The sequence below is a fragment of the Neodiprion lecontei genome, chromosome 5, assembly GCF_021901455.1.
Source record: "Neodiprion lecontei isolate iyNeoLeco1 chromosome 5, iyNeoLeco1.1, whole genome shotgun sequence".
Classification (NCBI taxonomy): Eukaryota; Metazoa; Arthropoda; class Insecta; order Hymenoptera; family Diprionidae; genus Neodiprion; species Neodiprion lecontei.
This window is the reverse complement of record NC_060264.1, coordinates 23,677,167-23,965,524: the sequence shown is the minus strand read 5'-3', so window position 1 is coordinate 23,965,524 and position 288,358 is coordinate 23,677,167. Positions and strand designations below refer to the sequence as shown.

Below are 288,358 nucleotides of genomic sequence, written 5' to 3'. Positions count from 1 at the left end.
CGATTTTGTCCTTCCCGGCTGATCGAGGTTCTGCTGCACTGCTATGAATGCGGGATTATTTCAGTAGTCATTGTTGTTACGATTTTTTAATAATCGTTGATATTTTAGGGTTCCGTACCTTGAAAGGAAAACACGGAACCCTTGTAAGATCGGTTCGTTGTCCGTCTACCTATCCGTGTGTCAAGACCTTTTTTCTCAGGAACGCATAGAGATATCACGTTGAAATTAATATCAAATACTACGGCATGCGCCCCTTCGAGGTGTAAACTATCCAAGCTTCCGAATTAACCCAATCAATAGACACGGTTATTCATTTCACATATTTTAACACTCGCAAACTCACTTATCAAAACCTATAGAAGCAAGGTCCCACAGCACGAGTGAAGGGAAAAATTCGAAAATAGTTCATTTCTAGTTATCGTTACACGAATAAAAATAATTTAATTTGTACGGAAACTTCAGGCCGCGATTCCTACTCGCACTTGTCCGGTTTTCTTTCTTAGTAACAAAATTTACAAACTTTTCGCCGTTGAAAAAGTGGTCTCAATATCCATCATGTACTGCATCTATTGACCCTTTAGATTCACGAAGGAGAGGTTAGAACAAATTTTAGTATACGGACGGATCGAATTTATTTATTTGGAAGAAATGATATTTTCGTAAAAAAATTTAGTAGACGTGTGATCTAAAGATGAGCGTTGACGCAAGTTTACGTGTTTTTTTTTTTTTTCTTTCTTTTATCGAATATGGAAAGAATTGACACGTATTTTTCTATTTCGATATGATATGCAAATTTCTAAATTTCGAATTTTTACCGTTTCTTATCTTAAATGAAAAAATGCGTGCAAATCATTTCCATATTTAATACAAGAAAAAAAATAGTACCCGTGGTTCTGTTTTTCAATTGTAAAAATGACATGAAATCACCCCTATGTAATTTATCCAGATCCATTCACGCAGCCACATTTTCATAATCGATAGTGATACTCCGAGTTAATTGCAAGATGATGAAACATTCAATTCGCATGTTCATAACCATCACAGTTGACAGGATAGATTGGTTCTATTGGGTATGAAGTTCAGGTGTCGAAAAGATTTTTTATTTTTAATAACGAAACGTTTCGGCAAGGTGATAAAAATTTTTTTTGGACACCTGACCTTCGTACCCAATAGAACCAATCTATCCTATAATCAGGTAAGCGTCCATCCCATTCCAAACGCTATCAACTGACCGATTTGTTTTCTTGAAATTTCTTGTCAACGCTGTCTTATACAGAGATTAAAGAAACAGGACGAAATCTAATTCGTCGGTTCGAGAATTCTTCCTCCTCCCTCTAACGGCAGTAATTAAATGACCATGGCCGGCGTTGAATCCGCGTAGAAGCCACACGCATGGCGGATGGAACCCGGCATTGTGCCACGCGAAACGTAACAGCTCGCATATTAATAGTCAGGTGCATAAATTAGTGGCTCTAACTCGGCCGACCATTCGGTTCCAGAGTGAATGTGCCTCGCAATGCGGCCACAGTGGCAGCCTCGCAAAGACGTGACAGGCTGAACAATGAGAGAGATTTGTACGGACCTTCTCAATCCAGCACTGAGAGAAATTTGTTAGTTCCGGTTACCGCTCAGTCCTCGACTATTTTCATTTTTTACCACAATCGAAAAATATATTTTTAGGTAGAAAATGAAAATTAGTTTTATAGCCCTTACCGGAAAGTCTGGTATCCTTAACGTCTGGTATTTTTAACGATACCTATTTCACTCAATTTTTCTAGTTACTGTAACAAATGAAATTTTTCTCGGTATGTAATAAGAAAGTTGAAGGGCGCCGCGACGTTCCATCGTCGTGTTGGTACAACGAGGTCGGTTATACCCCAAAATCATGTGCTCCGCGCAACGCTGTGCAGGAATATTTGGTACGATAGCGATAAGAGTGAAACAAGAGAGAGAAAGAGAGAGAGAGAAAAAAAAATGGAAAAAATCACACGCGAAAAAACCGGAAACTGGGGATGACCGAACAATCCGTTAGCGCGCGAAAGCTTGGGGGATGAAATCCTGACGATCAGAGGGCGACTCGTCGCGTCGACGATGAGCGAGGTGCGATTACCCGCAGTGGACGAACTGAATGACAATCACCGGTTCCGCCTACTCAGCATGCGGAGAACTACCTTCTCATTTTGCCCGCGGAAACGCACCCTTCTAATCATTACTTCCAATCCTCAAATCTCCGCGTGCCTTCCTTCCCCTCCCCCTTTAGATCCACCCAGTCCTTCGTCATCTTGCCGCCGATTTTTCAACCGTTTCTCCGAACAAATTCCTGTGGGACAATCTCGCGTGTTAAATCAAAACTTTGGATAAAAATTTACGGTGTTTCCCGGTGTCCTCGGTCATTTGTTTGAAAAAAAAAAAAAAAAAAAAAGAATAGGAAGGGGGGGGGGGGAATGTCCACGGAATTAAAATTTATCGAACAAAACAGCCCTTTGTACGAAAATTATCAACAAAAGAAGACATAGTTGCAGCGTCGTGCGGCTATTGTTTAGAGAAACGGAAAGGATAACAGGAATATGTTGCTGTAACTTATATTAAATTACGTCAAAACTGTATTAGAACGTCATCTAGAAGGTTAAACGGTAATTTGTCAAATCTATCGACGGTTGTGAAAAAAAAATTGTTTCAATAGTATGTAAGAAAAGGTTTGGCACCGCGATCCCGTAGATTCTGTTGCGATTGCGAAATCGGATCGTACTCTTTGTCGGTGAAATTATTTTGCAAAGATAGAAAAACGATTGTTCAATTGTGTTGATTGAAAAAAAATGATCGTTCGATTGTAATTTGTGCTCCACGAATTAAGCGCCGCATCGAACAACGACAAAGAAATATGATGTTAGATCACTTCTCGAATCGGCTGACAGGTAGACTAATCTACTCATCGCAATATCGAACGATTGCATCTCTCACTCTTCCCGAAGAATCCTGACTGGCTTCTGGACTTTCGAACTTTCTTTCTCTCCCTACGGAATATTCCCGTAAATGCAGCAGAATTCAAAGTTCTTCCAAGAACTGCTGAGCAAGAGAAAACCGGATACTTAACTACCCTTCCTGTTACAGTACTATTCGGATCGAAAAACACTGCCGTAAATTAGTTCTCGGTCTTCGAAGTCAACGCCTCGAGGTAAACTCGTTTTATTCATTCAGCCGCTACGATATTCGTAGAATTATTTCAAGAGTCAATATTTTCCGACGCAACTTTGACAGTCAATTGATCATGAAATTTTTCATGCCATTTTCGAAACTTGTTTGCAAGCAGCTTGTCAATGTTTGAATTCAAGTTAATTCGCTGAAACTGTTCAGTTAATCAGGGTGACCAGAAATTTTTTGTAATAAAATTCCATGACGTTGCTAAGTTTTCCAGGATCTAAAACCTACTTTTCCCTGACATTTTCCCAGTTACAGTAAGTTACTAGAACCTAAATCGTTCAGCTTATTAACTCTGTATTCGGTTTGAATTCAATTCGAATTGAATAGAAATATATTGTAGAAGAAAGCCAGTCTGAGCTAATTTAGTTTCTCGGACGAAAAATGGAAACTTGTTATCTTAAATAATAATTTCCAACTCCCATAATACAAAACTGATATTTTCAGTTTTTTTCCGTGACTAAATTAAAAACCCCCTGACAATTCCAGGTTTTCCGCAACCCCTTTGAAATTTCCTGACACTTCCGGGTATTCCAGATTTTCCAAGTGTACGGTCACTCTGTGTCTTCTTTCACCTCGAAACGAAATAACGAATGTAGAAGCACGCGTGCCAAGGATTTAAATGACAGCATCGTGTTCCATTAATTGCCCGATCGTGTTAAAATGAAAAGATACTCGGGGAAATTTTAACGATATACATCAATGACATCGGAAACTTTTTCTTTGAGCATGTAAAGTGTAAAACTCGTGATAATATTCTGTATACATTTCCATCCTGTTATTATCGATTCTTACCAGTCATGCGAAAGTTGAAAAATGGATCTTTCGAAAACTTCCATGTATCTTAAATTACTCCCCTGAAAAGTTTTGGATAAATTAGTGAAATAGAAATTGGCTTCTCACCGTCACATAATCTACGTTCCCAATAATTGAAGACCTACAAAATTTCCCAAATTTTGAAGTTTTAATTGAACAGTATCTATACAACTTCATTTTTTCTTCGACTCACCCTTACGAACGAATCTTCGCGCTGTTAGTACAAAGAAAAGTTTTTTTCATCCGCTGCAACGGAAGCTTTGCAAGTGAAAACTTTTTCTAGGGTTTCCTGTACCTGGAAAGATGATTTTTCACGTTCTTTTCTTTCCTTTCTATAGGCACAGACAAAAATAATTAAAAAGAATATGGGAGGGGATGAGTAAAAGCGTGTACGATTTTACGAGTGTCTTGCAGTTAATTTTTTTTCATAGGAGTGGCGAGGGGAGGGGGGAGAGGTAATTTTTTTTTTCACGTAACTCGCCCACAAGGAAAAAACTTGACATGCGCTTATTCGTACGGCCGAGGAAGAACAACGAATCAAAGTTCCGGAAGATGGCGAGAGGGAAACAAAAAGAGGGAAATAAGAGTTGAGCTGATTTTTAAATTTGCAAATGACTCGTTCATCATCGTGTCCCATCTTACTCAGACTCTGTACGTCAACTCATTCCTACAGCCTGCCTACCGAACCTCCCTGATTAGCATATATTCAATTCATGATCCAAAGTACCGTCGTTATATTCTAAGTGCAGAAACATGTCGCATCCCATTCGTTCCACCCGTCGCGGATTTTTATATTTCACCTACGTAGCCACTCTGTCTTTTATGTTTTTTGATTTATTTTGTTTTATTATTTGCATCTGATTCCCAATCCGGCTTCCTAAACGTTAAAAACAAGACGATAGTATGAAAGTGGATATTTTGGGAACGATTTGCCGTTCGCTTTCAATTTTCAATCCATTATCGCACTTGCTCGTTTTATTCGTTATAGCAGAAATATAATTATTTTTTTTCACGAGGTGAAATGAAAGATCTTAAACCTTCGCAATACGGGACGTTGGACATTGATTGATTCTATAAAAATTAGCACAATTTTTCTTCTTCCGTTTCCTCATCCGTTCGGCTCTCTTCGGGATTCGAAATTTTGATAAATTTCAAGTGAACATGTTCTTCTTAATCGAAGATAAATCTACCGGCACATTTTAAAATCGATTCCATTGTTAAACCATTCAAATTCATTGCTTTAAAGAATAGTGCAAGTTGAATGTTAGAATTGTAGCATATCCAACTCTCAGGCGTATGAGAAAAATGCTGAAAGTTTTTTTCACTATTGCGTCTTATTCGGATCGTTCGTAACTATATCCGTAGAGAATACAATTTGGCAGTGGAGATTCGTGCTTGACGATAAAAAAAAAAAGAAGAAAAAAAAAACGAAGCGAATGAATTGTAGAAAGGTTGAAATAGAACGAACAAGTTTATCGACAAAATGAAAAAGGAAAATTCTATTCATAGTAATTGAACATGTTTGTTTGATTTTATTTTTTCTTCTCACTGTTTTCTACACAACGTCGCCAATTTTTAGAATGCACAATTCGAGAAAAAAGAAATTGCTCTCCGTGGTAAAGTTGAGACTAAATCGTGATTGCAATTGCAAATTGGCGCCTCGATATCTAAAACAACTCTTCGTATATGTTGCGCCTGTAACGTAACGCCGAGACACAATTAGGTGATAATTAATAACGGCACAAAGCGCGCTTTGAATTCAGGGTGCATAAAAGGATGTGAATCACAGGAAACTCGAATGTACAGTTGAACAACTAGAAGTTAGAAATAGTTTGGATTGTTGTCTGACTGTGGAATTGCTGAGAATACCACTACAGAGTTTAGAGAAACGTTGATGAATATCTGTGGCTTTCTGGTAGATTCTCCTTCGCTCAGACGAATAATAACGAAAACAATAATAACAATAATAATAATAAGAACAATCGTTCCAGTTTCTTTTATCAATTTTCTCTCCGCGTTTGCTTTGAAAAACCTAAAACGCCGACACGCAAATCTTAAATAAATATTTTTCTCTGTCGTTTACATTGTTTGCCGTTACCGAAAGGTAATTGTATTTGTTCAAAAGAGCCCCAATAAGGTTCACGGCAATTTTGAATACTCTCCTTGCTCGTTATCTTAAATTAATGTATTATTGTCTCACGGACTCGGCAATTATTTGAAAATTATTAGCGAGACGCAAAGCGAGGCGCCTTTTTCATTCATCATCTCATAAGGCATTGTTTTTACTCATCAAACATAAGCTTATTGCTGTGAATATAAATCACATGCTTTGAGTTATTTACAATTATTTCAATTTCATTTTTTGCAAATTTAAAAAAAATTCTTTCATATTTATTTTATATTTTATTTTATATAAATTATATAATATTTTATATTTTATTTTATCAACCTTTGGTCTGCAGAACTTCAACCGCGGGACGAGTCGCGAATTCGATTATTCCAGCTGACACTCGCGCAAGACTTCGTGACGCTTCAAAAATCACCCCAAGAGACTGATCCCGAGCTTTCTTGCTACGGCATTTATATATCGCAATGTCATCACTTTTTTTCCCTCAACTTCAGGTCGACCTTTTTTTTTTTATTTTGTCGAAGTTTCATCCACTTCTTTACAGTTTTCTCGTAATATCAAGTCGCTCCAATTTATACTTATTTTCCTATTTTCATATTCCGCTAGTATCTAAGATTATAGACATATATCGGATGTTTTATCGAAGGAAATAGATATTTCAAAGTATAATAATGCAGTTGCAATGGTCATTGTGCACAATATACATTACTTGTTTATACCGAGAATACATTAATATGCATAAATTAATAAAATTATGGATTTCACGAATTCGCGTGAACATTCCAAAGTTTTTCTATCAACCTCAGAAATTAATTGTGAAAAGATTTTGTAACTTGTTGAAGTTCGACATGGACATAAAACTCGAAATTGGACAGGCGTAAGTAATTATTGGCCTGACAATGGTTTTGTAAATATTTAAGCAAATATCTATATCCGAGTATATCGAAACAGTGGGAAGAAAAACACTTCGAGAAACTTGTACGGTGAAGATGAATCGAATTCCACCGCCGTTTAAAATAACTCTGCAAAACGATCGTGCACTTACCGCGAGGCTCTTGAGACGACCGGAAGTCGATGCCGGTCTGCGGAAGACGCGTACCAACTGGACCACCGCGCATAGGATTTTCCGAGAGCAAAACGACCGACACAACAAAACTGAGAATCCTTGGTTTCCGGTTGCTCTTAACGTAGATATTTTAAATGGAGTTTACACGGGGAAGAATAAATGAAGGAAACGTGGAGAGCGGTGGTTGAAAAAGACAACGGAAGCACCGCCGTATAGCAAAAATAATCCGAGAGTCGAGAATATAGCGTTGCTCGGCTCTTTTCATACATGCGTAATTAAATTTTATTCAACCTTTGGATCGATTTATTCGCAAAATTATAACGTTCTCGGAGTTAGGACGGACTTCTTTTTTTTTTTTTTCTCTTTTTTATCATCTGAAAGGAAGACATTCGCGCGAGTGAAACAAGATCAGTAGAGAAAAATAAATCTGTACAGAGATTTTGTAATATTGCTTCAAATATACGCGATACGGTTGAACAAAAAAATTTTCCTGCGAATATGAGAAGAAAATTGTTCAAGAGCCAGAAAAATCTCTGCTTTTAGGGATGACGAAAAAGGCAAGTTTCAGAATTTTGGACGAGTAATTTTTCATTAAGTGAAACTTAAAATGGAATGGAAATTAATTTTAAGCACGACGATGTTTAATATGTGTAAATGTACAAAAAAACGGATGTAAAATAGGTGGTGAGAATACTTACGGCTATGACTCAAAGGGTTAAACTTACGGAAAGCCGGAAATCCGAGACAATATGAGATTTTCGACGGGCCGGATGTTAACCTCGGTGTAAACACGAATACTTGTAGATGCACAACCGCATCAAACGTCTCGTTACGGGTGCAAAAAGTGTCTAAAAGCTTCTGAAAAGCTTGGTCTCAGATTCGCAATATCGCATCGCGTTTGTATCCTATATATATATATATAGATATATATATATATGAGTACGTCATACATCTGCTACCAATATCGCGACGGTTATAACGGTCGAGTAAAACGGCGTTTAATTATTATTTTTTTTACGACTAATAATATTTTAACACGCCAGCCTCTCGGAGTAGACAGTGAGGCAACTTTATGAAAATGGGAATACTAGTAAATGTCGGATAATAATTTTCCCTGCAATAATCGTTAACCGCGTCAGCAGGTATTCCAATGTTTATATCGCCTTTCGGGCTCTTTTCTACGCCACATACGTACAGCCATGTATACATGGACGCATCTCGGAAGGCGATAAAGCGAACAGCCTCTTTGTTTTCTCGAAGCGGTGTGATAAATTATTATTCAAACATTGAAATAGATGTGTAGAACAGGGATGAACATTGGGAAAAAATCGATCACTCAATCGGAACGAATTCCTATACGGGATGTATTTGCATGAATGGGAATACCGATGTGGAATCTGAAAGAAATTAGATCCGAAAGGGAAAAATTATTGTTTCATCAAAGCTCGGGAGCTACGAATTTGGGTAATCTAATTGAATTTAATGAATTTAATTAAACAAAAGTCTGCTCGACGCAGACAAGCGATTGAATTTCTCGGTTAACTTGAAGGGTGAGATATGTGCACTGAGAGTAATTTTTCATTTTTTACCACAATCGAAAAATATAGTTCCGGGTAGAAAATGAAAATTAGTTTTCTAGCCGTTACCGGAAAGTCTGGTATCCGTTGCTATCCTTTCTCACTACGATCGCTGTTGCTATATTTTCTTGCAACCGTTGCGACAATTTAATGCTCGTGCAACGATAAATTGACGTTAAAGCCTTGTTTGAATAAAAAAGTAGAGTAAACCTCACAAACTAATTTTGCAATTATCAAAAAAGGATCGACGATAGCGGAAAATGGTTAGGCGTGCCTCGTTTTTCGTAATTCCACCAATATTCAAACAGTTTTTTTAACGATACCTGTTATGCTAAATTCTTCTAGTTACTGTAACAAATGAAATTTTTCTCAGTGTGGAAAAACACTCGCTGTACAATCGACTTTGTTCTCATTTTCTTGATTCTTGAACTCACCTCGTACCAGCTCCTTGCAAACATTTTCACATTTATTCATTATTCATTCGAAACAGAAGAAATAACGTGAAAATGAAGAGATGTAAGTTTCCGTCATACGTGTAACGTGTAAGTATTCATGCGAAATAAAACGTAAGAGCACGAATGGCGTGATATTTGTAGAGGAGGTGATATAAAATTAAAAATAGTCCGTTTGACGAGGACTCCAATAAACTGAAAGCGCATCATATTAAAGGACATGACGCGAAGTACGACGTTCAAGTCTCCCGCCCACTCGTCGTTAAAAAATTCAACTCACGCACACACAGACAGTAATAAAAGCAGAGACGTTTCTGCGGGGACATATTATAAGGTAGCCAATTTTACCCGCGTAAATACCGTATTCTAAAAAACACGTACACGGTGTCCCGAAATGAGACTCGTTGATTTGAGTACACGAGTCATTTAAAAAATATAGAATAAAATTACCCATATGTTCGATATTATGTAACACTGAAAACAAATTACATTTGTTACAGTAACTAGAAAAATTGAGTAAAACAGGTATCTTTAAAAAAACTGTTTGAATATTGTTGGAATTACGAAAAACGAGGTACGCGTAAGAATTTTGCGCTGTCGTCGATCCTTTTTTGGTAGTTGCAACGCAAAATCAGTTTGTGAGGTTTACTCTACTTATTTTAGTTAAACAAGGCTTTAACGTCAATTTATTCTTGCACAAGCGTTAAATTTTCGCAACAGTTGCAAGAAAATATAGCAACAGTGATCGTAGTGAGAAAGAATAGTAACGGATACCAGACTTTCCGGTAACGGCTAGAAAACTAATTTTCATTTTCTACCTAGAACTATATTTTTCGATCGTGGTAAAAAATGAAAATATTTAAGGACCGAGCGGTAACCGGAAATAAAAATTTCTCTCGATGAAGAGATATTCGAATTCGAGTCGTAATGGTTTGAAGCGAACACTTATTTGTTGGGTTAGGTATAAATAACGCGACAAAACTGTAAAAGGTTGAAATTCAAATTGCGTAAACTGACTTTAAAAAAGGGTCTTGCACATTCATGCACGATATCTTGACGATATTTGTCAATACTATACTCTGTTGCTTAAAAGAAAAAAGTCAAGTCTACGGAAGTAATTATTTCAGTGTACTCAGCCGGGGAAATAATATAATTCTTCAAGCGAATGGCTTTCCTTTACAATTAAGATTACTGTATTTCAAATAAATTTACAACGAATCGTTAAATTTTTGCCAAACACGAGCGAAACATACATTTTCGTGCACGTTTTCATTATCGATGGTAGAATTGTGAAGATAGACGATATTTTAACAGTACAGAATTACTACCGCTCCTAGAGATGCTCAAACTGAACACGATTCAGAAACTCAGACACCCTGTACATGTATCAAGTGGCAAAAAACTAGGCAATTCTCTTGGCGTGGCACTGCATGATCCTCAGACATTTTTACAGCATTAACGTGAAGTGCGTGCAAGGGATCGCGGATCTGGTTATGGGCGGTGGATATTTTCTGGCAACAAAAACTGGTCCCCGCGTTTTGCGACTCTAGGGTGTGGGGCCTTTATTTGTACTTTCTTTTTCGCCTTTTTCTCAGTTTTTCTACGCACGTTTGTTTCCCTCCCCCCCCCCCCCCCCCCCCTTTCTCTTCGCGTCTACCGCAGCCGTTAATTCGCCTTTTTGACGTATAGACTGATAAGATCGCGCTATATTGTCTACGAGTATACAAGATACAATTACAAAGTATAGGAATCACGTAGTTTACGCAGAGTCAACGTACGTAACGTACATAAAAATTAAACGATAAATTATGTAAAATTTAGTTCCGCTTATTTCCGTGATGATTTCTTTTCTCTTCGCATCAATTTGCGTTATACTTTTTGATTGCACAAATACGTGTGAAACCAGAGGGCTAGAATTCGATTAATTTTATTAAAATTTAGAGTCAAACAAAATTATTTGACGACACTATTGATTAATTTTCATAAAGCTCCAATAGCGTCAAGTAGTTACAGCAACGGTGAAACAGATAAATGTGTACGGCACCGAGTCATCCGTGTACGATGACATCTATTTGGAGATCTCGATCCCGAATTTGATGGACAGTCACGACTGACATCCTGGTCTCTAGGTAGAAAAGCTCGTACTCAAGAGCTTAGGCACGACAGGCTCGGTACTCTATTGTCCAATTCAACCCGGCGGGTTGACACTCGATGCTTTAGTAAAGGACCCTTATTCGACAACCTATTGCAAAATGTTACAACCTGAAACAAACTGGGGGATGAAGTATTTATTTTTATTACAGCGATGGCTGCTGAGCTAAATATAATCGATACATTGATCAATAGAGTCGAAAAAAAAAAATAATCGAACACGACTCGATAGAATCGGTAAAAATTAATCGATTACTCGATCATTTCGTATGTTTTTTTTTTTTTTTTCTCCTTGGAACGGTGCATATCGAACCAACATTTTGTAAATTTTAGTATGCAGTGTTGATAGCAAAAAAGTTGTTTGGCTATTTATAGTTTCGTTGAAAAGAATTTTCAATTTCAGGTGAAAATATTCATTTATCTTTCACTTATTGTATCAAGTATAGGAACTTAGTAAGTAAGACAATCATAATCATTGATACTTCAATCGCATAAATTGATGTACTGCAAGTTCATGGGAATAAAAAATTACAAGGAAAAATAATCGATTCGGTCGATTAGTCGTGTTTGAAAAATAATCGATTATACTCGATTAATCGCAAAGAAAATAATCAATTACTTCTGGTCGTTCTCATAAAGTAACCAAAGGTTAGTAGAACTTTTGAATTTTTCCCAACGTTTGTTGGTAACATAATTTTTTCGCACCGCACTCTCGAGATAGAAAAGTAAACAAATTTCCATTATTTGTTATTATTACAATCAATGCCACCACTCTTACCAGTCAATTTCACTTTTAACATTTATTTTTCTTGCTGTGGTAATAGAATGTCGTAAGTTCTCAAACAAGAAAGCGGAAGAGGAAACTTGATCCACGTTTCAGTTAATTACACAGGATTTTTTGTACAGACATAACCTATAACTTTTCTTCCGGATCAAAAGAGGGGTTCGTTTGATCCTTCGTTAGTTTGAATTCGTTCAAACCAAGGACCAAGACTACTCGCACTAACGAGGTTGCACGAGCCGGCGACTTTAGCAAAACTGCAAACGTTACAATATACGTATGCATATACGCAAAAGGCCTGTCCTATTCATACATGCTGGAATATTCCGTTGAAATGTCACATATGCAATTTAACACGGGCTAAATCCGCCTGCGTTTATGCAATTCGTGATACATTTCAAACAAAAGCCGCCTGCATTTATGCAATTCACAACACATTTTTACCAAAACCCGCCTTAATTTATGCAATTCAGGATACATGTTTACCAAAGTCCGCCTACGTTTATGCAATTCGTGATACATTTTAACAAAAGCCGCCTGCATATATGCAATTCACAACAGGATTTTACCAAAATCCGCTTTCATTTATGCAATTCAGGATACATGTTTACCAAAGTCCGCCTACGTTTATGCATTTCGCGATACATTTTACCGAGATCTGCCTGCATTTATGCAAATTAGGACACATTTTTACTAAAATACGCCTGAATTTTGAGAGCCAGAAATACTTTCTTTGTCATATTTAATCTGAACTGCATAAATGCAGATGGATTTATTTCATACCGAATTACCGATGTGTTGTTTCCACGAAATAACCCGGTATATGTACACAAGGTGTGTGCGCACGAGAAGTACGTAAAACTACGTCTATCACTGACGACGTACTTAATTCTCTTATACAACGACATCAGCTGCTGCCGAGTTACAAAAATACTTAATGGGCACTGCAGAGAGTGAGAATATCCCGTTTCGCTTGTGCCGCCCACCTTACGCACATGTCCATCCTACGTCAAGGTTACCCGCCACGTGGCGAACCAGGATCAAGTGAATTACCCGCCATTTTTACACAGTCAATGAGCAATCTCGTCATCCAAACCGCAAATCCACGTCTTAATCTTCCAGGCACAATTAGGTAGGCAATGTGGACCGTTTAATATTGGTTGAAACAATGTATTCTCAACTAATAAAAACAATTGGAAATATTTTATTTTATCACAACTCCGTTAACATTTTTTTGATAACTCTGTAAAAACCTAAAAAAGTGTCGTTTCACAATTTCTGTACCGTAAATCCAGAGAAAATGTAGTCAAAATTTTGTATATTGAAAAAGAAGGAAATCCCACCTTAACTTTCATTCGCTATAATGAATATTTTTGGCAGAGTGGGAGCTGTATGATTTTAGCAAAAGTTTGAGGTGTTTGATACGTATCGTTGAAACTGGTTTGATCGGAATATTTATCAAAAAATTTCCGAATCAGTTGAAGAGAATCGTTCGACGGTTGAAAAAATGCTAAAGTACGTAACAAATAGAATTTGCAATTATTCCGTTACAAATACGAAATGGTAATTTAAAATGGACCGATGTTGGAAAAGCAAACATTTTCAACAGAAGATTGTTGATACTGTGTCGTAGTTTGCATTTCCAAACTAACCGTTTCGTTATTTTGCCATCGCATTTCAGGATTTATCAATATAAAAAAAAACACGAGATACGTGTAGCAAAAAAAAAAAAAAAATCGATAGTTTGGAGGCACGATATTTAACGAGCTTTGTACGACGGGTTTTGAAATCAAAATTGAAACCCCCGAATGGCTCATTAACGCTGTAAATGCATTACATGAGTTCATCACTATATTGTTCATACCGTATTCACGTTTTATCGCTCGCGGGCAATTCGTCGTGAAACCGAATAAAAATTTACCACGCATGTTTTAAGTCAATCAACACTTTTTTCAAACGAAGTAAATGCGACGAAAGCAAAAACGTATTTCTTCATTCCTCTGAAATATTTTTTCTCGAAAAATTACCAAATATTCGTTTTTTTTTTTTTTTTTTCATCGACAAGTGAACGATTAATATGTAATTTTCAAATTCTTAATTATTTTGGATGAAATCTGGGATATCAATTACCAAGTTAAACTGTGCGCTATCTTTTTCAAAAAACTTATTATCCAGCAATTTTCGAAAGAAAAAATTTTTCGGACGCCCGACAAAGTACGCGTCACCTTTTTTCACGTATACTTTGCATAAAAAAAAGTTTCAGCAAAGCTCAAAATCTGTCCTGCTTGACTTGAAATTGCCCTTATACAGATGTGACACTGCTATTATTTTCGTTATCATTATTCATATTATTACCATTTTCATTGCGATTGTTTCTCATTAAGATTATATCTTGTATTGTTGTTATCTTTACTTGAAATTATTATTGTCGTAATTTAACCATTGTCGCTATTTCGGATTTCCGCAACGCGGATACGCGGGGAACGGCCTAATGATCCATTACGAAATCGAACGACACTCAAGTCATTTGAGCTACGTACCAGAATGCGTCGAATCAAACCCTTCTCACCGTAAATGTCGAATATTTTTACTGCGATTGTCGGCCACTGTTGAAAAAATGGGGTAGATCTTTTTTCACATGCAACATCAAACAAAGCCAAGTATGTAATTCAGTTTCGTTCTATTAATTTTTTTTTTTTTTTTTTTATGGAAAGCCTCAATTTACCCAACAGACTAAATTTTATTTCCGTGAAACAAAAACGAGATCCGTGCAGAAAGTACCCGTTTCTTTGATATCTCGTGCTTCGTCAAAAAACGCGTAACATACGCTCGTTATGTAAAGAATCGCACGCAACAAGGAGGCAACGTTTTTTTTCGCCTCGCGTACTTGCAATATTAGTCTTCGGCTCACCTACGACTCATATTGCAAATTTACACTCGGCCCGAAAAAAGTTTGCCTCCTTGTTAAACAATATATTATTATAATGGTGTACCGTGATGTATGCGCGGTTAAGGATCAGCGCTGCTTTTCGTGACTAAAGAACCTTGTGAATCACTCTCGGAAAGAGAACGATCTGGAACGCAGATAAACATTTTCATGTACTAGCTACGTAATTTCATATCATTATTATATTCATGTCAGAAACCAGTAATATTCTTGTAAATAAATAATAACAACGATTCTGAATTATAATATGAATCTAGATTAACCCTTCGTAGTCACACCGGGTAGAATCGATCCGTCCATCAACTTTCGGCCTTGATATATAATAGTCTTTGGCTTGAAACGAGTTTTCAGTAGCCATGTGCCTGGGGTTTAAAGTATCCCCTTTAAGTACGGACCGTTAGTCACTTGAATCAAGCGTCGGTGTTGACCTGACAGCCGATCAAGCAGCATCGTGCGCGAAGAAGAAAAACCTTTTTTGAAACGAGCACTATGCGACTATTTTTTTTTTTTTCTCCAAAGTATCACATCTAAGGAGTATCATCTCCGTATTTTAGTGAACATTATAAAAAATTGACAAACTTATGATTTTTTGAATAAAAGTAGCCGTTTAGCGCATTGACCTCTTTAGTGTATGGTTTTTTTTTTTTTTTTTTAACACGTTGCCATTAGATTATTATAAACCGACTTTTCGTACGTAATTCAGTATATTTAAAGCATGTACCGTCATTTTTTTATCCACACCGAATCGATAGTTGTCTCACGTTCATGTTTTTTTTTTTTAACCGATTGCGTAAAATCGATACAGTGTCACTACCGTGAAATTATTTGGTAGTGTGTATACGAAGGGTTAAAAGCTTAGAAAAAAAGAAAGGGTCAAAACGGATTGTATGCGAAATCTGATTTTTTTTTTATTTTTTTTTTTTGTCATCACATATCCAAGTTAATTTTATTGCTTACTCTCCTCGACTAACAAGTTCATGCAACTTCAAATAAAGTAAGCAAACTGAATATTCGGTTTCTAATGATACGTAATTTCGAATGAACTATTTTGCCACTCATGTTCCGTTTCGTATTTTAAATCCACTAATGCTTCTAGAACCAATTGGAGACATTATGAAATTGCGACGAAAAATATAATTAAGTTTCGTCGTACAGAGACAATATTTTTTTTTTTTTTCAAATCTTGTCACGAGTGAATTTAAGATTAGCTGCAGAAAAAACTTTCGTAAGCACTTACGTTTTACAATAAAAAGAAAGGTTTATTTTATCTCATTTGAACCACGCGACCGTGATTTAAGTTATTCCTCTGACAACAATCTGTCTAACAATTTGAATGAAATGTTAGTTTCGATCAGTCTGACGTTTGAAAATTGCTGTGACACAAAATTCTTTTTCGACAGCTAAACGAATCGCAGAGTTGTTAACACCTCGTATACATGGAAATATTTTTAACTTGGCGAACGCTGTGACGCGGCAGTTTATTATTAATATTCACCAAAATCGAAGGAATTCTGGAACACGTTGGGGCGCGGGGAACGGTGTGAGTTATGTAATAAACGCATTCCTTTCATCGGCACGAAATTCCACTCGGATCATTTCTGCATTTCAATTAGTTGCGAATTTTATTCCCTTTCCTTCCCTGTTCCACACTTCGGTTCTATACGCACGTATTGCAACGTTGAGTTTGACTTACGCATATTGTGGATACGTTCGCTACCTTCTCTTCGGTAAGCTGAAAATCAGCTCCATCTACCGACGATGTATCGCAACTGTTCCAAAGACGCTCAACCTCGCGACTAACCAAGTATTCCGTAGCCCGTAGAAAGTTCGACAGCGACAAGGCAAAATCGCTGAGCACCGCGGAGCCCTGTCAGGCCATCTAGCGGCCATCTTATTTCCAGTCCAAACAACAGCGCCTCCTATCTTCCATCCTTTTCTCCAAGACCCGCGAGGGGAAGAACGCTTTTAACTTTCTGTTATCTCCTTCCTAGCTACCGTTGAATCTTCAGGTATTTTATTTTTTCTCTCTTTTTTTTTAAATATCATCTCTTTCACACGTACCTCAGCGACTGCCTTTTGTTTTGTGTTAATGGATTTTGGATTATCGCTCTCTCGTTCATTTCACTAGTACGATTGCGCTATGACACGACTCTTCCAGTTTCAAATTCCGGTTTCCGATGATGATCTACCGGGTTTTCGTGTGGATTTATCTGAAGTTAACCCTTTGCACTCGAGACCCTTTTCGCTGATATAAACCAGCATCTCGAGACGATTTTCTGCAAGTACGAGTCATCGCGGCAAGCTAAGAGAATCAGTTGTCCGGTACAAAAGGTTAATATCGCGATGAATGAGCAGAGCAAATATTTATTTTCATAAAGCACCCAAAAAAAAAAAATCCAAATCCTTATTTTTCGATAAACATTGATTATTTTTCCAACTCGCTGTATTCCAGAATTTTATCATTTAACGAAAATCAGTGACAGGCATGAGCTACCTTACAAAAGGTTAAAAGAGTTTCCTTGTAATATAATAAATTAAAAAGAATATTGTATGAATTTTTTTCTCATTTCGACTTTTGCTAATATACGGCGATTACCTTTTTCCACCATACAACGAGCAAATATAAGGTATGTGTTTTGAACAAAGATTGAAAATGAAAAAAGCGAAAATATGTGCAAGGAATGTGGGGGGAAGAATAATGAACGAAGAAAGTATAAGGGCGAAATATTAATTCTCATTATGAGAATGTGTCTGTAGCTGACGAATTATTCCCAATCCATGTACATAGTTGTTCACAAATTTGTGTTAATTGTCTTGTGACGGTTGAATATTTTTCCTCTCATTCATAGTCTCGTGAAAAGATATTATGACGCGTGCTCATACATCGTTGGTCTTTCGAAAGTTGGAGTCGAAGATGTAACGAATCGTTAGCTCAGGCTCCTTTTCTCATTCTCTCCAAGAAGCACGTTACGTATTCGATTAGAAGACCACCTGCCGATTTAACTTCTCTCTTCCCTCTTTTATTCTCGCTTCTGCAGAAATATGAGTTTTGCATAATTATCGTGCCAGCTGAGGGTTCTTCGTGTCTTTTTTCCCCACTTTCGAGTTTCACGTCGTCTTCTTTATTTCTCAACTCTCAGAGGTGTGCGACTCCTCCCGAGAGACGATCTTCAAATCCCTCCTAATTAATTCTCGATCAGATTTTCCATCTTCGTAGTCAAATCCTTCATAACTGTCGTCAAAATTACAATCGCTCTCTTTAACGCTAATTCCATAGACTTACGATTTTAACCGAACTGACAGTGACAGTCATCTGATTTTTAGAGTAATTCTTTAATTGGTTCGATGATCGTTTTGATCTTTCCTGCGGCTGTGTAATGAGTGATCGAGACGATCGAGCCGGCCGATGAAAAAGAATTCGCCGGAGAATCACAGCCACGGTTGGTACACGTATAATTATTACTTTCATTCATATTTTCATTTATTTGTTCTCGAACTTATTACAGAGTCCTAATTTAAATGTTAGTGACAAGTACTTAAATTTGCCGCTGGTTAGCCGCTTGTGATCCATGAAATTACATGGGGCTGAAAAAACGTATTATCACATTCTAAAAATTGTCCAAAAATCAGGGAACCGTAATAAAGTAAAAAAATTCTCACACTTGGCAAAAGCCCGACTCAACTCACCCAAATTTATTCTAAAATTGTAATTTTGCGATTTCTTTCTCAATGTCTCGTTACGTTAAAGCTGCTAACTTCAAACTCGCGAAAAAGTTTCGTGACTCAAATTACACTACAAATCGTTTATCGATTTCATTTTCAGCGAATTATTATTATGGTTGTTCTTTTTTTTTTTTTTATCTTCTTTTTTGCGCGTATTCTTGAAATCCACAGTGATATAATGGAAAATCAATTCATGGGAAGCTCATTCTCATATTTGATTTTTACTTACTTGCAAATGAGAAACCTAAGAATTCGTGCCTTTGGAAGGCTACGAATGTGATTATGCGGTCTTGCAAAGGTGGAAAGAAACCTAAGCCTTTGAGTCTATCGAAATGGTTTACAAATGGGTTGCAAACATTGGGCGCCATCTCTTGTTTAAACAACAAAAGAGAATTTGTTCGATGTTGTTCTATTCTATAGTTCTATGGTAAAAAAGAAAAAGAAGAAAAAAATCACATCAAGATATCGACATAATACGTTCATTTTTACAGTCGTTGTAATTCTTTATACGAACTAGAACATTGCGTGTCTGCGTTACTTATTTTCGGCATGAATTGCCAATCACTTTGCATAATGGGAACGTAGTTAAAAGTCGGAGTGGTAAACGTGATACACAAAAAATACACCGAGGGAGGAAGAATGGATCCTCGGTATGTGTGCGCCAGACGTAAGCCAAGAGAGAGAGAGAGAGAGAGAGAGAGAGAGAGGAGTGCTCAGTTTTGTTCTGCTCTGTTAGTACATGTTTGCGCATACCGTTTGCATGGCATTTCAATAATTTGTTCGATAAACAAGTGCTCGGTAAAATGGTGATATCAACCTGGGGTTGAAAGGATGAGGGGGGAGGCGAAAGGGACGCGAGGCGTGCGAGCTTTCGGGGTGAAGGATGAAAGCTAATGCTGGCAGGTATGGGTTGGTTAATGTCGTTTCTGACGCCGGATTGAACACACAATCTGTCTTGCCAGCTGCACGATCTGTACTTCCAGTTTCATACGAACGTCATTATTCTCTTGGCAAAATCACCGCACTATGTTGTAAGTGGATTTATTTTGGTGGGAAAAAATTTGCCACTTTATCCCCCGCCAACTCGCTGAATGTTTTTAATTGAAAAATATCAGAATGCCATTGAAATCCTTGAAACGATTTGAGCGATTCGTTTAATCGTTCAACACATGCCTTGAATACATGTATCTCGCATTTTTTTCAAGTCTCAATACCTCGATGCTTCGAGAAGGAGTGAAATTTGAATTATTGGACGATTAACTAGTCTTTCGGCTTTAATATCATTCCCAGAAGCGTCCAATGAGATCTTCTATTGATTTTCAAAGCTGTCGATGTTCATATACAGCTTTCGAAGTTAATCCATCAATTATTATTAGCAAGACTGTAATAGTTAACGTAGGTTTCTTTTTAGCCAATGTTTTCGATCTTATCTTTGTACGATCTTCATCTTTCTGACGCCTAATAACGAAGTTGGGGAGAATTTTTTGTTGAAAATGGATCCCCCCTCGATGAATAATTATTGTCCTCGCGTGTGTAATTAACCGCTCGCATTCCGCAACATTCTGCAGCTGGTTAATACCGGCAACGAACGAGCTGAAAGCTCAAATTTTCCGCATTGCTTTACCAGACAGGTAATTATAATGTATTACCTCCAGGAACTCGGGTGACCGTGATTTGAATCCAGGGGCGGCTAATTATTGCACGAACGATTATATCTGTTGAACAGCGTGGCATATTTCCCATGTCATTTCAAAAAAAAAAAAAATATTCAACAGAGTTATAAACTCATCGTACTGAATAACAACAACAATCGCTCCAATCAGCGTTCCTGAAGCCGGGTGAAAATTTCGAGTAACAAAACTTTTTCTCCGCGTATACGTAATTATTTATATACGGTGACGCGTGGCCGATATATTCAAAGTTTCTCTGCCCGATTTCGGCGCGAAGTTTACTTCCGGTGAAGAGCGAGAGTAACAACCGAAAAGACTTGTCCCGGAAGAAAGGAACTCCTTGATTTACCTTAGCCGCGTTTTTATTTGCGTCCGAAAAGAATAACCTTAACAACTGGCTTTCACGAAAAGTTTTCAACGATGTACTAGGCAATTATAACTATTGGATAAATATTTATCACTTGAACGTCGGTTCTTCGTTGAAAAAAATTTTGCAACTTCTCCGCATGCGGCAGGCTGTAGCGGAAAATTCGTAATCAAAGTCACGAATTTTAAACCGAATTCAAAGCATTCTGCCTTCGTATCGGTAATTTTATCGTATACGTGTTAGAATTTATTGCATCACTCGTATAATATCTTAGAGGCTAGAGTGTTTCAAAATTTCATATTCTAAGCCAGCCTTGAAGCACCATTTATCACCAAAATGTATTTTTTTTTTTTTATAAAAAAAAAAAAAACAAAACGCCTCATTTCGTTGCTTGGCCTTACAAAACATTTATTTCATTTGCATTCTTCCTATATATATATAATTCCCCTAAATTTCCACCTTGGGTGCAAAAACCTTTCGCCAAGTACATGAAAATGCTGATCTCTATTGATTTGATATTTGAAAAAGTATGGAATTTTTCATCTTCTACGACACTTCTCTTCAAAACATCTTCTGCGAATATATTGTCATCCGCTAAGCAATTTTTGTTTTTTTTTTTTCTTGGATTTGAATTATTTCGAAAGTCGCAGTATGTGAAAGCATTTGGTAATATTTCAGGAATTTACATTCAGTGGTCAAAGTTAGCTTTCCGACAATTCACAGTTTGGAAAAAAAGGTAATCAATTTTCTCTAGACTTTCCATTTGAACTGTTTAATTCCAGTAATGAACGTGACGATTCTTAACACACGACGCAATTTAGTAGTCCGCACGGTGTGTGCGCCTAAAAAAAAAAAAAACTTCCGCATTGAAAGTTAACGTGCTAACGACTTGGAAACATCAGATTTTGCTGATGAAAAGTGACCTTGATTTAAAAATTCTCATTTTTTAACGAAGAATTTGTGAGAATAATTCGAAGCCGAATCGATCGGGGAATTCCATTCGAAAATTGGGCTTACGTGTTTTTGGAGGAATAAAAATCAACGACCGTGGTGCAAGAAATCTAAAACTCGAAGAAAGATATTTTTGAACGCTCTACACTGTACTTAAAAAAAAAAAAAAAAAAAAAAAAAAACAAGCGCCAATGGTGAGGATCAGACGTAAGTCGATTTGGAGTGGAATGCCTCATATACGTATTTACACGTGTACCTGTATTTTCAATTATAGCGTAGTTTCGAAGCGTTGAACTACTGCCCAGCGCTCAATTAACGCTCGATCGGTATATACGGTATACATAGAATGTGGTATATATACTATAGTTGCCTGTAGATTAATTAATCCTCTAGGTACATACGAGCACACACGTACATACGTCCGTATCCGTGTATAATCTCTAGTTTTTCCGTGGTAAAATACACGACCAATTTATACAACTAATAATAATACACGCGTATTTATTTATACTATGAATAACGCGGTATTCCATGGGATATAATGTTGTACGAGATATGCGATCGCACACACACAGACACACGTATGAATGCTCGTGTTCAATTGCAACGTCGTCGCATCGCTTGATGTATGGGATTGATATGTTTCAAATGATTTATATACCTTGAAACTAGCTAATGAAATACAGAAATCTTTATTCGTGAAATAATTGTCATACGACACGTTATTCGAAATTTTTCTAATCGTCCAACTCGGTTGTTGAGAAAAGAGAGCAAATCGACAAGAAATTTGTTCGAAAACCGAATCTATTTTAAAAATGTACCATACGAACAAGATAATTACAGATTTACGATACATTTACTGATCGTGAATGTAAGGAAATCATTTTTTCCTTACCAACTCCAAGCGTAATTGTTTCCTGAAATAATAATTTTCTATATTTTGGATGATCGAGTTAGGTTTAAATATTATGTAAACTTGATAGGAATTACGTGAGCTATACGTTTGTACGTAGTGAAAAATTGGTAGACATTATTTGTACGGATTGCACGACTTTCAAGGATGATATCATGTCCGCCTTTTCCTCATTCTCCATCCGTTCATCATCTTTTTTGCCTTGCTTCTCCATCTCGCTCGTTTCTCTCGTCTCTCTGTCGCTCGCGATTCCCATCCGGATCCTCTTCTTCATCTTCCTTCCCTGCACCAGCAGCACCCTCACAGCTGGCTGCTGGCCTCTTCTTTCCAACTTACCGTGAGCTATAAACTTGACCCTGCTGTTGGCGTTTGTCATCTGCAAGCGTCAGGACGAAGAGCACGTCCCCCGATTTTCTCGGTATATTCGTGCTGGCACGCATGATTCTTAACTAACGGTCTATCGACGGGCAATTTTGAACCGGAAAATACGTCAACCGAGAATAAAAGAAAAAAAAAAAAAAAAAGAGCAGTAGATTCGGTGCGAAAAAGAGATGAGACGAGAAACTCGAACGAGCTTCGTTAAATCCTGCGAAAAGAATCGATTCAAAAATCAGTCGAACCGTCTTACAACAGTTTGAACTTGTTCATAATTTCACAATTAAAAACGAAAAAGATCAAGGGTCTTCTGTACGCTTTTCAAATTTTCAAACATTTAACCTTCGTGGCTTTGAGAAATAAAAAAAAAAAAAAATCTCATCAACTTTTGCAGAAATTATTCTCAACGGCGCGAGTAAGTAAATAAATAATTTTCCACGTGACAAACTCCGGGCGAAGCGTCGACTTTAAAGCGTAAGAAAAAAAAAAAAAAAAACGCAAACGAAACATTGCAAGAGGTAAGAAAAAGAGAACAGCAGCAGCTGGTACTGTAGCTCGTAATTTGGCGACTCGCTATACATCTGCCCGCAATTTTTAAACCGAATCGTTAGGAAGCCGAGTCACGTAAAGCGGGAGCTTAAAGACCGAGGCGAGCTATCGGTGGTGGAAAGGGTTACGCCGTAGAATACATAGCAAAACAGGAGAAAACAATTCAGTTTTCAGAAAGAAATAATGTCGGATTTTCAAACGTGGCATTCCCTAAAAAGTTTGTTTGGGTTCAAAGAAAGATTGTGGAAATATGTGAGCTTTCTATGTTACGTGAAAGATCGTCCTCGTTTGATTTTTCACCTGTTTAACATTTCTTTGAATTCGTAAGGAATTGTTGAAGAAATCTTTTTTATAGCTTACATTAATGAAAATATTAATTTACGTCCTGCGGAAAACCCACACTTGTAATATTAAGTCTCCGGTTAATTTTTGAGAAGTGTATCTGTCGAATATTTCTTCACTCATTCAATCTCATGAAATATATAATTTTTACTCTATAGTACTCTATTTTTATGGAACACTTCGGTGTACGCCGATTATTGACATGTTGCACGTGTATAGTGTGTATTTCTAAAAACCGTACGATCCGTCGTCTGCTAAGATTTAACGCGCAGGCGCTACAATCCGAGAGCGGCTGATTGCCAGAGCTACCAACCGTGACGAAGGTAACCTCAAAAATTTTCGCACTAGTCGGGGTTGCGCACAACTTCCGGCGACAAATGCCAAAAATATTTAGGTTACGTTCATGACGGTTGGTCGCCCTGGTGAGCAGCTTCACTCGGATTACAGCGCACGCGCATTAAACCTTAGCAGACGACGGGCCATGCGGTCGTTAGGAATTCACTCTATATAACATTACCGCCGTGAGGGTTCTTATTTATTTTTCCTACCGAAGCTGGCCGAAGTGTAAGGATGAACGCGGTAAGCCAGTTGGTAAAAGAGGGGGAGGAAATTACTCTTTAATTTGTCAGCAGCGCGTCTGCGAGAAATAAGAGCCAGTGTAACGAGGGGAAGGGAAACGGGAAAAGGGTGATGAGGAAACGCGAGAGATGGGTACGAAATTGATTGTGTGGGGAGAAGAGGAAGAAGCGTGGAATTCGTGCGTGATGACCGGACTTTTCGCTTTCCCTTTTTCCTCTCTTCGTTTCCTCTCCTATTCTATCTTTCGCAGCTTTTTAACTCCACTCTCCTCGAACCCTCGAGCCACGCAAGAACAAGAATAAGGGCTCAACCTTTCAAGGTATGACAGAAATTGAATTCCTATATTCCCAAAAGCAGACCCCTGTGTATGTGTACGCTATATTTATATCTGTATATAGACGGCGCTGGGCAAGCTTCGATAAATTTTTTCTCCGGAAACGGAAGCAAATTTATACTTCACCTTTATCTCATCTTACCTCTCGCTGTAACATTCTTGCCCATTCACTCGTACGTGAAAAATGAACGGTTTTCGGTTTCTCGGTGACAATTTTCACGGAAAAATCTGATGCTTCCGACACGATTGACCAATCCATATTTTTCGCAGTCTCTTTTGCTTTGTCGCATTAAATTCTCGTTTCTGACAGGAAGTCTGTTTTTGGCATTTGTCGATAAATAGGTAAGAAATCGGAAGATGAAAAAGAAAATTGCACGGTGACCGTCTTTCGTCGAATGATTTTTCGGGATATTGTGGAAACACGTGTCACGAACTTTCATCGGCGTCAAGGAATTCTGTTTTCATGTGATATGCGACAAGATATTTTATTTGAAGAATTCTTTTCTTCGTCCTTTGATAAATGCGAAGTTCTAGTCGCGATACATTTAAAACTCTTACCTTAAAAGTGAATGTATAAATATGTTTATCGTCCATTTCCAAAAGCATTATTCGCCAAACGTTATTGAATAAAAAACGTACAAATCTCACTTGACGATTCTAATTATATTATACTGATTATGATCTGTCATTACTTTACATATACCGCAGTTTTTTGGAAAGCTGACAAGACGAGGGAAATTTTATATTTAAATATTTGTAAATAGTTCACTAATTGTCGACAAAATGAGCTATAATTCTTAAAAAGTAGATTTCACATTATGATGATTATAGATTAGGACTAATTCCAAGGTATATACAAATTAACTAGTGCTTATGAAATTTTTTAAATTGAAATCTGATGGTTTTAAAACATTTTATTGCATCCGTGTAGGGAAAATTTTCATAAAATTATTACGATTTGAATTTCTGTTGACACTTTTTTGAACAGAACGTACAACCCACTTAACGACAGTTTCCATATTCTAGTAATTTTTGTTATTTTCTTAATCATCGTTACCTGTCGTTTTCGAGTAGTTTTTTTTTTTTTTTTTTATTTGTTTTTCTACTCATGAATAGTGTGAAAAAATACACACAGAAAACGTTTTTTTTTAACGAATCAATTTGTATATGCATTTCGTGGAAAATTTTCTTGTGGGAACACAATATTTTGTTATAAATACCAAGATGAATGAAATGATTGTTTTTATATCACAAAAAAATTTGACTGAATGAAATATACTTATAAATACGAAATTTTAATTTTCATTCAATCAATTTAATAGAATAATACTTTTTTTTGTGCCATTATCGAAATATTCGAATACTTACTCTGTATTGGTAAATTCAACCAAGTCGCTTCGTACAGTTCGCTAAATCTATCCGGCGGATAAAGATTAGTCAAATTTACAAAATCATGAGAGCTAATACTAATTGATCACCGCTTTCAAATAATACGTTCGATCGTGAAACTACAAAATTTTTTGTACGAGCGGCTGAACGCTCTCTGTGGCGCGTAAAAATCTTTTCTCGCAAGTGAAGTAAGATGAGGATTTATTTATTTAATTACAATGGAAGTAAACGAAGCCCTGTTCCCGAAACACATTACGCGATGCTCTTTAATGTTTGAAAGAGCGTTATCAAAATCTTAGTTAATTCGGTGGAAAGAATGTATTTTCCGACGCGACGAAATGCGAAATGCAAAGCGCAAGAGAGATCCGAAGTTCTCAACCGTTTCTCCCCCAAGTGTTTGTATAATTAACACCATGACGGTTTTCATCACTTTCTGTCATTAACGTTTAAACGATGTAAATGTCTGAGGGGTGATTCGGTCGTGTATAAAGGCAAAGCCTTCGAACAATCTAATCGCGATGTTAATAACTTGGAGTTATTAATTAGTCCGTTTTGCACTGTTTCGCGTATATCCGCTTGAACCAGCTAAGGTTAGATCAAAACTCCATTGCACCTTTTTCGCCCTCTTCAACATTCGCACGTGATGCTCCAATTCCCTGCAACTACACTTGACAATATTGCACGATCCGATTGAGATTCGTGAGGTGTTTTCAAAATATTCAACCAATCATTCTCATGTTTCAACATCCGGCCAAGGAGACTAAAATTCTTGAACCATTTTTCATAATTGACGGAACATTTGTTGAACAAATTGTAAATATATAGGGTACACAAAACTGTTTGAATATTGTTGGAATTACGAAAAATGAGACACGCGTAACCATTTTGCGCTGTCGTCGATCCTTTTTTGGTTATTGCAAAATTAGTTTGTGAGGTTTACTCTACTTTTTTAGTTAAACGAGACTTTAACGTTAATTTATCGTTGCACAAGCATTAAATTTTCGCAACAGTTGCAGAAAAATATAGTAACAGTGATCGTAATGAGAAAGAATAGTCACGGATTCTAGACTTTCCGGTAACAGCTAGAAAACTAATTTTCATTTTCTACCTAGAACAATATTTTTCGATTGTGGTGAAAAATGAAAATATTTAAGGACTGAGCGGTAAACGGAACTAAAAATTTCTCTCACAATCAGTGTAAGAAGTATTTGAACGATCAAACGTTGGGATTACAATCATATAATTACTGTCTTTGAAATTTCCGTAGAAACCTGAACTGCCAAGCCATTACTGAATATACTGAAATCAAGGGAATATGCAGACGTAGATATCTGATACCATTAAGTCTGGATATTTGATACGATGTCGCGCCGTATTTACCAGACTGATAATTAATATGTCAGAGTTGTCTCAACTTGGGATCGGTTGATCGGGGCTGTTGGTAGGCTAATAGAGGCAAAGGGTCGACCACATCAAGCCGAGAATTTACGACACCTCGTACGTGACCCTCAACTGCTGGATAAGTTTTGTTCAACTCCGGCAATATTGATTGAGCGTCATTAATCAGAGCGATTAAAACTGCTCTCTCCTTTCCTTTCCCTTTTTCTGTCTCTGTCTCCCTTTTTGCCGATATTACTCCCCACTTAACTCTTTGATTGTATTTCATGGCTTTCGGGGTCCCTGATTACGAATCTGAAATCAGATTCTGAAAATTCAAGAGGGTGGATCCCATATCGTGGACGAGAATTTTCAATTCGATCGAATACGGTCAAAAAACTCTCTGCATGGGTTTTTCGAGTCGCTGACCGGAATCGCTATACTTAATTTTCAAAATCTAATTTCAGATTCGTAATCAGCGGGCTCAACAACCCGTGGACAAAGTTTTTTCTCCCGATTTGATCGGATTTGAAATTTACGTCCGTCATATTAGATGCGCCACCTTGAATTTTTGAAATCTGTTTTCAGATTCGTAATCAGCGACCCCAAAAACTGACAACTCATACAAAACATTCGTATGTGTATAATAGAGGGGTAATTTTCTCGGAAATGAATTATTTTTTTAATGTTCACGATTTTTTTTCCAATCAATTTGTTTCTAGCAATAACAATTTACATTATATCGCAATAATAACTCTAGATTATTGAGAACTATCAGAAATAGCAAAACACCGCAAAAAAATATGTTTTCAATGTTCTCTGAATATACACAAAATGGATGTAAAATAGGTGCTAAGAATGCTCACCGCTGTATGACAAAAAGGGTTAAACGTCCCGAGGACTGACTTTTAGGAATACTTTTTCTTAATCATGTTGGAAGATCGTTGGATATCAAATATCTATGATATTATTATACTCGTCAGTTACAAACGTCTCTTTGAAATATGAAATTACTGAAGTGATAACAAAAGGAGCTTCAATATCGATGCCTAAGTTCAAATCCGTTTCAAATTACTGAAAAGTGATTGATCCGTTGATTTTGTTCAGAGTTCCATCTTGCATTAGGCTGAGGTTCGATATCTAACAACAAGTTTTCGTTTATTACAATAATATTTTCTCCACTTGCATTTTCAAAGAAATCTTCGCTGCTTACGAATATAATAATTCGATAAATACTCAATGCACGATTATCTCGTAATGAAATCAATAAAAAGTCTCGATTTCCCGTCAACCAACCTCCTCAAAACGTATCCCACGTGAATACCAGAGCTAATTCACTCGCTCAAACGATCCGTGTGCTTCAAAATTTCGTTGCAATGTTAAATCGAATTTCACTAGAATTATTTCGCCCCATATTATATCTATGTGAAGTTAATAATGCAGGACAATAATCATTGCAGTCTCGATAACAATATTCGCACAAAGCCGGACATTTCCCGTAAAAGGGAGTGAAAACATGAAAACAAATCGCGAACCTTTTATTTCGTCCACTATTTTGTACTCAAACATGAATCGTTACGAGCCTGATTTAATATTCAGCCAAGGATATAATTACACCAATATACGAAACACGTGTTTCTATCAATCGACGATGGCATAACTTTTGCGAGCTGTTGCAGAGAGGAGAATATCGGCTGGTCCGCGAAACCTGTGCCCTGATTCTAATATCGCTTGTTTCCACGACGTTACGGTGGTTCTTTTCTACACCAGGGCATTACCTGATTAAATTTCTCCCGATTCATCCCCCTTCTTCACCACCGAACGTACCTACATATACCCGTCAAATGTAATAAAGGCGGGCGCATACAACGGAAACACGGAAGTTAAATTTTCTCTCTCGCATGCACGTATAATGTATAACTCAGGAATATACCGCGAAAAACATCTGGACTCGGTTTCTCAGCTTCAATTCTGCGTAGGCAGATTTTTTTCACGCAAGTTAATCAACCGTCTTCGACAATTTTATTCGATTTGTTTTCTTCGTTTGCCATACAGGCACATTGCTTACATCGCTATATCGTATATTCGTATTATATCTATAAAATACGATGGTGTAAATCGATGGAAAGAATTCCACGAGTATCAGAATGGTCGCGTAAAGAAATAGAGATATTCTTTTTTTGGCAGCAGCAGCAGCAGCAGCGAGCTATTTATCAATATCCCATGTTTCTCTTGGCCTAGGTTAACTTCTTTCAGAATTTGTTTGCTGCACAATGTAGACGTATTCACTAAAATCGCAATTTCACGAAACTGAGACTATCGTTGAGTAAATATTTATCACAGAGAGTACCGTACTGAGTATTTGAGCAAGTACGATATTCGTTTCTGCAGAGACGTTAAAGTGGGTAAACCGACCCACCAATATTGGCAATTACCCACGCCTTACCATCTATGCGGAATAAGGTGGTCAGGATCGTGCCGTAAGCAAGAGACCGTTCAATAGACGGCCAGTGCGATGTGCTTTTACCCTAACGAAGCAACAGTCGAGCATCGGCGTATCCCCGGGGATCGGGTTCAACCTCTGCCGAGAACAACGAAGCCGAAGGCTTCGCAGGGGACGTCGTCAAAGCTCGATCCTTAATTTTCACCTGCCCGTTCGGTTTCATAAGAAATTCACGCATGCTCAATATGGCCTGTTATGTGAGGGATACCGCAGGGTTGTTTAGTCGCCTAGCTGCGGGAATTATTCATGGAATCTGTGACGACAGCGTTAATTACGTGTTATTGGCGATACAGTCGATCCTGTTCTTCAAAAGTTCTTATACCCACCTCTCGGAGGAGAAAGCTGCGTCTTCGTTGTGGTGAAAATTCATCATCTTTAAAACACCAAAAATGAATAACAACCGTCATCGTACTCGTGATGAACCAACCAGCCAAGCAAGGTTCCGAAGTAAAAATTTTATTTTTATATACTTAAACTCGACGGTCAATTTTCAAGATATTAAAAGCACAAGTTTTTACAGCAGAATAACGAATTTCCAACAAATATATATCATTTTGGCAAGATGCGACGATGAAATAAACGTTTGTAAAAAGTTGCATCGCAAAAGTGCGATCGTTGAGTCGCTGATGAATCTACAATGAACGTGCGTAACGAACCAACGCGCTTACGTTTATCTTTCAATTCGCAACTGATTGCAAATAAACGACGAAAGAAAATGTCCAAATCGGTCAATACCGACAGACAAGCCAACCTTTCGCTCGCCGAACGTAAATGACCCTTTTGTCGATCGATCGTACAGTTGGAACTGAAGAACGTAATATTTCACCACCGCACGACGCTTTCAGTGGCATTTGAGACGCTTCGAAGACGTTGACCACATCTTGATTATAGGCGAATAAAGGCCTTCCATAATAAAAGCCGAGTTAGAACTTGTCGCGGTATTCACGTGACATGGAACCGTTTCGGACTGACCTTTTCAATATCATGTCATGTAGACGTGATGCGGACAATTTTTCCGAACACATTTTCCATGCAGAGGTGGACTCTCAAGTGGATGATTCAAGGGTAATAGTCCAGTTCTTAATTTACTGTTTCTATACTCACGACAGAAAGCAAACTGACATTTCTTTTCTCACTTTCCTTACAGACGATGCGCGTGTAAATTTCAATCTAGTTTATATACGTGTGACTGCAAATTTATTCCTTGAATTTCTCGACCTGTAATGTTCTGCAAATCATCATGTGCTAATTTTGAAAGCTGAAACGTAAAGATCACCCAGATGGAACAAACGTATAGATAATGTCTGAATGACCGTCTGTAATATTTATATTACCCGTAATTAACGTATTCTACGGATATTATACGTATTTCGGACGGTCACTTAGATTTTATACATACGTGTGTTCTATCTGGGAAGGGTCTCCGTATTTGTCATCTTTTAGTATGATGCTGGCTTCAACTTTATCGCAATTTTGGTAAATATCAACTTTCATTATTTTCATACATTGCTACAAATAGAATAGATACGGTGAAACGTCATTTACACGTTTTCCAAATGATATTGTAATATTGACGTATGAGTAAGAATAACGTTGAAATGAAATATCTAAATATTTCGAACCTTCGTGATTGAAAAATTAAAAATGCATAATTTTCAGTGGATTTATAGGTATCATCTTGTCATTTCATTCACCGTAGCGAAGTCGACTGATACTATGAATCACAACATTTCACCGTAGCGCGCGCTAGGCTAACTCTTCGTGATTACACTAGGTCATTCTGATCCAAACCTTTTTCTTCCGAAACAGTGATTCTTCATACGGTTCCCGTTCACCTGATTTTTTTTTATCCATGTTCACGACTTATATGTATACTTCTGAACTACACTATCGCATTCTAAGATAGTGAAAGTACAGACCTAAATTTTTTCAAGTGGATTGGACTCATACATTTGGAATGGTAACGCATCAAAAGTGGGCCAGGATCATTTTGACCCTAAGTGTTCTCCATGATCGAAACACCAGGTGTGTTCTCAAAGGGTTAAGGTTAATCTAGTGACGGTAGTGGAGATTCACTTTTCCATGAAGAGACGCTGACCTGAACTTGCCAGAACGTGTTTGGGACAGCAACGAGCACATAGGTTAAGCTGCGCCATCCAGCGGTAGATAATTACATGAAACATCAGAACGCTCGTACTAACTAGCGGTAGGCAAGTCGAACGTCAAATCGGAAGATTCGACTAAAAAATCAGCTCTAACTGCGTGTAACTCAACAAAGAACAGCGATAAGGCGCGGAGTACGTATAAACGAGAAACGTACAAGTGAATTATCTTCACGTGGTTTACATACAGAAGTTTTTAGGGCCAAGAAATTGTAACGTATAAACGAGAAAAACGTACAAGTCCGAAACGTATAACTGAGGTTTCATTATAGTAGATACCAACATTAGAATTAGATTTGTCGAAAGCAGGTATTGGATCAGTCAAAGCTGGGCACGGAGGTAGAAGAGCGATGGCATTATTAACTCGGATAGGAACCCAGGTCTAAGCTTACGTTACAATTTTATCGTGTAACCAAGCCCGAATGCGAAAGCTGCGCGGCAGCTTAACGCGACGTTCTACTCGTTAGATACGAATCATTCATAGCACGAGACCACAGTTGATTGCGGAAGGAATAGCTCGCGAAATCTCGTAACACTTTTTTTGCTGATATCTTATTATTCGTAAAAAGTGCGCCGAAGCTGAGCCATTCATTGAAACGAGAAGTGAACTATTTTTTCCGTATCGTCAATACCGGAAACTTACACTCTTTCCAAAGTACACTGATGTTCTTCCGAAAATTTTGCCTGAATCGATTCTATTTTTATTTATATAAAATCTGATGCGGTAAAGAAAAAGTCGATTCCACGTCTGTTCGACGTGTAATGGTTGCAGGTAAAACTCCAATGAAGGGAATTGCAGTCGGCCGAGAAAGAACCTCAGGCAGTTGCTTATACCTCGAAACTTTGCAGGGATCTGCAGAGAAGTCTTACCAGCAGACAAGACGTTAACGACTGCCAGGCTGCTCGCTTACGGATCGTGAGAAAATTTTCACTTGCACGATAAGTGAGCAGTTTGTAAAGAACTCTCCACTTGCATTCGTGTTTCGCTAATCTCAGTATATTGAACATACTACATCAACTTATGGTAACACCGAATTGTAAAGCCAGCGAGCTTATGAACACCGTAATATTGAAACGTTTTTCTCTTGCGACTAGCGGCAACTGTGAGAACAGCAAGTTTATACTCGTGTAATCGGGTGAACTTTGACAATCTATAGCACCTTCGAAATTGAAAAAGGCCCGCCAAGTACCACGAACTGATTTACTTTTTTTTCCCCTGGATTTTCAATTCCATTAGATAGAAGTTGCCATGCCTTTGCTTGCAATAACGCAATGGCAGCAAGGTTCGCTACCACACTTATAGTTGGACGTCAAAGTATTAGACTGCTTCTATTTCGCTTTAGTTACATCAAGTTCCAATCATGCTTTGATTGTAAATTAACAGACATGTACTTGGCAATAGTATGTGATTAAAATTTTTTTTTATAAAAGGTGAAAATATTTATGTGTGATGTCTTTTTGTGAAAGGTTTTTTTTTTTTTGTAGAAGGTGATTACGTGCATACATTGTTGACCAGAGAAGATATTTTTGTGAGTGATGACCACATTTTTAATGTACTTGGCAAAAGGTTTTCGCACCAGAGGATTTCTCTTACCGATACAATTTCTTCGACCAGCGCTGAACGGCAAGTAAGAGTACGGTTCCTGTTTTGCGAATCTTTCAGGTAAGAATCTGTCTGGATCAAATTTTAGAGGGTCGGGCCAGTACTTCTCACTTCTGTGAACTCCCATAACGTTAATAACAACCGAACTCCCTTTTGGCAAAGTACACTCAGCTATGGAATAAGTAATCGTTTGAGGAATCATACATCACTTCATGTCACGGCTATTACTCAGAGACATCCAATGTCAAACGAATGAATTAGTTGACCAAAGCTGGCAAACCTAAATCCAGATCGTCCGTTGCCTTCCGGAAGGTCGTGGGTCCAACGACAAACAGGCGCACAGTTTCTTTGATCGCTCTCTCTGTGTACGTAATTCTCGCCAAGACGTCCATCGTCATGTGCAACTCTTCACTGCCGTCGTTTAATACATTTTCTCCGAAGATGTCGCATTGATAATAACCGAACTCCCTTTTGGATCGTTTCCAAATTCTATGTCTAAATGTAATATGACAAACTGATCGTGAGCGTAGATAAAATTCCTGTCTCCGCTCGGAAGTCCGATTCACTCTTTATATACAGTCCCCTTTTGTATTGCCCTCAGAATGATAGAACTTTCTCTCCGCTGCATACTCAGGGTCAGTAATTATTTACCACTCACATAGAACCAGTGATTGCAACAGCCGAATTTACTCGAAGCCTATCTCGGGAATTCGATTTGCCTTTAAAATCAGAGGTACAGCCATCAGATTGCTAATTTTCGTTCGATCCTTGTGCGTCAGAATTTCGTTAACGCGGTATTCAGAGTTGCTTGACACTAATGTAGTCAATAATATCCCGTCAGTATTTTTATGTCAGTATGAGTTATCTTGTTTTTATTCATATCTAATTATCATTTGTAGTTGGTTAAGTTTAGGGTCAGTGTTGTGAATATTTTTTTTTTTTGATTTGACAGATATAAATAGGGAAGGATTACGAATTTACATCGCTACTTCAAACAATGAATTTGCCGGAATTACAAAAGACACAAATAGTAATGAATACATGGGTAACAGGGACGGAATTAATTAAGTAAATTAAACATACAAGAAAAAGAAATCCTGCACTGACAATGAGAAAAATTGTTTCTTTGATCCATCATTCAGTATCATGTCAATTTTTTACTTTCGTTAATCATACATGCACATTATCAGAAAATTTCTTCCGTTACGTTTTTCAATTTGAAGATATTGATAGCGGATATTCGGTATAAATTATATTATATCATAAAGAAACCGTTTCGCTAATTCAAACAACAGCATTCGTTACATCAAATTGCAGAATCACATTCATTTTTTATAAAATCAGACTCGCATTAAAATACACCAGAATATACTTAAAAATTTATCAAGGATCACATAATCGGTATTTCATGTTCGGTAGATGGGGAAAATCATGTCAGAGTATTACATTGTCTTCTATGACATCGGTAACATTGAAGAAGCGGATATACATTAGAAAGAACTCATCCATATGTTGCGGTTATGGCAGCAGTTCTATAGTTTGATTAGCCTGGTGTTACTGACCTCACAACGACTCTGATGGATATTGATTTCGTTCTCGCAAATTCTCGATTATCACAGCCATGTTTTTTTTTTCATGTTGTATACGTGGCGGCTTATCCAACAAATGACGCAACAGGTTATTAACTTTACAATTTCGGTCGAATGTGTGACTTTCTTTTATTCGTCGATGACACGTTGCTTATTACCGATGAATGATTAGGGTGAAGTTAGGGTTTTAAATTCGGTAAATTTGATAAAGAGATTTATGTGATCACTACGAAGAATGGGGATTCATTAGCTTTTAACGTCTCATTTTGACCCCAGTGTGGCAGTTGTGTGATTCCAGAGGGATGTGTAAGCTAAGGGTTCAGTTTGAATCATGCTTTCATTGTGAATTAACAGAGATGTACTCGTACTTGGCAGCTGTATATAATTTGGATCTTTTTTCGTACAAGGTAATTACATGATTACATATTTTATCAGGTAAAGTATTTTTGAGGGTGATGACGACATTTTTAATATGCTTGGCCGCAATAAATGATACGAAACCTTCAACCCTTGTCCGAGTACTGTAACGTGGATAATGTTGTCCCTGTAAAATGCATACGTTTTTGGGAATTTCTTGATTCTTAGTGCAACATGGTCCGCAGATCATAGCAGAGTATCATTTTCTTTGACTCGTGATGTCAAGTGTCTGATTATTCCGAGCCATAATTCGCCGTGACGCCGCGTCACCTGAAGCGACTTGTATCTTTTTCGACAGACGTAAAATAGGCTTAAGGACCAATTTTGAGAATCAAAGTTTGAGTATTCGACGTCGGCCTTGAGCTGAAATGTTCTTAAAAAAGTAGCTATACTATTATGCGGAGAGAAAATGATTTTTGTCAAGTCGAGACTCAATCTCATCCCTCAACATCGGACGAGAATTCGGAGAGAAATCCGATTTTCCAAAGTGAAATGTGAAACGCGCCACTATGAAAGCGGCTGCGGCCGAGGCTCCGTTCTGCGATAGGAAGCCGTCGTGAAGATCAGCTTCTACAGTGAAGAAAATACGACTATTTGTTCTGTTCGAAGGAGAAGTCATGAGATAAAAACAGTCATATTCAACAAAAAACTGTCGTCTGATGTTTGGCCAAACCCAAGGGAATTTAGGTTTTGGCATTTCACCGAATGGTCATTATAGGAAAATTAAATATAGTTTTGCATCATTTACTTTTATAATGGAAATGATTTTGATTTACAGAATATATCTTGAATATAAAGAAATATTGTGCCGACAGTTGCGATTATACAATTTACATGGATTATTATGTCTAGTTGATGAATTAGATTCAGTTAATAATATCATTAGAAGAAATTTGTTCACTCAAAATCAATGAACTTCGATAACCATTCTTTTTTGATTGTTTTCTTTTTACTTTTTGGTACGCTTTGAGTTGCTCAACACTGTACTTTCAATTCAGCAGTTTGAATTGAGTAATATCACTATGGAACGCAAATCTTGTACCCTTAAACCACAAGTATCATGAATTCTACGGTAATGTTGCCTTGAATATCTATGTGCTGTTGAGTGTCAAATAATTGAAAAATATGAGAGAGTTGAGAGAAATGACGAAAATTGTGTGCGAAAATTCTTGAAAAAACAGAACGTTTCTCGGATAATATTGAAAACAAGAACAAGTAAATAACAACAAATAAGTTGATAAAACAAAACAAAGTAGAATCACTACCCTTTAGTGGAAAGGATTATTCGCAGGCAATGTTGCTTTTCCAAGAGGCATGCTGTTTTGCGCGTCTCTTAATCCGTACAGTGTCAGGTTCAACAGATTTCAGTAAAAAATCAATTCTTAGCCGCACATCTTCGACCGGTACCACTTTATCCTTAGATAAAACATATTTTCGGAGAATCATTGTGGTCATTGTCTTCATAAACATCATAGCGTACTTGGCTCCTTAAATGAGAAAGAACTCGTTCAATTATTGACGGTTATTTCATTTGGTGCATCTCGTAATCCCGTTCTAAACTATGAAAAACAAAACCAAAGCATCTCGATGTATTCGATTCAATATTCATTACATTTCGAACATTTTGTCGCTGAAATATACATTGCATATGAAAAAGAATAAAGATCCTGGAAAATCTCGATGAATCGTGAAAACAGTAATTAAAAATCATTGTCAACTTCGCAATATTCCTTACCGATACAATTTCTTCGACCACCACTGAACGGCAAGTAGGAGTACGGTTCTTGTTTTGCAAACCGTTCAGGTAAGAATCTGTCTGGATCAAATTTCAGAGGGTCGGGCCAGTACTTCTCACTTCTGTGAACTCCCATAACGTTAATAATAACCGAACTCCCTTTTGGCAAAGTACACTGACCTACGGAATGAGTAATCGTTTGAGGAATCATACATCACTTCATGTCACGGCTATTACTCAGAGACATCCAATGTCAAACGAATGAATTAGTTGACCAAAGCTGACAAACCTAAATCCAGATCCTCCGTTGCCTTCCGGAAGGTCGTGGGTCCAACGACAAACAGGCGCATAGTTTCTTTGATCGCTCTCTCCATGTACGCCATTCTCGCCAAGACCTCCATCGTGATGTGCAACTCCTCACTGTCGTCGTTTAATACATGTTCTCCAAAGATGTCGCACAATTCCTGGTACACTTTTTCCTGCCCGATTATAAGAAAAGCGATTAATTGTAAGTAGAGCCTTGTAAGAGGTGCACCACACACAATGCTTGTTTCCGTAAGATCACTACGTAACGTATAGTTGAATAACACACACACCTGAATGTCTTGATGGGATGCCAGCATCAACAAAAAGTAGTTCATCGTCATGGCCGTTGTATCGTTGCCCTAAGAGAGTACAATTGCGCATTCGTGTTTCCAATTGCGAGTTAACAATGGTGTATATTGTATCTACTGTTCCGTTCTCAATGACTCACAAAACTGACAAGTATGACAATTATTTGAAGCTACGCCGTAATAACAGTATCAAGTGTGTTAGACTTACGGCTGCGATCATAGTATCAACATGATCCCGGACGTCTTTATCCGTTAACGTTTTGTTGTCGTCGGACAGTCTGAAGAGATTCTCTATCAGTATCTGAGGTCCAGCTGTGGAATCATCTGATACATGAATGATTAGGTAATTGAAAAAAAGACAGCTACCACACCTAACTCATGCACAAATGGCCCCGGAAATCTACAATTATTCGGGTTTTCGTATGCATTTCATCAGAAGTGTAAAGCAGAAGGCCTCAAGTACAACTCACTCCTACGAAACAAAAACTCTATCGTGGCACTTTACGACTGCATCCGGATTCTGTAATACTTGCCATCTGCATCTCGTTCTTCATCGGCTGATACTCGTTGATCACCATGCCGGACGATTTTTGCCTTCTTCTGTCGTATCACCTAAAATTAAACAATACAAGGTGGTAACTTGTACGGAGCTTATCCCAACTATTTAGACGTACGTATCAATTCAGATATCTATCGATTAAAGAGCAAGTTCAGATACCGAGTATTCATGCGTGTTCTAGGTAACAACGTACAATTGCCCCAATATGCTTGTCATGTGTAACGAGCAACGCGTCATCATGGCTGCCTGTTACAAACGACTCCCTCAACCCTGAACGAGAACCCAATTACGCTAGGGAATCCGTGGTAATCATTAAAAACAAACTAAAAATGTACTCTATGACATGTACTCTATGTATCGCTGTCGCCCCGCGAAAATCCGTAGTTATCGCCGCATCGGGAAGACACCGCGACGCGAATTCCGAAAACGGAAAAGCGACGAATTCATCAGCCAACAAGCGTTTCGCGACAGCGAGCGACGATCGGTGCGTCACGCTGGAATCTGAGAATTTTAAGATCCAACAGGCAATAAGAATCATGCAATACCACGAATAATATCGCCTGAATTTCAAACTTTTGGATCAACATAGCGTAGCTCTTCGCTTGAGTCTGAACGAAAGCTCGGATCGAATAGTGAAAAATAAAAGTGGAACAGACCAGTATTCCAAAAGTTGCCTAATTTGTGAGACGCGAGAAATCTCCGACAACGGAATTGTCGCTTATTCAATTTCCAGTGATCGAATTCCGAGAGACACGAAGTAACGGCGTGTCGAAGAACGGTTAGCCATCTTCAAGTTTGCGTGCTAAAAACTGCACGTCAGAGACGCTTGCCATTGTCTGTGCTTGGTGGTCGTTGTCTGAGTTTCGCAACAAAGCGTGAAGTTAATTTCGTCATTGTAGCTATCGTCGCGAGTCGCCGAAATATCACGCGCGGGGTGAGTGCTTTGCAACTTCTTCGAGATTGTCAAGCGCGGCAAAAGCCCGCGTAAAACGTCACCGTAGACGTCATGAATCGTTACACTTACCGAAGAATGTCATATTTCTATTTGATCTATGAACCTACCATTCGAATCAGCTCAAACACTATGTTTGCCGGCAAGTTGTGACACAAAGTTGAATGTAAAGATGTTCAATACCAGACCGGAATGTGCGCAAATAATGTTGAATGCAAATCCACCGTCAAGTTTGATCATCACTTAAATCGTACTTTTGAACCATATCAAATACGCTACTTAATAAGCCAAAGACGTGAATTTTGGGTGAATGATTGGTTCGTGCCCTAGATTGAAGTTGCCCGTGATGTAATATTGTCTAATTTTCAGTTGAAGTACCGTGCTAAGAATCCGGTCTATAGGATACTTTTTGTCCACAAACCGACACAACCAATGCCTGCCATGATTGTATTAATAAAGATGCCTCGCACTCACTTCGTCAGTCAAGTCGTGCATATACTTGATGTATTTTGTCTGATCCTTGCCAAGTTGCGTACAGTAGAAAATAAAGTCCGGGTACAACCAAGGGCTAACGGCTCGTTTGGCGAAACCAGCCAACACCCTGTGAAGACAGAATCATTACACAATCCGAGGGTTTATATTATTGACATTAGCAAAATATGAATCCATAATTCAGGTAGAATTGTGAAAACAGCGTCGTGTTTCGAATGTTGCCATCAGGTTTCGAGTTTTTGCAATGTAGGTCTAACTAGGCGAGAGCTTGATGTGTTCAGCATGTAAAAGGCGCTTCAATTGACTTACTTCTGAATCGCTTCGTCGTACCAACATTCTTCGCTCTCCTGTGCTTTCAAATTTATGCCCATGGCCGTCACTGTGACACGTAAAATAGATATGAACTAGCCTTGGGTCAGAAAAAATGTAAAATTCACATAAGTATAGTTGATTTTTTTCAAATGACAGCCGACCTACCGCAAATTGTGTCCAATGAACACAGAGAAACGTATCGGCATAATTCAAATTCTGGTCCGTCCAAGTGCCGCTCCATCTTATTGGCCATTATCACTGACTGAGTGACAAATGTTTTGACAAAACCTTTGAGAGCCACGGAATTGAAGGACGGCTGCATCAGCTTCCGGTGCACTTCCCATTTTGAGGCTGTAATGAAAAAATTCTCGAGTATTCGGCAACAATTTCAGACATCAAACGCGGACCCGTCTTCCAAGAGATGCATATCCATAGAGAGACATGGCCATATGATTTTGATTATGATTTTTGTAACGTTGGTAATAACAATGTATTCATAATTGAAATTCAAAGTTGAAACGATTTCGTCTAGATGACAAAGACTTTCTTGAATCAGATATAACTTGATTAGCTTCGGTTGCTCCGTTCACCTCTCATTACGTTATGTTTTTCACTGATTACAGATCTCGTACATCCTCAATCTCCCAGACCTGGCAAGCAAGCAAATTCAACACGATGATGATGCCGACGGTTGAGATGTTGAAAGAAATGAACTGATAAACGTGATTATCGTCGCCACATTATATCGACGTAGAAACACCGACGATTCGCGTCAGCAATTATGGTGATTATTATCACGATTTTGCCTCGCATAAGGTGCACTATAGTAGCAGTATGAAATGAAGTGAAATGTGCTGGGAAAATTGGTATGAGAATGTAAAAAGACGCGCATCCTCATTTACGCATGTGAAGCTTACAGCCAGATCACCACTATTCACCACAATTCGATTTCGGTTGTCCGCAATAAAAGTCTTCTATTCGAGTCGACGTAATATTCATAAGTTCATAAAGCGATTCCGCAAAACAATGATAAGATTTTTCGTCACAGATTTGTGAAACCGCACACTTTCCATGCTCAACGAACTTCACTGGGACATGAGGACCATGAGTAATATTCATGTCAATCCGTTTGCTTGAGACATGAATCGACTTGTGAAGAATCTTGACTTTACGTGACAAATTTCACTCCGATATATTGAACATGATTTAGAATTTCGTGAGATTTAGGCAATCCTTTCCTGACTCCGATATCTCACATGAAATTAGATAACAAAGTGACAATCTTCACCTACCAGGAGCGGTGATTAATCCGTCCCCCATCCAAGGTCGCCCGAATTCGTAGAAGTAGTTTTTCTCAATGGTCTTCGGACTGAGGAGTATCTCCTGAAATGACGAATTAACTCAGATCTCAAAATTTCATCCGTTTTCGATTATCATCAGACTACTTTACCTTTATATGTTTAGGGAAAGTTGTGAAGTACGTTGAATTGTGACCAAACGAAAGTTGAAACGTTGTAGGATAAATTTTCCCCAGTTCAATAACCCTGTTGAACATAGCTGCAATTGCATATTTGACAGAGCCTCAGTATAATTAATCGATTAAACGAGCCCGCCGAAGGCGGGCGAAGTTCGATCGCAATTATATGAAGCGTCTCGTTCGAAGATGATTTTACTTGTAGTAACGTCAGTTGCGGCAAACTTCACAGTTTTCAGAGTTTTTTTTTTTTTTTTGTGTGTGTGTGGTCACCCCTGACTACCCTCATATGTTTTAGAGATGAAATAAAAAAGTTTTCAAGGTATAGCTCTCATGACGATGATCCGGGGTATATGAGAATTTTGGTGTCTCTTGCGGGGTAAGGTGGGAGGATCATCTTCGAACGAGACGCTTCATATAATTGCGATCGAACTTCGCCCGCCTTCGGCGGGCTCGTTTGATCGATTAATTATATTACGCGTCTCGTTCTCGATGATTTTACTTGTAGACATTTAGCGCTGTCGTGATAGCTATTCCTTATTTTTTATTTTTGTAAGATGGTCGATACAAAGTGATTTGTTTCAGTTTGAATTGGCTTATTGTAGAATCTCGCGAAAACTTGCAAGCGTTCCGACCATCCTGCCGTTCTTCTGATTGTCCCTACATCCACGCCCTTACGTAGAGCCGCTGAAACGGCCGCGTGTCGTGTACTGTAGGCTGTGAATTGTTCTGTATTCACGCCGGCCCTTTTTAGTAAATTTTTGATCCAGTGTCCGATGGTCTGTGCCGATGCATCGTAGTGAGGCTTTTTTGTGGCGATTAACAGGTTCTTGTTGAGCGCTCCTCTCAAGTCCCTTGTATGCTCCAAATACTCTATAATCGCGGTGGCTGCACATAGTTTCGGCCTGTCTTTGAAAAGGGGGAGGAAAAATTCTGGTTGACTTTTGCCTGGCCTTGATGTTTTTATGATGTCGGGAATCTTAATAGTGATTCCCGCTGTGCTTATTACTATGTTTTCTGTTTTTATTAAGGCTAATGTTTGTAGCCTATGCGCCGTAACCAAAGCCAGCAAGGTTGCGATTTTTTCTGTGTTTTCCTTGAGCGAAAGATTTTGCATTGCCGGCATTTTCTCGATGTAGTTGAGGACTGGTGCTACATCCCATGTAGTGTCGTAGCGAGGCTTTGCGGGTTTCTTCCTACAAACTCCTCGGAGAAAACGGGAGATCAGTTCACTTTTGCCGATTTCGTGTGATGAAATTAATGCAATCGCCGATCTGTCGGAACACAGTGTCCCATAACCCGCTCCTTCGTGATATCTTTTCGTAAGAAATTGTATTACTTGTATACTGCCCGCCTGGTACATGTCGACTCCGTTATTTTTACTAAATTCTCTCCATCGCCGTAAAGAGCTTTGATATTGTTTCATTGTTGAAGGAGCTATCGAGCTCATCATAACCTCCACAGCCCGGGCATCTAGTCCTCTTTTCTGAAAAGCTTTCCGGATATGTTCGCTGCCTCCAGCTACAGCCTCGCAGCTAGAGGATGAGTCTTCTTCCTGCAAGGAGATAACAGCATTCCGATTTTAGGGGGAAGGATTAATGAGTCCGAGACTTGTAATTCTACGAATAGCGGATACCACGCTTGAGATGGCCAGTGTGGTACAATTATGGTGCATTCGGCTTTTTCTATGATGATTTTTCGTAGGGTTTTTAAGACGAGAGAGAAAGGAGGGAAGGCATAGAGTCCTTCTTTGTCACTCCAGGGAATGGTAAATGCGTCGACTGTTTCTGTGTTCGGCTGTGGGAATCTAGAGCAGAATCTTTCACATTTTTTGTTTGATGCAAACAAATCGATCGAGAAGGGCCCGAATTTTGATTCTATTTTTGAGAAGAATTTATTCGAAATCTCCCACTCTGTGTCTATATTTTTAATTCTCGAGGCTCTGTCTGCCTCTACGTTTTCTCCCGACGGTATGTATGATGCAAACACCCAAATTTGTCTCGACTCACACCATTCCCAAATGTTCCTAGCTAGCTCGCTCAGGTGGGGTAATTGTATCCCCCTCGCTCTATTGATATAAGATACAGCGGTCGTGTTATCGATACGGAGCAGTATTTCACAGTCCGACAGATTTGAAGCAAAACATTGCAATACATGCAAAACATAGCTCGCTGCCAGAAGCTCGAGGTAGTTTATACTATATTTTTCATGACTTTTTTCCCAAAAACCGTGCGTACTTCTGTTCTCACTGTGGGCACCCCAACCCGTCAGCGAGGCGTCTGAGCTAATCTCTAGGGCGAATTTTTTCGTTCTGATCTTACTAAAGCCCTTGCTAACATTCGTTTTCCACCACACTAAATCTTCCCGAACTCTTTCGTTAATTGTTACTTTCCCTTCGTAATCGATATCGCTTGCTATCAGGGCTAAGAATTTTTTTCTCTCTAGTCTTTTACAATACGTTAAACTATACGCTACTGCCGGGGTTGCGGCGTTGAGTGTACCGAGGAGACTTGCTAATTCGCGAATTTTGTGTGTGGTCTTTTCCATAAAAGGTTTGAGCATTTTGCAAGTTTTTTCTTTCTTTTCCTGTGGTAATTCCAGTCTATATTCTACTGAGTCAATAATCAAACCCAGAAATCCGCAGCGCTGGGTTGGAACTAGTGTACTTTTTTTCTCGTTAATAATAAAACCGAGCCGCTCTAAACAAGTCTTTGTTTTTGCAATGTCTTTCATACAATTTTCATATGACTGATTAATCAGTAGAATATCGTCAATATATATGACAGAAAGTATGCCTTGATTTCTTAGTTGACTGAAAACCGATCTCATAATCTTTGTGAACGTAAATGGGCTCGTATTCAGACCGAATGGGAGACATTTAAATTGAAACAATTTTCCTTGGAAGGAAAATCTTAGGAATTTTCTGTGCGGTTCATAAAGAGGTATTTGATAGTACGCGTCCTTCAAATCTATTTTTGCCATAAAATCATGCTTCGATAGTAAGTTTTGTGCAGTTCGGATGTCCTCCATTTTGAAATGGGGCGCTTCTATAAACTTGTTTAGATTTTTCAGATTAATTATGAATCTGTTTGACCCGTCCGGCTTGGGCACGTGGAAATACGACGAAAGAAACTGCTCTTCGCAACTTCCGCACTCTTCTATTGCCTCTATATAGAGTAATTCATCTATGCTACTTTTTAAGAGCTTCTCCTCATATGCTGACCTAGGCGGTTCTTTGGGAGGAATTGTTTGAGTCGGGTGAAACGTAAAGGGGATTCTGTATCCTGTAACGCATTGCAGGGTAAATTTATCTGTCGTGATATCTTCCCATTTTTTGGTGAAGAGTTTTAGACGGCCCGCTTTGATCCTTACCGATTTTATTTCCTCCTCGTTTGTGACGATGTTCGTGACGACGGTCGGGGCTGCGGTCTTCCCGTGTACGGTTTCTGCTTGAACTTCATTGATGGTCGTTTTTGAGTTCCCCCCACCTGACGATAGTTCGCAGGTGGGTGCTTCCAGTTTCCCTGGGTCCTTGTTTTATTCTTGTCCGATGGTTTTTCCGCCGATTTGAGATCGGCGCACGCTCTTTCAACGGTTTTTGCCTCCTTTAACCGCTCAGCGAATTTTTCGCCATACAGCCATACATCCGATTTTGCTGCGTCGATTATCGGTTTCATTGACTTGTTTAGCATTGGCGTGATGAAGGACTTTCTCGCCACCGTTTGCTGGTGATGCACGTCGGTGAATAGCTTTCCTGCATCACAGAGGTACTCGAGGAGCAATTGCTCGTCAACCCCGTCTTCCGGTGGGTTAAGAATCATGGAGATCGCTCCCCCAATGGCAGAAATACCCGAGCCTACACAGTTTTGCGTGTACTCGAAATGTTGGTCACGTTTTTTCCCTATATCCGTCATCGTGGTAACGATTTCTGGATTTATCATTGGAGCCTCCGTGTGCAGTTCTGCTTTTCTCGGATATTTTTCAAGAGTCTTTCTCTTGGTTTCCTCTGGACACCCATCTTCCATCCATTTTTTCCACCTTGTCTGTAAGTCTGCGTCGAACGCAATCTTGATTTCTTTTGAGGCTGTTGGGTCTTCGCCCAGCAAGTCCAGAAAATTTTCTTTCCTTGCAGCTCGTTCGCGAATCTCGAGCTCATCGATCTCCCCTTCCTCGGATACCTTGTTGGTTTCATGCGAGAGGTTTTGCTCTTTGGGAGTTTCGGTGGCACTTTCCGTCATATTTTCATTCTCCCCGTCCTTCTGTTTATCTGTTGAGAAAAAAAGGCAGGGGGCGGTAGAGATAACCTATTGGTTCGTCATTGTCTCATTGACGCTGACAGGGCGATATATCCTCTTGTTGAAGATTACGTAATTTTTTACCGTCATTTTCTCGGAAATTCGTGTGGAATTAATCGAGATGTGCTACCTAAACCTCTAAAGTTCGTGTGGAACTTGTCGAGGTTTGTTCGGTCTTACTGAGAGAAATTTTCTCCATGCCGATGTTCGAAAGAAAAAAGAGATAGCAAGCAACGGGGGAGGGGTGGGTGTGATGAACCTGTATAATTCTTACCTGGGAGGGAATCTTGGTCATTTTTTTGTTTTGGCAGCGTAGGTTCACGCGTTGCCATGCTCCGCGTCAACTCGACAACAAGGCTAGTGAGGTTATCCAATTGCGTTTGCATATTTCGAAACCTCGTATCCTCACTCCTCCTCCTTTCATTAGATCTCGACCTCGACCTTTTTCTTTTCTTTTCTTTCGGCATATTTGCGTCCTCGGGATTCTTATTATTTGTTTATAATTTGGATTTCTTCGTACTCTTACTCGTTGTTCGTGTCGCACAACAAAACAATATGAGGGTAGTCAGGGGTGACCACACACACACACAAAAAAAAAAAAAACTCTGAAAACTGTGAAATTTGCCTCAACTGACGTTACTACAAGTAAAATCATCGAGAACGAGACGCGTAATATAATGTTATTTGTTACTCAAGATTGGACAGCCAATTCGACAGCAAAAGGATTTTACTCACCTTCAGTGTCGCCAATGAAGAGATACGCATGACCTAGGAAAGGCAGACTTGGAAGTTCCTCAGCATTAGACGGGAAATCGGAGAGCAATACAATTTTCAACACCTTGAGTGCGACGTTGATTATCCGGTACAACACGATGCATGCCACCGAAAGCGTGGCTACCGTCAAAAGGTCCATCCTGCGATTCAGTGAAAACCAGAAACACGACTCTTTTCATTTTTCCCTGAGATGAAAGGACCCCGCCGAATCCTTACGGGAATTGGCTCCCCGTTTTATTGGCTGGATTTCATTTAAAGTTCTTTTTGACACAAGTCCCAAAAATCAGTAATTTCCGAGATACAGGCTTCGCAAGAAAGGTGCCCAGACGGTTTTGATGTCTACGGCTTCCGTGAGTTTCATGAATTCCAAAGCTTCAAGGAGACTTGAAATGAAACAAATCACTCAAAAAACTTGACGATTGATTCTCAAAGATAGGCAGGAAGTTATGATTGATTCCATTAATAAACTAGTTGGTTGACTGGAAGGAGATGCAACGTCAGATTTCGCGTGAAGAGCGAGACCCTCCGATTGTTGCGAAAATCGACTTGTCCTGTTCTTCACGCCTGTGCGGAGTCTCTACGAATCGGCTGTGCAGTTTTTGAATAATGCATTCGATTTCAAATCCCCCTTGAAGCTTTGTAATTCGTAAAGATCGTCTAATCCGTAGACATCGAAAAGTCCATTAATCCCTCCTTCCGAAGCCTATACCTCGGAAACTACTGATTTTTGGTACTTGTGTGCGTGCGAACTTTTGATCGGGAAGATATGTACTATAATATACTGAAAATCCAACTAAGCCGAGCTGGAGTCAATTTCCATAAGGATTCTGCGGGATCCTTTCATTGAAATCGGCCTGTCGTATCGCAACACCTGTCTTTGTTAGTCTTCACTAAACTCACGTTTCTGTCGGGTAATATTACAAGGCAGATAAGATTCCTATCTCCGCTCTGATTGAACTGATCTCTAGAACCTGAAGTCAGACTCGCCGTTTATATACAGAGGGGGAACAGCGCATCACATATTACCCCCAGATTGATCATTTTCCCCACTTTCCACTCAAGGCCAGTAATTACTTACCGCTTAAAGAGAATCAGTGATTGGGACACCTGAATTTACTCGAAGCCTTTCGAGTATCCGATTTGCCTTTAAAATCAGAGGTACAGCCATCAGATTGCTAATTTTCGTTCGATCCTTGTGCGTCAGAATTTCGTTATCGCGGTATTCGGAGTCAGTTGACACTAATGCAGTCACGAATATCCCGTCAGCGGTAACAAATTGATATCCCTCAAGACAAGAAATTTATTAAGGGTTACGTAATTACAGCGTATTGAATCATCTTGCATATGGGCTATTCCGCGTCAACCGGATCAGTCATCTCTCAGATATTTTTTTAATTTGGCATGTGGATTGTGTAAGGGGAGTTAGATTTTTGTGCCAAAGCGCGAATCTCATAATGCAAAATTCGATTTTTTATTAACAATAACAAATTAGACTCCCATTTTTTTCAAAAATTCATAACTTCGGCAACAAATTAGATACAATTTTTTTTTTTTTTTCAAATTACGCGGAAAGCTCCATAGAATTTAAAAAAAAATACGAAATGGTAAAAAAAAGTTGTTATCAATTGTTTATTTAACAATTAATTTTTCAAAGATTTTTAAAACAGTGACCGACACGATCAAAAAATTTTTTTAAAATTCTGACATGTTCCTTGAACTGTACTACAACCTGTGAATTAATTCCAGAGGGGTGTTTTTCTTCGTTTTCGAGTAAAAAATCATTAAAGGTGTCGATGCGCATGAAATTGCGGCGCGTCGAGTCTCTACGTAATGGCGGGCGGCCGGTTGCCGTCCACCGCTACCCCGCGGCGGCGTCGCGGCGTTATTTTAGAGTCATTTTCACGATGTAGGACATGATTGAAAAATCTGAAAAAAATACTGTACCTTCACAAGGCCTGCTCAAAGCGATAAGTGAAGTTTCAAGAATGTGTTTTTCACCGTTTTTTTATTACAGAGATTCAAAATAACAGTTACGCACCATGAGAGTGCACATAAATGATAATAATTACATAACTTGCTACTTATTTTAGTACTTATAATCACCCCCGAAGATATGTGGAAGCTGCGAAATGAACGCACTTACAATTATATATTTCATACAAATAAATCGCTTATTCTATGGATACAATCTATTAATCTTTGATCAAACTGGGCATTAAACTTAGAAATGTGAGCAAAGGTTTTCGTCATAACTTACATGGCTATCTTAGCGCATAGATTTACGGGTAAATGACTCATCAGAGGAAGAGTAAACCCTACATTCTACAGTTTTTATAGATAGAGGTAAAAATGAATGGAATCGTCGAGTGCCTTCAACCGTTATTGCTTGGTTCAATCGCGGCTTCAATAATTTTTCATGTTCTTCGTGTTCGCTGTTGCTGCAGAAGTCAAATGCGATATTTTTTAATGCACTCACACTCCATTCGAATAATTGCCTTGGAGTCAAAATAAGATTTTCATTGGGCCGCTGTAGGCTTGCACGTGCAGCAAATCTTTTCACAGTTCCACCAATGCCATCACATGGACTTTTTCCATGTGACGTTGCAAAGAAATGCCATTCAGCCTCGACATTGAAGTCGTCAAAATGATGAGTCAAATTAATGAAGTTGCTTTTATTTTTATATTGTGCACTAGCACCGTCAGTAAAATAAATCATTTTCTTGATAACTTCACTACCGAAGAACTCAAAAAGCTTACCGATTAGTTTCTTCTGAAACAGATGGACCGCGACTGTATTATGTTGTAGATTTTCTGATATGATAACGAAGCTTTTATGCTTTAAGTCCTCATTTTCAACATAATACACAACAAAAGGATGGATGGTAGCTTGATTGTTATTCCAGTGGAAGCTTTGAATTTCATCTTGAACAACAAATGCATAGTTTTCAGCAAAGTCACCCAAAACTAAGAACTCCCCTGGTTGTAGACGATGTTTTCTGTCTTTCAAATATGCACTTTGCTGTTTAGCAATGAAATCATGTTTCTTGAGGGCTATCGTCTGTTCCTTTAGCGTCTCGAGGAACGTTTCCGTTTCTTGCGTGATCGTTTCTAAAACAGATCGATCCGTATGAGTCCACCGTTTGTAGCTAATACTTTCTACGAAATTATCGTCGAATAAACTTTCCATTTCGTGTGTAACCATATCAAAACTTGGACAACTACTACAATCACCGAGATAGCACAAAGGATTTGGAGAGTCACACGATATCTGTTTTATCAAATCGTGGTACGTTCTTTTGAATGTCTGACGAATTGAGCTAACCGCCACCAACATAAGTTTCACATTTTGGTGAATTTTGCAAACACAAACTGTATGTGTTCCTGTTGGTCCAGCTAAAATACACTGCTTTGGGCGGAGTTCCGCGAATTTTGTAAATCCAATTTTATCATTCGGATGCTGTTGCTTGAACGCGGCGTAAGCTTCCTTCAGATCACACAAAACAAGTCGTTTTTGGACTTGATGTTTTGAACCATCCACATCGCGAAGAGTGACAAAATCTTTCTGACCAGGCATGATCCGACTTATTTCATCAGAACAGTAAAATTCCACTACATGAGAGACAACATCATCACAAAGAGTGCGAGATGGTCTTGGATCTGGGGAGGATCCAAATCCACGCTCACTTTGCAATATTTTAGCTTTACGAGCCATTCTATATGAACAATCAAATTGTAACTCCAATTCTCTGATGGACCAACTACGAGGAGTCATTGTGAGATATTTAATTTTGTCCGCGACACACTTCGCGTTGATAAACAATTCTTTCACATCACACAACAATTCTTGCCCGATATCATTCTCAAGAAACATTTCCACACTGCTCTGTTCACTAATTGGTGAAGGTGAAACAAGATCGTCACCACTCGCATAATTATGATTCATATCACTTACCTCGTTTTTATCAGATGGAGTAATTGTGTTGCATTTGTACAATTTTATTCGACAATCCATGCACACATATTCTCCTAGGTCCGGAAACTTTTTCCGTAATGCTGGTGTCACTGGCTTTACCAAATTTCGCACCCAATTATGGCCAACTCTTTGGAAAGGATTACAGCACCGTTTCACATCTGTTGTAGACATTGCTTTCAGAAATGAATTACTTGTGTGAAGAATGAGACGATGTATTGCACTGATCGCTACACTGGTATTCGATTGAATGTTATGCATTTTGAAATGCTCGAAATTTATACTCGTTCAGAATAGTGCTTCACCCACCCAACAACTCTTCTGATTGGTTGAATTCCACCAATGGGGCTAACATAATGCAGGTGCAATTCAATGTACCTGACTTTAGCCAAATGACCCCTTCGCGGAATCGAGGTGGTGACCCTACCTGGACTACCTGGATAGTGAAGGATTTAGGTGACGCATGCACAGGTGCAGGTATTCCATATCCTGGAACAACACTTGACCTGTGTTCGTAATTCATGTTTGAATCATAATGCGTCATAACAAATTTCGAATCTCTGTAATAAAAAAACGGTGAAAAACACATTCTTGAAACTTCACTTATCGCTTTGAGCAGGCCTTGTGAAGGTACAGTATTTTTTTCAGATTTTTCAATCATGTCCTACATCGTGAAAATGACTCTAAAATAACGCCGCGACGCCGCCGCGGGGTAGCGGTGGACGGCAACCGGCCGCCCGCCATTACGTAGAGACTCGACGCGCCGCAATTTCATGCGCATCGACACCTTTAATGATTTTTTACTCGAAAACGAAGAAAAACACCCCTCTGGAATTAATTCACAGGTTGTAGTACAGTTCAAGGAACATGTCAGAATTTTAAAAAAATTTTTTGATCGTGTCGGTCACTGTTTTAAAAATCTTTGAAAAATTAATTGTTAAATAAACAACTGATAACAACTTTTTTTTACCATTTCGTATTTTTTTTTAAATTCTATGGAGCTTTCCGCGTAATTTGAAAAAAAAAAAAAAATTGTATCTAATTTGTTGCCGAAGTTATGAATTTTTGAAAAAAATGGGAGTCTAATTTGTTATTGTTAATAAAAAATCGAATTTTGCATTATGAGATTCGCGCTTTGGCACAAAAATCTAACTCCCCTTACACAATCCACATGCCAAATTAAAAAAATATCTGAGAGATGACTGATCCGGTTGACGCGGAATAGCCCATATCGGAAGCATCGGCAGACTTCCAAGATCTTGTTCAATCGCTATGTACGTACGTCGTATAGAAAATATCGGCACGTATTATCGCAACTCAGCTGACAATACGGAAGGAAATAAACCACTTTATGACTTAAATTTAGGTAATAGAAACTTTTTTCTACAATTTGTCAAATCAACAAACTGGATTCGTTGACTATTGTACACCCAGCACGGTTTCAACAAATCATCGTGTGATGCTGTCACAACGCAGTGACAATTGAAACTGCGATCATCCTCAAGTCCCGGTAAAATGTGCCGGCATTCGAAGCGACGAATGTCAAAATAGTCGCTGCAACTGTTAACGTATGCATTGTCAATTTGGTGGAACATGATTTCAAATCAATAAAAGAAGGAAAGCTCCGTGGTCATGATGGGGGGGGGGGGAACTCCGCGCACCTGAACAAAAGTACTCTGTGAACAATTGAAAGAAAAAGTAACGAGAGAATAAAATAAGTCAAATAAAAACATGTTATATGGAACGGAAGTAAATTTCATTGGATATAATTCATAAGCTCATTGGCAGCCGCGAGTGATTTCGAAGGGATGAGGTCATCACTGTTTACACTTTGATGTTCCGCAATGATTATTTAGAATCGCGGAAATAACTAAGCTAATGCAATGCCTCTGTGACGTGAAATGCGAAGACACACAAGCGGTAATTTTATCGTGCAATGCGCGTCAGGATAATGTTGAATTTATTTGAATTTGAAATCATTCATTTGAATTATTTGTTTCACGTTAAATCACACATTTTGAATGCTGTCCCAGTGGAATATATGCGTTTTTCGGAGTCTCCTAATTCTTAGTGCAACATGGTCCGCAGATCATAGCAGAGTATCATTTTCTTTGACTCGTGATGTCAAGTGTCTGATTATTCCGAGCCATAATTCGCCGTGACGCCGCGTCACCTGAAGCGACTTGTATCTTTTTCGACAGACGTAAAATAGGCTTAAGGACCAATTTTGAGAATCAAAGTTTGAGTATTCGACGTCGGCTTTGAGCTAAAATGTTCTTAAAAAAGTAGCTATACTATTATGCGGAGAGAAAATGATTTTTGTCAAGTCGAGACTCAATCTCATCCCTCAACAATCGGACGAGAATTCGGAGAGAAATCCGATTTTCCAAAGTGAAATGTGAAACGCGCCACTATGAAAGCGGCTGCGGCCGAGGCTCCGTTCTGCGATAGGAAGCCGTCGTGAAGATCAGCTTCTACGGTGAAGAAAATACGACTATTTGTTCTGTTAGAAGGAGAAGTCATGAGATAAAAACAGTCATATTCAACAAAAAACTGTCGTCTGATGTTTGGCCAAACCCAAGGGAATTTAGGTTTTGGCATTTCACCGAATGGTCATTATAGGAAAATTAAATATAGTTTTGCATCATTTACTTTTACAATGGAAATGATTTGGATTTACAGAATATATTTTGAATATAAAGAAATATTGTGCCGGCAGTTGCGATTATACAATTTATATGGATTATTATGTCTAGTTGATGAATTAGATTCAGTTAATAATATAATTAGAAGAAATTTGTTCATTCAAAATCAATAAACTTCGATAACCATTCTTTTTTGATTGTTTTCTTTTTACTTTTTGGTACGCTTTGAGTTGCTCAACACTATACTTTCAATTCAGCAGTTTGAATTGAGTAATATCACTATGAAATGCAAATCTTATACCCTTAAGCCATAAGTATCATGAATTCTACGGTAATGTTGCCCTGAATATCTATGTGCTGTTGGGTGACAAATAATTGAAAAATATAAGAGAGAAAATTCTTGAAAAAACAGAACGTTTCTTGGATAATATTGAAAACAAGAACAAGTAAATAACAACAAATAAGTTGATAAAACAAAACAAAGTAGAATCACTACCCTTTAGTGGAAAGGATTATTCGCAGGCAATGCTGCTTTTCCAAGAGGCATGCTGTTTCGCGCGTCTCTTAATCCGTACAGTGTCAGGTTCAACAGATTTCAGTAAAAAATCAATTCTTAGCCGCACATCTTCGACCGGTACCACTTTATCCTTCGATAAAACATATTTTCGGAGAATGATTGTGGTCATTGTCTTCATAAACATCATAGCGTACTTGGCTCCTTAAATGAAAAAGAACTCGTTCAATTATTGACGGTTATTTCATTTGGTGCATCTCGTAATCCCGTTCTAAACTATGAAAAACAAAACCAAAGCATCTCGATGTATTCGATTCAATATTCATTACATTTCGAACATTTTGTCGCTGAAATATACATTGCATATGAAAAAGAATAAAGATCCTGGAAAATCTCGATGAATCGTGAAAACAGTAATTAAAAATCATTGTCAACTTCGCAATATTCCTTACCGAGACAATTTCTTCGACCACCACTGAACGGCAAGTAGGAGTACGGTTCTTGTTTTGCAAACCGTTCAGGTAAGAATCTGTCTGGATCAAATTTCAGAGGGTCGGGCCAGTACTTCTCACTTCTGTGAACTCCCATAACGTTAATAATAACCGAACTCCCTTTTGGCAAAGTACACTGACCTACGGAATGAGTAATCGTTTGAGGAATCATACATCACTTCATGTCACGGCTATTACTCAGAGACATCCAATGTCAAACGAATGAATTAGTTGACCAAAGCTGACAAACCTAAATCCAGATCCTCCGTTGCCTTCCGGAAGGTCGTGGGTCCAACGACAAACAGGCGCATAGTTTCTTTGATCACTCTCTCCATGTACGCCATTCTCGCCAAGACGTCCATCGTGATGTGCAACTCTTCACTGTCGTCGTTTAATACATGTTCTCCGAAGATGTCGCACAATTCCTGGTACACTTTTTCCTGCCCGATTATAAGAAAAGCGATTAATTGTAAGTAGAGCCTTGTAAGAGGTGCACCACACACAATGCTTGTTTCCGTAAGATCACTACGTAACGTATGGTTGAATAACAAACACACCTGAATGTCTTGATGGGATGCTAGCATCAAAAACACGTAGTTCATCGTGATGGCCGTTGTATCGCTGCCCTAAGAGAGTACAATTGCGCATTCGTGTTTCCAATTGCGAGTTAACAATGGTGTATTTTGTATCTACTGTTCCGTTCTCAATGACTCACAAAACTGAGAAGTATGAGAATTATTTGAAGCTACACCGTAATAACAGTATCAAGTGTGTTAGACTTACAGCTGCGATCATCGTATCAACATGATCCCGGACCTCTTTATCCGTCAGCGTTTTGTTGTCGTCGGACAGTCTGAAGAGATTTTCTATCAGTATCTGAGGTCCAGCTGTGGAATCATCTGATACATGAATGATTAGGTAATTAAAAAAAGACAGCTACCACGTCTAACTCATCCACAAATGGCCCCGGAAATCTACAATTATTCGGGTTTCCGTATGCATTTCATCAGAAGTGTAAAGCAGAAGACCTCAAGTACAACTCACTCCTACGAAACAAAAACTCTATCGTGGCACTTTACGACTGCATCCGGATTCTGTAATACTTGCCATCTGCATCTCGTTCTTCATCGGCTGATACTCGTTGATCACCACGCCGGACGATTTCTGCCTTCTTCTGTCGTATCACCTGAAATTAAACAATACAAGGTGGTAACTTGTACGGAGCTCATTCCAAATATTTTAGACGTACGTATCAATTAAGATATCTATCGATTAAAGAGCAAGTTCAGATACCGAGTATTCACGCGTGTTCTAGGTAACAACGTACAACTGCCCCGATATGCGTGTGTGTAACGAGCAACGCGTCATCACGGCTGCCTGTTACAAAGGACTCCCCCAACCCTGAACGGGAACCCAATTACGCTAGGGAATCCGTGGTAACGATTAAAAACAAACTAAAAATGTACTCTATGACATGTACTCTATGTATCGCTGTCGCCCCGCGAAAATCCGTAGTTATCGCCGCATCGGGAAGACACCGCGACGCGAATTCCGAAAACGGAAAAGCGACGAATTCATCAGCCAACAAGCGTTTCGCGACAGCGAGCGACGATCGGTGCGTCACGCTGGAATCTGAGAATTTTAAGATCCAACAGCCTATAAGAATCATGCAATACCGCGAATACTATCGCCTGAATTTCAAACTTTTGGATCAACATAGCGTAGCTCTTCGCTTGAGTCTGAACGAAAGCTCGGATCGAATAGTGAAAAATAAAAGTGGAACAGACCAGTATTCCAAAAGTTGCCTAATTTGTGAAACGCGAGAAATCTCCGACAACGGAATTGTCGCTTATTTAATTTCCAGTGATCGAATTCCGAGAGACACGAAGTAACGGCGTGTCGAAGAACGGTTAGCCATCTTCAAGTTTGCGTGCTAAAAACTGCACGTCAGAGACGCTTGCCATTATCTGTGCTTGGAGGCCGTTGTCTGAGTTTCGCAACAAAGCGTCAAGTCAATTTCGTCATTGTAGCTATCGTCGCGAGTCGCCGAAATATCACGCGCGGGATGAGTGCTTTGCAAATTCTTCGAGATTGTCAAGCGCGGCAAAAGCCCGCGTAAAAAAGTCACCGTAGACGTCATGAATCGTTACACTTACCGAAGAATGTCATATTTCTATTTGATCTATGAACCTACCATTCGAATCAGCTCAAACACTATGTTTGCCGGCAAGTTGTGACACAAAGTTGAATGTAAAGATGTTCAATACCAGACTGGATTGTGCGCAAGTAACGTTAAATCCAAATCCACCGTCAAGTTTGATCATCACTTAAATCGTACTTTTGAACCACATCAAATACGCTACTTAATAAGCCAAAGACATGAATTTTGGGTGAATGATTGGTTCGTGCCCTAGATTGAAGTTGCCCGTGATGTAATATTGTCTAATTTTCAGTTGAAGTACCGTGCTAAGAATCCGGTCTATAGGATACTTTTTTGTCCACAAACCGACACAACCAATGCCTGCCATGATTGTATTAATAAAGGTGTCTCGCACTTACTTCGTCAGTCAAGTCGTGCATATACTTGATGTATTTTGTCTGATCCTTGCCAAGTTGCGTACAGTAGAAAATAAAGTCCGGGTACAACCAAGGACTAACGGCTCGTTTGGCGCAACCAGCCATCACCCTGCGAAGACAGAATCATTACACAATCCGAGGGTTTACATTATTGACATTAGCAAAATATGAATCCATAATTCAGGTAGAATTGTGAAAACAGCGTCGTGTTTCGAATGTTGCCATCAGGTTTCGATTTTTTGCAATGTAGGTCTAACTAGGCGAGAGCTTGATGTGTTCAGCATGTAAAAGGCGCTTCAATTGACTTACTTCTGAATCGCTTCGTCGTACCGACATTCCTCGCTCTCCTGTGCTTTCAAATTTATGCCCATGGCCGTCACTGTGACACGTAAAATAGATATGAACTAGCCTTGGGTCAGAAAAAATGTAAAATTCACATAAGTATAGTTGATTTTTTTCAAATGACAGCCGACCTACCGCAAATTGTGTCCAATGAACACAGAGAAACGTATCGGCATATTTTGAATTCTGGTCCGTCCAAGTGCCGCTCCATCTTATTGGCCAGTATCACTGACTGAGTGACAAATGTTTTGACGAAAGATTTAAGAGCCACGGAATTGAAGGACGGCTGCATCAGCTTCCGGTGCACTTCCCATTTTGAGGCTGTAATGAAAAAATTCTCAAGTATTCGGCAACAATTTCAGACATCAAACGCGGACCCGTCTTCCAAGAGATGCATATCCATAGAGAGACATGGCCATATGATTTTGATTATGATTTTTGTAACGTTGGTAATAACAATGTATTCATAATTGAAATTCAAAGTTGAAACGATTTCGTCTAGATGACAAAGACTTTCTTGAATCAGATATAACTTGATTAGCTTCGGTTGCTCCGTTCACCTCTCATTACGCTATGTTTTCCACTGATTACAGATCTCGTACATCCTCAATCTCCCAGACCTGGCAAGCAAGCAAATTCAACACGATGATGATGCCGACGATTGAAAGAAATGAACTGATAAACTTGATTATCGTCGTCACATTATATCGACGTAGAAACACCGACGATTCACGTCAGCAATTATGGTGATTATTATCACGATTTTTCCTCGGATAAGGTGCACTATAGTAGCAGTATGAAATGAAGTGAAATGTGCTGGGAAAATTGGTATGAGAATGTAAAAAGACGCGCATCCTCATTTACGGATGTGAAGCTTACAGCCAGATCACCACTATTCACCACAATTCGATTTCGGTTGTCCGCAATAAAAGTCTTCTATTCGAGTCGACGTAATATTCATAAGTTCATAAAGCGATTCCGCAAAACAATGATAAGATTTTTCGTCACAGATTTGTGAAACCGCACACTTTCCATGCTCAACGAACTTCACTGGGACATGAGGACCATGAGTAATATTCATGTCAATCCGTTTGCTTGAGACATGAATCGACTTGTGAAGAATCTTGACTATACGTGACAAATTTCACTCCGATATATTGAACATGATTTAGAATTTCGTGAGATTTAGGCAATCCTTTCCTGACTCCGATATCTCACATGAAATTAGATAACAAAGTGACAATCTTCACCTACCAGGAGCGGTGATTAATCCGTCCCCCATCCAAGGTCGCCCGAATTCGTAGAAGTAGTTTTTCTCAATGGTCTTCGGACTGAGGAGTATCTCCTGAAATGACGAATTAACTCAGATCTCAAAATTTCATCCGTTTTCGATTATCATCAGACTACTTTACCTTTATATGTTTAGGGTAAGTTGTGAAGTACGTTGAATTGTGACCAAACGAAAATCGAAACGATGTAGGATAAATTTTCCCCAGTTCAATAACCCTGTTGAACATAGCTGCAATTGCATATTTGACAGAGCCTCAGTATAATGTCATTCGTTACTCAAGATTGGACAGCCAATTCGACAGCAAAAGGATTTTGCTCACCTTCAGTGTCACCAATGAAGAGATACGCATGACCTACGAAAGGCAGACTTGGAAGTTCCTCAGCATTAGACGGGAAATCGGAGAGCAATACAATTTTCAACACCTTGAATGCGACGTTGATTATCCGGTACAACACGATGCATGCCACCGAAAGCGTGGCTACCGTCAAAAGGTCCATCCTGCGATTCAGTGAAAACCAGAAACACGACTCTTTTCATTTTTCCCTGAGATGAAAGGACCCCGCCGAATCCTTACGGGAATTGGCTCCCCGTTTTATTGGCTGGATTTCATTTAAAGTTCTTTTTGACACAAGTCCCAAAAATCAGTAATTTCCGAGATACAGGCTTCGGAAGAAAGGTGCCCAGACGGTTTTGATGTCTACGGCTTCCGTGAGTTGCATGAATTCCAAAGCTTCAAGGAGACTTGAAATGAAACAAATCACTCAAAAAACTTGACGTTTGATTCTCAAAGATAGGCAGGAAGTTATGATTGATTCCATTAATAAACTCGTTGGTTGACTGGAAGGAGACGCAACGTCAGATTTCGCGTGAAGAGCGAGACCCTCCGATTGTTGCGAAAATCGACTTGTCCTGTTCTTCACGCCTGTGCGGAGTCTCTACGGATCGGCTGTGCAGTTTTTGAATAATGCATTCGATTTCAAATCCCCCTTGAAGCTTTGTAATTCGTAAAGATCGTCTAATCCGTAGACATCGAAAAGTCCATTAACCCCTCCTTCCGAACCCTATACCTCGAAAACTACTGAGTTTTTGATACTTGTGTGCGTGCGAACTTTTGATCGGGAAGATATGTACTATAATATACTGAAAATCCAACTAAGCCGAGCGGGAGTCAATTTCCATAAGGATTCTGCGGGATCCTTCCATTGAAATCGGCCTGTCGTATCGCAACACCTGTCTTTGTTAGTCTTCACTAAACTCACGTTTCTGTCGGGTAATATTACAAGGCAGATAAGATTCCTGTCTCCGCTCTGATTGAACTGATCTCTAGAACCTGAAGTCAGACTCGCCGTTTATATACAGAGGGGGAACAGCGCATCACATATTACCCCCAGATTGATCATTTTCCCCACTTTCCACTCAAGGCCAGTAATTACTTACCGCTTAAAGAGAATCAGTGATTGGGACACCTGAATTTACTCGAAGCCTTTCGAGTATCCGATTTGCCTTTGAAATCAGAGGTACAGCCATCAGATTGCTAATTTTCGTTCGATCCTTGTGCGTCAGAATTTCGTTATCGCGGTATTCGGAGTCAGTTGACACTAATGCAGTCACGAATATCCCGTCAGCGGTAACAAATTGATATCCCTCAAGACAAGAAATTTATTAAGGGTTACGTAATTACAGCGTATTGAATCATCTTGCATATCGGAAGCATCGGCAGACTTCCAAGATCTTGTTCAATCGCTATGTATGTACGTCGTATAGAAAATATCGGCACGTATTATCGCAACTCAGCTGACAATACGGAAGGAAATAAACCACTTTATGACTTTAGGTAATAGAATCTTTTTTCTACAATTTGTCAAATCAACAAACTGGATTCGTTGACTATTGTACACCCAGCACGGTTGTAACAAATCATCGTGTGATGCTGTCACAACGCAGTGACAATTGAAACTGCGATCATCCTCAAGTCCCGGTAAAATGTGCCGGCATTCGAAGCGACGAATGTCAAAATAGTCGCTGCAACTGTTAACGTATGCATTGTCAATTTGGTGGAACATGATTTCAAATCAATAAAAGAAGGAAAGCTTCGTGGGCATGATGGCGGGGGGACGGAACTCCGCGCACCTGGACAAAAGTACTCTGTGAACAATTGAAAAAAAAAGTAACGAGAGAATAAAATAAGTCAAATAAAAACATGTTATATGGAACGGAAGTAAATTTCATTGGATATAATTCATAAGCTCATTGGCAGCCGCGAGTGATTTCGAAGGGATGAGGTCATCACTGTCTACACTTTGATCTTCCGCAATGATCATTTAGAATCGCGGAAATAACTAAGCTAATGCTATGCCTCTGTGACGTGAAATGCGAAGACACACGAGCGGTAATTTTATCGTGCAATGCGCGTCGGGATAATGTTGAATTTATTTGAATTTGAAATCATTCATTTGAATCATTTGTTTCACGTTAAATCACGAATTTTAAATGCTGTCCCAGTGGAATATATGCGTTTTTGGGAGTCTCCTAATTCTTAGTGCAACAGAGTCCCCAGATCCTTAGCACAGTATCATTTTCCACCCCCAAACCTTTGGCCGCTTCCACTTCATCCATTGTCGAAACGTATTCACGGAGAATCGTCGTATTCACGCAGGAAATTCTGTTCTTAGCCAGTCGTGAGCAATTCAGTCGTCGTAGACGAGAGTCAGTAGTCTATACTGGCACGAAATTAGGTGAAAAGTTGGACCTAAATCGATACAGACATCAGTCCAGAATCGCGCGTCACGTCAATTCCGCTAATAATCAAGTGACGGGCTATTCTGAACCCAATTTCACCGTGACGCTTGTCTATCGCTCCGCGTTTCGTAACTACAAATACCAAGCCATACTAAAGACCGTGACCGGCTCGTTGTCAGGATCGGGTTCAGGATCGCCTCATCGTCCGTATTCCGCATATTTTGCGAATGTTCAAAGAATCAACGAATTCGACGTATCGGATAATTCGGAAACCAACGTGAGAAAGCAGCCAGGTTCGGCTCGATTTTGGCAATGGGTGCAGCTATAAATAAAGACGCAAGTCATCCTATTCAATGACTCAACAGAAACAGGACGAATAATCTTGAAATGATCGATCAACCAGATCCTAAAAAATGTTCATCAGAAGTTACCACTACGAGTTCAAATATAAGTAAAAGAAGTAGGCAGTATAAATGAAAAAAGAATAAGCAAACAGCTGAGAAGAAATGCCGTTTGCCGAAACGGGAAAAAGAAAAGCATCTCAACGCAAATATTGTCAAAAAGTAGCAGCAATTTTCACCCAAGTCAAAATTTAGACCCTTCCATAAGCCTGTAGCTACTACACAGAGCATTATTTAGTACTTTTTGGTCCTTACGCCCTGTTCGGAAACTTGAGAGAGCTATTTCTTTCATACTTGGACCCCTTATTATACCTATTCTGGTACTCTCTGTGACGCTCCTCTCATATGAGAGCCGTTCGAATGTCTTGAGGTCCTTAAAAAGTACTGCAGTGGTGTCCGGATTGATGATTATATTATTCTACTTACTCGGAATAATGAGATACGATAAGGGACCAAGGTTGCGAAAGTACGATAATTCAAATAGCAATGCTTTATCTATTACCAAAGTAATGAGTAATGGATTCGAAACCCACTAATCATTACCACGGCAATTGGTTTTACATTGTAATTATACACGGAATGACTGTTTGCCATTTTAATTTACTTCGTTCTGGCAGAAGGATAATTACTGGACCACTTCTAAGCGCGTAAACAGATCTGCATACATGATATACAGATTGCCTGTTCGTGAAAATGAATTTCACATATTTTTACGAGGGCGCTGATTATTTGAACAGTGGATTGTAAATAATTCCGTAAAAGTCGAACAAGATCGATTAATATTCTGTTTTGATAATTGAAAAACATCGTGTTTGGAAACAGGTTGGGAAACCATTTGGAAAGTGTTGGACACGAAAAACAATGAAAATGTCGATATTTCCGAAGATAGAGACAGTTGTCGTGATAAGAAATATTAATAATCATGCTCCGGTCGGATAATGAAAAATATTTTTTTCAGCATTTAATTTTTACAATGACAGTAATTTAGACTTATGAAATTATGCCAGCAGTTGGCGGCCGTACAATTTAAATGAATTATTATTTATAATGAATGAATTTAAATCAGACATTAATATTGTAATAACAAATTTATTCACTGGAAATCAATAAATTTCGAGAGCCATTCTTTTTTCCTTTTTTTTTCTCATTTGTTCTTTAAATTACTCAACATTGCACTTTCAATTGATCAATTTTTATTCAGCAATATCACAATGAAATGAACGTTTGGACCCTGCAGCCACAAGTATCATAGCTTGGACAGTCATATTTGCTTGAATGCATACGTGCTGCTGAGTGTTAAATATTCGAAAAATATGCGGTTGTTCAGAGAAATTCTTAGAAAAACAGAACAATTCTCACAAAATATTAAAAACAAGAACAAGAAAACAGCAACCACACGACTGATCATATCCAGAATTTGATGACTTATAAGTTTATAAAGCCCCGTTGATTGGGAGTAAAATCATACAATTTCAACGTTGGTAGGATTGTCGAGTGCGGAATTTTTATTTAATCGCATCAGCACGAAGTAAAATCACTTTCCTTTTATGGAAAGTATTATATTCGCCGGCAATATTCCCTTCCTAAGAAGCATGCTGTTTTGCTCGTCTCTTAATCCGTACAGTGTCAGGATGGACAGATTTCAGTAAAAAGTCAAGTTTCAGCCGCACATCTTCGACTGGTACCACTTTGTCCTTGGTTAAAACATATTTTCGGAGAACCGTTGCGGTCATTGTCTTCATGAACATCATAGCGTACTTCGCTCCTGAAATGAAAAAGAACTCGTCCAATTATTGAAAGTTATTTCGTTTCTTCATATATTCAGTTTCATATTCATGTCATTCCGAACATTTTTTCACTGAAAAGTACAGTAAATATGAAACAGAATAAAGATTCCAAAAAGTCTCGATGAATCATGAAAACGGTAATTAAAAATCATTGTCATCTTCACAATTTCCCTTACCGAGACAATTTCTTCGACCGCCACTGAACGGCAAGTAGGAGTACGGTTCTTGTTTTGCAAACCGTTCAGGTGAGAATCTGTCTGGATCAAATTTAAGAGCGTCGGGCCAGTACTTCTCACTTCTGTGAACTCCCATAACGTTGACCATGACCGAACTTCCTCTTGGCACAGTATGCCCACCTATAAAATGGGTGATCGTTTGAGAAGTGACTTGATGCACCTTCTACAAATGACATGTAACTTAATTTCACGGGCGATACTCAGAAACATTCAATGTCAGAAGAATGAATTAGTTGACGAAAGCTGACAAACCTAAATCCAAATCCTCCGTCGTCTTCCGGAAGGTCACGGGTCCAACGACAAACAGGCGCATAGTTTCTTTGATCACTCTCTCCATGTACGCCATTCTCGCCAAGACGTCCATCGTGATGTGCAACTCTTCACTGTCGTCGTTTAATACATGTTCTCCGAAGATGTCGCACAATTCCTGGTACACTTTTTCCTGCCCGATTATATGAAACGGAAATAATTGTAAGCAGAGCCTTGTAAGAGGTGCACAGCACTCAATGCTTTTTTCCGTAAGATCACTACGTAACGTATAGTTGAATAACAAACACACCTGAATGTCTTGATGGGATGCCAGCATCAACAACACGTAGTTCATCGTGATGGCCGTTGTATCGCTGCCCTAAGAGAGGACATTAATCGTAAAATTACTCATTGATGCCTCCTATTGCGAGCTGACAATGATGTAGCGTGTACCTACTGTTCCGTTCTTAATGAATTACAAAACTTACATGTACAACAATTTTACCAAACTGCGCCGTAATTACAGTATTAAGTACGTTATACTTACAGCTACGATCATAGTATCAACATGATCCCGGACCTCTTTATCCGTCAGCGTTTTGTTGTCGTCGGACAGTCTGAAGAGATTTTCTATCAGTATCTGAGGTCCAGCTGTGGAATCATCTGATACATGAATGATTAGGTAATTGAAAAAAAGACAGCTACCACACCTAACTCATGCACAAATGGCCCCGGAAATCTACAATTATTCGGGTTTTCGTATGCATTTCATCAAAAGTGTAAAGCAGAAGGCCTCAAGTACAACTCACTCCTACGAAACAAAAACTCTATCGTGGCACTTTACGACTGCATCCGGATTCTGTAATACTTGCCATCTGCATCTCGTTCTTCATCGGCTGATACTCGTTGATCACCACGCCGGACGATTTCTGCCTTCTTCTGTCGTATCACCTGAAATTAAACAATACAAGGTGGTAACTTGTACGGAGCTCATTCCAAATATTTTAGACGTACGTATCAATTAAGATATCTATCGATTAAAGAGCAAGTTCAGATACCGAGTATTCATGCGTGTTCTAGGTAACAACGTACAACTGCCCCGATATGCGTGTGTGTAACGAGCAACGCGTCATCACGGCTGCCTGTTACAAAGGACTCCCCCAACCCTGAACGGGAACCCAATTACGCTAGGGAATCCGTGGTAACGATTAAAAACAAACTAAAAATGTACTCTATGACATGTACTCTATGTATCGCTGTCGCCCCGCGAAAATCCGTAGTTATCGCCGCATCGGGAAGACACCGCGACGCGAATTCCGAAAACGGAAAAGCGACGAATTCATCAGCCAACAAGCGTTTCGCGACAGCGAACGACGATCGGTGCGTCACGCTGGAATCTGAGAATTTTAAGATCCAACAGCCAATAAGAATCATGCAATACCGCGAATACTATCGCCTGAATTTCAAACTTTTGGATCAACATAGCGTAGCTCTTCGCTTGAGTCTGAACGAAAGCTCGGATCGAATAGTGAAAAATAAAAGTGGAACAGACCAGTATTCCAAAAGTTGCCTAATTTGTGAGACGCGAGAAATCTCCGACAACGGAATTGTCGCTTATTCAATTTCCAGTGATCGAATTCCGAGAGACACGAAGTAACGGCGTGTCGAAGAACGGTTAGCCATCTTCAAGTTTGCGTGCTAAAAACTGCACGTCAGAGACGCTTGCCATTATCTGTGCTTGGTGGCCGTTGTCTGAGTTTCGCAACAAAGCGTCAAGTCAATTTCGTCATTGTAGCTATCGTCGCGAGTCGCCGAAATATCACGCGCGGGATGAGTGCTTTGCAACTTCTTCGAGATTGTCAAGCGCGGCAAAAGCCCGCGTAAAAAAGTCACCGTAGACGTCATGAATCGTTACACTTACCGAAGAATGTCATATTTCTATTTGATCTATGAACCTACCCTTCGAATCAGCTCAAACACTATGTTTGCGGACGAGTTACGACAAAAAATTTACTGCGAAAGTGTGCAATCCCGGAACAAAAATGTGCGGAACGGAAATAATGAGAAATGAGAATACCGAAAGAAACGAGTGTTGAATCCAAATCCATCTTCAAGTGTTATCATCACCTATATCGTCATTTTACGCCACGTCAAATTCGCAACTCAACATATCAAAGAAATTAATTTTTGGCGAATGATGTGTCCGTACGCTAGATCGTCATGCCCTGAAAGTAATCCCGTCTAATTCCCTGTTCAAGTACTGTGCGAAGAATTCGGGTAATGGGATACTTTCACAAAATAATTCGTCCACAAAATAACTCATCCAGTACCTGCCGTAATTTTATTAATAAACATGTCTCGCACTTACGCTGTCCGTCAACTCGTGCAAATAATTGACCTGTTTCATCAGGTCCTTGCCAAGTGGCGTACGGTAAAAAACAAAGTCTGGGTACAGCCAAGGGCTAACGGCTCGTTCGGTGAAACCAGCCATCACCCTGTGAAAACAGAATCATTGCACAATCAGAAAGCTTGCATTGATGACTTTAACAAAATACGAATCCGTAATCGTGGTAAAATTGTTAAAACTGCGTTGTGTTTCAAATAAAGTTGTTAGGTTTCGGGTTTTGCGTAAAAGGTGTAATTGAGCGAGAGGTTGATGTGTCATCATGTAAAAGACGCTTCAATCGACTTACTTCCGTATCGCTTCGTCATACTGACATTCTTCGTTCACCTGTGCTTCCAAATTTATGCCCATAGCCGTCGCTGTGACACGGAAAATAGATATGTACTAGCCTTGGGTCAGAAAAAATGTATCGTTTACATAGGTATGATTGAGTCTCCCCGAATTGCACCCGACCTACCGCAAATTGTGTCCAATGAATTCAGAAAAATGTATTTGTATATTTCAAATTCTGGTCCGTCCAACTGCTGGTCCATCCTCTTGGTCATTATCACTGATTGAGTGGCAAATGTTTTGACGTAAGACTTGAGGGCCACGGGATTGAAGGACGGCTGCAGCAGCTTCCGGTGCACTTCCCATATTGAGGCTGTAATGAAAGATTCTAGAGTATTCGGCAACAATTTCGTACATCGACGCGGACCAGTCCCCCAAGAGATGCATCTCCGTAGAGACACGGCTGAATACATTTACCGGTCAACTATTCTCAATTGTGAAATCCAATCTTTAGACCGATTGGAGAGTCTGATCACACATGCGACGAACAATGGATAGTTTTCAGTTTCAATATGCGACGTATGGAATTCCATTTTCCTCAAGAACGAATGGGTCGTACAGTAAGGTTGAAGAAGTATGGAAACAAAAACGTGATAAAACAGAGATTTGAATCAGTGTCACCGAAGCTAACTAATGTGAGGAAATGAGTGATGTTCGACTGTAGAGGTTTCCGCGATGGCAGAGAAAATGTTTAAATATTGAAATTCGACTGCGTTCACCTGATAATTTCAATCACATCGTAAAAATCTCAGTATCCTAGTATTGGTTCACCAAAAAGTTCATAATGCTTGTCTTATTCTAATAAACAATAGCTCATTTCATTCGCAAACGAATTCTCAATTAATCTCTCTAACAATTAGTCAAATGGTAATGAACAGTAACGTATATTTTATTAAAACACAAAGTTACCATCGGCGAATTATTACGGTTGCATATACCGGAAGTTCCTTGCCAAGTGACGCAATGAACAAAGAATCTGTCTGACACGATTTGTAGGAAGTTGATTTGCGAATAAAACGAGCTACTTTCAAATGCAACGTGAAGAACATTGCGTATTTTCTAGTGGAAAAATAATTGAACAATACGTTTTCTCTAACGATCTTAATAACAATGTATTCATAATTAAAATTTAGAGACAAAACGATGTCGTCTGGCTGTCAAAGACTTTCTTGAATTAGATTCAACTTGATTAACTTCAATTGCCCCGTTTAACTCTCTTTACGATGTTTTCGATCGCACACGTTTGTCACCTGATTCTACGTCCCATTCATCCTCGATCTTCCAGTCATGGCAGCAAAACGAATTTACCATGATGACGATGCCGATGATTGAGATGTTGAGAGAAATGATCTGATAAACGTGATTATAATCGTAACAACGCATTGACGCAGAAACACTGATGATTTACGTCAGTAATCATGGTGATTATTATCACGATTTTGCAACAGATGAGGTCTACCAGTACCGTTACGAAATAGGGTGAAATGTGCTGGAAAAATTTGTATGAAAGTACAAGGAGACACGCATTGTCATTTAGGTATGTGAAGCGAAGCGTGCAGCCGGATCGGTAATAAGTTCGAAGTTACTACTGTTCACTAGAATTTAATTTAGGTTATTCGCAACAAAAGTTTTTTGCTCGAGCCAACGTATGATCTATAAATTCAGAAAGCAATTCGAGAAACCGGAGGTGAGATTTCGCGTCACTCGTTTTTGATATCGCACACTTTGTTAGCTCGACGAACTTCACTGGGACATGAGGACCATGAGTAAGAATCATGTCATTCCGTTTGCTTGAGATATGAATCGACTCGTGAAGAATCTTGACTATACGTGACAAATTTCACTCTGATATATTGAACATGATTTAAAATTTCGTGAGATTTAGGCAATCCTTTCCTGACTCTGATATCTCACATGAAATTAGATAACAAAGCGACAATCTTCACCTACCAGGAGCGGTGATTAATCCGTCCCCCATCCAAGGTCGCCCGAATTCGTAGAAGTAGTTTTTCTCAATGGTCTTCGGACTGAGGAGTATCTCCTGAAATGACGAATTAACTCAGATCTCAAAATTTCATCCGTTTTCGATTATCATCAGACTACTTTACCTTTATATGCTGAGGAGAAGTTGTGATGTACACCGAATTGTTACCAAACAGAAATCGAAACGACGTAGGATAAATTTTTCCCAGTTCAAGTATCCTCTTCAAGATAACTGAAATTGCACATTTGACAGAGCCTCAGAATAATATTATTCGTTACTTAAGATTGGTCAACGAATTCGACAAAAACAGGATTCTGCTTACCTTCAGTGCCACCGACTAAGAGGTACGCATGGCCTACGAAAGGCAGACTCGGCAGTTCATCGGCATTAGGCGGATATTCGCAGAGTAATACAACTTTCAACAGCTTGACTGTAAAGCTGATTATCCGGTACAACACGAAGCATGCCACCGATAGCATGGCTACCGTCAACAGGTCCATCCTGCGATTCAGCGAAAACACGGCTCTTTTTATTTTCCTCCGAAATGCGTCGATGAAATTTCATTGAAATCGGCCTGTAGTATCGCAACGCCTATCTCTGTTTGTCCTCACTGAACTCACCTTTCTGTCTTATAATATATAACAGGCTGAGGGTAGACAAGATCCCTGTCTTCGCGCGGTTTGAAATGATCTGTGGAACTTGAGTTCGGATTCACCGTTTTTATAGAGTCGGGAAACAACGCAACACGTATTCCCCCCAGAATCATTGAAAATTCTTCCCACTATCCACTCAAGGCCAGTAATTACTTATCGCTCACACAGAATCAGTCAATGGGACACCGCAAGTCACTTGATGCGCTTCATAGAAATCCGATTTGCCTTTGAAATCAGAAGTACAGCAAGCAGCTTGCTAGTTATCGTTCGATCCTTGTGCGTCAGAATTTCTTTAACGCGGTATTCGGAGTTAATTGACACTAATTCAGTCACGAATATTCCGTCAGCGGTAACAAATTGATATTTTTCAACCCATGAAATTCATTGTACGTGATGTCATTGCAGCGGCTCAAACCATCTTGCGTGTCAAAAGAAATTCTGTAGTCGGATCAAACATCTTTCTGCGTGGAGAGGAAATTTGTGATACGTGCGTATTTCTGCTCGCGAGTGATCAAACGCTGAAAATGACAGATTTTTATTATTTGTACTATGATTCCCGTCAATTAGTTTCTCAAAGCCACTTCCCTCACCCATCCAGTAAATCATGAATCGAGTTCGCGTGAAACCTCCACTGCACAACTCCAGGTGATGGAATCCTTTTCCTACGATTTGTGAATCAAAGAAACTGGATTCGTTAACTTTTGTACACCTAGCACGTTGGTAAAAAACCATCGTGCCATGCCATGAGAACTCAGCGTCTACTGAAACTGCGATCACTCTCAACTCCCGGTCAAATGTGCCAGCATTCTATGCAGCGAATGTCAGAATAGTCGCTTCAACCGTTAACGTGTGCATTGTATTTATTTATCAGTCATTCGATTCGATATCAAGTTTTCACTTTCGTCAGTCATATACAGGGTGTCCTAGAACCAAGTGACCAAACTGACAGGGGTTATAGAGGGGATCGAAGTGAGTAAACAAACCTGAAGAACACATGTTCTTCGAAATCAAGTTCGCAGGATACGACTGGTTTAAAAACTCGTCTTGTAACGACTGGTTTTTGTGATAAAATTTGATATTGGAAAATGCTTCCGTAGGAAATTCTCAAATTTGATTCGATTCGTTCGGTTGATAAATGATTTCAAATTTACGAATTTCAAACGAAAACACTCTTGACATTGAATTTTTGCCAAACACAACGACGAGGACGTACGATGGAAATGGATAACGGTTGCAGATTTAAGAATTCCGAACGAAAGTATTTCCTAAATCAATTATCATTACTGTAATCAGTCTTTACGAGATGATTTTTCAACCAGTCGTATCTCGCGAACGCGAATTTACTCAGATCAACCCTATCAGTTTGGTCACCTAGTTCTGGGACACCCTGTATATTTACACAATCAGTATATTTGTTTCGTTAATTCACAATTGGCAATATCTATCGGGAATATTCGACAAAAATAGACTCGCGCATTAATTCAATCGGTAGTATTCATGAAAGTCAAAATTATACGTTCGTACATTCATACGTCGCGTAATCGTACACGCATCAAATTACGCTGTGAAATTCGCAGAATTTATCACATATCACGTAAGTTAGAATAAAGTTTGGTACGTCGGGATAAGCGTCGGAATATTACGTTTTTTCTTATTTTTGACATCGGGAAGAATTAAAAAATCGGTAATAAATCGAAAATAACTCATCCGTATGCTTCGAATACGGCAGCAGCTCCGTAATTTGAATAACCATGTGTTATTGGCGTTCCGATGAATCCGATGGGTTTTGATATCGATTTCGAAGATTTTGGATATAATCAGCCACGTTGTTCGACGTGATGCACGTGGTTGTTTAACGCACCTAGACGAAAATACTCTGTGAAACATTGGAGAAAGAAGTAACGAGTGAATAAAAATAAGTCAAATAAAAATGTGTAATATATATCGAACGAAAATATATTTTGTTGAATATAATCATATTTTTATCGACAGCCACGAGTGATTTCGGAGGGACGACGTCATCGCTGTCTACACTTTGATCTTTCATAATGACTATTTTGAATCGCGAAAATGACTAATTAAAAGCTAATGCTATGCCTCTGTGACGCGAAATGCGCAACACACGAACGGTCGTTTTATCGTGCGACGCGCGTCAGGATCGTGTCGTGTTCATTTGAATTTGAAATTATTTCTTTGAATCATTTTTTTCACGTTAAATCACGCATTTTAACAATTCATTACTCTACGCCTACTGGGCGTAAAGTTCAGCTTTGCGCCCGCAAATAGATATATGAAACATGAAGGAATCAGCTATTTTCGTACCAAGGGCGTAAATTATCATGCCCGTAATGCGAACAATATTTTTTATCCTAAGCAGGCGTAAAATCCGGTTTTCAGCTTCGTATGACGAAACAATATATTTTGTAACGCACGTATAGAATTTCGCGTTTATTTGGCATATTAAGCGGAGCTGATATGAATGTTTTCTGACACAGTAGCCACACATTTATTAGATTATTTGAAATAATTTCTCTTATTTGAGAGAAAAAGATTGAGTAAATATTTTTTCATCAGTTTTACTAGGAAAACAAAACATATTTGAAACAAATAAAAAACGCTTAATGGGCCAGCAAAGCGCGAAAATCGTGCATGCGTTACAAAATAGTATGACTTCACCCCATATTACACTTAAGTGACGTCAATAATACAGGACAATAATCATTGCAGTCTCGATAATAATATTCGCACAAAGCCGGACATTTCCCGTAAAAGGGAGTGAAAACATGAAAACAAATCGCGAACCTTTTATTTCGTCCACTATTTTGTACTCAAACATGAATCGTTACGAGCCTGATTTAATATTCAGCCAAGGATATAATTGCACCAATATACGAAACACGTATTTCTATCAATCGACGATGGCATAACTTTTGCGAGCTGTTGCAGAGAGGAGAATATCGGCTGGTCCGCGAAACCTGTGCCCTGATTCTAATATCGCTTGTTTCCACGACGTTACGGTGGTTCTTTTCTACACCAGGGCATTACCTGATTAAATTTCTCCCGATTCATCCCCCTTCTTCACCACCGAACGTACCTACATATACGCGTCAAATGTAATAAAGGCGGGCGCATACAACGGAAACACGGAAGTTGAATTTTCTCTCTCGCATGCACGTATAATGTATAACTCAGGAATATACCGCGACAAACATCTGGACTCGGTTTCTCAGCTTGAATTCTGCGTAGGCAGATTTTTTTCACGCAAGTTAATCAACCGTCTTCGACAATTTTATTCGATTTGTTTTCTTCGTTTGCTGTACAGGCACATTGCTTACATCGCTATATCCTACGTTCGTATTATATCTATAAAATACGATGGTGTAAATCGATGGAAAGAATTCCACGAGTAAAGAAGTAGAGATATTCTTTTTTTGGCAGCAGCAGCAGCAGCAGCGAGCTATTTATCAATATCCCATGTTTCTCTTGGCCTAGGTTAACTTCTTTCAGAATTTGTTTGCTGCACAATGTAGAGGTATTCACTAAAATCATAATGTCACGAAACTGAGACTATCGTTGAGTAAATATTTATCACAGAGAGTACCGTACTGAGTATTTGAGCAAGTACGATATTCGTTTCTGCAGAGACATTAAAGTGGGTAAACCGACCCACCAATATTGGCAATTACCCACGCCTTACCATCTATGCGGAATAAGGTGGTCAGGATCGTGCCGTAAGCAAGAGACCGTTCAATAGACGGCCAGTGCGATGTGCTTTTACCCTCACGAAGCAACGGTCGAGCATCGGCGTATCCCCGGGGATCGGGTTCAACCTCTGCCGAGAACAACGAAGCCGAAGGCTTCGCAGGGGACGTCGTCAAAGCTCGATCCTTAATTTTCACCTGCCCGTTCGGTTTCATAAGAAATTCACGCATGCTCAATATGGCCTGTTATGTGAGGGATACCGCAGGGTTGTTTAGTCGCCTAGCTCCGGAAATTATTCATGGAATCTGTGACGACAGCGTTAATTACGTGTTATTGGCGATACAGTCGATCCTGTTTTTCAAAAGTTCTTATACCCACCTCTCGGAGGAGAAAGCTGCGTCTTCGTTGTGGTGAAAATTCATCATCTCTAAAACACCAGAAATGAATAACAACCGTCATCGTACTCGTGATGAACCAACCAGCCAAGCAAGGTTCCGAAGTAAAAATTTTATTTTTATATACTTAAACTCGACGGTCAATTTTCAAGATATTAAAAGCACAAGTTTTAACAGCAGAATAACGAATTTCCAACAAATATATATCATTTTGGCAAGATGCGACGATGAAATAAACGTTTGTAAAAAGTTGCATCGCAAAAGTGCGATCGTTGAGTCGCTGATGAATCTACAATGAACGTGCGTAACGAACCAACGCGCTTACGTTTATCTTTCCGTTCGCAACCGATTGCAAATAAACGACGGAAGAAAATTTGCGAATCGGTCAATACCGACAGACAAGCCAACCTTTCGCTCGCCGAACGTAAATGACCCTTTTGTCGATCGATCGTACCGTTGGAACTAATGAACGTAATATTTCACCACCGCACGACGCTTTCACTGGCATTTGAGACGCTTCGAAGACGTTGACCACATGATGATTATAGGCGAATACAGGCCTTCCATAATAAAAGTCGATCAAGAACGTGTCGAGGTATCCACGTGGTGATGCGGATAATTTTTCTGGACGCATTTTTCACGCAGACATGGACTCCCAAGTGACCAGGAGAATGGACATGGATGATCCAAGGGTAAGTTCTTAATTCACTGCCTCTGTACTCACGACAGAAAGCAAACTGAAATTTCTCTTCTCAATTTTCTCGTAGACGATACGCGTGTGAATTATAAACAATTGTATACACACGTTTGACTAGAAATTGATTCTTGCAAACCATAAATCTGTGAGGTGTTACTTGAATTTCCGGACCTGTAATGTCCTGCAAATTTTGATGTGGTAAGGTTGTAAGATAAAATGGTAAGAGCAAGGGGCTTCGTATTTTCAAAGTTTTAGTACCACGCTCAATTTAACGTTATCACAATTTTGATAAATAGTACCTTTCATTCTTTGCTTCAATAACTGCCACAAACAGAATAGATACAGTAAAACTTCAGTTATATATTTTTCAAGGGATATGGCAGTATTAACGTATAAGTACAAAAAACGTGTAAACGAGAAACGTAAATGTGAAATATTTTCATACGGTTTATGGGCAGAAATTTTTAGAACCAATAAATCTTAACTTATAAACGAGAAAAACGTACAAGTGAATTATCTTCACGTGGTTTACATACAGAAGTTTTTAGGACCAAGAAATTGTAACGTATAAACGAGAAAAACGTACAAGTCCGAAACGTATAACTGAGGTTTCATTGTCGTAGATACCAACATTAGAATTAGATTTGTCGAAAGCAGGTATTGGATCAGTCAAAGCTGGGCACGGAGGTAGAAGAGCGACGGCATTATTAACTCGGATGGGAACCCAGGTCTAAGCTTACGTTACAATTTTATCGTGTAACCAAGCCCGAATGCGAAAGCTGCGCGGCAGCTTAACGCGACGTTCTACTCATTAGATACGAATCATTGATAGCACGAGACCACAGTTGATTGCGGAAGGAATAACTCGCGAAATCTCGTAACACTTTTTTTGCTGATATCTTATTATTCGTAAAAAGTGCGCCGAGGCTGAGCCATTCATTGAAACGAGAAGTGAACTATTTCTTCCGTATCGTCGATACCGGAAACTTACACTCTTTCCAAAGTACACTGATGTTCTTCCGAAAATTTTGCCTGAATCGATTCTATTTTTATTTATAAAAAATCTGATGCGGTAAAAAAAAAAGTCGATTCCACGTCTGTTCGACGTGTAATGGTTGCAGGTAAAACTCCAATGAAAGGAATTGCAGTCGGCCGAGAAAGAACCTCAGGCAGTTGCTTATACCTCGAAACTTTGCAGGGATCTGCAGAGAAGTCTTACCAGCAGACAAGACGTTAGCGACTGCCAGGCAGCTCGCTTACGGATCGTCAGAAAATTTTCACTTGCACGATAAGTCAGCGGTTCGTAAAGAACTCTCCACCTGCCTTTGTGTTTCGCTAATCTCAGTAGATTGAACACACATCGACTATTGGCAATACCGACTTATAAAGCTCGCGAGCTTATGAAAACCGCGATATTGAAATAGTTTGTTTTTTGCGACTGGCGGTAACTGTGAGAACAGCAGCAAAAGATCAGAGACATTGCGAGTGTCATCTTATATCGGTCCATGTTTTATATCTTACCGACATCCGAGTTGCCAACCGTTGTTTGGCAGGAAATTTTTATTAACGGTGCTGTTATCGGAAATTGTTAAAATATACAACGGTGGCTATGGTTGCAGCATCATATATAAACTGGAACAACGAGACAATTTATTTCTAGCAATTCTATGCTAATAAAGATGATTGATCGATGAAATTGGAAGTTCTTAACCATAAAATGTTAATACTAATCATGCAAGTGATTCGTGGTCATGGACTTTATAGTTGAATGTTTCAGTGGTTATATAACTGTAGTTTCAGCATTTGAGATAGAAAAAATTGAAATGAAATGTAATTTTCATGCGTGAAATCAACCGTAGACTAAAATCAAAGAAGAGTTCAACTGAACATCAGTTCTCGTATCTCAGAGGGAATGATTCAGATGTAGATTAGGGTTTTCCTTATTTATCATTTATTTATTTTTTAACAAATGTAGTTTAACAACTTTCAGGCACTACAGAACTAAAACAAGTTAAACGAGAATTTTGCATCATACTCAAGAGTGCTCCAAGCAGTTTTCATTCGTGTGTGAAACAAGTTGATCGCGTTAACTGGAACCTGAGTCATGCGTAGGTATTACAAAAACACGTGAGTAATAGTAAGTAATAGGAGTATCGTAAGAAGAACAATATCACACCATTGAATCGTTGGCGTCTTCGAAGCATACAAAACTGGCAACGCAAAACTTCTCATTCAAAGGTAAAATTGTAAATATCCAAGGCTTTTGCAAAAAAGGGTCTGGGTATCAAGTTTCGACGGTTAACTTTGAATAGGCTGACTCGAATACGCCAACGTTTCGTTTTTTTGGTGCGGAATATGTGGATATATGTTAAAATATCGCGTGTCTAATGGCATAAGGTTGTAACCACCAAAAATGCGATTTTAGTGGCAAAAGGGCGTATAATTTTATTTTTCACCATTCACTCTGAAAATGATGAAAACTTATAGTTTGATTAAAATCAAGCGTTTGAAAATATAAAAGCGAGAGGTCGTAGGTTCGGCCGATACAACCTTTTTCCATTCATAGGTGGAAAAAAAAAGGTCAAAACAGAAGGTCGTAACCGTCACTTTTGTTTTTCTGAAACCGTTCTAAAATTCATTGAAACGCATAAATGAATTGAAAGCTACGAATTTTCAGATACCTTTGGAAAAAAAAATTCTCAAATCGTAGATAATGCTGAATACCCTTGAAAAAACAAATGAATTGTTCGATTTTCTGAATGTCGATTATTCAAATCGCCAAGTATCGGAGTGATAACGATAACAACAATAATTTGTGCCGGTTACACTCTTACGTAATTATCGTAGTAGATAAGTTTTTCAATTTTCATCGGAACCGAAAAGTCGTATCTACCAGCACATACGACCTTTTGCTTTGAGTCGATGAATTTATACTTGAACCCTAGAAAGGTGAAAATAAAAATGATCTTTGTAACACATACGACCTTACAGAATTGGTCGACATAGATTTCTTTAGTTGAATCAGTAGCAGAAGGTCGTATCTACCAGTACATAAGACCTCTTGTTCCTCATTAAACTATTATTCAATGTCAACGTCTCTAATCATATTTTCATGGTTTGAGTCCAGATACGATGAAACGAAACATATACGCCCCGTTGCCTTTTCTCAGAAGCAAAGGATCGTAAAGTGACGCTTACGACCTTACGCCATTATACGCACGACATCTTTAGACAGAGAACTGCATGATTCACTTCAACTTCTTGCCCGCGGGTCATATGTGAATAATAATTATGTATACCAATACTGGCAGTGCAGGCGTATGTGAATGAGATCCTGCAATTTATTGAAACTCAAGGCAAATTGCCTTGTTTGCATACTAGTAATGAAAAGATAATTATTTCAGGAAAAGCACTAAACAATACAGCCTCTTAGATATAGAGCTCTGCGTGGAAAATAACGCGAAATAGAGCTTGTTGCTATGGTTAAATGTAATTTCATTCGAAATAATTTATCCGTGTTGCTCGCAAGGCAATCATGTATCAATGGCTACAAACCTGATTGTCAGTGAATATCCGCTTACGCAAATTGGCTAGTTTATGCTGGAATTGCCGAATTAACTGCACGTATTATTACTCGGCCGGCACAAAACAACATAAAACAATGTTCGAAAGGTCAAATGAAATTACTAGAGATAAAATTAATTGAGGTGAAAAAGTATTTAATTGCAATATTCCAACCGCGATGTCTTGTTGTTAAAAAAAATTTTAAGAAACTGCAGTATTTTACGATGTTCTCAACGGCAAATGCATACGATTTGCACAAAATCCATGAAATATAATTAGTTTACTACTTAAAAGGTAGCAAATAACAATCGACTTATGCTTACTTACGGAAAAACGATAATTGCTATCGAAAATTCGTTTAGCAATGTAAACTGAAGAATCATTTGAAAGTTATTATATATTCAGTCAAGTATTTTCATTTTCCACCACAGCTGAAAAATATAGTTCCGAGTACAAAATGAAAATTAGTTTTGCACACTGAAAAAAATTTCATTTCGTACAGTAACTAGAAAAATTCAGTGAAACAGGTATCGTTAAAAAAAAACTGTTCGAATATCGTTGGGATTACGAAAAACGAGGTACACGTAACCATTTTGCGCTATTGTCGATCCTTTTTTGGTAATTGCAACGCAGAATCAGTTTGTGAGGTTTACTCTACTTTTTTAGCTAAACAAGGCTTTAACGTCAATTTATTGTTGCACAAGCATTAAATTTTCGCAACAGTTACAAGAAAATATAGCAACAGTGATCGTAACGAGAAAGAATAGCAACGGATACTAGATTTTCCGGTAACAGCTAGAAAACTAATTTTCATTTCGTACCTAAAACTATATTTTTCGATTGCGGTAAAAAATGAAAAAAGTTGAGGACTGAGCGGTAACCGGAACCAACAAATTTCTCTCAGTACAATCGTAATCGGAAAATCAACATACGTATTTACATTACTAATCTTCTTGATTATGGCAATTCGTACCAAACTTTCTTGTAACTATTGCGATAACTTCACGTTGGTGCGACAACAAATTAATCTCAAGGGATTATTTGCGTGAAAAAAATGCACCGAATCAGACACTTTAACCTCACCGTGTCCACAAAATTTAGTTACGAAAACTATAGTCAAATTAAACGGTTACCAGCATCCAATTTTTGCATATTCTCGACAATATTCAATCCGTCGATGCAACAACGCGTCTAACATTACTTTTCATTTCAACTACAACGCAAACATGGCAACGCATGCGGAATGGGGCGGGCGGAAAGCCGAGTCGTCATACCCAAGTCTGTCTCTTCGGGATACCTATAGGTACGTATTCGTATCTGCAGTCTCACCACCGGACATGGATAAATTGATGAAATGAGTCACTAACGTGTAAATGACATATAATTGGCTTATTAACTAACTCACAGTTGAACCACGCCGGATTCACAGTGATAATTTACAAAGCAATATTTAAGTGCTTAAAGTCAACTCGTGCGACGTGTCATCGCGTACGTACCTAAAACAAATTGGAATTTCACGGTGCTGTTATGGTCGCATATATTATACACCTGTGTGAAAATTTTTTCTGCAAATCTCACATCGCAGATATTTTGGCAAAACCGTTCGGGAAATTTGTTCAGAAATAAATCATACCCACGAGACACGAATGTTTTCGTGGTAATGTATTGAGATTAAAAAAAACATCATTTTTTGTTTACTCGACAAATCGTTCAACCGAGAGGTAACGGCAATGACTTACTTCTTGTGCCAAATCCGGATTCTTCTGAAATGAGCTTTCCCCGGTTCCTCCTTGTGGAACCTCATTTCTTCCTACAGACGGCCTGATTAATTTGACCAATTTTGCAGTTTCGAAATGTTGGACTTTGTCATTTGTGGGGAAAGTCTGAAAATTCAGGAGACTTTAAGTCTATTTGTTCCGGTAAATTTTTAACTTCTTTTACAGACGTCTATGAATTTTGTATGCAAGTCTCCTACGAGACCGACGATAAAAATATTTTCTCGATTCCAAGAAAAAAATGTCCATTTCATCAGCCTGTGGAATAGCAGGTACTAAATTCACTGAAAAAGAAATTTTATCTAGAATAAATTTTAACGAATAAGCTCGTCAAACCATTAAACACTTGCTTAAGACTGTATTGAAAACAGTATCGCGTTCGGATTCATTTGGTGTTACATTTATCATCCACACTACGTCAAAATTTTGCAATCAAATCAATCAGAAATTGCTTTTCCTTTATGCTTACAACGTGAAATTGTACACTGAGAAAAATATTACTGAAACGAAATTCCAACACTGCTTTGATATACCTAAATCTCACTTGACGGCATAAAAAGCACGATCCGTCAATTCATTCCAGATAATAATGACGAGAATACTTGATCGTTTCAAAAAATCTGATGAATTCTTTTAATTAATTACTCATCACTGCGCCACCGTAATTAAGATTCATGATTTTCCAATATTCTTCTAGATACAGGTATTATGTGTCGCCAAAATTGGGCCCGATTGCGTCAGTTGCATCTCTGAAGTCGGCTAGATTTCCGGCCAAACTGTAACCACCCACGCATCGTGAGCGGTCGCCTTACCTGAGGCCGACAGACAACCCAGGGATCATCAGCGATTACGAGAGAGTCCTTAGGGCGATGTGAAAAACGGGCGTCGATGTTCGCAGAGTCGCAGAGGGGTACCTGTAAGGGATACGCATAATCAAAAGTATCGTCATCCGGGCGTAAACAGCGTTCGATATATTTAAGGGGAGCTCATGACACTGGATTCGGGCTACTTTTCTTACCGTCTCATTCATGATACGATAATGCAGCAATAGAATGATTGCCCGCGGCGGGCAGTGACTAAAGTGGATAAAGCCTTTACAGTGCCACTAGTTTAAATCGAGCGGGGCTCAGGGCTGCGCCTATGGGAGCCCTGCCTCTCTCCTTCCTGAGACGGCGGAAACGGAAAAAGCGCGGGAATCGGGCGGTGAGAAAACACCCTCCGAAGTCACTCGAGGCTCGACGCCGCCACTTGAGGAGACCGCGCGGGATTTCGGAACGCAATTCAAACGCCGCGCGGGCTTTTCGAAGGGCCGACAAGCCGCCGGCCCTGTCTGACGTCCTAGAGAGGTGGCTTCGGCCACCAGATTGACAGACGCTCTTGTCGCGAACCGACCGAACCCCTTCAGTTATTTAGTCACCACGTACGGTACCTATCGACGCTTTGCCAGGTCGCAGGCTGTCCACGTCGGGAAAGTGTGCTCTATAACGGAAATCTACCTATCGAGGCACCCTTTGTCCTCTATGAGTGAGCTTCTGCTACAGTACTATCCCTTCAAGGCAAGATATTATGATTAGGTGAGTAGCCTCGAGCCCCGTTTAAACAGCCACTTTACACACGAGGATGAAGCTTGCAGCCAGAGTTAACAGCCAAACGTGTTAAACTTTTTGGGAATAGACCGATGCAGTTCCGTTTTATCATCATCATTCTATATCAGTGTCGGGGGTTCAAGATTTTTCGCAAGATTTTGATTTTCGTACTTCATTACCTTACGTGAATGCATATTAGGACGTTTCGCTGCTAATTCTGGCTGCTAGCTTCACCTTGTCAATTTATCTCCTTTTTATACGTTTTCATTTCTTGTACGTCGGTCCTCTAATTTTAATCAATTCTCTGAATCTACTTGGAAGCTAGAAGAAATTAAATTTTCTTTGAAAAATAGGGGAAAACACATATCGAGACACGTTATCTATCCAGTCATTTAGTCGAACGAATGCTTCTTTTTTTTCTCGTGAAATCGAACAACGATTCGATCAACGAAAATTTTGACGAGGCCTCTGATTATAAAAAATTAGCGACGATTTCTGGGAAGTGGCGATACACGAAAATCTTCTCAAGTCTTCTCAAGTCTTCAGCAGAATAACACGATCCTTTGCCTGACTTTACTCCTCTCGTATAATTAGAAAAACAATTTTATTATCAAACTCACCCTGACGGGTGCAGGTTTTTAGCGGAAAATTGCAAGACTTGAAACGTTTTTGAAATATCTTACTGACTTCAAATCATGAAACATGTAAACAAAATTGTTCATTCCCAATCATGATGATTCGCAACTTACGCGTATCCGAGGAATAAGCTTTGTACGTTCAGAACGAAATCGTGTGAAAATAGATTTTTCGTAGGATATTTCGATTTTTACTACTTCGGAATCCCAACGAACAAAATCGACTTGAAGGAAATTCTTTTTTCGCGATAGCAAAAAAATTCTAAATTATGATCAGAATTTAAGTACTAAAACATAAATTTTTAAATACACAATTGATCGCACTTTTTGTGCACTAGATCTGATTTTTTTTTCAACCTCAAATAGACTGTTTCGAAGAATGATGAAATCGAAAACGTGAATATTGGGGGAAAAAATTCATCTTGTGCCAGCAACCACGATTTTCTATTGAAATGGAGAACTGTTATTTCGCACAGATTTTTCTTGTTACAAATTGGAATAATTTCGGAGGTGAAAATCTTTTCAACGTTCGAGAAGACGGTTTGATGACTAAATTTTGTGCATTTTTTACACGTACGAAATGTGATCCGAGTCGGTTATTCGTCTCAAGTGTCAAAAAGCTGAACGTATAAATCTACGTGATCACCTTATCAATTTAGCAGTTCCTCTCGCTCAAAACCTTAACTCATTCCAACCTGTTCATGACTGGTTAAAGGCCCGGTTGATAGTCACGTGAATTCTCATTAATGCGTACGCACAAGTTGTCACCGGAAGATTATCAACTTGGGAGACAAAACGTGATAAAACCATTCTTGGGTCATTTTTTCCACCTCTCTCTCTCACTCTCACTCTCTCTCTCTCTCTCTCTCTCTCTCTTTCTTGTTCCTTTTCTTTACTCGCCGTCACCAACTGCCCCGCAGTAATCAAGTAATTCAGGATTTAAATCTAGATGGACAGTTGAAACGTGCGTGTTAGGGCCAGAGTGTCAGGGGCGAATTGGTATTGAAAGTGAAGAGCTTGCGACCGCGCTTGGCCTCGTATAACGCATCACGATAGCCAAGAGAACGCAGATGAAACTATACATCGCGTTTTAAAAATTCCATCAATATTTTTTAAGATTTTGCACGGTCTTGCGCAAAAGTTGCAATTTTCAAACCTGCAAATTTGAGATTCAACACAAGTGGTTACGTTTCTCGACGAAATTTTTCAAAACGTCTAGTTGCTAGATATTTTTTTTAAATTGCAAAAATGCGTATCCTTAGCATCGAGAACCGTTGTAATATATTCAGGGGTGTAAAATGCTGTGATGTGAAAGTTGCGCCATTCTTAAGTAAAGGTAGAAAAATCCAATTGGTTCAATATGAAATATTGAACCAAATTACGCCCAATTCATCTCCGACTCTTTAAGTCTCTATACCGCTGCAATTTATAATATATTAGGTATACCGATCAACAGTGGTTTCATTGGCTTCGATATTTGAGTGGTCTTAAACAGATTTAATGTCATCGACCCTAATGGTAAGAGTAATTTTTCGAAATTCGCTCTACTTATTTATTTTATCGACATTTTCGTACGTGACGCGAAAAAGCGATATTTAGATGCAAAATTTGATGATCCTTCTTAATGTCTAAAGTTTACGAACAAAATACTATCAATGACTTTTGTTGTACTTAATTTATTCATACAAAAGTGAAAAGAATATAAACAATATAACGCTTTTCAGAAACTTCTCTTATAAGCTTTTGATTTACAAAATTTTTGGGACCTATGACTTTACAGAGTCCAGCAGTAATCCAGCGTCACGTGACTATCCCACCGACCCTGAAGCAAATCATTCCTACATCACTCTCAAATCCTGGCGAAAGCTTCAACATCTACCTTCCGTGTTCATTTTCAAAACCTACCGAAACTATCCCATCTCCCCCTATTCTCATAATTCTACAGTAAGATAAAAGCTAGAGCCAATCTGATATAATCGTGATATTATTAATAAACTCTACGTTCTCAAACACCAAAATTAAGGCAGTAAAAAAATTCTTTTTTCTTCGCGAGCTGTGTTATAAACAGTGCAAAGACCTATTGAATACCAGCTTTTGCGATAGCAGATATAATAATACCTTGCAACTGCCAGATGTTGGCGTAACTGGGTACCTACTGAGAAATTGTGCAACAGTTGCGAACCAGCTGTATAATATCAGTGATACTACGCGTACCGGCATATTGGGTGATACTTTCTACTACGTCGTAACAGTTTGATGCTTGGGTTGTTTTCCGTTCTTTTTTCGTACATTTCACCTAACACCTAAGTATGTATGTTTTACATCCGCTGTACAAACACGCGACGTGAATCTCGCGCACGAGGACGTTTACTCTGGGTGTAGAGATCGCAGTTAGCTTCGAAGTCTGGAAGATAAGAGAGACTCGATTCTGCAGAACTGCGCGGAGAGGTTTGCATCAGATGACAAGGTGATTATGAGATTCTAAAAAATACGATGGAATCGACGGAGAGATAACGGGTAGGGAAGAATCCATGTTTCAAGTACTGACTCATCCGTTGGCAAAAATAGTAATTTATCAAGCGACGCTCCCAGAATCTTAGCCCGATCAAAATAGATATGAATTAAAAATATTCCGGATGTCGCTGCGTTTTTGAGTACAAGGGTTTTTGAGCTGCATAGCTGGCGTTAGAGAAAACGGCAAGATTTAAAGTTTTTTGCGTTTTTCGCAAAAATTGCTATTCGTGGACGAAAAATGATTTTACCGTCGCGTAGAGCGAAAAATTCTGCAACGAATCCTATATTCTCATATGTCGGAAATGAAGTTGTATAAGAAATTGAGAGAAAAAAAATTATTTCACCAAAATTCCCGAGATACCGTCGATACATAGAACGTCATTTTTCTTAACTTTTTAATCCGACTCCATTTCCGATATGTAAGGACATAATTCGATGTAGAATTTTCCACTCTGCACGATCGTCAAAACATTTTTCATCTATGAATAGCAATTTTTGAGGAAAACACAAAAAACGTCAAGTTTTGCTGTTTTGCAGTTATATCCCGAATATTTTTAATACAGACCTATTTTGACTGGATTAGTCTAATGCCCGGTTTAATGCGTGGCATATGAGTGATGACAACTCGTTCCTAATATAGATAGCTACATACTCACATGTATCACATGTTAATTAACTTGAACGCGAATAACGTTAGCAATCGCAAATTGGTCCACGATGATGTTATTGATGATATTTAAAGTGCAAAATTTTCAACTGTTGTGTGAAATGAATTTTCGTAAAGCTTGTAAAAATAGGATTCGAGGAGGTATAATAAATACAATCTACATGAACACTTTTGAAATGGTGAAAGAATGTAAAGGATAAAAATTTTACTGTTAAGGGCAAGAATGGATGAAGGAAATGACGTGAAACAAGACAACAACGGTAATCATCAATTATTACGACGGGAATGATCGAATGGTAGAAATGTAACAAAAATTATATTAAGGATGGTAAGAAGAATGTCCGAAAATGTTGGAAAATTTGGAAATCAGAAGACGAGGCTCATCCTTCAAGTTTATCGCATTACAATGTTAAAATTCTTTCTCTTCAGCGACCATTCTTGTTCTCATTTGCAGTATTAAAAAGAAGAGAATCATTCATATCACAACCATAACGGTTTTACCCATATATGTAGGTAGGTATATGCCGAATGCCTCAGATCAGTCGACGTTCAATGTACACATATAATATATTATACCTTATAATACCGAGCGATTGGCCGCTACCCGATGCTTACAACATATTCTTCGAGAATTCTATCTATATCATCTGTGTTCTATTGAGCCATGCTATGTAAATTTCTCATTTATTTGCATAACGGTATGTATTATACTAGCGTATGATAACCTGACGTTAAAACTGTGGACCACATCTGTTGTCGAGGAACGGGTCAAGGCTGCGGGAGAAGTATACGACCGAAGTAAAGAAAAAGCCTAAACAAAGAAAAACTACCAGGGAGTAAAAAAATGGCAATAATTTATTACAACAGCAACAACAATACAACAATATTTATATTTATTATAATAATAATTCTGTCGAATTGCATTCCGGTTATGCGCGGTTATGTATTGTAAATGGTGAGCAAATGGTGAAAGTCAAACAAGCTGAGCGACTGGATATGCGCGCGCAGGTTTTGACGTCTGGTCATGCAGGCTGGCCAACGCAAACTTCAACTACCACACTCGTCGTACAAAGGTTATTAAAAAGACGTTGCAAATTCTTTCGGAGTAAAAATTTCTCAAGTAATCGATGCAGTGACTCGAGGAGGCTTCGCGACACTGGTCTCTGTAACAACTGGATGTTTAACTAGCCTCCTCGTCCTGAGTCGGTTAGAAGCAAAGGAAATCGACACCAGCGCTTCAATAGCTTAAATGGAACTAACGAGTCACGTGACTCGCCAGAACTGACAGCACGTAAACGTTCCTGCAGAAACGGGGTTTTTTTGGTTTTGTATGAAAATCGAGTAAATACATTCGTCAATGCATTTCTTCAAGTAAGTATCTAATGAAAAGAGGAAAGACATTGTCATTTTGTAGACGAGGCGCATGAATTCAAACTTTCCCACGTTGCACCATGTGACTAAGTCTGTTTATGACGGGCTATTAGCCACGTGACTCGTTAGTTCAACTTCAGGTATTGCGGCGCTAGTGTCGGTTTTTGGAGCTTCTAATCGACATAAGAAGCCATGCGCTGAAAGCATAGGAGTCAGTCATCCAGTTAGTACAGAGATCAGTGCTTTGCAAAGTTTTATTGCTAACTGAGCGATCAGGCATAATCATCCGATGACCGCTACGAGTCATCGTAACAACATAACCTCAATTCGCTGCTTTACGCCCAAGAGTTTGACAGCTCATACCTCGTTTTGACTAATTGTAAGTTGGTATATCTCTCTTGCGGATGAAAATATTGCCGCGGCATGAACTCGCCCACCGATAGATTTCAATTATCTTACGCATGCACGTTAGAGGTCACTCACAATCAGCTGCTAACTTTCATCGTTTTCTCTCGTCAGGTTTAATCGCCTGGTTGGTTTTTACACGTGCGAAGACTTGTTCCGTCAATACAAGGAATCGAGCAGATGATTATTAGTCCGAAAAAAAGAATTTTTTTTATCAAATATTCTTTTTCTGTTTCATGCTTTTACCAGTTTCTCGAACTTTTTTTAAGTCATACTATTTTCCTAAAAATTGAAGCCTCATTCTTCGCTTGAGCAAATACGATAAGCACCATCCGCAGTTATATTTGAGGCACTATAATTATACTGTCATTTATTATTGTGGGAATAAAGTGTGGATCGGGATGGTAAATGAATCAAGTATACTTCACTGTAGCTATACGTGATAAGTATTATCGAACTGTATTTGTCGACGGTGACTAGAAGTCGCTGGTGCTAAGGGGTTAAATCAGAGAGATGTTTTCTCACTATCGTAATCAATGTGTATTTCTAGCTCGTTACAGAAAACACACCTAGAGGTATGTATGTATGTATGTATATGCTGTAGGCCGTTGAACGCTGTCAGATTAAAAGTATTGTTTATACGTGGATGAAATATGGTTGCACAAGTGTATTTTAAATAATTCGTTACCATAGCGAGTATACACACTTATGTGGCACAAGTTTTCGAATATAACGACAGTAGCGACAAATAAAAAAAGGTAATAATTTTGATGTTCTTTTCGAAAAATTACTTATGCCTCAAAGCTTTTGGAAAACATGAAAAATGAAACTTTCAGTATAAATTACTTAAATGTCAAACATATCTGACCGCCTTTTGTTTTTTTGTTTCTTTTTTTTTTTTAGTTTTTTATTTTATTTAAAAAAAATACGCGAATCTGCAGCCACGTGAAATTTGACTTACAAACCGATGGAGAAAAACATACCTTTCCTATACGCCTCGAACTATAATTAAAGGTAGAATTTGCTGATTTTTGGGGAGAGAGAGAAAAGAGAATATTATACACGGAATGTACGTTGCACGTCAAAAATGTGAACATAATTTTCTATATGTATACATATGTGTTTGACGACGAGTCGTGAAGAGTAGGTACAGGGCGGTATAATCATGCTTACCGAGGTTGAGCTGTTCTGCAATTATCAGGGAAACTTAAACTGTTAACGATGGTGTTTAGCAGGTCTGTTTTCTATAAATAGCATTAGTAACTACTTATCTTCGCACACTTATGTACGTACATGCATCGCGGCGAGAGCTTACAGCCCAGAGTTTTTTCAGCTCCATCGAGACATAGCTCATTCTCACACAGCTGTCTGTTAGTCGATGGAAAAATACGCAACTTAATTTCACATAATATTTGCGAAAGCTTTGATTGGAAGGTTTGAAGCCCAGATAAACGTTCGTATGAATAATATATGAAATTGGTAGTGACACAATATGTGAAAAATGTTCAAATTTTTACGTCACACATTCCGCAGATGTTCAATATCTATTTAAAGAGTAGCACAAGTGTTCGTCGATGATTAAAATTATACATTCTTGATCGGAATATTTAAAATGGCTATTCAATCTCCGTACAATTAGTGTCTGCAATTTATAACCGATAGAAAATGTGTCGGGCTTTACACATTAAAATGTACAGCGCTTCTTAGATATACAGAGTCGTTGTAAAATAACCCATCTATTTTTATAATCAATAATTTATTATTAGCTGTTAAATGAAGTGTTTAAAATAAGAAAATCAGCTGGCACTATTTGCATGACTGAAAACGTAACCTGACTCTCAAATTTTCTCAGAATCTTTTTTACAACGCCTTATAGAAACTCAGCCCGTTCCTAAATATGTTTCTTGAACTAAACTTGATGTAACATATTTATTGACAAAGGTTGCCCTTATCGTGGAAAATGGTGAAAATTTTTCATTTATGTTCCAATTTTCACACATACGATATTTGCAGAAACATTGAAGAGAATTTTCAAATTTGATATGCGACGACCAAACATTTTTTAATGCTTCATTTGAGACTATCTACAAAAGTTAAAGTTTGACGAAATCTGTGAAATCTTCTGACGTTTTTCCGAAAGTCATAAAATCACATGGAATCCTGTGAAATTTCGTAAAATTATACATATGAATTTCCCTCGAAAACCGCAGGAATTCTTATAGACTCAGTCCGAAAGCTGCCAAAATTTTTTGAAATCCATGAAATGTTACATAATTTGGCAAATTGTTGCTAAGTCCGTCTAAACTCTGCTAACATCTTGCTGAATTTCTTTAAATCCTGTGAAATCCGTGAAACCCAATTAAATCGCATCGGAACAAAATGAAGTAAATTTTTTGAAACATATAATAGAATCTTCAAAGTTTCAAAATTTGAAAAACTGCAGTTTCTGGAATAATTGGTGATTTTTAAGTGGATAGAATATAAAATCGCCATTTAGGTTCTAATGACAGTTACTCGTATGTACGTCACGATCGGACGAGTAATTCTACTGATAAAATTGTATCACAGACCGAGTGAAAAATTTGAATACGTAAGACAAGATTCTTGTCTGTTTCGTATAACTGTGAAAGAAACATTTTCTCCTCCCAATGTATTTACGTCACCGCAAATGATGATGACGTCAGATTTTATCACGAGTCGTCCTCACGTTTTTCGTATCACTCTTTCGATCCCAATCATATTTTTAACCCCGTTTACATCGTTACATAATCGAGAATGACCATGAACAAAACGGGTATCTTAGAATCACGATACACAAATCCATCGCAACACCGGTCATTGAAACATGGGTTCAAAATTTCTAGGTCAACGCGTTAATGTTATCCCCAGATTTGTCCACCCGAAATCATTCAAGTAAAATTTTTTACAACCTCTAAAATATAAAACTGGTATTGTTTCACTCAACGTGATTAGAAAAAAAAAAAACAAATCTAAGATTCCGACGGTAACGCATTTTTCGCGAATAAGAACTTACTACGATTTAAAAGATGTTTAGAAAAATCTTGAAAAAACGAAAACGAAATAGAAGATTAGATCAATTAATTCCACGGGCGACAAATTATCGCGAGATTGTTTAAATTAAGGAATAATACACACACATATTATTTATATACATGTTATACACACGGGTGAGTGTGCCAAAGGATTATTGCGAAATCTTATTCGGTATATATAAGTCTGCCTAATTTAGTTCAGCCGGTCTGTATCCAAGGCCATAAAGTACGCAGAAAATTGTACAAATATAACTGGTATTAATTGGCTAACTACTCTTTACAACGTTTCACTCAAGAGCCTTAGCCGCAGTTACACGAAAATTTTTATGTACAAGCCATACGAATGGCTGGGAACAGCAGAGAAACGCGAAGTTAGGCGCACTTGTTTCTAGAATGTATAACTGCGGCGACGTTATCGCAGCTCGCTATCTGCAAATGCATAAGTAAACAATAACGGTTTGCTGTTAAGATCCTACTGTTTACACTATTGTTCGATGTTTTTTATTTCTCTTCTCTCTCTCCTCATTTTACTGATGGACCGATTTATGGAATAAACGTGCGTAAGCGTCCTTATCATTATCAGCGTATAACATTCGACTCGTCACTGTCGCGTCTTCGTTCCAAAAAAAATACATCGAAATAGATTTAGCTCGCCTGGGGGAACAAGGACGTGTTTTTGAAGTACAAATTCATTTGGGTCCTTGTTATTTTATGAAAAAATTGGTTTTTCGGACCAATTAACAAAGCCAGCGAAGCGAGATTAGACTTGGGTTTCGTGAAACACCTCTCCGTGTTATATATGGCACCGAGTCAAAGTCAATTGATAAGAACAATCATGGCCACGTTTTTCAGAATGAATGTTTTTTTCTTTTAATGTAATATTACGACTCAATGCCGGTTCAATTTTTAATTTTCAAGGAAAACATATCACAGAATTATACAAGAATCGTTCTTCAAATTTTTTTTGTGCTAAAATTTGTAATGAAAGGTTCAGCGATTGTGTGAAAAACGATGATACATCAAGCAAACAAGTTTTTCAAAAAACTTGCTAAATGTTTCAGAACTTCCGAACTGATGGTTTGTAAAAAGAAGGAGAAGCGTCTGAAAAACAAGCTCTTTTAATATAACGTCAGAAAAAGCATAAAAATTTCGTTCGTTTTGGTGAAAAATTTTTCTGACTAGTCCAAGAAAAAAGAACACAATTGATTATGAAATAATTAAGGTGTGACCAAATTCGTGTTGTTCTGATAGGCGAATTTCCATCAACCCGAAAACAAAACCTACAAAATCAAGAAGCTTCTGTGATACCTGGGATATCAGGAAATATCTGACTACTCTCATCGCCACTGTAATCTTGATAAAACCGACGCGCAAATACAACAATTATACTCACACATAAAAGTATTTATGCGCTCTAATCATCACTTGATTACTCCTCATCATCTTGTGACGTCAAGCCTGTCAATGACTCACTCAATTTTACCGGCTCGCTGTGCGTGTCCGAGATTCGCAATTCCTCGTTTTTCCTCGTACGTAAAACAGGCCTTATTCGTCACGCGTCTTATACGTAAAGCGTGCCTAACAGCTGTGACAACTTCTTGAAACAACAAACTGTCTTTAAAAAATCGTTACGCCAATTGTCGCCCAGAATAGATATTTAGTACGGTTGTGGGTCCAATTCGGGCATTGAACAGTTGCCTCGGTTTAATTAGGGTGTTGATTCGGCAAACTGGGCAGGGATAAACGAGGCATGTAACGTTCGCCCTTTTAAACGCCTATCTATGTCAGCTCTACCCCTACCAGTAAACCTTCTTACAGCCGTCTTACTAGTACTATAAACTGACGCTAGGCGGCGAACTTTCTCGCCACGGAAGTAGCTTCAGAGATACTTGTAAGACTGGGTAGTCGACCCAGAAATCGTTTACGGACATTGTACGATAAGTTCTGCGTCAGATCGAATACGCACGACGAACACGTTATGCCATGTTTCGAGTAATCAAAATTGATACGGAGTACAAATAAGCAAAAACTAGTCGCGACACCCGTTGAATATTTATACATCCACGTAAACAACGATAATTTTCCGCGTATTACCCAACTAATCTCGGGTAAATCCCACAAAATATCAAGTCAGAAAAATTATTAAATATCATTTGGAGAATTCCATTTTTCTACGCTTGAATAATTCTCATGGTCAGTCTTACGCAAAAGACTTTTGTAACAACAAGTTTCATCACCTGTTTCAACCATTGAACACGTGTAACTTAACAAAACGTGAATTTAAACCAAGCTCAATTTGTTTTGTTACAACAATATCATATTTTTTAAACAAAACGATTGAGGTGCGTTCAATCAAATCCTTAGTCATTTCCATCACACATTGTCTTGATACTAAATTCATATTATTGCAAGGAACTCGCGCCGTCTTATCTTGAACAAATTGACAGTCAGCATGAACATTCAAAGGCTTGATTCAATTCTATCTAAAGTCGGTACAACTGTTTCGTCCGACAAAAGTATTTTGCTGAATTAAGTAAGCATTGTGTGCGGCGCATTTGACTATAAAGCCTTTAGTTAAATAAAACGAATATATCACTTGACTCAAATATTCCTTTCCATTCGTGTAAGAGAGTGAAATTGTTCCCAATGAATCGCATCGTTCAAAAATGTATTACCAGCCGAACACTCGACAAAAATTGATTTCTGTGCTTCCATGCGTAGTCCGGTAAGGGTTGGAAAAAACCCAGACATGCCATGTTCCAGTTGTTCCTTGCGCTCTCGAATAGGACGCATACACTAGTAGTTTTTACAGTCGAATATATGTAAGGCGCAATAATATGTACTTAAAGAGATTGGCTTGAAAAACAAGGCGTTAACGAGTCGTTCTTTCGTCGAGGGACTTTGCGTGCGATTGTGGTAGCTGGCTAGCTAGGTTAATTGATGTATAATTACGCAAGTCCGTTAATTGTTGAGACGGTAAACATCTTAATTAATTTCACCCTTTTTTATGCCATCCAGGATTACAAATATGAATTGAGCACGTTTTCATTCATGTATCGGTGAATTTCTACGATGGAGTAGAAATTGCAAAGCTAGAAGCACATGAAATGGAAATAATCAAAGTCAACGATTTTGGAATGAATTTTCGCAGTTTAGTATAAACACGCGATTGCTATCACGATTTTTGATAAATTCTCAATTTCACTGCATTCTGACATACTTCTGTTTGCGCAAATATTTTTATTCAAGTTCAATGCTGAATTAGATTTTTGCATGGCGGAATCAGAACCATGGTCGCAGTCGAGTGGAGATTGAAACACGATTGCAGAGACGCCGAGAAGTTCGAACGAAAAAATTGTATCATAGCATCTGTAGATCGAAGATGGTGTAGATATAAAATGCAGAAGAGTATATAATGATCTGCGTAAATCGAAGTCCAAGGTTTGACAGAATATTGTCAAAAAATGTCATAAACACCGGTCCGGAGAATTAGACTTTCTTTAAAAATTCCTCCGACCAATTTTACAGGAAATGAAAACAAAAGAGAAGTCAGGAATCGAGAAAATCATTATAGAAGGAGTGCCTCATAATTTTGCGGACTGTGCGGAAACATTCAAGTTTTAACGTACCGCGGATTCAGAAATACTACTCATGAAATTGACTCACGCTCGTAAAAAATGAAAACATGTAACATAACGTCACACAAATTATGAAAATTTATTTCTTCTTCTTCTTAAAAAACGATGTGTGAGTATCTAGTTGAAACGTCGTCAATGCTCATCGCGTCTTTTTCTTTTGTCAAGTGCGGTAATCAATTGCGACATTGATGATTTTTGCTAAAAATGTGATGTCCCGTATCGCTTACCCATGTGGGATATGGAATCATTTTTGAAATTCTATGAAAATAAATATAAAACTCATGCTTCATTCCCGTTTCGAAATCATCTAAAAAAAACGCCATAACATTGCGAGTGCATTGATCAGCTGAAATTCCGAATTGTCGTCAGTCTTAATTACTCAGGATACACATATTCCGTAACATATTATGTATGGTAAATCTGAACAGCAATATCGAAGGGACCGGAAAACGTGTTTCACACACAGTAAGGCTAAGGCGTCAGATGTTCTCGTTCGATTTTCCTAATAAGTACTACAATCAACATCATACTTATTTGTTTATCGCTAAAGTAAGAGCAGGATAGAGGAATCGAGAATGGAAATTTGTTTCTCATCGTCATATTTTTTTCCTCCTAACAGGCGGAATAACTCCGACGGAGTCAATTCTGCAGTCTCGTTCGATCTATATTTAGTGGAGAAACATGTATATAGCTCGGTCGGCGGGAAGAACGAGATGTAGAATGAGATGAAACTTTAGAGCGAGACGGGCGATACAGAGCAGAGACTCGCGTACCAAATGCGAAATGTATTTAGAAGGAGGAAGAGAGACGGCGCGTGGTCAATAATTGGCACAGTTTTATTCCGCGGTTTCTGCGTCCCCCGTTCACCGGGGTTTCCACAGCCGTCATCCTCCAGTTCCTCGGAAGCCAGTCGGCTGATTGAACAAATCTTCGGAACCAGTGACGAGAGGCAAGAATCACGTAATCATGCCAGGCGTGAAAGAGGCGGTCGACTACGCGCGGCCATTTTGGAATTCTGCACTCGAGAGCGAGGCGATCGCGTCCGATCGCCGACTCTCGGAGCTTCTGCATTTCCCAAATAGCGTGGAAAACGACAGTTCCGCGATGAGCGCGGGCATTCTGCATACCTACCGCCCCTCGGATTCCCGCCGCCCCCCCCCCCCCCCCCCCCACCCCGGGTTATTCACAATAAGTTTGTCCGGTTCGCTTGCGAGTTCGAGGACTGCAGCCGCTGCTGCAGCAGGTCGGCGCAATCAACTGCAACTCGCGTTGGCGCACGGCGACGATTTGCGCAGCTGCGCGCGCGAGTAGCTGCGGCTGCGGGCAGCTTCGACTTTCGCTCGTTCGATTTTAGCCGCGCGAGTGTGTGAGGCATGTTCTTCCGCGTCCCAGCGATGTGTGCGCGCAAATGGCGTCCGCTCTTATCGCGATAACGGAATTTGATTTTTCGTTAAAATTTCGAGACTTTCGTACGGAGTACGGCGATACGCCTCCTTCGGCAATCAAACTGCCGTCCATATCTCGGCAGTGATTTGTGGCACCCCTTAAACCCCGGATTGCGATATCGGCGACAAAACGTGTACCGAGACGAAGATGAAGAACAACGCTGACGTTAGCCGGTCACAGCTATCCGCGGTGGTGGGGGCGCATCGACATTCAGCGCGCCGCCTCCCTGTATATAAAGCTTTGATCATTCTCTCAGACTTTGGTTGTTCCCCTACGGGCAACTTTCCCGAGACTTGGCAAACGCCGGAACCACTGTAAGTTTTTCTTTTTTCTCACGACCGTATATAAAAACGAAAAAAATTTCCTTTCAAACTTCAATTTTTTCACATTTTTACACAATGTTTATTTTTCCCTGTATTCCGCTTCATTTAGAATAATTTATTGCCTTCTCATACTATTACCATCATCGTTGTCATTTTATCGTTTACATTTACCCGTTTTTAACCGATACCGTAAATAACGTATCTATAACCTCGTCCTTTTCCGTCTTCACGATTATTTTATTTTACTTTTCTTTGGTTTTCTTTCCACCTGTAAATTTTCCGTTATTTATTACGTATGTTTTCGTTTACACTTCTGAACTTGCAGAGCAGCCTTCTCGAGGGCGGAGCCGCCGCGAGAGATAGCCTGGCTGTCTTTGTTTACGCGAGCGTATATAATAACCGCCGATTATAGAAGTTCATTCAAGGCATACTCGGGGTCTCGCACCGACATGGGCAATCAAACCTTGGCATGATTTCATTTTACGGGCATTGTGCGGTGATCTTTCCCGCTTGTTAAATCCTCGATCAATCTTCCTTCGAATGGGCCAAGTATACAGGCTATACTAAACTCCGGTGATACTTGAGATATCCGTACAAAACATGTATGATCGCATGCGTATGCATCCGTAAATTGTACAGCACGAGAGAAAAAAGTACACAGACACAAAGCGGCTATAAAAACGCTGGAATTCGTCAGATGTCACCAAACTGACCTTACAATTATTTTTAAAACTCGGAGAGAGGAGAAGTGTAACGAAAGGAATCAAAGTTGAAATAGGCGAATTTCTTGTCAGCAGCGTTGAAACGGGGATTGAGCCGAATCCAACGATACCCAACAAAGTACCATCCCGGTGCCTAAATACCGAAATATTGCGTACCAATGCGTAAGAGCGCAGCCAGCGCAGCGTTCGACTCGTGCATGATGGTCCGCAGAACGGGCGTGCTACGGTAAGCGTGTCTGCTTCACCGCTCTGGCGCTTGTTGTTAAAAACAAGATAACTCCTGATCAAGTGACTCAAATAGGGCTTTGTGGCATATCGTTGGATTCGTCACGATCTCATCTACAAACTGATGCTAGAACGAAAGATTAATAAATCGTTTGAGAACAAAGCGTCCGCGTTGGTTTAGAAAATGATGTAACCATTATTAGCAAAAAACAAATTTCGAAACGAACGGAAAATTTCAAAAATCATGTGTACAAATTGGGCTACTATCTGTGTGCGCCATTTACGACTCGTTGTGCAGGATGTTGGCTGGCGTTGATTAACCGCACGTATTGTTTATAGAGCGTAAATGTAAGACTGACAAATTTGTGGTCTCGCTGCAAGCTCGGAAGTCAACTGTGTAAATATTAATATCCTTCTGTCTGGAATCGGGAGTATGGGTGTAAAGTGGTTACGCGTTTAATGACGATACCACGGAGTGATAAGGCCTTAGAACAACGTTCGTACATGATTATTTCCCAACAAACTCATATCCAACGACTCGCAGCGTCACGTTCTGCGGATACAAGTTCACAGAAATTGAGTGTCAATGAAGTAATAAATTACTCCAAGTAATATATACGATACGCGATTGACCATCGGTTAATATAATTATCGGGTAGGCTGCAAGACAGTCGTGAATCTTACAAGCTTATGAATTATTTACGCGTGACATTACTGCACTGGCAAATGTTATTTTGTAGAATACACTCTTTCACAGTGCATAATTTACATCTATTTAAATGTCAAATATTAACATTATGCGGTATTTTTACGTGCGGTGCACGTATTTATACTAGTTTTTATGCAGTTTAGACAATCGCCTAAGCTTACCCTACTCACGCCCGCATACCACAGGCGAAATTTTATTTGTCGAACAAGTATTACGTACACAATTAACTGTGCTTATAATTCAACGCGTAAATTATGTATAATCGATTTACCTAATTTCTCAAGTATTTTTATTCCCGTTTTTACGAGGTGATATGTTTATTCTCACTTATTTTGAACAAGTTTCACGATCCGTACATAGCACTTTATTTTTTTTTTTTTACGCTTACATTGTTATTCTGTTTTCATACATCTCCTTTCAACGCGCACACCATCGGCAGTACGAAATATCACTACACCACGATGACTAACAACAACACAAGCGGAGGTTTTATCAAAATTATGATAATGCTGAATTCAGAGCTCAATGAATATTGCCATACGTCATTCTGCGACCGGTTCACGTTTCCTACCATGAGTATAAAAAAATATGAAGAAAAAAATTATAGCTTGTCGCGAACAGAACGCAATGTATTATATTTATGCGGTAATTATAATGTCAGCCTGAATGATATTTTAAAAAAATAACAACTATCTTTCTTTGTCCAAATCGACGGTTTTTTCCTATAACTTTTGCTCTGATAAGATGTATTTACAGCTATGCACGATTGATCGAAAAACTCGTGGAACGACAGTTCTTAAAGTTGCGAAATAATTCAAGAAGTTAATTAACTGAAAAATACTTGCACTTTATTACAAAAAAAAAAAAAAAAAAATGTGTCTACTTTTATTTCTGAAGAATTCCATAACGCCACCAGATAATATAACACACACCACTAAAATCACATGTATTAAAATGTATCCCGAGCTTTCTTAAATCATGTTTACCACCCATGGAGGAACTTTTCGAAACAAGAATTCACGTATGTGAATTCCCAATTAACCGGTAAATATAAAAATAGTAGCTTTTCCTGTTCTCACTAAGAAATTTCGTCGAAATGTACGAGATTTCAAGAAATTACGAGCCAGTATGAAAATCCTTGATGTGAAAAGTTTCTCAAGGCGAAAACAACGCGACGGAATTTTTGTTAGCAACGCAACTTCGCTGACCTTCGAGATTTTATAATCATACATTATAGGGTCCTACGATTTTCAATATTTGCGTACTTCTAAGCACACATTTCTGGTGATAATATGTACTTTGAATAATTTGTAAAGCGTAATAAGTGACGAACTATTACTGCGTTATGTTTAAGTAAACAAGCTGGAACTTACTATTTCTGATTATCTACCAGTTACCGGAAAAATTTGCATCGTACAGACACTCGTAGAGTTAAATTTTTTAAACGAGAAGAAGTAACTATGATCAGGTTATAAAATTTGTCTCAATTATTCTCACGGTTCACACATATTCTTACGCAACTGAACTATTTCTGCCACGATTTGGTTCAACGTTAAATAAAATGTGATACACAATGAGATCTCAAAACTTCCGTCCAACCGAAGAATAATCGCAAGCGTGTAAACGGCGGCCATGTTGACTTTGACCTAGCGTCTCGACTCGCGGCAGAAATATTTAACGATAAAAACTGTAGACATTTTTCAATCGCCCTTATCGTGTCAAGAATTCAGTTTTAGCTGCGTTTTGGTAATTGATTCGTATGTACTTGTGCTATTGGAGAAAAATATACCCGACACACGGTTAATTGTAACTTTCCTTCGCTATTAGCGCTCTCTGCTCCATTCAATACACTCACTTATGTAGACGATTATTTTATAAGTACATCACACTAATACGTCCATACAGTCAAGTCAAAGAGATCGGGACTAGCTGGTTAGATCCGCTTCTTCGCAGCTCATATATCAATTAAAGATGGCTGCTTGCGATGCCCGGTTGACCCCCCTCGGCAACAATTCGTTTCATTTAATCACTTGCTACCACATGCTGTACATTGGCAGCTTGCGAGAAACTTGTTTATAATAATATTCCGTGTCGACATTGTAAAATTTATGTGCTATTTACTCTTCCGCGTTACTCTCTGTCTTTGCTTCATTCGATATTTTCATAACCTCACTTTACGTTGAACACTCACAATTCGAAGAACAATTCGCACTTACCGACTATTTTTTGGCTGCATTTTTTAAAATTTTACTTTTTTGCTTACCTGCCGCATCCAACGTTACAAATTCAATTTTTTGTTGATCGTATTCTTCTCCGCCTTTTTGTAGACGAGAATTGAAACTCTGATTGATGCAATTTTAAGAACGCATTTACACAATTTCAAAAGTATTACAAAAGTTTCTGAAAATCTTGATAACTAATCCCGACGCATCTTTAAATTGTATAAATGAGCGGTAATTAATCAATGAAAATTATTGAAAATAAATAATAAAGGAGGACAACTATCACTGAGTCGGTCCAATTACAGTAAATCCTACTGAAAAATATCATCCCAGGCAAATAGTTTGATATGTAGTTATTGAAATTGTGTACCTAAAATCGATAAATTTTTGTCCATCTACGCGTAACAAATAAGTTTGAGAACAAGAGAGGAAGAATTTGACAAACTGTTATGTCTGGACCGACCGAAGCCGCGTTACACATACCTATCTTGGTGTATTCAAGGTCGATGCCTATTTTTAAAAAAGAATCATTTACCTCCGAGGAGGCGAGGGCCGACCTGCGTAGGTCTCCTCTCTCGACCTCTGCAGCTGTCTGCCAGGCTGTTTCAAATCCATTTTTCTATCGTTCATATTTACTGCGTGTAGACGCATGCGATATTCACTCACATGCTGGAAAGTAAAGATTTCAGAGAGAGAGAGAGTCGTAGGACTCTGTTCACGTTCATCAAATCGCCGGCGTGTCGATAATCATCAACGATGCGTGATCATCGTCATCTAGTCGTCAATCGATTTTGAAACGCAAATATACGGGAATCGTAATTGATTGTTAACTTTGTTTTTTTTTTTTTTTTTTTTTCTTCGGTTTTTTACATTTCTTCGTCACTTTCGCCTACGATAAATAAATTTCGATAGAGGGTTTTTACGTGATACCTGTTTACTTTTTCACATAACCCGAGAATGTCTTACGCGGTTCTCCATACGTGTTTTCCGTACACAAAGTAACCGTTTCTACGACGGTCGAGTGAGTCTGCTGATGCGCATGCGCGGAGTGCTGAAAAGGCCTCTTTTCCGCACTGCGCGCATGCATTATCGCGAATAAGTGTTTCTATAATCCCGATATTTATGTACCAATTTTTCTGTTCATATCTGTTTCTTCGTTCTCGGTTTACGTATGTGTATTGTAATTTTTGTGCAGTCATAAAATTTGCATACACCATTCTAATAAACGTGATAGAATCGTGATTGCATTGTTTTTCATACGTACCGAGATTGAGCGAACATTGGAATTTCGTGCATGCACCAGCTGTAGATAAACGATAATTATCTGTTCTTTCGAGTTCTATCGAGAGAGCGATACGTTCCCGAGATATCGCGAGATAAAGAGAGAGAGAAAGAGATAAAAAAGTGATTATCGAGTACGCTGATTTTCAAATAAAAATTAAAAGTCAAGTTTTCACTGTCGTGGTTTCTTTTTTCCGCATTATTTGATTTTAAGCAGCAGCGATTTTTTTTTCTATCCAAGTATAAGGTACCGGAAACTTATGCGTTATCAACGAAACTTCAATAAATTATGGAATATCACTGTTACAGTTTACCTGTGAAAGCTGATTCAGCATTGTAAAAAAATCTGCTGTATAAAATTATACGAAGCGGATAAGTTATTTGAAAGTGGAAGCTGCATCGTCAATGCAGGAATTATCCGTACCAATTCACGATATCTAGGCACATATCGCGAGCGTCAAATCGCACGCACGGCTATTAATTTTTTTCATTATAACGATAAACAAGGAAAAATATCAATGGAGAAAGAGAAAGTATTTGATTGATAAAAGAAAAAAATGCTTTTGACTTTCTGCGAAACACTGTGACAGTGATTCCTTGTACTATGATAAAAGTACAGTGCCGATGGTCAATATAAATTGATTTTGGTGAAATGTAAGGGGCATTCCATCGCAAATCGACCTGGGTCTGACTCTTGACCTCTCCAATTTGGCTTGCAATTTTTTTGTACGAGTGTTTTGACTCTCGAAGGTACTAAGTTTTCTTTCGACATTTTCCGAATCGGTTTGAATTAGCTATCATTTTTTGAAAAAAACCATACCGACCGACACGTTTTGAAAATCTGAAATAATTATAAAAAAAACTGTACATCGGACGTAAAAATTTTGGAGCATTAAACTAAAATGAACCGACTTTCCTTCTAATTTGAAAAATAATTCGGTATATGTTCTTGACGTTTTTTCGAGAAATTTTATTTTCATTCAAATTTGATGAGAAAGTCGGTCGACCGGCTCGGTGCTGAAAAATTTGAATACACGACACAGGATTTCTTCAGAATTATTTCAGATATTCATAATCGTGTCGATCAATATCGTCGCTTCAAAAAATTGTAGCCAATTAAAATCGGTTAAAAAAATATGGATGTAAAAACTTGTCGCCTTCGAGAGTGAAAGCAATAATACAAAAAATCGGTGAGCTAAATCGGAAAAATCAAGGATCAGATACACAATACCCAACGTGACTGAAAATCAGGTAAAACTCAGTACCGTTTCCTAACGATAATCATTCTCGACACTCCGCAAAATGTGAATAGGGTCGGAACTTGCAGATTCGAGCAGCGCTAAGCGGTTCGATGATTTCGGTAAATACCGATCATCTGCCTACGTCCGGTACTTTTGCCTACGGTATTGAAGGAAAATATTTTTGTTTATTGCAGACTTTGGTCCGCGGCTGCGTCACGACGTAAATTTAGCCTTTACCGATCGCGAACGCCGTCCTCGCGAGCTCCCGAGATCTCCGCAAATGGTCTTCTGACCTTAATAGTTGCGACAATTCGCGCCAGTCACGATCGTGCAACTTATATACCCTCCACACCGCTGCCTACTCACCTCCGTACACATCCGACAGCCACCCAGTCCTCTACAACTTATCTCGCCGAGGTTACGAGAGTGCAAATTTACGGCTTCGGAGGTCGCGAATATGCCGCGGTAAACAGATTTCGTCGATTAAATGCAGTCGTTAACCTCGAGATTCGAGAAAATTTTATAGGTCTCATCTTCCTTCTCCGGACTCGAAAGCGATTTTTTCAAATCGTTTGAAAAATTTCACCTTCTTTCGCTCTAAGACGAAGTAAAAAATAGAACAAAAATTTCACTATTTACAGTATCCTTACTTCGTGCCAGGTACTCGTTTGCTTGCAAGTCGTCTATTTTTTTATATATATATTTTTGACGAAGAAAATTGAAATCTTCTCTTCCTCGTTATTGCGATATATAAAACTTTGCAACTTTCTGTCACTGGAATTTTACAATTCTCTTGATATTCATGGTTCGGACCGCGTGCAATTATAGCAAAATGTAGTCCAAGTGCTACAGGAGGAAACTTGAAGGCGTTGGAAATTGAAAATTTCCCAACTCGCATACTTTCAGGTTGTAAAGAAAATCCGTTTGAAAATAGGACAATTACCGTGACGGTTTGAGGATTCGACATAAATCGGTAACTATGTCCAAATTGCGAAATGGTGTGACAAGAAAAAAAAAAAAAAAAAAATGGCGTAGAAATAGAAACATCAATGAAATGACCTCTGAATATGTTGAGAAAGTATTGCGCGAAAAAAAGCAGCAAATAGATACATAAATCGAACTTTATGTACCGTAACATACGAAATATCGGAGACTCGAACGTAGCACAATTTCATGGCGCTGCATATTCACGGACGAATTTCATTTCGTAACTGAAGTCTCCAAATGCTTTTTTTAGAAACAGATCGCTCACGCGGTTGCGAAACCAGCCGCACTGTGTCTGCGTGTAAATTGTGCATCAATCTGAATAATAAATAAAGAAAAAAAAAAATGAAATAAAAAAAACAAATGAATAGACCAGACTTTATAAACGCGAAACATGGAAACACTGCTGGGAAACCGCATTGCGGTGAGGAAAACCTATGTGAAAAAAATCGGGAACGCTACAATCAATGTCTCGAAACGAGATTTTGAATTGTTAAATTTTTTTCACGCGGTCGCTGGATATCGATAAGTAAACAAGACAAGTCGAAAAACGGTAGAATTATATCGAAACCGTCAGGTTCGATCATTTCTAACATCCTCGTCGTGAAACCGTGTCACAAATTCTCCACATCTCTGCTTATAGTCGAATTTGTTTAGATTCAATTATGTCACATAATTTGATCGATTCATGATTTAATTGATGCAATTAAGATGAATCAGATTAATGATGCGTTTATGTATTGATTCCATCGAATATTGTATAACAATATTTCCAAGCAATATGAAAGAGAAAATTACGGGTTCGTTTGTAACGAACTTTTGGGGTCATTTGCGATTTATTCTTGTGCTTGGTAGACGAATCTTCCGTACACCAATTTGTCGGAACTAAATGTAGCGAAATGTCAATTAGTCATTGGAATAATTAATTTCTTTAATTACTAATTTCGTCAACCTAGCGATGCGATAAGTGGCAACGAATTACACCGGACAACAGGAATTGTGACAAAATTTTCATTTCTTCCACGTGATTAATAAAATAAAAAAAACGGTTTCATTAGATAAAGTTTGCTTCTGCAAAAACCAGAATGATATTTGGAATTTTAAGAAAATTAACCTATCTTCTCAAAAATTTACTGTAAACAACAGCTAAACAAACTTGGATTTAATATTCAAAATTAACAATTAATAGGAGGTCAACTGATTTCTTTTTTTCTGAAGTTTATATTTACAAAAACAAATGACAACTCTACGCATCGAGTAATAACGAAAATCTTGGTTTATTACTTATAAATTTTGCTTCTGTCTTTTTTACGTTGATAAAGAAGTCTTGAATCTTTTTCTCACAGCTGTGAACCGAAAACTTCAAGACTATTTATTAAGGTAAAAAAGAGAAACGCAAACTTTTACATGAAGTGCTAAACGAAGATTTTGTTTATTATTCGATACAAAATCAAAATTTATTTAACTCAATGAAACAAACTCGATAAAAATAATTGTTTTTTTTTTTTTTTTTTGAGGTCGACCCGCGTTATCTGCGAATTACGGAATAACTGATACAAGAGCTCCGACACGGCTGTGTAAAAAATGAAGTAAACGAGTAACGAACGTTATACCGGTTCGCGTTTTTGGCCGCGCTGCTAGCGATAGCCTCGGGCAATTATTCCTGGGCGTAAAGGAGGCTAGAATTCGGAGCGTTAATCACACTGGAAATCGTGCTCTAGCCGCGGGTTGCAGGCGGCTTCTCTGACACACGTTTCCTACCACTCTTCGAGTATGCGTTACGTGTATTTACGTACCTACGTATGTACGATAAAGGCGTGCACGAGTACACAACATCGGTATAACCGTGATATTATAGTGGGGGAGGTGCGGCTCAGGTAGGCAGCATTTAGCTGGTTGAACAAACGTGTGCAGTATTCGAAACGACACTCACTTCATCTCGACTCGCTGTCTCTCACGGATCACCAGCAGCGCCAATAATCTCTTCGATATCCGACACCGCGTTTACTCCACGCAATAAATATACAATTTAATTGAAAATATAAGACCTTGTATCGTACACCGAGGAAGAAAAAACGATCGTGTCAATATATATATATATACATATATATATATATATATACATATAATATATACGTATAAACAAATTAACGGAAGACAATCGAACGTTGAATTACGGATGAACCGAAGGAAATAATAAACGCAAATTGTGAATGAAACAGTAATTCCTCTCACTCGGCTGGTGTATATAAACAATCCCTCTCTTTCTCTCTCTCTCTCTCTCTCTGTCTCTGTCTCTCGCTCTCTCTCTCTCTCTCTTTTACACGCGCACATTATTTATACGAATAAGCAAAAATATTGTACCATAGATTCGTTCGTCGCAGCTGATAATGAGCCCTTGGTTGTTATAATTAATAAACAATTTAAAGGCATGTTCATGTATTTGTACATGTACAGCTAACGGCGGATTTTACGGTGTAAATAATCCGGGGATTAAAGTTCGTTGTTGTAACGCGACGAGGCAACTTCGTTATTAAATAATTCGCGACGAGAGGATAAATAAATAAATAAAGAAATAAAGTTGTTTTTTAACGTAAAAAAGATTTGTATAAACAAAGTTCACATGTTTGCTAAAAATTTCACTACTTCAAACGTCAAACTGACCGAAACCAGCTGCGGCAAATTATTCGGTGAAAAGTGCTGCAGTTTGTGATCGTCAAAGTGATAACGGAGAAGAGAACATCAAGTGTAAAAATCGTTTGTTGATCCCTTCCTTGATCGCCGATTCTATTCAAGCCTTTGCTCAACGAGCAAGAGTAACACTTTCTCTCTATCTCTTTTACTTCTTTACCTTCTCTTCTTACCCTTCTTCAACTCTCCCAACACCGTCGCACCAAGGATTAGGACTTACTACTGAGTTTCCGATCCAAAGGCACAACTTCCGACCGCACTGCGGTGAGTATGCGGTGATAATTATTAGTACGAGTAATTCCAATGTTTTTATCAGATTCATTGATACGGTTGACGTTCTTTTTTATGACTTGAATTTTACCGCAAATTCGACCGCATGGAAGGACGATGGATTTATTTTAAATATATTTTTATGCGCTGAATTGAGAATCGTCGAGTCCCAGTTTTTGGGTAAAGGTTGTTATTTGAGGCGGAAAAGTTTTTTTTTTTTTTTTCTTTCTTTCTTTCTTTCTTCATACTCGTTTTATTCGATACTCGTTATTGTGCAAATTTTTCATTGATTTATTCCTTTTTAGCGACATTTTTAAATATACCCGTGCGACATAACTGCCGATGCAAATCTCGGCGGTTTCAAAATATCGCAGATACACGGTTACCTATGATGTACGAATATTTATGTGTCTTGATTGAAATGAAACGACTTAGCAAAAATAACGTATAAATTGCATAATCTTCGCAGCATGCTTGACACGTATTGCAACACGATAGTGGATCTTCAAATTCAAGTGACGAATGAAATTCGGCGTTCGGTCAACTTCCCAGATAAAATCTAAGTGTCTAAAAGTCTAAAAGTCTAGAATAGTTATAATATCCGTAAAACGCGTCAATTTCGTATAATATACATATTATAGACTTGATCTATACGTGCGATCTATCTATGAATTATTATAATCCTCGCGAGGGCTACTTCGTTACATCATCAATTTATACGTCCTTAAACTCTCGTGCCAAATAAAACGACAGTTATTAGACAAGATCGTGGATTTTATTCCGATATAAACATTGAAATAAAGTCGAGTTGTTCGACGCCAAAGAATCGCCCCAACCGATCACGCAATATTCGACATCTCGATCTACGTTCGTGAAAATTCAATCGACGCGTTGTTGTAAACTTTAATTTAGGAACATTCACAAGGTGAGCTTGCAAACGCGTAATTGATTAGTCGGTCAACGAATTCGGCGCCGTTCACGCAGGCTCTCGAATCAACGTCATTGTTCATCCGTAATGCAATATCAACCGCCATTATCGAGTAGATAAAGTTCACGAGTCAAGGATACTCGATTACAACCTCCGCGTTTATCTCGAGTGTAAATAACGAACCGGAGAATCCGATACCGGATTTCCGGTACACGGGCGGAAAAAACAATCACGCTAATCGAGTTCCAGTGGTCAAATATTTGGGTCCCGAACATTTTCCTCGCGTTTTCTCCGCAAATATTTTAAATTATAAGGAGAAAAAATGTCGTGAACCAAGCGAATGTTATCCGTAATAATCGGCCAGACTGGTAAACAAATAGAAGTGGTTAGGGATGCGGAAGATGAAACTAAACGTGAAACCCGTGATGATTTTCACTCATGAGTAATCCAACCGGTAGATAATTCGTGCTTGATGATTTTAAATTCCTACATTACAAGCATAATTAAACGACGAAAACTTTATTTGTTACAATATTAATCGATCGAAATTTCTTAATCGATCAAAAACTAAGATGATTATAGATATAATTTAATTCTGTATGATTGTGAAACGAACAAAATTGTTGGGAAAAAAATTAGCGATTATTATACATAAAGAAGTGTCGAATAAAATTTTGAATCGGTAAAGTCTCTGCCGTTCAATCAGTGAAACCAAATGGAATAAAATGAATATTGTAGGTGTTAATTTAAAAATTTTTACGTCAGACAAGAGCTTGAATAGTTGATACAGTCGATTATTTTCATCATGCATATCTCCGATCTTTCGCGGTTTCACCGTACGATTAATAAATTACCGATTTATTGATTTTATTCATCGATCGAAATCAATACGTGCGTTTAGAAAACCATTGCCGCCCGTCCCATATACATATGTATAATACGTACGTATAGCGATCGGTTACGCATTAATATACATACCTATAACTTAACGTATGACAGATCGTGTATAATGAGACAAATAAATATTAAGATCTAGGTGCGTAAAACAGCCCATAATCACAATGGTTATTCAAATGAATATACCTGTACAGTTATCTCCGCACGTAGAACACATTACCCACTAATCTATAATACCTATCTTTCCGTGTGTAATAACACGTGCATGTATATCATATACATATGTATACATAGCTATATACGTAATCCTACGTAACATATATTATGTAGCACAAAAAGTAATTGCAAAGGCGAGAAAAATAAAAAAAAAAAAGAAATAAATAAAAAACACAACTCGTCAAACAATAATAAAATAGGACAATGGATAGTCCGCGATACTGACTGTTAATGTCACGTGATTATTTTACACTGGTAGAACGGTTTCTCGTATAATACACCGTATCAGACGAGTTACATAACAACCGTTGAAATGTATGTATGTGTGTGTATATATCCTACGGCGTATCAATTTTTATTGTAAATTTTTTTGTTGTTGTTTTCATATGCACACATATATATATCTTATTCCGTTTTTTCTCTGCTGCAACCATCGTCACGCCTTACTATAGATTTCCGCAAACGCGCGTTAACACCGCAGCAGCTTCTAAATGGTGTCACGGAATTATGGTCGGGAATGTTTATGCAGTACACTTGGAGGTATTTAACTATTCAATTAGTGAGAAGTTTTAATCATCTCGCATGAGCATCTGGGCAGGAATACGTATCTGACCTGATGTTCCATGAACGCTGATCTTTATGCGTCTATCGTGTCGGTGGATCGTAATTGGTATGAAATTTCATGGATTTTGTGTTCGTTTTTTTTTTTTTTTTTTTGGTTTTTCCGAATTTCTCATTGAATCGATCATACGTGTGTACGCATAGACGTATTTTGAAATGAATTTATTTTTATATTTCTTACCAACGGCTGCACGGTGTCATAGCCGTTGGGTAAACTGATCGCGCGCTCTGTGGTTTATGTAGTTATATAGAGTGCGCTGCGTTTTGGGTCAAGTATTTTTATCTTACAAGAACGCGTTTTTTAGCATATTGAAACGACCGCGCGGGCCTACGTTTGGTCACAACGCATCTAGTAATGGGTATAATAGGTATCACAAGAACGCACGGCTTGCTATTCGAATCGTAAGTAGGTGAACGTGCAATTAGATGAACATAAATCCTTAATTTTCGAGTGCTTGTCGGTTTTTATTTTATTTCCTCTTTTCCTTTATCCTATCAAATTCAAGCCATTCTTGTTTTGTGTACAAAGCTCCGATTGTATCAATACATTTTCGTAATTTTTATACCACAGTTATAAAATCGACAATTTTCAAGTTATTACAGCTTGTGGCAAAGCTTATTCGTACATAGTTATACACGCAGAGTGAATTCTTAACGACTGCATGGTACGTCATCTGGTGAAATTTAATGCGCAAGCGCTACAATCCGATATTGGCTCTTTGCCAGGGTGACCAACTGTCTCTAACCTAAAAAAATTTGACGATTGTGAATTGACCAGAACTTCTACCGCTGAAGGGGTGAATTTTATTCGTCGACGCAGAAATGAAGAAAATCACGTAAACGTTTATTCACAAACACATCCTTACAATACACTAATATATATAATATATATATATATATATATATATATATAATAATCCGCTTGGGTTCCGGTGTGGCCAGATCTGAGTTTTCATTAAAAAATTGTATTTTGCGGGAGCTAAGCCTCCTTAAATGATACAATTTTGTAGACTTAAGGCATATCGCATCAAGGTGCATACGATACTTGTACACCGCTTACCCAGTAATATGCTCGCGTATATACCGCGCGTTTAGCGTATTAGGTAAGTTCAATTATAGTGTCAGGTAACCGCTGCCTGGTTAACATAATCAAGTCAAGCCACCCGATCCCCTCGTACAATTCGGGCGTTAAATGGTTACGGGGTAACGGCCGTTGCGGAATTCGAATCTGCAGTGCAAATCTTATATTCTTATCCACAATTAATCATACTCAGAGACCCACGAGTTCATCTGTCATTCGCGTTTCGCTATCCTGGCAAAATACGTTAGAGATTGGAAGCAGAAAAAACGTCAAGTACTTTTTAACATTAATTCTGTGGTATTCACTGTAGGATAGATTGTTGCAAACGGCTTGGCTTGGCTTCTCTCAAGTATCGACGCTTGGCTCTGTGACCATTAAAAAAAAAAAAAAAAACAACGCACAAGGCATGGTTCTCAATAGCGCTCTATGTCTAACTATTGAGTCTACGTGTTTAAAGGATTACCCTGTCGGTAACGGCGTTTCCAACAACATATAGAATATACGCAATATCAGTTCTCCGTTTCTGTATGTTTCTGTAATTCTGTCGATCTGTTAGCTTGTGTCTTACAGCAAAATCCCTCTGCACACTGGAAAAAACAAACAATAGTAATAAAATAAATCGAATAAAAAACTCGGTAAGAGAATTATTAGACTGTTTAAAATTGAGGCGATGTTCTTTCACTTGTTTTTTGCGTGAACAGTATTTGAACGATTGTTTTTACAGAACTTTAAATCCTACCGAAGTGTAAGATTTTTAGCTCAAGTCTTAGAGGTGCCTGATCGTCTGTGCACGGTACGGTTCTACAGTTGCACTGACCACATTTTCACCGAAAGTCAGCTTTTCTCCGCAATTCCGAACAGAAGATACGAAAATTCTTGATTCTGTAATACGTATCTGGTTTCCATGGTTGCCCGAATGTGAAAAAAGGATCTCATAATTTTTGAAGGTAATTCAATCATCTCCGTGACTATTAGATTCACATGAGATGGTAGTCACGATTATTACGATTTTTTTATTTTTTTTTTTCTCTTTTCGAAATAAGCATGTTTTTTTAAGATGTCATTCGAATAGGTAAAAGTCACACGTACTCTAAGGCACTTCTTAGACGTGCGCCAAAAATCCCATATTTCCGGAGTAATTTTTGCAAGGCACATGCTGTTTTTCGGATCTAGTTCGACCGGAAGAAAGAGTAATGAAAAAGCAAAAAAATTGCATCCTGAATTTGAAAGAGTCCAGTGCCTATACTTGAATCTATACATCGATGTTCGAATATGAACCGTTTAAAAATGTCGCCCTCATTCGAATAGCGCAAGCAGTCTAATGCAAGGACGCGTCGCAGCCAAGCGGCTCGACGTTACTTCCGGTTTCATTCATTTCGACCGTCCGCAGATCACGATCGCCAAAGAATTTCGATTTTACACGCATGCGTTCGATACGCTCACCGTAAAAATACACACGTACGCAGACCTGCGACAGAATCGGTAAAAATATTAATATTACCGTAAACACGATTAACAGTAAGTTTTATACAAATATTCAGGGATGATAAAAAATTATCGTGTCGCGGCAAGGCCAACGTCCCCTCTCTCTCTTTCTATCGGACGAACCTCCCGACAAGTTGTTTGCACGTTTCTCTGTATGCGCGTGGTATTTGTTGACATAAATCAGGGCGCGGTATTCGCGTTTGGTACATTCGTACGATGTTCGTGTGTGTGATAAAAGAAGGATATCGTGCCTGCGTCTGTCACGAAAGTATTTGAGCAGCATTCGACGTATAATTGAGTCGTGTATTGTATCCGACATATATATGTATATATATATATATATACAAACGGAAGCATAAAACAAGCGAAATACACACTAAAGATATGTTACTTATAGACTACCTATTGTTATTTGCTGTCACATTTACCAAGAACTGTACACTTTTTCCACGTTTCTAATATCGTGTGCTACATAAATTTTTTACATTTACGTCAAACGTTATGCCTGTACATATTTTTTACTTATATTTGTTTTGCTGCATCTATAATGTATGTCACTATACGTGTCGCATATATTTTATTGTTATGACTGACATGCAATGTCTTTTTGTTAGTGTCCCTCTTATTATACTGTACTACTAACGTAAATAGTGAAGAGAAAAGATTACAAGTGTTTTTTTTTTTTTTTTTCATTCCTTTTATTATGGTGGCAAGTCTTGACCGCTTTGACAATAGATTCATGACGTATGGGATAAGTTATGATAGAATGAGACGCAGGTTGGACTTTCAGCTTGGACTTAAAATTCGTAATAGGAATCCGTTCTTACTTACCAATGAGTGATTAACGATACTTGAACTTTTTTGATTCGCTAACCGCAGTTGAAAAGTGACAAATTTGATAACGCAGCTTAAATTTTTATTGCGCGAGGAAAATGAAAAATTAAAAGCTTTACACATCTCGGCAAGGTCAGGAATATCAATTGAAGTACTGCTCTGTTCGCATTTCATCTGAAAATCGAATTGTTTTTCCGATAACCAAACTTTCTTCGTTGAAATTATCCACATTTAGTTCGTATGCGATGAACCGGTCAATTTCTGCCTCTTCCGAAAGAATCTTTATCGTTTATTTGAACTTCAAAATCCACTTGAAAAATATGTCGAAACACAATTTTTTAGTAAAACGTGGATCCGAGCAATTAAAATTTGATTTGTTAATTGTATCAAGCAAGATTTTCGTTCTACGATGAGCGATGAATGTTGGAATTCAATGTAACACGAGACTCGAGAGTTGACGAATGCGAATCTCGTACAAGTATCCAATTCACCGCGCAAAGGACAGCTGATCTCGTACTACGTAGAATGAGCTAACCTTAATTCGCGGTATAAATTCTCGACGAGATTAGCAAGTACTTCTTTATAAGCAGAACAGGAACGCTGCGCAATTCACCATTTGCCGTCCGCTTTGCAGAATATCCGAGCTTCCGGCGTTCCAACTACCGAGCACTGCAATTCCGCAACTCGCATCTCGGTCATCAGTCGTTGAAAAAATTCGACTTATTGTTACGAATTTACAGCTATTCGATTACCAATTTTTGAATGCAATCTTTGATCGAACAACGCGGACAAAAACTATCGAAATATCACGAATACCTATAGCGTACGGATTTTGAGTCTGTGAAATACGTGTAAAAAAAAATGCGGCGAAAGGTTTCGAATCGAACAATCCTCGAAGCAGAACTTGGCTAGTATGCAAATAATGAAACTGTTCCCAGTCTCCCACGTTTCGTTATGTCTTTTCGAATCAGCTTAACTTACCAGGGATTCTTATCTCAACAACCTCATATTCGAGGGCTATCCGATTCAAGGTATGCCGGTCGGTCCAACAGGCTGACATCTGTAAGTCAACACCGGGAGATTTGGTACCACGTAAACGGATATTCAATACATACCTATCGCACTCTGGGAGCCGGCGATGTTGTGCTAAGGCAGGAAAGAATATTCACTTGCGCAAGTGTACGTGTGTCGAGTGTGGGACTGTAAATTGGTACGCTACAATCAATCGGCCGAGAAGAGACTGCGGACCGAGTGGCTGCCCTTTCACAGGCGTGTAAAATTCGCTTAGCCTTGCATCTGACATCTCTCGCGATGCGGCGTAATAAATATATATATATATATACACACGATCCGAACGAACGATTCTCTGATGCGGTGGACAATTGTTCACGTGCGAGAGTTCACATGCGCAGTAGATCCAAGCGTGCTGCGCAGAGAGCTGGCTTACAAGTTACACTCGGGCCACTTGGGTTACTTCTACCAGCTAATTGAACTCACTGCACTCTGATGTGAACGACCAATTCGCAGATGCATATCTACAACTCTGATTCGACTACTCGCCGTACCTGGAACAGTAGACGTAGTAAATATAGCGTCGATTCGCAACCGGTACGAATTACACCTAGCGAAACAGTTTGAAATTTGTACAAAATGAATACTTCTAGTTTAACGTTTCATTGACAACGATTTTGCACTGAAAATAACGGCAAGGTACCGGATATTTACGAACGATTTTTGGGGGCTTGGGATGCGAGTAGTTATCGCGGAGTTCCACTTCATTGCGTCACAAGAGTGCTCAGACCTCGGTAACATCTGGTGGTGACTCACATTTTGTATTTCGTCAGTGAGACAGTAGAAGCTTGATGTGTTTTTATCTGTGAAGACCTGTTGACACCTTGACGGAGATGAAGTTTGCGAATATCTGTTGAACCTACGGCTTAACAATTTTCTGCGAATTGTTTTTGTAAACAAGAGACGTAAAATAAGCTCCGAAAAGGTGTTAATTTCGAGAAAAAAAATTCAACGCTTACACAGATAGGCCCAACAGTAACTGGGTACCAATGGATCTCGTTAGATGTATTCTCACTATTAAGGTTTTTCCAATCGAAGTTGAAATGGTAACTGAATCATTCATGCGTGAATATTGGCTTTGAAAACGTAGTGATATTGTTGAATGCTGGAAATAGTTGTATAATATTTGAAACTCAACCGCTATGCTGCGACGATCAATGCGATATTGATTTTCCACCGATGCCGTACGGCTTGAATGCGTGTGGCTAATATTTGACGAATATTTTTTTCACGGCCGTGCCCTGCAAACTTTCACGTGACCTACTTTGTTTTATTTCAAATATTTATCGCGGAAAACAAGGTACCATTTCTGTACAGCAAATTCTAAAAATATCTTCGTCTCCCGAAGTTTCTTTGTAGTAACCTTCTTGTTGTATAGTCTACCTTTCGACGTATGATAAACTCTGAGAATATGTAATACGAAATTATTGAAGTCACACTGCGCGTTTGGTGCAATAAATAGTAGAAAAATAATTTCGAAGTAGCGTTCAACACACAACTTGAGTTAACAAGACTTGTATAACGGCTGATAATAATTCTCGCGAGTGAAAAATTATGGCTGGATCGTAAAAATAGCTTGGTAATGAATTCTGCATGACGATGAAAGGCATGGCGGGCCGACGGAACGCCCCGTCTACCACCTCGCGTTTTGCAACATTATTTTCGACCCTTTCCCGAGTAAATACCCCAGTTTTCTTGAACACGGCAGCAGCCCAGCGACGGATAGAAAAATTGGCAAATTTTCATTTTGGCAAAACGTCAATCGCGTGCTCTTGAAGCTAAAAGCAGAAAAATAAACATGGCGGATGGTGGCGCCCTGGCGTTACTCGACTATCCTTTAATAAGTTTCAGCTCCACGCACATACTTACCGTTTCATGGACGGTTCGGATCGTCGGTAAGACCAGCAAAATTTCCAACATTTTTGTCCATGGAACACCATGCGTCTTGTGATGCTCGTAACAGCTAAGTTATCAGCGAAGCGCCAGATACGTCATTGCTAGTTAGAATCTCGGGTATAATTTCAATCTACTCTCGGCCTCGTCACGATGTTCGAGAACCCGGAGCGATAAGCATCTAAATAATGTGCCGTTGCATTTGCCGGCGTAATATGATCACGAGACTTTGTTGTGCAGTGCAAGTTCACACGTATCTGATTATATTTATTTAGTAACGCTCTAGTTTACATACAAATATTAGATATTTCGTGCATGCACATAATCTGAATGAATACTACTGATAATTGATTAGGACGGGAAGAATGCAAAAGAACCTGTTTCTTTGCAGCAGAATTTCGTTTGCGGGTCAGAATTGATTAAAAGATATCATTGGAACGAGGAGTTTGATTTATATTGCGATTCTAGTCACTGATGTATTATTGTCTGTACCTACTAGGCCTATGAATTTTATGTTTGAGTTCTTGTTGTTTCGTTGCCTAAAGTAGCGTGATTACCGTTTAAGGAGATGTCATACTTATCAAGGATTGCTCGATCATCAATCAGTAACCGAGACTACGGCTTTTTGAATAACTTGAAAACCGCAGCACTAAATGAGTTCTTGTTTTTGCGTTTGACGTTGTATCGGGCACAACGTGACTTGATGCGAATCAAATGTTCTCAATTAACACAATGTAAATTGCTTCCTCCAATCAAACACATGGTACTAATAGACGCTAAAGGTTCCAAAAACTGTGTAATCGGAGTAGTTTCAATCGTCGACCAAGAGTCATCGCATTACTCCAGAGCCGTTTTCTCTTTTTTATTCTAATCTTCCGATAGAACGATTCTTGTTCTCGGTCCATTATTCAGAGCGACGACGTTTCGAGTCCACGCAGGTGAACCTCGGCCTCGAAGGCTGCTGCGCACGCATCATTCGTGACGTAATTTCACAGCAGGATTTCAGAACACGAGTGGCGCTTTCTCGTGCCACGTTTTGAACGGCATTATAAACACGAATCGACGCATTCTAAAATCTCTATAAGATAACCGCGACTGTCGGAATAATGTACAGTCACAGGCGTGGCCTTAGCATTAATAAATTGATCATTGAACCCTGGATCGTAGCTGAATCATTTCGTTTACACAACAGCAAACGCGCTCATCGAATGCACCGTTCTATAATATTTCGGGGTCGAGAATTCACGTGGCATTTCGTATGGAAACATGACCGTAGTTTCATCTTTTCCATTCCCTTTACTTTACTTTCATTTTTTTTTTTTTTTTCTTCTTTCATTCCTTGTCATCGCTTCGATTCTTCTGCGTGTATCCGTTACCTACTCGCGTACCAGAGGCGTGCGAATCGTTTCAAATCACTAGTAATTCGGTTTTTGTCGAGTAATTTGATTTTTTCGATTAATTCGAATTTCCCGAATATTGGATTAGATTCGACCACCAGTCGTACACGCCTGCTACGTACATACATGTATATTTGCATCGGCAGAAAAAATGTTGTCTAGTTACACACACGCACACACATTCTATGAATATTTTTTTTCCCTGTTCTTTTTTTTTACTACACAAGTCTCGTCGTGCGGCATTCAAAGTTTGTTTTTTTTTTTTTTTTTCTTGCCGACTCGTAGTAACAAGCCATGACTATAGTAGTCGTGATTGATTCGGGAGAGACGTCTTAATTGTGCTCAATATAACGGGTCTCTCCGCGAGACGCTAAGGCGTGTGTAGTGATGTGCTCGGTTGAGTTTCAAGGCCTCGTACTACCATCACCTCAAGTGTGTAGGAACTCATGCGCAAACTCCATATACCTATAATCGCGGCACCTAGCCGGCGCCTCTTGTTATTGGAAGTTTGGAAAATAAAGGCGGGGAAAATCTTGTTTATTTAATACTAAGAGTTTGGGCTCGGGTCAAGGGCGGGTGCAAGGTAATGAATAAGAAAAAAAAAAAAAAAACAACACACTGATCGGCGCTGCCTGAGCAGGTATTCGAATACATGATGATACGTCAAGTAGGTTCAGATTGCTCAATCTTTATCTCTTCTTCGATTTTCAATACCAGGATTGAGTATGAAATTACAAAACCGAGTGACTCCCATTAGACTCTTCACTACGTTTATATCAAGAATCAACGCGTTTTTTGACTCTGTAAGTGATTAGATTCTTACAACGGGGAAGAGCAATTTCGTAATGCGCAGGAGGAATAGAATACTGATTTCAATTAGCAGAATGGAAACGTAAGGTTCATGAATTTCGAACAAACCACTCGCACGCATGCGTGAAAAAACTGTCATTAAAAGTGGCATTTAACTTTGAGCATCCTCTGCTAGCCTGAAAGAACCTGTAAGGGTATACTATGTGTGTGTAATGTATACATACCGTATAAGTCGCAATACCTGACGTACCGAAGATCAGCGTGACGATACTCGGTTAGCGCAAATTTACCGCCGGATGTCTCTTTTAACGCAGTTTTCTGGAACAAGCTCAAAATCCAGTACCGTCAGCCTTCCTATCATTATGTCATTGAGCTTTCGCAGCTCACGTTAAGCACTGCACGTAATGCCGCAATAGCGGAAGCTCTCTGCCTCCTCCACAAAAAGTAGTTTCCAAGTACCCCGCTTACAAGTATAGTAATAAGTATATTTACACAAGGTACAGACAAGCGCGTGTGCGTCGCTCGCAGTGCAATGAAATAAACTATATCACCTCATTGTCGTCAATAATTACGTTCCGTTTCAACCTCCATCCTCGTGAAAAACTTTTAGTGCATTGCGCTTGACGTCGAACTTTATTTTCCCTATCAATATAGTTTATTGCAGTCCGGTCGCTTTACTGACGCACAGTTATTTGCTGTTCTTCTGTTCATCGTCAGCTGTCGTTTCATTCCTGTACGAAAGAATTTTACCGTCGAAACTAAACTAAATTCCGATCTGACTGAACTTAGATTTTCGAAATATGTCGAGATTTTTATTCCGATAAATCCCTGCTGTACCGGTACGAGAGACTAAAGCAATCTCAGTCCGGAAAACATCCGCTCCAAGGGTATCGATCCATACGGAATTTAGTAGGCTAAACGGGGGTGAAATTTACTGGTATGGAAACACCCCCAACAGACCGTGTGGCCTAACGGATAAGGCGTCGGACTTCGGATCCGAAGATTGCAGGTTCGAGTCCTGTCACGGTCGTGGATGATATTTTTTTTTCATTCGTTCCGTTTCGCGAGCTCCGAAATTATACCAGTCTTTTCATAGCCTGCGAATCTAATAGATCACGTTCACTTCGATTATACAATTATGGTTTTCAAGTGTATGCGGTACGTGTTCGGGTTCTGTTGAAACAAGTGTATCCAAACGTAATAAAGATACTTAAAATTAGCAACGATCACCTGAGAGGGAAGTAAAAAAATATGCGAATAATAGAAAACATTTGATGATGTGTCAGTTTTAGATATTTATATCAATGTTTTTCACGTGCCTGGATTGTGGTTACCGATCTTACCTTCCATACGTACGACACACGGATACGTATATATAACGAGGCGCACTGAACTTTGAGCGTCAATATTTCGGCAACGCTGCTAGCCCGTGGTTTGCTCAGTGTTCTCCTTATCATTTTCTCAAACCCGGAGTAGTGAAATATAGTCCACGTTGCGCTCCCGCGTACGAAACTGCTTCAAGAATCAGGGCTTGTACAACAAAGTTCAAATGTATTTAATGTTTTATATAAAGAAATTGAATTGTTATTCGGGAATGAGCTGACCAGAAGACCGCGGGTTCCAAAACCTCGTTCACAGTTTACATCCTCGTTTCATTTTCGCAAATAATCTCAAGCCCTGCACCGCGTTACAATTGCCAAGCAATTCACTGTCAGAAATTAGAAAAAAAAAGAAAAAAAAAAAAAAAAAACCAAACAACGGGGAAAAATAATATTACGTAAAAGAAGTCCACAAAGAAAAGTGACGACTGGTAGATCAGATATTGGTAAGTCCGTAGTTCGATCAGCAGCATCTTTTCATGTCAACGATATAACGGGTGTGAAAAATAAAAAGTACGAATACGTGCTGTTGATGGCTAAAAAAAATAAAATAAATGTTTTCTCTCTTAATCAACGGCGTCTATTTATGCGTAGGGAATTTATTTCAAACTAACGTTTTCTGATTCGTGATTTGTTATACCTGAGTGTTACATCTATTAACTTTTCTCTCGTTTCATGTATATGGAGCTTTCCTTGTTAACCCGATCAATAATTTTACTCCTGAATTATTTCAGATTTTTTTCTTCAATCGTTCATTTTTTACGATCATCCAGAATCATCTCGAAACTGACCTTTTTCGAAAGTTTGGAAAATTTCTTAAAAATCTTATTTTTCATTCTGATCATTTTGATACCCGTCCCACGATGGGACGATTTTTTGTTTTCTATCCTTTTTAGCACTTTCAGTTTGAAGAAACAAAACACCGTGTTTCAAAGTTTTGAAAATTCTCAGAAAAATACCATGATGCGGCGGGTGTCAAAATGATCGAAATAAAAAACAAAATTTTTGAGAACTCGTTGAGATTTTTAAAAAGGACCGATTTTAAGACGCGTCTGAATGATCCTAACAAATCAGCGGTTGGAAAGAAAATCACTTGTCGATTTTACAACGAAAGCCCCGTATTCCCTTGCCTTCGCAATTGTCACAGTTTCTTATCGGTTTGTATTCACGGTGATGTTTCAGCTTGGCAGCGAGTTCAGAACCCAATCCCTCCCACGAAAAGCAGTGCAGCGCAGGATCAGCAGGAAGACTACGCCAGATCATAGCCAACCGTTTCCCAGCTTATCTTAACCGGAGTAATTTCTTTTAGCTCGCTTACCGCAGCCAGATTTAAACACCGCGCCGACATCGTAGGATGGTAGAAGGTGAACCCGACTCAAAGCACAATCGTAGTGAGTACAAATATAATCCTTTAATTACGAGACGTACAAGCTGGTATGCCGTCGAATCGTTCGATTTTCATTACACGCGAACAAACTTTGCCAATCTTTACGTTTTCGAAACACTAGAATCGGAGAAACACGATTTTAGAAAAATTTCGGTCTCTCGGTCTGTCCGAAAAACTCCCGCGATGATTCAGAAATAATCTGCAAGATGAAGTCTTTTCTTTTCTCTCTCTCTCCTTTCGTATTGGTAAAAATTTTTTAAATTCTGCTTGTTTTTTTTTTTTTTTTTTTTTTGTCACGAACCTTGAATTAAAAACATTTTCCAAAAGTTGATTCAGGGCGGCTGAAGAGGTGTGAACGTAATCATTTACAGAAACTGTCTTCTCTTCCAACGTCCTTGATTTCATTTTTATTATCGAATGCGTTCTCGTCCTCTTTTCAATATTTTAAGGTTAATTTTACGAGTCTGTTATACGCACGTATATTTTTAACAGCAACGAAACCTACTTACGTCCGTAAATGTGTGAAACTTATCGACGCTGTAAATTATGCCACAGACCATGCATTGAACAACAAATGTTTAAATAGTTTTCCACTGTCGATACGATTATCGGCGAACGGCTGATGGAAGAAATCGTTCAGAACTCGCCGCATAGATTCACTGATCAAATTTTCTTATCGTCGCTGACAAATTACTGTACCAATGCGTGAAATATATCTTCGATGGTGAAAAGTGTTGAACCAAATACGTACGTTGTCGTAAAATGGTTTTAAAAAACATATTATAATTTATAGATCGTTCAAACCTGGTTGAAATTTAATTACAGAAACATGTTCTTTGATTAATTGAAAAATGTTCAAACCAGTAACTTCAACAGAGTAAATTACTTCATTATCAAGCGACGAATTTTTATCTTTTTTCCTCTTTGCAATCATAAAACACTTCCCATTGGATCAATGACGGTTCATTTTATTAATAAACGACTGCTGTATCTGCTAATCGCCTCACAATAAGATCGATTTTTAATAAACATAATTACATTCGCCCACGATTGTAAGCACGGTAAACCGATACTTTTGTTCCTTTTTTTTTTGTAAAGCTGAGGCGTCAAAAAGTTAGTTTATAACTTGATCAGTCACAGATTTGCGCTTCTCGGGTTAAAAATTTTCCAGAGCAATTGTGCGGTTCTTTTTTTTTTTAATACATTTCTCGTTACTTCGAAATCCAAATTAATTGAAAATAGAAAATATTCACACACGTAATTTCATAAGTCATTTAGGCATCGGTATTCCATATCTTATCAAACCGTTTCAAGACTGCCTCGAAAATGACAGAAATCAATGTTTCACAAATTACAAATATTTCCAATTTTTATCCATTTTCTCCCTATTGCTTACATTTGCAAGCATGTTACGCATATAACATATATACACGTATAATAATATATACACGTACGAGTGATACAGGCATGTGTATGTATTCTGTAAAAGCATATTGGAATGTGCTTCGTAAAAGAAAAATTAATTAAAAATGATCAATAGCAATGTGTAACCTCAGACAATACGTACACGCATTATGTAAAATAATGTACAATACAGAACGGTAATCAATTCAGTAATGTTCTCATACTGCGATACGGTCTTTCAACCCCGTCCCGTTATGTTATTGTATTTTTATACGCAGCATAAATTATAAATCGCTTTACGATTACGGTGATAAATCGTGCAAATTGTACCGCGCACCAGTAAACCTGACTTGCATACCTTTCAGACCTGTGGCATTTAATATTTCGCATACCTTGAGGATTGAGAATCAGCTCTGCTGGGAACCTTGAAATTAAAAGTGTCCTCCAAAAGTCTACCGCAGTTAAAAATATCTCTCAAGTCGGTTATATCAGCACGGTAAATATTAAAACGGACCAAGAAGAGCTCTGGAGAAAATGTATCAAGTATTGTGTAAATGTTTAATAACCATTCGTGTAGAAAACGGCACAATAATCACATTTATTCGGTGTGAAAAGAAGAATAATTTCGATAATCGCCTTCGTGCATTTTTCAATTTTATCATTCCGAAAATAAGAAATTGTAATTGAGAAGATTTTTATGTAGCCGTCGATAAAAAAAAAAAAAAAACGAAAACAATTTAATAGCTCATGGATATACAGGGTGGGATAAAAAAAAACCGGAACGATTTGAAACGTTAATGAAATACGAACGCGTTGACCGATTTTCAGAAACTTTTTTTTTTTTTGATCGAATCGAGATGAATTAACCATTTGTTTCGCGTTTGAAAATTCAAAGAATCTTTATTCCGTGCTGAGATAAACGCTCGCCAAAAACAGGTTTTGGTGAAAATCGCTGGGAGCATGAAAAAAACAAAAATGTTAAGGAATGTTCAACTTAATTTTCATCTCGAATCGCGATTCGTAGTTTGATTCTGGCATTTTAGCAATTCTCATCAATTTTATTCACATGACGCGAAACGTTTCTTGTAACATGAAAGAATTCTTATTGCCCGTTGGCTGAAGTATTCAGATCGCTTACTTCATGCTTATCAATTTTGATTAAGTTGGTGATATTGTATACAGCGGACTTTTTTGATACTGAACTTTCTTGACAATGTCCCGAAAACAGAGTTTTAACCTCAATGTGCTAATTTCAACTTTAATATTACGCCAGAATCAAACTTCGAAACACAATCAAGGATGAAAATTAAGTTAATCATTCCTTAATATCAGTCTTTTTTCATACACCAAGTGACTTTTTCAAACCCCGTTTTTCAACATCGTATATCTCAGCAAGGAATAAAGATTCTTCGGATTTTCAAACGCGAAACAAAAGTTTTATTCTCCTAATATGAAGCTCGAAAATGTTTCTGAAAATCACGTTTTAAATCGTTTCAATTTTTTGTCGCCTACCCTGTATATCAAAGAAGAAGCCTTCGCTATAAAACACGAATTACGAAGATGTCACGAATGTTGTATCGGTGGTCAATGTTTGAGGTTAGAGACGGTTGGTCAGCCTGGCAAAGAGCCACTCTCGGATTTTAGCGCATGCGCGTTAAATTTCAACAGAGTATGGAACGTGCAGTCGTTAGGAATTCACTCTGTATATTACTAACCCGTGACACGATGCATAATAAAAGAAAGTAACGTCGGGACCTTTAAACATTCATTTACACCTACGATGGCCGGTTACGCGAAGATGTAGAGCAAAAACTAAATTTATAATCGGGAATGTTTCGCTTGTAGGTATAAGTCGCGCTGTCGAGTAGTATTTTTAAATAAAAATCATTGACGGCGAATGCCGCACTGGAACTATTTTCTAGCCGGTGATTATTTTCGGTTTTCGAATGTTTTGACGCGACCGTTATACAACGGGGCACATTGCTCGGAGCCTTCGAGACTCTGCACAGCTGCTCTTCTTCTTTTCCTTCTTTTTTTTCTTCTTTTTTTCTTTTTTACTCCGATACACCGTATCCGTAACACCTGCCAGATACGCACGATGTTTTAACATGAATCAAAGATACACCTTAGGAGTTAAACGTTTTCGTACTTTGCTCGCCTGCGTGATTGATATTTATGTACTCTCCGAGAAATAATTAATCTTTGAACTGTAGTCGCGATGTATCTTGTCTCATCGATAGTTCGATACATTCTTCATTTGTTTCGTTTTAAAACTGGAACAAACTACATCGCAATTTTATAGTTTTCATGCATCGCTCAAACGCAATCCAATAAGTCACAGACTATTTCACGTATCGCGAGACAATCAGCGAGCGTTGCGGCGAAGGTTACTCAAGGAATTTGAATTCGAATTCAAAATCGAAAATACTCTTTAGACTGTCAATTAAAATTGACAGCACAGCACTGCGAAACGTATCGGAAGATTCTTACCTTTGATTGACAAAAAAAGAAAATCGCAAATGTTTATTTTCGAGAATAATGTATAAAAAAATATTTCCCTTGTAAATTTCTTACGCATAGCTTGGCAGATAATCTGACTTAAATGCGTCAGGCATTTTTGCAACAATTTCCTTCAATTTTATCCTCTGCTGAACTTGATCTGCAATCGGCCACAATACATACACGTGTAACACGTTCATAATAATAATATTGTCAAAAAATACACCTAAAAAAAAGAATATAAAGTTCTTGTGGCCGAGTCTTGACGTCAAATATGATGATATTTCTGTGTGTATATTTTTAACTCGAGACATCCGCCGAATGCGTGGTAATAAACTATTAATATTGGTATATATACGCATATATATGATGATACGCGTACGTTTTTGGAACGTGGCGAGATGTGTTATTAGCTTTTAAAACGTGAGAGCAAACAATTTTTTCTCTTTGCAGCCTTTCAATTTGTACCAAGTTCGGCGACTTTGACCAAACTTTATCTGTGTTTGCATTTCCCATATACTCGTCTTCTTTTTCTATAACTTTACCGTTAACCTTATTTTTCAGAGAGTGATGTAAAGGACGATCGCCCAAACGGCTGTGGTTCAAAAGACCTAGAGCTCGCACGTAAGTTTCGAAATCAAAAGTCTTGAAGTCACTGGCGTTAAGTTATACCTACTTATGCGTTTTCCAATGGTTAAAAATGAATCGTTTTTTCCTTTTCTTTCTCTCTCTCTATCTCTCTCCTTTGTAGCAGGGCTTGAAAATCATTTTACCCTTGGTCCCCCGCGGAATAAGGAAGATGACATTTTTTTTACACAAAGTGTGTCACTCGCGTAAAAATAGAATCAGTCCAGCAGTATAGAATCTGTTTAATGAATTTTGTTCTTGATTCAATGATATTTGAGAAAAAAAAAAGAAATACCTCCGTTTCTTGGCAAGAAAACACAGAAATGACCCGTTACATATGTCTCCGTCAACTCAAATGTATATTTTCACTATGAAGTAATTGGCTGCTGCTTGTGGATGAAAAAAAACTCGTATATTTACGGTGTTCAGTCAGAGAGCGATAATTAGAAATGACGAAGTTATTAAAGCTGAATGTTACCACAGCATCCGATTTACCGTTTCTTTCATCTCTTGACACGCGTTTAATGTACAATATTAACGATATTGAAGAACTGTGTTGTAATTATTTACCATTCTTAAATACATATACGTAATCCGTTGCTGTTTATTCTTTACAACCATAAAAGTGATTAACTTATTTCTTCTCACGCAGGTTTAGGGACAAAGGGCAAGACTCTCGATCCCGAGAAAGGATCCTTTGAAAAAGCTGATTTCGAAAAGGCTATCGAACTTACCGGTGAGTACTTGTTTTGATCAATATATTTCGTTTTGTCATAACCACCGTGGTTGCACAAGTGCATGCGGTTGAGCAGTCATTTTTTACTTGTGTAATAACGCTCATACTTGACTAAATCGATACGTCGAGCATATAATTGATTTCTTCACAACGTTATACGTAAACATTTGATCGTAGTCGTCAAGAAATTCTTACTTTCTTCAACGTTTCGTATAAACCTGAAAGAAAAATATTTGTGAGACACAGCTGTGATTAATCTTATGTTGAATGAAAGAAATGTATCCGTGCGCGGTTCATATTTGGTGAAAAAGTTTTATAATTACATAAAAATTTGAAATAAGGAGGTTATAATTTCAAGACTAATAAATAGCAAAATGTATTATTTATCAGATTTAATGGGTTTCTTTGACTTCCCTCTTTTTCTTTCTCTATTTATTTGGGAAAAAAACAACTGAAAATTGAGCTTCTGTACCTAATAAGAACGCAAGGCCAGTGGTTGAACATTTACATAAGGTCAATTAGCCGTCACGTTTAAAAACCAATACAAATATTCCATCTTATGAATTCGATAATTGCGCAACTATAATCATTCGTCAAAAATAATCCTGATAAATATATACTGAGTCATTTCGAGTATGCGCGTCATAGGAGATTCAACACGACGATTCCGCCCGCACATAGGCAACCGAAGATACGCTCAGCTACGTACCCGCCAGCATTTAGGCAATTCGGTCAACTTAGTCCTATCAATCTTACGGGACGCGTACTCGAAATGACCCGGTATATACATGTATATTATAACTGCACTAGTGCCACGTAAATTCCTTAAAGTTTATCGTACCGGTGCACGTGTATCGAAGACGAGGCATTAGATGGTATCCACACACGTGGCACGCTTTTCATGTTCCATCGTATTTCAACGTTTGGAATAAACATTCTATTGTACGCACAACTATGTACATACTAAGTCATACATACCGTTCATGTGTACACATGTTGCGTTGAAATGTTGTACTTAATTGAGGTGTATTATAGAAAAATGATTGCCAATGTTTGGAATGGTGTTCCCATCTCGCATTACGATACCTAACACTTGTATCAACACGCTCAATGTTTGGTTAGGGTTCTTTTATCGGTTCAGGTAATTGAAGCTTTACAATTTTGAATAAGGATAAACACCACAAGCAACATTCGCAAATCCATACTACGTTTCGCCGCTATCTTGATTAGCCAATTTTTATTTTCTAAAAATAAAGAAAAGGTGTGGAAAATTTTTAACGAGTAGTTTCGCTTCGTCTCTTTGAGAAATTATCAGGTTTATGACCGTACTTCTGCAATAGTCACTGATATGAAGTTCGTAAAAATAATCAATGAAAAAGTGTGAAAAATATATGGGATATATAACCACACAATAGCATTCCGTAACCCTAAAGTGAGCAAGAATGAGCGAAAAATAAATTCATGGTTTGATCGCAGTCCAATATCTTCTCAAAGACATTTTATCTCTAACAATAAACGTTGACAATACAACTATACCATGTGTAAAGGATGAATAAACGAAACTGATGGGGTTGTTTCAATCGTCCACAGGATATGGCAAGTTCCACTACTTCCTGCTCGCAGTATGCGGGTTGGTCAGCACGAGCGAGGAGATGGATGTAATTTCCATGTCCTACATTTTGCCGAGTGCACAATGTGACCTGGATCTCGATACCCACAGGAAGGGATGGATGAGCTCCATCATATTCATAGGGATGATGGTCGGTGCCTACGCGTGGGGTTCAGTGGCAGACGCCCTGGGCCGCCGCAAGGTTCTGATCGTCATCTCCATCATGAACGCCGTCTGCATAGTCGCTTCCAGCTTCACCCAGAGATATGAATACTTCTTGTTGTTCAGATTTCTCAACGGTGCTGCGTAAGTCACTGAATTACTTAAATTGCAGCCGAGTACATGAAATAAGCGGCGAACAATCCTAGAGATATCCAAGGAGGTTATCCGTCAAGATCGATTATCACCTGGTGGATTTTTTCTCCGCCATGTCATTGCATGATATCCTGTAATTATCATGATCCTTTTCATTCCTGCAGCCTTGGAGGCAGTGGACCTGTGATCTGGTCCTACTTTGCTGAATTCCAGCCGAAGGCGAAAAGAGGTTCCATGTTGTCGTTTATGGCGGCATTTTGGACCCTTGGGAACCTCTTTGTTGCTGGTAAGTGTATACCCTCTGCCCGTCTGCCTAGATGTACTCCGCAGTTTCCAACAAACCACTTTCAAATCATCACCAATTTTTAATGGTAGTCGGCAATTCTTCTGCTCATTTCAGCAGAGAAGTAAAGTCACTTCAGCTGAACTTTATGCGAATGTACCTTTTGTTGTATCACTATGGTTGAACAAAGTGGGGTTCTATTCGTACCAGAAAGTGACGTTTTTCGAGTCCAATCGATACTCGCGTGATTATTTATAGTTGCAAACAACCGATATGCCAGTAGCTACTGGCTTTCTTTCAGATGATGGCCAAGCGCTAATTTTATTCAATTTGCTTACAGGACTGGCATGGCTCATTATCCCTTCCGGGATCGGTTTCGACAGCCTCGCATTCAAGTATAACTCATGGCGAATCTTCCTGCTGATCTGCGCTGCACCGTCCTTTTTAGTGGCAGGGCTTCTGCTGCTCCTGCCCGAATCCCCCAAGTATTTACTCATCCGTGGACGAGAGAAGGAGGCTCTGGAAATATTCCGTGGCATATACGCGATAAACACCGGTCAATCGCGAACAATGTACCCAGTGAAAAAGTTGATATTCGACGACTCGAGGCATCGGTCGGAAAAGGCGAGCACCAAGCCGCAGAGCAAATGCAAAATGCTCTTCGGTGACATATTGGGAAACACTAAACAGCTGTTCATTTCACCGATCCTCCGTTTCACTTTAATATCCATCATAATTAACTTCACCTTCCACATCGGGTACTACGGGCTCATGATGTGGTTCCCTGAACTGTTCAACCGTTTCGACAAGTACCAAACGGCCCACCCAAATGTCACCTCGATAGGCATCTGCGAGGTTACGGACTTCGTCGTCAATAATAAAACACAGGAATCAAACGTTACTTGTACGAACGAAATCTCTGCCCAAGTGTTCCAAGAGTCTCTCATTACCGTCGCATCTGCAATACCTGCTAATATCCTTGCTGTTGTTGGAATGGATCGTCTTGGTCGCAAGTTCTTCCTCGGTAAGAATTATGCACTTCATTACGCGCCGAGGGCCGATTGTTCCGTTTTATCGATACGATATCGAACGATACGTTCATTCGCAGGACAAATCTTTCGTTGCAGATACAACAACTAGCCTCAGCACTGTTCCGTTCCTTCCTCTATTAAACTCCGTGACGTCATAGTTCTCAGCACAAAATGCTTGAATAGAGTAGAGTTTCGATCCTAGTCTTTTTCTCCTACTTAACATGCATCGTCATCAATACCAGCTCGTATGGTTGCAAATTTAAGATCCAAATTTTGGGCTAAAAAATACTCAGACCAACATGATAAAATTATTTAGAAAAACTCAGCCTAATCGGATGAAAAGTTCATACGAAATATCTAGAATCTAAGATGTCAAATTGGAACGATTCCATGTTAAATCGGTGAACAATGAACTCCATGAATACAAATTATCCAACAGATTCACAACATTCTTCGCGAAAGATTTGGATGCCTCGATGTCATTTCAATCTCAAAAATTATAATAGCTCAGTGTTGGGTGAAAAAATAAGTCTAATGTCAAAAAATGTTGAATTCTCGAGGAACCGAGTAACCTCTGTTCAGCAAAAACTGCACGAAAGAATTCAACTGATCTGTTTAAATTTTTTTGGTTCTTCCAGTCTTCAGTACCTTCTCCGCCGGTCTTTGTTCCACCGGACTATACTTCGTGACGAACAAAACACACAACTTGATCGTATCAGCGTTCTTCAGCGGTGTGATAAGCTGCGGTAACGCCGCCCTCGATTGTCTGATCACTGAGGTATTTCCCACAAACCTCCGCGCCACCGGCGTGGCAATTTCAATGGTGGCAGCCCGTCTGGGTGGGATAATCGGTAACATAGTCATTGCTCAGCTGCTGGACACGTATTGTCCAGCGCCCACCTTTATCGTCGCCGCACTTCTTATCGGTAAGTTGCAGTTTCATTCTCACCATTTATCCACGTGACGATGCCTCTCTTACAAAAACCAGCACGTTTCGGCTTTTTACGAAAAACCAGGATGATTCGATTTTCACCCTGAAAACTATAGTAGGTTCAAATCATTGCCGCGAAAACTAGCACGTTTCGGTTATCCCCACGAAACTGTCATGTTTCGATTAATGCAATAAGGATTTTCTGAAGATTTGTACGGTGTTCCCGTCGTCGAAATATCTTTAATACGTAATTTGTAAATCTTACAGTACACAGTCAAAGAATGATAAAACTTCGCAAGATAGAAATATTATTCGTTCTAATTCTAAGAACGTACTAGTTTTCACAGTATATACCAAAACGTGCCAGTTCACGCGGTGAAAAACAAAAGGTGCCAATTTTCACGGTGAAAACCACAACATGCCAGTCATCTTAAGGTATCTGAAACGTGCTACTTTTCGTAAGAGGCGCCGGTATGTACTCACACATTTATTTCAACATCCTTTCCGGTCTGATTTTGCATCTGATGACTAATTGTAATTGTTTTTTTTTCTCCATTTTTCCCAAAACAGGAGGAGGTCTGATGTGCTTAGGTTTACCAAACACAACGCGCCAGCCGTTGTCCTGATACCGTTTTAATGAAAATTTATTGAAATTGAATATATAAATATTTATATATAAGAGGAATATAAATTGAACAAAAAAAAAAAATAAAAACTTTAAATAAATAAATAACACACTCGATTCTGATCGAGCTCCGTTGTATAGTCATGATGCATTTGTATTATTAGGAAGATGTACGTAACCGGTCTGTATCCCTTTATTATTGTAACATGCCCACCCCCAAAGTTTGACTGCACTATGCACACATACACGCACACGCACGCGCACACACACACACACACACACACACACACACACACACACACACACACACACACAAACACACACAACCACACACACACAGAGGCACATCCTCACAAATTGCATACGCTCACAGTACATGTAACACGTGATTGTACACAGAGTGGACATATGTATGTATACGTATGTCAAATGAATGTGTATTACATGTTAGAATGAAAAATATTTACTTAGTTTCCGCGTTGAAGAAGTTGGAGGTGAAAAAAAAACTGTTGAAAAATTGACAGAAAAAAACAAAACAACAACATGTCAGTAATGATATTGTGGTATATTTTGATCAGAGGAACGAAGTCAGAGGTTACAAAAAGAAAAACTAAATAATTGTCGCCAAGTATATACATATATTAAATAAACTGGATTATGTAAAATTCTGAATTACCCTAACAATAAGCGAGGCAGCATGCACTACAATATTTATACGTATATTATATACTGAATCACTCGGCAAGTAACGTCGTTGTTAAAAATTAATTAATTGAACCAAGCGAATAAAATATGCTAATTATAATGGTACATAACTCCGTTAAATTTAATATACGTATTATAGGTATGTTCTACGTATATCAATTACGTAATACTTTCTTAAATAATGAATAAGATGAAGATTTTTATTACGATTAATAGTTGTGTAATGTGATTAACAGGTTATTTATGAATCAAAATTACGGTTTCAAAATTGTTTGTTCACAGTTCCTCGATTTCTTTTTCTTTGTTGTTTTTCACGTTCTAATTCTCACTTCTGCTCCTTTGCCAAAAACATGTATATAAACCTAAATGGTGGAGTAAGTTTCTTGCTTCGGTAATAAATACTCTGTATAAATGCCGATTATTTGAAACCTCATACAGCTCATATACATATCAGCAATAACACGAATAATTTGTTTTCTTACTTGCAAATTTAATTTCCCAATAGAAAAATATAATCATCATTGCAGTGGTTTGTGTTGCAATGAATTACTGAGGAAAGTATTAAAGCACGAAAAAAACAAAAATGTCATATTGAGAATCTTAGAAAAATACACGACCCCATATAGGTGAAGTACGATGATTGTTATTGTTTGAAACTTTTACGATTATATAAATATTGGTTATGTATACAATACCTATACTGTACCTATACATATATATCTAGATACCGTAAGCTGTTGATAATTTGGATGATTTCTTACTGTTGGTACTAAAGAGAATCGTTGAATACACACAATGTATTATATTATGCCTATTTGTACTCAGTGTTAGAATACTCAGAATAAAATTATTTGGAATTGTAACAATGCTATCGAAATTACTATATTCAGCGACTGCTCATGTAACTTCAAAAAAGGGCCCGTATTAGATGAAAGTATGAAATCAAAAAAGAGCTTAAACAATGTAAGAATATGTGTTTGATGTATCTAAGATATACGGTTTTATAATTGTCATTCCTAGATGAAAGTTGTGCAGAAATTTGAAACTTCTGCATACTTTAGAGTCTTATGAAGAGATGTGTGAACGCTTTCAAAAATATTTAATCAGATTTTTCACACACTGAAATATTTGTATTCGTACACCTCAGTTTTTGAGTAGCTTTTTGATATTCGACGTATATTTTTTGAGAACATTTAGAAGAAAGGTACTTACTTCAATATTTATGGAAACTGGAGAAAACTTATACCTTATTAGACATATGTATGGTATTCACTAGTCAATCACAATTGACCTGAGATTCATTCATTTTCTACGAGATGAGTGCTACAACGATGAGAGGAAAATCACGGGATCGATCTTAAGTTTAGTGTAATGGAACAGGCTAACAATGTGTGATCGAACTGTGCCGTTCATCATATGGGATGCAGCATTTAAGTATAGAATTCTGGAACTGAGGAAGCGGATATTTGATCATAACGTCAATTGCGAAGGGAATTTATTTATTTATTTAATTATATGCATTTGTCAAGTACTAATCTAGCAGTTAACGCTTGCACGGAAGCTTCGAGCATGCTTACAATTCGAATAGCTCGTCCATTTGAGTGTTCGTGAATTTTTCGCGATTGTTCACTAGCTCTGACCAATCAATTCTGTGGTCTCGTCCCTCAAAATTCTGAAAATACCAGTAATCCTAATGATAGGTGCAACATTATCTCGATTCTATGAATATACGCGTATCCTAATTTTACGGCATGAATTTGTTCAAAAAATAAGACGACAAAGTGAATAACACAACTGTTACTGCTTTTACTTCGAATTCAGATTGTTAAGTACAATACTCCTCTTGTGAGAAACCTGACAACAAGTGTCGAATCTCAAATTATCTCAGAGGCTACTTCGATTCGCGGTTTTGTTTACTCGAATTGTTTTGAATTGGAATGAGGATATGAATTTCTGACTTTTCATCTCTGAAACTTTATCCGTTGCTCGCAAGGTATTGCAACTACGCCTGATCGATTTCTCTCGCAAAACTACGTCGGAATAGTGCATCAAAGAATTTATTCCGGCACTTTCCAAAATCGCGAAAATTTTCGCCAAAAATGGAAAGGGGTTAGCCTTACTTATTTTTTGGGCGAAAAATTTTAGGTCTCAGATTCGATTCGTATGACCCTTATCTGACTAATTGGACCCCCAGGAACTCAGAAAACGCAGCAGAAAGTGCGTCGGACCAACAGCAGAGAAATAACGACGGAAGGAGTACAAGCTGAAAAATGGCGAAAATTTAGGTTTAGGTTATTTGGCTGTAACTTTTGACTCGTTGACCGCAGCGTATTGGGACTGCGCCCAATCGATTTCTCTCGCAAAACTACGTCGGAATAGTGCATCAAAGAATTTATTCCGGCACTTTTCAAAATCGTGAAAATTTTCGCCAAAAATGGAAAGGGGTTAGCCTTACTTATTTTTTGGACGAAAAATTTTTGGTCTCAGATTCGATTCGTATGACCCTTATCTGACCAATTGGACCCCCAGGAACTCAGAAAACGCAGCAGAAAGTACGTCGGACCAACAGCAGAGAAATAACGACGGAAGGAGTACAAGCTGAAAAATGGCGAAAATTTAGGTTCAGGTTATTTGGCTGTAACTTTTGACTCGTTGACCGCAGCGTATTGGGACTGCGCCCAATCGATTTCTCTCGCAAAACTACGTCGGAATAGTGCATCAAAGAATTTATTCCGGCACTTTTCAAAATCGCGAAAATTTTCGCCAAAAATGGAAAGGGGTTAGCCTTACTCATTTTTTGGACGAAAAATTTTAGGTCTCAGATTCGATTCGTATGACCCTTATCTGACTAATTGGACCCCCAGGAACTCAGAAAACGCAGCAGAAAGTGCGTCGGACCAACAGCAGAGAAATAACGACGGAAGGAGTACAAGCTGAAAAATGGCGAAAATTTAGGTTCAGGTTATTTGGCTGTAACTTTTTACTCGTTGACCGCAGCGTATTGGGACTGCGCCCAATCGATTTCTCTCGCAAAACTACGTCGGAATAGTGCATCAAAGAATTTATTCCGGCACTTTTCAAAATCGCGAAAATTTTCGCCAAAAATGGAAAGGGGTTAGCCTTACTTATTTTTTGGACGAAAAATTTTTGGTCTCAGATTCGATTCGTATGACCCTTTTCTGACCAATTGGACCCCCAGGAACTCAGAAAACGCAGCAGAAAGTACGTCGGACCAACAGCAGAGAAATAACGACGGAAGGAGTACAAGCTGAAAAATGGCGAAAATTTAGGTTCAGGTTATTTGGCTGTAACTTTTGACTCGTTGACCGCAGCGTATTGGGACTGCGCCCAATCGATTTCTCTCGCAAAACTACGTCGGAATAGTGCATCAAAGAATTTATTCCGGCACTTTTCAAAATCGCGAAAATTTTCGCCAAAAATGGAAAGGGGTTAGCCTTACTTATTTTTTGGACGAAAAATTTTTAGTCTCAGATTCGATTCGTATGACCCTTATCTGACCAATTGGACCCCCAGGAACTCAGAAAACGCAGCAGAAAGTACGTCGGACCAACAGCAGAGAAATAACGACGGAAGGAGTACAAGCTGAAAAATGGCGAAAATTTAGGTTCAGGTTATTTGGCTGTAACTTTTGACTCGTTGACCGCAGCGTATTGGGACTGCGCCCAATCGATTTCTCTCGCAAAACTACGTCGGAATAGTGCATCAAAGAATTTATTCCGGCACTTTTCAAAATCGCGAAAATTTTCGCCAAAAATGGAAAGGGGTTAGCCTTACTTATTTTTTGGACGAAAAATTTTTAGTCTCAGATTCGATTCGTATGACCCTTATCTGACCAATTGGACCCCCAGGAACTCAGAAAACGCAGCAGAAAGTACGTCGGACCAACAGCAGAGAAATAACGACGGAAGGAGTACAAGCTGAAAAATGGCGAAAATTTAGGTTCAGGTTATTTGGCTGTAACTTCTTACTCGTTGACCGCAGCGTATTGGGACGGCGCCCAATCGATTTCTCTCGCAAAACTACGTCGGAATAGTGCATCAAAGAATTCATTCCGGCACTTTTCAAAATCGCGAAAATTTTCGCCAAAAATGGAAAGGGGTTAGCCTTACTTATTTTTTGGACGAAAAATTTTTGGTCTCAGATTCGATTCGTATGACCCTTATCTGACCAATTGGACCCCCAGGAACTCAGAAAACGCAGCAGAAAGTACGTCGGACCAACAGCAGAGAAATAACGACGGAAGGAGTACAAGCTGAAAAATGGCGAAAATTTAGGTTCAGGTTATTTGGCTGTAACTTTTGACTCGTTGACCGCAGCGTATTGGGACTGCGCCCAATCGATTTCTCTCGCAAAACTACGTCGGAATAGTGCATCAAAGAATTTATTCCGGCACTTTTCAAAATCGCGAAAATTTTCGCCAAAAATGGAAAGGGGTTAGCCTTACTTATTTTTTGGACGAAAAATTTTTGGTCTCAGATTCGATTCGTATGACCCTTATCTGACCAATTGGACCCCCAGGAACTCAGAAAACGCAGCAGAAAGTACGTCGGACCAACAGCAGAGAAATAACGACGGAAGGAGTACAAGCTGAAAAATGGCGAAAATTTAGGTTCAGGTTATTTGGCTGTAACTTCTTACTCGTTGACCGCAGCGTATTGGGACGGCGCCCAATCGATTTCTCTCGCAAAACTACGTCGGAATAGTGCATCAAAGAATTTATTCCGGCACTTTTCAAAATCGCGAAAATTTTCGCCAAAAATGGAAAGGGGTTAGCCTTACTTATTTTTTGGACGAAAAATTTTTGGTCTCAGATTCGATTCGTATGACCCTTATCTGACCAATTGGACCCCCAGGAACTCAGAAAACGCAGCAGAAAGTACGTCGGACCAACAGCAGAGAAATAACGACGGAAGGAGTACAAGCTGAAAAATGGCGAAAATTTAGGTTCAGGTTATTTGGCTGTAACTTTTGACTCGTTGACCGCAGCGTATTGGGACTGCGCCCAATCGATTTCTCTCGCAAAACTACGTCGGAATAGTGCATCAAAGAATTTATTCCGGCACTTTTCAAAATCGCGAAAATTTTCGCCAAAAATGGAAAGGGGTTAGCCTTACTTATTTTTTGGACGAAAAATTTTTAGTCTCAGATTCGATTCGTATGACCCTTATCTGACCAATTGGACCCCCAGGAACTCAGAAAACGCAGCAGAAAGTACGTCGGACCAACAGCAGAGAAATAACGACGGAAGGAGTACAAGCTGAAAAATGGCGAAAATTTAGGTTCAGGTTATTTGGCTGTAACTTCTTACTCGTTGACCGCAGCGTATTGGGACGGCGCCCAATCGATTTCTCTCGCAAAACTACGTCGGAATAGTGCATCAAAGAATTCATTCCGGCACTTTTCAAAATCGCGAAAATTTTCGCCAAAAATGGAAAGGGGTTAGCCTTACTTATTTTTTGGACGAAAAATTTTTGGTCTCAGATTCGATTCGTATGACCCTTATCTGACCAATTGGACCCCCAGGAACTCAGAAAACGCAGCAGAAAGTACGTCGGACCAACAGCAGAGAAATAACGACGAAAGGAGTACAAGCTGAAAAATGGCGAAAATTTAGGTTCAGGTTATTTGGCTGTAACTTTTGACTCGTTGACCGCAGCGTATTGGGACTGCGCCCAATCGATTTCTCTCGCAAAACTACGTCGGAATAGTGCATCAAAGAATTTATTCCGGCACTTTTCAAAATCGCGAAAATTTTCGCCAAAAATGGAAAGGGGTTAGCCTTACTTATTTTTTGGACGAAAAATTTTTGGTCTCAGATTCGATTCGTATGACCCTTTTCTGACTAATTGGACCCCCAGGAACTCAGAAAACGCAGCAGAAAGTGCGTCGGACCAACAGCAGAGAAATAACGACGGAAGGAGTACAAGCTGAAAAATGGCGAAAATTTAGGTTCAGGTTATTTGGCTGTAACTTTTGACTCGTTGACCGCAGCGTATTGGGACTGCGCCCAATCGATTTCTCTCGCAAAACTACGTCGGAATAGTGCATCAAAGAATTTATTCCGGCACTTTTCAAAATCGCGAAAATTTTCGCCAAAAATGGAAAGGGGTTAGCCTTACTTATTTTTTGGACGAAAAATTTTTGGTCTCAGATTCGATTCGTATGACCCTTATCTGACCAATTGGACCCCCAGGAACTCAGAAAACGCAGCAGAAAGTACGTCGGACCAACAGCAGAGAAATAACGACGGAAGGAGTACAAGCTGAAAAATGGCGAAAATTTAGGTTCAGGTTATTTGGCTGTAACTTTTGACTCGTTGACCGCAGCGTATTGGGACTGCGCCCAATCGATTTCTCTCGCAAAACTACGTCGGAATAGTGCATCAAAGAATTTATTCCGGCACTTTTCAAAATCGCGAAAATTTTCGCCAAAAATGGAAAGGGGTTAGCCTTACTTATTTTTTGGACGAAAAATTTTTGGTCTCAGATTCGATTCGTATGACCCTTATCTGACCAATTGGACCCCCAGGAACTCAGAAAACGCAGCAGAAAGTACGTCGGACCAACAGCAGAGAAATAACGACGGAAGGAGTACAAGCTGAAAAATGGCGAAAATTTAGGTTCAGGTTATTTGGCTGTAACTTCTTACTCGTTGACCGCAGCGTATTGGGACGGCGCCCAATCGATTTCTCTCGCAAAACTACGTCGGAATAGTGCATCAAAGAATTTATTCCGGCACTTTTCAAAATCGCGAAAATTTTCGCCAAAAATGGAAAGGGGTTAGCCTTACTTATTTTTTGGACGAAAAATTTTTGGTCTCAGATTCGATTCGTATGACCCTTATCTGACCAATTGGACCCCCAGGAACTCAGAAAACGCAGCAGAAAGTACGTCGGACCAACAGCAGAGAAATAACGACGGAAGGAGTACAAGCTGAAAAATGGCGAAAATTTAGGTTCAGGTTATTTGGCTGTAACTTTTGACTCGTTGACCGCAGCGTATTGGGACTGCGCCCAATCGATTTCTCTCGCAAAACTACGTCGGAATAGTGCATCAAAGAATTTATTCCGGCACTTTTCAAAATCGCGAAAATTTTCGCCAAAAATGGAAAGGGGTTAGCCTTACTCATTTTTTGGACGAAAAATTTTAGGTCTCAGATTCGATTCGTATGACCCTTATCTGACTAATTGGACCCCCAGGAACTCAGAAAACGCAGCAGAAAGTGCGTCGGACCAACAGCAGAGAAATAACGACGGAAGGAGTACAAGCTGAAAAATGGCGAAAATTTAGGTTCAGGTTATTTGGCTGTAACTTTTTACTCGTTGACCGCAGCGTATTGGGACTGCGCCCAATCGATTTCTCTCGCAAAACTACGTCGGAATAGTGCATCAAAGAATTTATTCCGGCACTTTTCAAAATCGCGAAAATTTTCGCCAAAAATGGAAAGGGGTTAGCCTTACTTATTTTTTGGACGAAAAATTTTTGGTCTCAGATTCGATTCGTATGACCCTTATCTGACCAATTGGACCCCCAGGAACTCAGAAAACGCAGCAGAAAGTACGTCGGACCAACAGCAGAGAAATAACGACGGAAGGAGTACAAGCTGAAAAATGGCGAAAATTTAGGTTCAGGTTATTTGGCTGTAACTTTTGACTCGTTGACCGCAGCGTATTGGGACTGCGCCCAATCGATTTCTCTCGCAAAACTACGTCGGAATAGTGCATCAAAGAATTTATTCCGGCACTTTTCAAAATCGCGAAAATTTTCGCCAAAAATGGAAAGGGGTTAGCCTTACTTATTTTTTGGACGAAAAATTTTTAGTCTCAGATTCGATTCGTATGACCCTTATCTGACCAATTGGACCCCCAGGAACTCAGAAAACGCAGCAGAAAGTACGTCGGACCAACAGCAGAGAAATAACGACGGAAGGAGTACAAGCTGAAAAATGGCGAAAATTTAGGTTCAGGTTATTTGGCTGTAACTTTTGACTCGTTGACCGCAGCGTATTGGGACTGCGCCCAATCGATTTCTCTCGCAAAACTACGTCGGAATAGTGCATCAAAGAATTTATTCCGGCACTTTTCAAAATCGCGAAAATTTTCGCCAAAAATGGAAAGGGGTTAGCCTTACTTATTTTTTGGACGAAAAATTTTTAGTCTCAGATTCGATTCGTATGACCCTTATCTGACCAATTGGACCCCCAGGAACTCAGAAAACGCAGCAGAAAGTACGTCGGACCAACAGCAGAGAAATAACGACGGAAGGAGTACAAGCTGAAAAATGGCGAAAATTTAGGTTCAGGTTATTTGGCTGTAACTTCTTACTCGTTGACCGCAGCGTATTGGGACGGCGCCCAATCGATTTCTCTCGCAAAACTACGTCGGAATAGTGCATCAAAGAATTCATTCCGGCACTTTTCAAAATCGCGAAAATTTTCGCCAAAAATGGAAAGGGGTTAGCCTTACTTATTTTTTGGACGAAAAATTTTTGGTCTCAGATTCGATTCGTATGACCCTTATCTGACCAATTGGACCCCCAGGAACTCAGAAAACGCAGCAGAAAGTACGTCGGACCAACAGCAGAGAAATAACGACGGAAGGAGTACAAGCTGAAAAATGGCGAAAATTTAGGTTCAGGTTATTTGGCTGTAACTTTTGACTCGTTGACCGCAGCGTATTGGGACTGCGCCCAATCGATTTCTCTCGCAAAACTACGTCGGAATAGTGCATCAAAGAATTTATTCCGGCACTTTTCAAAATCGCGAAAATTTTCGCCAAAAATGGAAAGGGGTTAGCCTTACTTATTTTTTGGACGAAAAATTTTTGGTCTCAGATTCGATTCGTATGACCCTTATCTGACCAATTGGACCCCCAGGAACTCAGAAAACGCAGCAGAAAGTACGTCGGACCAACAGCAGAGAAATAACGACGGAAGGAGTACAAGCTGAAAAATGGCGAAAATTTAGGTTCAGGTTATTTGGCTGTAACTTCTTACTCGTTGACCGCAGCGTATTGGGACGGCGCCCAATCGATTTCTCTCGCAAAACTACGTCGGAATAGTGCATCAAAGAATTTATTCCGGCACTTTTCAAAATCGCGAAAATTTTCGCCAAAAATGGAAAGGGGTTAGCCTTACTTATTTTTTGGACGAAAAATTTTTGGTCTCAGATTCGATTCGTATGACCCTTATCTGACCAATTGGACCCCCAGGAACTCAGAAAACGCAGCAGAAAGTACGTCGGACCAACAGCAGAGAAATAACGACGGAAGGAGTACAAGCTGAAAAATGGCGAAAATTTAGGTTCAGGTTATTTGGCTGTAACTTTTGACTCGTTGACCGCAGCGTATTGGGACTGCGCCCAATCGATTTCTCTCGCAAAACTACGTCGGAATAGTGCATCAAAGAATTTATTCCGGCACTTTTCAAAATCGCGAAAATTTTCGCCAAAAATGGAAAGGGGTTAGCCTTACTTATTTTTTGGACGAAAAATTTTTAGTCTCAGATTCGATTCGTATGACCCTTATCTGACCAATTGGACCCCCAGGAACTCAGAAAACGCAGCAGAAAGTACGTCGGACCAACAGCAGAGAAATAACGACGGAAGGAGTACAAGCTGAAAAATGGCGAAAATTTAGGTTCAGGTTATTTGGCTGTAACTTCTTACTCGTTGACCGCAGCGTATTGGGACGGCGCCCAATCGATTTCTCTCGCAAAACTACGTCGGAATAGTGCATCAAAGAATTCATTCCGGCACTTTTCAAAATCGCGAAAATTTTCGCCAAAAATGGAAAGGGGTTAGCCTTACTTATTTTTTGGACGAAAAATTTTTGGTCTCAGATTCGATTCGTATGACCCTTATCTGACCAATTGGACCCCCAGGAACTCAGAAAACGCAGCAGAAAGTACGTCGGACCAACAGCAGAGAAATAACGACGAAAGGAGTACAAGCTGAAAAATGGCGAAAATTTAGGTTCAGGTTATTTGGCTGTAACTTTTGACTCGTTGACCGCAGCGTATTGGGACTGCGCCCAATCGATTTCTCTCGCAAAACTACGTCGGAATAGTGCATCAAAGAATTTATTCCGGCACTTTTCAAAATCGCGAAAATTTTCGCCAAAAATGGAAAGGGGTTAGCCTTACTTATTTTTTGGACGAAAAATTTTTGGTCTCAGATTCGATTCGTATGACCCTTTTCTGACTAATTGGACCCCCAGGAACTCAGAAAACGCAGCAGAAAGTGCGTCGGACCAACAGCAGAGAAATAACGACGGAAGGAGTACAAGCTGAAAAATGGCGAAAATTTAGGTTCAGGTTATTTGGCTGTAACTTTTGACTCGTTGACCGCAGCGTATTGGGACTGCGCCCAATCGATTTCTCTCGCAAAACTACGTCGGAATAGTGCATCAAAGAATTTATTCCGGCACTTTTCAAAATCGCGAAAATTTTCGCCAAAAATGGAAAGGGGTTAGCCTTACTTATTTTTTGGACGAAAAATTTTTGGTCTCAGATTCGATTCGTATGACCCTTATCTGACCAATTGGACCCCCAGGAACTCAGAAAACGCAGCAGAAAGTACGTCGGACCAACAGCAGAGAAATAACGACGGAAGGAGTACAAGCTGAAAAATGGCGAAAATTTAGGTTCAGGTTATTTGGCTGTAACTTTTGACTCGTTGACCGCAGCGTATTGGGACTGCGCCCAATCGATTTCTCTCGCAAAACTACGTCGGAATAGTGCATCAAAGAATTTATTCCGGCACTTTTCAAAATCGCGAAAATTTTCGCCAAAAATGGAAAGGGGTTAGCCTTACTTATTTTTTGGACGAAAAATTTTTGGTCTCAGATTCGATTCGTATGACCCTTATCTGACCAATTGGACCCCCAGGAACTCAGAAAACGCAGCAGAAAGTACGTCGGACCAACAGCAGAGAAATAACGACGGAAGGAGTACAAGCTGAAAAATGGCGAAAATTTAGGTTCAGGTTATTTGGCTGTAACTTCTTACTCGTTGACCGCAGCGTATTGGGACGGCGCCCAATCGATTTCTCTCGCAAAACTACGTCGGAATAGTGCATCAAAGAATTTATTCCGGCACTTTTCAAAATCGCGAAAATTTTCGCCAAAAATGGAAAGGGGTTAGCCTTACTTATTTTTTGGACGAAAAATTTTTGGTCTCAGATTCGATTCGTATGACCCTTATCTGACCAATTGGACCCCCAGGAACTCAGAAAACGCAGCAGAAAGTACGTCGGACCAACAGCAGAGAAATAACGACGGAAGGAGTACAAGCTGAAAAATGGCGAAAATTTAGGTTCAGGTTATTTGGCTGTAACTTTTGACTCGTTGACCGCAGCGTATTGGGACTGCGCCCAATCGATTTCTCTCGCAAAACTACGTCGGAATAGTGCATCAAAGAATTTATTCCGGCACTTTTCAAAATCGCGAAAATTTTCGCCAAAAATGGAAAGGGGTTAGCCTTACTTATTTTTTGGACGAAAAATTTTTGGTCTCAGATTCGATTCGTATGACCCTTATCTGACCAATTGGACCCCCAGGAACTCAGAAAACGCAGCAGAAAGTACGTCGGACCAACAGCAGAGAAATAACGACGGAAGGAGTACAAGCTGAAAAATGGCGAAAATTTAGGTTCAGGTTATTTGGCTGTAACTTTTGACTCGTTGACCGCAGCGTATTGGGACTACGCCCAATCGATTTCTCTCGCAAAACTACGTCGGAATAGTGCATCAAAGAATTTATTCCGGCACTTTTCAAAATCGCGAAAATTTTCGCCAAAAATGGAAAGGGGTTAGCCTTACTTATTTTTTGGACGAAAAATTTTTAGTCTCAGATTCGATTCGTATGACCCTTATCTGACCAATTGGACCCCCAGGAACTCAGAAAACGCAGCAGAAAGTACGTCGGACCAACAGCAGAGAAATAACGACGGAAGGAGTACAAGCTGAAAAATGGCGAAAATTTAGGTTCAGGTTATTTGGCTGTAACTTCTTACTCGTTGACCGCAGCGTATTGGGACGGCGCCCAATCGATTTCTCTCGCAAAACTACGTCGGAATAGTGCATCAAAGAATTCATTCCGGCACTTTTCAAAATCGCGAAAATTTTCGCCAAAAATGGAAAGGGGTTAGCCTTACTTATTTTTTGGACGAAAAATTTTTGGTCTCAGATTCGATTCGTATGACCCTTATCTGACCAATTGGACCCCCAGGAACTCAGAAAACGCAGCAGAAAGTACGTCGGTCCAACAGCAGAGAAATAACGACGGAAGGAGTACAAGCTGAAAAATGGCGAAAATTTAGGTTCAGGTTATTTGGCTGTAACTTTTGACTCGTTGACCGCAGCGTATTGGGACTGCGCCCAATCGATTTCTCTCGCAAAACTACGTCGGAATAGTGCATCAAAGAATTTATTCCGGCACTTTTCAAAATCGCGAAAATTTTCGCCAAAAATGGAAAGGGGTTAGCCTCACTTATTTTTTGGACGAAAAATTTTTGGTCTCAGATTCGATTCGTATGACCCTTTTCTGACCAATTGGACCCCCAGGAACTCAGAAAACGCAGCAGAAAGTACGTCGGACCAACAGCAGAGAAATAACGACGGAAGGAGTACAAGCTGAAAAATGGCGAAAATTTAGGTTCAGGTTATTTGGCTGTAACTTCTTACTCGTTGACCGCAGCGTATTGGGACGGCGCCCAATCGATTTCTCTCGCAAAACTACGTCGGAATAGTGCATCAAAGAATTTATTCCGGCACTTTTCAAAATCGCGAAAATTTTCGCCAAAAATGGAAAGGGGTTAGCCTTACTTATTTTTTGGACGAAAAATTTTTGGTCTCAGATTCGATTCGTATGACCCTTTTCTGACCAATTGGACCCCCAGGAACTCAGAAAACGCAGCAGAAAGTACGTCGGACCAACAGCAGAGAAATAACGACGGAAGGAGTACAAGCTGAAAAATGGCGAAAATTTAGGTTCAGGTTATTTGGCTGTAACTTCTTACTCGTTGACCGCAGCGTATTGGGACGGCGCCCAATCGATTTCTCTCGCAAAACTACGTCGGAATAGTGCATCAAAGAATTCATTCCGGCACTTTTCAAAATCGCGAAAATTTTCGCCAAAAATGGAAAGGGGTTAGCCTTACTTATTTTTTGGACGAAAAATTTTTGGTCTCAGATTCGATTCGTATGACCCTTATCTGACCAATTGGACCCCCAGGAACTCAGAAAACGCAGCAGAAAGTACGTCGGACCAACAGCAGAGAAATAACGACGAAAGGAGTACAAGCTGAAAAATGGCGAAAATTTAGGTTCAGGTTATTTGGCTGTAACTTTTGACTCGTTGACCGCAGCGTATTGGGACTGCGCCCAATCGATTTCTCTCGCAAAACTACGTCGGAATAGTGCATCAAAGAATTTATTCCGGCACTTTTCAAAATCGCGAAAATTTTCGCCAAAAATGGAAAGGGGTTAGCCTTACTTATTTTTTGGACGAAAAATTTTTGGTCTCAGATTCGATTCGTATGACCCTTTTCTGACTAATTGGACCCCCAGGAACTCAGAAAACGCAGCAGAAAGTGCGTCGGACCAACAGCAGAGAAATAACGACGGAAGGAGTACAAGCTGAAAAATGGCGAAAATTTAGGTTCAGGTTATTTGGCTGTAACTTTTGACTCGTTGACCGCAGCGTATTGGGACTGCGCCCAATCGATTTCTCTCGCAAAACTACGTCGGAATAGTGCATCAAAGAATTTATTCCGGCACTTTTCAAAATCGCGAAAATTTTCGCCAAAAATGGAAAGGGGTTAGCCTTACTTATTTTTTGGACGAAAAATTTTTGGTCTCAGATTCGATTCGTATGACCCTTATCTGACCAATTGGACCCCCAGGAACTCAGAAAACGCAGCAGAAAGTACGTCGGACCAACAGCAGAGAAATAACGACGGAAGGAGTACAAGCTGAAAAATGGCGAAAATTTAGGTTCAGGTTATTTGGCTGTAACTTCTTACTCGTTGACCGCAGCGTATTGGGACGGCGCCCAATCGATTTCTCTCGCAAAACTACGTCGGAATAGTGCATCAAAGAATTTATTCCGGCACTTTTCAAAATCGCGAAAATTTTCGCCAAAAATGGAAAGGGGTTAGCCTTACTTATTTTTTGGACGAAAAATTTTTGGTCTCAGATTCGATTCGTATGACCCTTATCTGACCAATTGGACCCCCAGGAACTCAGAAAACGCAGCAGAAAGTACGTCGGACCAACAGCAGAGAAATAACGACGGAAGGAGTACAAGCTGAAAAATGGCGAAAATTTAGGTTCAGGTTATTTGGCTGTAACTTTTGACTCGTTGACCGCAGCGTATTGGGACTGCGCCCAATCGATTTCTCTCGCAAAACTACGTCGGAATAGTGCATCAAAGAATTTATTCCGGCACTTTTCGAAATCGCGAAAATTTTCGCCAAAAATGGAAAGGGGTTAGCCTTACTTATTTTTTGGACGAAAAATTTTTGGTCTCAGATTCGATTCGTATGACCCTTATCTGACCAATTGGACCCCCAGGAACTCAGAAAACGCAGCAGAAAGTACGTCGGACCAACAGCAGAGAAATAACGACGGAAGGAGTACAAGCTGAAAAATGGCGAAAATTTAGGTTCAGGTTATTTGGCTGTAACTTCTTACTCGTTGACCGCAGCGTATTGGGACGGCGCCCAATCGATTTCTCTCGCAAAACTACGTCGGAATAGTGCATCAAAGAATTTATTCCGGCACTTTTCAAAATCGCGAAAATTTTCGCCAAAAATGGAAAGGGGTTAGCCTTACTTATTTTTTGGACGAAAAATTTTTGGTCTCAGATTCGATTCGTATGACCCTTATCTGACCAATTGGACCCCCAGGAACTCAGAAAACGCAGCAGAAAGTACGTCGGACCAACAGCAGAGAAATAACGACGGAAGGAGTACAAGCTGAAAAATGGCGAAAATTTAGGTTCAGGTTATTTGGCTGTAACTTTTGACTCGTTGACCGCAGCGTATTGGGACTGCGCCCAATCGATTTCTCTCGCAAAACTACGTCGGAATAGTGCATCAAAGAATTTATTCCGGCACTTTTCAAAATCGCGAAAATTTTCGCCAAAAATGGAAAGGGGTTAGCCTTACTTATTTTTTGGACGAAAAATTTTTGGTCTCAGATTCGATTCGTATGACCCTTATCTGACCAATTGGACCCCCAGGAACTCAGAAAACGCAGCAGAAAGTACGTCGGACCAACAGCAGAGAAATAACGACGAAAGGAGTACAAGCTGAAAAATGGCGAAAATTTAGGTTCAGGTTATTTGGCTGTAACTTTTGACTCGTTGACCGCAGCGTATTGGGACTGCGCCCAATCGATTTCTCTCGCAAAACTACGTCGGAATAGTGCATCAAAGAATTTATTCCGGCACTTTTCAAAATCGCGAAAATTTTCGCCAAAAATGGAAAGGGGTTAGCCTTACTTATTTTTTGGACGAAAAATTTTTGGTCTCAGATTCGATTCGTATGACCCTTTTCTGACTAATTGGACCCCCAGGAACTCAGAAAACGCAGCAGAAAGTACGTCGGACCAACAGCAGAGAAATAACGACGAAAGGAGTACAAGCTGAAAAATGGCGAAAATTTAGGTTCAGGTTATTTGGCTGTAACTTTTGACTCGTTGACCGCAGCGTATTGGGACTGCGCCCAATCGATTTCTCTCGCAAAACTACGTCGGAATAGTGCATCAAAGAATTTATTCCGGCACTTTTCAAAATCGCGAAAATTTTCGCCAAAAATGGAAAGGGGTTAGCCTTACTTATTTTTTGGACGAAAAATTTTTGGTCTCAGATTCGATTCGTATGACCCTTATCTGACCAATTGGACCCCCAGGAACTCAGAAAACGCAGCAGAAAGTACGTCGGACCAACAGCAGAGAAATAACGACGGAAGGAGTACAAGCTGAAAAATGGCGAAAATTTAGGTTCAGGTTATTTGGCTGTAACTTTTGACTCGTTGACCGCAGCGTATTGGGACTGCGCCCAATCGATTTCTCTCGCAAAACTACGTCGGAATAGTGCATCAAAGAATTTATTCCGGCACTTTTCAAAATCGCGAAAATTTTCGTTAAAAATGGAAAGGGGTTAGCCTTACTTATTTTTTGGACGAAAAATTTTTGGTCTCAGATTCGATTCGTATGACCCTTTTCTGACTAATTGGACCCCCAGGAACTCAGAAAACGCAGCAGAAAGTGCGTCGGACCAACAGCAGAGAAATAACGACGGAAGGAGTACAAGCTGAAAAATGGCGAAAATTTAGGCTCAGGTTATTTGGCTGTAACTTTTGACTCGTTGACCGCAGCGTATTGGGACTGCGCCCAATCGATTTCTCTCGCAAAACTACGTCGTAATAGTGCATCAAAGAATTTATTCCGGCACTTTTCAAAATCGCGAAAATTTTCGCCAAAAATGGAAAGGGGTTAGCCTTACTTATTTTTTGGACGAAAAATTTTTGGTCTCAGATTCGATTCGTATGACCCTTTTCTGACTAATTGGACCCCCGGGAACTCAGAAAACGCAGCAGAAAGTGCGTCGGACCAACAGCAGAGAAATAACGACGGAAGGAGTACAAGCTGAAAAATGGCGAAAATTTAGGTTCAGGTTATTTGGCTGTAACTTTTGACTCGTTGACCGCAGCGTATTGGGACTGCGCCCAATCGATTTCTCTCGCAAAACTACGTCGGAATAGTGCATCAAAGAATTTATTCCGGCACTTTTCAAAATCGCGAAAATTTTCGCCGAAAATGGAAAGGGGTTAGCCTTACTTATTTTTTGGACGAAAAATTTTTGGTCTCAGATTCGATTCGTATGACCCTTATCTGACCAATTGGACCCCCAGGAACTCAGAAAACGCAGCAGAAAGTACGTCGGACCAACAGCAGAGAAATAACGACGGAAGGAGTACAAGCTGAAAAATGGCGAAAATTTAGGTTCAGGTTATTTGGCTGTAACTTTTGACTCGTTGACCGCAGCGTATTGGGACTGCGCCCAATCGATTTCTCTCGCAAAACTACGTCGGAATAGTGCATCAAAGAATTTATTCCGGCACTTTTCAAAATCGCGAAAATTTTCGCCAAAAATGGAAAGGGGTTAGCCCTACTTATTTTTTGGACGAAAAATTTTTGGTCTCAGATTCGATTCGTATGACCCTTATCTGACCAATTGGACCCCCAGGAACTCAGAAAACGCAGCAGAAAGTACGTCGGACCAACAGCAGAGAAATAACGACGAAAGGAGTACAAGCTGAAAAATGGCGAAAATTTAGGTTCAGGTTATTTGGCTGTAACTTTTGACTCGTTGACCGCAGCGTATTGGGACTGCGCCCAATCGATTTCTCTCGCAAAACTACGTCGGAATAGTGCATCAAAGAATTTATTCCGGCACTTTTCAAAATCGCGAAAATTTTCGCCAAAAATGGAAAGGGGTTAGCCTTACTTATTTTTTGGACGAAAAATTTTTGGTCTCAGATTCGATTCGTATGACCCTTTTCTGACTAATTGGACCCCCAGGAACTCAGAAAACGCAGCAGAAAGTGCGTCGGACCAACAGCAGAGAAATAACGACGGAAGGAGTACAAGCTGAAAAATGGCGAAAATTTAGGTTCAGGTTATTTGGCTGTAACTTTTGACTCGTTGACCGCAGCGTATTGGGACTGCGCCCAATCGATTTCTCTCGCAAAACTACGTCGGAATAGTGCATCAAAGAATTTATTCCGGCACTTTTCAAAATCGCGAAAATTTTCGCCAAAAATGGAAAGGGGTTAGCCTTACTTATTTTTTGGACGAAAAATTTTTGGTCTCAGATTCGATTCGTATGACCCTTATCTGACCAATTGGACCCCCAGGAACTCAGAAAACGCAGCAGAAAGTACGTCGGACCAACAGCAGAGAAATAACGACGGAAGGAGTACAAGCTGAAAAATGGCGAAAATTTAGGTTCAGGTTATTTGGCTGTAACTTTTGACTCGTTGACCGCAGCGTATTGGGACTGCGCCCAATCGATTTCTCTCGCAAAACTACGTCGGAATAGTGCATCAAAGAATTTATTCCGGCACTTTTCAAAATCGCGAAAATTTTCGCCAAAAATGGAAAGGGGTTAGCCTTACTTATTTTTTGGACGAAAAATTTTTGGTCTCAGATTCGATTCGTATGACCCTTATCTGACCAATTGGACCCCCAGGAACTCAGAAAACGCAGCAGAAAGTACGTCGGACCAACAGCAGAGAAATAACGACGGAAGGAGTACAAGCTGAAAAATGGCGAAAATTTAGGTTCAGGTTATTTGGCTGTAACTTCTTACTCGTTGACCGCAGCGTATTGGGACGGCGCCCAATCGATTTCTCTCGCAAAACTACGTCGGAATAGTGCATCAAAGAATTTATTCCGGCACTTTTCAAAATCGCGAAAATTTTCGCCAAAAATGGAAAGGGGTTAGCCTTACTTATTTTTTGGACGAAAAATTTTTGGTCTCAGATTCGATTCGTATGACCCTTATCTGACCAATTGGACCCCCAGGAACTCAGAAAACGCAGCAGAAAGTACGTCGGACCAACAGCAGAGAAATAACGACGGAAGGAGTACAAGCTGAAAAATGGCGAAAATTTAGGTTCAGGTTATTTGGCTGTAACTTTTGACTCGTTGACCGCAGCGTATTGGGACTGCGCCCAATCGATTTCTCTCGCAAAACTACGTCGGAATAGTGCATCAAAGAATTTATTCCGGCACTTTTCAAAATCGCGAAAATTTTCGCCAAAAATGGAAAGGGGTTAGCCTTACTTATTTTTTGGACGAAAAATTTTTGGTCTCAGATTCGATTCGTATGACCCTTATCTGACCAATTGGACCCCCAGGAACTCAGAAAACGCAGCAGAAAGTACGTCGGACCAACAGCAGAGAAATAACGACGGAAGGAGTACAAGCTGAAAAATGGCGAAAATTTAGGTTCAGGTTATTTGGCTGTAACTTTTGACTCGTTGACCGCAGCGTATTGGGACTGCGCCCAATCGATTTCTCTCGCAAAACTACGTCGGAATAGTGCATCAAAGAATTTATTCCGGCACTTTTCAAAATCGCGAAAATTTTCGCCAAAAATGGAAAGGGGTTAGCCTTACTTATTTTTTGGACGAAAAATTTTTGGTCTCAGATTCGATTCGTATGACCCTTTTCTGACCAATTGGACCCCCAGGAACTCAGAAAACGCAGCAGAAAGTACGTCGGACCAACAGCAGAGAAATAACGACGGAAGGAGTACAAGCTGAAAAATGGCGAAAATTTAGGTTCAGGTTATTTGGCTGTAACTTCTTACTCGTTGACCGCAGCGTATTGGGACGGCGCCCAATCGATTTCTCTCGCAAAACTACGTCGGAATAGTGCATCAAAGAATTTATTCCGGCACTTTTCAAAATCGCGAAAATTTTCGCCAAAAATGGAAAGGGGTTAGCCTTACTTATTTTTTGGACGAAAAATTTTTGGTCTCAGATTCGATTCGTATGACCCTTATCTGACCAATTGGACCCCCAGGAACTCAGAAAACGCAGCAGAAAGTACGTCGGACCAACAGCAGAGAAATAACGACGGAAGGAGTACAAGCTGAAAAATGGCGAAAATTTAGGTTCAGGTTATTTGGCTGTAACTTCTTACTCGTTGACCGCAGCGTATTGGGACGGCGCCCAATCGATTTCTCTCGCAAAACTACGTCGGAATAGTGCATCAAAGAATTCATTCCGGCACTTTTCAAAATCGCGAAAATTTTCGCCAAAAATGGAAAGGGGTTAGCCTTACTTATTTTTTGGACGAAAAATTTTTGGTCTCAGATTCGATTCGTATGACCCTTATCTGACCAATTGGACCCCCAGGAACTCAGAAAACGCAGCAGAAAGTACGTCGGACCAACAGCAGAGAAATAACGACGAAAGGAGTACAAGCTGAAAAATGGCGAAAATTTAGGTTCAGGTTATTTGGCTGTAACTTTTGACTCGTTGACCGCAGCGTATTGGGACTGCGCCCAATCGATTTCTCTCGCAAAACTACGTCGGAATAGTGCATCAAAGAATTTATTCCGGCACTTTTCAAAATCGCGAAAATTTTCGCCAAAAATGGAAAGGGGTTAGCCTTACTTATTTTTTGGACGAAAAATTTTTGGTCTCAGATTCGATTCGTATGACCCTTTTCTGACTAATTGGACCCCCAGGAACTCAGAAAACGCAGCAGAAAGTACGTCGGACCAACAGCAGAGAAATAACGACGAAAGGAGTACAAGCTGAAAAATGGCGAAAATTTAGGTTCAGGTTATTTGGCTGTAACTTTTGACTCGTTGACCGCAGCGTATTGGGACTGCGCCCAATCGATTTCTCTCGCAAAACTACGTCGGAATAGTGCATCAAAGAATTTATTCCGGCACTTTTCAAAATCGCGAAAATTTTCGCCAAAAATGGAAAGGGGTTAGCCTTACTTATTTTTTGGACGAAAAATTTTTGGTCTCAGATTCGATTCGTATGACCCTTTTCTGACTAATTGGACCCCCAGGAACTCAGAAAACGCAGCAGAAAGTGCGTCGGACCAACAGCAGAGAAATAACGACGGAAGGAGTACAAGCTGAAAAATGGCGAAAATTTAGGTTCAGGTTATTTGGCTGTAACTTTCGACTCGTTGACCGCAGCGTATTGGGACTGCGCCCAATCGATTTCTCTCGCAAAACTACGTCGGAATAGTGCATCAAAGAATTTATTCCGGCACTTTTCAAAATCGCGAAAATTTTCGCCGAAAATGGAAAGGGGTTAGCCTTACTTATTTTTTGGACGAAAAATTTTTGGTCTCAGATTCGATTCGTATGACCCTTATCTGACCAATTGGACCCCCAGGAACTCAGAAAACGCAGCAGAAAGTACGTCGGACCAACAGCAGAGAAATAACGACGGAAGGAGTACAAGCTGAAAAATGGCGAAAATTTAGGTTCAGGTTATTTGGCTGTAACTTTTGACTCGTTGACCGCAGCGTATTGGGACTGCGCCCAATCGATTTCTCTCGCAAAACTACGTCGGAATAGTGCATCAAAGAATTTATTCCGGCACTTTTCAAAATCGCGAAAATTTTCGCCAAAAATGGAAAGGGGTTAGCCTTACTTATTTTTTGGACGAAAAATTTTTGGTCTCAGATTCGATTCGTATGACCCTTTTCTGACCAATTGGACCCCCAGGAACTCAGAAAACGCAGCAGAAAGTACGTCGGACCAACAGCAGAGAAATAACGACGGAAGGAGTACAAGCTGAAAAATGGCGAAAATTTAGGTTCAGGTTATTTGGCTGTAACTTCTTACTCGTTGACCGCAGCGTATTGGGACGGCGCCCAATCGATTTCTCTCGCAAAACTACGTCGGAATAGTGCATCAAAGAATTTATTCCGGCACTTTTCAAAATCGCGAAAATTTTCGCCAAAAATGGAAAGGGGTTAGCCTTACTTATTTTTTGGACGAAAAATTTTTGGTCTCAGATTCGATTCGTATGACCCTTATCTGACCAATTGGACCCCCAGGAACTCAGAAAACGCAGCAGAAAGTACGTCGGACCAACAGCAGAGAAATAACGACGGAAGGAGTACAAGCTGAAAAATGGCGAAAATTTAGGTTCAGGTTATTTGGCTGTAACTTTTGACTCGTTGACCGCAGCGTATTGGGACTGCGCCCAATCGATTTCTCTCGCAAAACTACGTCGGAATAGTGCATCAAAGAATTTATTCCGGCACTTTTCAAAATCGCGAAAATTTTCGCCAAAAATGGAAAGGGGTTAGCCTTACTTATTTTTTGGACGAAAAATTTTTGGTCTCAGATTCGATTCGTATGACCCTTTTCTGACCAACTGGACCCCCAGGAACTCAGAAAACGCAGCAGAAAGTACGTCGGACCAACAGCAGAGAAATAACGACGGAAGGAGTACAAGCTGAAAAATGGCGAAAATTTAGGTTCAGGTTATTTGGCTGTAACTTCTTACTCGTTGACCGCAGCGTATTGGGACGGCGCCCAATCGATTTCTCTCGCAAAACTACGTCGGAATAGTGCATCAAAGAATTTATTCCGGCACTTTTCAAAATCGCGAAAATTTTCGCCAAAAATGGAAAGGGGTTAGCCTTACTTATTTTTTGGACGAAAAATTTTTGGTCTCAGATTCGATTCGTATGACCCTTATCTGACCAATTGGACCCCCAGGAACTCAGAAAACGCAGCAGAAAGTACGTCGGACCAACAGCAGAGAAATAACGACGGAAGGAGTACAAGCTGAAAAATGGCGAAAATTTAGGTTCAGGTTATTTGGCTGTAACTTTTGACTCGTTGACCGCAGCGTATTGGGACTGCGCCCAATCGATTTCTCTCGCAAAACTACGTCGGAATAGTGCATCAAAGAATTTATTCCGGCACTTTTCAAAATCGCGAAAATTTTCGCTAAAAATGGAAAGGGGTTAGCCTTACTTATTTTTTGGACGAAAAATTTTTGGTCTCAGATTCGATTCGTATGACCCTTATCTGACCAATTGGACCCCCAGGAACTCAGAAAACGCAGCAGAAAGTACGTCGGACCAACAGCAGAGAAATAACGACGAAAGGAGTACAAGCTGAAAAATGGCGAAAATTTAGGTTCACGTTATTTGGCTGTAACTTTTGACTCGTTGACCGCAGCGTATTGGGACTGCGCCCAATCGATTTCTCTCGCAAAACTACGTCGGAATAGTGCATCAAAGAATTTATTCCGGCACTTTTCAAAATCGCGAAAATTTTCGCCAAAAATGGAAAGGGGTTAGCCTTACTTATTTTTTGGACGAAAAATTTTTGGTCTCAGATTCGATTCGTATGACCCTTTTCTGACTAATTGGACCCCCAGGAACTCAGAAAACGCAGCAGAAAGTGCGTCGGACCAACAGCAGAGAAATAACGACGGAAGGAGTACAAGCTGAAAAATGGCGAAAATTTAGGTTCAGGTTATTTGGCTGTAACTTTTGACTCGTTGACCGCAGCGTATTGGGACTGCGCCCAATCGATTTCTCTCGCAAAACTACGTCGGAATAGTGCATCAAAGAATTTATTCCGGCACTTTTCAAAATCGCGAAAATTTTCGCCAAAAATGGAAAGGGGTTAGCCTTACTTATTTTTTGGACGAAAAATTTTTGGTCTCAGATTCGATTCGTATGACCCTTTTCTGACTAATTGGACCCCCAGGAACTCAGAAAACGCAGCAGAAAGTGCGTCGGACCAACAGCAGAGAAATAACGACGGAAGGAGTACAAGCTGAAAAATGGCGAAAATTTAGGTTCAGGTTATTTGGCTGTAACTTTTGACTCGTTGACCGCAGCGTATTGGGACTGCGCCCAATCGATTTCTCTCGCAAAACTACGTCGGAATAGTGCATCAAAGAATTTATTCCGGCACTTTTCAAAATCGCGAAAATTTTCGCCAAAAATGGAAAGGGGTTAGCCTTACTTATTTTTTGGACGAAAAATTTTTGGTCTCAGATTCGATTCGTATGACCCTTTTCTGACTAATTGGACCCCCAGGAACTCAGAAAACGCAGCAGAAAGTACGTCGGACCAACAGCAGAGAAATAACGACGAAAGGAGTACAAGCTGAAAAATGGCGAAAATTTAGGTTCAGGTTATTTGGCTGTAACTTTTGACTCGTTGACCGCAGCGTATTGGGACTGCGCCCAATCGATTTCTCTCGCAAAACTACGTCGGAATAGTGCATCAAAGAATTTATTCCGGCACTTTTCAAAATCGCGAAAATTTTCGCCAAAAATGGAAAGGGGTTAGCCTTACTTATTTTTTGGACGAAAAATTTTTGGTCTCAGATTCGATTCGTATGACCCTTTTCTGACTAATTGGACCCCCAGGAACTCAGAAAACGCAGCAGAAAGTGCGTCGGACCAACAGCAGAGAAATAACGACGGAAGGAGTACAAGCTGAAAAATGGCGAAAATTTAGGCTCAGGTTATTTGGCTGTAACTTTTGACTCGTTGACCGCAGCGTATTGGGACTGCGCCCAATCGATTTCTCTCGCAAAACTACGTCGTAATAGTGCATCAAAGAATTTATTCCGGCACTTTTCAAAATCGCGAAAATTTTCGCCAAAAATGGAAAGGGGTTAGCCTTACTTATTTTTTGGACGAAAAATTTTTGGTCTCAGATTCGATTCGTATGACCCTTTTCTGACTAATTGGACCCCCAGGAACTCAGAAAACGCAGCAGAAAGTGCGTCGGACCAACAGCAGAGAAATAACGACGGAAGGAGTACAAGCTGAAAAATGGCGAAAATTTAGGTTCAGGTTATTTGGCTGTAACTTTTGACTCGTTGACCGCAGCGTATTGTGACTGCGCCCAATCGATTTCTCTCGCAAAACTACGTCGGAATAGTGCATTAAAGAATTTATTTCGGCACTTTTCAAAATCGCGAAAATTTTCGCCAAAAATGGAAAGGGGTTAGCCTTACTTATTTTTTGGACGAAAAATTTTAGGTCTCAGATTCGATTCGTATGACCCATATCTGACTAATTGGACCCCGAGGAACTCAGAAAACGCAGCAGAAAGTGCGTCGGACCAACAGCAGAGAAATAACGACGGAAGGAGTACAAGCTGAAAAATGGCGAAAATTTAGGTTCAGGTTATTTGGCTGTAACTTTTGACTCGTTGACCGCAGCGTATTGGGACTGCGCCCAATCGATTTCTCTCGCAAAACTACGTCGGAATAGTGCATCGAAGAATTCATTTCAGCACGGTTTTAAATTTTTTAATTTGAGCAAAACTTCAAGGGCGTCATACTTCAATTCCATCTCAGAAAATATGCTGTAGGGGTAGGCTACAAGAAATTTGAAAAAATTCACCAAAATCGAACAGCCGATCTCAGAAATTACGAATCGATTTCCAAAGTTGAAAGATTCAAATTCGATGGTCACGTGGAAAATCACCTTTTCGCGCGACTTTTCAACCCCATCGCCATTCAGGGCCGACATATGCAGGCTTGATCCAAGTTGCATCTATGTGTATAGGATCACATTCCAGTTGATTTAACTTCATCACGATATACAGCCGCATCAGCAGTTAAGGGGTTAGGTGGGTTTCAAAAGCTCAAAATAGGTACATTTTCATTAATTTTTTTTATTTAATCAACAGAATATTTCATTCCATCAATTTAACACATAAAAGATACATATTTTATAAGTAGTTTGTGAAATTTTCATTGAAAAATGTTGAAAATTAAGGCGTGGACACGTCGTCTGCTATGACCCCTCAAACAAAAGTTCTCTCGGCGTAATCAGGATAACTCATGACAGATTTATCTGAAATGCAAAAACCAAAAATTTTCTGTTAGTAGATGTTTAAAACTCGTGCTTGGACGAAGGAAAAAAAAAAACAAAAATTACATTTTAGGCGGCGTTGAAAACAAAAAACCCTTATTTTGAGTAAAATTTGCACCCTTCATGGCCTTGAAAAATTACTTGGAATAGAAAAAAAAAAATTCCTTCGTTCAAGCACGAGATAATGTTATTTTGAAGAAGTGTGCAAAATTTGAAAGAGATCGGTTCATAAGTTTTCGAGAAATCGTGACTACTGATTTCAAAAATGTAGTTTCGAGAAAAACGCGATTGAAGATTTCCAGAATAGTAGGCAATAATCGTACTTACACCGTATAATGATGCAAACCCACGTTTTTTCCACGTGCCATCACCTGACACGGTAACATCTGTCGTATCTTCCACATTATTTTCATCACACGTTAATTTTTTTTCTTGATTTGCAGCAGACAACCTTCATATACCTGCGTCATGCTTGGTTATAGCCTGATGGGTGAAACATCCAAAGGCTATATCTCTTAGAATATGACTCGGATCGTTTTAAAATTTTAAAGGAATATTCTCAAGATATTCAATTGTAAGATAAGCAAAAAAAAAAAATTCGATTTTTTGAAATTTTGAAACCCACCTAACCCCTTAACGTTACGTACCAGACAACGGGCCTGAGGTTCTCGTAGCGGGCTCAGTTCCAAAATATTATTCTGACATACTCCCAGAATTCATCAGAATCACTTCAGAAGCAATAGTTTCAGTTAAGAGCTTTCTGAAAACCTCACGATATTCTCCTTCCTCGAACTGAGACTCCGAAAATCCATCAATTTGTTTTAGAAGCAAGATTTCCCAAGTTAGACGTGATTTTAGAAATTGGGTAACGATAATCTTCATCTGACTTTTGATTGTATTATTTCCACTCCAAGACTCCACCAGAATCGCTCTGGGAGCAATATTGTCCGAGTTACCTATAATTGAATTTGTTGTCTGAATTATTGACCAATTTTTTTGACTTCGAAAATCCTTCACCATCGCTCTAGAAGCGATAGTCTTCAAGCACCTCACAAGCGTTTTCAAAACATGAATAACCATATTGTCTCTTTGAATCCATATTTCTTAAGGGAATTAGACCACAAGTTATTTAGAAAAGGCAACAAAAACTATTGTAGGACCAACAGCTAAGGAATTACGAAAAAAATCTATTGTTTCGACTGTGACTTCTGATATGCCATTCCCAGTCACTTCAAACTAAGAGCAATCGATTTCTTTCGCAAAATTACGTTATAAAGTAATCATAAGCGTCTGGAATTGAACATCTGTGTTATTATTCACTCTCAAAAAATTGCACATACCTCTGCATCTTACAGTCTAATACTATCATACAAAATACAATATTAATTATAATAATTACAATGAGAACCATAATTATTGTAACAATAATGACGCGATTGATGACGATAATAGTGACAACGATGCCGACGGCGACAGTTACAGTAATAATAATAATGAAAGTATCAATAATAATGACGATGATGATGACAATGGTATTAAAAATTAGAATAATAAGAATAACAACAACAGCAGCAGCAACAGTTTCAATCATAATCAAAAAGTGGACATATGCGTGTATGTATTACGTAGTACTAGATGGCAATTTGCTAAAGTGTGTACGTATAGTATTATAGGCATAATGGAAAGAGAAAAGTTAAATAAAATAAATGCTCCGATGTTCAGTCGTTTGAAATACCATCCGATACGCTTTTTAGTTGCTATTTTACTATAACCATTGCTCTGTATGGTATTTAATGATCACGTTCACAGATTAACGTCATATATTGTACTGTGTACATGTGTATAATAATAATTGTTGCCTGAAATTCCGCTAAGAAGAAGGAATAAGATGAATTCTCATCTTCCCAATCATCGTTTCGTAGCGAAATCCAAGTTATGAGCATACACTTATCCATGACTAAACCAAACTTGACCCTTTGTGCAATGCGATCAAATTCATTTCATAGAAAGTCAGTAATACTTCAAGTTCGATCTCTTTTTTCAGTTCTGAGTCATTAATATACATATAAATAGTGCAAGATCTACACAGGAATTGGCAGAAGAATCGATTATAGCGAATTTTCAAAAAATCTGAGGTCCTATTCCACTCCTCTAGCCACGCAGTGTTGCAAACGTACATCGACGCTTACTCAAACACATGTTCATGCCACGAACTTCATCCCAATTGAGAGACCAGATACGAGGTTTAGTTATGTTTACAGTACGCATGTATGAGTAAACTCGGCGATTACTTCGCAAGTCATACGATATATGTATTTATATATGTATGTATGTATGCATAGTATATTATATACGTAATTGTGGTAAGTTGTTCGACTATATACCACTTACACGACTTGCTTTTGACAATAACACTTGTTTCTCGCTAAAATCAAGTCATAAATTGAAACTGCGTGGGTCGATGGACAAATTAGATCGTGCGAAACAAGAGGATGAACCGCAGAGATACTTGAATGAACTATTATTATGGATGCACAGAGTTCTTTGATAGATGCGTAGATGCATTATGCTTTATACATACCGATATTTGCATTTTAGATACTTATATCTATAATTATCTCTTGGATATCCATTTTTCTTTTACAGAAGGTATATGACTTTGAGACTGTGTAGGTTTCATTGAAGTGAAAAAATTGTAGCGAAAATCACGTCCGTATTACATAATACAAATGTTATTCATACTAGGTATAATTGCAGTTTCATCCAAAATGGCATTTATCTATATATCGTAGTTGCGATCAGTCACTTTATAATATAGTACACTACTTCAGTTTCACTCCAGCTTCAATGAGTACTAATATTATTAAGGAAGTGTCAATGCTGGAATCATAATTGCAGTGGCTGTACCCGATATATATGGTATATCATATCATACTATATTATGTTAAATTATATACTATATTATATATATTTTTTATAATACTCTTTTCACTAATATGGCATGTCATTACTACAACTATTCTTCGAATGGTGAACAGCGGATGATTCGGCATTCCACAGGGAACGCCAGCTATACTTATATATAGGTACATAACAAACACCTGGAATTCTGTGCCAAATCTACTCACCCTTGACCCTTCCCCTACCCTACTTAATTAATTTTTCTTGTGACATTGACCCCATTGGATCAAATATATGCCAATTTTCTCGATTATTACAAACAATCATTTTCATTTTCAGGATTCATAAAAACTTGCAGTTTTGCTACGATCAATAAATTTTCAAACATACTTATATTTTTCGATACGTGAGTCTCGTCAGAGAAATCAAATATGTCAAACCAATTCCCTTGGATCGAACTTCTGTATGCACATGTCGCAAATCTAATTTGCCTCTTTATAAAGTTGCTATGGTGTAGGCATGTAGTATACATTACACACAAATATACGCTAAAAGAGAATTCTAACAAATGAATTTTCTATTGTCGTGATGCAATAACTGGAAATAGCTGTATAAATAACTATTAACGAGGTTAACAAAAACCGTATGCAAAGTATTACGAAGTACAGTTTGATAAACTTTTCTCTACTCAATTATAGTATAATATTTATGTAGGCTTGATTGTAAGGTATACATGGTACGTATCACCATAATTCTTTCTCGCAACCATGTATCTACGTAAGATGCGTACTTACACACTTGCATACCTATACATTGTTTTCTTGTTTTTTTTTTTTGCTTGCGCATGAATATTTATCGACCCTGGTTTAACTCTATTTGAACATGTACAATGAATTATTATAAAGTTGGATTGATACGCACATGGGAAAAAAATAATTTACAACAGAGAGATGAAGCATCATGGACGTCGTTTGTAGAAATAACTCACGTTTAAAGCAATACTTATTTATAGTTATTACTAGTGACAAACATACAACTGTGTGCATTCCAATATTCTTCATTATCAATATATGTATATTAAAATATACAATGAAACAGGATACTGTACCCAAGAACCATCGATTGTTGAACTGCTTATCTGGGCAGTTATTAGTCTATGAATGTGAAACCATATATGTAGTTCTATGACAATGATAGTAGTTAAGTATGAGCAGAGATATTTTGTTTCGAAAATTCAACAGAAGATATGAGAACTTGAAACACAATCAAATATCAATTTTCAGCCGGGAATAAATAGTTTCCCACATTTCCTAATAGTTTTTTCAGACTATGATAGTTTACTTTACAATGAAATAATTCTTAGGAACAGATTTATGCATGGAAGGAATAAAGACTACTATTTAACAAGACGAGTATTGCAGTACAAGAATGTATCGGCGAGAATTCGCGATAAGCTCATGCTTTGTTGATGGTAATAATTATGCATTTGCTTATATTATTAAAAACTACAAACATTTTTTATGACTTTGTGATTGTGCAGTTTTATTAGGCTCTTGAGCGGTGTCTGTAGTAAATAAAACAACTACAATGTATATATATGTGCCGTACAAGGACAATATGAATATAACAGTTTGTCCATCAAGACCAATGTATACAGGCATCACATACGTATATGCACATCAAGTTCTGCGCGTTCCGTGTATTTATGTATGTACGTACGTATACAGCATTCACACGCGCACAGCAGTTCTGCAGTCATAACACCAACAAGCCGTTCACTGACTGTGCAATCTTCCACTGGGCGGTTTTACTTGATTATTTCCAACTTTAGGGATAGCTCCGATTATTTTTACACGGTTTTGCTGCCTGTTGTCGCAAAACTGAGGCGGTGGTGCAAACACCGGCTCGTCGCTACTGCCTGACGATGGCCCTGCATTAAATTCCGGTGGAGGTGGGACAAATAAATCGTTGTTCTGTTCGTCGGCTTCGGCTTCTATCGGCGGGGGTAGCTGAGCCAGGCTGACGGCATGCCTGGTCAGCATCCCACTGCTGTAGCTCATTCTCTTTGGGTTACTTTCTTTATCCGCTGGCATGGGGTGGGTATTGTTCTCGTTCCGGGAGTCGTCAAACCCTGTCGGCGGTCCGACCGGTACGTCTTGATCAGAGCTCACACCGCTAGAGCTGTTGTCACCGTCTTCCATCAGCTGTTGGGTCTGTTGCAACAAAAAGTCATTAGGATAGCTCTTAGATGACTTAAGCTGCGTCCTGACCTTTTGAATTTCATCAACGCTGAACGAATGTGGAATCGAACTGCTTCCGGAAGAGCTGCCAGAGTCGTTCGAGTTCCCCGACGTTTCTTTAGCAGATTCTATTTTTTCCCTCGCTGCCGCTTTTTCCAACGCCTTGGCAATGTCTGATTCACCGTCAGTTTCATCATTTTCCGATTCTGAGAGGCTGTAATCTGGCTCGGGTATAGGCGGTGCTGCTAAATTCGTTGCGGACGAACTTGTTGTCATGCCACCTTTCTTTTTCCTGTCTCTAGGACCTGCGGTATTGTTACTTCTATTTGTTTTCAACGGCTGGGCGTACTGATTCTTAGTCAACTGGTTGTTACTCTGGCCAGGTGGTTTGAATGTTGAATTGTTCGGAGTTCTGAGACTGTGAGACTTCCTGACGTGCGGCCTTGCCGAGTGCGCCGGCAAGCTGCGAGAGCGGTAGCCTACTGTCTTTGTGTCTTCAGGCGACGCGTACAACTTGGCACTATTGGTTGGACGAAAGCTGGACATGATGCCATACACAGATTCTGGTGTTGCTGCAGCCAATTCTGAAAACGGACAGAATTGGTATCACTACGGAAGAATTTTTTTTCCAGCACCATTGCTATTTAGATAGATAGAATGTAAACAGGAAGAGCAAAGATTCATTTACTCCAGTAGTTACTCATGTTACCCTCGTAAATTAATGACAAACCTTTGACTTGTTGGATATGCGCTATGTTATCGTAAACCGATGCAGCCGGTGTTACCACATCGGACGCACTAGTGCCAACGTTCACTTTGACAACCTGACCAACAGGTGGAGGCGGGGGAGGATGATTTGGTGGAGGTAGAGCGTTTCTGCTGGCGAGCACATTCACATCCTCTTGACTACGATGACCTTTTGGGACGATAATATAAGAATGCGCTTGTATGTTTAAATCCGGAGTGCTATGGAAATCCCTGTGAAGATCGGAACCACCTCCCAATCCACCAAAGAACCGTACCTTCGAGTTCGACTGTAAGTAGAGAAAGTCTAGTCATTTATTCGAACTGTGTATAGTTTGGCAAATAAAGTAATCATTTCACTTATTACTTAATCGCAGGACATAATGGCTGTTATAAAAAAAATCTGTACAGAAAGAATCTTGATTTAGTAACGTCCAGAAACGATTACTTTGTTCTTTGTTACTTATAGTGTACTAGCATATTATTAGCAATCGCACTGCCAATTGTTCCAACAGGTAGACTTATGTTCCTACACAAGATATAAAAAAATCGTAGCTGTAAAATTGTGTGTTAACAATTAATTTATTCATATTCATATGGACCGAGCAAATAATGTAACACTAACTGCCCAGCAGTTTGCGATTTGTGGTTGTTAAAAACATCAATTGCAAACATTTTAGTTTTTTGCTGAGGCTGTACGTATCCAACTGAAATATGTAACTCGTGAAACAACTATTGCAGAAAAAGTTCAACTTTTCATGACTAATATAGATTGGGCATGTGAAATGAAGAAAAAATTATACTCCCTTAATTAATCGTACTCATACATTTTTATACCAACAATCTAATTAGTACCAGTATCACGAATAACACGATAAAGATCTCGAGTATTTCTTTACAAACCAGTATGAATAATAAGAAACGAATATCAAGCCGGATAATTTGGTTAGTAAACGCAATTCACCTGGAATCATGCAAGTATCAGATGCATTATAAATAAATTGTTTTTCAATCAGTAATACAAGAAGTCCTCGTCATCTCGCCCGTGCCAGGATTGTGGTCTGTTGTACGCTCGTGGTTTGCGTGAAAACTATAACAAACATGCACATTGCATTCTTTATCCACATACATGCATTAGCTGTATATAAATAAGTTTGCCATTGCTTATTCTGGACTATGTAGTATAATTTACATGAAGCGCAAAGCACTGGCAATTCATTGATCAGTAATAGCGTCAATAGTTACGGATCAGAATATACGCTACATGTCAGATAAACACGGGATTGTAAAGTCTAAAAGATAAATCAGATAATACAACAGCAGTCCAACAAATGTCTACACAGCTGATAAATATCCGCATTGAATTAGCATTGGCCTTGATTACAAAGCTTTTATTATACTTGTTACTCCTCCAACGAATATCTAGACAATCCCTCAAAGTTAGTTTTCATGAGTTATATGCCCGTACATGGTGTGGTAGGCGTTAATATTAGAGGAGCAGTGAATTTAGGCATAAAAAAAAATACCAGTCGCCCCATATATAGCTAATGCAACTCTAATACTGGGTAAATTAGGTAGACATGCTGACTATTTTTCAGCGAAAGGAAAAAAGAATGAAGAAAACATGAAAAATACTACTAAACATCCAGGCAACGGTTACTGTACCTTTCCCTTCCTTTTCATGTCTGCCACACTGGCGTATACACGACCAGTTTTTGCCGGTGATGAAGGGTGAGATTTAGTCGCATGGTTTCCAGTTTGAAAGTGGGAGCTCATCATTGACGAGCCATACTGACCAGTAGCACTACCCTGTTGTCGCTGGAACAACTCCTACAAGCAAAGTTTAAATCTAGATACATTCCTGTGTGCAAAGCTTGCAAACAATCACTGCCCCGTAACTGAAAAAGTTCATGTGATAAATGTTCTGAGAAATCGTATGCAGTTATGAAAGAAATCAGCTCCACCTTGACCAGGTGTGATTTATTATGTATTTTATTCTGTGATTTGTTATATGAGTTATCAACTTGATATAAAGTATATCATTTAATATCTGATTTATCGTACAATTTTTGATACTATCACATTTCGAAGAAAATTAAAGCTTCATGTCGGAATCGAACCCACGTCTATCTAAGTTCGAGATGGTCACTTTACTACTTCAGCCACTGCACTTGTATGATACGATTCAGTTTTACAATGATAAATCTCAACTGCGTTGAGGAAACTTGGAATAAATTTGGATATTATTATTATAAAAAACAATAAGTAATAAATAAACTACTCGTATGTGTATCATTGATGATTGGTATTATTTTCATCATGTAAATATTTTAATATTATTCTAACTTATGTAAAGTTCCCTGAAATCAGTTGAGATTTATTACTGTAAGACTGAATCTTAATGGTTACAACTGCGATGGCTCAGATGGTAGAGTGAATGCTCCAAACTCCGACGGACGTGAGTTTGATCCCGAGCTGAACAGTTTTCTTTTTCTCAGAGACAAGAACAGAGATCACATCAACTTCTTCAGTAGGATCCAGTCTGTCGTACTAGTTTTAAATATTATCCAGTTAATTTAAGTAAGTGTTTCTTGGAATTTTTTTTTCATTGACTGACGATGAACTGCCATTCTACTTGCACATTTATGGATCAAACAACTGTTGTTTGGACATAAAATGGAGTTAAACATAATAATATACAAGCGGACATGCTTTTGCGGTACAAGTATGTGTTCGGTTATCTACGATCGGCAGGCCTGATATGTCGAAGTACACTTGTAGCGGGAACATTTTTTCTTCATCTCACATTCTTTAGTAATTTCAATGCAACATCAAAGTTTTCACTCTGCGATTTAATCTATTACCTCAAGTTCGGCAGCAGTGATACGACTAGACGTTGGCCTTGAACGAATGCTAGCCGTTCTCGGTTGGACAGGCGTACTCTGCCCGGTGTTCGATCCTGTCAATGGTTGTTGGGGCAAATGTATCGACTCTGCACTACTGGACTTGGCACCTGTCGACGCTATTTCATCCCCATCATCCTTTTCTCCGCCGCCCTCTTTAAATAGAGACCATTTGAAGAGGTGAGTTAGAAACAGTTATAAGTGCTATTTTCTTTCTTAAATTTCTTTCAATGGTCACGCTCAGGCGATCGAAAAATATGACTCACCCAACCCAGCGACCATGGATCGAGCTCTAGCCCTTCCGACACTTAGCGTTGTTTTAGGATCTCTTCTCGGCGGCATTGGTGCCGGTGACCTACCAAGAGTGCCACCAATGACCACATTATTGTTTCCTTTCCTCGGCAGTGTCGCGTATTGCCTTTGGATTGGCTGACTAATGGGCAATGCTGCGGCAGACTGAGAATTTGGAAGTCCAACAACAGCCGAAACAACGCACATACGAACAAGTTCACCAGATTTTCTTATCAGATCCACGACGTGCTCGTGCGAAGCTGTTGTCACATCTTCGCCATTTATCTACAGTGTAAAAAGCTTCAAGTCAACTATATATCCAATGATATCTAGTATATTACGAATGCTTTATTGTATGCTACTGTTTCTTATACTATAAAGTGAGTATGAATTTGTGATTTGGCACAGTACTTGAATGAGAAATTGCTGGAATACAAGCAGAGCACGTCAAAAGTGGATACTCTAGGCTGTTGAGCAATTGTACATTACCTGGATCAAGTAATCCCCTTTTTTCAGTCCGGCAATATCTGCGACACCGCCCTGATCCACATCATCGAGATACTGTAAAGCGGGATATCTGGTCGACGGAGTTAGCTCCATTAGTGGTGAGGTGGCTTTTGCTCCACGTAATACAAAACCAAAGCCCTTTCTGGATCTGTGTAGCACGACGGTGCGAGGTTCCGTCGTCACTCTGGAGAAGGAAATAAATTTGTTACACACACACGCAGACACGCATAAAATTAATCCGGGTTGTTCGACTAACAATAAATGTGGAATAATTCATATATGATTCTTCGTCTTACGGTTTCTTCAAACGTGGAGCGGTTGCAAAGTATTTATGCTGCGATTCTCTACGTCCCAATACCCTGTTTCGTCCTTCTCTGGTAGCTTGCGGACCCAATGGAATATTCGTATGTCTCAGCCTCACTTCTTGTACGCAGTGCGCTGGAAATAGACCGGTTCCTTGCCCCCTTAGAATTCCTTCCAGCAACCCGCAATCCGTGGCCCCTGTGACTAAAGCAAAAATAACGTCACCACTTGGATAGATCAGGTCAATACAAACAATTATATGATGTGATATGTGAAGGTGTAACAAGTGTGTCACAGCCTGTGTAATAGAATGTTTTGGATATGTACCTTCCAGAATATCCCCTTGGTTGATTGCGAGGTGCCCGTTAATCCCAGTATTATAACTTTCGACACAAACGACCGTTGTTCCAGGAATTGAAAGAGAGTTTGTTGTGTCTGATTGCGATGTACCGACGCCAGAGCTATCGCTGATAACGTCGGATGCTGTATCACCCAAGCTTTTGTCTGAAATAATTGAGAATACAGATGCATTGAGGTGAAACGTTCAAACAGTTTTACCTTTTCGAAATGCCAGGTGTCCGACTTGGATAACAATAAATGAAAATCTATCTAGTTCAATGACCTTAAGAAAAATTACCAAAAAAACTTTTTTTGCTTCCTATGAAATTTGTCTACAAACCAGGTCCCGTTGACAATGTACCAAAGCAATTTTTAGTGTTTAAACATTTCCCTGAAACTAAACGACGCTTTGCAGGCCAATGCAAACCAAGTCATGGAGAAACATACGGTGGTTAAAGGTTGCTAAGATATAACGTTGCCACAACGAACCGGTGAATGATAGCGATTCAGCAATGGTTGTACATGAATTTAAAAAAATACATGCAAACCAGACAAAGACGGAATAAGATATTACAATATTTCAACATTATACACTATATGCACATATATGTCTTAGGATGGTCTTTGATTTGATTTCGGACAAATTTTCATTGTGATAGTTCTCAAACCTGTTATTCCAAACCATTAGATATAACGCATACAAAATTTCGACCTTCCATGTCGACGGAAACCTGCGCACTATCAAGCTCGGATTTTCCCCATTTTGGGTTCATTCTCAGTCAAACAAATATATGCTAATCTAAGAAACTTTTTCTTAACAAAACTTGTTCTCATTGCAAAATTCAAATTATTGATAAAAAAAAATAACCAGTCTGCGACTAAAACTTAGTTTCAGCTCGCCATCATAGTCCGCATAAAAAATTCGTCAAAAAGCATATGGAAAACATACACATATGGGAACAAGTTGATCTAGGTATACGTACACGATTGCATCTATTTGTCACTAGGGTATTAAAAACGTGCCATTTTATATATAAATATATTTATGCGTGTAAAAATCTGACCGCCGCGCGATCGCAAGTATATTCTTGAGAGTACATATACCAATGGACGATTAGTGCCATAAGCGATTGAAAAAAGATGAACATCCCTTTCAGAGACACTGAACAAACATGCATGATATAGTTATCTGTGTGTATAGGTAAAATTGATTTTGGTGGTGATGGGTAAAGTACCAAACGAATAATAACAAAAAGAACGTTCCGACAGACTTTCCACTTATTTTATAACGCAGCGTCAGAATAAAATGATAGATCATTTTTGCCGTTGAGCAGGAACTTCGGTTTTTACATTCCTAAATACGTTTCTACACTTAGCTAAATCGCGATTGGTTGCCAGTGATGATTTCAAAACCGACGTCAAAGTCGACCATACCATGATTAGATATTGACTGGCATTTGTATGCAAAACTTGTCGATTATTTTGCGTAAACACGTATCGTAACACTTTCATCATAAGTGTATGTGCGCTCTCGCTCAATTGCGCACATAGTACGGCGTGCACGTTTAAATTTGGCACCTAGCTGTATTTTTTCGGTGGAAAAAAAAAAAAATTTAAAAAAACTCTTGTACCTGTAACTATGCTGGCTGAGTCTTCGCCGGACGGTTGATTGCTGCCCTCTGACAGGCTAGAACTAGCAGAGCTGAATGGGGCGAGACTTCTGTTACTTGGGGATGGAGACGGTGGAAGGTCCATCGTCCGATGAATGTCCAGACGATGCTGTAACTCGATCCTATGCTCTTGTAACCTTGAGAGGCCCTCAATTCTTAGGTTTTGATAGTGCTCCGAAGGTGGGAATCTTGAAATTTTGGTGTGCATTTGACATCGGCATAAATTGTCTTTGCAACATGGATAATTCGCAAAATTGTTCTTTACACTCGACACCATTCATACAAAATTTCAATTTCGGCTGATTATTTGCATAAAATGAGAGAAGTTTTTGAGATGGTAAAGAAATTTACCGTGATCACGTTATTTTTCAGGATGTCTGACACGTCGGATGTGAAAGTAAGAAAAATACATTTTTTCTATTACCCATTAACAACCGAAAATCGTGTACATTTATACTTGTCTACTCAATTTTTTGAGCCGACATCATAACACCTTTTTTACCCATAAAGAGGGGAATCCTTAATATCATCATTGCAATGGTTTCGGTTTAGCCCGACAGTATGCAGCAGTTGGAAGTTACTTTCCACCCATTTGGCTCTCTCACGATACGTGTACACAACATGTCCAATCATACTTATTTGCACCAAATGCAAAGACAGTTTATGCTTACCTTGTGTTCGGATCTCTTAAGCTATTAGGATTCTGGTATTCGGACGGTATCCGGTCGAGCGTGTTCAACTGTTCGGTTCTAGCCAGGGTGCCAAGGTTAGGCTGATCAGATTGTATTCTGACCAGGGCTCCCAAGTGTTGTTCGGACGGGATTCTTTGGAGGGTTCCAAATTCTGTTCTGGACACACCGACACTTTGATCCATGGACGGTAACCTGGTTAGGCTGCTCTTGCGCAATTCGCTCATTTTCGTAGGAGGGTAGTGTTCGACTGATGGGATTCTTGACAGCGTGCGAACTCCAGAATTGTATTGTTCGATCGAGGGAATTCTGGTCAAAGTGCCTGCAGTAAATTCTTCAGCGAACGGTGTTCTAGCCGCGATATTTTTTATACCGCTATGCGTGTCCGCATGCTGCATTCTCGTCAATGTCACTCCGGCATACTCTTCAATGGAAATTGTTCTCGTAATGAGAGGACCCGACACGTCATGCTGCTGATCGGTAGACGGTACTCTGGTAAGAGTTCCCAGGTTGCTAGCCGAACAGCTTGTCGTCATACCGCCAAAAGCCATAGAGCGGCGTTTCGGGTTGTAGCGTGGAGGCCCTTTAAACGGTACTGGAAAAGGAGGTTGCAAGGTTAAGTAAATAAAAGGTTACTTAGCCTTACAAGTGTTCAGCTTATATTCTATCACATTTATCATACATGTAATCGTACATACGCAGGTGTGCAGTACGTAGGCGTGCCGCTGACACAAGCGACATGTATTACATTAATGTATGTACCATTTGGATGCGACAGGTAGTCATATCACTGGCAAATATGATGCAGACAAACACATCGCTATTCTATGATCAAATATAACGTACAAGTCTTATTAAGCACGATTAAGGATTCTCCATCATTTTAACCCATATTTTTCGCTTCGTTGGCGCCCTATCAGCAAAGATATTCTCACAAATCAGATGGAAAATTTCTAGAAATATTCTTGTTCCTTCATTAGCTAATACCTCTTCCAAAATTTTGCTACGTTTTTTCCTTAAAAATTCAGACAACGAATCTTTTTCTTTTTTTTTTTGCCACAAATTCATTTCCCTTGTTATGCGTATCGCGCCAAATACAAGAAATTTACATACAGACTCTGAGGATTTTATAAAGCCATAGGTCAACCCTACGCGACTTAGCGGGATTGGCCTGCTTTGCCGAATCCTCACGCTACATGTATAAGCTACCTCTGCAATGGACGCGTAGTAATATTAATGACAATGATTGTAATATATGTTGAAAAGCAGTGAAGCACAGTAAATTGATTAGTAACGCACTCATATTTATATGTGTTTCTAGAATAATTACAATACATAAAGGTATACGGAAATGTATGAAGGAGTTATCAAGAATTAATGACAAATGTTGTATAATTACATATAGCTGGCATTAATAGTACGACACCTGCAGTCCATTGGTGATTGATAAACAATTGTCAATTTGTATTTGGTGATCAGATATTGCAACTTGAAGTACGAGTATTGAAAAACTCATCCCCTTGTCGTCGACCAGTCAAACTTATTCGAGATTGACACGATCCACCGCTTATTAGACAAATATCTATGCTCACGAATAAGCATACTTGGTCCAAAAAATATTCAAATCTGTAGCGGAATGCAAATATCTGTTGGGTCACTTACATTGCGTCAAAACGCACCATATTGTACTTTCGTTTCAGGTTGGAAACAATACGTGTACAAATTTTAATTGTACCTGCACCGTTTGCAGTACGTGCCGATGCAGTAAGAAAGAGAGGCGGAAAAAGTGATTTGAATAGTATTAGAAAAGGTTGGAAACTTCCTTTATATTTTCCTTTTTGCAATAATAGTAAAAGTTATAGTGTCGGCCAATGTGACCAGTGGACTGCGGTTGCATTCAAAGGTGAAAAAAAAATTCGTGGCAAGTCTATAGTGATCTGGTGTATACGTACCAGTCAAGCATTTGTTATGTACATATGAGTTACAAGAAACCAACGTTATACAAAATTAGACGGACAACCATCACCACCAAATCCCACACACAGTCAAGTCGATATTCCTAAGTATACGGTTACGCTTGATCGCTTGGTAAGAACTTGGTACTACGCTTTACGATTCATTTTCAATTATCAACAAAATAGTTAACAGTGCTAATTAGATTAGAAAAACTAGAGCGTGCTCATGCTCGTGCCAGGCAACCGATAATCAAATGGAATTGTTGTGACGATGTTACTTCGATATCTAATGCTTGATAAAATTGAAAAAAGAAATTTAAAAGTACTATCGAGTAGTTTTATTGGCATTAGATTCGTACGCCAAAGTTTTTTTTTCATTTTTAATCGAAATCTCGGTGCTCATCCAGAATCTCCTTTTCCAAAATACCCCAGGACAAAATCCTCCCTTGACAAAATTCCCCTGGACAAAACCTTCGACTGCATAAAATCCTCCCTCCACGAAAATCCCCTGCAAAAAATTCCCCTTCCCCAATATTATTGTACGCTTATTCATGTTCGTACAATTATTTATTTATTTATTTATTTATTTGGGGAAATTTTGTCCAGAGGAGATTTTATCAGGGGTGATTTTTTCCAGCGTGAATTTTATGGAGGGTAAATTTTGTCCTGAAGATTTAATCGAGATGATTTTATCCGGAGAGATTTCATCGCAGGGCGACTCTGAACGGTCACCGAAATCTCCACAAAGCCTGTCGTTGAACAAGAGAAAAAAAAAATAATGGTATCAAGGAGTGTAACTGAAAGAGGAATGCCTGCGTGTTTCGACATGCTGGTTAAAATACGAGCACTTACCAACTTCTTCGGCTTGATAATTTTTAATAACTTCCGCTAGATCCATATTACCAGCGATCACGGCGACCTGGTACGGTGTTTGATTTGCATAGTTGAGACTGTCTTTTTGAGCACCTCGGAAAAGAAGTTGTCGAATGCACGACGAGTCTGTGTTGTTGACAGCGCATACGTGCAGAGGAGTATTCCCAGACGCATTTCTTGTATTCATATCAGCCCCGTAGAAAAGAAGGTGGTCAAGGTGTTGTACTAAATTATTTCGACAGGCCTATAAAAACATTGAAATATTACCTACCCTGTTGCACATGGTATTACGAGTATTAAAATAGTTGGATATTGATAGGCGGGAAGTCACTGCCGGGATGTGGTGTAGCAATAAAAGAAATGAGAAAAGAAAAAAAAAAAACACCCGTAGTCCTCGGGGCTGAGATGATGTGTATGTAATATACCATACATGTGTGTGCGTGTGCTTTTGTGTGTACAGTTAGTGTGAGGTTTCTTGACTGCGAGGTATGAAAACATGAAGAGGTTCTCGGTCGTATATAAGTCAGTTATAACGAAAGCGTCGCATAAAAATTTCATTTTAATTGACTGATATACCCGAGGACATCATTATGTGTATACAGAGTCTGTCCGGAGCATTTGAAAACGTGATTGATAGGTACGAGGGTTTAGGTCTGAGGTAACATAGCCAAGGTGCCCGTGACGGGGGACCTTCGTCAAATTACCTGATGGACCTCCTGCCAGCCCTGAAGATCCTGAGCACCGATAGTGGCGTGATCGTGAAGGAGAGTTTCGCAGAGCATAGGATCCGTCTTGTACGTGACGCTGTAGTAAAGCGGTGTCAAGCCTTTGGTGTCCTTGTAATTTGGACTAGCCCCCAGTTCCAACAACGTTTTCACCGCGTCTAAGCTATTTCGCTCGACGGCCCGATGCATAGCCGTCAGTCCCTCTTTTGTTCGGTAATCTAGGAGGGCTCCACCATTTACCAATGCGATGATCACTTTGGACGGTTTTTTTAGGGTAGCTGCCAACGTTAGCGGGGTTTCTGTTTTCGTTGGAAAATTACAATGTAAATCGGTAAGTATTTTTCGTTAGAATTAACAAAGAACTTCGCCCACTTTGGACTATCGCTGCCCAGTGATGAATTCTGTACCATTTTCTGGCTAATTTTCGTAGCAACAATAACTGAAGAGTATTAGGTCGTTTGGAGACCGCCTCAAGTATTTCTGTTCGATCTAACATGTCGCCTTACCGTTATAAAAGTTACTCCACAGAACTGTCAAATGTAATGAACATGTTTCGGACATGCTCAGATAATACTGGTATAATATCATCTTCAGGATACGTGTAATATCCCAAGTACGAAATGAGCAGTGGTAGAACTAGAAATGTTGCGGTGGATCCAAATGACTACCAGACGTTCATCTTTGATTTTATTTTTATCATCTTTCATCAGAGTAACTGTTTCTAACAGGAATTAACAGGAACTTTCTTATTCAATCGATTTTTGACGATTACCGGCATAATTGAAATAATTTGGCGCCGATAGAACAGAAACCTTTATAACAATATGAGCGAAGTTCTTTAACTTTATGCAACATCATGCAATGCAGATGATTCGAAAAGCCGGTATGCATACACAATCGAATACCATGCATGATTTCATAAAGCTTACCACCTGATTCTTGACAATGAAAATTTGGATCGAGTCCTTTGCTGCACATTTTAGCTATTTTTTCTACTTGACTATTAGCTACGTAATCCAGCAGTCTTCGGAGGTTTGCTCTGGTGTGCATTGCTTTTAGTTGCTTCTCATCCAAATGAAGCATTTTGTACACACGTCTTTTGTACTTCAACTGAAACAAAATCAAACAACACGACTTCGTTAATCGCTGATACTTACAGTTGTCTAGACCTACTACAGTTACGTTTCTCGTTTTTCATACATTGCGCATCACGGAAATACCGAAAAGGATATCAAATGGTACACCTCCACGGTAACGTAAGAAACATAAATAACTCTTGCTAGATGTTTGCATTCATGCTCTCGACTCGCAACAGTATTATTTTATACCTATGGGAACAATAGCGGATAACACGATATTAATATGTGACATTGGGAGCTCGTATAGGAATGAGACAAAGCGAGGTACATGACCGAACGCTGGTGCATAGATGTGAAGGGACGAATGTATACAATCGAATATTGACCAGCGATTTGATCGGGTATGAAGAACTGGCGAAACACAGCATTTCTAACGGTGCTCGCCCCTTCCTGCATCCGTAGATCGCTGTTCAAAGATACTCGATGTGATGGCCAGCGAGCAATTTTAATTATACTACACTGTCGCGTATTATACTCAAGTACCCATGCCCAACAATGGTCCAGGATAAAATCAAAAGGCTTGGACACAATCGAACTGCTTAGTTTTTTTTTTTTTTTTGATTTGATGAATATTGAAAAGAAACAATTCGATTCATAAGTTTAACTTGAAGAGTACCGTCTCACTAGTTTAATATTCCATTTTTTGTATTTCAAATTAATCCGCTGAGGATTTGTTGAAAGTTCTGACTGATATATCTCGAGGGAAACAGACCCTCCGACCGTTGTCAGCGAAACGAAGAGATTCTATCTTACAAACATACCAAGACGACCCTAGCAGAAGAGAAGAAACAATACTTTAGAAATAATACACGAACTCGCTTTGTGCGTAAAAAAGAAATAACATATCAACAAACAACCACCCCGATTGACTAATTCTGGCGGCTCAGCAGCCTCGGACGTATACAGAGTTCGAATTTTTTCGTAGCAAGTATTCTAGCTGCTCATTTTATCGTAGTTTTAAACAGATAGTTACTGTTTACCAACGACTGTATATTGCAGAAAATGCTATGGAATGCAATATTCCAATTACGTACCTCTAGGTAGCCGACTGGTCCGTTAAACGGATAATCTCCCAAACGACGTTCTTCGTCCAGGAATTTTCCCGCTTTTCCGTTAACTGGTGGGCAGAACAGCCCATAGTTGAAACTTTCCTTGAGTTCCTGTAAGATGAAAATTTTTAGGATTCAATATCTGTGATCACAGGAAAAATGAAAAAGAAATAAACCAAGGTCTGCTGTTACACGAGGAACGGGATGGATGCTGAATATTTTCAAGAATTACATTAAGATTAATCATACAAAAACGTGCGGTGAGAAGTGCAATGTTTAACCCATTGACTGTTGGGCGGAAAAAAGTCGTACCACTTTTGTATTATGATACATATGTAGGCATTGGCAAAAAAAAAACATGTGTTTACTGTATCGATTTGGCTGGCGTATGGTAAATCATAGCTTTTGCGGCAGTTGAATCTGAAATCAGATATCCAAAATTCAACATCGTGGATCCAATATGGCGGGAAAAAATTCGAAAAATTTTTATCCCCAGTGTTTGTGTTATGTTTTATAGCATTTAGGCCCTCGCATCCAGATCAACTCGATGAAATCAAAATTCAAATTGGCAACCTCCGTATTGGACCCGCCACTTTGAATTTTAGAAATCTGATCCCAGATTCAAATTCAGTGACCTTATATACTCCACATACACTTCAAATACCGTAATACTGATATGATAGGATAAATCTATTCATTTTTTTCTGACGCAAAAGTGGCATGAAGATGTCATTTTCACCATACCGCTGAGAGGTTAAGACTGATATTCAAGAGTGCAGTATGGCGTCGATGGAAAATAATTAAAAAGATCAACAGGATGAAGTAGGAGAACAGGAAGAGGGGAAAGCAGAGGAAGAACAAAATAAGGCAACATCTTGGCGGGCAGATTGCACGCTTCCAACATACGTTTGGTAAAAGGGTAACTTAGTTTCAAGTTAAAAACCAGTTGGAACGAAAATTGAAAGTTCTCATTCGAAACGACGTGGGTAAAGAGTTGATGGAGTAGCTTACTTTTTCAGGCTAATTCAACTAACAATGAATACGAAGACATGCTGAGAACCACATGACTATCATAGCCAAGAAGGCAAAAGACGAAGTAACGCCAGGTAAGTATAACGACGTGTGACTCAAAAACGTTGACGCGAATATCTGCAATATGTATAGCAACCTGTTACGAGCTATATCTAATTGTTTCAAGCTTCCTTCGTTATCGACAAATTCAAGTTTTTCAGCCAAACTCCCGACGAACAAGTCTTGGACAAGGGGGTGTGCTGTTGGTGCATCGGGAGCAGGATTCTATCTTCGCAAGACGAAGGAAGGAATGGATTGAGTATGGCTGACATCCATCGGTTCTATCGCGTGTACTTAGTCAAGTCTGTTGGACCAAGTCGTCATCCAGTGACTTAGGATACCTACGGATCGCGTGAGATCAAGCTGTAAACCTTCGCTCGGCCCGATGTTGCAAAAGAACAACGTCGTACCATATCACGCTACAATTCGTGTTGTAACGCGGGTGTTAGAAACGACTCGTGATCTGTGCACGAACAGCACTTGCCGTAGCCACGGGGCATTTTCGGTTAAGCCTTGAACTGACAAAAGTGTAGAAAACGAGGTAAAAATAAATAAATAAATAAAAAAAAACAAGAAAATTTTTACACAAACCTCTCGATCTCGAAACCATGTCCAACACTAAGCAGCAGATACATTCGTGGAAGATTATTAGATCTTCATTGTACGCGTTTAAAATGAAATTCACCTTGCACAATATCTCCGCGTATTCAATTGAAACTCGAGTCAGTGCAATCTAAATATCACTGAAGAATTTGCTTAAATATCTGTTAATCTTCTAAGTTAGTCGTTTGTGGTAGTCGCACAATCGTTTGAAAATGTTGAATTTCTCTCTTGATTTTCTTCTCGCAGTCGTCGAGTGTGCCTTCGATACTGCGTCAATATTTTCTACATCGACTCCAAGCAATCTTTCAACATCCAGTTGAATAATATTAGACATCGTAACACGTGCGTTACCGGGGTTGGTATAATCTGGTATTTTGTCAAATATAGGGGAAAAAATCTAATTTGTTTTTCAACTTGTCAACGAGTTGTTAACAGGCAATAAGTACATAGCCGCAGAATGCCAATCGGCAAAAGACGAACATTGGGCTGAATAGGCAGATCCTGCTGCACGATTTAGCGAAGGAAGATATAGTTAACAGGATTCAAACGCGCAATTCCGTATACCATGAAGTTCAGTTCTCGTTAATTTCAATCAAAACCGTTAACTACGTCGTTAGCGACAGAGACAGTTTGCATCTTCCGGTAGAGTTACCTGCTGGTAAATAATTGAATTGGAAATCACTTGGTCCGTTCACGAATCACAGTAGTAATTCTCCCATCGGGCGGAACGACAGAGTCACGGGATGCGGAATAAATTGTCGATAACATCGGATATTGAAGATTGATTCAAAACGCTTGCTACACAAGCGCGATCAAACACTATAGCTTACATCGCTTCGTAATGTCATTCCATGGAATTCTCGATGCACTGTGAATGTATTTCACTTCTCGTTATTAAACCGGATATTTCAGCGTCTGGCAAAATTCTAATTAACTATCTCGTAAAGCCGACTCACACGCTGGAGAGAATTTAAAATGCGGACAGTTTCCAGTTTTCTAAATACGCTGTTCTTGCTGTCTTACGCATGCACACTAATTTGCCGTTTCCGAACTTATACCAACAATATGCGATACTTGTTAAGTGACAATTATCGTTCAAGAAACAATGATGCTTCCCTCGTTGACAACCACTTGATTGATATCCGAAACAAATGACCGGTTTAATTTCACAAAGATTTTCTCTTCCCAGAGCTGACGTTGATATTTTTTGCTACCGGCAATAAATAAACCACATCAATAACGACAGTGAAATGTTTTCTTCGTAAATGAAAAGATTTGAAACGTGGTAGGATCGAAGAGCCGCCTCGAGGTTCGTCACGTCTTGAAATACCGAAGAGATATTACAGGCTAATCATTACGTGTATACAATGCACAAAAATATAATAATATTATACGGCTGGTTGTGAAATTGCAAAAACCATGGAAGAACTCATAAAATCGATGGCTTACCCGACGCCAGGACTATACGAGGAGACGGAGCAGCAGCAGCAGCAACCCAATAAAAAGTACTCCCACGGGCTCTGGGTGAATCGTGAGACGCAAAGAAATAAAAGAATCAGTTCACCGTCCGTTAAGTACCGTACTTATCTCATTAGGAGTTACAACAAAACAGAGTTTATAGTGTGCATCTTTATAAGGCAAAAACAGCCGTTTAAAAAAATTTCGCCGATCCTGACGATCCCGAAGATAGCTCATCACCCTCTTTCGCCCATTTTTTTCATACAGACTTGAAATATCATAATAATATAAACAATGGTCTAAGAACGGTGATTCCAATCGGTATTAATTAACCTATCGGTAGAAGGGCACCGCGGTGAGATAACCAAACAACGTCGTATGTTTGCAGAATAAAAAGGCTTGACCGAAATTACTGATATCGAGAGATGGATCGGTTTAGTGTCTTCAATTTCTGACGCACATATTTAGGTACACGCGTATCTTGGTTACTGCGAGCTAATGACTGAGCTGACAGCGAATGACCAAGTTATTATTGTGCGAAGGTATTCGATGATAAGCTTTCGGTGACATGATAAAATAACACAAATACGAACTGGCTGTTCGAACATCGCATCCGGCCAAATACGAATCTCCGCCCCCACGGCGAGATTGAATACACATCAGACGAATGTACGGAGACTTTATTCGTCGTTGTGCAACTTCCGCTGTCATTATCACTTCTTTAGTGAATAGCGAACAATGCATTGCAGGTTACCAAAACCTATATCTACACGTACTACATTACACATCAGAGGTGTGATACATGCTCGCACGGCCATGCTGTGAATGTATGTATATACACACGCTAGTAGCTACGGTCGGTATACTACGTAGAATATATTCATATGTATTACAATGACGGTACGCGTAATACGAACAAAGTAAACACATCGATCGGTCAACTCTACGCAAACACACAAACATAATATGCAGAGTGAGTAGCTAACGGCTGAACGTTCCAACGCGCATGCGCTAAAATTCTAGAGGAAAAGCAGTTGTTTTGTCAGGTTGACCAACCGTCGTAAGTACGGATGAAAGGATACCGCGATGTATGTAACCTCAAAAATGTTGGTCATTCTGATAAAACAACTGCTTTTGCTCTAGAATTTGAGCGCATGCGCGTTAGATCAGTCACCGTTAGCTACTCACTCTGTATATATTACATAAGAGGTGTTTCGTGACAATGCAGTAAACAATTGACTGTGACATTATTATTTTCATGAGGAATTTTATTCAACAAAATTTTTAATTTGTTTCAACAACCAGCTTTCAGCCTATCAATTATCACCACTTTAAATCTTCTGCGAGAATTTTCTAAAAATCAGCAAAACCAGTTGTATTTAAGTTGTCATTTTTGACAATTAATTCAAAAGTTTTTGGGAAAGGTTCGAAAAATCATAGGCTGAAAACTAGTGCTTCAAAAATGGAAAATAAAATTTAAAAAGAAATTTTGTTACGAGATTCTCGGGGGTGAAGGTTAAAACTTAGAAGGGTCAATATTTCGAATGGCGGATATATCGAAATTTCAAGCAAGCGAAACTAAAACAACGAAAGACGAATTGTTCGAAATCTTAATTCCCGAAAGTGTCACTGATTAAAATGACTAAGTAATCAGTGACACTTTCAAATACTAAGATTAGAATGACTGGTAATCAGTGACACTTTTAATCATCAAGATTTCGAACAATTCGTCTTTCGTTATTTTATTTTCTCACGTTTGAAATTTCGATATATCGGGCATTCGAAATATTGATCCTTCCAAGTTTTGACCACCACCAATTCTCGGGGGTTATACCATAATGGAAAAATCACGGGTGAAAATAAAAAAAATGTCGCCGTCGATCGCTGCCCGAGTTGGCATGGAACACACCATATATGCTTCGTGTTTTATGCGAATTCTGACACTCCACATCCTGCAGCAAGGTCCACTGCAAGCGCATACCGCGTACCTAAGCTGCAGCTTGTGATCCTCCTACTCCAGCGTATCCCTTCCAAACCGAGCCACACGTACACCTTTTACGCCTGCAGTGGACCTGCTACGCCACATGAAGTGTCCGAATCACAGACAACTTACAGTATACAAGTATAATGTAATACGTACCAGTGCTGTGCATTTAATCGATTAACGCGCAGCTTCGATTAATCGTTTTTTCGATTAATCGATTAATGAACGGTTTCGATCAATCGTTTTTTCGATTAAGCGATTAATCGATGGTTTCGATTACTCGCAGTTGCCTCAATAATCCTGCCGGTCAATCGGTACGTGAATAGCAATCGTTGATTAATCGATTAATCGCGCACCACTAATACGTGCTAACAATTAACGTTAAAATAAAAAATGTAAGAAAAAAATGTATCGAGAGTATATTACTGTGCATGCTATTAGTGAATTGGACGTACCCTGTACCAAGTAGCCACCTGGTATCAAGTGCTCGGAAAGGTGAGACGGGGAAGACGTACATCGTACGTTGGCCGATTCGGACGAACGAGATTCATCGTCAGCAAGAACCAACCAACCAACCAACCAACCAGCCAGCCAGACAGCCAGCCAGAAACAATACCAGGTGGCGGCGAATTCAAGTGAAGCGAGGTGAAGAGTGAAGTGAAGGTGAAGTGAAGCGGAGCGAAGTTGCCCACGAGACGGTAGTAGGTATGGGTAGGTACACGTTGTAATAATTGTTGCCGTAGACCACGTCGTGTGCACCCCCCAATGTGCAAGCGTGGATAAGCGAAACAAAAGAAAAAAACACCACAAACGTCAGACACAGCGTCACATTTTTCCATCCCCGTTAGTTTCGGACATTGCAATTGGGACTATTGTACATGAGGTGAGAGGAGCAATGAAAATCGTAGTTTGGCGCTAATGGTTGTCTAGGTACAAGTACCGTCCTCAGTTTTTTTCTTTTTTTTTTTTTAAATTTTAATTTCAACGAATTGCTCGATCTTAACACATTTTGTATTCCTGATGTGACGGCAAACTAACCAAGAGTAAATAGGCACGAATTTCAAGCTTAATTTTTGGAAATTTACTAGTTACCAAAATAATTCCCACGCAAATTCAAATACTTCCGAATATTTTTAAATCTAAATAGTTACGAGAAATGATTGAATGAATTTTGAATCGTCGATACTTTCTCAATATCTTTAAGAGATTGCCGGTGACCCTGAAATTGAGCCACTAGAAACCATCAGTAAAGACAACCATTAACCCCATGAAGAAGAAGGGGAAAAATGCATAAAGGTGAAAACACATAAATAGAAATTAAAATAACCTAAGGAAAGTAAAAAAGATAATATCAATTTAAAACTGCTGCATTATCTTCGTCTGTTGAACGCCGGACGAGTAACTGTAAAAACTCTTGCATTTCAAGGTACAATGACGATAGAACTGAAAAATCAGGAAGATAATGCGACAGTTACGACTAAGGATCGTTAAGACACATAATAATTACAGAAATAGAGGGCAGGATGTTAGTGGGGTGGTGCTATACCTCCTGAGTTCCGAAGGCAAGCATGTCGAACAAAAAAAATACGTTGCGGTGAGTGTGTATATATATATATATGTGTATGTGCATTAGAGAGGTTCGAAAAATCAAATATTTTTTTTTTCAAAGTCCCACCTTCCGTACTTGTTGGAAGAGGAAATAAGATGCCTGTGAAAATTTGTACCGTTAATTCTAATATTTAGTGGTTCCTGAGCGCCATTTTTCATTTACCATTTGTTTAACTAGCGAAAATAATTTTAGTTTCATTCTGAATTTTGTAAAAGCAGCGTCTTTTAGCTAAAAATAAATTTTCTCGAGTTGAAAATTATTTGAATGACATGACTTCATAGCGTTCGAAATGCTTTATATTAAAAACAAAAAAAAAAAACAATATTTTAGAATAAGTTTGCTATTTTCGCATGATTTCAACTTTAACCTTGAATAACTTTGGAAAGAGTTGAGTTATCAACAAATCATAAAAGACCTTTTTTGTAAAGCCTTAAATTCCCTACAAAAACACCGTATTGGACATTTACGTACATTGCCTCCTTACCGAGATACAAAATTCAGAACGAAAGTAAAATTATTTTCGCGTGTTAATCAAATGAACAATGAAAAATGGCGTTCAGAAACTAATAAACATTAACATTAAGGGCTCTAATTTTAACAGGTATCTTATTTCCTCTTTCTACACAATTATTAAATTTGTGCCTTGGGCAAAAAGAGAGTCGGTTTTTTTTAACCACCCTAACGTATATATATTTAGCAAGTAATAACACGATGTGAGCATATCATGTGGTTACAAGTATACATATAATAATCGAACAATACACATGAAATAATTGCTTTTTATTCCATTAGGTTGTGCCCGATGTAAACGGAAATCTGAATCACCCAAAGATATTTGAACAACAAGAATAACACGATTTTTTGAAGATTTTTACAAATGAAAATTTCAACTCTGCCCTCTCCCTCTATCGGATTTTCTAATTAGAAACTGTCACTGTACAGAGTGATTGTGCGAAAACTAAACACCCTACACACGTGCAAGCAGGCTACGCATAAACGACGACCCATAAGCAACTAATTGTCATTTAGGTGTTTCGATTCGACGTAATATTTCGGTAACCAAATAGCCTTGTACTATCGTCCATGAATTAAAACGCTTCGGTATACTTACAATATTATCTGTAAAAAATTAATTACTTGACAAAGTCTCTGATTTCATAAATTGGTACAACGACTCGAGTGCCGTTTCAACATCGCCTCCCTGCGTGGTCTGAAAGCTGAAAAGCTTCGCTAATAACTATGAAGCAGCTCGTTATTCGTTGCTCGTGACAAAAACAGTAATTAAAATTGGACTGATCTACAGACACTGTAGCACATCGCACGAGAGAAGATGCAAGACCAACGAAATATGCTTCTGCTTTCTTCTTCTCAGGAAAAGAAGAATAAGAAAGGAACCGTTCCTCTTCTGTACTGAATCAATTTTTAAAATAGCATTAAATTTCATCGTACGGAATATTTTTATACATGTATACATACACGTGATATTAGTGATAAGTTGCAGGTAAGCAATCGCGGCAAAGGACATAACTGGATAGATTCTAGGTGTGATAATAATATCGATCGAGAGTTACAGAGACGCGTGGTCCATACCTTGGGTAGCGAGGCGAGACACTGCTGCTTGACATCCCAGACAAGCTGATCCTTCGGGAATTGAAGACATTTGCTGACGTTGAGCTCAGGCACGTGCACCCTGGCAAGGAGGATGCCTTCCTCAGCGGAACCCGTCGTCTCCGAGCCGAGTTCGTGGCCCGCGGTGAAACTTGCGGAGGATTGCTTCAATCCTCCGTCCATCGCGAAGCTCGCGATCAGCCAACTTAGGATCCCAGATTCATTGATTTACATCTGCTGGAACAAGAAAAAAAAAAACCCTCGATTAGATTTTGGTCGACCACATTATCAACCACAAATGTATGCCTCTGACAATGACTTGAGATCGCGAAAAGAGTAGAGATTAGGGATCGAAGAACGATCAATTATCGTACTCTTAATAAAAATGAACACCGAATTTGCACGCTTACATCCATTCTGCGTCTTTTTTTATAAATATATACATGTGAAAATATACGTATGTATGTACGTAGCTACCGGATCAAGTTTTTACCAACATCTGTTCGTAAAGTTCGATTTTCCAAGTCTGCAAAGCGTGCATGAATTTTCCCATATCCGAAAAGTGCGGTAAAATATCTAAACTTTGACGCAGGTGCGTAATTAAAATTCTATATTTTCCAAACTAGGGTTTTCTTCGACGCAAGCGCACTTTCGGATAACTTAATTTTACGCACTCTGTTATCGTGCAGCGTAAGTTACCTAACGTCAATATTATACGCCCTGTCACTGGCGCCTTCGGTGCTTTTCACATAAAAATTTTCGCACAGGTGTTGCAAAAAATATCGCGTGTGACTAGTTTTATGACAACACTCGCGTTTGGTTGGTACCGTAAGCCGTATTCGTTCATGTATCGTCTATTGTTCGCACCTATTTTTACGCAATATATTTTTACATTTCCTCACAGTCGTAAGGCTGTCAATATATGTTTTCTCGATGAAAGTAAAAGAATAAATAAACGTTTTTTTTATTCTAAACCTTGGGCATGTTGACATGGGCAGTAGGATAGTTAAAAAAAAAAAAATTTTGTTTGTTCCGTTGTTACAAAAATTTCAACTTTCGTTAAAAGTTGAAATACTCATAAGCTATTCAATATTTTTCAAATTCATGCATAGATCCCTGAAGCTTTTTTGAGTACTCATGTAGCGAATACCGCAAAAAAAAAAAAAATTATACGCTCTTTTACCACCAAATTCGTCATTTTGGCGCATACGACCATATATCATAAGACACGCGATACAAGATACGATATAGATTTTTCCACCCATTTTGCGTGTTACCCTCATCCCCATCTTCACCCTCTTAGTACGTTTCGCTTATATTCACGTTATACTTGCCATCTCATTTTCAACGCTCAAAGATATATACAAGAAGTCGACGCGAGACGAGAATGCGGACTACCGTGGGCGTAAGAAGTTTTACGTAAAACCGCAAAAGCCTCAGGAGAAGCTGCAGTTAAACACAGTTTTGTCCAACCTTGATGTCTAATGGGTTTAAAACTTTGCATACACCACAGACCACGTCGAGTGATATCGACACTGTTAAACCACGCCTGTTCCAACCGATGTATTTAAAAAAAAAAAAAGATTCAACAACGTTATTCCAAAGCGAGAATAAGCACTATTATATTCAGATATGTAGAAAATAGCAAAGACAATAACGCTGTACGATTCCTCCTACGACGTTTGACAGAAAAGATTCTTCTACCTTCTCTTCGCGAAGTCTGTACGCGTACTTACGAACATCGATTGTCTGTCTGACAGTGACACGATGTAAATCATAATTTTATAGGCCTGCCCCAGGCTCAACGTACATTCCGAATACAAGCGGGTCGAGATTTTTACGTCTGACTTTCGATCCTCTTCTCCCCCCGCCCTTTCACGCCGTCTGTAATTCACGTTAGGTGTGGGCGTTAGTCGCCGACTTGAACCGTACACTTACCGAACGTATGGTTCGACATGATCAAGGGAAAAGCGCCGGTCCATCGCTCGGGGTATTGTCTCGCCTCGGCATATTATTCTCAGAAACAGATTCCGAGCTTATTGATCCAGTTCGCGTTTTATATGGTCCTCGACATTCGTGTCCCGCCGATAATAGGTACCCAAAGATTTTTCGCGAGGGTGTACGACACTCGCATTGCAAAGGAGATCGCATAACAACCGTGACACGAATAATCGACAAAATAGATCCGACCGTGTGAAAAGAGATCGACTAATGACAGACTATCAATATCCATTATTAGTATTCATATTCATTAATTCATTTAGAAGCCCAAATCCAAACCTATGTAGTATTATTCTAGATCCATCGTCACGACGACATTGAAACGAGGGTATAAAATTGGCACGAGAGTGAACCCGCTACGTAAGGGACGAACAAATACACGTAGAGATTCGACGCCTTGTCGTCGAGCTTGCAAGCGCTTCTAGACCTTCCAGTCCTACATTGACTGCATCGGAACAAGTGAGGCGAGGCACCGCGAGGATGTTGGAGGGGGTGGCCACCCTCCACGGGTATAGTGACAGAGGTACGTGAATCGCAGATAACTGATGCCGAGGAAAGTGGGGGGATAACAGGCCCGTACTGCACCCTCGGATATGCAACAGCAAAAAAAAACCTCAGACTATCCCGAAGAGATATGTGTGCAAGAGAATGACGGAAAAGGCAAGATCTCGAATACATGACTATGATCTCGACCTGGCAACTATCCGTAACCGCCCACCTTGACGTAGTCCACTGTTCAGACAAAGTCATTTCTTACAACACCGCATTTATCTTGTTAATAAATTTTCAAGAGATTTATTTGGTTCATCAATTGTTCAACCTCGATTCGGTAGTACACCCGACATTTGCAGCGGATTGAATTGAAGAATTTTTTTACGGTCACTTGCGTACACTTACCCTTGACGAGGATTGGTCTTTGGTCTTGATCCAAACGCTGAGATACATAATCCAAGAGAAGAATATCTAACCTGCGTCGGTACACTTAACGAAAATACGATTATAGGTGACCTTGTAGTTTCCAGATTTTTGTAACTCGGTGAAACACGTACGATCGTGACGTAGCACTGGGAAAAGGCATTGTTATACCGATACTGTAAGAAGACGACGAGAAGAAAGGATAAAGACTGATCAAATACTAAAAGTTACGGTACGACATTTTCAGTACACGGTTCCAATCGTTTCTGCAACATCATCCAAACCGAAGTTACATGATCTGCAGTACGAATAAGAAGGGTAACAAACGAAAATAGGGATCGAGGGTTATACCAACTCGTCTTATTATCAAATAAAATAATTTTTAAGAACGAAAGAGTAATCCCTGAGTTGTTGATCCAGTCAAGCACTAAATAAAACGGCACCCCGCACTCCGACACCTGATAACAGCGCACAGCCCTCTTAGGTTTAGTCGTACGGCATTTCGGGAAAAACACATCCCTACCGGTGCCTCGTCGATCCCAAGGTGGCGCCATCAGGGAGCTCCGCAGGGGCGGCTAGTGAGGGGGGTGGTGGATGTTGGTTGCCCGGCAACGCCGAGAGATCGACCGAGTACAACCCCTGTAGGAGAGATGGAAGCCGCCCCCGGATTCGCTTACGCGTCAATTCGTCGCAATTCCCACCTGGTAGGAAAAGCTACGAACGAACCTCGCCCAACTCGATTTCATCTCGCTGCAGCTGCGTCTTTGCTTTTATATCTTGTGGGTCTTTTTCGTGCGCCGATTTTCTCCTCACAACTCGCGCATGGGCCTTTCCGCAGATATATCTAATTAATGTTTTCCTAGTGTGGATATCTGCAGCAGCCAAAGATTGGAATAAACGAAACTGCTCATCTATACGAAGATGTTTCGTCTTACCACACTTTAAGACTGAGATCGTCAAAACGAACCGGTTTCTCTGCAGAGTAGACAATTACCTGAAGATCTTACCACTTTTTACACTGAAAGATTGTCTTATCGGTATACCGTGAATGTTAATCCGACGTTAGTCAATCCAACACTAGCTAATACTCAATTCCCGAATTGTGCAGAAAAATTGTTCGATAGTAGTTAGACGGTAAATGTTAAGATCACATTCTTTACAGAGTAAATATGCAGAGGTCCAAGGGAAAAACCACTTCAGTCCATATTTTATCGAAAACGAGTTAGCGATACGATTGTTGTGGCTTTAGAGAGTGCTTTCAGAAAATACCACTGGAAACCTGAATTTGCATTTTTCTTGAAATCACCCGAGTGGACTAATGTGGTTATTACCCTGGGCGCTTCATATACACAGACATCGAGCACCGTATCCCGTGACTATCTCTTGAAGCGGATGTCGATTGAACCAGTCGAGGTGACTTCGTGCCTCGCGTTAAGCTGCACGGTAAAGCGACGCCACTGCGGTAAGCGCGAGTGGCAAGCTTCAGAAGATATTAGATTGCCATGCATTATGCGATTGCGGGACACAACGGATAAAACCTACAAATATTCAAACTGATGTATCGAAACGTACGAGGTTGAAGTTAGCGGCCATGCATAAGTAAAACTCTAGGGACAAATAGGGTTTGGGGTCCAATGACGAAAACTCCTAATTGTACACATTTTTTACAATCACATAAATAGTGCTTAAGAATTACATTACAGTAGAGTTTTGGAGAGAGGTGTTGTAGAAATGGTCTGTTAATCACAAGACTGTAATGTGAGGAACCCCGAACAACGAACTGACCGTGACGACTCGGTAAAACATTTCCCTGCAATCTCCGTCGGACAGTGGCTATCTATTATGCAGCTTTTCCGACTTACTGCGGAGTGCTGAAACAATTGCAGCCTCCCTATAAACAAATTAACATCTTAACAAGAGATATATCGAGGGTTGAATTAATTGGATTTATCAGGGAATCAGATCGGCTAATTGGAATATTGAAGTTAGGCATCACGGATTGTACAATGGTCAATTTGTCGTTCGATATTCCGATCTTTTCTGAACGTTGTTCTCTTTGTGCTGAAGTATCGAGTGATTGCATCAGGGCAGCAGAGTAAACAGACGCAATGTAAACAGGTAGGTAAGTAGATACGTATAAGTTTCAGATGAGAATGATCCAGAAGCTTAATATTCGAATGTCACTAGCCAGTGGACCATCTCTTACGATAGTACGACTCGAATATCATTCAACGATAAAAAACTGATCGATAATTGATAAATGTAATGCCAAGAAAGAATGTATACGGTAGATAACGTAAACTAATCGTTGCTCAAGTGCAGGCATAGTGAGGAGGATCGCTAAGCGGTAACAGGTTACCCTTATCACTCCCTCCCCTGCAATAATATGCGCTTGTTGTCGATCTTCCCTATGCCGCCTGACGCCCAACATTGAACTCGGAGACCTCCACCGCGAGAGGAAGCAAGGAAATAACGGGACGAAGAAGGGTGACCCTCTTTCTATTGATCTAACCCCCTAAAAAATATGTCATCCTAAGAGTGACGCATTTCCTCGCGGAGCCTTCCCCCCGTTTAATAATTTCTATAGGTCTCTGCCCTTCCGCTCCGCTTGTCCAATTAACGTCCGCCAATCAGAGTGATCCCCATTCTAGAGGGCGGAGAACAACATCCACTCTGCGAGTTATTAATTCACAAGTTAAAAAAGGGGGATATCTGTACGTTATACGCGTTCATGTGCTTGTAAGTATGTACGCACCTATAGGTGTATAGTTATGGGTCCTCGTTGTACCGACAACCGGTAAAGGAAAAGGAAGTATGAATATTGGTGAGCTCGTTGGATTGACGTCAACGCGTCAATTGCGCCATACGCCTGGATCCCTATGCGCTGATTTATCAAATCAATTACCAATTTGTAGCATATAGGTACCTATACGCGTACCAGCTACATCTATCGCTTCACTGTACCAATGTTACTACAAAATCCGAAGGGATAAACAAGTTGATATCATCATTTAGTCATTGCAGCATTACGCCCGTACAATGCAATCTCTCAATAGAGCCGCTCACGGGCTGCGAGGGGAATACATTTCTCAGATTCTTGGTTCCCCCACTCTGACTACAAACGCTCGTTCTCGATCCTTTCAATAGTACCGGGCGAAAAAGTGTAACTTTCGTACTTTTTTCTTCCATTTACGTACATTTGAGGACAATGAATCTGAGATGGCTCATTTTTTACACCAGACTGTTATGTTGGCAACACAGAGAAACCTACAGCGCCACGGTCGGCCGAGCGCCAAACAAACTCAATCTCAATAAACGTAACATAAACCCATGACCGTCGAATCTAACCTAAGAATACCGCGGGGATAATGACTTGTTGGATTGACACGTATTCTAAGGTTAGATTCGACGGTCATGGGTTATGTTAGTTTATTGAGATTGGGTTTGTTTCGCGCTCGGCCGACCGTGGCGCTGTAGGTTTCTGTGTTGCCAACATAACCGCCTGGTGTGAAAAATTAGCCGTCCCAGATTCATTGTCCCCAAGTGTACGTACCACTGAATCACTGAAGGTATGTATGCATTTCAGCAGGGGCACTATTGAGAGGTTCTACTGTATAAGTTCTGCGGTATCAATACTACACCTCACGGGCCGCTGACTTATTCATACCCACTTCACATGTATACGTATACTATGCAACTAATGTGTGTAAAGTTGTTTCAATTGAATAAACCCGTAGTATTCCTTGCCCAACGAACCGTGTTGCTACAGATTTTCGATCTTGTAACGTCCCCGAAACGTCCAAAACGGCGCGTGGCATCGGCGACAAATTAAAGCGGGCGATCCATCGGCGTAGAAGCTCCAAGGGTTGGAAAGCGAAGGCTAAGTTATATGCCATATCCCGATTCAATCGCTTTCTGGCACGACCTTTCGTAAATAAAGTGCTTTATACCTACGGTTGCCTTCGCGAAAAACGTCCGATTGAGTAAAAATTGTGAAACTGTATTAAAAATATATTTTGGAACCTACAAGCTCGTTTACAAATATTTCCAAAATCGCTTGAATGTTCCGAATGACCAGTATAGAATATTTGTGAACACGATGCCAAACAAACCACTTACTTGACCGATTTGGTTGAAATTTGGAAGGAAAATTGTCTACATCGAGACAATGTCCAAGTAACTTTGTCAGACTTCTTTTCCCATTCGATTTGAAAATGGCAACCCTTCAAACTTTTGGAGATTTCGTAACTTCTACAATCTTCAAGTTACATAATTCGCTGAAGTACGAAATTCAGCTTTATGCCAATGCAATATGTTGTTCGTAATTTTTTCTGTAATTTCACTTTTTTCTCATCGTACAGTAAGTTCAGTGACGACGAAGAAAACTAGGTTCGGCAAAAGCTTGTATTTGCTTTTCGAATAATAGCAAATGAGAGGGGAATATATTGTGATTTATGTAAGAGAGGCGAACGTTAACTATGTACAAAGTAGAGTTTTATTCCATAATGGTCACATTTATTGAACTATTTCGACACTTCAGATGGGCCCAGCCGACCATTTTCAGAAAATGTGACTGTGACCTGATCGGCAAAGATGTTAACGAGACGCCATTCGGGGAGAAAGTGAAGATGATCACGGACCTTTCCTGAAGATGGTCGGCTGGGCCCGTCCGAGGTGTCGAAATAGTTCGATAAATATGATCATTGTCTAAGATAACTCTCCTTAATACTACATTCGTGGTCAAAAAAATTACTATGTTAACTATTTACGGCACGCGTGTCGTGTAGAATGACGTCGCAACGACCTGTGTGCATCTCTAATGTTAGCATATCGTAAATAAATCGACGTTCTCTTGGCATCCAGATTAGTTTTATAGTTCCTCCTGAATTAATACAACAGTTCATTTAATTTTCTCGAAATGCAGCATAAACTATTCAGCTATCTGTAATCAGAGATGTTTTTTTTTTTTTTCAAATAACCAGGTTTAAAAAAAATGGATACATGATGATGTTAAGCATAATATCAAAGTACGGTATGAAATAATGATGACAAAAATGGATAATAGAACTTGAAGACAAAGTTCAACAACAAAACTGAATAAGTCACAAAAAGAGAATATAAATAACCTTTCACTGAAATTCTCGCTGAGAAACAAAAAAAAAACATAGATAAGCAAAAAAAGGGACCAGATTTCACTACGTCGTTGTCGTTGTTGGTTCCAGATAACGCTAACAAGTGAAGATATTTGATAACCGTGCAAAGTCCACAAGGTTTAAGATAGTAATGTTAATCCCGAGAAAATATTTCAAGATATCACTATTCTGCGTCTTTTAAATGACTTTGAACGAGCCGAGTTCGCAAAAAGTTTGCGAAACAATGATTATTCGAAAATGCATTTTTAAATCAACGTTACGAACTTCAACCTGACGAAAACTTCATCATAGCCGCTGAATGGGTGAAAAATGAATGATTGATGCGAACCAATGTCATAAGACGTTGTTATAGTATTAGGAAGTCATATGCTATTCCCTAGGATCTGGGTAATGCAATCGCAAAAGGTTCCACAACGCGACTTAAGTGATTTCCAAAATTATACCCACTTTCATCTGCTAGTCATTCTCCAAACTATGATACATGTATTTTTTTTGAAATATCGGGCTTACGACGAGATATTGGTATTTGATAGTGAAATGCTGGTGCTTCGAACTCGGTTCTCTGGACCGAAGAGATCTTCGACGATATTAGTTTTGTTGACTTCGAACATAGTTCCGATTGATAGTTGTCCTTAATCAATTATCGAAATCTGTTTTTTTTACATTGCAAGCCTACGACGGTGAGATACCGTCGTTCAAAAGTGAGATGGTGATGCTGCTCTTTGGTTTCGTATTTCGGAAACGTTGCTAACGATAGTTGCGATATATAGTTATTCCCACATAAATATAATAATAGTATTGCCTATTAGATCCTATACATAATACAATACATTGATGTATTGTTGAGCGAGATACGTCTTTGTCATTCAAATGTCTCGTTGTTGTTAATTCAGATGCCAGTGTTCCGACAGAACTATTGACGTACCTTATCCAGATTATAAAACTCTTTACATCTCTGCTCTCCTGATATCAAATGATCAAATGCTGGTGACGTGTCACCAGTAACCTCTTTGAAATGCTGCATTTTGAGAAACTTAAACGAACTGTTTTATTAACCCGTGTGGAACTACAGAAGTAATCCGAGTGGCAATAATCCAACAGTTCAATAATGACATTCTAAGATTTGTTGTGCTAAATGTCAAAAACATGTTTTTCTTTTAATCATTTTTTCGATAGAGCATTTCTGCTTTAGAGCTGTAGAACTGATCAGATTAATGCTCTATCAAAGTCAAGTGATCGAATTTCCCTGAGATGCTGTCGGATATTGACGCGTAGTTGTCATATCATTTTTTTGTATAAGTGTGTTTTGCAAATTTCTAAGAAACTATTGCCGAAACTCATCGGTAAGTATAGAACTAACTAACCGTCCGCAAATGGAACTATGATTTATTTATGATAAGCAAAAATTTAAGACGCCAAGTTCACACATGTGTCGCGATGGCGGGTAAAGATATTGTTTGAACACAGAACACCCGAAGAAGTAGGTGCCTATCTCGTACTGTATATAAGGAACGCTGACATTGTAGTCTCATGAGAGGCGAGGCTACTTTCTCTGTCATGATAGCCTGCGGGGTTCTACCGCAGAGGTTAGACATATACCGAGGCGTATCAACCAAGTCCTCGCGTCTTTCGATCAACTCCATTGGCGGCGTCCAACCCAAACAATACATCAGAGAGTTACGCAGATGCGAAGCAACGACCGATCAAGATTCGATTTGTGCAGCGTAATGTAATATGCCTTCTCAGTCCGGTTTGTCGTCGTTATAGTCAACTGTCAGTCATTCTTTAGCACTTCATTAACAGAGGTGATGCGAAGATTGGGATGTAGGGGGGAGAGAGGGGGAGAGATTGTTCCTCTTCTTCTCTTCATAAATATGTTTATCTATCTTAGATCCTTCTATTGGGATCAGAGACTAGCACCGAAACGCATGATCGTCGTGGATGACGAACAAGCTTCTCCATCACGTACACACATTTTCTCTGCGAGATTGCTCGGTGCTGCAATTTCAACAAACATCGTTGGCAGCCATAAACTGGCAACGAAAAAATCAGGCTAGATGGAAAAGAAAAAATCCCAAGATCTGTGAAGAGGTATCACTGTGCGTGCGTCACAGCAAATGGAATACATATAAACCGTCTAATTGTAAAGTAAGCTACTAAGTTTTGTGGAGAGTCTTCACTTTATAATCTTAAGTATGAAGTAATGTTAGAAAATTATGTGAAAATGAATCACAGCACCATTCCGCGAGCAGGCAACCCAAGAGGAGCTAATGGGTTGCCTTATGGTGGTGTGATTCGTTTCCACATAACGTTTCTTGTTGTACACAATCTCCCGGTACGTTCATACACATGCGTGTGCCATAATTTTGCGCCGGGCATATCGAAAGTAATATCGTCTGGCAGTTTCGTTTCCAGCGTGCAAATGGAACTCCATATTAACGAGAGGAGGCAGGCAAATTAATGGAAAGTTACGTCCATTTGCCTATTCAATACTATGTTTGCTGGATAACTACAAACGCTAAAATATATTATACATGGCACACGATTTATGAACGAGCAGTAGTAACCTTTCTGTACTCGACGAACATGAAATTGCCCAACTCGAGAGATAACCGTTTGGAAGCAGCTTTTTATTTCACTCCCACCTGAAACGCTTGATGGATACAGTAAACAAGGAAACCTCACTAAGGGATATCACTTAAATCCAATTTAAAAAGATTACGCTAGGATTTTGAAATTTTCCGATATAAATAGCGTCGTTAACGTCGCTTCCAAGTAATGACGCAATAATGAAATTACCTTCCGAGTTGTTGCCACATAGCTGCATTCATTAATACGAACTTCACCCTGCAAGTATAATGTAGAGAATTAAATTATCTCTGCAAAATGCATCTACGTAAAGAAATATAATTCTCGAAATACTCTTTGAGGATCCATGCTTGCGGTATCAGAAAAATAGCAATAGTAAAAAAAATGATAATATTTCAAGGACGGTAGAAGAACTATTTCGATCAGTTCCAAAGAAGATTCTTGTTGCAGATTTTCTCCGCAGAACTGCGGTAGAAGGATGTACTAAATCTTAGCCGGATATCTCGCTAGCACATCAGAGGCAGTATGGCATAGCGGGGGGTACGATACCCGGTTCTTGGTTCTTGGCTCTTGGCTCTTGGCTCTTCGCTCTACGGTCAAGATCCAGGGCCGTATCCTCGTATATCCGCCGAGCGATGCGGGTAACAAGAGGAGTAGGAGAAAGAGAAATCTCTGCCGGAGGCGTCGAGCCTCAAAATCTCCCTTCTCGTCCCCAAAGCTACGCTCGCAACTCAGTCATGTTCTTTTTCTCTCACCGATGCCTTATCCATACATCCGAGTTTAAACTACGAGCGACTGGCCGTAGCTCTTTGCCTGCTTCAGCTATTCCAATCCGATCCTGGATCGAGTTGTAGCCGAGCTAGCGCGATGGTGTACGACACAATATAGTGTTGCACTGACTCCACCGGCGTTGGGGGGGACATGCATATGAGGAACCAACTATAGAAGAATTTCAGGTCTGTCTCAAGGTTGTAAAACGGTTGAACGGCGAATAGGTACAGACATTTTCTACGCGACTCTCGCTACGACAGATTTATCGAAAGTGATTGCAGTTAGTCTTACCATAAGCATATGCACGGGTTTAAACAATCGATTTTATCACAAATATTGTTGGTACCTACCGTTAAAATATGCCGGTAGACATCGATCGAGACTGCAACTGCAATGATCTATCCATCAACCTCAATATCCCAGATCATCACCAACGTAAACACCGTCGATCTAACACCTGAATATTTGGCTACTCGAATGTTGGTCGTTCGAAATTTTTACCAGTCGGATTTGCGGCCATTCAGTGTAATGGTCTATCTAAGCTTTAACCCACACCCTCTGAACAGCCAACTAACACACTTAACGGAGCTATTGTGAACTACGAATGTGATCAGGTTGTGACTAATGTGCGATTTCTATTATTCATTCGGCCAGTTGTTCTGTTAATAACTAATTGTACATAAAGGGTGTAAATTTTGAACGGTGCAAATAGCTAATCGCAGACTGCACTGGTCGAATGAACTTTAGTTATCAACAAGGGACGTATTCGCAAGTAAGTTTGCTAAGAAGTAAAAAATTATTTTCAAACCCCTCCGTGACTTCAGAACGAGCTGCCTGTGGCTTCTTTGAAATTTGGTCAAAGACCCTGCGATACCGATGACGTTTCGGGTGTTTTTTTTTTTTCTTTCTTTCCTTCCTCTTCAATTTATAATCTGTTATTCTGAAAAGAGCCCCAACAACTATGACCGTTGTTAGGAATTATTTTATCCGATAAGCAGACAGGTATGCGATTACACGAGGCAGCCCCACTAGTGCCAGCCCTGTCCTGGACCAGAGTATTGATCCGCCAGAGCGTACAGTAGTGCGCCAGAGTCAGTGGCTCGATGAGAAGAAGAAAATCCTACAGTAAAGCACAGCCACATGATTAGTAGCACTTTTATTATTTATTCGTCTGAATTTTGATGGTGTCGCAAGTCGATAATAAAATAAACAAAAGGGTTGTTTGTTGTTTGGGCTGATGAAGAGGGCACGACGGTTGTAACTTAGATACGTACGTATTGCACTAAGGAAGTGTACGGAACTCATTTCGGTTTATTTAACTTTAATTTCTTTCTGCTTACTCAACAATTAATATTCTTTCTGAAAAAGACACTCTCCGTGCCAGAAATGCCAAACGACCCTTTTGTTTGATTTATTATTGACTTATGCCGCCCAGAAAGTTGGATAAATTTAATCCAAATAAGGTCAAGGTGCTAACCACACCGTGAATTTATTGTAAGCGTAAAAGTTCCGATAAAACGCGATAAAAAAAAAACCCCATAGACATTCGTTTTTCAAGAACTGACAACCTGCCCATAGGTGAGTACCTAGTTGTAGGTATATGTAGTGCCAAGCGAACGCGAGTTAGTGACGAATTACGAGCAAATTAGAGAGATATAAGAAAGCTCACGCGGTCGTATGAAGTATTATATGAATACTATACATGTTACAATCCGTGTAACCAACACGATGAAAGTCTAAGGAAGCGGGATATTTTTTCTTTCAAGTACAACCCCGGTAAACGATGTTTAACATGGGTAATAATGACAAAAAATTTCAAAGTAGCGTTAAAAGTTAACGAGCGAGTCTGCAGGCAGAGATGTAAAATAATAGTAACAACGAGAAAGTCCATCCAGCTGGACAAGTTAAAATTTATATGGCTCAAAATATTGCTTACTGAACTTAACGCTTGTAACCCTGTTACAATTTTAAGGAATTTAAAAAAAGGACTTGTAACAAGCTACAGCTCGTTACACATCATCTTGTCAGTTTATCTTTCCAATCTGTGGGTATTATTAGGATGCTCGTTATTTGGGGCGTAAGCAAATTTTTATCGGGCAGCCTCCAATTGATATCAAATCACCAAAAATAAAGAGTTAATTAATCTTTATAAGTCACAGAATTGAATTTTCACCAATATCTAGTTACTTGATCATTTTTCGAAATTGTATCAACTAGGTAGTTACACTACCATCTCGTTGGTCTTACGGTGTTGATACGTTGAAAAATCAATAGACTTGTGTACACGGTAAATGGGAATGGAACAAACAGTGTAAGCTTACAATTAGAGTGTATGCGAGTACCATACTTGCGTATTATATGTATATACAGCGCTATACGAGGATACATATTATGAACACTTATTTTCAGCAAAAACGAAAGTATAGATATGGAGAAAGAGAAGAAAAGAACGAAGAGAGCAGTTCAACAGCGAGTATGAAACCAAGAAAAAGAGGGCATGTTAGCTTAATGAAAGGCGAACCGACTGTGAAAATTGCATTTGTTTATGCGTACTTTGTCGGCTAAGGCATCCCATATAGGTATGTTTGTATTATTATTGCTCATACGGGATAAAATACTTAGGTATGCCTGCAGGTAACAGGTGGTGAGTATCTTATACGAATACGCAAATTGATAGGATCCTGACTCCGTCGAGTATGTCGCATGTTTTAAACGTTGTTCAAAGTTGACGCTTGTTTTCAAACAACCATGAGCTAAAACCAAATGTAAAACTAAAATATGGAAAAAAATCAAGTAAACGACAAGAACACAGTTAAATTTGGACGATCCCTTAGGTAACAGGTCAGCACATTATTGTATTGTCTACTCTGGTCACGTCTAAATGAGTACCTATAACTATTAACTACTGCATTGCACCCTGTTTCTGATTCGGTCACATCTCAACGTACGTGGCACAGTGCATACAGATAGTTTGCAGGTATGCGCATTAGCGTCTCCTTCATTTCAATTCGGAATAAGGGTAAAACGTAAACGCTCAGTCATGCGATTGATTGATTCGATCGAGCCCTAGTAACGTCCGTAAAGGTATAGAGGGTGTTTGTGAGTAAACACCGCAGTATGTTGGGTTGCCTACCACTGAGGGGAAGAAATATCGGTAATACAGACGTGCCGAGTTATCGATAAGTATCGCGTTTAAAGTACTCGCGGGTGAATTGGAACTACTCGTGTTGCAAAATTGTGTGGATTTGGCCAAGCAGTTGTTTCACTGTTTATAACTCATGCTAAAGCGTTCAGTGATCACGTTCCGAAGTCACGTTGAAGTGATCACATAATTTGACTTTACTAAATTCGTTATGACTCGGTGAGTCTCTTTTACCGATAACTGTTCCCCTCGGTGATAGGCAACTCAACATACTGCGGCGTTTGCTCGAAAACACACTGTATATATCTGATACAAAATGTACCTGGATCACTGAATGAGGCTGATTCAGCTACTGACGCTTACAATTCCCCATTAAAAAAAAAACGACTTTGATGTATCGTAACAAGTATACAATTTCCCGATCATTTTCAACGATGATTGCCGCTCGTAGCATAAATTGACGTTAATCTTAGATTACAGAGAGACGTCGCATTTGAAGCGGAGAAAAAAAAATTTGTATCTCAAGGAATTATTTCATAAGAAGAAAAGAATAACTGGGGGTTTAATAACACATGCTACGTGTGTATAATACATAAGAAAAAAAAAAAAAACACTTTCAACTGACGATGAATGAAAAATATATTGGCTTGAAATTGCTTGATTTCACATGTAATGCCCCGTATACAATATATTACTCGATCCACTGATTCATAAAATGGAGCAAGTGCCGTTGTCTCGTTACCGTTCCTCGCATCATCTTCCACACCAATCAGTAAAACTCTACACTCTGTTACGCGAGGTCCGGGTGTTCCGAGTAAAAAAGATTCACGCGTGCCGAGTTGAAACGAGGCGTCTGGTGGATGGCAAAATATAATTTTTCACCGACAATTATGGATACGATATACGTGGGGTACCTAGTTATAGACGGGGATGAGGGCATACGTATGTATATTTAACGTATAGATAGATCGATAATTATAGGTACTACCGTGCATGGACAGGTATAAGATGCGGTAGGCAGTCTGTAGGGTGCTCATGCGCGGCACAGCACAATAGTCTGGCCAACGCCTCCCTGCATCATTGAGCGTTCCTTGCCACGGCAACGAACCAGAGCTCGCGCAGACCCTGTAATTACAAGGGACCGGTTCGGTTCCCCTGGCAGTTAACCCGCGTACACGTACCTACGTACGTACGTACGTTCGTTCGTTCGTTCGTTCGTGCATAATTGCTGGAGCCAACAAGGCCCAAAGCACGGCACCGCGTTTCGCCAGTACGCCTCCGAATACTTAGCTCCATAACCATCAGGAAACATGGATAAAAGGCTGCACGCACTGATCGTCAATCGATAGATTGCCCATTGGTGAGCGTACTCGAAGGTCGCCGCTCTCAAGAATTGAACTCTGGTGATTCATATGCCCGCCGGTTATTTCACAATTAAGCAATTTTAATCATTGAGAGTTGTCGGGTGGCTCGCGCTAACTCTGCAGTGACGTCAGAATTCCGTATGGGAAACCGGTAAGAAACTGGTTCGGCGTCTGGACAACCTACGTAGGTGCACACAGCTGGTACGTTTTAATACAGCCGTGAAGTATAGTACGAGTACGAAGCGGCTACTTCGAGATTTGACGATCATCGTGAGATCACCGGGCTCATCGCGAACTTGAATGATTTTCACCTTTGACCGGGACCATTGAATCTGTGCTTAATCTTGATAATCATGATTCCCTGTTTATCAGGTTGCGCAGTATGTTACTACCAGTACAGTAATTAAGTACACACAACATGGCAAATAAAGTGGTAAATTATCTGCCAGACGGAGAACCTAACCTACCTGAATTATAGATTTTAGCGCACACCCTTGAAACCTGCAACCATTGTCGCGGCGGACAAGCCCATATCCAACTTCAGTATTGTACCATGTAAAGATGCTGCAGTACACCGAATATTACATGTATGAACCTGCACACGGTAACCCGAAAAAGTTCTTATATGGTTTCAAGTGACCTGCTTCTAATCCTAGCCTTGCTCCTTCAGGTACCAATTATCTTCAAGATCTTCTTTAGCGTGACGCAGAGTGCGGTTAAAAGCAAACGATCCTGCCTCAGACCATGCACCATGACTCCCTGTGGCCTGTAGTACATACTCATCGAATACGCCGTAATTATGTAACATCAACGACCCATTAGCTTCCAATTAGTACCACCGTAAAAATACTTATTAATAGTGTAACTTTACTGGCCATAACAGGTTGCGCCATAGGCGATGAAAAGCGATGATACGCCGAAACGTGAAAACGAAATGAATGATAATAACAGAAAAATCTCAAACTCGTGAATACTCAATCTTCCATATTCACAGGTTACATAGATATCCCTGATTCAAACGATTTACCACATACCGTGACAAACGCGGAGAAAGTGAAAGAGTAGATTTTACTGAATACTGCGGGAAAAAAGGGGGATGGATACATCAGGTTTCGTAGTAAAATATACTTTGTAAAATGCCGAATTTACCATAGAAACGGTAAAAACCACTACATTTATGGTTAAAAAAAATATATAGTTAACATGGGTATTTTTTGACGAAAAGACCTTGATGTATCCCTTTTTTCCTACAGTTTAGAGTAAAATATGCACTTCATCATCTCTCCGTGAGAGGGTCCACTTGCTGAAGTAGTGCAAACGCTTTGCTACCGAGGAGCACCGCACGTGCGAAAAAAAAAACGTTCAAAAGTCAGCAAGATTGAGTAAGATTAATTTCAAGAACGTTGGACGAGGTATCTCGTACCTCATAGGTATCTATCTACCATATTCATCCGTTGTACGTACACCTACGCGGCTCGCATATATTGCCAGCGGCTAGACACGATTGGTTTCGGCGAACTTGCTTAGGTGGAGTGAGGTTATATCGCTAGAGTTCTCTTCCTTCCTCCATCCTTCCCCCCTGCCCCCTCATCCCTCTCGCCATCCCACCCTCTCTCTCTCTCTCTCTCTCTCTCTCTGTATCTCTCTCGTTCCCTGTCGAATCACCGCATAACGCACACACAGAAGAGATTTACAGTCGGCCAACCGACCGGTTTTCAACCCAGCACTCATGCGTTCTCGTTGTTGTTCCACACAGCAATTTACGTATAGTTCCCCCGTTTACATTTTGCAAGGTTTTTCACTCTATAAAGAATACATCAATTCCCAACTATATACGTTTCAACATTCTTGTCCCTCTAACATCTATGTAGTTAGGGTATGAATTGAATCTATCTATATTTACCCATTCTGTAAATATGATATCCAACGCATTAAACGCTTATAATTTAATGTCCGGTGTCAAATTCGAGGCTACTTCTCATCTCCCTTCCGGCCTCGTCCCCTCTCCGAACAATACGCCACGCATGCAGACAACTATACTTGCATAACGCGAAACAATAAGAAGAAACTGCACACGTCGTGAGAAAAAATGAACTCGGCCTACAGAAAAAGAAGCAAAAATTTCACTTGCCCGCGGTACGGTTTTCTTCCCATCTCGTATTTGGTACCTACATGTTACCGCAGTGATGACGATAGTCATAAAGAAGAAGGAAAAGACTTCTCCTTTTACATGGAAAGGAGGGCTCCGGAACAGATCGTAATCACGGTGACTTCAGGTTCCTTAGAAAAAGATGAAAGTGCAAAAGGACAAAGAATGAGGAATCAGAAAGAGCGCGTCCATAACTTAGAGACATTCGCGATTGACAATGCGCGTGGCAGCAGCGGACAGATACTCGGTACCATTATGTAAAATTTCCGTAAAGCAGTGGCGGACATTTACATGTATGCTTGATGTGCAATATAAGATTTATATACAGCATGATTGAAGGACGAACGGAAAATCACGGTATTCGTTTGCACAATTTTATTCATTGGTGATATTTACACATGGGTGAAGATAATTTTAATACGTGATAGATACAATTCGTCGTAACGACAATATAGATACGACACGTCCGCAATGTCAATACGAAGAAAAACGAATTATGTACACGAGAAAACAATACGAGCAGGACAGTAGCATGTATGTAGTGGATATCAGTGTTTATCTGTGTTCCTGGATAACGTGAGAATTTCAAGAAATACAATGGTGAAAGAATGAAATTATTATTTTTCAACATTCCGGATGTGTATCAATTTGGTGAGAACCCGACGATATGCGAAATGAGTACCCAGATGAGAATCGAATACCATCCACGAGAAATGGATTCATTTTTTCCTCAAACTGCTGCCCTCCGTTATACCAACATGCTCTCGTCCTAGCGGTTTAGTTATTATACCCTTTAACTATCAGATACATAGATCGATATCTGGTGAGCCATAAAAGGGACCCAATGGAGAACGGCTGCGTGGCTTAACATGTACGACGATTTCTTAATCTTGTACGTACTACGTATAAACGTAGGTAGCTGAAGTAGAAAGGCGATTACTATAAATCCGTACTATACGATACGCCTAATATTTCCTGTAGGTATTGTCTACGAGATCGGTGATACCTGATCGATTTCTTCAACACAGCGTAGATAAAGGATGCGTTCATATTATCCCCTGAGAATTACCTACTTCAAATCAGCTTCTCAACACACCGATTGTGATTGTGAATCGCTCTTGGTGGTCGCTGATTAATCTTACGAAATAACGCGTAAGCTGAACAAAAAGACATCAGACGAACGAAAAGTACAGATTGGGGCTAAATGAGTTTGAATCCAAATACGATTGACCAATTTTCGCGATTTAACGATCGATACGAAGGAATCACAAAATGCGAATACCAAGTTTTCACTTTCGCTGTGGGCATCCACGGTGCAAAATTTCTCTTGTTACAATTATGCGACCCACATGGCGAATTCTTCGATGTTATCTGGGATAGTCTTTCAATGTACACACGGGGACAATGAATCTGAGACGGCTAATTTTTTACACTAGACAGTTACGTTGGCAACACAGATAAACCTACAGCGCCACAGTCGGCTGAGCGCGAAACTAAATCAATCTCAATAAACTAACATAACCCATGACCGTCGAATCTAACCTTAGAATACGTGTCAATCCAACAAGTAATTATCCCGGCGGTATTCTAAGGTTAGATTCGACGGTCATGGGTTATGTTACGTTTATTGAGATTGAGTTAGTTTCGCGCTCGGCCGACCGTGGCGCTGCAGGTTTCTCTGTGTTGCCAACATAAGTGTCTAGTGTAAAAAAATAACTGTCTCAGATTCATTGTCCTCAAGTATTCCTATGCCTATAATATCAGTAGTTATATCAGATAGTAATTCTTGAGACTGGTCAGTGTCATTGTATCCTATAGGTACGGTATATCATCGGTGTACCAATATACAGCTTGCTCGAATACACAGAAAACTGTTCGCAAATTACGTAAAGTGAAATTCGCCCCGGAGGTATGTGTACAACTGCACACCAACAGACAGGTTTACTAGTATATGTATAATACGTGCCACGAACGATTATCTCTTCCTACGGCTTTTGTAGACGTTACATCCAACCGAGTTTTACCTTTTACAACTTTTCCCGCATACCTTTTCCCACCGGCTAGGTACAACTCGTTATGCCTATTATACAAGCCCCGCGGTTGCCGTTCATTATACACACACGGTTAAAATGCGTATTATATACCAATCCGCCGCGGTGTACTAATATCACCTCCTCGTGTGTGCCCGAGTTAAATAAGCCCACGCATGTATGAGTATCAAGTATACATGGGCTATAACTATATTGCTGCCCAGCAATATAATGAAAGCCAACGTAATTGTTATGTGTTTATAAGATATCAGATCGCGTAGCTCTCAAAGTTATAAACACTCTCTCGTATTCCGCGTACACGTGTCGGTGCGGTAATATATATTAATTAGGGTGTGCCAGAAAGAAATTCTTTTTCTTTTTTTTTTTCGAATCTCCCACATTAAAAATATCAAACTGGTTTCGTGAAATAAGAAGCCTCGATTGAAAGAAGACACAGAAAAAGTGCGAAATGGTGTTTCACTCGACTATAGGCATTAACACTGATGAGGCACCTTTTAAACTTGATTATCAGCACCCCCCTTTCGGTAATTGAAATATTACGTGACATTCAGCTGTTTTAGCATGTGGTATAATAAGTAAAGAATAAAAAAATGTTGGTAATAATTAAGCTATTAACATTTACTTCCGTTTTTTTTTTTCCCACCGCGGATATGTACGTATTTGTGGATAATAATGACCCTCGTGAAAGATAGCATCAGGCGATCAATGCTAACAGGTGCCTCATCGCCAATATTGCGATGAGTCACCTGATGCTGGCTTCAAATTTTCGAAACCCCCTTTAGCGAAAAGAATGTTCACACGAAAATACTTAATTCCACGTTGTGGTAGCCAAGAAAAGTACCAATTATTTTGTCACAAAATCTTTAGTAATACCAATTTTGCTATAAAAATGTACCCAACGATTTCATTACGCACTTTTAAAAGTGAACTTCATTGTGAGATAATTGAGTTATAGAATGAACATGTTTTTCGCAACATAAACACAATCGCCTTATCAATGACCCGAAATTCATCGACAAATATGAAAATGAATGATAAATACAAGAATAAATCAACGAACAACAGTATTTATTTATTTCACAACGGCTTTTTAGCACCAAAGTAAACAATACTAGTAACGGAGGAACAAGATTAAAAAAAAAATTACTATCGTTTTATTGTGACTAGACTAATGGAAGGAACAGAGCGAACTAGAATATATTTGAAAACTCCGGATTTTCACTTTAAAACGCCACAAAATTTTTTATATTACCTTAAAAACTGACTCCTGTACGTCCGTTTAAGTGAAGCTCTGCAGAAAACGATTGGCAAAATGGTAATCAGGTTTGTAGGCGAACGGAATATCCTTAGAATACGTGTCAATCCAACAAGTCATTATTCCCGCGGTATTCTAAGGTTGGATTCGACGGTCATAGGTTACGTCACGTTTATTGAGATTGAGTTTGTTTCGCGCTCGGCCGACTGTGGCGCTGCAGGTCTCTCCGTGTTGCCAACGTAACCGTCTAGTGTAAAGTATTATCCGTCTCAGATTCATTGTCCCCAAGTGTACGTCTTACATGTATTTACAACGCGCCACCGCCTCCCTTGCCCACTCACTCCGAACACCCACGTTGTTCGTTCGACTTTATACCGAACCGCGACTCATTGTCAGCTCAGCTCGATGTTGCGGGGTAGCAGAAGTCGACATGAGCGCCAATGCAAATCTCTCAGGGTGTTACAGCATACCCTGTATACCTGAGGGACAGAGGCATTCGTCCGGTAACAGAATAGATCTTACCGTTAGACACGCAGGTCACGCATTTCAGGCATCCGCTGTTGACTCCGGCTTTTTGTCATTCCCCGAATCTTGAATCATAAAGAAAGGGAAATTTTCAGACGACGGATTAAAAGTCTTGACACGTTCGTAATAATTTTAAACCCTGGCGCATCTAACTGGGTAATTTTTTTTTGGGAATAAAAACAGAAACGTGTTTTCGTTATATAGAAATTTTACGTATCTAGGAACAACGTATCGTTTGTTTCTCCTGTAACTTGCGTCGTTGTAGTCATTGGCACATGAAATTTTTTTAGAAAGGAAACTCGATCCAGTTTTCGTTCCAGAAAAATAGTAGGTCACTGGGAATCTATTAATGAACATTACTGTACATATGGTATTAAGTCGTACCCAATGGACGAATAAACAAGTGAATAAACAGAGCAATCACGAAGCCAATGAAGTTGCACTTTAATTATAATTTTTTCGTGCAGCAAAAGAGAAAATAAATGATCACAACAACCTTGAACATACGAAAAAACTAACCTCCGACAATGTTCAATATTTGTAACCTCGCGTTTTCGAATACAATTTTCCCACAGCAAACTTGGTATTGTAATACAAACCAGTATCGACCAGCAGATAGAGACGCCATCGGTCTGAAATAAGGAACCCAGACTACTTTCGTTCCGTTTGGGAGTCTAGTTGTGTACAATACATTGTCAGATCAGGTCTGCAAATCTATTAGTTGTTCAAGGAATGTATACCTGCCACAACGAGGAGAGTGAAGAAAAAATAAAGCATGAAGATGACGATGAATCAGCGGGTGGAAAGATTCTCTACGTACACCGAGGAAAAGTTGGTAGATAATGTCTTTTCGAAGTAAATGCTTCGAAGCTTTGAAGCAATATTTCGAATTTTGTTATTGGAGTTTACTTTGATAAGTGAGGTAAAGTTAATATTCATTAATGCGTTGTTTTCTGCTACGAAACAAAATCCGAGTAAGATTCTACGAAATCTCTCACGTCAGCTTCATCGTCAGTCATTGTCACCTGATCCGTATAGAATCGAACTCGCATTTTGTTTCGGGCCGTAAAACAAGTTAGCCAAAAGGTAAATGCATTAATGAATATTACTGTACAGCAACGAACGATTGCGTAACACGGATATCGCAAAAAGTCCGTGACGAATCGTCAAAAATTCCAAATGTGTAGTTGGACGGGTTGTATAATGATAAATACTTTTTTTCAAAGTGACATATCGGCCTTGCATCGGCGCATAGATCTTGAAATATCTTTTACACACAACGGCACAGCGTTGCTGCATAAGCGTGTTTCAAAACAGGGTTCGTACGCTTTTTGAAACCCGAAATTCCCTGACTATTCCAGGTGTTCCAGCCTGAAAATAGGATGTTTTTTCAGTAACCTTCCAAGAAATATGCCGTTGATTAATGACAATTTTTTTGCATATTAATACTAATACCTTCAATATTACCTAGTAATTAATTTACTGTCCGACTACTAATTTACAAACAACAGCCAGCGATTTTCAGTAAGAAAAAAAACGAAAGGAGGTTTGATATCAAGTAATGTACGTATAAGAACGAGTTTATTTCTTCAAGAATCTTAAAATTCCAGTCTCATTTTCGAAATTCCCTAACTTTTCCCTGGGTTTTCCCGGTTTTCCAGGTTTTCCCTGCGCGTACGAACCCTGCAAAACTACATTGTTCAAATCGCGTGCTAAGATTTTGAAATAGTGTCTAGTCGACACGATAAATAATATATGGTGGCCATAAAACTTTGAAGTGGGTTGATGGTCAAGTAGATAATAAAGATAATAACTTCTCCCTCTCCCTCTCCCTCTCTCTCTCTCTCTCTCTCTCCTCATAGCCCTCGATCCTCGTTCTGGCGTTGGTGCCGCGTCAGAGGAGTTCGATGGTAAGTAGTAACTCCCCCTGCCCTCCCAAAGGCGAATTCTAGGCCGGTCACTTTTACTTTTCACTCTCTCAAGAGCCGGCACGACGCCGTCCGTGAAGCGCGCGCAAACTCACTCACATAATGTTCGTATGACCGCTCGTACGAAGCTTAAAGAAAGACCATCTCACGCCTGCGATTTTGACACTCCAGTTCCTTTCCACGAACAGAATTACGTCTATACTTATTTGGGTATCATGTATACCTATATCTACATTCACGCTGTACACGTAACGTATAAACGATAAATTCTTCCCACGCTGTTGTTCGCCACTCTCGTATATCTCACACTACAATATTTATCACAGTCATTGAAAAGGGGGAAAGAAAAGAAAAAAAAAAACCAGAAGAGTAAAAACCGAGCGCGACGTATGAAAGCTAAAAGCATGGTGTATAATTCTATTTTGATAAGTTTCGAGAAGATATGTAGAAGCTACGAAAATTTTTGGCTGCGTTAGCGATAACGTGAGGTTCGTGTGTCGTAGCCACTGTCAAAAAATATAATCTACAAATGAATATATGTACCCTGAGTAGATTGGTGCACAGATAGTGACCATAATATTATTATAGGTTATAGAATTCTGACATTATCGATTGGACACGAAGCTAGACCTGTGAGCCATAAAAATCGGCGAACCTAATCTGAGATTTGTCGTTAGCTCGGAATATAAATTTAAAAAAAATAAAGAATGTGTAAATAAAAAAAAAATGTATCGAAAAGTCGGAATTAAATCTGAATAAAATGGGATTTTTTTTTTGTTTACATGGGAAGTTTCATAGATACGAGAGTGTACGCTAAACTCTAATCGCAAAAAGCATTTTTTTTTTTTTTTGTTTTTTTATTGTAGAAACAGTGGTCACTCACCAACCTAAGGTAAACCACAAACACATCGGATCACCGTAAAATTTACTGTACCTAATAAAAATCTACGAGATATTTCGACAGGCATCAAGTGATGTTATAAATACCTGCAGTATTGTGTCGCCACGTGCTTCACTTCGTATTTAAGTCCGACAGGCAACACCTAATGGAATATAGTAATATAACTAATCGATGAAAAGCGTGGCGGGTTTTATTATTATTATTTTAAATATTTCAATTGCCAGCGAAACTCGTGTAAGCTGCAGAACGTACCTACAACGAGATGTTCTCCAGTACTTGCCGATAAAACTGCCGATACTCAACCGTTCACCAAAGCTGCAAGCTGTTCAAATACAGTTCTAGCCTGCAAAGACTCTGTCAACAAATTACGATGTCGAGTCTGTAGGTGTATGTAGTGAAAGAAACGTTTGAAACGATACGGAATTCGTAATTATTGTACCTTGGAGGTTATTACTGCACGCAAAACATTCAATCAAAATCACACTCGTAATATTATAATATATTATTTGAAAATTAGACAAAGTTTGAGTTTATTTCTCATTATAATGCATATAGGTGTAGTTTACGTCCAAGCTGACGTGTATAATAATACATCGCACGGTGTTAAAAATGTTTATTAAGAATATTTCTGTAAAAAATGTATCGATCGTTACATCTTCAGTCGTCAACTACGGTTGTCGGTATCGATCTTTTTCTTCCTGCCTAGATTTAGAATGTAACACGCAATTTATATAATCGATCGGGACTAATAATATAATATTTCTAGGATAGAAATGCTTGGATATTGAAACATTTCATCTAGCCAGATACATAATCACGTTTTTTCCTGCGTGTAGAGGATCTTTAAATTATTTACCGTGAATGGCACCTAATTACACGAATATGTATAATATGCAACGTTATATAATTAGTTTATAATATATACTCAAATTTTTCGCGATAAAAAAAAATGACAATATTTACGATAAATACCGAAGGTCAAGAAGAAGAGAAAAAGAGACCGTCGCACGTTTACAAATAAAACCAGTTCGTAGTCGAAGAACAGTTAAAATAATTAAGGCAGCAAGCTGCAACGGTTGGTAAAGTAGAACAGATGTATAATGTATCGTATAACACGAGAGTTGACCGTTTCAACGGAAATAGTATAGATCTCAGACTTCGATTCTACCGTAGAAAAATAATTCAACGTTGTCACGTTTTATGTATAAATATATATATGTATATATATTTATATTATATTCAACGATGACTACACAATTTATACCTGCGGTCGATAAAAATCTCTATGCCTTGAACTCGTCTGTTATGAATATGATCGTTATGTATAGTGATGAAATCGCTGCACAGAAAATACCACTACGGCACATCACACCTCTCGGCCGATAACGACGTCACCAGAATGGTGCGTTGGGATCGGCGATAAAACTCAGGTGTATGTGTGACGTCGTGGCCTTCCCTGCGCCGCATGAACGCTGGTAATGATGATCGATCGTGACGATGCTGTTAACGATGATGACGATGTTGATAGGATGGCGACGCCAGCTTCTCGGAGAGATGCGAAGCGTCAAATTTTGCCAATTACGATTGGCGTCGATGGCCTCGTCGTCGTCCCAGAATCCACGTCGGGAAATTTCGAGTGGTCGACCGGTCGCTTGTTTACACCTCCGGAACCAACCAATCAAGGACTCGCCGATCGCAGATTAAACGAAGAAGGGATAAAACAAAATGAATTAGCTCTTTACCAAAACACAATGAAGTAATCGAAACGGAGAAGAAAAAATAAAGAGTGATAGTAGAATCGCATGTGATAGAGATCGTGAGAACAAGCCAGACGGCGACGATGCAGAGGAAGAGGACGACAGATAAAGAACGAAACGGCGATAAGCGAGCTCGTCAAGAGTTCAGAGAAAGGACGAGATTGAAGCTCGTAACGTTATCGTAACGAGGCATCGTGGAAAATTCACTATTTTCTTATTTTTACGACAACTTTCGAGGAAATAAAATTTCAAAATATGAGTATGTTTTGTTTTATTACTGTTTACTAAATTTCCAACCATTCCATAATCGCGAAACGACGGTTTCTTTTTCCTGAACACAAATCGTTACGATAACGTTACCAACTTCAACATGACGGAAAAATGCCCTCCTGAAATCGAATGAGGTTCTACTTCCAAGAAGAAGTGAAAACAATTGGAAGATACGTGCGACACGTTAGATAATATACTTCTTGGCGGTACTAACTACGGGGTATTATTTGTAAAACAAAAGCAATTATCTTATATCTCGTACTGACAATCAGATGCTAATCAAAACCGATCTATCACGGTAACGAAACGAAAAAAAAAATAAAAAACCAGAATTAAAGTTCAAGTTTAAGTTCAAAAAACTAAGCAAGATAATGGAAAATAGGAAAGTGCTTTTAGAAACTAATAACAAATAAACAGAGCTATTGAAACAGTGTCCAACTGTTATCGGAACTCGGATCGTCGGTATTACAGTTAAAAATAATATGCTTCGTTTGACTCGACAAACTGCGTGAAAATTTTCAATTCGTCGAAGAAATTGCATTGGTGAAAGAATAATAGAAAGAGAGAGAGAGAGAGAGAGCCGGAAGTTGGAACGTTTAACGTAGCAAAAAAAATTGAAAATAAACTTCACTATTTCGCGATATTTTTGCAATTTTGTAGCACTTGTACTTTCAAAATATGAAAATGATTCGTTTCTTTTATACACCTGTACTGTTTACCCGAAACATTTCAGCAATCCTGAAGTAGCGAATTTTTTCAATAATTGTACGAGAGAGAGAAAAAAAAAAAAACCATCGGCGGAAACGGATGTGAACGAAAAGTATGGATGCATATTTTTACTAACGGGCGACGACAAAAGTGAAACAGAACGGATAGCGATATTTAATATTAACGCGCGTCAACGACGAGGCTATCAATTTCACACGCCTTCAATCTGCACGCTAGGCTATACGATACCCATTACAGAGATGATACCTTCAGATACATACGATTGCACCGTATAATATGCGCAAGCTTTTTTTCCTACGAATCACCGTTTCACAAACAGAAGACCGAGGCACGAATGATTAATATATTTGACAAAAAGTAACGATTCTCAAACGATCATTTTCATATTGAAGCATACACTGATTTGTAATTGTCACTCGTACGGCGTATATTTTCTATCACTAATTTTGATAAAAGTTTAAATGCCGAAAACATGCTCGTACGAAAAATTATGAAACCGTGTCGAGAAATATTAGATCACGTAATACACTGGGTTGGATCAACGCTGCAGAAAAGAATCGTCCCCAAATCTTATTATCACACGAGCAAGCTTCGAAAATCGATTTTTCACAACGCACCCGAGTATTTATCGGCACGTTCATTAGTGATTACGTAATTTCGTGAGTTGGACTGAGGTAACGACTATGCCTGTAATAGAGCATAAGAAAATGTTGATCATTGTTGAAGAGAAAACGAACGGCACAAAGATTGAACAAATTGCGAAATAATATGCGAGTAAAATTTGACCAATCACATGATATGATTACGATTACCTTGCACAGGTCGTCGATCTGCGGGAATAGGATTTTCTTCTTCGGGCCATCGGACGGAGATCCTTCGTTTCGAATATAAATGATTCTCGACTTCGATTACCAACGACGGAAGATCAAAACGGATGCAACGATGACAACACCGTCGGGTCATTATTCGCGCGAATTCCTCAAATCGAATAAATAAACAATCAAATAATTGGCAAGGAAATTCGATTAAATTTTTTTCAAATAACCGACAGACGTACGGAACGATTCTCCAAAAGATCCCAGGAACGCGACGATGTTGGTACAATGATAAAATAATATAGGGCAGGACCGCAACCTCTTGATTCGATGACGGCAGGCGGATGACTGAGATTCGTTAAGACGCACTCTCGTCACACGGTTAGCTAATTTATTATTATTCTTTCAACTTCTCTTCGTTCCCCACCCGCAACGTCGGCATCTTGCTCTTGGACTTGGTCTTGGTCTTGGTCTTGGTCTTGGCCGTCGTCGGGCGTTGAATTACCATCGTATGCAGGTCGTTCGTTCGTTCCTTCGTTCGGTCGAGTTCCTTCCTCGGCGGAGTTCTCAGCGTCGTCAGCATCGTAGTGGTGCCCGTTCCTTATCTCGTTATTCGAATACGAGCACGTTTCTGAGAACTCCATACAACGCCTCGTCAAAAACAACGCCGGCCACCGTCGTCGTCGTAGCCTTCTCTCTTACGTTCTTCTACCTTATATGATGTTTATACGTGTATAAGAATGAGAAAAAAGAAAAGTATGGCCCACGACGAGAATGGTATACATATATAACAATTATACAGTCGCGATCGGTAAGCTCAAAATATCCATGCGGCATCTGCGCTTTTGCAATCCGTCGTGTCAGCGATGCTGAGAACGGAGGTGAAGCACAAGCGTGATAGCTGAGGGAAAAACGAAGAATCACAATCGATCAATTCACGACCTACTGTATCTATTTCAATCATTGCTTCTACCGAATCGTCTTTTTTAATCGCCCCAGGCGAATATCTCGGCGACTGTGGAAGCGATGTGCGAGAAAAAGTTTGAAGGAGAGGGAAAAGAAAAAATAATGCCGATATAATCTATGGATTGATTTGTGAATTGCGCCAAATTCGAGATTTTTATGTAGGTAATCCGTAATTTCAGATAGGGAACACGTATTTTGACTCTATGACATTGGCTGATGGTGAGTTTGAACACGAATTTAAAAACGCAAAATAAGAAAATAATAATTTTCAAAAGTTTTTAGAGGTTACAAAAATTTTCACAATTTTCAAAAAGCGAGATACTTGGTCATTTTGTACTCGGACAAGGCATTAATTCTCAAAGTTTCATTATATTCTCGTGTATTCTCAGCCGAAAGTTAGTCACAGTGAGAATATTGAATACTTCGAGATGAGATTAAAATCAGAAAGAAATTAAAATTTACGTAAATAATAATAACGCAAACAAGTTGTTGATGAAGTGTTTCAAAAAAAATTTGTGGAACAAATCTCTAGTGAATTTTTTTAAAATTTAATATAAAATGCACTCATTGATTTTTCCAACTACCTATGGATTTTTTTGGAATTTTCGGCAATTTTGAATATTCCGTTTTCCAAAATTTTCCAACACTCGATTTATGAAACTATTCGTTTCATGCCTCGGATTTCTTCGATGTAAGTAAAACCATTTTACGAAAACCCATCCAAGATTTCAGGATCCACGTTTCAAATTTGAAAAAATTCTCGCAAACGGGTTTTTCAAAATCGTCTGGAATTCTAAAAAAATGGATATGTATTTAGGAAAATCAATGAATTCATTAATTCATTTCATCAAGAGCTTTTCGGCATTATTGTTATAATTCAAACCGAATTATCTTATCAGCTTGGTTATGATTGATTTTTTTGCAGATTTTTATCTCATCGCGAAGTGTTGAATATTCTCACCGGGACTCACTTTTAGTTAGGAATATACTTCCCATAAGAGCTTAAGGGGCTATGGGAAACACTTGATCACCTCGAAAACACGATTCGTAGTTTTTTTTAGACAGGTCATAGCCAAAATATGTGTTCCCTGTTTAAAATCACGAAAATAGCGCAACCCACAAATCAACGCATATCGGCATGATCTTTTCGGCTTAAAACACTTCAAGATTTCGTATCAAACTTTTTCTCGTATCTCTTCTACGCGATTAAATAAGACCGCCCTGCATACTTGCGTATCAGAAGTTTAGGCGAAGGCTGAAACAAAAGTTAATTACTAACGAAATGAAAAATGGTATGCTCTCTTTCGCAAGAAATTCAAGTCAGTAAGTAACGTTAGCGTAACGAAACAGTAGAGGAAAAATCACTATTGCGCAATCTTGTGAGAACTCTGTATGAGTCGAGTTTGACAAAATGCCAGTACGCAATTAAATATATGTTAATATCCGATTACATCAATTATTGAATATCAGACAGTCGCCAAAAGATTTTTAATCAGGTACATAACGCATTTTCCTGAATTCGAATTTTTGCGTCAAAGTTACGAACTTCAACATCGCTCTATCCAGGGTTGTTTCGGTGAAGCAAAAACAGAAACAACTATTACTTAAAAATTTTATTAAGTGATGATTACGAAAGATTACTTGACAAATAAGTTCTACTTTTACCAGGTGATTTCTCACGAATTCCAAGTTTGCATATAACTTCTCAAGATGACAAAGATATTTTTTCTAATCCCAAGTGATTTCTCATTACCACCAATGATTACTGTAACGCATCAGAATTTTATTCAAATACTAATGTTTTCGGCGAGTACGAAATAATTTCGAACGTTATCGACATCGTGATCACTTGAGTGAAACACCCCTTGGAACCTCGAATAGTTAGTTATCAGAACTGCATAACACACATATATCCGTATACGCGTTGTAATATACAGCGGTTATACGGAGGCACTGTTATACCTCGCTGATACTCGTACGGCCACAATATAACCGATACCGCCAATGCGTTTTCTAACGGTATAAGATCGTTTCATCTAATACGGTCTCTACCTGTACTTCCAACTCTCGCCGCCTGCACCAATCTCCGTAACGGAGAAGGAGACTTTGAGTCAACCGAAGGAGATGTCTAACAAAACCGACGTCAACGTCTGTCCTGAGAAAACCCCGCGCTCGACCTCGCGAGTCACGCGAGAAAGACGTAACAGTAACCCTGATTGTAATTGTAACCCAGAGCGATGGTAGTAGCAACTCTATTCTGAAAAAACTAGGACGATAACGCAGAGCAGCGTTGCATTCTTCAACCATTTTTTCTTTTTTCTTTTTCATCGACGAACCGAGATCCTCCAACCTTATCAATATCGCGTTTAACTTTTCTGCCGACTAGCGACTGTACGAACGGAACACTTGGGTTTCGGTTCGAATTACCTGCAAAATAAAAAAACGAAATAAAAAAAAAAAAAAAAGACTTTGAGGTCAAACGGTCATGTAACCGCCGGTTGGAATGGCACAACTGTAATCATCCCCGGGACCAAAGTTGAGCAAACAGTTAAAGAACGGAGGTCGGACTGAGGGTCAGGTTTAACGACTTTAACGGTGGGGAACCTGCGACATCGAGCGACTTGACGTACCCTGAGTACCCCGAGTCGCAGTAGGTATGCCTGAGTTTTATACACCCTGTAGCCAAGTCGACTTTACATTTCAGACCGTCACCGACATCAAATTATATAATACGTTATGTGACTCATCGCATTTATGGTTTGAGGGAGAGAATCGGTTTACGGAAGGGTAGCTTGTTGATACGGTGACGTATACTGTAACTGTAAGGGTGGGTAAACAGTAGACGGATGTTACATATAGTAATTCTAGTGCCGGATCTGGGTGGTGGGATACACGCTACGTTCGTTTGAACGGATCAAGATTTTTTGTTCTTATTGAATGGTTACGTCATGCCCGTCAATAAGCGAACAATAAGTAGTAGAGAAAGAAAGTGAAAAAAAAAAGAACGTCAGTATCTTCAGAGAGCACAAGTGAGTTGGCATGATGAAGCAGGTCTGTTTTACCATGTGATAAGACACCCAAGTAAGTATGATGGCGTTATATCTGGTAGTGCCATCGATCGACAATCAAAAGAGTCGACCATTGCAAACCGTAGATTCCAACTAAATCTTACACTGCAATTTAGAGGGTGAACCAAAGCACATAGAAACGATATCGAACGGATGGATAATGAATGCGATTGAAACTTATATTATAATTTGATAAAAATACACATCGTTCAATCTCGATTCAACAACATCAGAATTTGGTTACATAAAACTTGACTGCTCTATCTCTCTCGGCCTTTCTCACTATGACCACCGAACAGCATCGAGTCCTCCGACAAAGATTCTCCTAAAAAGGTATCGAGACGGGTCGACTCTGCGGGCAGCGTTGGCGAGGCTACAACTGACGGAACGAATTTTCAATACCGAATACCTGCCACGGCAAAAGTAAAGTTATAAAAAGGAAACTGTAGGATGCAAAGTCGAGGAAGAGAAAACGTCGAGAGATGAGAAAAGAGTCTGTACAGGATGATTTTGTGCTGATATAACAGAGTTAAAAATTGATTCGTTGCAAAACGCATCGTTGTTTTTCTTTTCCTTTACTTCCTTCAAATCATTCCCCCGGTCTTATTGTGGATCCGGATCAATAACGTTGATCGTCGGATCAATAAGTTTATACGCGGATGTAGTGATGGTTGTCGGTTCTTGAGTTGACGGGTAATCACGCGACGTCGATCTAATGTCCACACGTATATGTATATTACCCCAGCCCCAGGTACGCTTACCTTGATTTTGCTATTTTTCAGGTAAGGATCTATAACGAGAACTGAATACCGGTTGACTCTCGAGACAGTGAAAATCACAATATTAATAGATCATTGAGACGCGACGCCGTCGGTAAAGAAGAAAACTTGTTCGTCCAACTTCTATTAAAGGGGGAACCACCTACCTTGGAAGGCCGAAATGTAAGTGGTTTTCGGGAATTTTTTTCACAGGAAAGAATCGAACGAATGGATATTCTCGAAACTCTGAGGATCTTTTGTCAATAGATTGAATTAGGTACATCTGGCAATTTTCTCACGCCATTTGAACCATAACTAATCGAGTTATTAACTACGTCCCACCGCAGCTTTTCATTCGCGTTGGTAATTTGCGTACATTCCGGAGAACGCAATTTTGATCTGAAACAAACGAGACTAAATTTTTTTTTATTGTTTGGATTATTTTCAAGAACGTGAATGTAAATCTGCCGATGAGAGTTTAAAATTTAATGTTTTACACGTTTTTTTAAAAGATGACATCATTTTCCATTATTTTTTCACAGCTTCGTGCAATCAAAAAAGCTACTTTTACTCGGGCAATGTAATTTTTTTTTCAACGCTAGGTTCACATGTTTTTAGAAATAATTTAGACAATGAAAAAATTTCTGTTTCCGTTGGTTTCAGATCAAAATTGCATTCTCCAGAACGAATGAAGACCAGCGATGGGATCTAGTTAATAACTTGATCAATTACGGTACAAATGATTTGAAAATACCAGCAGATCTAATTGAAACTAGTAAAAAATTCCCGAAAACCATTTACTTCTCGTCCTTCGAAGGAAGGAAGGTCTCCTCTCTTAAGCTTCCTGCCTTCCTACGAATAATTGGAGATTACGTCGTTTGAGAATAAAACCTTACAGTGACAGATGACAGGCGAGTTAACGCACCGTTCCTACACGCTCGATACTACACAAAATTATACTTACAAATAATCGTACCATACAAAATTACACCATATTAACAATAAGTCAAACATTTACGACTCAAGGAGTGGGCTTTAAAAAACGTGAGTATATTTTGTTTATTATGATTTACTAAATCTTAGACAATCCTAAAGTCGCGAGTTAACGATTTTTCCCGAACACGCATCGTCGCAGTAACGTTACTAACTTCAATCTCGTAAACACGTTACTTACGTAATACTGCTACATTAGTACAAAAAATTATTTAGTGTAGAAATAATTTTATTTTTCATCATTCCGTGTGGTAACTTACGTGTAGTAATCATACCTTACATAACAAGCTTTTTATTGTCCCCATTATAGGTCACATATATACCAAGCGTAATACCAATAAGTAGAATATAAATGGCGTCCGATCGCTAGCTCTGCATGCCGTTTGCCCAATCATGGTTCTAACCGAAGCAATGAATCGTTACAAAACCCCTTACATCTTTTTTCCCCTTGGATCTGATCTCATCTGTACACCTGATCAGAAGATTACGTTCATCGCATGAATGAAAAACGCGAAATTTGGTCAATTTACTCGCTAAAACATTATCTTCCGATCGTCCAAGAATGATTTAGTTCATACCTGGATAGCCACGTATTCAGATTGTGAATCTTGGCAGGATAGATAATGCGAGAACATAGGTACATACCAGCAAGGTCATTTATTGGTTAATGAACGCTGACCGTTCGGTGAAAGAGATATAAAAGAAAAAAGAGAGATAGGGAGAGGGTATCAGGTAAAATGTCTGCATACGTCTCACTCGTGTTCAGGAACGAATAAATGACCCCTGTATACGCATGCTTCACGTGTAACAAAGTGTGTATCCCCACCTCGCAAGCTACAGCAGCAGCAACCCAGAGATAACGGAAACTTCAAGGCACAACTACGAAGAACGTTGTTCAGTCATAGAGTTTTTTATTGAGAAATGCTCGCTTGCGGTTATGTAAGTTCAAGCACGCGAAGCGGAATACACCATTAAAGTTTTATATTATCGGTTGACATCGAGACGTAGTGTCGTATGAAACTGCTTTCCTGTTCATTGAAAACACCTCTAAAGGCTTCGTACGCTTCATTTTCATCTCAATTTATCAGTTTAAACGAAGGGTCCCCGCCTGATGTGGAAACGTGAGCAACGCCCTCGAAGCGCGAATGATTGCCACCACGACGAACCCCTTCTACCGCATCATGCAGCTAGTAGTGCCAACGCACAGGATGACGTAACGTGAAGCCTGGAATCATTTAGCTACGCCGGAAGTAGTAATCACCGCTACTCTCCCTCCAACATTGGATATAGAGTGCGGTACTATTTAATAAAACCATGGGAAGTAGGACTTTATTAGAGGTGTTTGCGCTTCGTTGTGCTGCGTTCGTTGCAGAGAGACGGGAAAAAACGCGATGGTGCACGGTCGAAATCATCTCTCGAGTATCCGCACTGTACTGTATAATTCGTAAGAATCATCAACAAGAATAGGAAATGATTCACCTTTGATAGATATGAAATTATATACTACGCTGATATGGCACCAGCGAATAAAAGTTACGAGCACCTGGGTTGGTATACTGATAAGCATGTATATCAATATGCATATCAGTTGCCTTGAATGAAATCGATCATATTGCAATTATGTGATAAGTATAAGGTACCTACACCTCGTCAGGTTGATTCTAAAACCGACGTAGTGTCCACGGTACCGATTGCTAATATCGCAATACAAACCAGTAGCGGCCAGAAGTGTAAAAGCGCTGTTGGTCTGTAATCAGTAACACTAGGGTAGGTAAGTCAGTGCCCTGTAAGACGCGATACTGCCATTCTAGAATCAATTAACCTTCGCGTGTGTGCACACCGCACAGAAACTATTGATTCTACAGACACGATGATTGACGACTTGAAGGGAAAAAGAAAAGGAAAGGAAACGAGAAAAGAAACCACCATGGGGCTCCATGTCAAAGGTTGTCGTGTGTCGGGGTTCAACGCGCCATTATCGTTATCATCGTTTTTATTATATTATTACAATTGTTGTTGTTGTTATTATTATTATTGCTATACATACGCACTTGCAATATGAGTCGTAGGTGAGCCGAAGACGAAAAATTGCAAACATATATACGCGAGGCGAAAAAACAGTTGCCTGGTTGTTACACACGATGCTTTACACAACAAGCGTATCTTACGCGTTTTGTCACGAAGTGCGAAATTGAGGTTAGGATCGCGTAATGTCAGATTTGTTTGCGACAGCGCATGCGCGCGGTACAGAAAAGACCACTCCTAACTCCTAGGAGTTAAAAATGATCCTTTTTGTACTCCGCGCATGCGCTGTCACAGACTTACTCTAGCGTCATAGAAACGGGTGCTTTGTATACGGAAAACACGCATGGAAAAACGCGTAAAACATGCTCACGTCGTGTAACGGAATATTATTTATTCAATACGGTTGTTTGTATTTGAGATATTCAAATTTTTTCACCCGGTTTTTCAAGATCAAGATCCAATCCTCTTGTTTCTTTCAAGTCTTACGTACGTAGAACCGATTCGTGACAGGCAATACGTAGCGTAGCTGAGTAGCAATCAGTCACAATGGCTGCGGTGGCGACCGGCAAATCATTGTCTGCAGATTGGCTAATGCCGGGTGTAAAAAAAGTGACGCGCCTCGACATGGTGGCTTCAGAACCTTACAGAAGTTTATTAGACAGGCATACACATCTGTCTATGTACGAGCGATATCTAGGGATATCTTATACATACACACACAGTGATCCGTATCCATCCAAGAGCGAAGCGCCGCAGTTCCGGGTTCTTACTTATACGGTATCTCTTATACTTTTATACGACAGGTGGGATTCGGTGTTTTAAACTTGCAACGCTAAATCGAAATTCAATGTAGGATCCGCGCTGGGAGGAACTGGTATGCTTGAACGGCGATTATTAATCTTAAAATTTACCGGTAACCTTGTCGAATTATTATAGCTACTTCTTACACATCCGGAACAACACTATCCAACAACCAGGCTAGAATTTCCAGACCAAGAAATGTTGTTAAATGATATTGGATGGAAAATAATGAAGATCAAACGAATAAATTCAAGTGAAACTCTTTACGTGCCCTCCGGCATAGGCATCCCTGGTATTCTATCGTAGTGTTGTGATTCCGTCAGTGTGACAAATTAGTCCAGAGCAAAGCGAGGATTGAACCTCAAAACTTTGAAAGTCGTAGCAGAACTTGATTTTTGTCTTCGTTTTGTACCCAATAATACTACACACAAATTTACAGGATTAAAAATGCCCGGGAAATCGTAAAAATTAATGAAAACAGATAACAATTCGTTGACACTTCGTAAATACTGAACGAAAATCAACTTCCGATGGCCTTTTAAGGAAACTTTTTTCGAAATTCTTTACCAATGTTGAGATAATCATGAAAAACGAAAATTTCCATCATTTTCCATCCTAGATGATACGAATTTAGTATTATCTATGCAATAGCAAACGGTAGGCGGATTGGTTTGCCGCCCAATAGCTACACTGCTAAATTAGAGTTCCTCAAAAAACACTTAATTTTTTTTAGATCGGTCATTTCGTGAAACCATAGTCAATAACCTAATGTTAAACCTCCTAAAAGGAAAACGCCGTGGGACTTTTTTTTAGAGGTCACGCATGAAAATTTTTGTATTCGCCATTTGATTAACACGCAAGAAAACCAATTCTGACGGTTGGATGGAGATTATTATTTCTCTATACAATAGAGTGAACTTTACATTGTAGCGTTTGACAGCTCATTCGGTGTCCCTCAAATCGAGTCATCGTAGAACATTCGAAGTCCAACGATCTTCGAGATATTCAACATGCTGTAAAACGCAGTACTTTACCTTTATAAAAATCGATACCTACGGTAAACTTCTCGCTTCCTTGAGTAGGCCATAGTGAAATATTGAATAAAACCCGTCAAATACATGGAAAGGAGTTTATTCATCAACTACGGTTTCACGAAGTAGCCGGTGGGAAAAAATAATAAACTTTTTTTTCCGGCACGCTACTGCTACACATTGTATGACATGAGATAGATCGCGTGGGGGTGAAAACTTGAAAGGGTCAATACTTCGAATGACCGATGTATCGAAATTTCAAACATGCTAAAATAAAATACCGAAAGATGAATTGTTCGAAATCTTGATTCCCGAAAGTGTCACTGATTAGAATTACTAGTAATCGGTCACACTTTCAAACATCAATATTTCGAACAATTCATCTTTCGCTTCCTTATAATTTCGACACATCGGCCATAGGAAATGTTGACCCCCATCCACTAGATCATACACGTTCGCAAGTGGATTCTTCGGCAACCCGATACACGCGTACACACTTCATACGTTTACAATTTACTTGACGAAACAGGTACATTTGTACACCGGAAGATCAACTCCTCGAGAAAGTGACAAACAAAAATTTCCGCACGAAATGCCAAACGAAAACCGACAACGAATGTTACGAAATAATAACTTGGTTACCCGTATCCGTACGAGGCACGTATTGTATGCATATAAATACGTAAACAAAAAATTTCAACTCCTTACTCATAAGGCATATAAACTCTCATACACGCGGGATCAACGCTGCTGGGCAGCATCATTCTCTCTCTCTCTCTCTCTCTCTCTCCCCCCTCCGTCTCTATCTCTATCTCTATCGCGCGCGCACGCGCGATCCGCCTGTTTGGTCCGGTGTTCGGGACCCCCTCTGATATATACGGGGTGATTGTCCTGCAGATCGCAAGGGTTTTTTGTCCCGTACGAACACGCGCGAGCGAGATAACCTCGTCGCTCTCGCCCTCGCCCTCCTCCTCATCCTCATCGTCGTCCTCCTGCTTCTCCTGCTCCTTTTGCAACGACTCGCGGTGTGTACAGCCTCTTATTGACACGACACGCATTCATAGACAGCGAGCGAGGTGTACGGAATACCTGCGTGTACGAAATACGTGCGTGCTAGGCTCAGTCATGTATGCAAGCATTGTGCCTACCTTGCTCGCAAACGGTATTATGCCGAGGCCTTATACGCTGTGTCAAAGAAATAATGGACCAAGATTTAAATTGAAATTTTTGTCTACACCCGTAATAATGCATGGAATTCAATTTTACTACATTTATTCTCGACTAGAACACATCGGGATATTTCACAAGTATAATTGTATACGCTGGGAATATTGTTTGGTATATGTGATACAGGTAGGATTCGTTGAAAGTGAACGATGCGCGAACGACGCTTCGCCGGAAGATATGCAACCCATAGTTCAATCCGGGCTACTTAAGACGGGTGTAAATACGTAACACCGGTTGCCTACGTACCGGCGAAGCGTCGTTCGCGCATCGTTCACCTTCAACGAATCCTACCTGTACGGAGGTGTACCCAGCAACTATGTTTATATGTAGTTTTTCACCGGCGTATATTACGAATAAGACGCGTACTTATGCGATATTATTACATTTGGTGTATAACTTGTCACGTCGCGATGCGTGAAGTAAAGACGAACCTGAAGTTTTGATCCACCGTGCTCGATGAAGTAACTGTGTATTCGAGTATAGCCGGTGTTACTATAAACTCCGACGAGGAGATGTTTTTTCGGGATAAATGATGAAACCTGATGAGCCATCCAACAACGCGCGAGATGGTAAATTGATGGCTAATTGTAAATAATTCGCTGAGCTGTTTGTGAACAATTGAAACTCTTTTCGGTCAACCTTGACCGAAGATGAGTGAAATAAGTTAAAATCGATCTAAGCTTGCACGGTATAATTACACTTCTAAGAGATCTGTATAATCTCAAGACCTTGGCACATCCCTCTTAAACTAATTAATTTAGAGATTACAAAAAGCTATTCTTATCGAATCCAGAGTCTAGACCGTAATTCAAAGAACTTATCTACAGATACATATCAACGGTACCATACTCCCTTACAGCCGATCGTTTCAGCAACAATAATATGATATGTATAAGAATATGCATGTCAAGTTTGTCCTTGATGGCTGAAGAAGAAGTTAATGTAACGATAAATTTTTAGCAAATCTCGTTATTTCGCTACTTTGATACTGCCTGAAGTACAGTACACTCTCATACGGTATTAAGAGGTTAGTATTAATTGTACAAACTAAACTTCTTTCAAGTCATATTCAGCCTGCAAAATAATGATCTCTCATGTAACGTTCGGCTTTGTTAACGTTGATGCAATGATGCATTTTGGTCGAAACCCATTTTCAGATCGTGAATATAAGTTACAGGCCAATAAACCAACGGAAGGAAATACGTGTTTTAGAAACTAAATACTTCCAAAATCACACCAAAGTTGAAAAATAGGTTCCGCAGTTTTTTCAATGATCCGTTACGTTAACCTTACTTGAGGTAGGTATAATTTCTCAGAATAACCGACTATCCACAAAGATGGGGCGGGGTCGAAATTTCGAATTAGAAAAGTTTATAAAAGCACCTAATTCCCAATTTTTTGGTTGCGAAACTTAAAGTCAAGGAAATCAACCCAACAATTCTAAGTGCCAAAAGTGCTAAAATGGGAACATTTAAAAATCCATAACATCTTGAAATTTCACCACTTTGATCTTCCTTTGATTTAGATTTTCTATATTTTTACGTTCGAAATCCTGGTCATTCTGATTTTCGGTTTTTCTGATTTTTCCCAACCACTTGTTGAGTAAACTACGCTGCGTGATGAGTATAATTTAACTTTCGGAATTTCACTCGATCAAGACTTTATTTTCCGGAATTTTGCCCGATCGAAACATTACTTGTACACCTTGTATTGCGGAACTTTTTGTTTCTTCAAAGTTTGATTTCTCTGCTTCAAGTTCCGCCGCCAAATAATGCGGAATTAGACGCTTTTGGAAGTTTTCAAATTCGAAACTACAACCTCGCCCCGCAAGGATGCATCGCGCATAGGACCCATGAAACTTTTTCTCAATCTTTTGCTCCTTCTTTCCTACACCCACGTGAATTGAAAGATTCACGAGCAACACCGTATAGTTTTGGCTGTAAAATGTTCCTGCGCATACTGCGTCCAGGGTGCTGCAGGCACATTATACCGCATATAAGAAGAGCGTGTAACGCAACAAATACGAACTCGCATAAATATTGAATGGCTTCTGTATAAGGTATCCGCTACGGTAGGCGTTATTTATTGATTTGCAAAGCTTGAAAGTCGTGTACGGGTCTTCTGTTATTGATTGGCAACGTTTAACGCCACGGCGAGTAACACAACAATGGAAACGCCCCGGGGCCCGTAAGCCAACTACTACTACTACAACCACTACTCCTCCTCCTACTACTACTTCTGCTACTTCTACTACTACCACCAACACAACTACATCCATCGTCTAGTCAAGAAACAAAGAGGAAAGTTTTACCAGGTCGAATTATCATTGTTATAATTATTTGAGATGGTACCGATCCTAGTTGTTTCGTCGCCATTAATCAGTCAAGAAGAAAAATAGCGTGAAGAGAAGACGACTGGATTCGTTCGCGAGTCGAAACTTCTGCTCTGCTCCGAAGAAGTTCACGAAGGCTTAAGGCGTCGCGTGGAGTGCTGATGTCCGTATAACACGTGTAAAGAAAAACGTTGTCATTCTTCGGTATTAATCGATGATGTCCATAAGTACAATAACGAATATAATAGAAACGAAACGAGTAGATAGAAAAAGAGGTACAACGGGGACATGGAAAATTTATACGTCGATCAACAACGGTGCATGGAACCAAAAACAAACAGCAATTTACAACGCGTATTATCTACACTCTTAACAATCTATACTATATACCTATTTTAAACGACAGTATTATTATTGTCATTATTATATATTATCTAAGTTATTGCGATACCAGTACGATTAGAGATTACAGGTGAAAAAGAGGCCTACTGTGGCGTTAAATTTTTTCGTCGCTTATCATATACCGTATAGTGCGTAATTATATTATTGCTAATCTAATTCTGGTACGTAAAAGACACTGAGAGTCAAGTGAATTGCGGCAGTCCATTCAATTCCCGCAAAATCAGTTGCTGTTGAATTTCATTATGGTACATGACGAGATCACACCTACGCACGGTGGACGGCTAACCGGCCAATTTTAAATGAGAGGTCTTATCGTTGAAATAATTCCTCATCATTCTCAGGCAGATTACCTAATTATATCGAAATTATTTGCGGAGCTAATCACAGGTTTTTAATCCGGTGTTGTATCAGTTGCGGAAATAAGCAATAATCATCGGAGTCATTGATGTCGGTTTCCCCCTCCCTGGTGAAAATGATTATTAAGATTTTCTACGAATTTTTAAAGAAGTTGGAACGTCAATACGCACAGTTTCTCATAAAAACTTGTAGATTTTCATGAAAATTCGTATCTCTTCGGTAAAAAAAATTTACGAGACACAACAATTTTGAAAGAAAATGAACAATTCTTCGTGAAAAACTATGCATATTTACAAATTTGTACGAAATAATATGAAATCTTCCATTTTCTGTAAAAATTTGTAGTAGTATAAATTTTAACCGTAGCCGCCAGGCCTTCCACAATTTGTTCTTCGTTGATTATTATTAGCACAGGTTTGATGAGGGTGAAAGGAAATGAAGAAGGCAAATATACACTACCATTAGCCACGGAGAATGACGGTCGAGGTTGCCGTTGACCGTCGCAGCTGTTAATAATTCTTTTTACAAAAGTACAAAACTCGTCCGTAAGAGAATAAAGTGAAAAAATTTAATCCGTTTTCTCAATAGTTTACTGACACCGAGCTGAAATCCCTAAAAGAGGGCCAACAAATTGTCGCTCAATTGATGTGAAATCTCAGGGGGTCGTATTTAATCACATACAAATAACGTTAGAAAAGGGGAACGGAACCGACGGAGATGATCTGCAAAGTTTTATCAATTTTGGATCATTCGAAACTTTGACGTATAGTCAAAGTTTGATTTTTCTACTTCAAATTTCGCCACCAAAAAATTTATCATTTAGCGCTTTGGTAAATTTTCAAATTTCAACCCCGCCCCAGTGACTTTTGTGTATTAGGCTGTAATACGGCTATGAACATTCACAAATTAGGCGATGCTTCGCAAAAATAGACACAATGAATGTACCGATAGGTAAGGTCTGCATCTGCACTCGGTTTATAGTTAGCTAGTTTCCCAATGTCAATCAATCACGCAGGCGCAACTGGCCGTCTGCGCTTAGAAACAAGCGTGTTTAAAAAATGGCACTCGTCGTTCCAGTCAAGGTGAAAACCACGAAAGGAACAGCGCGAGTCTTCCAAGGACCAGCTTAACTACAATTTCCTGGGTCACGCTGTCCGCTAATGGTCGTTGGTCTGTTTTGACGTTCTCCCATCCCCCATCGTCATGCGTGTCGCTGAGAACGGAATGATATTGGCATTGCATGTGCTTGAATGCTGATTCGTTGAGGGGGAAAAAAAAAAAACAACCGTTTCGATAATGACGCCAGTTGATACGATGTTATTCAACGAGCAGCACGAGTCGACGGAAGACCAGATTCAAATACATACGTAATACATATTCATGATGCATTTGTGCATAAGCTCTTTCTTACCTCAGAGATCGATGGTGAGCCTCAACAGCACCTTGGCATCAGCTACACGCCAGGCAACGCCAATCCCAGTTTTTCCTGACACTATGTTTAATTTTTCCAACTATCCTGTCGCACCGATCGATAATATTTATACTTTGGGGGAATTAAAGGGCCGGAGGGATAAGTGGACGGAGAAAGAGAGAAGCGGAAAGAGACACCACGCGACACTGCACAACTTCGCGAGGGCACCGAAAGAATTCACGCATACGTCACACTTGCGCGTGTTATTGTTAAGACGCTGTATCAGGTTTAGAGTTGAGTTAGGTTTCGGTAATATTGTCACGCACAAGAGAATTCCCCGAATGTAAACCACCGTCAGCGCTGCAGCCGCCGCCTCCGTCACCGTCAACGGCACCGCCACCACCACAACACGACACGACGCGACGCAAAGCAAGACAACGATACAACACGACGCAACCACACGCTGCAAAGTTGCCCGCGCGACTGGATTTAAGCCGCGGGGCAAGGCGTCCGCCCGCTCCCAGCGCCACCCACGGAAGCCGACTCGACTACAAAGATATTCGTTAGAGAGAAGCTTGGAAGAATGTTTTTCGTGTCTACGATTTCGCAGCGCTCTCTGACGCGGAGTAGGATTTGGAACTAACTTTCGAGGTGTACGGTCGGTAAGTGCGTGTTGGTAATCGGCCGATACTCTACCGTGTCTAGCATCGGGAAGACTAGAATGATAGAGAACAAACACGTTTGTGGCGATCAGTAGTCGAAAATGAATAGATTATGAACATCCACTGCTTACTGATGCTCGATACGACAGAATGTTGGTGGTTATCTACATGCACTTACCGACCGTGCACATCAAAAATTAGTCCCAAAGACCAGTCTCGTGTCAGAGGGCGCTACGAAATCGGAGACATATAGGGACACGTGTGAGGGACACTAGGATAAGGATGACCACTCGGTCAAAAATAATCGATGCAACGATTAATCGAGTTCAAAATAAAAATTGAACACGACGCGATTCAATCGGTAAGAATTCATCGATTAATCAATTGTTTCATAACTTTTTAAAAGGATGTATTTGAAAACAAGTTTCGTAAATTTCGCTATGTAATCTTAATAGTAGAAAACTTTTTTGGATAATTCATAGTTTAATTAAAAATATTTTGCAATTTTAGATAAAAATAGTCATCTATTTTCAGACTTGATTTATAATTTTTGGATCGAATGTAAACTATAATTACTTACTATAAATTGAAAATTAACTACACACACATTTAATACTGAAATATTAACATTTTATTGAAGTATGAAAAACAACGGCTGCTCCACTTTGTTCCGTTGTGAAATTTGTCCAAGCTGTTGGAGAAACTTCGAGCGAAAGTAATTTATCGTGAAAATAATTTTAATCGTCATGTTCGCATCATTTTCAGGTAATGCAATTATGAATTTAAAAGATCAGAAAACTTTCATAAGTGCACTTTCATCAAATGTGATCAAAATATAATATATATCATTTCATATATTATTGAATCCACCATATGAAAATCAGGATTGTAGACCTTATTGTTAAATTTAGGATAAAATGATTTAGTATACTCCAGGCTATGTTTTTTTAAATTTCGACCACTGTGCACCACACATATGAATTGAATATGTAGAACCAATTCATGTAGAATCGATACATTATCCATCAGATAATGATACAAAATGTGACGATGGTGCTTGATCTCAGTAAATAAACGGAAAAATAAATGGGTATTATTGGGTATAAGGTACTTGATATGGTGTCTTTGCTAATCGCATTTCGAGACACCATATTATCGCTGTGATGGGTCGATTTCAAAAATTTATGTGGTAAAAATACTTATCAGAAATGAGAAATGTACGCCCATGATAAGCGAAGGCAGAGCAACTTATTGCAGAGAGTACTGAAGAACACCGACCAACAAATCTCGTCCAAAATTGGTATTTTATTTTGTGTAAAAGAAAAGAAGAATAAAACAACACATTATTGAAACGATGAAACGCCTTATTCTCCCACATCAAAAAATGTACAAGATTGCAGTGTTAATCTTTCACGTCACATCTTATATTATATTATTACATAGCAATTTGATCGATATATCATGTCATTTGTCCTGTCAATTTCGAGAGTCTCAAACCTTTCTTTCTATTCTTGACATTGTGTTCAGAAGAAATTACGCGAAAAATTTTCACTGCTACGTACCTAGATTTGGTCCATAAAATACTGGGAAAATATTATTGTTTGTAAAGTGGTTGCAAGGATAAACGAAGTTGCGGCAGTATTCGCCGCATTTAACAATAACCTGAATCAAGTAACCCGATCAATCAATCTGCGAAAGCAAAGGGAAATCTAAATCCATCATCTAGTTAAACAATAATAAAATTTCCGTAATTGAGAATTTTTAATCAATTGATAGTCTTTAACTGTCAATTAGTTCAACGTTCAATTTTCACTGATACTAAATTCTGGTCACTTTTCCGAAACACTTAGTTAATACTCGAGCTTATTTCGTTAGTATTCTATCATTAAACTTCCGCACTTTATTTGTTCATTTGCTGTTCACACCTTTTGGCAGATCAATTGGAGTTTCGTATTTTTGTTTTTCCTGAGTTAGGTAAAAACATCCGAGTACCTCCCCCCGTTACTTGGCAATTTTGATGAGTTTGCACGTGTTTAAGTTTACAATTTTTATACATATCTTCGTTTTCTTAGCTCCACATTGGCGATCGCAACGGTGTTTGACTTTCAGTCGTATTATTTTTATTGTATTTACGATTTACCTATTTTTCCGTAGAGTACTCAAAGTTACAGATATTGCATGCCGCTGAGAGTGGAATGAGCAGCTACTGTCGTTTTTTGAACGTCACTCTCTTCAGTGCCATGGCATTGGAGCTGGCTAACTATCGTAAAAAAACATTTTGCTTCGTGCAGACAATCAACGAGAAAGTAAGACACAGTTTTCACGGTGAAAATGAGGAAGAATGGCGCGTGTTGCAAAGAATGGAGAATCGTTTGGATGAGTACAGGCGACTATAGCGGCGTTTAAGCATTTGCGTGTGAGATTCTCTCTTCAATATTTCTGTTAGCCATTGTACAAGTTGACGTAACATTTCGCTACAAGTGTCAGTAAAGACATTTCAAATTTCTAGTCCTATGGTTACAAGGTTGGAACGTTAAATAGCTGGTGGTATTTCTTCGTGCCAGCTGCCACCAAATTTTGCATCCTCATTCGTCAACAAGTGTACCTTTCCGACATTATGAAGCGTAACAATTTCTTATGATTAATTTACCCGAATGCAGGTAATGTGAGCACGACGCATCTGACATTAGTTTCTGAACATCACTATTTTTCTATTTTCACAGCATTGTAGCTCGCCAGCTATGATACATAAAACATCTTCCTTTTCACGATACAGACTTCCAAAGCAACAGTAAGAAAAGCAATAAGTAGTCAGCAGTTATGCATTAATAACTGACCGGTGAAAATGACGTTTAATCAAATATCTTACTTCCTACAACAGTATACCGATAATCGTTACAATTATCTGATCTCGATCTTCGCTCCGAATAAACCAGCCCACTGTACGCGGTATGCTATACCACCATATTAGTGTACCCATGTCGTGTGATAATTACTTCCGTATCGGATAACAGGGCGTTTCTTGGTAGGTACGAAGATTTTCGCCGATTTTCCGCTACGAGTCGTCCTTTCGACTGCATAAGTTTTGAGAATTCAAAGTCGCGCCTGCCAAATCTTGAGCACGATGACGACCACGACTACACACTACCTACACCTCGGTGCTCGGTAGCAGTAGCGTTAGAAGGACATTGGTTTTAAAATAGTCAGCGTCCCCAGCTGGCACTAGCGATGAAAACTCTGAAAGCGGTGCAGATGCCAGTTGCTGGTCGCTCCTCGAGCATTGAGCATTGCTACGAGAAGAGTTTATATTTCATTGCATATGTTTATGATATAGACGCATCTTTTGTATGCAGAAGTGCGGGCTCGTGTGTACGCGGTTGTACATATAGTATACTTACGTACATACACACCTATGTTAATCCACGTACACGCAGACACGATATACACGATAGAGGCATCGACGCGAATACATAGAAACAGACGAACACACACACACACGCATGCATGCATGCACGTATGTACGTACGACTGTACACAGGACGGACGCATGCATAGGCATATGTACGATACAAGCAACACATGCGGTATAGTAATATTAAACAATATACATGCTTCTTTCAATGCAGTTGTGATGCCGGTACTGTGAGCAGTGGGCGGATATACAGTGATTATACAATTGTCTCGTTCGCATTGGATTGAATGATGATTATAAAACCATGTGAGGCTTACACAATATAATGTATAATGGTGACCAAGTGAGAATATCAACCGTAAAGTTCGTATATCCGGAAATTAAAAGCCGGTCCTCAGTTGCCGGCGTAACGGATACTTACACGTTGTTTCCGATGGTGAGGTTCACTTGGGCTTTTCCACTACGTACCTAGAACCAACCACTCGTTATCCCGGCAAAAGTTTTGCATACCTACGGCACTCGCGGAACTGAAATTTCGAGAATTTGGTTGCACCGCGTGACAAAATTAAACTTCTGCGACGAATTGTGGCCGTACGGTATATGCCTGTAACGTGGGTGTGTAAAATTGTCGTCATTATCGCTGCACTGCACCAACATCGTAAAACGTACGTACAAAGACGTTAACGCTTCGCTGTGTTTAATTAAACGGAATAATTCCATTCTCGCGGTTTATATTTTATTTTCAAATAATATACATTTGAAATAAATTTGACTTGGACATTCAGAAATCGATCTCGTATCCGATCCGCGTGATAGTTTGAACGCGTTATTTGATCAATATCAATTGTTTCGCAATTACCTTCGCCATTCAATTGCAGTTCCATTTACTACAACAGAAATAAACTTGCGTTAATCGTTCAGATTTTTACTATTAAAAGCAGTGGTTCGATTTGTTCAAGGACATGCTACAAAAAGTAAACGAGGAAATAATTTTTCTTTCCATATTTTTAACACTTGTGCGCCCAAGATCTGTCCCATGAATCATCGCAGTGTCAACGACGGTCCGACTTTGTTCTAGTTACCCGATCTAATCATAAATATAAAAATGGGCACAGACCACGGGAAATAATGAGAAGAGAATGACAAATAAGTGCGTAGATGCCTGAAATACTTTCAAGTTTTGGCAGTGAAGAATACGTTTAAAATAATGCATCGTTCCGGCATGCTGAAATATCATCCCGCGGTGTGTGAACCAACAATCCAGCTTCGCTAGGTCTGCTCAGGTGGATTTTTTTTTTGGGTTACGGGATAGCCAGTTTGCGTCGGTACATATGACTGGCATACGTACACATGCATGTTTATACATAGGGAGAAAATCTGGTACTCATGGGAATTCAAACTACCACGCAGTTCGTCGAAAACAACCACCATATTATCGGTAAGATATCGTATTTGCATTGGGCAGGTTATACATACCTTCGAGAAAATCGCATTGCATGCAAGCTTGACGGATCGTTTTTAAAAATTTTCAACGCAGAGATGAAAGTTTCCCTTAACTTTATAGCTAAGCTTTCCTTGCGATGGATCCATCGACCAACTCTGACGCATGTTATACCTTAATAAGTAATCGTGTGTACAGTGATTGGTTCCCAATTTCGTAACATGTTTGCATTTTCACTGTAACATTTGAACCTGCACTCACACCCTGGTTACCCATCAATCTGGCTCATCCCGATCTGTGAATCTTCACAGAATCGTATTTACCGCAAAAAATGGAAACGGTATCGGGAAAACTCGTCGCATCATTCAATTTCCCGCGTTTTGACAAGGAATTTGTGAATGCAAATATTGGCAATAAAATTTTGTTCTCACCGGCGAACAATACCCAAGTCTGGTTAATCGCGTCGCTGCCATAAGACACTATCGACTAGTAAATTGTTGATTATAATTTTACCAGCACATATTCAAGCACAGATCATCCGAAAAATATTGTTACCCATCGATTTGTACGAATAGGCTCGCAGGTAACGGTCGATTCTTACATGCAGGGGACCTACGAAAATACATGCATAACTTTATTACTCATTCATATACCGTGAAGATAATATAATAGTAGGAAAGGAGATTTATTAGATTCAGAGAGAGAAACTAATCACGTGTTACTAGGTTTCATTTAGCGGTCCACTTTCAGATTAAAACTTCATTTAATCTGACGAAATATTTTCGGGTGACTATACGCATGAACACGGGGGAAAATATATGGGATTTACATGCGCGACGGTATTCAAATGATGAGCGCTTTATTGCAGTGAAAATTTTCGGGATTGTGGCGATTCATAAGTTCAAAGAATTTAACATCAGTATACTGATAAGTAATTCTTACCGCAATCCCTGTCATTTTTATATAAAAAAAGCACTGTCCATATAATATGTAAATCTATTAGGTTTTATTTCCTGCAAATAAATAGTTTATTATGCATCTAAAATAGAGTTTAAATATTTGCCTTATCTGACTATGAGAAATGTATTTTCCCATCGCAAATGTCGTTTCATTCTTATTTTGGACATAGGAATAGATGGTAGATCGCACTTTGTAAGACTCCGACTATCCTCCGCTACAACGGTAGGCGGTTTTAATTGTTATAGGCAAAGAGAGTGCATCAGGTATCTCGATATAATAGTCCGTGCAGTCATTGACTGCAAACGACAACTTGGCGGAGTGAGAATCGTGTGTGTATTATACCAGTACTTAATACCAGATCTGAAAATCACTACACTCCAAGCCGGGTTTTTCAACACGTGCTGTTAACCGAAATAAAAACGAATAGACGCACGTCGAACGAGCGTCAGCATTTGCTAGTCGACGTAGGTTCATAACGCGGATCAGAAATAGCCTATAGCACCGCTCTCCGATTCACGTCGAACCAGACGTCGTGGATATATATAAATTTAACATACCGAGCGATGGAGATTTCACCCAAGTATATTCAAGCCACGATGCGCATGTTCCAGATATTTCATCGGAATACAACATTATGTGTACTAATACGGGGTTGAGCAAACGATACTCGACCAATTTTTAATCCCAACGTAACTCAGCTGGTAAGGTCAGTTGCTTTCAAGCCTTCGTCTATTCTGAACCCAAGATCGTTCTTGATAATTGGTAATTATGAATAAAAAATTACCATACACTCTGGATCTGGAAGTGTCATTCTATCGATTTGCAAAATTGTTAGGATTTTGTTCTTCGCAATTTTCGAAATAGTTCGGTTCGAAACCTTGCCGATCTTTCAAGCAATGCGTCTCGACACGGTGCTCTTGTTGACCGTAATCGATAGGTAAAGATGACCAACCCTTGCCGAATTAAGTATTTTGATTGATAGAACGGTCAGAGGTTTAGGTTGAACAGAGTCGCGGATGTATTCGAAATGTACACCGAAGTATAAGGTACAATCTCAACCCCAGTTTCAATTCGTTTTCCATCTTCTTCTACGCCTCCTTCGTGATTACATCATTAAAGTTATGTATATACTCTATACGTTAGTTCTCCCTTCTAAGCATGATGTCGTTTTAAGGAGTTCCCCTACAGCATACCTGGGCTGCGATGCTGTAATTTCACTTTTTACATTTCCCACCATCCAAGTATTCTGATTGGTTTACAAAGTTTACTCAACCAATCGGAAAGCTTGGATGGTGGAAAATGTGAAAAGTGAAATTACAGAATCGCAGCCCTGTATCTTATGTGTAAGATTTTTTAAAGATCGTCCAAGTGTGATCAAAATAAGAGTAGGCTTATTACTCACCCAAAATATTGATGAGTAATATCCAGAAAGATCGAAAGTCTGTTAGAAATAAGGTTAGCAATGACGCAGGATGAGCGGTGTTCCTTACTCGTTACAAGATAAATAACTCAATTCCTGGAGTAACATCATTCGTCTTTTGGTACACGGATCACTGATTTGATAGCAGTTTAGAATGTTGCGCTCACCTGAACATTGCGCGCATTGCACAAAATTTTCATTTAAGTATTCTATGATTTGTACTGAGATCGTGTTTCACAACATTTCGCGTGTTATGTAGGTAGTCAATTTTTTCTATCTATTCGCTACAGCACGGACTTACGCTACAGTTATTTTGAATTGTTTTATTTTCAATTACTCAAACCTGGCGTATAATAATCTTTCAATTTGAACGATTGATAATTGAATTTTTCGCAAATTTTTGGGAATTCGGTTAATCAAGCGTTTTGCAATGTGTGTGTGAAACGATTTTGCGTTTCTTGGATATTCTGAAGTAAATATTTTTTGAAAGTTAATTTTTTTGTGACTTTCCCGTTTCCTTTGACAGGGACTGCTCTGCCCAAAATGACAATTTGGTTCTATGGTTGAATGAGAAAACGTGCGACTAACGTAAAAACCTTCTGCATTCGCATGACTGTAATTACGTTTGCCCATCAATTTATTGCACAGACATATGTTCACATTCGACGGGTTTATTATAATACAGTCAAGATGTAATAAAATTGTATCGAGCATTGCGACATAATTGTATGTTGATGGTATTCTGCATTCAGCATGAACACGATGGAAAGATTAATGTAAATTTAGTTAGTTTTCAAATATCCCCCCCCCCCCCCCCCCCCCCCGCTTTTGATAACGGTAGGCTGCTACTTACAGGTACACGCATAAAAAACACTAACGACGATGTAAGCGAGCTATCCGTCAATGAACGACGGACACTCGCTGCCCCGATTCCTGTTTTCGACGCAACTCGATTCATCGCGTCATCAGAGTTATTCGTTGGATACGATTGCCATCTGGCATCTGACGTAGGAACGACGGTTTTCTCCCCGACTGACCGACCGGACCGTGTCGTACCTCGGGTGGAGGAAACCGGAAAAAATATTCTTCAACTTCGTTACCTCCTACCGTATCTAGCGTGTTATGTTTTATTTAATCCTTTCGCATTTTACTTCATTTTTTCGCAGTCAGCCGATCTTTGAACATTCAATCAAGAGCAGAAATCGAACGTCTGTGGTAATATACCGGATTATTTCCTCGGAAAGCCCCATAGGGACCCCTAATTATAGGCAATTCAAGGAGAAGTTCACTCTAAGCAGCTCCGGTTTGCGGGTGACTGTGTACCCTTGGTTGCCTATGATTTAGGGCCCCTATAAAGTTCTTTGACGTTAAGTAACCCGGTGTACACCCTTTTGCGGTAAGAGTGTAGGAAACGTTTCATCTATCGTTCGAGTAACGAATCAATTGCCGCAAGCTCATTGCCGGATGGTGGCGTCCCGATCGCGACACGGTCGAAGCTCAGCTTGCGGAATCTAACTATGTATATCTATGTATAACCAGCTACCCGGTATTGCGATGTATTCACTGATGTATTCGAGGGTCGGAGCCAGTCGTCGGTCTGCGAGCATCGGCGACCTTGCGATATTTTTGCGCAACTAAAAATAATCGCGCATTTTATAACTGCTACGCAAAGCTGATCGCCCAGACTATCCTAGTTTTATAGACGGACAGATTCACCGATTCCCAAATCAAAGCCAACTCTTAACGTTGCAGCATTAAGGTTTCACCGTATACGGTGCACGCCTGGTGCGATCCTTCCGGGTTTCAACCGCAATAGAAACAAGGAATCCGTGCGTTTGATGCGCTCGCTGAACCAAACAACTAATCACGAAATAATAACGAACTCGTAATAAAAACTCGTGACTGTTTATTTCACAAATATATTGAATATCAGGTTATACGTATACAATTTCACACGATATAAATTTCAGATCACGTAGTAAATGGGATTGGTTACGCGTTTTTAACTACTCGTTGATACGGACATGTTCTTTAATTAAAAAAGTCCCGAATGGGCGTTGCCGCTGATCGTTCGTTTCTCTAGACATTTCATTGATCCTCGAATTCTCAACACTCCTCTCTCTGATACTTCTCATCAAATGTACGTGCATGCAAGTGTTATTCAAAGATGAGAAATCATTTGGCACAAATGTCATCAACCCGCGCAGTCGCCGTCAAGGGAATCGATGTCTTTCGTCTGAGTGAAATAATTCCGAGAAATTTCTTGCGGGACTTACGTATAATTACCTCAACTTTCACCAAACGTTCCCTGAGGTCAATTCAACGAATAAAAAATCAAACGGTCAATTTAGATTACATATTACATACCTATATTTTACATGTTGCAAGCATGTCCGTAAGCCATGTGTCACAGTACAGTTAAGCACGTCATTTAATATGGAAAGCGAATCGATGTTTCATTTTGCATCTGCATGTCTTCTCTTGAACAAGAAACACGCAATCAGTGTTGCTATTTTAATCACACTTCTATAACGTGAAATATCACCGCATGCGAAATCCTCGGTCGTGCTCTCGGCACCTTCTTAACTTATTGTCAGCTTGGGCACTAGAATTTAACCCGAAATTCGTGGACCTTGTACATTTCTACATGTAAAGCTTCTCAAATTATCTGTTTACTTCCCGGTGAGATCTATTATAAACAGAAATCCGACAGCATGCATTTTTCTCCTCAGCCTGACGACTTTTCTATTACAGGTTTTTTAAATTTTTCAACATATAAACAATTGTGCAGGATCTGGGAACATCCAGTAAATTTCCTGTATCCTCAAATAATCTATTCATCATACGCAAATAGCTGTTGGTCACATTGACCATCCCTTTTGAACTACCATCATTTTTGTCCCACACTCGAACCGAGCGTATCCAGCTTCTTCGCCCTGTGCTGTAAAAATAACTTGACAATCCGTTTCACAGGTGTAACGCACCACAGAGTTCGTCAGTTTTTGTAGTCTCGCCAGTATGTTACCCTCGTGCCGTCTTTTAATCCGAACGCCGGTCTATTTCTCGCCAGACAATCGAGCCAGAAATACCAACATGGCCACCACGTTAATTTTGGTACACTCACATGACGGTCACTCATCATTCGTCGCAGCGTACATCGTCTGGATCTAACCTACCTTAAAGAAATGCTTGACTCCAAGGCCGGTGACATTTGTACGACAAATATGGCCATTTTTCGTACTCCAAATTGATTGCATACGGATATGGTATACACCAGATCGTATGAAAAAAAAACAAGACTTGCGTTATTCATTTTTTCATTATTTGTGCAAAGTATCAACAGAATATTCCGAGAATGAAAATTGTAAATGCATGCGCTGCTAGTTTTTCACATATTGTATATTTCTTCGATTGCGGTCTGCTGCAATAATTATTCGTATATGCTGCAAGTCCTAAACTTACTGACAATCACTTGAGATCGTCACACCACAGTAGCGAAATAACAATAACAATCATTGTATATACACCAGGGGTAATTGTAAACTGCACATTCAAGGCAAACTAAATTCCGTTGGTTAGAACTTGTGCTGCTGGTGCCATACACCAATAATTCTATAGCCGCCGGTGCTGCTATGGAAACAAGGAATGAAAAAAAGACCTTTGGGATTCGTTTAAAAATTAAGGAATTTACATCTCAGTTAACCACATATTTATACTCATAAGATTACGTTAGATGAAAATACAGACCCACAGTTCTGTAGCGTGTGTTACCTGTTTGCCTTCGGATTCTAGTCAAATGTCTGCTTTACGCTCAACTTACGAAAGGAGCAGATCAATTGCACATAAGTGGGAAGTCATGTTAAAAATTGAGGCAATTAGTGTGCAAACCTAGTATGTACGTTCATCCGTTGTACAGTTATCAAAAATTTTCTTCTTCGGTGAAGATTGTGAATGGCCCGGAATTATATGATTCAACTACACAAAGTATAACATACAGTGTATAGTAACGTGCAGTATAGACATTCTACTAGACTATATTTTCCGAAGGAAATTACATTAAAGAAACATTCACATGTTCTGTTATCTTTCACTCGTCTTAATTTGTGATCCGTTCGTGGGCAATCATTGCCTCAACCTGGTAACAGGTTCAAAAAATCGAAGAGAAACGCTCTCTCGCATTGAGATCTGACGCATTTTGTTTAGGTTATCGTTTTGTCAATATATCATGTAACGTAAGTGAAAAAACAGTTATTTTTTCTAAGGTATATATATACATTCCGAGTGCAATAGGGCTAACCTGTAAATGATTTTGGATTAATTACAATGTGGCTTTTATAAGATGTTTTGTAAAACTTGGCGTCCGACAAGTCAAATGCACTGAGAAGCAGCAACGTCATTTACGTTGGAAACCTTTCGCATGTCTCACACTTCCGTGAGATGTTACGCATCTATCCTAAGAGCCGCACTTTCTTTATAATCATGATACTCATAGCGCGTAACCGGTAGGATTAAGACCACCACGCGTCTATCCTAATGTGTTTATAATCCTCAACATTTGCCAAGTATTCCGACGCCATGCCTCGATAATTATAGTCGATCAGAGTCGATGGCGCGACGGGTGAAGCTGCCGGCAGTCGTGCTGTACATAATTTTTTCTCGCTATGAATCACAAAGATATTTTCATAGTTTTCGACTTTTCCATCTGACATTTCTATTTATCTTTGTTTAAAAATTTCTAACAGACACGTTGATCGCAAGCTCTGCAAAGCTGTGCGACTATCATACGGTGTCTGCAGGGTGATGGAAGAAACGAGAATACGATACTCTTTTACCGGTAATCGGTATAGAGATACCCGTTATACGTACACGTAGATACAACCGATCCATTTACGAACTATGGTCTTGTATTTCCTTAACCAAAATATTATAGTTTGCGGTAGGTATCCCACGAGTTCGGGCAACCATATAAGCTTTACACCGTTCGTTCGAGATTCGTCCTAAAATAAAGTTGAAAAGTTGCTTTCATTTGGCCCTTGTCGTCGTGACGTCACTTTTCGCTGCGTTGCTCAACTATAACCACCGCTAGATATTTCCTGCGTCGTATATTTCGAGAGCTCTTCCTTGGGTTGCTCAAGATTTATTTTTCACTTCTATACGTTAGTCTCCTACTCCATCTTCCAAATTCCTCACCGTAAGGAAATATTCAAAACGCATCAGAGCCAACCGTGAACGTTTTACGACAGTCACACTTTATTTCCCACAAGACGACGAAGAACGCAGAACATTATAAACTGTATTACTTGCGCAGTGGTAGTATTTTTGATGCAAGAGCATTGGTCTAAAACTAATCTATACTGTCAAGTTAGTATTTGATTTGTTTCTTGACAGTATACGACATTCACATTAACGTCATCACAGTTGTCGCATACGGCAACTTAAATTGCCACAAGTTAGTCGAATATTTATTTGTGAGGCGGGAACGTAATACAAATATAGTGCTAGTAAGAGGGTATCAACGCAAGACGTTACAGCCAGGGAGTGACAGAGATTGCAAAGAAAGTGATCTGTAGCGTGGGAGCTTTTTCGCGTCAAGCGCCACTTGATATCAGTCAGCGAAAGAAAATGACTTTGATCCGAAACGATTGAAAAAAGGTTGTTTCAGACCGTCATCCGCGTCGCAGCAGATTCATAGAATTTCGAGACACCCGTTTGAGAATTCGTGGAAAGTAATTTTATTTATTTTCCGGGAAAAATGAAATTCAAGAGCTGCAAATATTGCTGGAAGTGTATTTGCAACACAACGTCCCGCTGCACATGTACACACATACGCAGACGCAGGCACGCACACATGACAAACATACGAGCGCGCGCGCGTGCGCACGCACACGCAACATACGCGATATGCCAGCATGTATACGATATCTATCGACGATCGCGTTGGGTCCGTCTGTCCGTCGGGCAGAGACTTGGTACAATGCGAGACGCACGCGTTTGCCCGTGTGTACTCTTGACCCGTGAACGACGAGGTGGGGTACAACATGCTGAACGTCTAGCAAAGACGTAGGTATAGGTCTACACGGCATTTGCAAATGCCCACGCTTCTCAATCACCTTCCTCTCGGCAAGTGTCCCGATCACTGTGTCTCGTCGATTAGGTACGTTTCATCCTCCCAGCGGAGAGACGGAGAAGAGTGAGGTGGCTCAACCGTTCCTGGCGCGCGAAGCACTCCCGGCTGACGATGGAATCAAGGAGAGATGCGGAAAAGCGGCTAAGGGGAGGGCCAGAGACGCTTTTAGACACAGAGCGTCCACGACGTCGCGGCGCCCTGAGCAGTAGTCGTGTACCTTGGCGAGCCTCCACCTTGCCGGCTCAAGTGAAACATAGACAACAGACGTTAACCGTAACATGGTGGACGCGATTCGAACTTCACTCTAGGGGAGAATTCGTCGCCTCTTATCGTCCTCGTAGAGTCCCAGTTCAACAGCAAACCCGTTCAGGTTGACTACGATGAAAGTGGCAATAGTGTGTGTGCGGTGATCGCAGGATTAGAGGCAATCGAGTCAAACTTGCATGCTGAAAAACTGTTGTCCTTGTCGCGGCAACTTTTCTGCCCAGGCACCGGGTTGATAGGCATGCGTCATAGTACCTACGTACTAGCTATGCGTTAAAAACGCAACGACACGGCCGTCAGCCGGGCTGTTGGGAGTGGATTCGGCTGTGGCGGTCATCGGGAGACCTTATTACGGTTGTTGTTCGTCGGGTATTGGGCCGAAGTTTTCTCGGACGTACTTCGGGTTCAGAAGCAGGTCGACCCAGTTCACCCCTCGCGCCGCATCGTCTGTTCACCGGCCCATGGCGTGCCCAGCCCGCATCTCCGCCGGCGACGCTCGGGAATGAACCACCATGTCGCGAGATCGTCTCCCCAAGTTTCATTCTGCAAAGTGACAAATCTTAAAAGTAACGAATGGTTCGACCTCCCCACTGAGATATCCGATACAGGTGAACAAACGAACGGTGATAACGCAAAACTTTACTCGCGCAATATCGTCGGTTCGATTGCTCCGCAGGGAAACTGATTGTGAGATACTCGTAGTATTCCACTTGGTGTGACACTGTGACCTGGTGGTGGAGTGCGCGGTTGACGTTGACGTGAAAGACACCGACGTTTGCCCTCCCCTCCACACATCCTCCCTGCCGTTCCCTCTCCTCTGCCCTTTGAATCACGCCGCAATGGTTACTCGTTAGTACGGGTATCTTGCCGATTTATCCGTAAAGGTTGCAATATATTTAACGCTAGGTTGATTCGAGTGTTCAAAAGTGGTTCGCGTGGTTAAAAAGGAGGACGGAGCCAGAGGTATCGCGATGGCGGAGCGATCCGGTGCCCGAAGAAGGTCACGACGGGACAGCAGCGAAGCAGGTACCTCTCGCAACACCACTCCAACGTCCAAAGATAAGCGCACGAAGCGGCCTATAAAACCAACGAAAGAGCGATGGCTGCTGACTCGAAAGACTTGGCGCTACATGGCGGATGCGGGAAGGAAACTAATACCCGACGGGGTGCACAACCGCCAAGAGGATATACCAAAGATCGAGGAATACTTTCAGGAAATGTGCCAAAAGGAACCAAAGTTTTTGCTCCTGAGGAAAGCCTCGTATCCAAGCTCGTTGGGCTTCCGTACCCATCGACGCCGGAGAACCGGAAGGGGTGGCAGCTGTCGAGTTAAGGCGAGTTCCGCCGACGAGGCTGACGTAAACGAGACACGCGGACCCGGTCCGGCGTTCCTTCTCCAGGCAACGTCCGGGGGAAGATTTGACATAACAAAAATGAAACGGGAATGGCTGCAGGCCGGTGCCAGTATCGGAAGCTCTCCGGTCACACCGGAAGCTCAGCGAAAATTACCCCAAGAGGATGCCGAGGCGAAAGCACTGGCGGACATGTTACAAAAATATTTGAATATGAAAGGAGAGGGTTGTACGACAAGTCCCGTAACATCCTCCCTCAACCAAGATACGAGTCAGTCAAACAAACCATTTAATTACCAAAATCTTATCGACAAGCTTCAGCAGCATCTTGACCTTATAATGGCCCAGGGTCGTGGAACTGACGTCTCGAACATTCATCGCGGTGGCGTACCGAAGACCATGCTACCCTACCAGGGCGACTACGTGCACAAGTCGTTGCTCGATACCCTTAGCCGTTATTACAGTAAATCGCCAAATCGCGATCACGTGATATCCGACATATTGACGGACCGTAAGCTTCTCGAAAAATTGTACTTCGATTTACGGTGTACACGGGGCTTTCGGGGCCCGAGGTCCATGGGTGCTTGCGCGTTACCCGCATCCCAGTGGCGTTTCAACACTGATCGTGAGGCTAGACCGCAGAAGGACGTTGGAGGTGGCTGGCCGGACAGAAAAAGGGATCTCGGATCGCCGCCGCCGCTGATCGCGGTTCAAGGCCCGAGCACGGACAGGGGACCGGTCGACGACATCGTCCAAACCGACCCGATACCGCGGGACGTCATCGAATCCTGCCTGCCGGAACGGGACGAGCAGACCAGCAAGGACATCCAAAAGTTGGGTGGTCCCGCAGGATCGTCGCGACGTAGGAGTAGCGTGGACAATGACGATGTTTCACCGTCCGTCAGCGATACCATAAAACGATACCTTCGAATGGCACGGAAGAAATCAATGGACGCTGAGAAGGTCGATAGGTTCAAGAGGGTAAACTATGACAGAAATTTGCGAAACATTAAAGCAAGGTGCGACGATAGCGCGAGACCAAGCGAGGATGACGGTAACAGCAAGGGTTGTCAGACACAGGATAATTGGGCCGTTAATTACCGTGAAATGTTCGATATCGTCGATAATTTGTCGGATCCGGAGACCACGTCGCCGGGGAGTCGTAACGCTAGTTCACGTAGTAGTATTGACGCTGGATTAGGCTCGGAAGATACACCCCCGACACCGAAACAACACCATTCCTTCCTCTCCCATTTCCTGCATGGTTCCAATCCTAACAGAGACAAGCCGCATTCAGCGCCAGGTTCTCCAGCTATGACGTCCTCGAATTCCGCAGGTGGCGCAGCGATGCAGAAAAGTAAATCGTCGAGCAGCGTGGTGCATCACGGAAGCAGGTTGGTGGCCAAGAAGATATGGCGATCGAGGAGCAAGAGCACGTCGAGAGCCTCCAATCAACCATCCGTATGGACACCGCAGGTGAGCTCTACGTCTCCGCGTGCTTTATAATTATACATATGTTATAACCTACATACACGCTTCGTTATGACCGTATGCGTATAAACGCATGCCTACCTAATGTGTGGCAGACATGCCTGCGTGCTTACCCACGTCTAACATGCACAAATCACTATGCGCTCGTCTTTGATCGCTATTTCAAAGTTTCGCCTTGTACGTGCCCCGTGAACCTCTCTCATTCGGAATGAATATTTTCTCAGCCATCATAGTTTATTTTTTGTGCCGACCCTTAACTTATTTCAGTGTTTGCAAAAGATTCAAGATAATTACCAGCTCGAGCGTTGGACTATTTCCACAACACCCTTCACCGCTACAGGGAACGGGTGATGCATGCGTACACCGGCTGTATTCGCTGAAAGGAATTGCCAATTACCGAGATCCCAATCGGGACAGGTCAAATTTTATTTTATTTAATTACCTAATTCACTAGTTCATTTGTTCATCTTCTCCGTAAGGAAGAACATCAAACTGCAAATTGCCTGTACAGGGATCGATCGTTCGAGGATGCTTTTCTTCGCACACTTGCCTACGTAATTGCTACCAAATTTAAATACGGATTGAATACATTTTTAGGTACTTATTGTCGTCATCCTACATGCTTCAAAATATGTATTTAGGTCCCTACATCGGCATGGAATATAGAATAAGATATGAAAGATGCGTTAGCATGCCCTTAATTTTAACGTGCGTAACAACTTGATTGATAGGACGTTGGATGAAAAATATCATTTTCTTCAAAGCGATGCAAGGTGTACCATGTCGCAGACGCGACTGTACGTGAACCTCCCGTTTGAAAATATGTGGCACCACGAAACCGTGCAAATACGTCTTTTCTAACCTTATTATTACCTTATTCTCATTCTCATTCCATTCTGCAATAGGTTAAAAGTAGTACTGTGCGATTATGAATCGTGACCGTCGATTAATCGATCAATTGGAAAAACGACTAATCAATTAATTGATTAATGGAATAAACGATTAATCAGAGCTAGCGATTAATCGATGTATTGCACAACACTGATTAAAAAAGTCAGTTTCGGTGGTTCATTGCGATACCGTCATCGACACTTTGGAAGGCGTCAAGTGCAGCGAAAAGTACTGTGATCTGGTTATGAACACAGTGTAATCAAGGCATTATACTTCGAATACTGTGCACCCTCTGAATGTTCCTGGTCCCTCGAGGGGTCACCCCTCACGATATGTGACTATCAATTTTCAGCATGACAGAATGACCAATGAATATACCGAGATATTGGAACAGTAATATGTAGAACCTCTGCACGGTGTGCTATATAGCTATGTAGCTATGTATGATGCAGGATGCAGCAATATCTGTAAGGTAGTTTGAAACAGGCTACGTATTTTTACGTGAGTTTGCCGCGCTTCGATACGACCCCCCACGTGGCGAGCAAATATCCCGAATGCTACGATCGGTTACTAAACAATCTATGATTCAAATTATTACGGTACGTAAGATACGCGTTATTCACATACAGCGAATAAATTAATGCGAAAATGATTTTTCAATCCATCGAACTCAACGATTCCCAAATATTCGCGAAGTGCTGCGAAGATTGCATAGCTGCGTAGTTTTATAAACTAAGAAACGTGTTCATATTCCTATGCATGTATTTGACCCTCGACCTCTTGCATCTGGACCACATTTTTTACATTGTTGTTCCAATTATAAATAGCACTCAAACGTTTTTCAAATTTTTTTTCAGTAAACTTGTATGATTTATGATTATTGAAAATGAACATGTCTTTGGACGTGATTTAAGAATCTGAAAAATTCTCACAAATCTTCGATCAGGTATTAAATTTTTAAGTCTAGAGTTAGTGTTCGGACGTTAGTTTCTACACTTATTTGAGCTTTTAAAAAAAGTATCTAAGAAAATTGTTTTTAGTTATTTATCGACATAAATAAGAATAACTTTGTAAAAATCTGAGGATATTCTTAAAAATGCTGGGTTATGTATAACAATTTTTAAGCAGCAACCCACGATAGACCGACTACTGCTTCAATTTTTTTTTTTTTTTTTAAGCACAAAAAAGTGTAAAACCGAACGCTGACCCACTCTGGGTCTGAATTTAAAAATTTTGACATCAGACACAAGGTTTTTGAGAATTTTTCTCGATTTTTCAACGGCGTCCATAGACATGTGGGTTTGTAAAACGAGAAGTACAACAATTTGACTGAAAATAAAATTTGAAAAACATTAGCGTCCTTCTTAGAGTTATAAAAACAACATAAACAATTTCAGACCAATTTCAAGCGGTCAAGGGCCAGACCCGGGTGGATTTGGCGTGGAATGCCCTACATACAAAGACGCACGGTCTAGCCCAGTGATGCCAAAAACCCAAATAGACGGTGCTGACAGTTACGGCTAACTTTCACTGAACCGAAAACCACAAATGAACGCGTCAAGTTTAGGAAAATGAATTGATCAAAATATACCACAAGTTTCAAGTTACTGAATAACACACGAAACGTTTCCTCGCTCTCAATCTCTACCTCGTACCGTGGCTTGGGTTCGCGAGAATTTGAACACAGCTATTTTCAGAGGGAAGCCATTCCCGTTTAAAACACTGTACATTTGTATTGGCAGAGACAGCGAAGAAGTGCCCATTTTTTAAATGAAATTTCTTGGTATTGGTTCGAATAGGACAAAAATACGAAGGAAAGAATCTTCACGTATCGTTAGAAGCAAAATTTCGTAGAAAATTGACTGATATACAATAGGCTTAAATATTATACTTATACACGTAGGAACGGTAACGTGAATTCTTACGCATTATTACTCACAAACAGATGTGTATAGTTTTCGGGCCAAGTCTTCACCAGAGTTGACTTTCGGTCACCTAGAAATATATCAACAGTGCTAACACAGTGATTGTGTGTAAAGAAATTTTATCCTAACAACCCAGTCTATTGTTCGAAAAAGAATTTCATCGTCCCACGTCTTACCAGAAATACATATCAAAATACACTACACGAAGGAAAAGAATTATTTGAGTCAAGTGATATTTGTTTGATTTAACCAAATGCTAGTCAAATCCGGTAAACAAAATACTTACTTAATTCAACAAAATACTTGTTTCGTAGGAAATAGTTGTGACAACATTAATATGGAATTGAATCAAACCTCAGAATGATCGTGCTGATTGACAATTTATTCAAGATAACAGGGCGCAAGTGTTTCTTGCAATAATGTGAATATTGTATCAAGAAAATGTCTAATTTAAATGACTAAAAATTTGACTGAACGTACCTTAATCGGTTTGTTTTAAAAATCTGAAATTATTAATATCCAAACAAATTGAGCTTGTTCTGATTCATGTTTTGTTGATTCAAGAGTTTATTGGTTGAAGCAGGTAACAAAATTTGTTGTTACTAAAATCTTTTGCACTGACTGAACATTAGAGTTATTCAAGCGTACAAAACGTATGCTTCGAATAATATCATGTATAATTCTGTTCGTTCGAAATTTTCATTGGATTTACTCGATATTCAATATTTGAAATCCGCAAACTTATTATTGAATATATAGTAGTATAAATTGATCACGTGTCAATATAGTTTTCGTACATTTGTAGTCTATATCAATTTTGATGACGCGTAACTTGTTACTATGATTTCATCGTTTCTAACAGGTCCGATGACGAATTTATCGTACATGATCCGTATCTGACTTTCCAGCCGACTACCCAGTTTTATAACTATCTCTGAAGCAACTTCCGTAGCGAGAACGTTCGCCGCCTAGTGGTCGTTTATAGCACTAGTATCCGGATGTTTACAATGAATATATTCTCTGCTTGTTTCAAAGCATGTGGCGTTTCTTTTACCTCGTAAACAAATTACTGTAACTGATTCGACCAGTTCGGCAAAACAAGCTCCGGTTAGAACAACAAAGTATGGCATTCGATCGATGTAAATTTTTTGTTGTCTAGATTCGTGTACTTATTTAATTTGAAGTACCTAATTGTTTCTGTCAGCAAACATGCGATTTGGAGAACCAATACATAAACTTCAATTGAAACGATATTTAGTTGACTCAATTTCGGAAACACATCAAAAGCTTCATTCAAATCAATAATTCACTCGATCACGACAAAAAAGGCTTTTGTTGAATCCAGGAATTTGCTTGACCAAATCATTTTGACCAACTAATTAATTGGAAATAGTTGAATCGAAGTCATCGTGTTTGAAATAAATAAGGGATACTAGATCGCAGAGAATGGACTCCAACCAAATTTATTTTAGTGGCTCAAGAATTCCTTTCCCTCCGTGGGAAATTAATTAGGCCCATTACGGTAGTAGAATGTTAGGTGTACAATCGAGCGAAGTCGATTAGCAGTACCCACCTCGTATAAGCACGTCAAACACAAGGTTGGTTCCGGCAGCCTCTAACCAATCATATCGGCGTACGAGCAGATACTACGGGCGTAATTCAATAGGCGTAATAAATTGGCCGCTAGTGCTGCCAACCTCATTTCTACCCCGCTAAAATTAGGCGGCTTAAAATCGATTTTACTCGGGTGTACAATCCAGTAAAAGAGAGATTATACCCTCGACATTCTTCACCTAACATCCATTCATCACCCCTTTAAACCGTTTTCCCGCCTATAAAGAAATACCTGTCTTTTATTAGTTTTCAATGCTTTGCAACATACACGAGTTGCAACGAAATTGGAGGGTGATATCAAACTGATGCTTATTGTTAACTGTAAAACAGTATACTTGTCTTATAGATAGGTATGACAGCTGATACTATTATGGAGAGAGAGGCGCACAGTGGGACGAAGGGTTAACTGACGATGAGCATGGCGATAAACTTCAAACTATTATACTGTTCTAATATATTTTTATACTGCATAACCTCACCTTATTAATTGAAGATGATTTATACAGCAGGAGGAAAGGCTTCATAGTCCGTTTATACTGTAAATTCGTCAGTTCAATGCAACGACGTCAGTAATTTTCGTCTCTTCCGAAGGTTTCCAAGTTTTGGTGACCGTCCGAGGTATATTTTCTCCACACTGACCGACTGAAACGGATATAGCCCGTTGCGTAACATCCTTCGATGATTCCCGCAAGCACTTGGAAAACAAAGTGTCGCTTTATACGAGCCTCTAAAAGTTTACACATAGCTTTGCTGTTCAAATTGAACGTGTCTCCTTTTATTCTCCGACTTTAACCGTCGGGCGGCAGCGCTACGAATGCTCATCGCATAAAACAGCGTACATGGATACCTATCCATACCTTAAACCTTACGCGACTACGATGACGACTATCGAATGCCACACGATTAAACATTGTTACAAATATATTGCAAATCATGTAAAATATTATGTCTTTACAATTTCTCACCGTCGAATAGTTAAACTTAATTCGTTGATTTATTTGTCTCTCTTCCATTCGCTGGCTTATCTACAGGGAAGATGCACTTGGGCTGGGGCTGGAGGTCGCCGCGTCACTCTTCAAGATGCACCACTTCGAGCGCTCTCGGACGTTGAACGCCGCGTGCTTTGTCAAGTGGCTGTCGCGAAATTACAAGCCCTAAATCTTGGGGTCCACATTCGTCCACCTACCGGTAAGTCTACGCGATGCCTTCGACTTGGTCACGTTCACTTCTCATTGCCAGTCCGCGCGACGATAGAAGACGGACGACGAAACTTTGTTATACTCTTTTTATTACACGGCAACGATATACCGTGACAATAAAAAATTGCGGAACTTGCGACGTGGTTGAATTTCACGATTTGCTCATCAATCAATAATTCGATACTACAGATGTACCTAAAATTCATTTGACGATGTATCGGTGCATCACGTACGTTAAACGCACACACAACGTGCATGGATTTCAAGAAATGGGTGAACGCGTGAATCACGTTTAGATACTTTTAATAATTTTAGCTTAAAGTATGAGAGTGTTGCATGATGAAACGTATTGTCGCCTTACCCACGGTAAGATCTGAGAAAGACTTGATCACTTGCACCGTTGCAGTTTAAAGATAAGGTGGGACTCGTGCAAAGAAGCGAATGCTATAAGGTATTTGATACCTCATACTTGCGTAATCAGACTCTCCAAGCAGACATCCACGGTTACAGATGCTTACCTATTTTTTCTAACTGAAACAAAATGAAGAATAGTACGTTAAAAACGCGAAAAAGCAATGTAATCTCAGACCAGATGCTACGGATAATAATGCACGAATCCTGATATAATTTTTCTGTTTGCAGAAACTTTGGGCGGCTCGGTAACGACGAAACCGAAACGTCGTGCTTATTTACTGAAGCGCAAGGCTCTCACAACCGGATTTTTCGACAACAAGGGAAAAGATGATAAAGATAAAGGTGAGTCGCGGACATGTGTGCGCACACCTTGACGTATGTACGAAGTACGCTTACAGTATACCATTCAAACTAATGAAACGCGCCAAGATTTTCGAATTTTTCTTGCATGCGACAGGCGGTATACATGGTACCGAAATCGTGTGAGTCAGGGTAGAATTGCATGCTGCAGAAAAGAAAAAGTTATCGGTCACCTGTGACGTTTGGGGTACAGAAAGCACGCACGATCACGAGAATGATATCACCGATGTGACGTCTATCATGCCTACAGCTGTTACACGTGTTGTATGTATACATATAGGTATAGAAACACACGGCCGTAAGCTGACTCGCTTCGAAAACCGCCGTACATTCCAGGTTTGTAATTCAAATGCCATAGAGTACGCTAGAAAAGAATCGTGCAAAGGCGTGCAAATTACGTATGCCTTAAATTACCCGAATTCAATAGGCAGTGGGAGTACTGTTGTCATTGGGTGTACCGACTTTCAACGTTCGCACGGCTCCCTTTATTTCCTTGTCGCATCAATGTGTATGAAAGATGCTCTGAATAGAGTGGCCTGTAGTATAAACGGGCTCCAAAGTATAGGCCTATATATAAATATCTTGAAATAGACCGAAGCGGCAACGCATCGCGCCTTTATCGCATACCATCTCAATGATCACTGTCCGCAGCAATAGGTCCTATACTGTTTTACCATTATCGCATTCATCCACTTCGCATATTTTTACCGGAAATGTGATCGCAATTTAACGCTTCTCGGGACGATCAAATTTTTGTCTCAGGTTGAAACATTGAGAGATGAAGACTTCTTGGCGACTGTTGCATCATCCGCGTCGGCTGACTTGTCCGTCTCTGATACGGAGATCCAACAACAAGATTGATCGAACGTTGCTACGACGAGTCGTAGAATTTCGTCCGAGGACCTCAGACATTATAGTTTTTAAGTCAAGGGGCACCCAGTACTAAAGGTTACACTCGAGTTATTTCCCCACACGTTGATTCGCTGAAACTCGGAGATCGGCCTGGGCAACCCACCATGCATAACTCACTTTCATTGTCAGTCCTAAAGGTGATGACCGGTTACATGCCAAGTGAGTGACCGCGCACCAAAGAGAGTCTTGATTGACGCCCGGCACTTACGAACCCCGAGTAAACCAACCGACGAATATACGTGTATCCGTATACCTGTGCATCACGCTTATACGCAAGCGCATACGAGTGCTTAATACATAGCGTGCATGATACGTGTATCTAGAAATATGCAATACCACCGCATCTTCTCTCGGTCTCGGTAAATTTAGACTCTGAAAATGTCTCTTATTTCACCCGGGTTACCGTTAGTAGATTTTGCTAGGATCGTTATTGCCCTTCTTCTGAAATACTACGCGCCGCATTATATGATATATATGTATGTATACCCTAAGCGACGATCGGGAACGTGGAATAACATTTTTTCAAACTCGTAACATTCTTTGTATTCAAGAGAATTGTACCTGTATACGGAATTTTGGCTACCATAATCCCGCAGTGGTTAAATTTACCTGCACAGCGCAGAGTAATGTTACAAGTGAAGTCGTATCATTGCGAACACGTACGAAACTCACGAGGTATTTCGAATATAGGGGATTAGAATTTTTTTGCTTTGGCTTGCGTTGAATGCGGTTTAAAATCATTCGATTAAGACACGGTGCATGACACAGTGAATAATTTATAAAGTGTTGGACTCGGGAGTACCTAATTCACCTAAAAGATATCCATGCATGAAACTATACCCATGTACGTGATTCGTGTGAGTGGGAAAAACTTGAATTTGAAGGATCGTCTTACTTGAGTGAACGTATCGTAATATAATATCGAACAATATGCTTGGAACTTGCAAGCGTCAATGTCCCAGATTGCGTTCTATATCGGGATGCGTATACGCATGCTGAGCGTTTCTATATCATACAAGTTTGGCGGACGTCGAGTCCACCGGTACAGCCATCGCGGCGTTTCGCGGGACGGTTTCATCATTGGAACGTTTCGACGTGATCTTGTCGATGTCGATGACGACGTGTCAGCAGGCGGGTTGCGCCGATAATCGAATACTGGACCGAGATATCCGAAAAGCACTCACTGCTCTCTCGCGATGTGACGTATTCGAGGAAAGCACAAAAATTCAGAGAAAACTCGTAGTGGCAGGTCTGCGTCTACATCCTCCTCCTCTCAGTTACTACCAATTTATCCTAAGTTGACCTTCGCGAACATGAAACCGAATAGCGGAGGTGAATACACGGTACAGCTGTGAAGTTATAATGGGGTTGGATCCACAATTGGATATCTTATATAACGATCTATTTACCTACACAGATGTGAGTCGACCGCCGACAGGCACACCTCACTTTATGCCTGTCGATTTATCAAAATGGCACTTGTCACTTTGTCGCATAAGATGAAAGACAAAAAAAAAAAAAACTCAATGGTCTGCGGGATAACCGATGAGGTTCTTGCGAGCCGCGCCATTTCAGGTCAATGAAAACCTCAACTCATCGAGTCGCTGCGTGCTGAAAGTTAGATGAAGCAACGGTCCAGCAAGTCGGGTCTGGGACCGTTACCGAATTATCTGAACTTTCGAGACCTTTGGAAACACGATTCTCAATTAGTGATCCCTGTATGATCCCAATTACCGAGAAATCACCTCCCAACTAATTCTGTTCTCACAAGTAGCGTGTCGACAGTAAAATTCAGATACACGGCAGAACCACCTTGAACCTCGATATTGTATCGCACGATATCTATAAATATACAGCTATATTCAACCTTTGTTTGGTCGGCAGTGTAACATGTGACGTCATCGTCATCCGTTACCTCTGAAGCAGTCGTTAAAGTCTTTGCTCGGGATATAAGAAGCGAACCCTTTTTCAAAAGAACCAATCTTCACGGAATGCGTCATCGTTCTTAAATAAAACACCGCAGAAAATGAACAGAGCTAACGTTAGATGATGCGAGAAATTCTTCAACTCGACTAACTTTTGCTCCAAGCATTTTTTCATTCTTTTCTATAGCCAACCCCTCACCACGACAATGTCTCGTAGATCAATATTCAAGGTGGCAAATGCCAGAGCTGTAATACCATATTCCCATTTGGTCCCAACATTGGCAGTATGATTTACCGATGATCCATTTCGTCTGTAGAATCCGTAGGTGGTCTGGTTTTTGGAATCCCACTGTCCCAGTGCCTCGAAAACGACAGGATCGCCAGGATCGCCGCTGCAGCTGGAGAGATCAGCGACGTTGGGAGTTTGACGAGAAACAGTAGACACGGAAGCAGGGCCAGTTTTACCAGTCTCATTGAAGTGCCCAGCGTCGCTGCGAAAACAGACGAGGTATGCGCGTACCAAAGATGTTGAACCCTTGCATGCCACCGCAGATGCCCACCTTCACACTCCCTGAATGCCCGTGCTCGTCCTTACCACCATCATTTTTACTGCTGTGATCTACGTGAATGTCCCCGTAAATGTCTACTGCACATGAGGGGTAGTCGACTCAAATTTATTTGAAGTAACGATTTCGATTACATCTTTTGACAAACTTGTGCAATCCTTCAGCAATACTTACCTTCAACAATCCAAACCCGGGTCACCGTGCGGGACAGTTTTGCGGTTTAAATTCTTTCGAGGAGAGACTGTTTTCGTACTAGCGATTTCACTCGAACGAAAAATAAATACGTACAGGTATTTATAACGGGAGACTGAAATAAGGAAGGTTAATATAGGTTTACACTTCAATAGTAAATTCGACGATCTTGGTGTGAAATATATTACGCGCAGGCATGGCGTAATTTAATATTCTAAATTTTCGTGGCATGTATATATAAGACTACGTCGGCACACCTGACCGATTCAAACTGACAACTAGCGAAACTACGTTGCATGCAGTTGATCGTCATCGCAAAGGCGAAACGTGACGTCACAGATCGTGGACGAAAATAGAACAGGGCCAGAGGGACTAATTTTACCGTCGGGTTAATTAAGACCGCTTAATTTTGTAAGAGGCTTTATTTAAAGGAGGGCTTGTAACATTGCGCCAAGATTTTCAATCGGAACCACGCATGGTACGCATGCGCGACTATCTGCAGTCCGTCTGTAACGCCCGCTCGTTTCTTATCCTTTTCTCCGTCGCATAAATTATATCAAGAAATAAATGGAGAAGTGAACTTGTCGAATTTAAGGGTGTACAGGCGTATAGATCAAAATCGTGCTAAATTAAGGAAAATTACACAGTTTGTTTTCACTTTTATTTTAAACACCGGTGTAAAATATAAAAGCTATTGTCTGAACCGTACCGGCGTTATCTTACTTTTTCTTTTTCGTGATTTTACATTCAGCCTAACAGTTTCCCGTAAGAATCAATGTAAGATTACAAACAATTAGAAGTAAAATAACTCCGGTATGGTTCGCAATCGCTTCCAAATTTTACACAGGTGTCGAAAATAAAAATGAGACCTGTTTGTATAATTTTATTTTCATTGGCACGATTTCGACCTACACGCCTCTACATCCTTAAGATGATGCGCAAGATCTGTGGAACTACTACATTATGAAAAGCAATGTTCACCATTGAATGCCTGGACCAAACTCATGTGCAATTTTCTGTATTGCGGTGACATGTTTGTAAGTGTAACCAGAACGCGTCAAATAAGTATACCGTAACAACTGTTTATACGAATATAGATCACCGTTACTGATCTTAAATTTTATACCTGTTTAGCTAAACAAAAAATTTGGTACCTCAGATACTGATGTAATATTTCTCTTCGAAGACAAGCTTAAACAACCTGTAGATTTGTCAAATTGCAGTGTCGGTGCCTGCAAGTTCAAGCGATCTGAAAACAAGTTTACAATAACAGAATTATTTGCATAGTTGATATTAGGACTATGCGAGTACCAGAATTCTTCGGGTCGGGTCAGGTTCCCGAAATTTTTGGGATTCCCCGGCAAATCCGGTAATTCCCGAAAACCTCGGGATTCACGAAAATGTCGGGATTCCCGGATCTCCCGGTGAAAGATGATGTATTATTTTCTGATAATATTGATGTCATTTATATATACCATTTACTATTAGTATTTAGTATTTAGTATTTGTCCAATATTATAAATATTCTATAAGTTAGGTTACCCACGTTTCGAGTTTCTCAAAAATTTCTGCTTTCCTTACCAAAGATTCCCGGTTTTCCGAAGATTTGGGGTACCGCAACCATTCTGGGATCACTAAAAAACCCGATCCCACACAAACCCGTCCCTAACCCGAACTTTTTTGCCTGAAATTACGGAAACCCGCACAGCCCTACTTAATACGTGTCAGAGCCAGCCACTTGAAAAAAAGGTTCTTGCTGATTTCTCTCGAATTGAAAATTAATTTGTCGGCACCGGTTATAACTTGTTAACGGCAAAGAGTCGTCGTAAAATTGAGTACCGTATTATATAGCGAGTACGATGTCGATGATTATTTACGGATACAGCATTGATATTATTTCAAGGGTGGCTCCTGCGAGTCATTACCGTCGAAAGCTGGGGCTTTGACCAGCAGTGACTCGGGATTGCTAGAGCTGAGCGACAGTGGTGGCGGTGGTGGATTTCCGGGTGAATGGGATTCCGTTCCAGCCGTTGTCCAACAATGCATCAAATACCTCCAAGTCAGCGGACTTCATACCCTCGGTATATTTCGCGTATCTCCCTCTAAGAAAAGAGTTCGGCAGGTGAGTTATCTTCTACTCTGTTACGCCTACCCACTTTCATTTCATCTCGCCAAATATATTTAATGTTTTATAAAATTATTCATCAATTATGTTTTATCGTGAACTTTGGATTGAGAATTATTTTACTCTGTTTCTTTTTCAAGTTAGTTTTTAGTTTCGTTTTTATGGATCTGTGTATCGTTTTATTTAATTTCTGGCTAAATCTTCCTTGCACCATAGTTTATCAGGGCATAAATAAACTCAAGCTCAAAGTAATGTCATACACAGCAACACTGTTTCAATAAAATACCTGCCAAAGCGGAGGTATCCCTTTCAAAACCAATTTCTCAGCGTCGTTTCACATGTTGCTGCTATCAGAGTAACTTCCATCTTCGGCTAAAGCGCACCGTATTCGGAATTTAACTCAAAACTGATGCATTGTTATAGCTGCGAGAAGATTTCGACTGTGGCCGAGAGTCGAAAATTGGCCCTGACCAATGCCCGCACGATGTGGCTGCTCTGCTGAAGGAATACTTCCGGGATTTACCAGATCCTCTTTTGTGCAGAGATCTCTACCAAGCGTTCGTTCACACACAGAGTAGGTTGGCATGGGACACATTGGTGTGGATGCAACTGTATTACCCGACTCGTGAATGTTGAAATACGGTTCTAGAACGTGAAATTTGCTTCACTGAAATCAATGCTTCGTCAATTTTTCATTTTCATTTTTCGACAATTACCACCATGTTGTCGAGGCTGTTATTTCCTTAAACGTATTCTTTGTCCTTCACCCTTTGAATATATTCGATTTCTTACTCATTAATTATTTATCGTTACCATGTAAATTACAGAGATAAGAAACAGACGACTGCAGCAGGAAGCTCTGCAGCATTTGATTCAACTGTTGCCGGCGCCAAATCGTGACACTCTGTGGGCTTTGCTCAATTTCTTAGGTGAAGTTGCTGGGAACAGCGAGGACCACAAAAGTGAGGCCGGTGAATGGATCGCCGGTAACAAGATGGACGCAACCAACTTGGCTACCGTAAGAACAAAAATTGCCTGTAAAAAATAAAAACAAAAAAAAAAAAATTGATTAATGGATAAGGAAAAAAGCAGGTGGAACGGACTGGTTTTTATAGTTCTCCTACACTTCATTTCATATATCGCGACGAAACGTAGTCCAGGTCTCATTGTTGTGTATTGAGAAATTTTGTACTCCGTCAAAAGTCTCAACTCAGTTCTATTGATTTCGATGATGAGTTATGAGAAATTTGTCCATCCCAATAATCGAATTGTCTTGGTAGGTATAGCTGTGTAAAACTTTATTTCTGCACCGACCAAGCAGGTATTTGCGCCAAACATCCTGCACTGCGTTAAGCCGGGGCAGACACGACTGGAAATCTCGGCGGAAAGGGCTGAAGAACGAATCGATGTGATAAACGTTGTCCGCGCTCTGCTCGAACATAGTTCAGTTTTGTTCACCGTACCCGCAGCGCTTCTCGACGAACTATATCTCCACATGATGGACACGCATCCCGCCGACCTGGACGCCGCTTTGACCCGCCGTGCAGACGAGTAAGTTTCCACTTTCCATAAATATATAGTAGGTATAACTTACTGCACCTACCTCATTGTCAGCTATGACCATGCGGATAGAAGAGGGACTTGTGCGATTCGAGACGGCGAACGATTTCCTTAGTATAATCGTACCTTGTCACTTTGTTGTTCTCAGCCGGTACAATAAATCCATTATCGAGCATACACAGTGTAAGATGCTTCGTACATGTATCATGTATCGATATTGTATCGTATTGTTGTAGCTACGTATGTACACTGGGGGACAATGAATCTGAGACGGCTAATTTTTTACACTGGACAGTTATGTTGGCAACACAGAGAAGCCTACAGCGCCACAGTCGGCCGAGCGCCAAACAAACTCAATCTCAATAAACGTAACATAACCCATGACCGTCGAATCTAACCTTAGAATACCGCAGGGATAATGTCTTGTTGGATTGACACGTATTCTAAGGTTAGATTCGACGGTCATAGGTTATGTTACGTTTATTTAGATTGAGTTTGTTTCGCGCTCGGCCGACCGTGGCGCTGCAGGTTTCTCTGTGTTGCCAACATAACTCTGTAGTGTAAAAATTAGCCGTCGCAGATTCATTGTCCCCGAGTGTACATGGTCGGCGGGACACGTCGTTTCGTTTTCGATATTGATTGTTGAACGAGGTTCGCGCACAGGCAATGCGGGGACGATGGTGATCCTTGCAGCGAGACGGAGACGTTCTCCGAGGAAGCCGTAGCGCCACGCAAGGTCTGGACGCGGGAACAGTGCCTTCATCAGACAGCCGGCGTCGGGGGCGACATCGGGCCAAGGCCGAGGCGGTCGAAACGTCCCGGTTTTCGACGAAAGGACGGGAGCACCCGCAGCAACAGTGTCGACAGCGGTTCGAGCGAGGATCCAACCGATCCTAGGCGAAAATCGTCACCCATGGTCATCACGGCCAGCCTGACGATACCCATGTCCGGGTTCACCCTGAACCTCGACGATCCCGACATACCTTACATCGAGGAAGGACCGAAACAACCCTGCGCACCTCCGCGGCGGCAAAGACAACGATCGATATCCGGCTGCAGCGAAGGTGACTGTTATAATACGGAAACACACTTTAAATTAGTATATACGTCCAACTGATATATTACCATCACCCAACTGGCCAGCATTTCTTACACTTCTCTCATGTACTGCTCATCCACTCGTGAAACACCTGTTGATTCATCACGCAAGCATGCACTGGAACCCAGTGTCGATTCCGATGTGCTCATCGATGTATGGCATGGCTAGACGTTAATGACAAACAATCTGGCCCCCTAGGTGGCGGTAGACATGGGAGCGACAGCGCGGTGGGATCTTCGACTACCCTGTCGGGCGATCAACCCCCAAGCTCGCCACCCTCGTGGGCATCCAGCCCACCGGCGAGTCCCGATAGCGCGGTCACTGCAGTTTCCTACATACCTGATCATCACGCTGTACTGCAAAGGGTGTCCTTTACTACCTCGAGCGAAGTTCGCCAAATATCGAGGTCAACCAGTCAGAACAGTCAGACCGCCGTGTCAACGGCTGCATCCTTGGAAACCCCGAAGAGTTCGGTTGGGTCTTACACGCCAAGCATCACTAGTATCGGCGGTGCCGTATTAAGGTGGGTGATGTACAATCCTGCTGCGTGATCAATGTTGTACGTTGAAATTAGCGACAAGTGTATGAAACGCGTATATTATCGTCTGCTTACTCGCGACGTTGTAACAGCTCGGTTGTCGCCGAATTCTGAACGATTTCCGTTTGCGCGTGCAATATTGTAGAGCAAATACCAAGATTTTCGACACGAATGACAGACCAGAATCGGTATACTCACCTCGCTTTCCCTGACAGGTCGAAGACCGCGGATATCGAGAGAATGCTGCACATCACCAAACCGGAAACTAGTAATTCACCGGCGAGCCCGTCACCGAAGCAGCAACAGTCAAATATCAATTCATCGTCGAACGAAAATAAGAAATACACAAAGAGACGTTACACCGACTCGCGGCACCAAACAAGGCACATACCTGACGCTGAAACCCTCGCAGGCAAGTCACCGCCGACGGCGACGACGACGACGACAACAACGACGACGATGTCGACGTCAATGACGCCGACGCCTTCCACGCAAAATACCAGGGTGATTCCAGCACCTGTGTGGAAACGTCGAGAGCTGATATCCAGCGCTCCCAAAGACCGAGAGACTTATTTTTGATAATAAGTCCGATTTCCAGGGCATAGGTATATAATACTACCGCATTTACGGGTAGGATGGATGTGGATAAGCATCCGCAGCCACCCCGTACACTCGCAGCACCAACTCATGGCTCCAGATTTTTCGCATACCATTATGAGATATTCTGGTTCTGGATTAGATACATTTCCAATGCACGTCGTCCTGATAACGCTCGTAGCTTTGCCCATATCGTGCAATACAGGCTCCGTGTATATCGTATTCATGATACCCACGGTAATGCTAATATGTACCATAGACTTGAAAGAATTACTTAAAAATCTTGTCCAAAAGAACTTTCTACACCCATCTGACGCTGTGTTTGCGCGTGGAAATACGTATTACACGATTATCATATGGGTACATGTGTATCGTGTGAACGTAATTACGAAATGTACAGATGGATTCTAGTGTACCGCTTGAGAATATTTTTTAAGTAACGATCGATCAAGGTGTGCGGTGATCAAGCATCACGAATCTTCGACGCTTAAGCACGGGAAAAAGGAATTGCCAAAGAAACTCCAATTGTAGTAGAATTGACTGCAATTACAGGTAACTATTTCGACAGATGCGGTAATTGTACGTTATTGTTGTTGCTGAAAAATTGTTGCTAATCATCGAATTTTATGAGAAATTGTAGGGACGAGGGAATGATTCGATTGTTTTAGATACGAGTTCACGTAAAAACCGAAAGACTCCGAACATTTTTTGTGTACTTGTAATATTGTAGTATTGTGATGCAGTCAATTCTATCACATTATTTCGGCAATGTTGTGTTGTTACCTTGACGTAAAAATCGTGTTTATGCTGTTGCAAGTATTACTTTACATCACTGGAGTACTGTCCGCACATGCTGTCTTCTATATAACAATGTAACTGCTGCACCACAGCCAAAAAGTAACTGCAAATAGAGAATTAGAATGAAAACAGAATTGAGCCATATCATTAATTCATTGGTCTACTTGATCTGTGAAAAAACTAAATAACGAAGGTGATGTAATATCAACTGGAGATCAAGGCTATTTCTACTACATCTGTTCGACAATTATAAAGTGTCTTCCAAAAATTGGATTATCGCCAGTTGTTGATGTTACAGGACAATTGAATGGTAAAACTTGCAGCATTGCAGTTGTAATCTTAAAACGGACTAATGTAACAGCGGTATCGTAAAAACTATTGCTGTTGTCCCGGCATGCTGTAGTGAATCGAACAATCGAAGTTACCAGCTAAACTGTAGTTTCGTAACTAAAATATTCGCACAAACAGATCAGTATCGTTGACATGACGATAGCGTGACTGCAATAGTTTTTTCTATTTTTTCACGATACTGATATTTTCAATTTCAGCAACATTTTTTTTTTGTGTGTATTTACGCTCTCCCTCTCACCCAGCAGACCTTTACTCTTTCCTCTTTCGCGTCGAAAGAGCTGGACTTCAAGTTCGAACCTTAACGATAAGTTATATACCTATTTCGTAATGAACAACCGTCCCACGCCTCGGGTTGCGTGAATTCCCGAGTATTATCTCAGCCCATTATATGCGCGTATAATATCATCATGGAATCTCAAAGATTAAAGCATCCGAGCTATCCAACGATTCGACATACACTGTGAACCGTGAATATCACGTTGGCTGATCAATGCTCCAGCGATATTTTACAGTACAACGCAATTGGAGTGAATTGATCAACACGTCCAGATTTAAGTGTATAATAAATACTTTCCTACATAGTTACCTGCGATCCTTGGCTCGGTAGTTCTTGTAACGCGGAACTGACGAAAAGTCACGGGACATCAACCGGTGATAAGAATGGTTCTATTGTACATGCGAGCTAGGATGCCATGAAACGGTCAATTTCAACATAACGAGAGTCAGATTTAATCGTATCCAGTTATCTCCTGGTGAGAATAATTACCTGTACTACTATACCGTGACGTTACGCAAGTCAATAGTTTCGTCGTCAAGTTTTTAACTTGTAAACTGATATACAATTAAATATTAATTTTTTTTACAAACTTCCGTGTTTTCTTTAATCATGCAAAACAAATCCCCCCCACCCACGCCTGAAACGAGTGTGTACAAGATAACGTGTTCTCTCCATATTCTATTTAGTTTAACGTTTGCATAATTCAAACTCATTTTCATATATGATATTGTATAGATAGATGTATTACCCAACACCTTATGTAGGTAATAGTGATTTTTTTATAAGGTGTTTTGGAAGTTTAAAAACTTTATGGTGCATACGTAAACACCGCCGTACTGTATAATATTCATGTAAGCGTGTAACAACAGTACAAGTATGCATAACATCAAAAAACAAGACATACGGGATATGACTTTTGTTTACGCTTATTGTAATCATATTTACTCTTATTTTTTTTTTGTTTTTTTTTTATCATCCATTACAATTGCTTCCAATATAATTCATTCACCTGACCTTACAGAAATTATAACAATTGAAAATACGTCCGTTTAAAATCGATGAGTGTTTGACACCTTTCGATTGTCGCATTCATTCGTGAAGGGTTGAAGGGTGAAGCATCCGTATGCATACTCAACGTTAACTACATACGCATAACGCTTTTATTTTTATTTTCTAGTCAAATCAATATTGTCATTCAAACATCATGAGACCGGCTCCCAATAAAAGGTGTGAGGTAACTTACGAAAAAGTCGCTGAAGAATAATAAATATTTAATAATAATAATAATAATAATGATAAAAATAGCAATAAGACAAATATTGATAATAATAATACTCGACGAGAATGATAACAGCAACGATGCTGTTGATAAAATTCTTTCCGTTTTAAATTTTGAATGAAGCTTACATGCTACATATAGGTACATGAGTTAGTAATAATATAAATATATACTAGTATACACTATGTATTAGAAATACATATAACGTGTAATATATTTCTTGCCCGTATGACAGCCAAAACAGTAGCTGCCCTTATTCGGACTGGACGGATATTTTGCGAGTAAGTAGCAAAGGCATATATTTTATCCTATAAGTACGCGAATCTTAAATATTACTTGGTTACGGAAAAAAGTCGTATATAAATAGAAATATAACAATGATTCTGTTTTCGTTAACCGCAACATTCGCATAATGCGTACGAAAATGTATGTATAGGTATAGTTGGATAGCTGCACATGTTCCTGTATTTGCATGTAATTCTGTTTTTACCAGTGCGCCAGGTACGAATAGTTGGGAAAATTATCACTCGGATCACAACGAGCATTTCTAATGCAATCTGATAGGTAAGGTAACACTTGACTACTCTTCAATTGTATCGCAGGTTTTAAAATATTGCACGATTAGAAAATCACTGTCCCGTAGATGCATGTGTGCCTGTGTATGAGCCAATCCACGAACCTTCAGCCAGTTTTTTAGGATAAAATTTTAGATTCAAATATGTATAGTGTACGCTGAGTTATGAAAATACTTCAATTTTTAGTATTCCTTTTCCTAGAAACTGGTTTTATATCTTGTTTCAAAAAGCAAATGTTTTGAAGTATACCCTGAAATTTTCAAAGTCGAAAGAGAACAATTTATTTCCTGACCCTTCGCATATAAATGACTCTCACAAAGTATTTCTTATTCGGAAAGATCAGACTTTTATACACAAAAATCACATTAGGTCATAACTTTTTTCCGACGGCAGAAAATCCTAAAAATTCGAAGACAAATTTGCAATTGAAAAAAGTGATAAAATGAATCGAAGTATTTTCGAAAACGACGAGAAATGAAGGCCGAAGAATTGGACTCTGAGATGTACCCAAAGTTCAGCCGAATCGTTAGTGACCTTAAAAAGCTAGCCGAAGGTTCGTAGATCGGCCCGTATATTCATTTGTTCGTAATTAGATCCATATTAATCATATATTATACGGGGCCATTTATTCATTTGGTGAACAAGACTGCCACTGTTCATGCAACGACCAAATGACCCCGTATGGTCTTGCCGTATAGCCCGAAAATTTCTCGCAGGGTTTCGAGGCTTTTTGATGACAAACGATTCTTAGGCTGAAACTAGACTTCGAAGCAAAAGATGGCTGTGGATGTCTCATAAAATTTTTCGGATCACTGTACGTACTTACAGTACGTGTAACAACATAGCGATAAACATATTTCTAACATTCGGACGACGGCATCCGTTTCACGCACATGATTGTTGTAATACCTGCAGCTGTATAACCGCAATCAAATCATCAACGTGTAAACTTACTTTCATAACACCGTCTAATGTTCCCCTTATTATGATCACAAGGCTCGATTTTAGATTGAATATAGGTTGACGAGCGTCAAACCACTACCATCCAACCAAGTGTGCAAAACGAATCCGTACCTATCTAACCGAATCTAACTAAGCCAGATTTATAGCGGGTAACTTGGGCTAGCTTATTTTTGACGATCGTTACCTATCGGGTCTCAAACTTCCGTGGAATGTGTCTGAATTCGTACCTTTTTCTGAGATCCATTTCTTGATAAAGTCGGACTGTGCGAGGAAAATCCTGGATTCGGTATACCCATCGGTTTTGGCTTCTTCAGGGAGCTTCTAAGGGGGGATGAAGTGCTGGCTGCGCTGCCGGACGTTGCCACCGATGCCATCGATCCGTTTCCGGCACCACCGGGGTGAGGCTTACCACTGGCGTCGGTCATTGAAATACCACCCCCTAAAAATAATATCTCGTCAATATAACGGGTCCTGGCCTGCCATCGAAAATCCATATCGTCTCTATAGATATAATGTATATAGGTATATACGTAGTTATCGATGCCGATGCACCGCAAAGTCAAACCTGTTAAAACGGATTCACATATTTTAGAAGAGTCGAACTTGGCAACCCGTAAGACATTTGACTGGATTTCATCACGGGTATATTATTTTACATTTTTTCAATGAAATATAATGTTTCCGAATAGCTTATGTGTACTATTTCTCTCAAGACCTCGAAATCAACCTAATCGCTCGTCAATTTTTATTCACGCAAATGCGGAACTTGAACGTATATTTCTATACGAATAATACAGACATTTTACATCTCAACATTCATGGAATAAAATCATCCGAAAATACCACGTAGCGATATGCCTTACAAGTCGAGTAACTCACCATTCGTGGGGTAATGGGCTTCCCGGTATCCCGGATTGTCAATCGTGTTACCATGAGAGGTATGAACGTCTCGAAGTTTAGTCGGGTCACCACCTCTCCGTGCGTAAATGCCCTCATAGACAGCGGACACCAGAACGCCAAAGTTCAATGCGATTGCCGCCAGCTAATATAACATGATAAAATCGAGCATACCAGGTCATTAATCGTTGTTTTCCAACGCCTACGCGTAGTTGTTGGTGCATGTTGAAAGTATCATCGATAGCATATATCTATAATGTACATACATATACGTAGAAAGGATCAGGGCTTGCACAGCTCAGCAGTGTGACAATGGGCTTATAATGTATACGTCAACGCGTTCTGGGTATTTCGATAAACCCGAGAGCACCCTAGTGCAGAAGCTTTTGATCAATGATAATGGTTATAACACAACTAAAAAAAAAAAGAAACGCTTCGATTCTTGTTACACAAATACGCCCAACATTGGGTTGCCATCAGAGCGTATACTCTCTGAATATTAATCAGTTATAAGTGTATTTCTGGAAATCAGTGAAATATCCGTGAAAAGTCACTGAATCGTCAGTGTGTACAATGCATTGGTTTGGTTCCAGTCGTGGTTATACTTAATATAACTGGGAATCGGTGAATTTTCACTTATTCAAATTTACAGAGTATTTTATAAATTGAAGGTACTGCGCGCCCGAACGGCGGAGAGTCTTTTCTTCACACCCCCATCGAATTTCCCGGCAGAAAGAGAGTCACTTAACTACACTCTCTATTCCCAACTGTCCGCACGAACGCGATCTTACGAACTGGCCGAAAACAAATAAGACTTTCGTGTCGTGGAGTTTTAATTATACCACGCCCATTTATTCACTACCGTATAAACCTTACAGGGTATAACTATTTCACGAATTACCTCACGTTTCATTCGCGTGGAGCACGTTAAATATTCTTATTCTTGTTGTCTCCGTGTTCCCCATTTGCTCAGTTTGATTTTCACACATATTTAAAGGTTTTTCAGTACAGTTGATACGCAAGATAATCTTCACAATACCGGTTGTCAAAAAATCATCATACCTTTCCGCGTTGTTTCGTTCGGCTGCGTTCCAGCTTGATCTCATCCTTTGCTTCTCTCAATAATCGTCGCTTTTTTCTTTCACTCATAATAGTTTTTAAACACACCACCCATGAGATCGGTCAAACTTGCACAAGCGGCACAATGCTAACTCGTGCCGAGACCAGACTGGCACTTTTTTCATTGTCTCTCCACGGAGTCTCAAGCTTGGAAATTCGAGTTGTCGGGGAGAGAGAGAGAGAGAGAGAGAAAAAGAACGAACATACGAAAGAAACGAGCCAGCCGAATAAACAATTCACTCCTCTAACTTTCCTGGCAAATTATAAAGAATTTTGAATATCGGATTACACGTCGAAGGTTATATTGGAAATCCAACATATCCAGCGGCCAAACCACAACGAAAAACACACGCCTGACACATGACACGCCCGCGGCGACGGGAATCATTCCGATTATCAGTAACCCGCCTCTATTCTTACATCGAATGAAAAACAAATAAATTTAATCACCGTACCAACTTGACAGACTTGTACCATTCCTAGCAGCATGGCAACTGCACGTTTGACGACCTTACCGATTGTTTTTAATGTCAAGCCCGATCGCTCTTATATATATATATATATATATAATAACAACAATAGCAATAACAATCGTAGCAGTCGTTATTCCGGGCACATCATATTTTTATTATTCGTCAACACATAGACGCGCACCCGTAATACTTTGATACGTGTGGCACGTGACCTGTAACACCTGCGCGGTCTCCATCTTGAAATGGTTCGCACGATTCGTCGAGTTGGCAGAGACGCGCCCCCGTGTTCTTCGTCACCCACACGTGCAGTGTTGTATGAAGCCACGTGCCCGTGAACCGCGGTGTGAGCGAACCGAAGAAACTAACAGCTGTGGGTGATCGATTCTTATCAACATCCCGATTGCAGCGGATCATTTGCATTCGTCGATTTTTGGCTGACTTTACTCCGTAAACTGGCATGGTAGTCTTTATTAAAAATATAGAGGCTCGCTCGTACCTGCCTGAACACAAGATACGGACGAGCAGAATGGACTGGTGCTTCGATTAATTGGGCATTCGATGAATCGTTTTTCCGATCAATCGATTAATCGACGATTTCGATTCGTATATCGATTGACCTGCTGAATTACTACGAGGCAACTTCGATTGATCAAATAATCGAAGCCCACGATTAATCGGTTGATTGGAAATACGATTAACCTCGGTTCGTCAAAATCGTCGATTAATCGGTGAATCGGAAAAAACGATTAATCGGAGATGCGGATTAATCGATTAATCGCACAACACTAGAATGGACTCTGTAGAACTATACAATTACAGAGGCATGTTTGCCGAATGAGATTGTTTCGTCGTTATACCCTTTACCGAGATGGGACTAATCGTGATTGATTCTCATAAGTCGCCGAAATTTTTTTTGGTATACAGGACCGAATGTAACCCAACAACCCCAAACTGGCTACTATGTACCACCTATCACGTGTGCCGTGCGGCATTATACCTACGAAATACCCTGTCGGGAAATTATGTGGCATCCGTATGTTTAGGTACACAGACTCGGATTAAATATAAATAGAAAGCGTATTACCTGCATGTAAAAAGCTTCTCCCCGTGTGATGAGAAAACTGTTGGCTCTATCGTCGGTCTGCAGAGCGAATAAACCAGACGCTACGATGGCAAGCAGAGCTGGAACAAGAAAAAACATTGTTGGGTCATTGCTTAGCGTGGTTATCAAACGGCGTACTTGTACAATATCGTCTTTACTTCATAAAATATGCGCATCGTATATTCGGTTTTTTTTGAAGCGAAAAACGTACAAAAACCCACGCATACATATATGCATATTTTTCAATCTAAACCTCGGGTGTTATTTGTATTCGTCATATAAAGGTGCTCTCAAGATGCTCTTACACGCATATCCGTGAATACTTAAATATAACCATACAACTATAATCCTGGATACGTTCGGACATACGTATATGTATTAAACACCTAAATAGGTACAATGTATCCCATGTCGATTGGCTTACTTATCGACTTTTGTCACGAACGTAGACGTACGGTTTATTATGTACCTATAACTTGTGTTATATGGTTCGTTACGTATAATTCGAAGAATATCATGTAACCGATGTAATTTGGATGTTGCATATTCGGATGCCAAGAACACGTACTGAGTCACGATATTCCGAAAGTATAATACAAACATTTACTATAAAATATAGTTACAAAAATCGTGGAGACATGGTAACCAAAGCTTGCATCACAAGTCGAACATTGTAGTTGTTGTTACCATGTGCCAGGAAAAAAAAGTTTTTCTAATAATTACGCGTAATTTTACTTGATATGCAACATACCACATACGTACTAAGTTCCTAGTAACCTATTATCAACGCCAATAGATGAAATACGCATTCTTAACCTATGAAAAGTCACCGCACTCGGAGGGATTTGAACCCTGGACACTTGTTTGAACACCATAATAAATCACGGATGAAGATATATCAGTATCTGAGCTAGATTTATGGTAAATGCAACAATGAAGATATAGTCACTCGAACTACATTTATGGTTTCTCATACTGTACACATATTACACATCTTGATTATACAATTGAACCCTCGTATGAAATGACACACAGACGAAGAAAACAATTATTTAAAAGGATTATCATATCATTGACCATGTGAGATAATTAAAATGCACATATTTGTAAATAGCAAACATGAAGAAATTGTTCCAACTATACACCTTGTTACAGACCCGCATTAAAATGGTGTGCCTCCGACGATACCGAATAATCTAACTAAACATCTTGAATAGTCGACATTCTGACTTTTTATATAATTAGTTGCACAATTATTATACTATCTTTAACCGTTACATGTTGACTAACAGAGTTCGTTTGAAGAGATATTTATTTATAGTGTACCAAACGAAAATTATAGTAAAGCATATCATAAAATTGGTTGACTGGACTATAAATTCTTAACTTAACAAATTGTCAACAATTTGTCAAAATTTTTTTCTCAGTGTGCGTACGCGCGCCCTGCACCTAGTTTCCCAAAAGGTAAACCAATGCGATAATTTCAACTTTGCGGCAATTATTTACGGTTGCATGATGTATAGTATTGTGAGCTAGATCTCAGGAATCTCTCTCATTTTTTGTCAACTCCAAACCCATACCATTCTATTGTTTCGGAATAACATTTTCCGTGATAATTAAAATTTTTTAAATACTTACTTGCGAGAGTAGCGAGCGCCACTTTGGCAATCAATGCCGTACTGTAGGACATGAGGATCCTCTTCGCCGAAGAAGCCATCGCTAATTGAATAACACTCAAGACGACAAATATCGCCAATAGAACGGATGCTCCGGTTGCTGAAAGACCAGCCACCCATACAGCCACTGAAAATCAAGAAAATATTGCGATTCAGGTAGGTTGTAATGGTCGATTGGCGAAACCGTATGAAAGTACATTATATTTAATATAACCCCACTTGACATCCCATAAATGTACTTTACGTATGTATGGGGCATTCCACGCCAACTGTACCAAAGTTGGACCCTTACCATTTTTGATTTTATTCAAAAAGATTTATGCGATTTTCCCAACTCCAAAATAGTACCCTGAATTTTTTCAGATTTTTTTGAATAAATCTGTATTACTTATAGTTTTTTCAAAACAACATGTCTTATTCCGCAATTTAAAAATCTAAAAAAATTCTCAAAAATCTTGAGTAAGATATCAAAATCTTCAAACTCAGACCCAAAGTCAGCCGACGGTTGCTTCTGTGCTTTAAAAAACTCAAAAAAGAGTAGAAGTGATCACAGATCCACTCTGGACCTAGGCTTCAGAAATCGGACATCTATTTTATAGAATTTTTTCAGATTTTAAAATCAAATATGTCATAAGAAATGATGGTTTTCAAAAATCATAATAAAATTTACATACTCGAAAAATTTTTTCAAGTTTTGAATTTGGGACGATCGCATAAAATTCTTTAACAAAATCAAAAATGGTGATGGGCCAAAATCGATACAATTGACGTGGAATGCCTCGTGTACACACAACGACAGATTTCATACCACGAGCACGTGTTTCATCAGCGTGCCCCAAGCATAGAAGAGCTGTGCGATATTTCGGCACAGTGAAAGTTTGTTAAATATGTGTTGAATTAAAATATGTAACATTCTTTTAGGCCAAGAAAAAAACTTGTACCCGATGCTCAAAAGATACTAAAAAATAACTAGAAGCTTAGGGGGTCCGTCGTGCCACACATTACCCTATACATACGAAAGTTCGGACAACAGCGACGCGATAAATTGATCTCGGCGGAGCTCCTATAATTCAAAAGTAGGTAGTCTTTACGGTTGGCCATTACTGCAATGATGATGAGTAGAAAAGGATCCGAGTGGTCAGACGAAACCCGCCAAACACTTGACGCGACCAAGGGAAAAGAATCGTCGACGTAGATCCGAAATTTGACGGGATAAAATCGCATTGCAGCTCATCCTCAGCACAATGGACTATTGTTTGTTTGTACGATTCACATCCCCGGATTTCGGTGTTCTGATTTTTTTTATGCTTAAATGCATAACCCCAAATTTTACCGTGTTAACGGGCAACTGGCGGAATGTTTATGGCACGCAATCAACAAGGAGCTAACTTCGACCCCCGTTCATTTTTTCGTTTCTAGTTCAGAGTCTGTAATAATATCCTTCACTGGAGCAGTAGACTTGTTCCATTAAAGATGTGATATAGGTAATCCGATCACGTGGAATATTGTACGTCTGTATTAATGGCGTCTTACCGCACCAACCGCATAATTATTATCCATAATTTTTTAATCTTTAGTCAAACGCCAACGCTGGAACATCCTTATATTATATCCCGATTCATGAGATCGTGATCAACTCACCGACCGGTTGAAACCTGGATACCGCTGAACCGCATCTTTCTCTGCCGTAAAGCAGCTGTTTGCATTGTCGCCAAGGCCCAAAGTATCCGTTTTCTGCTGCGGAACCAGCTAGAACAAAAGAAAATTGCAAAAACAAAAATTGCCTATTGGATTCAACGCTGAAATTGAAATTCATTAATCAGCTCCCCCTCGTCGTTATTCCCGCGCACAAGCTCTTTTTATCAACTTGACTTCAGGATATCCGTTTTTTATATTTCACATACCCACCTAATTGGCCTACAAACGCGCTTGAACAAAATTTATTGTAAGCCCACGTGTGATATGTATAGACGGGCAGAATCTTTTCAATACTTTGGCACCAGCTTTGATGGTGGGTTCAATGACCGAAAGTGAAAGGCTCATATACGACTGGAAACGGTAAAATCCAACCCGTACATATGAACACGGGCTTAGAGTACATATTTGTGAACACAAGGTATTGTACGAATTCGAAAGTGGCTAATAAATTCCTAGTTCAATATCAGGGTGCAAGGTAGCTATAAACGTGACGGCGATGTAACGTAATCATACGAAGTATATATAATCCAGTAACTAACTCTACGATAATTGAAACACAATGTCCCGCACATTCTTTCACATTTCTCTGTCGCACCCAGCTGTATCATGTCGCGACCTCGAAATTTGTTAGTTATTCGAGCTTTGCGACGGTTATTTGTCTTTCTTTATGTTGTTCACAGTTTTTTTTTTTTTTTTGTTTAGGTTATAATTTGTGTTTTTGTTACATCGCAATTCATGTCGTTAAAACATGTGAATCCTATCGGCTACGATGTAGGTTGTAGAGGTTGTATAATGCATGAGAAGAGAACGTGTTGCGTGCGGGTGTGGTTGGAAAGGTGATCTCATCGCTGGCAATTTTTATTGATACAGTTGAGAACCGTTGGCTGATGGCTTTGTTACGCAATAACCGAGATGGTAAAAATCTTGCAACACAGTCAGTCGCTTGTGGCAAGATAGACCCGCGGTTGGAGTTCGAAATTTGAATTTTTTCCAATTGTGTTCGACCGAAACGGTGATATAAATAATACAGCTTGATATCTTTGGGTTAGATAGTATCTCCACATGTTACGGCATTCTTCCAATCGAAACAACATAACCTTGACGTTCATTTTTAGCTATTTCAATGACAAATAACTAGATGATCATTAGTTTGAGGGTATCATAATAGCTTTGCAAATATGAACGAACTTCTTTTTGGTGATCTCTAAAAATTATCCACAGTTGCCACTTGGAACTTTTCAACCGATGGATGTTTTACTGTTTCAAATCGCGGCATTCACTTGATCCCGTGGACAATTTTTTATCCGTCCATAGAATACGATGATTTGATTAAGTCGGTTTATCACGAGTTTCTTTTTTTTATTCTTTTCACTTTTTGACGATCGAAATCGGGTGACGAGAAATATAGAGCATAAAAATATTAACCAACCCAAAATCATTGAGCTCTATTACTCATACCGACGTTTTACCGTGACAAGTGATAAAATTTGAGAATAGGGCCGCAGGGAAACGCCCTCAAATCATAACGACGCGAAGTGAATTACGGGAGATCTCATGGCTAGAAAGTATACCGTTAATATACCTTTCGAAATTCTAGTCGTTTCGTAACTGATGCACCGTTAGTTCATTTATAACGAACACGCACTGACTATAGCGATGCATGTAGGTATACCAACGACGATGAACGAAATGGTAAAGCAAAGTACTCACAAGCGGAGTATCAGACCTCCGAATCATGGATTCTAGTGTAACTTTCCAAGATGTTTCTTAGGCCCAAAATATGGAGCTTCTAATAAATAGTTATATCTACCGGGCCATTCTTCGCACAATTCACAATATATCAGATTGTCTATAGTTCGCAGTTTATACTTAACTATAACTGTGGAATAATAATAGATCCGTTTACACTTGAATCTACAAGATCCTGTCATCGAAACTTTAACGGAGAACAATGAGAATTGATATTTAAGGCAAAAATACACAACAGGTTTCATTTGTCATAGCATATTACCCGTTACATTTTTGATATTGTAAATTTTACCCAAAGTGCAGGGAGGCTTATGAGATGAAATTACACATGACAGGCTTCATATTTTAGGCAAAGGAAACGACCCTAAGAATTTGAGCAGAATCGATGGTCCAGAGGTCTGATACTCTCCTTGTCAGTTTAACGGCGATGAAGGTCGGCAAACCCACAGCGGTTAGCGCAAGACGCAGAGTCACCACGAACGGCTATATCAGTAGTCTGTTTCACCGAATTCTCGGCATAACGATGTTGTAGGTAAATTATACCTACTTACTTGTAACAATATAAGAAATCAGTGGCAGTCGAAACCTTATGAGTAGCAGTGGTGAATTTAAAGCTAGATCACAACGTTGCAAAATGTCCGTACGTATCGTTATACCACAGACATTTGGTAGAAATACAGACCCAACTGACGCAGGGTCACATTAACACCAAAACGAACTGTTGCGCGACGTACGCGAATGATTATACAGATGCGCACGTACATTATACGCTCCCTACATCTAATGTGATAACAGTATTGCCAAAGGGGTCCATTTCTTTACCCTTGCCCCCGCGTATCTGTTGCTATTGGTGGTGTGACACGTAGCGTCAAGGTTAGGAACCGGCGAGAGGCGTATACAGGCAGCATGGATGATAATTAAGTTCAAAGAGCTGAGAGCGATGTCTAAAGTGGGTCACACTAAAATGGGAAACCTTACCTAGATAGGTAAATTTACTCCTCTACATTGGCCGTACGTTTAACTTAAATGCCATCTCCGTTGATCATTCTACAACAAGTATCTTCATACCGGCATGATTGGCACGAGAGCAGCCTGATTTTGTGAATACACATTTCGCTCGTCCGTGATCCGAGCTGTTGCAATCGTAAGTCACTCAGATCTGACTCACGCCGCAGAATTCCATAGTTGCACAATTCCGGCATAATGTCACAGCCTTGGTCTTGAACCTTTATCGATCTGCCATGCAGCTCAATGACACTTTGTATAGAAAATAGAGTATCGTTCAATGTGCTGTAAAATATACGGTCCTCTAAACATAACGCACGCGTCAAACATCCGGGTCATATTAGTACACCGATATCAACTATACGCTTCGGAACATCGCATCACAAAGATAAACGTTTATTTGTGTTCTGATACCGAGAATCACTAAAAGCAATTACGGAAGAGAATGAATTTAATGAAGATGAAGATAGTAACGTTACTGTAACGATGCATGTTTAGGAAAAATCGTTACTTCGCACCTTTAGAGATGTCTGAAGTTTAGTAAACCGCCTTATTAGACTCATCTTACTTTGAAAAACTGACTCCTTGAAAGTTATTCTAAAATTGCGTAATAACGATTTTTTCCCAGACGTTTCGTTATGTTAACGTTACCAGATTCAGCTTCATTAAGTGTGGATATAATTAGTATCGTCGCACTGTAAGAACCTCGGGAGAAAATAACAAAATGTTGAATTAAAACACGTGGTATCAACAAAATTTGTAAGCACTACCCTTCGAACCAAAGAAAAATCACACCTCGAGTATTATGTAACAAGAATATCTCAAGCTGATAGGAAATGTTGATGAAGACGATGACGGGTTATAACCTGTTCGGGCAAGTCTGTTGAAAGTATAATATGTGGCTGACTCTCCGATGGCTTGAGGTAGAGAGTTTCTGAGATTATAGCAGATGCTGGTAAAGATTTTTGAAGCGTAGTCGTTGGAAGGGGGGAATCGATTAACTGATTGACGGATTGATTGACTGATCTGTTGATTATTATTTATGACGTCCTAGTCATATCCATCGCGGGGCAAACCGGAGGCCAGAGAAACATCAACGTGGAAAGAGGAAAGAAATATTAGAACGAAAACGGAGTAAAACATGAACGTCTATAGATTAGCAAATTAGAGACAATTTTTACCTACCATCAGGATTTGAGAAGTAACCCCAAGTAGGCGTTGCCGCCGCAGCAGATTGCAGAACGAGAGCTAAAACGCCGACGGCCAGAACCCCAGCAGCACCACGTGCTGCTACTGCACGTTTTTCATCCAACGTTGGTTGCACAGTCATCATACCTCGATGACTTTGGTGGTGGTTGTTCGATTCTGCCATTCTTCATACCGTTCGATACTGAATCTTCAATTCAGGCCTCAGTAAGACTTAGAAAACCAAGATTTGTCAAATCGTTTTGTCGGTTTTTGTATTTTGATTTTCTTCCGTTGATTTTCAAGCCTCTTTTCCGACTCCTCTCATCCGAAGCAAAATCTTTCCTCCTTTCGCCGAGCTGTTTGCTTTTAAATATATGCCTGTGCGCGGATCCACGTCGGTATTTAGTTTTTCAAGTTTCTTTTAAGCCCTGTGACATTTAATTTGAACCCGAAGTGAATTAACATTTGGTATATTCAAAACCCAACGCAAAAACACTTAAAACTTTTATCCCTGTTCAGTTGTTATTATTTGTTCAGGCATACCACAGAATGAATCTTCAAAATCACGGCAAATATGATTGTACTTTTTATTTTTAAGTATCGATCAACGATTTCAGATATATTAAGTATGTATGCTTTTCAATTTACACTATTTTTCTCGTCTTCTTGAAATGTTATTTATCAACCCGTAACAGGCTTTGCAGGCTGTAGGTACCGTAACAATTGAACGCCACAGATATCGACCGGCATAAGTTTGAAGTTTAGCCGTTGCAGTCCACAGATGTAGACTCACCGGTGTTTGATTATTTATTAATCAAGTTCCACTGATCACAGTCGAGTTAAGTTTTGACCACCGCCGCGACACAAATCACAAAGGCACGCTGCCAACTAGTGTCCCCTATCAATACCACAGCAGTTTTCCTGGTCAACTCGAGAACTCGGTTCTATCTTGATTTGGATCTCGAAATGCTTTGGAGGTTTTCAACCCTTTGACGTGCCCACCGCCCTCGTGAACTGCCTCAAGCCAAATACAAGTCGATCATTGAAATATCGGGCTTCACTGTTCTCCGTATTAGCTCTTCTTATTTTTCCGTAAAGGACCGTTTTCTTATGCTTCGTAAAAAAGAATCACGTTTTTCCGCAAAAGATATGTGACAAAGAGTTTCCATTTGTAGCGTATACGCATTTGCTTGTTGTTTCCTCGATTTTCCTTCTTCTGTCGCTGCTTTCTTTAATCAAAATATACGAACACCTGCCAGATCGCCCGTCGGATCGGACATACACGCGGCGAGTGAATTATCAAACACTGAGTCGTGTTCCGTCGAAAACAACAACGCTGCATCATTCATCCTCGTCGACGATAGTGTAAGATAGGTTCCGTTACGTTTTGGAAGCTTTCCCAATGCCTTTGCAACGAAAGCTGGCCGATTGTCAGAAAATAAATACCATGGATTGCGGCGGACGTTGGGACGCGCCTACTTTCGAGACTTTGTTCGTACGGCTGTAACCTGATTGGCCTCGGGCTACCGCCTAACTTGTGTACCTATACGGTATTCCCCCAACTGCAATCAATATGTACAGCATAGTAAGTTCCACGCGGTGGACAGCCCGCAACGGCCGTTAGGCGATGATTCTCAAACGATTCCACTCCTCCCGGCTGCACACTCGACAACCGAGTGTCCGTCAGTCGGTTGCTACTTTCGCCTCTTCTTCCGCGTACTCTCGCAGCTTAGTACCTTTGTATCGGGTTCCCTTCCTCTCCCTCTCGACTTCTTTCGTGCGTCTTTTTCCTCTTATAATATCGTCCCTCGAGTCACCCCGTCCTCAAAGGATAACCTGCAGAGTGTGGACTTGAAACCGGTTTTCGCGATCTTTCGCCTTTGCTAAAAATAAACGTTAGTCAACCGGCACACGGTTATATCGCCAGTGCTGAACGCGTGTTTCGAAAACGATTTTGACCGTTGGAAAATTTCCGGGCAACAAAATCCGATCGATACTCGTTGTGCCGTCTAAAGACGTAGCGACGAAAGACTTTTTTCTCATGTGTCAGTTATTCGCCAGAGCGAAGTCAGCCTGTCGGAGGTGCGCTATAATAGTTCTCACGTACCCCACTCTAGCTGTCATGCCTGCACGCCATTTTGATTCGGCAAGGTGTGCACGTTTTAATCGTTGTACCGCTATCGAAGCGCGTTTTCCAGTAACCCGACACTTGTTCACTCGGTAACCTTTCTTTCGAAAAAAAACGTTCTCGTCGACCTCTACCCACTGCTTGATGCTTCGATCCGCGATTTTAACCCAAATGACTCGGTTATTCCCACTACGTCTCGAATCGAAGGAATTACCGATTTTCCTTATTGTTAACACATTCTGCAATGACGTTTACCAGCCAGTGGCCGTGTAACGAGACCGTCTTCAGCGTACGGGGGCATCGGATGCCGTGACGAACTCTACTCGAACGATTCTTGCGACAAACTGCAACGTATACGATAGGAGGGTACCTACGATATACGAAATATCCGTCCTGACGAGTTGACTTTTGTTACTTTTTCGACCTTTGCTATTTTGCAGTACCTATAGAGGTAACGATATCTATGATCTTACTTGTTTGTCAGCTTGAACGTCCAATTAGAGACGTTTCATCGTTCACTCTCCCACCGAAACGTGCTTGTACTAAACGCTACCACTTGCAGGCCAATAACGAATGATCGCGCGGTAGCAGGTTGTCTTTGGTTTGCCATTCCTGAAGTAGCATATCCGTGATGTATCGCTGGATCAGGCGATTCTTGATAACTGCATAATGACAAGTGCGAGGACCAAGTTGCAAAAGAACCCACGCATTGGAAAAGCATGTGGAACAATCGTAGGTTGGTGCAGGCATCCACCTGGTTACCAACGGTCATAACCGTGTCATTCGATGAATACGTGTGCAGCCGGTACTTGGGCTGCTACCGAAAATAACATTTTTGCTGCGTCTATTTACTCCAACGTTTTACTCCAGCCTCATTATAGGAACGTTAAAGGTATACTTCCTTCCAGGTAGTACGGATGAACTATGGAAAATTGATGGTTAACGACCCTCGTTGCAGTTGTAATAGTTGACAGAATATTATTTTTTCCCTCCCTCCCGCCCCCCACCCTCCCGCCCCCATCACCACCCCTCACCTTTCCATAAATCGAGCGTTTCACGTCGTCACCTCGTCACTATCTCGTCTCGTTAGCTGGTGAGAATTTTTGAAGGGTTCTCAACCGTGATATCAATTTGTAAACGAAACACCGTGTTTGTAAATGCGTATTGAGAACGACGAGAACGTGCGCGCAGGCCTGCGCGATGGGCAGCACTGAACCGATGTTGCAAGTTGATGCCGTTGGTGCCAAGGCACCGCCACGTTCGCTCAGGCACTCCCCGCGTTGGGTATATACAACTTTATACCAGCGTAGAAACGTGCATACCTATTTGTATGTATGTATTGTACATTGTCGGATTAGAGTTCCTCGTTCCAGCTCCTCCTCACCTTGGCGAGAGTAGCCGAACGGCAGAGCTGCGTGGCGAGGAGCAGCGACGGGGGAAAACTGAGTAAGAGCCGAGGAAGCGTGACGGTGGGGAATAGAAGTCGACGAAGTACGGCTACGAAGGTGCGGCATTTGCGAACGATACTTTTCATTCCAGAGACTTTTTCGGTTTTCGTTGTACTTGTTGCGTGTACTATACTAATTAAGCCCCACCTGTCGATGGCGAGATCCTGTACGATATGCAAGTACCTCCGTGCCTGTTTTATCGATGCAGGTAATCATGGCCCGAGAGTAGCTGGCTACCTATGTTATGCACCGGGTGTAGGTTTACATGTCGTTGTCCGTACTCGCTGGCGAACGACGGAATCGCGGCTACAAATCTCGGCTGAACTGAACCCGCAATCGGTCCGAAACACAATACCGTTATACACAATAAGACGGGGCGGATAGCGGGAAAGCCGATAACGCTTGCGACACATTAGAGAACGTCGAGGATCGCGTGTGGCAACCAGCATCACTTGCAGGATGGAATCGCTTACAGATGCGCAAAAGTCTAGACTAAACGTGGAATGGCGTATGTAGCCAACTTTTTCACTTGTCCGACTTTCCGAAACAATGCGCTGGATTGCGACTCACCCTGTTATGGCAACGCGTCAAACCTGCGACGTTTGTACTCGGTACTTTCAAAGATGTTTCCCACCTCAATTACACACCTGCTGATACAATTTGATCTTTATCCGATCAGTAGAGCCACATTTGTATGGGACGCCGTTCAAGCAAACGAATAATTTATTTATCACTCAAACCCGACTGCAGACAAACAAGGGCATAATAATGCGTCCAGAGAAATCGACACTGCTCTTATTGCGAAGAAGAAAATTAGAATAAAACTGCAGTCACCTGACTGAATTACACTTGGTAAATATTGGTACTTTAGGAATTAGTCAAGCTTTTGCTACAAAAAAAAACAAGAATCTCACGATGAAGATCTTTCGTTATGGGGATAAAAAAATCTTTCAACATAAAAGTAACGAAGTCGGTAATATGCGACTTACAGGTACAGGTAAAACAGCCGTTACTCACAGGTCATAGTCCTGTCCTGCAGGTTCCTTTACCCTTCCGGAAGCCGTCGTCTCTTCGGGTCACTCGACGTCTCGGTTATTTCTCAATGACTACAAAGTTGAACACATAGTTGAATTGAGCGAAAAGTTGCTTGAGTCATTCACCATTACCGCATCAGACTAAGGACAAGGAACTTTTCTGTATTATAAATCCGGCGCTGCCATTAGGCACAGATTGCAGACGAAGTGTTTTGCAATACTTGCCGCAAGTAAATGAAATTCATTTACCAAGTCGATTAATTGCCAGCTTCTAATTCTCACGGAAAAGCAGGTTTCATCGTCGCCTCAGCTTCGACAAAATAAACGGGATCAAGACAGATGCCAATTACAAGTGACACTTGTGAACTTGTGACCTGAGGCTCAACCTTCGCAGCCCTGATTGATGACATTTTTAAGCCCTTCTCCTTGCTTCTTCGACTTACACCTACAAAATACTAGGCCAGTATTTTTTTTTTCCTCAGAAACTAGATCTACGTTACAGCGGGTTAACCTGGTGAAATAATTGACCCAAATAGGAGACAATGCGATCCGAATTATTCGGTTAATTGGCGAGACGGTGCAATTATTGTAATAATTACTACCGTTATAGTATGTTTCAGCCATTCACGTGCTTTAATGAATTAATTAAAAATTGTTTACACCTTCTCTTAAGAAGCATTCAACACATATCGCCATAGATTGCTTCAATTGAAAATTGTTCGCAATCCGTTGGGTAGTATGTGTAGTATTTTGACCTTTGGAGGAACGTGCCTATTATTTTTCTCTTCTTTAAAAAATCGATTCATTTTTATTTAGGTTAACGCGTATACTTTTAGACTGTATTTCCTTCTTACGTTTCGCAATCGCGAAGGCGCGCGTGCAAGGCATATAATATAGGTATGTACATATATTTATGACGCATACGCTTGATGATATCGCACTACGTAGGTCAAAACTTGGGGTTAACCAAGTTAACCCTAACCCAGCTCGGATTGCCGTCGAGAAAGACGTTCGTCGCTACCGCGTGCTCCCTTCTCTTGGGACTATTCGCAGCAGACTCACAAGTTAAATTAATTACCAGTTCCCAGTTACCTCAGGCCAGCGCCAAACCTCATTGGTCTTCCGAACTTTTCTGCGTGTTTTCTGTTACTGACAACTGACTGCCGACCTAATCTGCAAATAATAATACAGCGTGTGTGCATGTGCGTGTGTTTGAATAAATTTATATTAAAGGTGCACACCATATCGCAAGTCAGCCGATGTTCAAAATCACCAGGCTTAAAGGTATCAGAACCTTATCTTAACACAGAGAATTTTACCAAATAAAGCCTGGTCTGGTTGTTTCATCCGTGTTAACCAATTGCGAGGGCCGATTTGTGAATATGGAACACAATATCTGAGATGCATCATTCTAGAAAGAGAAAAGGTATTATTCACAATCGGTGATTGGAATTAATTTCGTGACAGTACCGATAGCGATGTCAGGTGTGCCAACTGAATCTATCAAGGCACGAAAATGTAGCCAAATACACACTTACACAGCACCTATAACCTGTAACGTCTTTAAACCCTTTTTCTCAAATATTCCATTTGACCCACGGGGGTCGTCTGGTGTGAAGGGTGTTTCTTTAAAGGTTTTTTGGGATATTTTTTGAAGACAAACTATCCGCGAGTTAAACAGATGGAAAAAAATTTAAATTTCAATTTGTTTTGTAAAAAAAAAAAAAAAAAACTGCCGAAGCAATTATGATTTTCCAATTCACGCCTACAGTTTCTTTTACACACGTTCCTCTATCGGGCAGTATAGATAAGGTTATATTTGCTACTTCATCTCAAAAAAATGTACAAAGTTTGTTTGAATATCTATAAATATAATGTGAAAATTATGAAAAATTTGATTTCAATGGTTTATCTTAAAAAAATACCCAAAAAACCTCTGCATAAACAGCCATCACACAAGACGACCCCTTTAAATATCAAGTGTATGTCGTTGCACGTTTCTTTTCAACGTGATGTGCATAATCTTTCAGTGATTTAATTTATACGTTTCATGATTCATCACCTATGATACAATTTTGAAATTCTTAGCAATAACTGTTACCTGTGCCACGATTTTTGATGTCTCTCTTGTATTTTGAAAAGACAATAGAGAAATGTACGGGAGATAAAATTACCACCCGGGATCATCTTGATAATAATTCCGTTCATTTTTAGACATACCAAACAGTACTGTAAATCGACCGAAGGAAGGCCCACTGGATGGAACCAGACATCAGAAGCTTCATATTTTGGGCCCAAAGAAACACTCCTGGAAGTTTCAGCAGAATTAATCTGTGGTCCGGAGGTCTGATACTCTCCTTGTGATACTGTCCACATGAGCTGTCAGTACCATCAGTCTATCACCCGAACGGCAATTTAGTACACGTGGTTATGTTCGTTTCATGCCATTTGTACCTTCTCGCAATAGCATTATTACATTTCAACATTTGGATTGTAAACTCGTTGTCATAACGATTGAACTTTGCTAAGTATGGCCTGTGGTAAATACATCTATCATGTGTAATAAACGACACGCCTATAGGCATGATATTGACGTGCCAAACCGAAGTATCAAAATCAGCTCGTCTTGATACAATTATCAACACGTATGCGAATGCTAAACAAGTCTGTGATACCAACTAAACGAGTTTACATCTTCCAACTTCGTACCTACCCAAGCTGCATAACTGCAGCTAATTGGAAATGAACATAAAACGATCTGTCATCTGACGATAAGAAGACACACGTCGGTGATTGCCAGGTAGACATGTAAGAATAGCAAGAACACGAAAATAAATCGCGAGGATGGACAAGTTTTTAATACATATCTTTTATTAGGCTCTATTTATATTTATGTAGTTTATTAATATAATTAGACATCAAGTGTAACACTAATAATAGATGAATACATCGCATAATGTTAGCACATGGATAGACAAGTCGAGGAATGTTTTTCAAGCCAGTCAAACGATAAAGGTTCGTGTTTTGTGTTTCCGAGAGTGAAAGAAACTGGAGTTGGAAAAGAAGTAAACTATCGATGTTAACGAATCAGCAAGCAATTCAAATCTGCTCGTAAAGCTCGTAAATTATAGTTCCTGCACTTAGTGTGCAAACTAACGTTTTAACAACGTAAATTGCACCAGCAAAAATAATTTCCCAAAAATATTATCGAATGAAATTCCGGCGCAAATCCTCGGCAGGGTCGTCTGGCCCCAAGTTACCCAGCACGCGGATAAATTCCGCATTGTAGAAAAAACCACAAAGAACGTAATTCGCAGTCTGATTTCACGTCTGCCTTACGAAGAGAAAATGATTTTTACGTTGTTTTATACGGACGATACTTATATACGTATCACACATTATTACCATATCCTATCTATAATATATATTATAGTAAAGACCGAGTTACGCGAGTAGGTGCCTGGAGCCTGCAGGATGTCTGCGATTTACTCGCGATACGGAGGGTAGGGCCGTTCTGCGTTTGCGACGAACCCAATAGCTTATCCCCACTTCTGGAAGATGCCCATTCGTTGACAGCGGCAATTTGATCCCCAGAGGTTGCATCGGCAGCTTGAATTGTAACAGCAATCGTTTCGCCGATGATCGCAGTTACCATCGCGGCGTACGCAGCCACGCCTGTAAAGACAGATGTGCAACCACCAGAGATTAAGTTAAATCGTAATTAAAATGCGAATACGAAAAATACATTTTCATACCGGGTCGCGTTTTACACAGTGATATGGGGCGTAACGCATTGTTGAAGGGGGATAGAAGGAAAACTATCAAAATCGGAAAAATTGTATCTCTTGCATCGTATGGAACACAAAGTCCAGAGATTAGATGTGGATGGAGAACGAGTGATAGAACTGATTCATTGACCAGGTTGGCCCACTCACTTCTGTTGAGCTGCGTGAAGTAAACGGTCCAATGCATTGTCCGTATACTCGGATTCGGTGAGTCCATCATCTTCTGCGATCCGTTCGGTCTCGTCTAGAAACAAACCGATACATGGAACAGATATAGGTATACACATATAAAATTCACCACAAATTGCACCACCTCTAAATGGAAAAAAGTTAGATTTCGAGGGTGTGCAATTCGTCGAGATTGAATGGTATGATGATGTAAATTTTTTCTCACACAGTAGCACTAATGCCTACCAAAACCTCGCGGTTACAAAATTTTTTCATCATTATTACTCTTACAATAAAATATATGCTGAGATTTATTTGTCCGAAATACGTGTATTTTAAATGGAGTAATCCACCCTCTTATAGGCACGGGTAGGAGTTGAGATAAAAATGGGAAAAAAATTAGAGAATCGTTTTTGAATTATTTAAAGTTCGTAAAAAACTCCACGCATCACCTTATCTTGCAGTACCGAAAGGACAATTTTCCGCACCGTCAGATCTCTTTACGACAAATTTTAGGTACAATGTACGCCATATACATTCATGTCACACGGAAAAAAACAAATTGCTGGAGCAGCAAATTTAAGTGCTAATGTAGAGACAACAAGAAAATTTGTTGCAACAACGAGAATTTTGCGAGTGTAACTAATGGGCTTACTACAGTGGAAAGTCCTGTAATTCGCTATGCTTGCATAACCTTCGCTATTTCACCGAAAATTATTGTAACCACTATATTAACATAAAAATATGCTGGTTCGTCGAATTGTCTTTTCCTGCGTGCGCAGTTACAGGTATATTAAAATGTACTTACAACCGAACCTGTGAAAATTCGAACGATCTATCATCGTCCTCGCAGCGATTCACGTTCGCCTGACCCACGTACCGTTAATTTTTTAAGACGTTACATAATCTCGCTACAGATCAAGCGTTCAATTTGAAATTTTTCGAACGTTTCAAAGAACCTTCAGCAGGCGGTACACACTCCCTTTTGTTGGTTTATTAGTGTAAGTGTATAATTCGACTTGATTTACCAACGAATGACGATTTACTTAGACAGCGAAAAAGTAGTGAATTATACTAGTTGATCGGTACGTAGCTATATATTCTCAAAAGTGAGAAGAAAAAAATTTAAACAAAAACACACATACTTACCATCTTCGAAGTAAGGATTTGCATAACCATGATCAGCCAAGAGGATGAAAATTGCACAGACAAGAATAAGTAAGCTGGTCTTCATCTTGTACATCGAAGTCTATCTCGTTAAATACTGTCACCTTGCGCACTAAGGCTTTGCTTCGCCTTTTCCCCCGTTTTCGTCTCTTCTTCGGCTTGTATGAAAGAAAGTTTTTACGACCTGTACGTGTTGTCAGAAGATCAACACCTTGCCACTCTAATATCCTTCTATCTCACTCTGTCTTTGTCTTGCACCCCTTTATCTGTTCATGAATACGTTATACATATAATTAAGATGATCCTTAAAACCAGTTTGAGTGAATTCGAATCAGCTGTCTAGATAGATAAATGAAAATTGGTCAATAAATTAAAACCGGTATCTGTAAGTACGTATTATTTTTCATTTAACCCCTGAAAGGCAATGAGGATAAAATGTCCCCCCCAAAAATTTTGTACTTTTGGAGTATACCGTAAGTATTGAACCCCTTTAACGTTCATTTTTATTTGCTTAGTTCAAATTAATTACTTTCGTAATACAACCATTTCATGCAGAATTGTTTGAACTTTAATTTGAATAAAAAAACGACTCGCCAGCTTTATTAGAAGCTGAGATATTTTAAATTAATTTCCACTGGCTATTTGTTACACTCATTGCCACGAGAGGTATACGCTTTGGATGTTTGCCTGTCAGCGGTTGAATAACATTGACTTTGAGTTGTCGTTCAAAAAATTCTAAGCTCACACGAATCGAAAACATATTGTTGATACTAGTGGGAAAATAATTTGGAAACTCCTAATGCGATATCTCGTACGGTTGCAGAACTTGGCATGGCCCGTCAAGGGCGATTTTTATTCAGAAATAGCACTCGCAGTCACGTTAGATTCGTACTAATTGTGATGCGAAATTGCGCTTTGGCACTGAGCTTTAAAATTCACCCAAGTCCATTTCAAGGGTCGCTCTAATACGCATAGCCAACACATGTGATACAATCATTAATACGTGTATGTATGAATGCAGCTTTACACATATGTGCGGTATTTACCGCATCTCTGACGCACCAAGTTACCCCACGCTTTCTCTATTCTCTCTCTCTCTCTCTCTCTCTCTCTCTCTCTCTCTCTCTCTCTCTCTCTCTCTCTCTCTCGATCTCCCTCTCATTCGCGCACGAACGCACATTCACACACCTTTTCGTTCTCCACGATTCTCTTAAATTTCAGAACGGTGTTCCGCGCTTTGTTTGTCCCTATAATGCCTAACACTGCGATTCTCTTGATTAGTCAATGTTTCTCTCACTCTGTTTATCTCTGTTTTTTCCACACTCTCCGCCTCGTTTGTACGTCTAGGTCCCTGTCTACCCTCCTGACGCTTTCCCTCCTCTCGGCTTTTAATTCGTATTTTTAGTCTTATTACTCGTTGGCGGGTTGCTGCCAGAGTTGCGAGTGACGCGCGCCAGTTCAATCCACCTTTATATAGACACGGGAGGCGTGGCCTGGTACAGAGGTTCCGTGGGTGCTGTGGTACGGGGATGAGATGCGCTGGGATGGGATGGGATGGGATGGGATAGAATGGGATAGAATGGGATATGTTTCAACCCCTCCATCTTACCCTTCCACAAACCCCGACCCCGGTCGCCTTTCTCTTGCTGCGCGATCACTGCGTTGAAACGGGTATAAAGGATGAATGTAAGGAGAGGAGCAACTGGTGACATACCAATGGAATATACCCCGGGAAGTAAGTGGCCGATATTATAATATATGCATTGTAGACGAACGTGCTGTTGCTCCTGGTATCTGGATGTTTACAGATATTAAGGAAGATCTGTTAGTCAATGTTGTTATACCTTCGGTTATATACATGGGAAGTAATTGGATAGAGGCTCGGGACATTGTTTACCTGTAATCCTTTATACCGCTAGACTGATGAAATATTACGCAACAGTAGCCTTGGTATAACAGCCCCGCGTTCCTTTTGCATGAAATTATCTAAATAAACATTTTCCACTATTAACTGAACCTCGAACGACAAAGGATAAAAGAAATACAGTCAACAAGCCACAATGTATATCCATCGGTCGAAGGACCAATTAAGGATTTCTTCGTTAAGCCGATAAAGGGCGGACGAGGTTCGTTTAAAATATCACCCTGCAGTGAAGTAATTAGTTAGCAGCTTCCCTGAACCGAATGGACCAACTTTAATTATAAAATTTACCTCGCAAAAGGCGCAAGTTACACTGAGCACTATAAATATGCATCCGTTATATCTCTCAGAGAAAACTTGTAGCTTTTTCAATCAGTTCGCAGACGCGTTCAGTGGAAAGTTTTTCAAAGTTGACGGTTAAATTGCGAATACCAAAATCAATCGGTGATTGGTTTAAGATTATGAAATAATTCAATTTAACAAAGTATACTTACACATACGATATCTCGACATTGATGTGTTAAAGCTACTGAAATAACTATACTTGATTCGTGATATTATCACAGTAATGAAGTGAAATTTATACTAAATCTATTCGGTGGACAAAATGGAGTAAAGATTACCGTGTAATATGAGTCGTTAATTGGTTACTGGAATGAAAGGATATGTTGCATATTGAATCTAAAAAATATTTTATCAGAGTGGAAAAATACTTCCCTTGAGGCACCAGAATCCCTACTCACAAGAGCAGTAACGTAAGTAGTTAATACGTAGAATGGGCTCCGACTACCTGTATTAAAGTCCGATTTGCACAGCTGAAGCGTCACGGGTCAAATACTGTTGAATGAGCATACCATTAACTGTGGCACATTTCTTTGCGTTTTTTGGATGTTGTATTCAATTCTTGTAGCATAAATTACACCGAAATGATAATTTTTTAATTACAATGACAGAAGAATCTGTCTGCAATCTTTATACAGTGCTTTTACCATGCAAATCTTGTTTTGCAATTGCAACAGAACCCTTCCCATTGCGGTGCCAAACCCTTTTGTTCGAAGGACTTAAATACCTTTGTCTTATGTGCAATATATCTTTCGATTACGTCGAGCCAATATTGGACGAGTGGTGGTATATAAACCCTATCATTTAATCGTATTGAGACTATTTCGGTGAACAAAACTAGAAAAATTTGTATGAGTATTACAGACACGATCCAGTTTCGTCCCCGTGGTTGCCTCTTAATGAGAATCACGCACCAGAACGAATCGAAACGTTATCGTAATAGCTAGTAATAAATGATAGGTACCGCGAACGAACGGACGTAATGTCGTTATGCCTTGCAGAAATCGATAACAGCTGTCATCGGTCTGAATACTTGATACGGCAGAACAAGTCCTGCATCCTCGCAGTTGTTCCGAATCGAGTATCGACGAGTGTTGAGGCAGCAAATCACCCCGCGTCATACCTATATCATTTAATGATGAAGCGTAAAGAATTGCGGATGAAAGACCGACGTCAGAGGTTGGGTTGCCATGGATACTTTTACGATCTTCTATCCGCCGCAGCTTTTCATCTGTATGTATGTACCCTTCTTATCCTGCCATCTGTCGTCAATTTTTTAATCAATCAAGGAAACTGAATTTTCCGGCAAAGCGATTCTCTCTCGTTCAGGCATCTGCATTGCAAAACGTTAATCGGCGCGGCTTGTGTGGGTGTGTATATACGTAGGTACGTACATACATCATGTAGAGTAATATTCATCGATGCTTTGGTTTTTCGTCTAACTTCTTCACGGTCCGAAACGAAATGCGAGTTCGATTCTATACGAATTATGTGACAATGACTTGCGATACAGCTGACGTGAATGAATCGCTAGGCATTGTCGCAAAATATTTATAGAATCAAACTCGCATTTTGTTTCAGACCGAAAATAGTTTGCCGGATGGTTAAGGCATTAATGAATAACATAGGGGATGTACCGATTTCTTTAATACTTCCCGCTTTACACTTGGAATGGATGATGCTGATGCTGAGCTCGCCCTAGCGGATTCGATCTCACCGTGTTATTAGAACAT

The 288,358-nt window shown here is 39.7% G+C and overlaps 9 protein-coding genes, 2 long non-coding RNA genes and 1 other non-coding gene across 43 annotated transcripts; 4 read left to right on the top strand and 8 right to left on the bottom strand.

Annotated features, from left to right (window-relative positions):
- Positions 1-37,125: 37,125 nt before the first annotated feature.
- Positions 37,126-48,145, bottom strand: LOC107221257 (cytochrome P450 4C1). Of its 5 annotated transcripts, none has more exons than XM_046739876.1 (13): positions 48,067-48,145; positions 47,128-47,306; positions 42,074-42,180; positions 41,916-42,006; positions 40,789-40,974; positions 40,621-40,690; positions 40,294-40,420; positions 38,842-38,920; positions 38,517-38,632; positions 38,291-38,359; positions 37,984-38,173; positions 37,695-37,874; positions 37,126-37,446 (listed from the first exon to the last, which is right to left on the bottom strand). In XM_046739876.1, exons 2-13 carry the CDS (start codon positions 47,303-47,305, stop codon positions 37,241-37,243), a joined length of 1,599 nt encoding a protein of 532 aa, XP_046595832.1. In that variant the 5' UTR covers position 47,306; positions 48,067-48,145; the 3' UTR covers positions 37,126-37,240. The 5 variants fall into 5 exon arrangements, with proteins under 5 accessions (XP_046595832.1, XP_046595833.1, XP_046595834.1 ...); XM_046739877.1 differs by having other exon boundaries at positions 47,128-47,407; positions 48,067-48,129; XM_046739878.1 differs by lacking the exon at positions 48,067-48,145 and adding an exon at positions 47,939-48,064 and having other exon boundaries at positions 47,128-47,407.
- LOC124294508 lies at positions 42,308-45,925 on the bottom strand. The gene is made up of 2 exons (XM_046739884.1): positions 45,470-45,925; positions 42,308-43,652 (listed from the first exon to the last, which is right to left on the bottom strand). The coding sequence occupies exon 2, from the start codon at positions 43,548-43,550 to the stop codon at positions 42,642-42,644; it is 909 nt and encodes a 302-aa protein (XP_046595840.1). The 5' UTR covers positions 43,551-43,652; positions 45,470-45,925; the 3' UTR covers positions 42,308-42,641.
- A 5,660-nt stretch (positions 48,146-53,805) lies between the features above and the next one.
- LOC124294507 (cytochrome P450 4C1-like) lies at positions 53,806-60,326 on the bottom strand. Of its 4 annotated transcripts, none has more exons than XM_046739873.1 (13): positions 60,256-60,326; positions 59,316-59,494; positions 59,118-59,224; positions 58,960-59,050; positions 57,841-58,026; positions 57,673-57,742; positions 57,346-57,472; positions 55,894-55,972; positions 55,570-55,685; positions 55,344-55,412; positions 55,037-55,226; positions 54,748-54,927; positions 53,806-54,499 (listed from the first exon to the last, which is right to left on the bottom strand). In XM_046739873.1, exons 2-13 carry the CDS (start codon positions 59,491-59,493, stop codon positions 54,294-54,296), a joined length of 1,599 nt encoding a protein of 532 aa, XP_046595829.1. In that variant the 5' UTR covers position 59,494; positions 60,256-60,326; the 3' UTR covers positions 53,806-54,293. The 4 variants fall into 4 exon arrangements, with proteins under 4 accessions (XP_046595829.1, XP_046595828.1, XP_046595830.1 ...); XM_046739872.1 differs by having other exon boundaries at positions 59,316-59,595; positions 60,256-60,318; XM_046739874.1 differs by having other exon boundaries at positions 55,570-55,673; positions 59,316-59,595; positions 60,256-60,318.
- A 2,379-nt stretch (positions 60,327-62,705) lies between these two features.
- Positions 62,706-69,907, bottom strand: LOC107225778 (cytochrome P450 4C1). 2 transcript variants are annotated; one of them, XM_046739871.1, is made up of 13 exons: positions 69,747-69,907; positions 69,449-69,627; positions 69,251-69,357; positions 69,093-69,183; positions 67,270-67,455; positions 67,102-67,171; positions 66,777-66,903; positions 65,281-65,359; positions 64,956-65,071; positions 64,719-64,787; positions 64,412-64,601; positions 64,100-64,279; positions 62,706-63,901 (listed from the first exon to the last, which is right to left on the bottom strand). In XM_046739871.1, the coding sequence occupies exons 1-13, from the start codon at positions 69,890-69,892 to the stop codon at positions 63,720-63,722; spliced, it is 1,722 nt and encodes a 573-aa protein (XP_046595827.1). In that variant the 5' UTR covers positions 69,893-69,907; the 3' UTR covers positions 62,706-63,719. The 2 variants fall into 2 exon arrangements, with proteins under 2 accessions (XP_046595827.1, XP_015521843.2); XM_015666357.2 differs by having other exon boundaries at positions 64,956-65,059.
- An 11,393-nt stretch (positions 69,908-81,300) lies between these two features.
- Positions 81,301-131,522, top strand: LOC107225779 (synaptic vesicle glycoprotein 2C). 3 transcript variants are annotated; one of them, XM_046742177.1, is made up of 9 exons: positions 81,301-81,486; positions 119,690-119,898; positions 124,362-124,421; positions 125,077-125,160; positions 126,751-127,075; positions 127,249-127,370; positions 127,708-128,391; positions 129,037-129,324; positions 129,900-131,522. In XM_046742177.1, exons 2-9 carry the CDS (start codon positions 119,862-119,864, stop codon positions 129,953-129,955), a joined length of 1,656 nt encoding a protein of 551 aa, XP_046598133.1. In that variant the 5' UTR covers positions 81,301-81,486; positions 119,690-119,861; the 3' UTR covers positions 129,956-131,522. The 3 variants fall into 3 exon arrangements, with proteins under 3 accessions (XP_046598133.1, XP_015521844.2, XP_015521845.2); XM_015666358.2 differs by lacking the exon at positions 81,301-81,486 and adding an exon at positions 95,130-95,541; XM_015666359.2 differs by lacking the exon at positions 81,301-81,486 and adding an exon at positions 105,265-105,889.
- Positions 118,086-118,158, top strand: Trnar-ucg. Its single transcript has one exon. It is a non-coding gene; the product is annotated as a tRNA-Arg (tRNA).
- Positions 131,523-159,363: 27,841 nt separating the features above from the next.
- Positions 159,364-226,935, bottom strand: LOC107221721 (protein shank). 11 transcript variants are annotated; one of them, XM_046739699.1, is made up of 19 exons: positions 226,437-226,933; positions 204,663-204,730; positions 182,732-182,987; positions 179,989-180,008; positions 174,403-174,528; positions 173,159-173,339; positions 172,209-172,528; positions 171,484-171,748; positions 168,659-169,271; positions 167,949-168,175; positions 166,306-166,482; positions 165,972-166,182; positions 165,658-165,859; positions 165,144-165,453; positions 164,839-165,032; positions 163,640-163,804; positions 161,961-162,264; positions 161,261-161,814; positions 159,364-161,203 (listed from the first exon to the last, which is right to left on the bottom strand). In XM_046739699.1, exons 3-19 carry the CDS (start codon positions 182,931-182,933, stop codon positions 160,766-160,768), a joined length of 4,509 nt encoding a protein of 1,502 aa, XP_046595655.1. In that variant the 5' UTR covers positions 182,934-182,987; positions 204,663-204,730; positions 226,437-226,933; the 3' UTR covers positions 159,364-160,765. The 11 variants fall into 11 exon arrangements, with proteins under 11 accessions (XP_046595655.1, XP_046595653.1, XP_046595648.1 ...); XM_046739697.1 differs by having other exon boundaries at positions 159,364-161,814; positions 179,989-180,006; positions 182,733-182,987; positions 226,437-226,934; XM_046739692.1 differs by having other exon boundaries at positions 159,364-161,814; positions 182,732-182,984; positions 226,437-226,934.
- A 12,514-nt stretch (positions 226,936-239,449) lies between these two features.
- Positions 239,450-261,497, top strand: LOC107221719. Its single transcript, XM_015660819.2, has 11 exons — positions 239,450-243,550; positions 249,027-249,183; positions 249,837-249,950; positions 253,123-253,313; positions 255,467-255,685; positions 256,112-256,262; positions 256,516-256,706; positions 257,010-257,239; positions 257,912-258,312; positions 258,546-258,870; positions 259,101-261,497. The coding sequence occupies exons 1-11, from the start codon at positions 241,694-241,696 to the stop codon at positions 259,462-259,464; spliced, it is 4,200 nt and encodes a 1,399-aa protein (XP_015516305.2). The 5' UTR covers positions 239,450-241,693; the 3' UTR covers positions 259,465-261,497.
- On the bottom strand, positions 253,598-257,573 carry LOC124294820. Of its 3 annotated transcripts, none has more exons than XR_006904750.1 (5): positions 256,502-256,628; positions 255,975-256,333; positions 255,489-255,665; positions 254,718-254,812; positions 253,598-253,678 (listed from the first exon to the last, which is right to left on the bottom strand). It is a non-coding gene; the product is annotated as an uncharacterized LOC124294820 (long non-coding RNA). The 3 variants fall into 3 exon arrangements; XR_006904751.1 differs by lacking the exon at positions 253,598-253,678 and adding an exon at positions 257,375-257,573 and having other exon boundaries at positions 253,695-254,812; positions 256,502-256,723; XR_006904749.1 differs by lacking the exon at positions 253,598-253,678 and having other exon boundaries at positions 253,695-254,812; positions 256,514-256,642.
- On the bottom strand, positions 259,926-277,998 carry LOC107221720. 6 transcript variants are annotated; one of them, XM_046742152.1, is made up of 9 exons: positions 277,795-277,992; positions 277,234-277,682; positions 274,630-276,468; positions 270,634-270,741; positions 268,955-269,119; positions 267,299-267,396; positions 264,605-264,767; positions 263,953-264,164; positions 259,926-260,383 (listed from the first exon to the last, which is right to left on the bottom strand). In XM_046742152.1, exons 3-9 carry the CDS (start codon positions 274,814-274,816, stop codon positions 260,312-260,314), a joined length of 1,005 nt encoding a protein of 334 aa, XP_046598108.1. In that variant the 5' UTR covers positions 274,817-276,468; positions 277,234-277,682; positions 277,795-277,992; the 3' UTR covers positions 259,926-260,311. The 6 variants fall into 6 exon arrangements, with proteins under 6 accessions (XP_046598108.1, XP_046598106.1, XP_015516308.2 ...); XM_046742150.1 differs by having other exon boundaries at positions 274,630-277,682; XM_015660822.2 differs by having other exon boundaries at positions 270,634-270,738; positions 274,630-277,682.
- A 2,259-nt stretch (positions 277,999-280,257) lies between these two features.
- On the top strand, positions 280,258-282,415 carry LOC124294657. The gene is made up of 2 exons (XR_006904587.1): positions 280,258-280,668; positions 281,457-282,415. It is a non-coding gene; the product is annotated as an uncharacterized LOC124294657 (long non-coding RNA).
- On the bottom strand, positions 282,128-285,820 carry LOC107221725 (toxin Tbo-IT2). 5 transcript variants are annotated; one of them, XM_046740917.1, is made up of 4 exons: positions 285,660-285,820; positions 284,345-284,520; positions 283,178-283,271; positions 282,128-282,917 (listed from the first exon to the last, which is right to left on the bottom strand). In XM_046740917.1, the coding sequence occupies exons 2-4, from the start codon at positions 284,436-284,438 to the stop codon at positions 282,782-282,784; spliced, it is 324 nt and encodes a 107-aa protein (XP_046596873.1). In that variant the 5' UTR covers positions 284,439-284,520; positions 285,660-285,820; the 3' UTR covers positions 282,128-282,781. The 5 variants fall into 5 exon arrangements, with proteins under 5 accessions (XP_046596873.1, XP_046596872.1, XP_015516315.1 ...); XM_046740916.1 differs by having other exon boundaries at positions 284,345-284,701; positions 285,660-285,819; XM_015660829.2 differs by having other exon boundaries at positions 284,345-284,628; positions 285,660-285,819.
- Between the last annotated feature and the right edge of the window lie 2,538 nt (positions 285,821-288,358).

Bases quoted from the DNA above. Each gene is read 5' to 3' on its own strand.
- LOC124294508 (XM_046739884.1), bottom strand. From the start codon at position 43,550: ATGATGAGCTCGATAGCTCCTTCAACAATGAAACAATATCAAAGCTCT.
- LOC107221257 (XM_046739876.1), bottom strand. From the start codon at position 47,305: ATGGACCTTTTGACGGTAGCCACGCTTTCGGTGGCATGCATCGTGTTG. The intron at 38,633-38,841 runs GCAAGTATTACA...TTCATGTATCAG, and splicing joins TGAAGAACGAGATGCAGATG to ATGATTCCACAGCTGGACCT. The intron at 37,447-37,694 runs GTAAGGAATATT...TTCTCATTTAAG, and splicing joins TGGTCGAAGAAATTGTATCG to GAGCCAAGTACGCTATGATG.
- LOC124294507 (XM_046739873.1), bottom strand. From the start codon at position 59,493: ATGGACCTTTTGACGGTAGCCACGCTTTCGGTGGCATGCATCGTGTTG. The intron at 59,051-59,117 runs GTAAAGTAGTCT...TCGTCATTTCAG, and splicing joins CTTACCCTAAACATATAAAG to GAGATACTCCTCAGTCCGAA. The intron at 55,686-55,893 runs GCAAGTATTACA...TTCATGTATCAG, and splicing joins TGAAGAACGAGATGCAGATG to ATGATTCCACAGCTGGACCT.
- LOC107225778 (XM_046739871.1), bottom strand. From the start codon at position 69,892: ATGATTCTGGGGGGAATACGTGTTGCGTTGTTTCCCGACTCTATAAAA. The intron at 69,184-69,250 runs GTAAAGTAGTCT...TCGTCATTTCAG, and splicing joins CTTCTCCTCAGCATATAAAG to GAGATACTCCTCAGTCCGAA. The intron at 66,904-67,101 runs GTAAGTCGATTG...CTGTTTTCACAG, and splicing joins TATGACGAAGCGATACGGAA to GGTGATGGCTGGTTTCACCG.
- LOC107225779 (XM_046742177.1), top strand. From the start codon at position 119,862: ATGGTAGAAGGTGAACCCGACTCAAAGCACAATCGTA. The intron at 119,899-124,361 runs GTGAGTACAAAT...CTTATTTTTCAG, and splicing joins CGACTCAAAGCACAATCGTA to AGAGTGATGTAAAGGACGAT. The intron at 129,325-129,899 runs GTAAGTTGCAGT...TTCCCAAAACAG, and splicing joins CGTCGCCGCACTTCTTATCG to GAGGAGGTCTGATGTGCTTA.
- LOC107221721 (XM_046739692.1), bottom strand. From the start codon at position 182,933: ATGGACGGAGGATTGAAGCAATCCTCCGCAAGTTTCACCGCGGGCCAC. The intron at 165,860-165,971 runs GTAAGACGAAGA...TTCCTTCTCCAG, and splicing joins GCTCCACGTTTGAAGAAACC to AGTGACGACGGAACCTCGCA. The intron at 163,805-164,838 runs GTAATAGATTAA...CTTTGCTTGTAG, and splicing joins TCACTGCTGCCGAACTTGAG to GAGTTGTTCCAGCGACAACA.
- LOC107221719 (XM_015660819.2), top strand. From the start codon at position 241,694: ATGGCGGAGCGATCCGGTGCCCGAAGAAGGTCACGACGGGACAGCAGC. The intron at 249,184-249,836 runs GTAAGTCTACGC...TTCTGTTTGCAG, and splicing joins CCACATTCGTCCACCTACCG to AAACTTTGGGCGGCTCGGTA. The intron at 258,871-259,100 runs GTGGGTGATGTA...TTTCCCTGACAG, and splicing joins ATCGGCGGTGCCGTATTAAG to GTCGAAGACCGCGGATATCG.
- LOC107221720 (XM_046742150.1), bottom strand. From the start codon at position 274,816: ATGGCAGAATCGAACAACCACCACCAAAGTCATCGAGGTATGATGACT. The intron at 269,120-270,633 runs GTGAGTTGATCA...CTTGATTTTCAG, and splicing joins ATCCAGGTTTCAACCGGTCG to TGGCTGTATGGGTGGCTGGT. The intron at 267,397-268,954 runs GTAAGTATTTAA...TTCTTGTTCCAG, and splicing joins GGCGCTCGCTACTCTCGCAA to CTCTGCTTGCCATCGTAGCG.
- LOC107221725 (XM_046740917.1), bottom strand. From the start codon at position 284,438: ATGTACAAGATGAAGACCAGCTTACTTATTCTTGTCTGTGCAATTTTC. The intron at 283,272-284,344 runs GTAAGTATGTGT...GTTTGTTTCTAG, and splicing joins AAATCCTTACTTCGAAGATG to ACGAGACCGAACGGATCGCA. The intron at 282,918-283,177 runs GTGAGTGGGCCA...CTGTCTTTACAG, and splicing joins CTTCACGCAGCTCAACAGAA to GCGTGGCTGCGTACGCCGCG.